A 288,358-nucleotide genomic window follows, 5' to 3' on the forward strand; every position below is an offset into this window, starting at 1 on the left:
GGATGTGAATGAGCAGAATTCACAGCAAATTAATAAAAGGGTTTTTTGTTGGGACAAGGAGTTTTCTTCATGCTCTTGTGAAGCCCAGGTCAGAACAACTTGAAACCCTATTACCTTCTTTCTTTTGATTAACCATTGCAGATTTGCATGGTCAACTCTGTTCTCTTTCTATCTTTCAGGCGATGGTGGATATGCTAAAGACGCCAAGCTGAAAGCGCCCTCTTCCCTCGCTGTGTCTCCTGACGGCACTCTGTACATCGCCGACCTTGGGAACATCCGCATTCGTGCTGTTAGCCAAAATAAGCCTCACCTCAACGATGCCAGCATTTATGAGATAGCATCTCCAGCTGATCAGGAACTCTATCAATTCACGAACAATGGGACTCACCTGCACACCCTCAATCTGATTACAAGAGACTTTCTGTATAACTTCACGTATAACGGGGAAGGTGAGCTCAGCACCGTTACCAGTAACAATGGACACTCAGTGCACATTCGCAGGGACGCCAGTGGCTTACCGCTATGGATGGTGATGCCGGGAGGGCAAGTGTACTGGTTGACCATCAGTAGCAACGGCATTCTCAAAAGAGTTTATGCTCAGGGCTACAATTTAGCCCTAATGACGTATCCTGGCACCACTGGACTTCTCGCCACCAAAAGCAACGAGTATGGATGGACAACCGTTTATGAGTAAGTGACTTCCCCCTCATTCCACCACCATCTTGTCCATTATATGACCCTAACTGACCCCCAAATTTCTGTTGCTAAGCGAGTTCTGCCCTATTTTATGACCTTTCATAAAGGTCATGGTGACTCAGTGGCTAAGACGCTGAGCTTGCTGATCAGAATGGTTGGCAGTTTGACAGTTCTAATCCCTAGTGCCACGTAATGGAGTGAGCTCCCGTGACTTGTCCCAACTTCTGCCAACCTAGCAGTTCAAAAGCGCGTTAAAAAATGCAAGTGGGGAAAATAGGAACCAACTTTGGTGGGAAGGTAACAGCGTTCTGTGTGCCTTTGGCATTTACTCATGCCGGTCACATGACCACGGAGACGTCTTCGGACAGCGCTGGCTCTTTGGCTTTGAAATACAGATGGGCACCGCCCCCTAGAGTATGGAACGACTAGCACATATGTGCAAGAGGAACCTTTACCTATGACCTTTCTTGTCACATTTGTTAAGTGAATGATTGCAGTTGTTAGGTTAGTAACATGGTTGTTAAGTGAATCATTGCAATTGTTAAGTTAGTAACATGGTGGCTAAGTGAATCGGGTTTCCCAACTGACTTTGCTTATCAGAAGGTCCCCAAAAGGGATCACATGAACCCCAGGATACAACACCTCAAAGGTCATAAGTACGAACCATTTGCCAAGCATCTGAATTTTGATCATGTGACCATGAGGATGCCACAATGGTCATAAGTGTGAAAAACATAAATGACTTTTTTCAGTGCCGTTGTAGCTTTCAATGGTACTAAACAAACTGATGTATGCCAAGGACTACCTGTACTTCCGGATTTGCAAGATGTTCAATATATTAATGTATTCATTCAGAAATCTTAAAACACCTTGACTGAGTTTGCACGTCATGTTCAACCTCGTACAGGAATTCATCCATTCAAAAAGTTGATTTGTTCGGGATTAGGCGTGCCTCCACACCTCATCAAAAACCTCTTTTTTATGTCAGATATTTAATGCAACAGTTACCTGTTCATTTATTTATAAGATCTATATGGCCCCCCTATCGGCTCAGCATCTCTATCGGGGAATGCAGCTGTTATTTATTTATGTATGCATTTATTTATTTATAAGATTTATATAGATAACCATTTTATACGATGTAATTCTGGGCAGTTCACAGCAAATACAAATAATATAAGGGTCTAAAAAGACCCCTTTTAATCAAAAAGTCTGTCAAAACCAATTTTGCTGACTGCTTACAACCATTGTATTCTTCTCATGGATGGAAGAGGTAGGATCAAGCTAAAATAGCAAAATCAATGGGAGGGATCAGTTGGGTTACAAAAGGGCAGATTCATTTATGACTGGGGCTTTACTTTTTATTTATTTTAAAATCTTGCCCTCAAGGTGCAAGATGACCAGGAATGATTGTTCAGGGGTTCTTCTTCTTTTTTTTTAAAGAGCTATATTAGCTAACAGAACATTGGAAATGATCAGGCCAAAGTTATCCAGTGAGATCCGTTGTTAAGGCTAAATTTAACTTAAGTACCAATGGGTGTGTGTATCTATCTATCTATCTATCTATCTATCTATCTATCTATCTATCTATCTGTGTGGATGGATGGATGGATGGATGGATGGATGGATGGATGGATGGATGGATGGATGGATGGATGGATGGGCGGGCGGGCGGGCGGGCGGGCGGGTGGGCGGTCGGGCAGACAGACAGACATAGACATAGACATAGACATAGACATATCTATCTCTATCTGTTTGGATAGATAGGTAGGTAGATGGATGGGTGGATGGATGGATGGATGGACGGATGGACGGATGGACAGACAGATAAACATAGACATCGACATAGACATATCTCTCTCTTTGGATAGATAGGTAGGTAGGTAGGTAGATGGTTGGATGGATGGATGGATGGATGGATGGATGGATGGATGGATGGATGGATGGACGGACGGATGGACGGACGGACAGATGGACGGACACATAGACATAGACATATCTATCTATCTTGGTTGCTTGCTTGCAAACATTTCATTACCCAACTAGGTAACATCATCAGTACTAATGAGAATGAGATTTGCTGTTTTTTTATTCACAATAGCTTGTCTTCTCAGTGTTAGTCTTTCTCTTTGGTAGTTCCTTGATTAGGGTATTGTTTACTGCTTGATTTTTGTCTGGTGTTAATCCTGGGTTAATTCCTGTTTATGTGAGTGTTGGGTTCTGGCAAGTAGGTGTTCTTGTTTTGTTGTTTCCTTCTTAGCTTTTTACTTGTCTCTTTTGTATAATGTGTAAATGTTGTTTATCTCTATGTGTCTGTTGATGGACGTTTTGTCTGAATAACAGAATTGGAAGGGATCTTGGAGAATTTCTAGTCCAATCTCTTGCCCAAGCACAAGACCCTTGACATGGTCACTTTCCCCTAAAGTTCCTACAACTTCAGACCCTTCCATCATTTAATCTCTCTTAGTAGCAATAGCACTTAGACTTACATACCGCTTCAGAATGCTTTATAGCAGTTTACAGAGTCAGCATATGGCCCCCAAACAATCTGGGTCCTCATTTTACCGACCTCGGAAGAATGGAAGACTGAGTCAACCTTGAGCGTGATGAGATTCAAACTGTCAAACTGAGGCAACCAGCAGTCAGCAGAAGTATCCTGCAGTACTGCATTTTAACCACTGTGCCACCACAGCTCAAAAGAATTATGAGTAAGAATTCCTCAAAGAATTGAGTGCCAATCATCCAGGCATTCGGTAGCTTTCTTGGTTGTAACATGGTCCAGTTGAAACTATGCGTAAGTCTATCCATGTGTTATGAAATGAAGGAATTTTCACCGTGTCTGCTAATCTTCTGTCTCTCTGTCCTATATAGTGGCTGTGTTAGTTTTCATACTATGTGTTGTAAATAATTCCTGATTTTTTTTTTTCTTGGGCTATTGTGTCTTGTGATTTACTCAACATGTTTTGGAAGGCTTTAGTCTTCTTTTGTGCGTTACAGGGATGAAGTGTGATTGTAATAATCTTGTTTCTGAGATGTTTTCGATGTATAGCAGTATTCTTATTTTCATATCTCATGTTGGTGGTTCTGCAGTGGTTGTAGTGATATGTATTTTTTGATAAATTGCATGGCTATTCATTTTGTGTGTCATCCTGAGAAAACATCCCTTGAATCCTAGGATGTTTTCTGTCTCTTAATCACTTGTCTTGATCCTTTCCTGAGTCAGTGGACAAGAACCATGGTGGCGCAGTGGTTAGAATGCAGTACTGCAGGCTACTTCTGCTGACTGCCAACGGCCTGCAGTTCAATTCTCACTAGGCTCAAGGTTGACTCAGGCTTCCATCTTTCTGGTGTTGGTAAAATGAAGACCCAGATGGTTGAGGGCAATTGACTCTGAAAATTGCTTAGAGAGGGCTGGATGAAGCGATATATAAATCTAAGTGCTATTGCTAATATATTAGAGGGAGTCAGTTGTAATTTGAATGGAAATTAGTTATTAAGCAAGTACTACCTATGTTAGCAGGCAGTTTGTTATTTTGCTATGCTCTCTTTTAAACTAAAAAAAAACCTCTTTATGCTCTAAATTATAGCACTGGTTTTAGTCTCATTTAATTTCTTTGAATGTCACACCTGCTGTCATGCAGCTGCATTTCTTGTCCTCGCTATTATTTTTCTTTTGATGTTACATTGTGCTGTTCCAATCCATGGTTGCAGCAATAACTTTCTTCCTTCTTAAATTGTTGGGAGCCATATGCTGGCTCTGTAAACTGCTTACAGAGGGCTGTAAAACACTGTGAAATGGTACATAAGTCTAAGGGCTATTGCTATTTTCCAACAAGATTCTAACCTGCTGCCGCTATTAGTTGGTTCTCTCTCATTGTCAAGATGCTCAAGGGGTTAACATGGACCATACAAAAGGTCCATGTTAACCCCAAAAGGTTCAGTGGTGGATATGGCATGGCTTGGTGGGCATGACAGGGGAAGGTTACTGTAAAATCTCCATTCCCATCCTACTCCAGGGGAAGGATACTGTAAAATCTCCATTCCCACCGTACTCCAGGGGAAGAATACTATAAAATCTCCACTCCCTCCCCACTCCAAGGGAAGGATACTATAAAATCTCTATTCCCTCCCTACTCCAAGGGAAAGATACTATAAAATCGCCATTCCCTCCCCACTCCAGGGAAAGGATACTGCAAAATCCCCATTCCCACCCTACTCCAGGGGAAGGTTACTGTAAAATCCCCATTCCCTCCCCACTCCAGGGGAAGGATATTGTAAAATCCCCATTCCCTCCCCACTCTAGGGGAAGGATACTGTAAAATCTCCATTCCCACCCTACTCCAGGGAAAGGATACTGCAAAATCTCCATTCCCTCCCGATCAGCTGGGACTTGGAAGGCAGAGAATAGATGGGGGCAGCGCCAATCAGAGGTGGTATTTACTGGTTCTCCGAACTATTCAAAATTTCCACTACCAGTTCACCAGAACTGGTCAGAACCTGCTGAATGCCACCTCTGATGTGGTTCCCCCAAACCTTCCCAGGCGAAACGGGACCAAACGTTTGTCCCTGCATTCGGATGGAGGTGGGTTTTAAGAGGCCCAAGGCATATGTCACAAGAATGCCAACACTCCAAATCTTCTCCAAAAACAAACCCTATCCCTTACTATTCTTACAGTACATTTCCAAATTAAGCCAGGGATGAAAACTCCCCTTAAGCCAGACAATGCTGCACAGTTTTCTCAAAAGCGAAGATGGTCATTGCTCAATATGGTCAACTTCCCTTTGATGTGATTCCTCTGTTGAGCTCATCCCTGAGGTCACGTGGGATGGAGAGCGGTTAGCCCAAAAGAAAAACCCGAAAGCCTCTAAATACTCAACGGTGTCATTTTGACAGCCTCTGGCTCAAAGGGAGTCATATCTTTGTGAAGAAATGAGTGCAGAATTGGGAAGGGAATTGCACAGAATCGCTTGAGTTACCTTCTAGCCTTGTTATCAAGGTATCAGCTGTTCGGATCTGCTCCTGGTAGACCAGTAAATGCTTGAATCTCCAGTGGGGGGAAAAGCAGCGTTGGCAGCCTGGCTTTAAACCAACGGAATAGGAGGGGGGAGAGAAAAACCCTGAACAGCTGGAAATGGGCAGCTGGATTTCCCATTAGGAGGCACAGAAGAGCTGTCGTCGCTTCTCATCCGTGCTGTGAAACCGTAGCTAGACGACATAAACCATGCCAGTAGCACATCCTAGACGACTGGAGCCAATGGATCGGCAACACTGCAGTTCATAAACCTGGACACTCCTACATCTGGGGCCTTATTTTATTTTATTTTTATTTTATTTATTTCATCAAGCATGTATTAGATAACATATACAAGCATAAACATGAGTTTGAATACATGAAGTGGATACAAATAAAAAGGAAGATTAGGACAGGGACGGTAGACACCCTGGGTTGCTTATGGACACCCCTTATAGACCTCTTAGGAATGGGGTGAGGTCGACAATAGACAGTCTTAAGTTTAAAGGTTTGGGGAGGAAACCACAGAGTCAGGTAGAGCATTCCAGGCATTGACCACTCTGTTGCTGAAGTCGTATTTTCTGCAATCGAGTTTGGAGCGGTTTACCTTGAGTTTGTATCTATTTTGTTGCGGTTGAAGCTGAAGTAGTCATTGACAGGTAGGACATTGTAGCGGATAATTTTATGTACTACGCTCAGGTCAGACCGAAGGCGGCATAGTTCGAAGTTGTCTAAGCCCAAAATTTAAGTCTGGCGGCATAAGGGATTCTATTGCAGCAGAGGAGCATTATCTGGGGCATTGTCTGAAGCCCTCAATATGTTTCTTGCAGCATTTTGAAACCCGAGCCGTTCAAGATAGAAAAACGTTAAACATGTCAGGGAGAAGAATGGCTTTTATTAGCTCCAATAGCTCAGTTTTCTTTTCAATTCCCTTTTCCTTAGTGCAGAGTGACCTCTTGTGGCATCTCTTAGCTTACATCAAGGTTTTTCTGTGCCGTTACTTCGGAGCTGTCCATACATCCACCGTCATTATTCTTGAATTACTTTTACCTACGTGATTGCCTTCTTCCCAGTGAGTTAAGCAAAGGTGGCTTATAAAACAAAGCATCCAAAGTGCCAATAAAATCGTGAAAGTTGCAACAAGGGTGTGTTAAATCTGTCTCAAATGAATTGGCCCACGATGAGAAAGGACTCTTTTTACAAAATAAAAAATTAAAGTACAGGTCTCTATACTTTTAATCAGCCCCTTGAACTCCTTAAGTTATTTACAAAAATGAGATGCCAGGGATGAAAAAATGTCCTGAGCCAAATAGTGTGGTACACGTTTCTCGAAAACAAAGAGAGTCACTAAATGAACTGTTGTAAATTGAGGACTATCTGTGTTGCAAAGCAAAGGCTTCTAACGTCATCATGATTACAAGTGGCTCTATAAACCCACCTACTATGTTTCCCCAAAAATAAGACAGGGTCTTATTTTCTTTTGACCCCCAAAATAAGTGCTTGGCCTTATTTTTGGGGAGCTCTTATTATTTTTGAGGCACAGGAGGCGGCGAGCGAGGTGACCTCATGGCTGTTGCTGTGTTGCAATATTTTCGGGGAGGGCTTATTTTCAGGTTAGGGCTTATTTGAGCACATGCGCTCAAAAGCCCAATTGGGCTTATTATCCAGGGAGGTCTTATTGTCAGGGAAACAGGGTAGTATTGCACGCCTCTAAAAAAAAAGAAAATGGTGAAAGCTTCCTTTGGAAAGAGGGCTCTCTGGCCATAAAATATATAAAATTAAGCAGTGATGCTAGGGAGCACACCAGGGCTAAAAAAAAAACCTTGCTTTCCAACAGTATTTGTTTTGCAGTTGGCTGCACCAGCTGTGAAAAGCCTCCACAGGGCAATATTTTTGTCCTGGGAATGCAGAGTGACTTTTTAATCACCGTAAAGATCTAACTAGGAGCCACATTTTGCCCCAGCTCTTCAGCCAAAACTGGATCCCAAAACAGCTTGTAAAATGTCTTTTGGAAAGCCAAAGGCTTTATGATTGCAGGCAGCTGAAAACAGCAGGTAAGTGTAAATGCTATGAGCTTACTCTCGGCTAGCCAATGCAGACTCTCTTGATAGCTAGGGAAAGAATGGGTTGCTTTTCACCGAAATTATCACTGGATGTCTATCACAAAGAGAAGAAATACTGATTCATACCAGAATCATGTCTGTCTGTCTGTATCTCTATCCCTCTGATGATGAACATAATAAAATGTTGATTTGATAGGAGTACATGGCAGTGGTGGGATTCAATTTTTTTTACTATCAGTTCTGTGGGTGTAGCTTTGTGGGCATGGCAGGGGAAGGATACTGCAAAATCCCCATTCCCTCTCCACCCCACTAACCTGCTTTCCAGCTACGTTCTCCTGTTCAGGGCAACAAAAGAAGATCAGCTGGGAGACAGCAGGGGTAGGGCCAGCCTATTTGCCGGTTCTCTGAAATACCGTACTCAAAATTTCCACTATCGGTTCTCCAGAATCTGTCAGAACTGGCTGAATACCATCTCTGGGTACACCTCCCTCCTCTTCCCTCCCTTCTATTTTTCTTTTCTTCCTTCCTTCTTTCCTTGCTCTTTCTTTTTCAATGCACTGTATTGTATATTCCATTTATCCATGCTTTTTTTTTATTTTTTCTAGGTATGATTCCGATGGTCATTTAACCAATGCAACTTTCCCCACTGGGGAAGTCAGCAGTTTCCATAGCGATGTTGAAAAACTGATGAGAATAGAAATTGACGCTTCAAATAGGGAAAATGTGATTACAGCAACTAACTTTTCAGCTACCTCAACTATTTATACTTTAAAACAAGGTAGGCAAAATGCATCCGCGTTGTTGTTGTTTTTTTCCGTGTTTGATCTTATAGTTTTAACGTTCTTCTGAATATATTTTTCAAAGCCCTCCACCAAAGCGAGGTAGCTCATTATATTGGCTCCTACAGGTTATTCAAAATATCTGATCAAGCAAGTTCAGAATAATAAGATGACAACTATAAGAAGCCTTGAGATCAAAAGCAGTTTTTTTTCTTTTAAAAAACCAGTATAATCCGGTCAAATTTATTCTCTCCCGTGGGAGCGATTGAACCAAGCTGTATATCACTAAAACTGGCCTCTTTGGAAACTTAAGTGTGATGACACCACTTTTAAAACAAGAGACATAGAATGTTACAGACCATCAATCTATTGTTTGTCCCAGATAAATCGAACAAGAGAAAGAATAATAAATTTATGAACAGCAATAGAACTTAGAAGTAGGTGGTAGGGTAGCTCTAATATAATAACCTTAAACTCCCTTTTTACGACCCTGTAATCCCTTAATTTGGGCAACTGGATAGATAGAATTGGATTTACTGGACAGATGCCCTCCCTGATGCCATGCAGAGTTCACAGCAGATATTTTTTTTCTTTGCTCATTAGGGTAGAAATATCTGCCACTACCAAGGATTGAACCCTCAACCTTCCAAGTAGGAGGTGAGAGTCTCCACCACTAGGCCACCACACCGCTCAGCTTTAACATAATATCATTTAATGCCACAAACTAACCTGGTATCAAAACCTGAGATTACATTTTAACTTTGTTCAAGACAACTAATACAGGGTAATTCAATAAACCATGTTTAAACCATGCTTGGTTTGAACCACCACACCAATTGTGGCTACTTTGGCGTTTGCGGATTCCTTTGCATTTTCTCTTATGAAATATAGATTTCTTTATTGGCCGAATATGATTGGACACCCAAGGAATTTGTCTTTGGTGCATAAGCTCCCAGTGTACATAAAAGCTATAAGTGATAAATCACAATCCTATAGTTTTACTGATGTCCGACCCCACACAGCTGCCAAGATCCAATAAAAGTGAGAATCCCATAAACTTTGGTGAACTGTCCTTTAATGATAAACTGGGGAATTTCCAAGCTTGCTTGTTTTATTCATTTGCTTATTTATTATTTATTTATGGCATTTGTCGACCTCCATAGGACTCTAGGTGGCTACATAATTTACATGTAAAACCCGAGTCACTATAATAATTAATTAGAACAGTCGTGTAATTAAATCTCATTTTAAATGAAGGCTAAAAGTAGTAAGTTAAATGTCTTGAATATAGCAATATTGGTTATAATTAACCCCCAAAGGCTTTCTTGGATCAGCCGTGTTTCAACATCCTAGCCTTAGGGAGCAATTATTCTAAAGAAGTAAGCACTGCTTCAGAGAATGCCCACCATTGGGGTTCCATATTTTCTGATTCTTAACTAGCTGGTACTATATACCGTATTTTTCAGAGTATTAGCGCACCCAGATTTTGAAGAGGCAACTGTTTTTAAAAAGTTTTTTAGCTCCGCAGACCTCCCAAAAATGGCCTGCTTTTCACAAAAACAGGCCCATTTTTTGTCAAAAAAGGGCATGCATAGCCTTTAGGAGGCTTATAGAACATTCCTGGGGGCTGGGGGGGACAGAAACGAGCAAAAAACGGCCCATTGTTTGCTCATTTGTGCCCGCCCTAGCCTCCAGAAGCACTCTGGAAGCCTCCTAAAGGATGTGCATGGCCATTTCTGCAAAGGGGGGCAGGATTTCGGGTGGCCAAAAATGCTATATTCAGTGTATAAGATGTTCCCGGATTTTCACCCTCTTTTTTGAGGGAAAAGGGTGCGTCTTATGCTCCGAAAAATATGGTAAGTCTTGAGTCGGGCAAAGAGAAAATATTGTAGAAAAGCAGCTCTTAAATCGGTGATGGCGAATCTATGGCATGCGTGTCAGAGGTGGCACACTGAGCCCACTCTATGGGCACGTGCACTGTCGCCAGCTGCCCCTCTGGTTTCCGGCACGCTGGTTTTGGCGGGCACCAGAGTGCCGGAAAATGGCTGGAAAATGGCCAAAGATGGCCAAAAAGCAGGCTGCTTGTATTTTTAATCATTTTTTTTTTAGTGGTGCAGTGGCCTAGAGGTGAAGCTCTCGACTCACAATCAGGAAGCTATGAGTTCAACCCTAGGTGGAGGCAGATATTTCTCTCTGGAGACAGTGAGAAACATATCTGCTGAATGAAACTCCGCATTGGCTACAGGAAGGGCATCTGGCCAGTAAACATTCAGCTCCATTCAGTTGCTCAAACTCCACTCCACAGGGGATTAGGGCTGTGATGGCAAACCTATGTCACCCATGCCATAAGTGGCACATGGACCATGTTTGCCGGCACGGCAGCCCTCAGCTCCAGGGTGCACACTGGCCAGCTGATTTTTAGCCTTCCGGAGGGCTTGGGAAGGCCATTTTAACCCTCCCCAGGCTCTCAAACATCCAGTTGGGCCATTGGGCCATTTTTTGCCCTCCCCAGGCTCTGGAGGCTTTCCTGAAGCCTGGGGAGGGTGAAAAACAGGGCACCTGACAAACCGGAAATTGGTTTCCAAACTTCGTGTTGACCTATTGGGCCTGTTTTTCACCCTCCCCAGCCTTTGGAAGCTTGTTTGTCATCCTGGGTCACATGCGAAGTAGAATATCTATCTTGTTGTGTGGAAAGTAAGAAGAGGAAAGAGTATTAGTAGGTTCAGCACCTTGAATTCTTATAAAGTAATAAAGGTGGAATAAAACTCAAATAAATAAACAAAATAAATTTGATTGGGTATCATCTGTGTATTGATGATGCCTCATTCCAAATGGACAGATAATCTCAAGTTTTGTAGACCTGAATAGGATACCGCAAGGATCAAAACCAGAATAATTCCCTACCAAAGGTTTCTGAGCATTACAGACACCAACAATGTGTCTGTGTGTTTTAATGATGAATCTTAATAATTTGTGGAAACTTGCAAAGTAAGTATTGTACTTACTGTGATCCATGTTTCTTTGCGATGTCACTGCAAGATACTCTTCAGATATTATAGCGTTATAATAGTTACATTTATTTTTTTAAAGAAAACAGTAAGATAACTTTTATTTCAGCTGCACATAAAAGCCACAGATTTGGAGGAAGGAGGAGGTGTTTTACCCTCAAAGAGGGAGAGAAACATTTCCAGACGCTACAGAAAGTATTATTTTATTACAACCCATTGCATTTCAAATACAGATATTTCCCTGGGGCTTAGAATATAGAGAGAAAGACAATAAAAAGAAAGGCAAAACAAAAGTTGGAAGCTCTTTTATTTATTATTTTTGGAGGGGGGAAATGTTTTGCAGTAATTATTTCACCCTTCAGCTCATCTCTGTCATGCTAGTCAATTTTAGTTAATAAAATTAAGAACAAATTCAGTGCCCATATGCTAATAAACTCAATTGTCACAGGGTAAAAAGTCTGTTGAATAAAATCTTAGCCAATGCCTAATTATAACCAAGCAACTCAGTATATATATATATTTTTAAAAAACATGTTTACCAAACATTGATAACTGTGCTTTTTTCCCCCAAAAAAAGTTCTAAAATGGATTTTTTCCATACAAGAGTCAGAGTTTTAAATCCTGTGGAAGCTTTCAAGCCTTCGGGTGCTGCTTTTAATGAGCCAGATTGTGAATTTTTTTTTAAAAAAGCAATATTTGAAGCAAGGATGCAGAATTCTTTTCTATTTGCGCTTCAGGGTGCAATTGCTCCAGGGTTACAGCTCCCCATCCTGGACTAAAGAAAATACATGTTTGCACTTTAGCAGTAATTCTAGAGTACAGATTATTATTTTTTTCAACTGGGGAGGCCCATTCATTTCTTCTTTAAGACCATAAGTTTCTTTTTCAACTTCCCACTCTAAGCAAAATTATTTAATGGGTATTCCTTGTTTGCAAAAAAAAATGCAGATGTTTGCAAAAAAAAACTATTTTTTGTTTGTTTTTAAGAGACTCAGTGCTCATTGCAATAAAGAGCATTGCTATATTATGGTTCCATTGTGGTTCTTTTGAGCTTATATACTAAGCTTTGTGTGGCTATGCAGAGTGGAAACCATTTGTGTATGGGATCAAAATCTGCAATATGGCAGTCTAAGCCCCTTTTATATATGTGTCAGTGTCACACCTTAATAAAACAGATTGCAATCCTGCACTCATCACTCTGTAATCAAGTAATCAAACTATATTCGGTAATCAAACTATATTTTCAATAGCTCTGGGAGTTCTTCCCTATTCAATGCTATTAGTACCATAGCTTCTTTCAGTATTACTCTGGGAAATTATTTTCTTTGGTATAAAGCAGGGGTGTCAAACTCAAGGCCCAGGGGCCGGCCTGCGGGGTACTTAGATCTGGCTACATGCGGCTGCCCTGGAAACAGCGAAGGACCAGCCCACAGTGTTTCTGCCAGAGAAAATGGGCTCACGAGTTCCGTATTTGGCTGCCAGGGCCTCCTGCAACCCTCTGCCAGTGAAAACAGAGCTTGGGAGGCCGCACGCTGGCAGAGCACTTGGGCCACCACAGGTGCCCCCGACAGGAGTAACTTTGAGCTGGCCAGGCCCATCCTGACCACACCCATTCTGGCCCCTGAGGTCAAACACAATGCAGCCCTCATTGAAACCGAGCATAGAGAATAATGCTAATAAGTTATATTGGGTTTTAATGGAGTGTCATTGCAAACCCCTATGTTTTTCCAGTTGTGGAACCACTGGAAATGCCATTCCAAGACTAGATAAATAGCTGAGCTCTTTCTCCTCTGTTTTGTGTGATGACAGACAATATTCAGAATATTTACCGGGTCAGTCCAGACGGATCCCTCCGAGTCACCTTTGCCAGCGGAATGGAGCTGACGCTGAATGCTGAGACACACATCCTGGCTGGTGTAGTCAACCCCACCTTAGGAAAATGTAATATCTCCTTACCTGGGGAGCACAACTCCAACCTTATCGAGTGGAGGCAAAGGAAGGAACAAACTAAAGGCAATATTTCCACTTTTGAAAGGAGGTTGCGGGTAAGTTTTCCCACTGAAGAGACCTACACTTCTGGCTCACACTGCAAATCTGCCAGTGTGGTTCTGTTTGCATTGTCAATTTCCTCTTTATGTCTCTTTCAAAGTGAGAGCCAGTTTGATGGTATTGGTTAAGGTATCAGGCTAAATACAGTCCCGCCAGAGGCACAAAGCTAGCTGGGTTATTTGGGGCCAGTCATTCTTTCTCAGCCCCAGAATGATACAATGGCAAATCACTTTTTTAAAAACATTGTCGAGAAACCTGCAGGGACTAGTACAAGCAGTTTCCAGAAGTCAAAAACTGGCTTGAAGGGACATATACAGAGGTGGGATTCAGCCGGTTTGGACTGGTTCGGGCAAACAGGATGTTAATATTAATTACATCCAATTTGCCGAACTAGTAGTTGCAGGGATTGGCTGGCCCCACCCACCCCACCGTGCCCCTCCCAGGAGTCTCCACAAGGCCTGTTCATCATGCCGGGTAAGTGCAAGGCCCACACAGTGGCTCTGGGATTGTGAAAAATTCTGGAAGCCCTGAAAGGGGCCTGTTTCCAGCCTCTGGGGGGCCTCCAGAGCCTGTAGGAGGGTGAAAACACCCCCCCAACCATAGTGTAGGAAGCCGAGTAGACTGCGCCCACCCAGCAACCAAGCAGAGAACCCGTTACTGGAATTTTTCAGTCCCACCCCTGGACACACACATATTTCAGCAACAGGTGACATTCTTATAAAACTAATTTTTTTTGGGGGGGGGGCAGTGTACACATTAGAAATTTTGACCATGAATTATAAGCATCTGTACAAAATTGCTGCCTTGGTGAATACTTCACTTTTTACAAAATGGAGGAGGGAGTATCCAGCTAAAAGCTTTTCAAAAATGCCTAACCTAATAAGAAATAAAGTTATTGCTGTGACCACAGATTGGAACAGCATGATGTAACATCAAAAGAAAAATAATAGTGAGGAAAAGAAATAGCATAACAGGAGGTGTGACATTCAAGAAAATTAAATTAAAACCTGTGCTTTAATTTAGAACGTAAGATATTTTTCAGTTTAAAAGAGATCATAGCACAATGACAAACTGTCATATAGGTAGTCCTTGCTTAATAACTGGTCTCTATTCAAATTACAACTGACCCTCCTCCAATATATTAGCAATAGCACTTAGACTTATATACCACTTCAGAGTGCTTTACAGCCCTCTCTAAGGGGTTTACAGAGTCAGCATGTTACCCCTCAAACAATCTGGGTCCTCATTTTACCGACCTCGGAAGGATGGAAGGCTGAGTCAACTTTCAGTCGGTCAAGATCGAACTCCTGACAGTGGGCAGAATTAGCCTGCAATCCTGCATTCTAATCACTGCACCACCATGGCTCTCATTACTTATCATTCCTTGTAGTTACAACGGCCGTACAAACACACACACACACACACACACACACACACTGCCTTTATGACTGTTTGTAGAGATCGGCGGTCACTTTACTGCGATTTGTGATGGTTTTTGTCAGTGGTGACCTACTGTGGGGTGTTACAGATTCTTTTCATGATGAGCTATTTTAAGGCAGCCAGATAGGCTAGATTGGATGCGCTGAGAGGTGCGCTGCTGTGTTTCACATTGCTCAGGGCTTTAATTACAAGCCTTTTAGTCTCCGTCTTTCCAATGGTGTTTCCAATCTCCATGTTTTACCTGAAAACAAGTAAACAGAAGAGCAAGGCGAACCAAGCTATTTATGATAAGCACAGCTAGAAGACTGCCTGAAGTTCAGTTTTCACCACCAAGCTTCCTGAGAAGGCCCAACCCTCCGTAATGAAGGAAAAGGTGGATCTTCCTATGTTTTAACTTACTTGTGTGGATTTGACCACCCCGTCTGTGCCACAAAAGGTCAAAGATTAGATTTAGCAGGAGATATGTAGATTAAGGACATGGTGGCTCAGTGGCTAAGATGCTGATCTTGTTGATCAGAAAGGTTGGCAGTTCGGCAGTTTGAATCCCTAGCGCCGCGTAACGGAGTGAGGTCCCGTTACTTGTCACAGCTTCTACCAACCTAGCAGTTTGAAGGCACGTAAAAAAGTAGAAAAATAGGGACCAACTTTTGTGGGAAGGTAACAGCGTTCCGTGCGCCTTCGGCGTTGAGTCATGCCAGCCACATGACCACGGAGGCATCTTCGGACAGCACTGGCTCTTCGGCTTTGAAACAGAGATGAGCACCATCCCCTAGAGTTGGGAACGACTAGTACATATGTGTGAGGGGAACCTTTACCTTCACCTTTATGTAGATAAAACTCTGACATTCTCATGCTGTCCACTGGTTGTTTGGATTTTTTGCATTATAGAAAGGTTGCCCTTCCCTTTTCCATTAGATTTGTTGAAGGCACAGAGTGAGAAATACATGGCAAAAGCAGCCTTTTTCCCTGCAGATCTCCAAAAGTGTACTTTTCTCCAATTTATTTTTATTTGGTTTTATTATTTGTTTATTCATTTATTTTTATGATGCTCACCTCCTCTATTGATGGTGGTATGGTGGCTCAGTGATTATAGACTTGTCAGCTAAAAAACCAGCAGCCTAGGTTCGAGACCCGAGCACCACCCAACAGGGTGAGCTACTGTCCTCGCCTTAGCTCCTGCCGACCTACAGTTTGAAAGCATGACAATCATCATCTTCATTTAATGACCCCGTAATCCCTTGTGGGGTAGAATTTGGGCAACTGATCTAGCAGAGTGTTTACAGTTACCGATATGCACATGCCCAGAGCTGCCAGGAGAAGGGAATAGTTAAGGAACAGAGGTCAACTCAGGAGAAAAAGCACGAGGGGATGCTGAATGACCCCTCCCATAGGGAATAAATAGGAGTAAAAGGGGAGTGGAGTTTGCAGGAGACAATTAGTTCATTTCAAGAACGTGAATATTTGCTTAGCTGAGTTTGTGCCTCACAGAGAGTCCTTGTGAAGTATTTCCTTGTACAGCATTGAGCCTGGAAGATATCGGCCTGGCAGCTCTCCAAGGACTGATAAGGTCTGTGTTGCAATTCACCCTTCAAAGACTGTTTGACGGGACTTTGCTGGCTGTGAATGCTAGGAATTCACATTAGCCCAATAAAAAGGTTTTTTTTGATCAGGACGAGGAGTCTGTTTCGTGATTTGGTGAAGCCTAGGTCAGAACAGTCTTAGGAGTTCGTTTCCAAAGCCACTTTGGTCTCTCCAGTCTTGCATTTACACAGGATGAGCTGCTGTCATTGTATCAGGTTGGCCTTTATGGCTTTCATTCAACAAGAGTATTAGCAGATCCCTGTGGCAGGTGAGTCAATACTTCTTTCCCCCTTACTCTCTTTAATTAACAGACTTGGGTTTAAAAGTGAAGACATCAATAAACTTACAGGGTGAAGAAACGCTTTAGGAAATCTGTTTTCAATTTGACGGAACTACTCCCTGGGGAGGTCTTGATTAACAGGGTGCATTCAAACTAATGATCTTTTAAAAAATGGCCTACCAACAAGTTAATCATTATAGATCTCTCAAATTTGATGGAAAATGGGAGAACAGAATATTCCAGGGCTTTCTTTAAGGCTCCCACAGCAGATGGACTGTTTTAGGGGTATCTCCGTTGGGAGACAGAAAATAGTGCAGCGGAATGTACAGCTAGAGAGAAGGAACGTTGCTGGTAGAAGAAAAACACACGAATAGAGTCTGAGATACTGCTAGTAAAAACAAGTAGCTTTACTACTAACAATAGCTTCACAAGCAGTGATAGTAGATGTGTGTCCAAACACAATTCAAAGTACAAACATTTGCTTACAGTCGCAGTTCATGTTCCAGTCATCAAGCGAGCAAGTAGTCATCAAGCATAGGAGAAGCAGAGAAGGAGAGTGAGCTTTCCTGACTCCCTCTTATTGCAAAGTTAATTACAGCTGATAAGTACATTCACCCATTTAAAGCAACATCCACCATTTGTTATTACGTATATACTCGAGTATAGGCCGACCCGAATATAAGCCGAGGCACCTAATTTTACCACAAAAAACTGGAAAAGTTATTGACTCGAGTATAAGCCTAGGGTGGGAAATGCAGCAGCTACTGGTAAATTTCAAAAATAAAAATAGATACCAATAACTTTAAAAGTACAAAAACCTTAGCTCATTCAGCAACCAAGCTAAAACACAAGAGTTAAAATCCTTCAAAACTGGATTCCTCATCATCATCGGGACATCGCTATGTGGCTGCTTGCCATAACAAGGAGGAGGTGGGACATCGTTGCAGAGTGGCAGGAGGGGGAGGAAGGGGAATCATAAGACAGCCCTGCATTACATTAGAATGTGAGGAGGGGGGATGGTGCGGTGCGCGCTGCGCGGCAAACTGACACAGAGGGAGGGGAAACTCACAGGGGCGCCGGGCCATTCACGAGCGTCACCCAGCAGCATGGCCCCGCCCCTTTTTCTCCTCCATTTCGGGCAAATTTTTCACTGACTCGAGTATAAGCCGAGGTGGCTTTTTTCAGCCCAAAAAGTAGGCTGAAAAACTTGGCTTATACTTGAGTATATATGGTATATATGAATCTATATTTCCTACCCAACACTAGGAGTATACACCCAACAGATGGCAACCTTGGCTTGAGAATGCTAAGGGGGGGTCAGACCTGATTAGTAGTTGGTTGGGAGGCATCGGGAAAAAACCTTGCAGTTTTCAGATAGATTGAGAAGCAAAAGCAAAAAAAAAAAAAAAAGACAACCCATCCTGGAAGAAGATAATAGCAAATCGCTTCCATATAATTGTCAACAAAATGATAAGGACATCTCCATGAAGTCACTAGGAATCAAGCTTGATCTGTATTATGCCATTCCATTCATTTCTGTAACTGAGAACGTCTGATTGAGTCTGAGAGAAGACTTGGGTTCATCCATCATTTGGAACCAGGGGTGAAATTCAGCAGGTTCTGACAGGATCTGGAGAAATGGTAGCAGAAATTTTGAGTAGTTCAGAGAACCGGCAAATACCACCGCTGGCTGGCCCCCGAGTGGGGTGGGAATGGAGATTTTGCAATATCCTTCCCCCAGGAGTGTGGAGGGAATGGGGATTTTGCAGTATCCTTCCCCTGCCACGCCCACTGAACCACACCCACCAAGCCACGCCACACTCACCAACCCCACACCCAGAGAACTGGTAGTAAAAAAAATTGAATTTCACCACTGTTGGGAATGAAGTTTAATTTGACCAGTTTGGAAAGGAATGGAATGAAATACTTTTATTTGGCTAAGCATTATTAGACACAGGAGAAATTTGTTTCCAGTGCAGAAGCTCTCAGTCTACATGCAAAGCAACATACATAATTATAATCATAATAACAGCAATAAGAAGGAGTAGTAAAGAAGGTAAGAAGCATAATAATACTACAGTGATACAATGTGGGTAAATAGACATAAGACAGTATAGTAGAACCTCTGGTCACGAACATTTCTGACCATGACCAAATCGGCTTCTGACCAAAAAAATCACAATTTTTCCCCCTTCTGCGCCATTTTTTTTGTTAGCACCAAATTTCCAAAATTGGGTTCGGATCACAATCAAATCAGGTTGTGACTAAAGTTATGGAACAAATTATAGTCATGGCCAGAGGTTCTACTGTATTGAGAATTAGGTATTCAGCAGAATGATGGCATGATGGCAAAAACTGTCCCTGTGTCTGGTTATTTTGGCATGCAATGCCTTACAAAGGCATCCCGAAGGGAAAAGTTGATGCAGTTTACGACCAGGATGTGAAGCATCTGTAGCAACTGTGAGCAAGTCCAAAGTTTCTTGGCACAACCATCAGTCATTGTCGATGTATCCCAGAGACTAGGTTCAGAGAAAAGCAAACAAATCACATGTCTATAATCTATAAATCCAGTCAACCATAATGCATGCTGTACTTTTCATTACAGAGTTTCCAATTTGCAATGTTTCTAGGTCAACGAGTCCTATTATGAGATTGGAATGGCTGCTCCAAGTTCAAAATGGACTGCAAGAATTGCAGATCTGTTCTGATGCTATCAGAAATGCCCCAAACTTGAAATATTGTCCTTATTGTCAGAACAATGCTGGGATACTTGCAGTAAAGCAATACGATCTGTTGTAAACTACAAGTGTTTTGCTCACCTCTGTTTAATAGCAGAACTGCTTATGTGACATAGGGTAGGGTAGGGATAGAGTAGAGTAGAGTAGAATAACAGAACAGAACAGAATAAAACTTTATTACGGTTATATACCAGCAACAGATGAGAATCATCACTGTTTACAATAGCATTAAAATACAGTACTACTAATAATAGTGGATAATAACATCTTTGGTAATAAAATACATGGTCTCGAACATTTGGGATTGTGCCCTTTTTTACATGATTGGAGGGCAGATAAGTAAGCGTGTAAATATAATTTCTCTAAAAATTGCAAGAGGTATCTACAAAAAAATTCGTGCAAGTTGACATCTATAATTTTGTAGCCAATTTTTTCCTTGTGGTCCTTGCAGCAGCAGAGAACTGCATGTGTGGTAGAAGGGTTTGAGTCCCGGAACTTATGTGCCAGGGCTTTCTTCTTATCTTCTTTAGGCTCACAACAGGAACTTGTTGTCCATTGATTTTGACCATTTAACAAGAACAGGGAAGATCTACGATGACCATCGCAAGTTCACCCTTCGGATCCTCTACGACCAGGCAGGCCGACCAATTCTTTGGTCACCCATCAATAAATACAACGAAGTGAACATCACTTACTCCCATTCTGGATTAGTAACATACATCCAGAGAGGAACCTGGACTGAAAAGATGGAGTATGATCCAAATGGGAAGATTATCTCCAGAACATGGGCGGATGGAAAAATATGGAGCTACACCTATCTAGAAAAGGTTATTAATCGTTGTAACTGGGGAGGAGTGAGAATGGGACGAGATCATTTTTGTGTGTTGGTTAAGTCAAATGAAGAAGGACGGGGCGACTCAGTGGCTAAGACGCTGAGCTTGTTAATCGGAAAGGTCAGCAGTTCAAATCCCTAACAGAGTGAGTTCCCGTTACTTGTCCCAGCTTCTGCCAACCTAGCAGTTCGAAAGCATGTAAAAATGAAAGTAGAAGGTTTAAGTGTTGACATCTTGGTTCAAAATGATGAGGTACCAGGTGATGGAGAAAGGTGGTTCTTTCAGACCATGGAGACCTTTTGCCAGTTAGAATTTCCATCAGTCTACAAAACAAAGTATGTTTAAATGTTTATGGAGATTCTCAGTCCTGCAGGTCATAGTTGTCCCAAAGGTGCTTTTTCAAAGGCAGCTGGACTTGGTCTTTGAAGACATTTTGTGTCTTACCCAAGAAGCTTCTTCAGTTCTGTCTGAAGAAGCTTCTTGGATGAGAAGCAAAACGTCTTCAAGGAAAAACAAAGTTTAGTTGCCTTTTGAAAAAGCATCTTTGGGACAGGAATGTTTAAAGCTCCAGTTCTACCACATTTGGAAGAACCGGACTGGGATATATGGACACGTTATTTACAATTGAAGCAATTTTTAGAAAAAAAGATACTCTCAATTGTATCCAAGCTATAAATAAGCCATTGATATCCTGTACTCTCCTACATGATGTCCCCCCACATTCTCCTGGGAATGTGATCACCCTGAGATCACTGGGTATATTCGATGAAATGTCTTACTTCACTCTAGTTACTTATCGTCTCTACCCTATCTAAAAAATGCCTTTGTGTGCCCTCTTGAAGCAGATCCCCTGGCTGAAATGGTGTTTGCAGTGTAGGGCAGTGAGGGCGAGCCTTTTAGAGACCGGGTGCCCCAACTGCAATTCAAAACCCACTTATTTATTGCAAAGTGCCAAGACAGCAATTTAACCTGAATAATGAGGTTTTACTACCTAAAACAATGGTAAACAAGGCAGAGTTCAGCTAATTGTTCTAAGAAAAATGTGATAAATGCACTTTTATGTCTCTTCATTTTTTTCCGTTTTTGAAAATATTACTTTTAGCAACAATAAAAAAGAAAAACCTTTGTAATATCATTTCTCTCTTTCCCTCCCTCTCTTTCCCACCCTTTCTCTCTTTCTCTCTCTCTCCTTCCCTCTCCCCCTCTTTCTACCCCCCTCTCTTTTTCCTTCCCTTTCTTTCTCTTTATTTCTTTCCCTCCCTTTCTCTCTTTCTCTCTTTCCCTCTTCCCCTCTTTCTCCCCCTCTCTCTTTCCCTCCCTTTCTCTCTTTCTCTCTCTCTCTTTCCCTCTCCTCTTCTTTCTCCCCCTCTCTCATTCCCTCCCTTTCTCTCTTTCTCTCTCTTTCCCTCTCCCTCTCTCCCCCCTCTCTTTCCCTCCCTTTCTCTCTTTCTCTCTCTCTTTCCCTCTCCTCCTCTTTCTCCCCCTCTCTCATTCCCTCCCTTTCTCTCTTTCTCTCTCACTCTTTCCCTCTCCCCCTCTTTCTCCCCCTCTCTCTTTCCCTCTCTTTCTCTCTCACTCTTTCCCTCTCCTCTTCTTTCTCCCCCTCTCTCATTCCCTCCCTTTCTCTCTTTCTCTCTCACTCTTTCCCTCTCCTCCTCTTTCTCCCCCTCTCTCTTTCCCTCCCTTTTTCTCTTTCTCTCTCTTTCCCTCTCCCTCTCTTTCCCTCCCTTTCTCTCTTTCTCTCTCACTCTTTCCCTCTCCTCCTCTTTCTCCCCCTCTCTCTTTCCCTCCCTTTCTCTCTTTCTCTCTCTTTCCCTCTCCCTCTCTTTCCCTCCCTTTCTCTCTTTCTCTCTCACTCTTTCCCTCTCCCCCTCTTTCTCCCCCTCTCTCTTTCCCTCTCTTTCTCTCTCACTCTTTCCCTCTCCTCTTCTTTCTCCCCCTCTCTCATTCCCTCCCTTTCTCTCTTTCTCTCTCACTCTTTCCCTCTCCTCCTCTTTCTCCCCCTCTCTCTTTCCCTCCCTTTCTCTCTTTCTCTCTCTTTCCCTCTCCCTCTCTTTCCCTCCCTTTCTCTCTTTCTCTCTCACTCTTTCCCTCTCCCCCTCTTTCTCCCCCTCTCTCTTTCCCTCTCTTTCTCTCTCACTCTTTCCCTCTTCCTTTCTCCCCCTCTCTTTCCCTCCCTTTCTCTCTTTCTCTTTTCCTCTCCCTCTCTCCCCCCTCTCTTTCCCTCCCACCCTCCCTCCCTCTCTCTCCCTCCTTCCCCCCCACCATCTCCCCCCCAGTGGGAAAAACGTGATGGAGTTGAGCTGGGGTGATGGCACATGTGCCCACAGAGAGGGCTCTGAGTACCATCTCTGGCACGCATGTCGTAGCTTTGTTACCACTGGCATAGGGCATCCTGATTGATTTACCCCACTAGGCTCCCTGAAAAGCTCATTTCCTAACATTATGTTGTTTTTCTTTCTTTCAGTCTGTGATGCTCCTTCTGCATAGCCAGCGCCGCTATATCTTCGAACATGACCAGTCGGATTACCTGCTGTCTGTCACCATGCCAAGTATGGTCCGCCACAGTTTTCAAACCATGCTCTCTGTTGGCTACTATCGAAACCTTTACTCTCCGCCAGACAGCAGTGCCTCCTTCGTCCAGGATTTTTCCAAAGATGGACGGCTCTTGCAATCTTTCTACCCGGGAACAGGCCGCCGAGTTCTTTACCAATATACACCACACGGCAAGCTCTCCGAGATCCTTTACGATACCACACAGGTCTCCTTTACTTATGAAGAATCATCCGGCGTTATTAAAACCATACACTTGATGCATGATGGGTTTATTTGCACCATCAGATACAGGCAAACAGGTGGGTTGAGATTAGGTTCCTAGGTGTTGTGGCCCGCCAGTAGCCAGCAGAGCTGGCAACAGATTCAGACAGTGAGGAGGTTGGGGAGGGACATGGGCCAGTCCTGGAGTCTGGGGAAGGCTCTGATGAGGGCTCTGTGCTGGAGGCAGAGGGGGGACCAGGGCTGTCTGACAGTTATCAACTGCCTTCAGAGTCAGATATCAGTGACGCAGACAAACAGCTGGAGCCTGTTCCCAGTGTGCGCATATGCAGAGTTGCCAGACGAAGGGAAACAGCTAAAGAACGGGGGTCTACATGGGAGTAAGGCCTCAGGTGGACAATGAATAGCCCCTCCCAGAGAAAATAAAAGAGGAGCAAAAGGAGAATGGAGTTTGCAGGAGACAATTAGTTTGCTTAATTGGTTCGTGACTCTCTGAGATACCTTGCCACGTTTTGCATATATCAGCCTGGCAGCTCTCCAAGCCAGATAAGGTCTGTGACTGTAAATCCTTCCTTGAAAGACTTTGCTGGATGTGAATGAGCAGAATTCACAGTCAATTGATAAAAGGGGTTTTTGTCAGGACAAGGAGTTTGCTTCATGCTCTTGGGAAGCCCAGGTCAGAACACTAGGTGTCACCTGTTATTGGCAACTATTCATCATTCTCATGAAGATCTGCTACCCTGAGGTTCAACTTTTCTTTTATACAAAAGCGCTATTTTGAAAGCATCACTTGAAAAAACCTCTTCTGGATAAATCTGTTCTGTATTCCAGAAGGATGTCGTTTATTCATTAAACCTTTTCATTTGTTAGAGTGACTAAGTAAACAAATAACATAACAATAGCCTCTGGTGCATATAGTCCCTGATGTCTTCTGGTTTGCTAGATCTTTGGACAACCACCTAAAGAATTTGATTTTGTAATGGGATAGGACTGGAAAATTCTATTGAAGAAATATTAGATGTATGTAAGTAGTTTAAAAAAAAGATCTGTGTTTTTAATTTTTATTACAGCACTCTGCAAGTATTTCAGAATTAAAACTCCAGAATTAAAAATTGCGACTGGAATTCTATATGGCTAGAAAGTGGTTTAGGATATCTGTGTGGCAATGCCTTGTCCTGCTATCCCACAAACCTATAAGTTATGCAATAATGGCAATCTATCAAATTTGGTATAGGTTTGTTTGGTTAAGATTAGATTTAAACTGTATAATTTTAAAGCTAAAATATCTTTAAAAAGGAAAAAGAAGATGAAGATTTATGATAATCTGTTAGATAGAATATGCTAGTACTGCCTCTTGCATGGCACAATCATTTCTTTTAAAAAAACATTTTTTATTTATTTTTGTTGCATATTTGACTTCTTTTGTAAACAGAGTGTTGCCCAGGTTTTTGCCCTCTAACATCTTCTCATATGCATAATTCATTTTACATCATATTTCCATTTCCAATTTCAACCATATTATTTTCTTTCCATATTTTCCATCTTAGATTTAATTTCTTCTTAATAAATACACATCATTATTTGCCCCTCTAAGTTAATCAAATTTAACATTTCATTTCCATCTTTTATTCTATTTTACTATAGGTAACATATATCCTCAGATTTAATTTTGTATGATATACATTTCTCTTAGTTAATTATCCACAATTAATAGTATTAATCTATTTCCCTCAGGTCATATTAACTATATGCCATTAACAATATTAACATATTTCATTTTATTCTACTGGTAAATCCTTTTCCTTCTTTCCTCCTTTCCTAACCATTTTCTCTTGGTCTCTCAGAAACTTCACTTCTTTTATATTCTCTTCTTTCACCTAGCTTTTTCTTTCCTTTTTTGTTTTTGTAATTTCTATGTTTTTTCTTCCCAATCTTTTTTCTTCCTTTTAGTTTTATTGTTCTAGTAACTTTCCCAAGTTTTTTCCCAGTCTTTCCCCACTATTTCCACCTTTGCTGTTTAATTTTCTCTTTTTGGGGACCAATTCTCCTTGCCTACTTTTAGTGTACCACTGTAAATCCCAGTGCAATCATCTGGATATTTTTCTTTTTCAGTCCTTCTTTCTTCTATAATATCTTATTGTTTTTCACTTGATCCCTTTTCTATCCCCTTTTCTCCTCTGCTCATAGCACAATCATTTCATATAATATCACTAGGAAATGCTTCCAAGAACATATCTAATATAGATTAACTTTAACTATAGTTAATAACTAAATTCTAAGTAATTATTCCAAAACCTATAGTATCCAAACCAAAGGTGCCCACTTCCCACAAAATGAGCAACCATTAAGAGCCGAGGTGGTGCAGTGGGTAGAGTGCAGTACTGCAGGCCACTTCAGCTGACTGCTAGTTCAGCAGTTCAGCGGTTCAAATCTCACCGGCTCAGGGTTGACTCAGCCTTCCATCCTTCCGAGGTGGGTAAAATGAGGACCCGGATTGTTGTTGGGGGCGATATGCTGACTCTGTAAACCGCTTAGAGAGGGCTGAAAGCCCTATGAAGCGGTATATAAGTCTAACTGCTATTGCTTTAAATGGTCTGAAGAATTTGGAAGCTTCCTCACAATTATGTGGGTTTTTAATTAGGCATAATAAAGATGCATTTTAATGATAATTCTTGAGATCTTTTTTCTCCTAATGGATTGCCCTGGTTGCTAACTTCTTGGTTGACTAAATTGATGTGTCTCCCCCAGCATCCCTGGGCAGCTTTCTCTTCTTAACTACCCATTTTACTTTTTCTCTATAGGACCTCTAATTGGCCGACAGATATTCCGATTTAGTGAAGAAGGTCTGGTGAATGCCAGATTTGATTATAGCTACAACAACTTTCGGGTAACCAGCATGCAAGCAATGATCAACGAAACGCCACTCCCTATCGATCTGTACCGCTACGTAGACGTGTCTGGGAAAACAGAACAATTTGGGAAATTCAGCGTCATCAATTATGACTTAAATCAAGTTATCACCACCACCATGATGAAGCATACCAAAATTTTCAGTGCCAACGGCCAAGTGATAGAAGTGCAGTACGAAATTCTGAAATTCATTGCCTACTGGATGACCATTCAATATGACAACATGGGACGTATGGTGATCTGTGACATCCGAGTAGGAGTAAACGCCAACATCACACGGTACTTCTATGAATACGACGCTGATGGGCAACTTCAGACTGTCTCTGTGAATGACAAGACTCAGTGGCGCTACAGCTATGACCTCAATGGAAATATCAACTTGCTCAGCCACGGGAACAGTGCACGGCTCACACCTTTGAGGTACGACCTCCGAGACCGCATCACAAGGCTAGGAGACCTTCAGTACAAGGTGGATGAAGATGGCTTCCTTAAACAAAGAGGGAATGACATTTTTGAGTACAACTCCAATGGCTTCCTGAGCAGAGCTTACAACAGGGTTTCTAGTTGGACTGTCCAGTTTTGCTACGATGGTTTGGGACGAAGAGTAGCCAGCAAGTCAAATCTAGGTCAACATTTACAGTTCTTCTACGCAGATCTCTCCAACCCAGTAAGAATTACTCACTTGTACAATCACAGCAGTTCAGAAATCACATCCCTTTATTACGATCTCCAAGGCCACTTGATAGCTATGGAGTTAAGCAGTGGTGAAGAGTATTATGTGGCCTGTGACAACACAGGGACACCCTTGGCTGTCTTCAGCAGCCGGGGGCAAGTGATCAAAGAAATCCTTTACACGCCTTACGGTGAGATCTACCAGGACACCAACCCAGATTTTGAAGTGGTGATCGGTTTTCACGGAGGACTGTATAATTCTTTGACTAAGTTGGTGCACTTGGGGCAAAGAGATTATGATGTCATTGCTGGACGTTGGACAAGCCCGAACCATCGCATCTGGGAAGAACTGAAGAATGTTCCCAAACCATTTAACCTTTATGCTTTTGAAAATAATTATCCAGCTGGTCAAATACAAGATGTGGCTAAATATACTACAGGTAAGACATTTCTGGCTATTCATTTGCTTAAACTGAGGTTAGTGAGCATCATTGTAGATCTCTGAAGACTGTCTATGGAGAGTCTCAATCATCCAATCATCATTCTTAAAGATGAACGGTTGCAAGGAATGGGTGTGGCTAGTCTAGTGAAGAGAAGGACCAGGGGAGACATGGTAGCAGTATTCCAATATTTGAGGGGCTGCCACAGAGAGGTCAAACTATTTTTCAGAGCACCCAAAGGCCAGACAAGGAATAATGGATGGAAACTGACCAAGGAGAGATTCAACCTGGAAATAAGGAAAAATTTTCTGACAGTGAGAGCAATCAACCGGTAGTACCACAAAACCGCGGTAGACAAAACCGCGGTCGACGAAAGTGCGTATGTGACGTCATCACAGCGCGACGAAAAAGATAGAAAAATGTAAAAATAAAGCGAAAACCTTACCCTAACCCCCCCAAACCTAACCCTAAACCTAACCCTTAACCTAACCCTAAACCTAACCCTAAACCTAACCCTTAACCTAACGAAAAACCTAACGCTAACCCTTAACCTAACGCTAAACGTAACGCTAACGCTCTAAACCTAACCCTAACCCTTAACCTAACCCTACCCCTAACCCTAAACCTAACCCTTACCTTTATGTGAATCGGCTTGCTGTAATTTAATTTTTATTTCAATTTTTCGATGTTTTTCGTCGCGCTGTGATGACGTCACATACGCGCTTTCGTCAACCGTGCTTTTGTGGAACGCGGTTTTGACGGGTCACGCAATCAACCAATGGAACAGAAGTTGCCTTCAGAAGTTGTGGGAGCTTCATCACTTGAGACTTTCAAGAAGAGATTGGATTGCCATTTGTCAGCCTCCAGTGATGAAGCTCCCACAACTTCTGAAGGAAAGCTGTTCCATTGGTTGAGTGTTCTCGTCGTCAGATAATTTCTCCTTATTTCCAAGTTGAATCTCTCCTTGGTCAGTTTCCATTCTTTATTCCTTGTTTGGCCTTCAGGTGCTTTGGAAAATAGCTTGACCCCCTTCAAATATTGAAACACTGCTATCATGTGTCCCCTGGTCCTTCTTGGCACTTTTAAGACTTGTGGACTTCAACTCCCAGAATTCCCCAGCCAGCCATGGAATTCTGGGAGTTGAAGTCCACGAGTCTTAAAATGGCCAAAGTTGGAGACCCTATCTGTAGATCGTATTAATTTCAGTTAGTGCTGATCAAGACAAAGGGAGTGTGAGGTATTTCAGCAGGGACAGGAATGAAATTGGCTGAGGGAAGATTTTTTGGTTGTTGAGAAATTCTGCTACTTCCTTTCCTCTTTATGAAGGAACTGAAATGGAAAGTACGTAGCACTGCGGTTTTCCAACTGAGAAGCAATCGTCTCTTTTTCTTTTTGGCTAAAAGCCTCCTGCAGAATTAATAAAAGCACAACATGAGAGTCAGAGCCATCGGGCTGATTATTTAGAAGTCATGACCCCAAAGGAAAAAGGGGTGAAGAAGGAAGATGAAAACAAATGTACCTGCACTTCCTTAAAAGTTTAAATAGTCGTGATGCCCTGCTGTACGTTTTAAATATTTCATCCATGTTACATAATTTAAAGAGGCAAGCAAAGGAAGAAATTGTACAGCGCAGGACATATTCCATACTTAGTACAGGTCATGACTCTTATTACAGCAGAGGAGAGCTACAGTTATGGTGTGGGGGAATAGTCGTGGGAGACCGTGGGGAAAGCAGCAGACAGGGGAAGCGATAAGAGGCAGATGAGCCCACAGCAGGAGTAGGATGTGGCAAGCATCTCAGAAGGGACCTTCCCAGAGGTGGGATTCAGCAGGTTCTGACCAGTTCTTGAGAACCGGTAGCAGAAATTTTGAGTAATTTGGAGAACTGGTAAATACCACCTCTGGCTGGCCCCGCCCCCATCTATTCTCTGCCTCCTGAGTCCCAGCTGATCGGGAGAGAATGGCGATTTTGCAGTAACCTTCCCCTGGAGTGAGGAGGGAATGGAGATTTTACAATATCCTTCCCCTGCACACCCACCAAGCCATGCCCACAGAACTCCATTATTGGACCTTCCCTAGTTTTTCTTACTGTAAAGGTGAGGGGGAGAAACATACTTTCAGGCTTGAACAATTCAGTTAATGTAACTTTACAATAAAGTGGAATTAGTTCATCTATCAACAACCAATTCATGGAACAGAAGTTGCCTTCAGAAGTTGTGGGAGCTTCATCACCGGAAGCTTTCAAGAAGAGATTGGACTTCCATCTGTCAGAAATGGTGTAGGGCAGGGGTATCAAACACAAGGGCCATGGGCTGGGTCCGGCCTGCCCTCGGGGCCATCCTGGAAAATGTAATGGCCAGCCCGTGTCGCTTCGGCCCGCTCTACCCAATGCAAAGAGGAAATATGCCAGCAGTTTGGGGAGTGCAATCAAGCTGGCCACACCCACCTAGTCAGCCACACCCACCCAGTCAGCCACGCTTGGGGTCAACCACAGCTCTAATGCGGCCCTCAATGAAATTGAGTTTGACACTCCTGGTGTAGGGTCTCCTGCTTTGGGGGGGGGGGTTGGACTAGATGACCTATAAAGTCCCTTCCCACTATATTGATCTGAATCTGGGCATGCTTCCCAACTGGACTACCCTACAAGGCTGATAACTGCTACCTACTCTTCCAAACATTTCAGTCAGATTTTGTTAATCTTTTTTTCACTCCCTTTTCCCAGACAGAAATATTTAGAGACTTTTTAATATTTGGGAAAGTTTGTTTCACCACAGTGTTTCCAGTATTCAAAGTTTCTTAAGAGATCTTAATCAAAGAAGATTAACACTTGTTTAATGTTTAAACAAGGGTTTAATGTTTAGGAATTCTTTGCTTTTACACTGGCGTTTCTACCAATCGAACCCTTCTTGGTTCCCTTGATAGATATCGGAAGTTGGCTTGAACTGTTTGGATTCCAGCTTCACAATGTCCTTCCTGGGTTCCCAAAGCCAGAGATGGACACCGTGGACACAACCTATGAGCTTTTGCAGCTTCAAACCAAGACCCAAGAGTGGGATCCTGGAAAGGTAAGTCAAAGGCTTCTGAAGGATCTAAGCTGGAGAAGGCTGAAGACAACCAATGCAGCAGTTAGAGCTGGATTGGGAATTTATTTATTTATTTATTTATTTATTCATTCATTCATTCATTCATTCATTCATTTATTTATAGTTTTATCAACAAGTACAAGGAAACAAGTATGAAAAACACATGAAAAAATGGCACAAATAAATGGATATAAATAAGCAAAACATAGCCATAAACACATAAAAAGAGTACATATCAATGGGGACAATAGGACAGGGACGGTAGATACGCTTGTGCACTTATGCACGCCCCCCTTAGGGACCTCTTAAGAAACACGTAAGGTCCACAGTAGACAGCTTAAGGTAAAAGGTATGGGAGTTAGAGAAACTAACAATAGGATCGGGGAGCGTGTTCCACGTATTTACTACTCTATTGCTGAAATCGTTTTTCCTGCAATCAAGATTAGAGTGGATTACATTTAGTTTGTATCTATGGATAGCCCTTGTGTTATTGCAGTTGAAGTAAAAGTAGTCATTAATAGGTAGGACATTATGGCAGATGATCTTGTGCACTAGTTCAAGGTTATCCAGGCCTAAAATTTCAAGCCTGGTGGTATACGGAATTTTATTACGATCAGAGGAGTTGGAGTACTCGTCTTGTAAAATTCCTGCAATTGATGCACTATCCAATATTAGAGCGTATAACTTACTGGTGCAAAGTCAATGAATTGGAGACTGATAGACTCCCCAAGTTATGTCTTCTGGAGCAAATAAAATTACAATCACAAATCTCCTGGATCACCAAACTAACAAATTTTGTAAGAAATTCTTCCTGTCTCTTGCATAATAGGAGAACAACTCAAAAAAAAAGAGCTGCCCAAAGAATTAAGGGTATAGAAGCACAAAATGATATAGCTACCCTTGGTAAGGTGGCTAACTTGAAATGGCTAAGCAAATACAAGCATACTTTTCAAGTAGACAGCTATTTGAAGTTGCAATTGCCAAAACATGTTAGGGAGATATTTACAAGAGCGAAATTCAAACGGCTTGACACAATGGTCAGATATGGGAGATTCCATCCTATGCCTTACAATGAGCATCTCTGCAACTGCAGAGCGGCAGAGGTAAAACACTTGGCTCAATCCTATTTGATTGTTACTTGTATAAGGGGGTGACAGACAAGTACCTTGGTCTATATACCAAAAGAATGATTCATTGGGATCCCCATATCAAAACAACTTATTTTATGTGTGGCCAGAACCTGAAAATAACATTTAATACAGCACAGACAGGGGTAATAAGTTGGAGAAGGCGGGTGACAACCAGTGATAGGCATAATAATATCACAAGTGGGAGAGGGAATTCACAGGGCAAATACAAATATGTGCACTAATCACGCAGAGCTCTTTGTAGGCTTATAAAGCCAGAGTATTTCAGCAAAGATGGAGAAGATAGTTTTTGCAGTTGTTCTTTCTCTGATAGTGAAATGGTCTTGGCACGCGTTCCATTCATTGAGTAACTTATTGATAGCAATAGCATTTATATACTGCTTCGCAGTGCTTTACAGCCCTCTCTAAGCGGTTTACAGAGTCAGTATATTTTCCCCAACAATCTGGTTCCTCATTTTACCCACCTCAGAAGGATGGAATTCTGAGTCAACCTTGAGCCAGTCAGAATTGAACTGCTGGCAGTGGGCAGAATTACCCTGCAATACTGCATTTTAACCACTGGGAAGGAGGGAAGGAGAGAGGGAAGGAATGAAGAGCAATGGCAATTAGACTTATATACCGCTTCACAGTGCTTTACAGCTCTCTAAGCAGTTGAATCAGCATATGGCCCCCAACAATCTGGGTCCTCATTTTACCGACTTTGGAAGGATTGAATTTTGAGCTGGTCAGAATTGAACTGCTGGCAATTGGCAGAATTAACCTGCAATGCTACATTCTAACCACTGTGCCACCACGGCTCTAGATGTAGGAGTTGACCAGGCTGAGCTCGAGAGAGGGGTCAAATGTGTCATCAGTCCCTCGCACCCACAAGAGATCAGCCCACCTTGAATTCCTTCTATCCTTATCTATCACAAATTTCCTTTGGCTGTTAGTAGTTCAGATTCTTGTAGAGAGCTTAATCTTGCAATAAATCATTATGCTCATTTGAACTGGCTGGCTCTCCTGATTTCCCTGGTGCTTGACAATTGATTTGGGATGGACGTATGCAAAGATTCTGTGAAAGATCCTTCCTTCCTTCCTTCCTTCCTTCCTTCCTTCCTTCCTTCCTTCCTTCCGCATGGCACTTGGTCTTGGTTTTTTCCTCCCTCCCTCCTTCCTCTTTCCTTCCTTCCTTCCTTCCTTCCTTCCTTCCACATGGCACTTGTATTGGTCTTGGTCTTTTCCTCCCTCCCTCCATCCCTCCCTCCTTCCTTTCTTCCTTCCTTCCTGCCTGCCTGCCTGCCTCCCTCCCTCCCTCCTTCCTTCCTTCCTTCCACATGGCACTTGTATTGGTCTTGGTCTTTTCCTCCTTCCCTCCTTCCTTCCTCTTTGCTTCCTTCCTTCCTTCCTTCCTTCCTTCTTTCCTTCCTTCCTTCCTTCCTTCCTTCCTTCCGCATGGCACTTGTATTGGTCTTGGTCTTTTCCTCCCTCCCTCCTCTTTCCTTCCTTCCTTCCTTCCACATGGCACTTGTATTGGTCTTGGTCTTTTCCTCCATCCCTCCCTCCTTCCCTCCCTCCTTCCTTCCTTCCTTCCTTCCTCCCTCCCTCCCTTTGTAACCTAATAACACAACTCTCTGGAGCATAGTCCCAGTGCTCAGAGACACAATACATTGCCTTTTGGTTATGAAGAATTCTTTTGTAACCCCATTTCTTCCAACCTGAAATACAGGAGGCAAAAAATTGCCTTGAGTGACAGTGGGGCATTTTAAAATGTTTTAATCACATTCATACCAAACAAACCTTAAGTCAGGAATGGCCATTATCTGTAACTGGAAGGGGACACTCATTCTCAAGCACAGCTTCACTAAAATCTACAATTTCTGCATTATTTGCAGGAAATAATTCTCTGCTGTACAAAATGTTCAGTAAGCGCAAACCAAAAAGTTCCATATCCAGTCAATAAAGTGACACATTTTAAGATCAGTTGTTCAGTTCTGGAAACTCGCAAATATGTCTCAAAGAGCAGGCATCTGGAAATGTGGCTTCCAGTGCCATTTTGTTTTCTCATTTCATCAATCTTGCAGAATGTGCGTCCACATCCATGCTCTACAACTGTTAGTCGTGACAACTTTCCTGCACCAATGTTTGGAAATTCCCATGCGGTAGATTCAATGAAAAGTTGGTATTGTGTTGTGTTGCTCTAAGAAACTACATTCACTTTTGATACTGTCTTCTTCCTTTATTTTCCATCCTTCCTTCTCTTTACTCCCCTTCCTTTTCACTTTCCCTTCCTTTCTTCTCTTTATTGTCCTTCCTTCCTTCCTTCCTTCCCTCTCTGTCTCCTTCTTTCTTTCCTTCCTTCCTTTTCTTTCCTTTCCTTCCTTCTCTTTATTCTCCTTTTCCTTCCTTCCTTTTCTTTCCTTTCCTCCCTTCTCTTTAATCTCCTTTCTTCCCTCTCTGCTTCCTTCTTTCTTTCCTTCCTTCCTTTTCTCTTTCCTTTCCTTCCTTCTCTTTATTCTCCTTCCTTCCCTCTATGTCTCCTTTCTTTCTTTCTTTCTTTTTTTCTTTCCTTCCTTCCTTTTCTCTTTCCCTTCCTTCGCTCTCTGCCTCCTTCTTTCTTCCTTCCCTCCCTCCTTTATCCCTTCCTCCCTCCCTCCCTTGCTTCCTTCCTTCCTTCCCAGACTATTCTTGGCATTCAGTGTGAACTACAGAAACAACTCCGGAACTTCATTTCCTTGGACCAGCTTCCCATGACCCCCAAATACAGTGTCAGCCGATGTACAGAGCGGGCAAGACAGCCCCAATTTGCTGCCGTTCCTTCGGTCTTTGGGAAGGGCATCAAATTCGCAATTAAAGATGGGCAGGTAACAGCAGACATTATCGGCGTAGCCATTGAGGACAGCCGACGCATCGCTGCCATCCTCAACGGTGCCCATTACCTGGAGAACCTCCACTTCACCATCGATGGACGAGACACGCACTACTTCATCAAACTCGGGTCTTTGGAAGAAGACCTCTCTCTCATCGGCAACACCGGGGGGCGGCGGATCTTGGACAACGGGGTCAATGTCACGGTGTCACAGATGACTTCGGTCATCAACGGGAGGACAAGGCGATTTGCGGACATCCAACTCCAGCATGGTTTTTTGTGCTTTAATGTTCGATATGGTACGACTATCGAAGAGGAGAAAAACCACGTCTTGGAGATCGCCCGTCAAAGAGCTGTGCTACAAGCTTGGACTAAGGAACAAAAGCGACTGCAAGATGGTGAAGAAGGTACAAGGGCTTGGACCGAGGGGGAGAAGCAACAGCTTTTGAGCACTGGGAAAGTGCAGGGTTATGACGGATATTTTGTCTTATCTGTGGAGCAGTATCTAGAACTTGCAGACAGTGCCAACAATATTCACTTTATGAGACAGAGTGAAATAGGCAGAAGGTAACAGACCTACAAGCGACATGTTTCCTGCCTTCACATCACCAAAGACTGCCTGTTTTTAAATGAAGATGTTAAGTAACAGTTTATTGTATTGGTTTTTCTAGAGCAGAACTCTGTGTATATATAAATATAGAGGGGGAAAAGAAACATATCCTACTGCCTTTAAATGTGACAGAAGATGGTATTTTAATATAGTTTGTTTAAATGCTTTGGGAGATGGCGATGGTTCTTTGTTCTAAGGCAGTTTATATTCAGTGTTTGGGTGCAGCATTCTCAGTGTTGAACATCAATCCGAGAGAATCCAGATGGGCAAAATATTTAACAAACTGTCTCCTTTCCTTTCTTTCAGAATAGCTTGTTGGTTACTTAGTTTGCCTACAACATATAAAAAGGGATGGAGCCAGTGCCGTGAATTGCTTGGTTCCACTCAGGACCCCTCTCAAAACTATCTTCCCCTCCTGAAAATAAGCCCTCCCTGAAAATATTGCAGCACAGCAGCAGCCATGAGGTGACCACGCTCGCCACCTCCTGCACCTCAAAAATAATAAGACCTCCCCGAAAACAAGGCCAAGTGCTTATTTCGGGAGGGGTCAAAAGAAAATAGGACCCTGACTTATTTTGGGGGGAAACACGGTATATGAACCATTTTGCCACAAGTTGTTTAGTCAATTGAAAATAAATCCAAATTTTAGTTGTTGCCTTATAAGAAAAGATTAAAATGAATTCTGCTTGGAATTCCGAGGTGGTTTTTTTTTAAGAATTCATGTGTTGGTTCTGAGTTCATGAACAGAATGGACCTTAGCTAGGGATGAATGCCAATTACCAGAAATGTCATCTTTTTTTTTTCCTTTTGTCGGGAAGAAATGAATAAAATAAATAAATAAAAAGAGCACTTGGATAGAAAGTCAGGTTGCATTTACTTTAGTAACTTTGTGGTGCAGCCAATATACCATCTATGTCAGGGGTCCCTAAACTTGACAACTTTAAGACTTGTGGACTTCAACTCCCAGAATTCTCCAGCCAGCTATGCTTCAATTCCCAGAAGCAGTACACTTCAACTCCCAGAATTCTCCAGTTGACTGGAGAACTCTGGGAGTTGAAGTCCACAAGTCTTAAAGTTGTCAAGATTAGAGTCCCCTGATCTATGTTATTCAATAATTAAAAATTATAGGAAGTTTATAGCAGTGCTCGTGGAGGTTTCTATTCTAGTACTTCCTGGAATGACCACACCTACTTTGTGGTTGCGTGGCTAGTTTTAAGGCTGCGCAGAAAGCAGATATGACTGTCAATTTTCTAAAAAAATAAACGTTGCAAACAAGATTGACAGGACCTCTTAACCGTCAGCTTCAAAAGGAAAATGCTAGCTCCCTCCCTCTATAAGTTCAGCCAGTGTAATTCTGTGGATCTTTCATAAAAAAATAATATCAGACCAGAAATTTGCTAGATCAGTGATCTATCCCTAAAATGGGGCAGACTTCCTTTGAAGTCATTAATTCTTTTTTTTCATAGATCTAAGTTTCATTATAGGAGCAGTTAAAACATGGTCAGGATTGTAGAAATCGAAGAATTTCTAATGATCGGGCCGTCAGATACAATACTTTGAATATATTCAATGGAAAAGCAGGGAATGTTAGTCTTAAAATTCTTATTGCAAGCTTGCAAGTATTTGAAATTGAATAGCAGTTACCGTATCTTTACCGCATGGGTGGTTAGCCAGAGTACTGATTGCAATACCGAATGCAGCCTTCAAAATGTTTGCAGTAATATCTCATTTTGAGTCCTCCAAAGTGAGATTTCCCCAATCTTCAAACACATGCCACAAGTTCTTGTTCATCAGGAAAATAAATTTTTCATGAAGAATTCTGGATCAGGTGAACAAGACGCTAATTGCTATTTGAGAACTTCCTTTCAGTAAATTCCATAAACGCTAAGGAATTTGTTGTGTTGTATAATCTGTGATCTAACAAGCTATATTAATGAACATTCTGGCCAGAGACAGCTGCTCCCTAGATCCTAAAAACATTATGTCATGTCCTGTTCCTGGAATCCATGATAGATTCTCAGTTTGATGCAGAAGCACCATTAGAGAAATAACGTTATGTTGAATGTTTCATTCTATACCCACTCTTTCCTCCTGTCCATGTGCAGGTAATTCTTTACCTATGACCACAAGTTTCAGTTGCTAAGCAAAAACTGTTGTTATGTGAATTTTGCCCAATTTTTCACCTTTCTTGCCACAGTTGTTAAGTGAATCATTTCTGTTGTTAAGTTAGTAACATGGTTGTTAAGTGAACCTGTCTTCTTCATTGACTTTGCTTGTCAGAAGGTCCCAAAAGATGATCACATGACCGTGGGACCCAGCAACCATCATAAATAGGAGCCAGTTGCCAAGCTTCTGAATTTTGATCATGTGACCTTGGGGATGCTGAAAAGGTGATAAGCATGAAAAATGGCCAAGAGTTACCCTTTTCAGTGCCATTGTTCCTTTGAAAAGTACACTGAACGAATTGTTGTAAATTGAGGACTACATGTAGGCTGGAGCAAAATAAGAGATGCGCATGAGACAGAAAGAGGGAAAAATTCTTCAGAAATCTATCCTGTTTCCCCAAAAATAAGACCTCCCTGACAATAAGCCCAATTGGGCTTTTGAGCGCATGCACTAAAATAAGCCCTCCCCTGAAAATATTGCAACACAGCAGCAGCCATGAGGTGACCACGCTTGCTGCCTCCTGCACCTCAAAAATAACAATACCTCCCCGAAAATAAGGCCAAGCGCTTATTTCGGGGGTCAAAAGAAAATAAGACAGCGGTCTTATTTTCAGGGAAAGACAGTACAAAATAGAGAAGTTCTAGTTGCCTCATGGTAGACATGCAATACCCAACACTCTGCCCATCTCTTTCTCTCCACCATGCCACCAAGAAAAAAAAAAAGCTTCTTGTGTACTCACCATGGAGAAAAAAGAATTATTGTCACCTTTGGCAAGGATATATCGATTGTACGGCCTCAATACGACCAAGAAATTCTTCAGAGAAATAGGCAGTGGATGAAAATGTCTTTTTTTTTTTCCTTCTGGATATTTTAAAAGGGGTACCAAAATAAGAAGGCCTGGTTCTCAGGAATCAAGGATTTTTCAAACATTAGGGGCAGGATTTGGCAAAGTCTTTTAATAAATCCTCCGCGAGGGTATGTCATCCCATTATAAATGATTGGTATGAATATTATGGACCATTTCCAGGACAAAATGAAATGTTGAGAATAGAATGGATAGATGTTTGAAGGGAGCCTCTGGCATTTCTGTTCCTTCAAATATGCTGTTTGTAGCTTAATTAGTATTTATGTCAACAATTTGGGGGCAAGTCGCTGGAAGATTCCCCCCCCCCACTAATAATTTGATCTTGTGGGTTTATGCTGTTTGTAGCTTAATTAGTATTTATGTCAACAATTTGGGGGCAAGTCGCTGGAAGATTCCCCCCCCCACTAATAATTTGATCTTGTGGGTTTACAGTGAGATTTATAAACAGCCGTTTATCACCGAGCATGTTGTACCCAACCTGATTTATATCGGTAATAAATATGATCAAGACTATACACATCAATAAACAAAATCAGAAATCTAACTAAATAGCAGTAATAAAAGTGTTAGAGATTAAAGGCAGCTGATGTCTGGCTTTGCCATGGCACAAGTGAATTACAGATTCATGTCTTAGTGCCTTAGCAAGACATTTTAAATTACTATCTTTAAGTATTAGGATGCTTTCTTTTTAAAAGTAAAATCTACTTTGAGACAGATTCCCCTGGTCATTTCATGGACATACTGGATCTGTATAGTTTCCTTGGCAAAAGTGGTTTGCTGTTAATTCCTGACAAGATCTATCTTATCTTATCTATCTATCTATCTATCTATCTATCTATCTATCTATCTATCTATCTATCATCTATCTATCATCTATCTATCATCTATCTCTATCATCTCAATCATCTATCTATCTATCATCTATCTCTATCATCTCTATCATCTATTTATCTATCTATCATGTATCTCAATCATCTATCTATCTATCTATCTATCTATCTATCTATCTATCTATCTATCTATCTATCTATTCCAAATCTAGCATATAGCCATGGGATTTTGTAGCGGTTAATCAGATAAAAATTCTACTCAATGAACTAGATTTAATCTACTCAAGTTAAATTGTTCTGGATCAGTGATCTCCAAACTCATGAACTCATTGATTTCTTCATGAAGTTTTTGATTGTTTATTGACACACACATACCCCCAAATATTCATTATATGAAAATAATGTAACAATTACTATTTTAACTAATGGTACTATTATTAGTACCATTAGTAATAACAATGACTAAGAGCAGGGAAATGGAAGAAAGAAATAGAGGGGCTGGCTAATTCTGGCTACACAAGATCAAGCCTTAAGAATAAATGCATACAAAGCCAGAATTGAGAAACAGACTGCAAAAAAGCGGGGGGGACGGGGGACAACAGTGGATCAGACAGACTGATTGCAAACTATGGCATGACAAAGTAGCAACAATGGTGCATTGGAAGATCAGCAAGAAATACTATTTGCCTGGTAGAAAAGGAAGACACTAAAGCACCATGGGACTTTAGAATCCAAATAGATAAGCACCTGCTAAAAGTAAACAATTGTTGATAACAAAGGGGGGGAAAAGGCTGGATAGCAGATATGGCAGTAGCCGAAGAGAAAGAACTGGAGAAGATAATGAAATATAAAGACCTGCAAATAGAAGTAGAATGGCTGTAGCAAAAGAAAGCAAGTGTAGTACCAATATTAATAAAGCCCCTGGGATGAATCCCAAAACAACTGGAGAAGCACTTGAACACCATCGGCATTGACAAAACTACCATCAGTCAATTGCAGATGGCAGCTTTACTTGGAACACCTTATATACTGAGACAATATCTTTAACTCATCAGAGAAGAACATCTGTCTATCCCAGGTCTTTGGGAAAGACTCAATGGGTGGATAAAAACCAAGTTCTGGCTAAACATCTGTGATGAACCATAATAGAAACAACTTAAGCCACTCCTATTGGTGACTAACCAACTAATCCTGGGTGACACTGTCTTGCCACTAGCCACCTCATCTTCAGAACTAGGAACTGTCATGGAGCTCTATAGATATCCTCAAAGATTAATTGATCCCAGTCAATCTTCCATCGCTTATTGACCAGATATTGACTCCCAGACATATTCTGACCCTCTTTTGACCCCCAGACATTTATCAAAACCTTGGATAGTCTCATCAACCCTTGAGGGTCTCTATTGACCACTTCGGGGACTCTTGATCTAGATGTTTCTACCTTCTACGACTCACTCAATGACATGCAGCCAAGTATTTGGGCTGGTGCTCTTTTAATCTGTAAACAATTATAAAGGCAACAATCAATGTTAAATAGCGGGAAATATTAGGATTTGGTGGAGAGAAAAAGAAGGAAATCACTCTAAGCTTAGTTAACAATGATTTCTAACTGAGTTTGCAAGCTACAATCACAGCATGTTAAGCCCAGTGCATTTTGGCTTAGCAGGATGCACTATATGACTCCAACTACTGTCACCTTTGAATCATGATTTATGGCTTATTTTGTATGAATCAGATTATTATGGCTTGTTCAATAGACTGGAAAATACACTATGACATAATATGTTGTGTGAGCCCAGATACTATCAACGTGTTAAGTTTGTTGGATGAAATGGTTCCATGTTATTTTATGCAATATATAGCTATATCTTAATAGCCAAAACAAAGAGGAGGTTGAATAAATTGTTCACCATTCAGAAAGCATAATGCTTGCTCGTTAAAATTGGCTAAAACTCTAATGTACGGCATTCTTTCAACAGAACATAGCTTATTTGGCTATATGGAACGTATGATTCTTACCATTGACTTTGACTAATATCAACAGTTCTAAACTTATCTTCTCAGGAGGACTGAGATACCTGCATTTTATTGGCCTCTGACTATTAAGAGATATGGTCCCCCCCACAAAAAAAAATGTTGAGAATTTACAGTGCCTCTGTTTGGATTCTCTTGTGAGCTAACACTGAACAGAGGATTTGAAAACACATAGGCCAGGGGTCCCTAAACTTGACAACTAAGATTTGTGGACTTCAACTTCCAGAATTCGTCAGCGAGCTATGCTGGCTGGAGAATTCTCAGAGTTGAAGTCCACAAGTCTTAATGTTGCCACGTTTGAGGACCTCTGACGTAGACTGTATTCAACTATATTCTTCCGATCCGTGGTCATTTCCCATGCACCAGGGTGAATCTCAAAAGCATCGTCAGATCTGTAGACCGTGCACTTTTGAATTCACAGAAAATCATTTCCGGGCTTCATTTATGTAGAATGTTTATTGGTGAGGATGCTATTGAGCAGTGATTTCAGATGTCAATACTAGCCACTTTGCTTACAGTTTTTAAGCAAGTCTACTATTTGAAACTCGAGCATCAAGGGATTGTCTCCCGCAAAAGCTTTAAAATAACCAGAATTAAGAAATGTTTTGAATTAAATAGTGATTAGCTTGAACTGTGCATTTCTAGTATGTAATACATATTTTGTTAGCTTGTGCCTTGAGTTCTTTACAGTTATATTATTATATTATATATTATATGCAGGAAATGCACTTTATATTAATGAACGTGGAGGGTTTTTTAATGCTGCCTTGAATGTCGTAGTCTTCATTTTTATGCCAAAAGTCCATGAAGTGAAATGGATTACATTAATTCCCCCTGCCTCCGTTGGGATTTACCAATGAATAAATAGAATTACCCAGGTGGTATATATTGTGTTATAAAATATGAACTCGGAAAAAAAATATTAAATAAATTCTGGTAGTGTAAGAAAAATGCTTTTTAAAAATTCTGCCTGCTTCTGAAATTCAGGAAAAGAAATAAAATATATGTTATAATTTACATGCCAGGGACCTCACCCTCCAAACCCCGCTGTAGGGTAGCCCTGGGTATGGAAGTGATGGATAGTTGTGCAGAATATCTGAACAGGTTTCACTTTAAAAATTGCTTGTTTAGAACACATATTAACTGTGCCTCTTCTGGACCTTGTATTGTGCAGTCCAAATCAGCTTTGGGTCACTGTGGAAGTGATGGAGGTTGAAATCCAACATGTTTGAAATGAGCCCGTTTTGGGAAAGTTTGGGCTAAATAATCATTCCAACATTTTGGTGCTCTGTTGTTCTGTACTGTGGATTCTAAAACTGCAAGGGACCACAAACCACTGTTCGTTTTTGTGCCAATGAAGAACTGTAGCTATAGCACTGCTAAAATCTTGGTCATTCTAGCCAGGATCTAAACCGTCCTAAAGAGAAATACGTCCAGCAGCTTTCAAAATAGTTTGTTCTATTATTATTTGCCAAAAAGTAAACTCAGAAGAGTGACTGTCCTATCTAGGCAGTACAGTGACTTGTTCGTAGAGGTTGGTCTGCATTTAAGCTGGAGCCCCAGAGGTTCACTTCCCTACAAATAAATGTATTTTTTTTCATGTGAGGCATCTTGGATTTCTGATTGTTGTTATTGGAAGCATTCCAGTGGTATCTGAATTGCAAACATACCTGCCAAGCTGAACAGATTCTGAAGAGGAGACATTCAGTTGCTGAGCAGCTCCAGATGTTGAGCAGATGCTGCAGAATCCACTTCTTCCAATCATTTTAGAAAGTGATTACGAGAAGATATCCAGAGAAAACACAGGTATTGTCTCCTGTTCAGTCTGTATCCAGTCTGCAGGGTAAGGGAGGTACCACAGCTGGGACAATTAACAAAACGATTCCAATTAAGGAAAATGAATTTCCCTGAAACACAGATGCAGTCATTATGCCAATATGAATAAGAGGGCATCCACGATTAACGGGGCCTTTTGGAATGCATTTGAGACTTGTGCAAAATAAGCCAGGAACACCTTCGTTAAATTATACATTTGTTTCTTCAAAATCGAGACCATTTTATGTTGGGTATCTAATAAGTTAATTTAAAATTACATGTCTTAAAGAAATTTTAAAAGAATAAAAACAATTCAGGAAAAAAAAAGGATAGCATTATAAAGGAAAACAATGAGTGAAAAAGTGAAAAGAAAGAAATAAAGAAGAAAAGCAAAAGTAATAAGGAAGCAGCTTCCATTCCTTATAGTAGCTACAAGTACATTTTATTTTACTCCCGCTCTCTCTTTGGCTACTACATAATTTCCTTCTTTCCAAGGCCTTTCCCATCATTAAATCTATCAATTGTTCCCCCCCCCCTTGTTTGGAGAAAAACTATGCGGTTTCCAACCATTAATAAAAGGGGTCATTGTCCTTTCTCTAATCAATGTTTCCATCTCTGCTATTTCTGTCAGACTATTTTATCCTGCTGTTGGCCTCTATTTGCTTTCAAATGCTTTAAAAAATGTTTTAACCATCTCCAGACCTTTGAAAGAAGGAAGAAATTGTTTTCAAATGAGTGGAATGTTTACCTGCCATTAACATCCTTGTGGCTTATTTCATGTATCACTGTGAAATCATGGCTTGGGTTGAGATAGAAGTAGAATAGAATAAAATAACAGAGTTGGAAGGGACCTTGGAGGTGTTCTAGTCCAACCCCCTGCTTAGGCAGGAAACCCTACACCGCTTCACATAAATAGATATCCAACATCTTCTTTAAAACTTCCAGTGTTGGAGCATTCATAACTTCTGGAGGCAAGTTGTTCCACTGATTAATTCTTCTAACTGTCAGGAAATTTCTCCTTAATAGCAATAGCAATAGCAGTAGACTTATATACCACTTCATAGGGCTTTCAGCCCTCTCTAAGCGGTTTACAGAGAGTCAGCATATTGCCCCCAACAATCTGGGTCCTCATTTTACACACCTCGGAAGGATGGAAGGCTGAGTCAACCCTGAGCCGGTGGGATTTGAACTGCTGATCTAGCAGTAGCCTGCAGTGCTGCATTTAACCACTGCGCCACCTTGGCTCATACCAAGTTGCTTCTCTCCTTGATTAGTTTCCACCCATTGCTTCTAGCCTCAGGTGCTTTGGATAATAGTTTAACTTCCTCTTCTTTGTGGCAGCTCCTGAGATATCGAAACACTGCTATCATGTCTCCCCTAGTCCTTCTTTTCATTAAACTAAACATCCCCAGTTCCTGCAACCGTTCTTCATATGTTTTAGTCTCCAGTCCCCTAATCATCTTTGTTGCTCTTCTCTGCACTCTTTCTAGAATCTCCCCATCTTTTTTACACTGAGGCGACCAAAACTGGATAGCGTATTCCAGGTGTGGCCTTACCAAGGCATTATAAAGTGGTATTAACACTTCAAATGATCTTGATTCTATCCCTCTGTTTATGCAGCCTGTGTTGGCTTTTTTGGCAGCTGCTGCACACGGTTGGCTCATATTTAAATGGTTGACCACTAGGACTCCAAGATCCCTCTCACAGTTATTACTATTGAGCAAGGTACCACCTATACTGTACCTGTGCATTTTATTTTAACCACTCTCTGTCTCCCTCATTTGACATATATGGATTTATAGAGGGGAAGAGGAATTCGCAAAACTATCTAGATCTTTGAAAAAAGGGGCAAAATCAACCAACACAGAATAGGAACCCCCCCCCCCAAAGGTAAGTTTCTAATGGGCACAACAGTATCTTACAGTAGAGAAAAATAAATAAAGCTGGACTGTATTTTACCATAAATTGGTAGAGAGGTCCATAATATTGGTTTAGGTATCAGTGTTCAATATTCTGCATTTCTATCCCTGCTTTCTGAATTCATGTTGGTTTCTGTGGACCTTAACTATGAGGGATTTTTTTTGTTTGTTTTCTTTTTGACATTTTGTGTTAGTGGCCCAAGCAAATGTGTTTACCAATCTTTTCCTTAGATTTTTGTGCTGGACGTTCGCCTCTTGATCAATGCTATTTATCTGTCAAAGTGTATATTTTTAACATCATTTCACACATGCAGAACAAACCTCCATGACCGGATTCTAATTAACAAAGTGTTGATACAGTCAGAGAAGACAACCACACCTTTCTCCTTTTTGGAAAGCAATTTCTTTGGTTGCTCAGAAAAAAAAAAAGTAATGATGTTTACAATGTATGCCAAGGGTTTCCATGCCTATCAAACAATGGCAGTTCTAATTTTACTCAAAATTGTAGTTATAACGGCCTGAGCCTTGTTGCTAAGACACAATAGACTTTGGTTTTATATTCCTGCGTCCACACTGGCTAGATACTGTACAGGTTTAGGTGAAATTGACTGTGTTGAAATTGGTTGTCGCATTTTGCTCTGGGTTTCGTACCAGAAGCATGTATTTTCTACCAGACCGTTACAACAACTTGCTGTAAATAGTCAAAGTTAATATATGATGTGTTGACATTTGAAAGACAAAGTACTTTGAATATTTCATTTTTAAAAAATAAAGTTGCAAACAATTAGTCAGCCTTGGGGTTTGTTTTTTTCCTGTGGACTGATCACACCTGTTTGGGGAAAAGTGGGAGAATATCACAATGCGAAAAAATAGTGATGTTGTGGGTGTGTGGGTGCGTACACAAGCCACTTTGTGGAATCAGCCTTCACAACTTTATATATGCATTTCTTGAAGTAAAATAGCTAATTTTTAAATCAGATGCTGTCCACTTTAAAAAAAATGTGTAAAACACTATTTCTTTTGAAATGCCAAGATGCTCTAGATGGCATGTTGCCTATTTATAGCGCAACTGTTTCACTTGCTTGTTAGCCATAAACAGCAGCAGTGTGCTCTTTGTCAAAATAATATTTGATCCAGAAAGGTAGATTAATATTTCTTTATTTACACCAATGGTAGTCAACCGCCCACTAGTGGGCATTGCAGCTTTCATGGTGGGCGGTAGGGGTTTGCTGTAACTCTGCTTTATAAATTTTATAAAGTAAAGTTACTTCCCTACTTTATAAATCACTATTACTGTGGAACCGGTGGGCGCTTAGAAAATTTTACTACTAACAGAGATATTAAAGTGGGCAGTAGGTATAAAAAGGTTGACTACCCCTGATTTACACACTAGCTGATAATCTGGCGTTGCCTGGGTATTTATTTATAGGGGGAAAATGTTGGGACCAAAAATTTCTAATGTTGGATTTTCCCCCTTACCCGAGGGAGCCCCCTTGTGGAGTTTTGTGAAGCTGTTACCATGGCAACTCCACTGCGCTGCACAGTAGAAGACATTTTATGGCAGTACAGTAAAAGCCATTTAAATGCACAACAGGCTGTATCTTAACAGAACACCCACACCCACAGCATTTTTCTCCAGAGAGTAAGTCATCTGTGTACCAAGTTTGGTTGAAATTGCTTGAGGCGTTCCAAAGTTATGCTGGAACACACACACACACACACACACACACACACACACACAGACACACACAACAGAGAGGGGGGGAGGGAGGGAGAGAGAGAGATACCCCCCCCACACACACACATATATATATATATATATGTGTGTGTGTGTGTGTGTGTGTGTATGTGTATGTATGTATGTGTGTGTATGTATGTATGTGTATATATATATGTATATATATATATGTGTGTGTATGTATATATATATATATATATATATATATATATATATATATATATATATATATATATATATATATACACACACACACACACACACACACACATACATACACACACAAATGTACACACACAGCCATTTATAGATAGATAGATAGATAAGAGACAGAGATCAGTGGTGAGTTAAGACTGGTACGCCCCAGTACGGGTATACCGGTGCTTGCCAGGAGCACCGGATACCGTTCCGGTACTGTGCTCTGAAGGGCTCACCCGCGCTCCTTACTGGTATTTGAGCTCTTCGGTGCGTGCGCAACACTCTGCCGAGCAGCTGGAGCATTGCAGAGGCATCGCGGAGTGTCACAGGTGGTAAGTATGCATCTGCATGCATATGTACGCGTGCTGCGCTCATTCATGTGGTGGACGCCGGGCTCCATTCCACCGTACCAGTTGCAATGGGATCCAGAACCCACCACTGATATAGATATAGATATATAGATATAGATAGATACCCCCCACACACATACAGACAGGTATAGGGTGAAGGGCTCTTAAAAGGAAATAAATCACTTTATATACAGTTCATATATGTTGAGTTTGGAATGCATTTTTCAATTGGCCAACATCATTTGAGTTATCGAGCACTTAGTGAGCATGCTCGGTAACTATATATGTACCATATAACATATGTGGAGGGGGGCTAGCATCCTATGGTCCATGGGGGTCACTAAGAGTCAGGCACTTAGTGACTGAACAACAAATAACTAGGTAACCGTTCAAAGAATCCTATAATATTCTTAGCATTATCTTGTCCATACCTAATTGTATATTCAAGAGGTGTGTTTCCCACATTACAATGAGTTTTCAGGTTATTAAACTTCAACTCTTTGGGCAACTCTTGTCCCCCACCAGTCTGAGCCGGTTCTTATCAGAATCCACATTCTTGCTTGTTAACTTCAAAGAAATAGAAACATTCATCAAAAGCTCTCCTTGTTACAAAAAGCAATTACTCAAAGGAAACCCTCTCCTGCTCCCACCATGCTTATCATCTTGCCTATGCAGGTTTTAGAGACTGGCAAACAAATGGGTAGTAGAAACAGGTGGGAAAATGAAAATCTCTTTCTGAAGGTCTCAGGAACCTGAAATTAGCATCATCCCTGTAGAAATTAAATGGAAAAATTCAGCAGAGTCTTTTGCAAAGAAAGCGTTGCTCTGTGAAAATCAAATTTTCTCATCTTGGGAGTGTTGTAATTTCTATCTTCTAATTGCAGACTCCCAAATCTGTATTTAACTGAAAGTGATTGGATTCACACAGCATGTATTATAAAGCATTGGGGGGGTGGGGAGAATGCGTTGCACATTCTTGCTAGGTTTGTGTGAATTGTAGAAAGTGAATGTTTTGTTGATCAATCATTGATAAAGTAGAATTTAGTTTTATTCCGCTGAGTCCTATGAGAGAATCCCCACAGGAAAAGAAGGCTTGGAAGAAATTTCATTCATTCCCAGGAAATGCATTTTCAAGCTGCATTTCTATCTCTAGGTCCGCCCATGTGATTCACGAGCCATCCTCTAGGGGGCGCTTGGCCCCTCGCAGTCTAGTTTCGTCTCAACCGAAAACCGGAAGTAATGGTTGCTGTGGCGCCTACTACCGTTTCAATGCCTCTCAAGTGGCCGGTATCATAGACAAACAAATAGAGTGATACTAAAACTAAAGAAAGTAAAATAGTAAAACTAAAGAAAGTAAAATAACAGGACTTTAGTTAGAAAGTGGAGTGTGGCCATTTTAGCAATATTATTCATAATGATGATCACATCGATCGTAATAATACAGTATTTTTTTACATCGCCGGGCTCTTAAGGACTTTGGACGGTTCTGAATTAACTCAAAGGTCTCCTTTGTCTCATTGACAGATTAGCAGAGTTGGAAGGGACCTTACTGGTCATCTAGTCCAACTCCCAGTCCAAGCAGGAGACCCTACACCATTTCTGACAGATGGCAGTCCAGTTCTCTTCTTGAAAGCTGCAGTGAGGAAGCTCCCACAAACTTCTGCAGGAAATTTCTGTTCCATGCACCAAAGATAAATTCCTTGTGTGTCCAATTACACTTGGCCAATAAAGAATTCTATTCTACTCCTATTCCTATTATTTCTATTTCTATATTCTGTTCTGTTCTGTTATTCCAAATTCTATTCAATTCTAATTCTATTATTTCTATATTCTGTTCTATTCTATTATTCTATTATTCCATTATTCCATTATTCCAAATTCTTTTCTATTTCTATTATTTCTATTTCTTTGTTCTGTTCTATTATTCCATATTCTATTCTATTCCTATTCTATTTTCATTTTTATTATTATTTTATTTTATTATTATTTCTATTTCTATATTTTGCTCTGTTCTATTCTGAAACATTTCTTTCAACAATTCCAAATTATATCCTGTTCCAATTCCTATTCTATTCGCTGATTGTATAAGTCCTTGCAATGAAACTGAATGAGAGAACGTCCCTGGTCCCATCACAATCTCGGCCACGGCCTCCAAGAACCGGCCCCAAAGTGCCAATCTCGCCTCCCTCTCTCACAACTCTATCCATTCGTCGCTCTAACAACACCGAGCACCTCCCCCTCCTCCCTCTCCCCGTGACGTCACGGCGCTCCTTTCCGCCTCGCCCTACCCCGCCCGGGCGGGATGAGCTCATCTCCTTTCCTTGGGAGGGTGGGAGGAGCCGCTAGGCGGAAGTGACGCATGCGCGCGCGCGAGGCCGGAAGCGACGTAAGGCGGCTGCCAGGCGGTGGAGAGCGCACCCGCTGAGGCGTCTCTGTCTCCCTCCCTCCCTCTCTCTCTCTCCCTCTCTCTCTCTTTCTCTTCTCGGCCCCGGCTTTGCTCCGCCGCCGTCCCCGCTCCTCAGCCATGTCGGCGCCCGGAGGAGGAGCCGGCGGAGAATTCGGCAACCCGCTGCGCAAGTTCAAGCTGGTTTTCCTCGGCGAGCAAAGCGGTGAGGGGGGTTGTGGGGGAGGGGAGGGGCTGCCCCGCCACACACACACACGCGCCCCTGAGGGGGTGGGGGAGGGGGCGAAATCAGGCCACGAAATGCAACGGGGAGGAAAGGGGGGGGGCGACGCCTCTCTTCTTCCCCCCCACCCCGAGCGTCAGGCTAGGATGGAGGGGGAGGGGGTTAAGCCGGGAGGAGGTTTTGGTCTGCTCCTTTGCGGGGATGTTTTGGCTTTTATTGTATTTTATTTTTCATGTCCCTCTTTAATTTGGCTTTTAATGGATTGTTGTATGAGGAGGGAGGGGGTCATATGAATCCTACAAATAGAAACATCCACGTTTATGATAGGGAGGGGTTAGAATAAGGATAGGATAGGATAAGGAATAGAATGGGATTGCAATGGAATGGGAATTGAATAGCATTCTTTATTGGCCAAGTGTGTTTGGACACACAAGGAGTTTGTCTTCTATGCAGATGCTCTCTGTACATAAAAAGACAAGATACATTTGTCAAGAATCATAAGGTACAACACTTAATGATAGTTACAGGGTACACATAAGCAATCAGGAATAATCAATATACTTATAAATCGTAAGGATACAAAGTTACAATTGTAAGAGGAAGAAGATGGGTGATAGGAACGATGCGAAGACTAATAGTAACAGTAATGCAACCTTAGTGAATACTTTGACAGTGTTGAGGGAATAATTTGTTTAGCAGAGTGATGGCGTTCGGGAAAAACCTGTCCTTGTGTCTAGTTGTTCCGGTGTGCAGTGCCCTATAGCGTAGTTTTGAGGGTAGGAGTTGAAACAATTTATGCCCAGGATGTTGGGTCTGTAAATATTTCCACGACCCTCTTTTTGACAGTCCTGTACAGTGTACCGGTCCTCAATGGAAGGCAGGTTGGCAGTAATTGTTTTTTCTGCAGTTCTGATTATCCTCTGAAGTCTGTGTCTGTCTTGTTGGGTTGCAGAACCAAACCAGACAGTTATAGAGGTGCAGATGACAGACTCAATAATTGATGGGTGGCTGCATCCTCCTGTGGGTCTTCTTCCCACTCCCCCAATCTGTTTGCTTTGCTTCATTTTCAAATCATCCATTTTTTCATCCTGTCTTTTTATGCTGGTGTTTTTTTAAAAAAAATATGTTTATCCTTTGTAGTTGGTATGCCTTGAATCGACTACAGAGAGAGAGGAGGGAGGGCCAGTTTGGTTGTAAGGATTGAATTAACACTGGCTTTGAAACTGGGAGACTGTGAATCAGAATAATACAGCATAGAAGGGACCTTGGAGATCTTGTAGCCCCGCCCACTGCTCAAGCAGGAGATCCTATACCATTTCAAACAAGGGGATGTCCACTCTCCTCCTCTTCTTCTGTGTTCTAGTCCTGCCTTAGGTATGAAGCCAGGTGGTTGTTCATGGGCCAGTCACATTCTCATACCTAGCACTAGTGATGTTACCTGGTTTGGGTAATAAAGTGTCTGCAAAGTAAACAACCAAGCTCAGAGAGCATTAAGAACCCCACAGTCATCCTCTTCCTCCCTGCAAACCCCACACCCTTTTAGCACTGATGACGTTACCTAGTTTGGGAACTGAAACATCTGCAAGGAAAGGTCAAAGAGCACCAAGGACCCCAGAGTTCAACCCTGAGCTACAAAGGTTTGTCTTGAGTGACACATTCTCTTAGTCTTGGGAAAGAAGAAAGGGCAAATCAATTTTAAAAAAAAACCTTGCTAAGAAAACTGCAGGGACCTGTCCAGACAAATAGCCAAGAATCAAGCGTAACTTGAAGACACACAGACACCAAAAATTCCCACCAGCCAAGAAACCGTCAGCGGGTAATGCAGGTAGTTGCTAAGGGTCCAAAACTATTTGAAGAACCTAAATATATGTATATATGTGTGTCAGCTCAGGGCAAAAAAGGCCTAATACTGCTGCCTCTTATTTTTTCCATTACAACCACCCTGTGAAGTGGATTGGCCTGAAAGAGAGGAATTTCTCGTCACCTAGTTGTGAAGTATACTCTGTCCCGTAATTGGGTAGACCAGGTTGCCCTGACAAAAAACAGGTAAATCTTTTCCCTGGAATAATCAACAAAGGGAGGAGAGGCCATGGCTTAGAGGTTAATACATCTACCTTATATGCAAGTAGCCTGGGTTTGAATCCCAGAAAGGTATGGCTAGCTGATGAGAACTGCTAGGTTGGAAGAAGCTGGGGCAAATAACAGGAGCTCACTCCGTTATGCAGCACTAGGGATTTGGACCACCAAACTGCTGACCTTTCGATCGACAAGCTCAGCGACTTAGCCACTAAGCCACCATGTCCTCAGATCTATATTAGTCTTCCTTTATTTCTTTGTCGGTAAAATATAAATCCAACTCACCTCGTCATACTTAAGGCAACATCTCCTGGTGATTGACCCAAAGTCACCGAGTTGGCTTTCATGTTGGCTGGAACACCATCTCCTGGTTTCTTCCGGGCCAGGCCCTTCACCCTTACATCAAACTGGCTCTTAATTAAATAAGTAGGGTTGCTGTGGTTAAGATCCCCATGATCTTGAGTATTGGCTTACTTTGAGAGGTTCATTTTCATTGATAGACTGACTGGGGTTTGGGGCTTCAGGGGCCTCACATGAGCCATGTTGAGGGCAGGCAGGGATAGGAGATCATAATTTCTCATTTTTAATTTAGGACTCTGGGCAGTGTAAAAACAATGTTTTCAACAGGATTTTTAAAAAAGGAACAATACATTATAAAGATTTGGCAATGGTTTTTATTTGCCAGGGTGTATTGTGAAAAATAGAGTAAAACATTTGAGAATTTTGTATTCCCTACCTATTACATCATAATTACTACTGCAGTGTATCATTCTTGATTAGTTAATTATAATTACATCATTTTACATGTTGCAACTTGGGTAAGCAAAAGCAATGAATGGATATATAAGTTATGAAGCATTAATAGTATTATTTCATTGTATCCTGCCTCCAGCGCCTTCTGCTCTCTTTCCTTGTACCCTACTTTATATTTTAGTAATATATGACTTATTCTTTCCTAAAGAGACCTCTGCTTTGCTTTGTATGCTAAAACCTATAAAGTGGGGTTTTACTTGATTCTTGCCGTTGCAAATCAAGAAAAGCTCTTGGCAGGTAGGAAAAAGATAACTTGAGGCATTCTGAATAACTAACCAAGCTCAAAAGTCTGATTAAAAAGAAAGTTAGTCTACCAAGTAGCCTTAGGGATCTGGGAATTTTAAAGGTAGAGATCAGGACACAAAAATAGGGCCCAATACGTTTTGTCGCCTTACCATAGCTGAAGGAATAGAATGAAGGGTTTATTTGAAAGGTCTTAATTTCCAAATAATAGTAAATAGTAAAATGTCTTCTCATTTACCAAACCCCAGTCTCCCCCCCCCCCAGACATGATTAAGAGGTCCTTTCTCTAAATTTTATGGGATATGGAGAAAGTTTCCGTACCTAAGAGCTGGGAAATATAGATGCATATATTATTGATATGTTTTTTTGTTATATTTGTTTATGCATGTTTTTTTTCTCCATCAAATTATTTTCCACTCTGCTAACTATATTAGTTTCAGTTTGCGCAGTAGGATTAATTAATTCATAGCCAGGACCTTTTTAAATAGTTTGCTTCCTCAGACTGATTTGAAAGTGGCACTATTCTGATTTATGCCAGACTGCTCATTTGTATTAAGGTGTGTGAAATTAATATTGCAGATAAGTCAGCTCAGATGGCATAATTTTGGCACCTGTACCCGTTGATGCTTATGGAACCCCTCTTACCCATAACTGATCACATGAAGGAATCCTTAACATCCCAGAGTGCCATTCCTACATATGTATACTAACAGTAACTGTATCTAGTAGCATTTATACAGTATGCTGTAAGTAATGCCTTTATTTGTACATGATTTTCAGGTCCATTTTAAAAGGGGAGCAGACTGAGAGATCATAATTTTTTGGCTTACGTTGGTAGATTCAATAATTTTATTTACTATAGAATAATTAAAAGAATTTAGCTTTATTTTGAGATTAAGTTTTGATTTACAAATGTGCATGTGTGTAGCAAAGCCTCCAGGTTCTACAAATATTTTAGATAGAGCATAATAACTTTTTAGTGTGGTACTACTAAATTATGACACACCATTGGTTCAGATGATCTTCAGTTAAGTTCTAGCAATGGCACTTTAAACTTAAATGTTAATGCACATTTTAACAGGGATCATTGTTTATCTTTTCACATACTTATCAAACACAATATTTAAAGAATGGGAAGGATTACATTGTGTGATGAGCAAATCAAAGTTTCCTTATTGCTTGGCATTATTTGTTTATTTAACAACATGCCTACCGTTTTATGTATTTTATTTTATTTGTATTCTGTTATATAAGCTCCCCGTTGGGAGAGCGAGTGTGAAGCGTTGTGAGAGTTGTGTGGAAGCACACACAAACCAGCATACAGAGACACTGCAGTTTAAATAGGCTTTTATTTTCATGGAAATAGAGGTATCAGGGTCTATCAAACAATCCAAGTCATACACAGATAAGGCAGTCAGTTATCAATGTCCTTCAGTTAAGGGATAATCCAAATAACATAGTCCAGTATCATATATTCAATTCAGTACACAAAGTTTGCTAGCAGTTGCAAAACTTACAATAGCTTACGGCACTTTCTAACAGCCAGCTTCCAAAACACTCAGATCAGAGCAGCCCAGCATCTAACAAACAGAGAGCTAATAGTCATTCTGGCTTCCTCTTTTGGCTGATTGTACAATACAGCAACCAATCACATTTTACAGTATGATTTAAAGAAACAGATATAGCATTGATACATGATTTATATATTGCCAACCCAACCATTAGATTATATTCCTAACATATTCCACCTTTATTTTTACAAACAACTCAGTTAAACTTGTACATATTAAATTAAACTTATGCATAAAAAGTTGTGCTTTTTTCTTTTGTAGTTGGAAAGACCTCCTTAATCACTAGATTTATGTATGACAGTTTTGACAACACTTATCAGGTAAGTTTCAGAAAGATGTTCCCTTGTACCCTTTCAGATTAATTATCAGACTACTATAATCATGAGAGGCTATACTTCTTGATAAAATAAGTTCACTGCAGTCATATTTTTTTCATTTCAGGAAACGCATGCTAAAGCATAACTAATTTCCAATCATTTAAATCACACAAAAGCTGTGAAAGTCACATGTTGTTCAGATTAAAATTGTAGATGAAACACATCAAAGAGGGCTAGTCACAGGGCACTCAGTAAAGATTTGATTAAACTGAAATTTTCCTATTCCTGCTGCCTGACATGCAAAGGTAGTATCTGATCATCTATATCATCTGGAAAAAAAACTGATTTCAAGTTTCATGTAACTTGCAAAACACAACTTTTATGCCACTAACTGCAGCTAACCCTCATTTAACTATGGTAATCAGGACCGGGAATTCTGTTTCTAAGCCACATTGTCATACTTGTGATGTTACATGACTGTGCGGCCTTAATGATAGACGTTCCAGTTGTGTTCAGGCAACTTTTGTGCGCCATTAAGTGCCATGCCATATGATCATCATTTGCAACCTCCCGCCAGTTTTCTCCATTGACTTTTCTGGTCAGAAGCCAGCAAGGAAGTTCGCAAATAGTGATTCCCATGGTCATGGGACACCGGGATGGCCATAATTGCCAGACGGTTTCCAAATGTCCAAATTGTGATCAAGCGAATGCTGCATCAGCTTGCCACTTGAAAGTCTGTACAGTAAGTTTCCTTGTTCAGCTCCGTCATAACATGGAATGGTCGCTGAACACTAAAAGGACGCCAGCTTCTAAGTCAGAACCTAGCAGAGTTTTATTTGAGCATCCTGTTTTATATAAATACCAACATACAGTTTCTTAGACTGTTTAAGATACCGTATTTTTTAGAGTATAAGACGTACCCTTTTCCCTCAAATAAGAGGGTAAAAATCTGGGTGCATCTTATAGACTGAATACAGCATTTTGGCCTACTGAAACCCCACCCCCATTGCAAAAATGGAGGTGCAGAGGGTTTGGGAGGCTTGCAAAGTGCAAAACCTTTTTTTTATTTATCTCTTAAAACTCATGGTATGTGTTATAGTTTGAAAAAATACAGTAAGTGCTTTTTGAGAGTCTACCCAGCACCAAAGTGTATTTGCAGTGCTTCTTTGGGGACAGCATAGACGTTTTTTAGTTGCCCTTTTCCGGAGAGATTTTCGGTCTCTGCGAAATTAATGCAATTAATAAGAATTTAATCTTGCACAAATCCATAACACTCTTAGTCTAAAACAGGGGTGTCAAATTCAAGACCTGCGGGCCAGATCTGGGGCTTGAGGTGGTTTGATCTGGTCCCTGGGGCCACCCTGGAAATAGCAAAGGACTAGCCCGTGGGGCCTCTGCCAGTGAAAACAGCTCAGGAGGGCCATATGCAGTCCTCCCGAGCTTTGTTTCTGCTGGTAGTGCACTTGGGCCACCATAGGCACCCCCTACCCAAGTGACATTGAGCTGGCCACGCCCACCCTGGCCCCCCAAGGTCAAACAACCCTGATGCAGCCCTCTATGAAATCAAGTTTGACACCCCTGGTCTAAAACTGCAGTGTTGTTCCAAAAATTGTCGATCCTCATCTATTAAATATCATGGAAATATATTTAATATTCTGTTACGGTTTGTGAACCGTGAGATGGATTTAAAATAATACTACGTATGCCTATTATTATTTTTGTGTTCAGTATTCTCTGATTTCCAACCTCATGTTCCCTGCCGTGCTCTTTTTAAATAAAGATTGTTTTTATGGTTCAAAATATGAATCTTTTCTCATTTTTCCAGGCCACCATTGGAATTGATTTCCTTTCAAAGACTATGTATTTAGAAGACCGCACGGTAAGTGGAGTTATCTGTTAAGGTTTGACTGATTCATCTCTCTTCACAATCTCATAGTACTTTTCCCCCATCAACATGATCTGTAGCTTGAATCTCCAGGAGGGAACCTAGGGGTGCCAATGTGCCCATAGATATTCTTTGAACTCTCCTCTGTTTTCTCCCCTGATTAAAAAAGTTGGAAGTTTTCAAAAATGGAAGATGGCACATCAAAATCATTTTCATTCCATAAAGACATTTACCCTTAGATTTCCAACTTTTGCCTGGATAGTTTTCAACTTGCCCTAAGAAAGATCTAAGCACAGGATGGGAGGTAAACAAATTATTTTGTAAATAGTTGTATCCTCTGGAACAGGGGTCTCCAACTTTGGCAACTTTGCTGGCTGGGAAATTCTGGGAGCTGCAGTCCACAAGTCTTAAAGTTGCCAAGGTTGGAGACACCTGCTCTGGAAGCCGTGACTCCCACCTTCTATTCAGTAATCATTTTATGAAGATTTCCATAAACATGGTTTCAAAATAATCCCCCCCCCCCCTCAGTCTATAGGAAGAAAAAATTGCCAGATGATATAGTTCATTGACGCCCATTTTACAATCTGTGATTGGATACTGGCAGCTTGGTGTGGCAATTTCATTGCTTTATCATTGGTCCAGATTTCAGGCTTGCGCTCCTGAATCTCCTTTAAGGGGTTAGTAAGATACTCTTTCAAGGAGGAGGAGAGAAAGGGCATGTAAGATCAGATTCTATTAAGATTCTATTAAGCTTGCAAATCAGACTGGCTACAATAGAAGCAGGGGTGGGATTTGGCTGGTTTGGATGAACCGGTAGCTTTGATGATCAGCTGGGAGTGAACTGGTTTGCTCTGACAATCAGCTGGCTCCGCCCCTGTTCTATCCTGTCCTTTATTTCCGGCTTTCTAGCTCATCTCGCGTGACAACTTATTCCCCCCGCCCCTCAGCTGTTTTACTTACTGTTGCTGACTTGGGAAGGTAAGCGGCTGAGCTTCTACATGCTCCATTTTCAGTGCTGTGTGCGCAGGCAAAGCACACATGCGCAAAAAGCAAGCGCTCACCGAACCAGTTGTTAAACCGGCAGCATCCCACCACTGAATAGGGGTCATTTTTCTCTCCAGCCTCATAGCCCTGCTTTTTATTGTATCTGGTGTATGGGCCAGTCTGCTAATTTAATAGTGCCAATAATGGAAAGAAAAAAACCTTCTGAAGACCAACTATTCCTATGAATGAAGGGCAATCTGACCTCGTGGATGAAGTCTAGATTGAGAATTCCTTTGCCATACAGCAAATATAATGCCTGACCCGGTACAAAGCTAGATCTCTTTGTCCAAATACTTTTCGATGAGGTCAGATTGCCCTTGTCTTACTCAGGCTACCTGTTACTCAGTCTGAAGAAGCCATACCTTGAATATTACTTTGTTTTTTTAATCTTAAAATTAATCTTACCAGGAACATTGTGATTTGAGTTTTCATCTTAGCCAGAAGAGAGATTTTATACAGTAATATAAGGGAGGAATTCAACTTTACAAGGCAAGATAATTCTTGTCTTAAGTTGTCGTCTTGCCCAACAGTAGATTTTTTTTTACAATTGTGGATATTTTGAATGTTCAACAATAGCCTCCATCCACCAATAGCCTCCATCCACCAACTCGGTGAGTGCAGATATGTTGAAGTATCTTGAGCCACTTCCTGACTGACCATAGGGTGAACAGCAGTTTTTCTCATTGTGTGTCTCTTGTCTGTGGGTGATGAGTTTTGTCTTCATGATTGACTAGCTTAGTACAGTAGAACCAGGAGAGAAGTTGCACAACAGAAGCAATTCTGCTATGGCCCCGATGGACTTGTAGTTCATGAACCTGGAATAAAGTATAAGGAAAGATAATAGTAGAAGGTTCAAGCCAAATGGTTCATGGAATTGGTGGGGGTGGGAACATAAAGGCTACCAGGCCTTTCATAAAGAGTTCCATCTGGAGGAATAGATGACAAAAGCTTTTTTTTTGTTTGCTTATTTAGAAAAAAAAAACATAAGTTCCCATTTTCAGTTTTACGCTGCATTTTAGTTTCATTTTAACTTCCCTCTTATTTATTTGCATTGTTTCTTTTGAGTGTTGTCATTTTTTTTAATTTCACATGCGTTTTGCTTTATTTTATTTTTTGTCCATATTCCTGCTCTTCTCTTTCCTCCTCTCCACCCTCCCCCACTCCCCCCACATTTTCTCTTTTCCCAGATCAGGCTGCCGATGTGGGAGAGGGGAGATTCCGCAGCCTCATTCCCAGCTACCTCCGGGACTCTGCTGAGGCTGCCATTGTCTTTGACCTGACAAGTAGGTATTGGGGTTTAAGCGCAGCAGGCCCCTTGCTCTGATCAAGGGAAGAACTGAGTTCTAGTCCTCAGGAAGCAGCCAGGACTCTGTTTACCCCACAAAGAGAGGCAGTGTTCCATGACATTCAAGCTATGGCAGGCAGTTGAATAGAATCTCTGGCCACGAATAAATGGGCAGGTTTGGTCCTTTATTTTATTTTCCATATTTTTTGGAGTATAAGACACTCTGAAGCATTAGATGCACCTAGCTTTTGGGGAGGGGGGAAAAATCTGCCTCTGCCTCCCAGCAATTTGCCTCCTTGCAGCAAACAGCCTGTTTCAGTTTCAGCACAGCCTGATTAGCACAAGCAGCTGATTGTCTGTTGGGTCAGCTTCCCAACCATCAGCTATTTCAGGCTGCAGGGATTGCCATAGCCTATTGCCGTCTCCGCACGACCCATTTTCCACCCCTTCTGGGCGGCAGGGATCGAAATGGGCAGAAAATGGGACGCGCATAGGCTGAAAACTGAGGGTGCAGAGGCAGCAATGGCAATCCCTGCAGCCTGAAACAGCTAAAGGGTGGGAGGCCGAGTGAGTTTAGCCCCGTTTTATGACCTTTCTTGCTGCAGTTGTTAAGTGAATCACTACAGTTGTAAAAGTTAGTAGGACGTTGTTAAGTGAAACGGGTTTCCCTGTTTACTTTGTTTGGAAAAAGGTCTTAAGAAGTAATCACATGACCCTGGGACACTGCAACCGTCATAACTATGAGCCGGTTGCCAAGCATCTGAATTTTGGTCACATGGACCACAGGGATACTGCAACAGTTGTGTGAAAAACGGTCATAAGTCAATATTTTCGCTGCCTTTGTAACTTTTAATGGTCACTAAACATTGTCAGTCAAGGACTGCCTATACAAGAAAAAAAACAAGGATTGTGTGGGAACATTTAGCTTTGACATTTTGGTTGGCTTTATTTGAAAGCTGGATTGTTTTCTCTTATTCCTCTGCTGTTGACAATTCTGTATACATCTTAATATATATTTTTTTTGCCTGTATATTTCCCCCCTTTATTTGCTGATATATTTTGATTCACCCTTCATCAAAAACTGTTTTAGTGTGGTTCATGCTTACTTGAGAATTGCAAAAAGAAAATTTACAAGTTTGTTGTTAGGGCAGAAAAACGTTGGTTAACTGAAAGTTATGAGCTCAGACCACTCCATTCCAACCTCAGATCCTTCTGCATATTCCAGAAGTCATCCAAATTGGCTTATTCTAAGCGATCTAGAACCTGGAATATTTTGATACTTTTACTAATAACAGCACTAGCATCTGGATTTATATACCGCTTCACAGTGCTTTACAGCCCTCCCTTAAAAGGTTACAAAGTCAGCATATCACCCCCAACAATCAGGTCCTCATTTTACCAACCTCCGAAGGATGAGTCAACTTTGAGCTGGTCAAAGGCTGTGGACAGACTTAAGCCTGCAATACCCCACATTCTAACCACTCTGCCACAGGGGCTCCCATAATCGTATAAAATTTAAATTAAAGCTATATTTACAAACTATTAGATGGGCAAGAGTCAACTTAATATCTTAGTTAAGGCACAGGGCCAGAAATTATTATTACTCCTGAATAACCAAACCAGCTAGGAGATTTTGGCCAGTCACTCCTCTTTCAGCCTAGAATTACAATGGAAAATCACTTCCAAAAATCTTGCAAAAAATCCCCTGCACCCCCTCCAAAACTCTTTATGTACCCTGTTTCCCCGAAAATAAGACCTCCCCGGATAATGAGCCCAATTGGGCATTTGAGCGCATGCACTAAAATAAGCCCTCTCCCGAAAATAAGCCCTCCCTGAAAATATTGCAACACAGCAGCAGCCATGAGGTGACCATGCTCACTGCCTCAAAAATAATAAGACCTCCCCAAAAATAAGGCCAAGCGCTTATTTCGGGGGTCAAAAGAAAATAAGACCTTGTCTTATTTTCAGGGAAACACAGTAATTAATAGGCTCATCTTGAAGATGTAAAAAATTGATGCAAATATTGGTTTGTACAAAATGGTTCCTGTTTGAGGAAGCAGACAGATACTGTATCTTGAAGGTCTTCCAGGGCAAACCTTGGTTTATTTCCTTCCCATAATTATCAAGTCAGAACAGTCTTTAGCAAAACAGCTCTTCGCCATATGTAGCTGTTTTTTAATTTTTATTGTTCCTGGTAAATATTCAAAAGATAAAATTTGTTGGTTACCATTGCAAAACATGCTTAAGGAGACATTATACTTTTTTTTCTTATCTATCTGGAGAAATTGTTGACAAAGATGCTTGGGTGTTGAAAATATTCCTGTTTTATATATTTAAGGCTCCCTGGAAAATGGGTGTTACTGGAAGACTTGGTGGGATAGAGCAAGGATCCTCAAACTTTTTAAACAGGTTTAATTCACAGTCCCTCAGACTGGTGGGGGTGGGGGCGGACTATAGTTTGATCTGCCTAATGACCGGCTAGGTGGGCATGACTAGGTGGTCATGTGATTGGGTGGGTGTGGCCAATTTAGCAGTCCATTTTGCCTTTGTCCTTCCTAAACTGTATTTGCTCAACCCCGGGCATCTATTGAGCACTAGCTGTTAATCCGGTGTTGTCCAGGTATTTGTTTATCTCGATCCTGTAGTAGACATTCACAATGGTTCAGACCAAACATAATTTCTAATGTTGGACTTTCCCCCATACCAGAGGGAACCCCCTTGTGGAGTACCATGGCAACTCCACTGCGCTGTACAGTAGAAGCCATTTTAAGGCACAACAGGCTGTATCTTAACAGAACACACACACCAAGCGGTGTTAGGGGTGTCTTTCCCCCCACAGTATTTGTTTCCAGAAAGTAAGTCATCTGTGTACCACGTTTGGTTGAAATTGCTCGAGGCATTCCAGAGTTATGCTGGAACATACATACATACAGCCATTTAAAGATAGATAGAAGATAGATAGAGTGATGATTGATTATGATATTTGCATAAGATCGCCCATTAGAGATATCTCCACCTTGATGAATGCATGCTGGTTTCAGCAGAGGCTTTTAAAAAGAGAGTCTGGACAGCCAGCTGACTGAAATGGTGTAGAGTCTCCTGCTTGAGCAGGGGGTTGGACTAGAAGACCTTCCAATTCTGTTATTCTGAGAAGGGCAAATGACCATCTTCAGAGGTATTTTGTAGTTCAGACCTTATTGGTGACCACGTAACCTTAGAAACACTGCAATGTTGTAATTGGGAGACACATTGTGATCACATGACAAGGGACATGCTGCAGTTGATGTAAACGTAGGACCAGTCATAAGTACCATGGTTCAGTGCTACAAGAAGGTTAGCCACTAAACGAGTGGTTGTTTTGAACCACTTGTTTAGAAGTGATTTTGAATGAAATTCCGGGGTTGCCCGTTGGACCGTTTTTCTCCCTCTGGAGGCTTTTGGGGGCTTTCCTGAAGCCTGTGGAGGGCTAAAAACTTCCCAATGCACTTTCCTGAAATCCAGAGGCTTGAGTGAGGCCTTTATGGGTGTGGGCACACATGCGTGACCCCCCATACTCCCCAAGCTTTTGGCACGCCTCAACAAAAGGTTAGGCATCACTCTTACAGATCATCTAGTCTAACCCCCCGCATCACGTCTTCTGACTTCTGAGCCTCCTGGCTTCTGGGCCTGTCAGCTGAAGTTTTAAATTTTTATTCAGTGTGCATCCTCCAACAAGCTCAGTATGAGTCACATCATCTCATACTTTTTCCACTCTGAAATCTTTATGGCTAGGCAGGGATTTTCTTTGCCTGATCCTCTTATTGTTACGCCTCTTTTCATTATCCCAGAAGTACACAGTGTCATGTGTTTTACAGGAGGAAACCTTTTCCCTATTTGCATGCTCAAAAATAAGAAATTTGGTTCCACTTTATAGGGAAGGTTAGCTTCTATGAATCTGTCAGATTTCTAGTAGTGGCTGTATGGAAAATCGAAAACGCGGTCCTGCGGTGTTGCTTTCAACCCAGAGGAAATAGATTTTCTAGGAAATAATGACTTTTTGAAGGAAGTTTTTCTCATATACCCCCCATTGTTTTATAGTAGCCAAAGATAAAGTAGTTCATGATTCTGTAATTAATCTTAACCTGTATCACTGGCATTCTCATTTGTCTTAATGGAGAGTTTTTGGAGTGGATTTATTAGATAGCAGAGAGCAGTAGCCTGTGATGTAAACATTTTTTGTATTTTGGATGGCCCATGCTGCATTTTCTGATAAGATATTTCTATGCAATTCTATAGAATTCCTTCTAATGCATTGCCTTGTCTCTAAAGGACATTTTCTTTTCTTTTTCCCCTTCTTCTGTTTCCTTGTGTCTTTCTGTTTCTTCCCTGGGCTGGTACCAGCAGGTCCGACTTCAACTTTGGGACACAGCAGGCCAGGAACGATTCCGTAGCCTCATTCCCAGCTACATACGTGACTCAACTATTGCCGTGGTAGTCTATGATATTACAAGTGAGTGAGAGAGATTTGTGTCATGGTGTACCAAAACACTTTGTTCCAGGAGAAATCGAACCCCAGAAGCCCTGAGTCATCCATGAAGGCTCAGTGGCCACAGCTCAGGTGATGCCAGGTTGACAAGCAGAAGGCCTGAGTGCCTTTTGCCCTGGGCAAAGAACCATCCTGAAGCTGGCTTTGTTTGTTTGTTTGTTTGTTTATGTCATATTTCTAACCCAACCATCTCTCCCAAAGAGGGACTTTGGGCAGTGAGCAATATTATATAACCAGTAAATAAAACAATGCATGACAATTAACGTTTGAAATTAAGAATTAAGAGTTAAACCTTTCAAAATTATAGAATAATGGCGAAAGGGGAAAATCTTAAAATGACCCTTTAACGTTGGATTATTACAAGTCCGGAGTGGGGAGGGGTTGCTCTCAAGGGATTAGCCAGCCCCACTGTTGAGAGGTCCTCTGTGCCCCCACACATCTGCAGAGTGAAGGGTTGACCGCTTTGTGGAAAACCAAGAGCTCTGTGGCTTTCCTCACCTCTGGGGGAAACAAAATGTTGCATGAAGTGGACGCAGCAGCAGAGCAAGCTTTCTTCCTAAGCCCTGCCAGTCAAAATTCTTTGATTGTCGGGGTCTGTAGCATACCTTCCCTGCCTGATCTAGTGAGACAGGCTGGTGAGATACGAGGGAGCCGCTTTGGTGGATCTGAATATTTGGTAGGTTGTCAGGGTTCCAAAGCTCATCCAAAATTAAATCAGAGTTCAAGGCAAAGTTTTGCTCAAAGTTCCAATTTATTAAGAGAGCCATGTTGGCACATCTGGCAAAAACAGGAATCTGAAAGCTTCCCACTTTTCCCCGTCCAGTTGAAAGTTCAAGAACTTGCCCCCACACCCACAAGTCCATCACATGGTATAATCTCCCACTGCCATGCTGGTTCCACCCATCCAGTTCCGGCCAGGTGCAGAGACAAAGAATGACCTTGACTTTCTAGAAAGAATTTTGTTATAGCTACATAGCCTCTCACTCCTTACAATCCCCCCTCCCATTTTCTCACAATAGAAAACGCATAGTAGAATAATAGAAAGTGTGGCAGGCCAAAGATCCAAAAGAAAAGATGGCTGCAGGCCTGACATAGGTGTTAATTCTGTTCTTTGACCCGACCGTAGTGCCTTGAGCTACCTTCTCCTTGCAGATCTGAATTCCTTCCAGCAAACCTCCAAATGGATCGATGATGTGCGAACAGAAAGAGGAAGTGATGTCATCATCATGCTGGTGGGCAATAAAACTGACCTTGCAGATAAAAGGTAATTGTAGAGTTTGAAAAGAGAATGTTTGGGGTGGGGGAAGGGGACGATGTACTAGAAAAATGTGTGGCCAATATTTGGAAACGCCAAAGAAGCTGCATTCCATCCACAAGTTGCTGAATCCCCAAAATTCTTCTCTCTTGAGTATCAGTTTGGGGCTGTTGGGAGCATTGCAATAGCACTTAGACTTATATACTGGTTCACAGTGCTTTACAGCCCTCTCTAAGCAGTTTACAGACTCAAGAATATTGCCCCCAACAATCTGGGTCCTTAGTTTACCGACCTCGGAAGGCTGAATCAACTGTTAACTAATCAGAATCAAACTCCTAGCAATGAACTGAGTTAGCTGCACTACTGCATTCTAACCACTGTGCCACCACAGCTCAGCAATGCCTGGAAGACCACAGATTTTCTCTACTATTTGGCATGCAGAAAAAGTCTTTTTCTTTCCTTTTTCATCAAAAGAGCAGAATTAAATATTGGAAAGGACCTGGCAATATCAGAGGTAATGCTGTAGTGAAATTAGTGACACTAATTTATTTTCTTTTATCTCCAATTATTGCAGCTTGCTCTACCAGCACAAAAATGTTATTCATGGACCTTAGTGCCATTCCTATTATTTTTCACATCTAATTCTTCAAGTGTGTTTTCCTTCTTCCACCAGTGAAACTCCCAGGGAGGCTTACATAGATCAGTGATAAATTCCTTCCAGCTTTTAATGCAAAATTCATGGCATGTAAGAAAAGCAGTAGGAACAGGAGAAGAGGGAGACACACTATTGATGGAATACAGCTGCCGTTGAGAGATAGAGTAGGGCAAAAGGCCTCGCTTCGTTCCCTTAAACTATACTGTCTTTTGGAAAAGCAGGATCAATTGTTCCTTGCTGTGCATCTTTTCATCTTTCTTACGTTAAGAGTTTATATTGGAGATTATCTAATAGGTATGTCCAACCATGTTCTCAAACTCTGTTTTTTTAATGCGGGAGGCGAAATTTCTGATCATGGCCCAGTAAAATCCTCACTAGGTCATTGTGAGTGTGCGTTTAATGTCTTGTTCATTGTTATTCAGTGGAAATATCCCTCTGTTGATCTTGCACGAATACTTATTCTCTGGAAGCCGCTTAAACAATAAGCTTATTTTTGCACCCCAGAATTGAACACATGGAATAGGGGAGTTGGCTAGAATTCTTCCAGAGTAATACATTCCTTTTTTTGACTGTGCTCTGCTGATTATCTTTAAAGAATGCAAAATGTTGGGTTTTATTGCCTTTGTTTTTAAATAGCTACCGGCCAACTGGGAAACAGGCCAGTCAAAAGCCTTATTGCTGGAAAGATTCTGTTTGATGGATGCATTAAAAGACTTGTTTTGAGCTGCTGAGGTTGCTTCTGCTTTCATGGCACATTATTTCCCAACATAGGTATACCACAAAGCAACTTACATGAATTTCTGATAGTCAAGAAATCAGACAAGAAGATTGGTGCGGTGGCCTAGAGGTGGGGCTCTTGCCTCACAATCAGGAGGCTGTGAATTTGATCCTAGGTAGAGGTAGATATTTCTCTCTCTGGGCACAATGAGAATATATCTGCTGAACAAAGCTCCATGTTGGTGACAGGAAGGGCATCCGGCCATTAAACACTCTGCTAGCTCCATTCTGGAGACGAGACTAGTGAGTTGATTCTGGAGAAGAGCCTAATGCTGGGAAGGATTGAGGGCAAAAGAAGAAGGGGACGACAGAGAAGGAGGTGGTTGGATGGAGTCCCGAAGCAGTCAGCATGAGCTTAAATGGATTCCAGAGGATGGTAGAAGACAGGAAGGCCTGGAGGAACATTGTCCATGGGATCAAGATGGGTCAGACACGACTTCACAACTAACAACAACAAACATTCAGTTGCCCAAACTTCATCCGACAAAGGATTATGGGGTCGTTAAAAGATGATGAAGAAGAAGAAATCAGACAAGACACATTAAGAACGTGCCTTTGGTAGACATCTGTACAACATGGGTTGAATTGTATAGGAATTCAACAGGAAATCATGTAGTTGAGCTTGAACTGTTGTAAGACAGAATCCCCATCCTCTGGTTAATTTTCCTTTTCATTTCCGCAGAAGAGGGCTTACAAAGTGCATAAAAACTCAATAAAATAAACCAACAATGAAAGTTGGATTTACTACAGAGGTGGGTATGTGTAGCTTGTTAGAGGTGAACTTGCTGACAGATAGTTAATTCCTACAGAGCTGCAAGATAACCTTTTAGGCAATATGGAACTCAGCCCAGCAAAAGCTATTAAATCATTCAAAGCTGTCCTTTCTGGTTTTTTGGCAGTCCCTTCCAGGAAACAAAAATAGGTTTAGCCAGTGCCATTGGCTAGCATTCATTCCTTAGTGTTTTGATTTAGTGGGACATAGAAATGAACAAAAATATGTTTCCATTACTGTAAGTCTGTTGAATTTAGTTTGCCCACAGCCTTCAGCCAAACATCACATGCCCCCTTGAGCTAATTTTGAAAGCCGCCTTGGGAAACTGTTAGTTTATGCCTTTGGCAGGCTGGTTGCAAAGGCCTCAAAAGTCCCATTTCTTACTCTCCAGGCAGATTACTACAGAAGAAGGTGAACAGAGAGCCAAAGAACTAAGCGTGATGTTCATTGAGACTAGTGCGAAGACGGGCTACAACGTGAAGCAGGTAATTTTAACTCCAGGTTTCCACAGAAATTGTTCCATCCGGTTTGAGACCCCCTCCTTAGTAAATGTGGACTTCTCTTGCTTAGCGCCAATACAAGATAGCTATCCCGTAGACTTGTATACCACTTCACAGTGTTTTATAGCCCTCTAAGCAGTTTACAGAGTCAGCCTATTGCCCCCAACAATCTGGGTCCTCATTTTACCCACCTTGGAAGGCTGAATCAACCTTGAGCCAGTCAGGATCGAACTGCTGGCAGTCAGCAGAATTAGCCCTACGCTAATAAAATGAAGATAGCAGTAGCACTTAGACTTATATACCACTTCACAGTGCTTTACAGCTCTCTATAAGCGGTTTACAGAGTCAGCATTTTGCCCTCAACAATCTGGGCCCTCATTTTACCCACCTTGGAAGGATGGAAGACTGAGTCAACCTTGAGCCTGGTCAGATTTGATCTGCTGAACTGCTGGCAGCCGTCAGTCAGCAGAAGTAGCTTGCAGTACTGCATTCTGACCCCTGCACCACCATGGCTCTTATATAAGATGAGCTTTTCCAGCTTTAATTAATGTTTCGTTTAATATCTTTTAAAAAAGAGCAGATGCAATGTCATTCCTGATTTAAGGGCCTTTCATGCTAACTGCTCAAGTGCTTTTAAGTACATTGGATAGGGATATGTTTGAGTTCTTCTTTCACATCTATTCTCATGAGAGTAGACTTCATATCCCACTACAGACACAAGGTTTGTTGTCTTTCAGCTTTTCCGCCGTGTTGCTGCTGCCTTACCTGGGATGGATAACGCTCCCGAGAAGAGCAAAGATGACAGTATCCTTACCCTGCTGATCAGGAGCTTTGTCCTGTATTTACTAACTTTTTCTGTCTGTCGTGTCATTTTTAGAGAATTACATGTCTAGATGGTTCTTCCCCCCCCTCCCCCCTCGGTGATATTACAGGCAAATTGCAAAAGTCAAGCAATTTGCCATCTCAACCTTCAGACCTGTCAATTTTGCATGTGTCCAAAAGGACATTGAAAAGATTTTAAGGTCCAACCTATTACTTCTGGAAATAGAGTTGGGCCAGTTCACCTCCTTAGGAGAGGGGTCCCCAATCCGCGGTCCACAACCTACTATCAGGCCATGGCCCTTTGGGAACCGGGCTGCCAAAACAGCAGGCAAGCGTGTGAGGTTTCATTTGTGTATGTACAGAATTTAGTTTGCCCATCCAAAATCATTCCTCCCACCATTGCTGTTGAAACCGCTGGAGCCACTGCCAGTCCGCAGAATCAAAAAGGTTAGAGACCCTTGCTATTTCTGCTCTCTGAGCTTGGTTGTTTTCTTGTAGATGTTTCAGTACCCAAACTAGGTAACATCCTCAGTGCTATCATGCTACCTAGTTTGGATAATGAAACATCTGTAAGAAAACAACCAACCTCAGAGAGCACCAAGGAAGGAAGGAAGATAGCTATAGACTTAAATACCACTTCACAGTGCTTTCTAGCCCGCTCTAAATGGTTTACAGAGTCAGCATATTTCACCCAACAATCTTGGTCCTAATTTTACTGACCCCAGAAGGACTAGTCAACCTGAAGCCTGTTGGGATTTGAACTTCCAAATTGCAGGCAGCTGGCAGTCAGCAGAAGTAGCCTGCAGTATTGCACTCTAACCACTGAGCTGCCGCGCCTCAAGCTCATTTGATGGGCTTTGTTAGATCAAAGAGATCTATTTGGTGTGTGTGTGTGTGTGTGTGTGTGTGTGTGTGTGTGTGTGTGTGTGTGTGTTTCAGCTTGTTCTCCCACCATAGAGGATGTTTTCCTTAACCTCGTCTCTCCAGTGATTGACATCAAACTAGAGAAACCTCCTGAGCAGCCCGTGACGGAGAATGGCTGTTCTTGTTAAATGTTCTCCAGCGTGGAACCCTCCCCCCTTCCCAGTTAGCCAGTTCAGTCTCTCACCGAAGAGCTCCACTTCTTACTGACTACCAAAACACGACTTTTACCATGGGCCGGAAGGCCACTTTATAATAGGCGATTGGAGTCATCTCGCCTCCTCCCCCCTCCCCCTCCTCCTCCCGCGTCGTGTGGACAAGCCCCAGTTGCTCCCGTTTACTGCATGGTGTGAACCCTCCAATGCCTCTTGCCCTTCGTTGGTTGTTGCACTTTGGTGCTGCTGTCGCACTCTTTTTTGCTCGGTTTTTCCTTGCTGGGTCGTCCTATGAATGTGCAAGGGAGGAACTTTGTCCATCTTAAAAAAAAAAATACTGGTAAATTTAACCGTAAAGAAGCTAATGCATTCTTCCCTTCTCCAACCCTCCCTCCCCTAAAAAAAAAAAACCACCACCAAACCCTTTCTACTGCGGCTTTTTATTCATTTGCAAATCCTCTGATTTGGCTAAGTGTTTGTGGATAGCAAGAAGAAGCGTGTCGTCCTACTTAAATGTTTCTGTGCTTCTTTCCTCACGAATGGTGCTAAGGAAGAGGGGAACACCTCAAAGAGAGGGTTGATGTACGTTCTCCTCTCTCTTTCCAGATTACCTTAAGTATCTGATTTATTCCTCCCCCCCCCCTCCGAATCCAGGGGTGAACTCTACTTACCTTTGCTTTGATAGCAATGTGAGCGCATGCGCGGGACCTTCCGAGCAGATGGCGGGTGGGCGGAGCTTGCTACCGAGCGCACCTGGCTAGCAAGTGAGTGAATGAATGGGGTGGAGGAATCTGCTGTGTGGCAGAGCTTAGATTAGCTTTTTAGCTAATATAAATCGCACGGCACAGCTGATCGTTAGAAAAACCACTTCACCCAAACCGCTAGCATTTTTTTTTTACTACCACTTCGGACTTTGCTCTCTGGTTCGGGTGAACTGGTCCAAACCGGTAGCATTTCACCCCTGCCCCCATCCCCCACACCGTCCATTCCTGGATATGTACAGGGAGGGTAGACAGAAATGGTCTGATTGGGGAAGGATTCTGAGTCTTTATATGGGAAACCTGGTTCCTGCGTAGTGCTGAGTTGGGGAGTTTCCCAAGTGGATGTGTAGTCTCCAGCAGTTTATTCCACCCTTCTCTTGATGCTCTCAGAAAAATATATATATTCTTTGTGAGTTTCTGAAGTAGCTGGATTAAACAGAGACTTCTCTAGGCTCAGACCAATGCCAGGAGCTGCTATTTTTACATAATTTATCACTCATGACTCATTTGAAATATGCAAAGTGCTTTACAACTGCCTCCACTTTTTGCTTCATTCCTTGGTTTGTCATTTTGAATTATGTCCTTACATCAGTCTGCTACAGATTCACCCAACTACTCTTTACTACATTCCCTAGCCACTGAGGCCCAGGATTTGCAAATTTGGAAAGTTTTAGGTTGGGAAAGAGTTCCCATAGATGGCTGTAAGAGTTCCGCTGAGTCCTTGTCTCGCTGTTTGAAGGTCCTCATTCGGAATTCTGGGTCTGTACTCCACTCCTTTATCCTGGCCTTCAAAACATAGATACCTAGTTGTTTGTTTTTATTTCATGTACAGTGGAAGAAATGCTAATCCTTGTCAGATATCTGCTGGTTCTGCAAAGAATATTGTACGTATTTAAAAAAGAAAAAGAAATTAGAGGTTTGCGTAGATTTTGAGCTTCTGATTTTAGCACAGAATTTATTTTCAGGTATTTGCTCTTTGACTAGAATGCAAGTTGCACTAGCATGCAAATTAACATGGGAAGACAGGTAGAAGTCGTCATGAACTGGATAATATTTTCTGATGATATTTGAATGACATGTTTTGTTTGTCTCTGCGTGGTTGTCCTCCCGTAGATCAGCCTTCCTGAATTACAGCTCTTGAATTCCTACTCCAGGTGGCTACTGGCAGTATAGGCCAATATTTCATGAGAAGTTTAAGATGTATGGACTTCGACTCCCGGGATTCCCCAGCCATGCATGCTGGCTGGGGAATCCTGGGTGCTGAAGTCCACACATCATAAATTTTGCTGAGCTTGAGAAACATTGAAATAGGCTGAAGATTGCTGGGATTGGTCATTTGAAACAAAAGACGGTGGGAGTTGCAATCTGGCCCGTTGAAGCCATGCTCTGGAGAATGGGTCCTGTTGTGTTGGGCTTCCTTTTGAGTATAGTTCCTCAAGATCTCTGTGCCTGTAATTTTTACGACCAGGTGATGAGATGATGCAAAGTATATAACTCATCGAGGTTGGGGATAATAAGGTGATGTCAACCATTTTCTTTTGACGCGATTTGTGGTGGAAGGATAGTAGCACGAGATGTGGTTGTCTGTGATTTTTCTCACTTTTTCTGCTTAACATGGACGGAGCTCTCACCTGCAGCCAAAGTCACTTTCATCCTCTTTTGGAAGAATTTGGGGATTAGAACCAGAAAACATTATCCAAAATGATTTTCTGCCTATGGACCCAGCGTAAGCATTTCCTTTTCCCCATCTAGGGATTTCTTTGGCCTACCTTGCTCTCACAAAACGTCCTCCTGGTTCAATTTCTGGCATGTGAGTTTTTAACGGGGGCTGGGCCTGCAAACGATTTATTTTCTTCTTGGTCTAAAATGTCCTTCTCCCTGGCCTCGCCCATTTGCCAACTCTTCTGTTGAGTCTGGTTCCTTTGAGTTCGCAGGAAACCACCAAACAGGAAATGCTTTCCATCAAAGGATGCTAATCTTGACCCAAGCAGTACTGCTACAGCCACAGTATCTGCAAGATACATCATAAAGTGCTCGAAGAAGGCTCAAACTCAACGTTTCTTGCTTGAGAAACCAATTTCCATGGAGATGAGCCAATATTGTTTCAGTTTGCCAATGCTGCAGGGTGTGGGCGTCTTTTTCGTAGCCCTTTGGTGTTTTGCTGGTACTCCCCCAATCTAGAAGCCTCATGCATAAAAGAGGACAACAGTTATGCAGAGGCTGTAGAATATCAAATGTCTGCGCATCACCCTCTTCCAGCACTCCATCCTCTTGTCTCAAAGATGCTTTTTCAAGAGGCAACTGGGCTCTCTCTCTTTTTTTTTGTTTTACCTTGAGAGAAGAAGACATTTCGCTTCTCAGCCAAGAAGCAACTCTTCTTGGATGAGCGAAACACATTCTTCCACAAAAGAAAAAAAACGTAAGTCCAGTTGCCTCTTGAAAAAGCACCTTTGAGACAACCTGTGACCTGGATGACTGAGGACTTCCATATAGATGCTCTTATCCTCTGGTTTTGGAATTGGGAGAAAAATCAGACCTAGGTTCTACCAACTGCCCCTCACTGTTTCTTCCATTTAGAAATCGGTGCTTGTAGGCCCGACCTTTTAGCCATGGCACTGAGGCTTCATGTGGCTCAAAATTCCCGCTTTTTCACTGCCTTCGGAGGCTCCTGCAGCCTTGAAGTCTCTGAAGAAGGAAGCGCGTTGAATTATTTCCAATTCTTAAAAGCACCGCCAACCTCTTCCAAACGTTGGCCACGCCGTATCAGGCTGCTGAGAGAATCCATTCCTATCTTCGATGTGCAAAGCTTCTCGGGCATCTTCCCACCTGCCTCTTACCTGAACCCAGGTAGCCTCAGGTGTGTCTCTTTTCCTCTCCATCAGAATCAGCCCGCCTTGCAGAGCGAAACCCTCCCACCCCCGCCCTTTGCAAAAGGCCTGTTCCCAACCTGTGTAGATAACTTCTATATAGATCTAGAGAAAAGATATATATATACTCCCTATTGTGTGGGAATTGGCAATGTCCTGTCACGTCTCTGTTCCTTTCTCCGCAGTTAACTGGGGCTGCTCCCTTTCTCCTCCGGCCACTGCTGTCGTGTTCTTTGAAGATGCACTGGAAAACTACTCTCTCTGGAGATTAGGGATTTAAAAAAATAAAGAATAAAAATAGGGGAAAAAAGCATAAATGTTTGTGGGTTGGGATGGCGGTTGGGGGGAAGATAACATTGTGAACGACGCTGTTCGCGTCCCCCTGCCTTCTCTGTGGTTGTGTATAATACTTGAGTGTGTGTCTCGGGGTCTGCTGTCTCCTAGCTGTTAGCCAACTAAGTGACTCTTGATATATGAATATTGACTGTCAGACTGCAACTGTGTTATCACACTAAATAAAATTCAGTTCACCACAGTTTCGGTGTCCCTGTGATGGATTTTTAAGGAAACGTTTACATCGGGGGGTTCCACCACAAAACCACGGTAGACGAAAGCGCGTACGTGACATCATCACAGCGCGACGAAAACAGCACGCTGTGAGCGGTAAACTTAAAATTAACGCGTAAATCTAAACCTAACCCTAAACCTAAGCCTAACCCTTAACCTAACCCTTAACCTAACGCTAAACCTAACCCTAACCCTTAACCTAACCCTAAACCTAACCCTTACCTTTATGTGAATCGGCTTGCTTTAAAAGCGCTTTTTAAAGCGCCCTTTTTTCTCCGCGGTCGTATTTGTCGTGCTGCTGATGACGTCACGTACGCGCTTTAATCGGGCGCGCTTTAGTCTGCCGCAGTTTTGACGGGTCACGCAAATCAGGTAATGCTTGCTTCCAACTTTCGGTGAAGAGGCTGCCAAGCACATATTAAAAGAGAAAAAGGTACATTGGATCTGCAGTAGTTCTTTTTTTTTTTTTTCAGGTCATAACATTTATTAAAAGGTCAACGGGCAGTTTTCATGCCCACTTTTTAATAGAAGCTAAATGGAGAAATAGGGACGTGGTGGCTCAGTGCCTAAGACGCGGAGCTTGATCAGAAAGGTTGGCAGTTTGGTGGTTCAAATCCCTAGTGTTGCATAATGGAGTGAGCTCCCGTTACTTCTCCCAGCTTCTGCCAACCTAGGAGTTCGAAAGCACGTAAAAAATGCAAGAAAACAAATAGGAAACACCTTTGGTGGGAAGGTAACAGCGTTCTGTGTGCCTTCGGCGTTTAGCCATGCCACCCACATGACCAGAGACGTCTTCAGACAGCGCTGGCTCTTCGGCTGTGAAATAGAGATGAGCACCGCCCCCTAGAGTTGGGAAAGACTAGCACATATGTGCAAAGGGAACCTTGATGCTCTCTGACCTTGTTTGTTTTCTTGCAGATCTAGCAAATCTAATGGTGAAAACAAGAAAGCAACCAAACCCAGAGAGCACCAAGGAGCCCACTACTCAATCCCGAGCTACAAATATTCTGTGCCATAAGCAACATTTTTTTAATACTTCATCCTCTTGCAGGTTTTGAGGCCAGGTAGTTCCCTGTAGCTTCAGAGCTGTAAACTGGATACCTTTGGAAAATTTACACCACTATCTGATAATAGATTGAATAAACCATGCAGGATAAAATCCAACATTAACTTTTCCCCCTCACCCCCCGGAATATCCATTTTTCTTTGTGCACTGGGCTACCAGTAGTAGTCTCAGTTCCCTCATCTCCTTTGTGGTTAATGTGAAAGTTGATTTCCCAGCAGCAGTGCAAGTGAACAAAAATATGATTGTATCTCCTTTTTTATCTGGAGGCCCCGTAACAGCAAACTGCAAATTCATAATCCACTGTAACTGCAATTTTAGATGGGAGAGGCTTGGAATAAACAGACAGATGTGGCCTTTCGTTCGTCAAGATAATTTATAGCTTTTCAAGAGGGTCTGGTATAACTTGCTCTGGGTGCCTTCTTTTGCTTTTTGAGTTCCACACAAGAGATTGGATAAATGTTGTGTAATGTGTTTGCATCTCAATAGGCAGAAAAATTGGTTTGAACAACTTTATAATCCTGTGTTATTCCCCCAGAGTTTGCCACTATCAAACGTTTGGCTGGCCTATCAGATGTGTGCAATTAAAGCATTAATGTGAATTATCTCAACAGGGCAGCCAAATGTAGTAAAATAAGTTTGGCCAAATGTATAAAATCTGTAATTGAACAATTAGGTTTGTTGGACCAGGCAAAAATTGAAGAACAGACAAATGAAAACTTGCACAGCCATGGTATTCTGTATGTATGTGTTAAAAAACAACCCAGTGATGGTGTGAATTCCTGGCAGGCTTACCTTATTTCTCCTTTTATTATTCAGGAGAGTTTTGTATTATCCCTTTTCCAAGGTTATACAAAGGGCTCATGATCTCAATAACAAGGGTGTTTTCAAGCAAATGAACTGCAATACTAGAAATGTGTCTTTGAAGCTTAAAAATTGGAAAACACCATGACAAAGCTTGGGGTTAATTTAAATTATACAGCAATGTCATATTTGACGATACCCATCACCCATCTCTTGGGCAAATGTGCCCAAGGAGAGGTCCAGAGCGGAGAGATCCATCGATGGAGCATCTTCTAGTATAATCTGTCATTGGATTTATTGATCAGCCCATCACTAGCAGATAAAGCTAATTTTTAAGAGATTCATCGTTTCATTTAGAGACATCCAGAATTTGGTCTCTGCATGGCATCCGTTTAAAGCTCGGATTCCTGGCTCAGTACTGACCCAAGACTTTTATATATAATTTGGTCTACCATATTATGGCAGTTTCTCAACCTCAAGCCACTTTTAAACCTTGTGGACTTCAACTCCCAAAATTCTTGGCTGGGGATTTCTGGGAGCTAAAATCCAAAGTGGCCAAGGTTGAAAAATACTGCCTATAAGAGTGATATTGAACCTTTTCGGCACCAAGTGCCCGAATGCAAGTGCCAGAAACCCAAAGACCAGCCAGCTGGCACATGCATGCCTGTTTTTCAGGCTGTTTTTGGCCAAAAAAATGGACCCCAAAATATCCTGAAAAGTACCTGAAAAACAAGCTAGTTTGGGGGCTTTTTCCAGGTCATTTTCGGGTCGCTTTCTGGTGCTCCAGTGCCTGCGAAAACCAGCCAGAAACCAAAAGAGCAGCTGGCAATGGTGCAGGCACCCACAGAGATTGCTCTGCATGCTACCTCTGGCACTTGTGCCGTAGGCTCCCCATCACGGGGCCTATAATCTCTTACCCTCTGCTGCCAATTCCCTGCAACTTCCATCTAGTCAATGGAGAAGCAGTTAGGAAATTGGCCTGGCCTTCCCAAGGAAATGTGTGCCTGCGCTCACCGTGCGGAAGGGTTAAATTCCCCCAAGCAGAACCTCCCCCCTCTGGGACTCTGCCTTTGTATATGTTCTCTGTGTGGCCTTTTCTCTTCCGCCAGAAAAGCCCTTGGCTCCAAGGAAAAGCTGCTCCAAAAAGAGCTTTTCTACAAGAGAACCCCACAGCTCCGCCTCGTTTACACACAGCCCTCCTCCCCCCAGGAGCAACTCCAAGAGGAATTAAATCTTGGAATTAAATTTCTAGCAAAAACTCCGCCTCCCAACGGCAGGTGGAACTATTTTCGACCTTTTGCAAAACGTGTCTAGCCTGCCTGGTTTGGTGGTGGTTGGTCTTTCTCACGCCCACGTTCTCCGTCTCTGGAGTGGCGGGTGGACTTTTATGGCTTTTTAAATCACAACTTGCATTTGCTTTTACGGCACCGGGACGAGTGTGGACGGCGAAACCAGACGATGCATAAGCAGGGTGCATTTAAAAAAAAAGTCCATGTGCTTCGTAGCCCCAATGGAGAGTTGCAGGGGAGGGGGGGAACCTGGAGTTTTTCCCCTCCCCTCCCCCCTTTGGCTTTCAAAAAACCCCAAGAAATATTTTACAGGCAGGCAAGAAACTGCAGGTGACGTTTTTCTTTCTCTTTTTTTTTAACTTATTTATTTTCTCTTTTTTGCAATGTTTTTGTGTGTCTAACCACACCTATCCAAATAAAATAGTCTATTCTACTCTCTCTTTCTCAAAACACGCAGTCCTCCCCTCACAGCAATTCATTTAGTGACCAGTTACAATACTGAAAAAAAGTGACTGATGGCTGTTTTTCACACTTATGACCGTTGCCGCATCTCCACGGATATGGGATCACATTTCAGACGCTTGGCAACTGGTTCATAGTTATGACGGTTGCAGTGTCCCGGGGTTACGTGATCCCCTTTTGTGAACTTCTGATGTCAGTGGGGAAGCCAGATTCACTTAACAAACATTCACTAAAGTCACAATTGCAACGATTCACTTAACAGCAGTGGCAAAAGAAGTCATAAAGTGGGGTAAAACTCACTTAACTTTTTCCCTCTCTTCCTCCTTTCCTCCCCCTCTTCCTCTTTCCCCCACTTCCTCCTTCTTTCTTCCGCCCTCCTTCTCCTCTTCCACCCCCTTTCTCTTCCTCCTTTCCTCCCCCCTCTTCCTCTTTCTTCCCCTTTCTCTTCCTCCCTCTCTTCCTCTTTCCCCCCTCTTCCTCTTCCTCCCAGTTTCTCTTCCTCCCTCTCTTCCTCCTTTCTTCCCTCCCCTCTTCCTCTCTCCTTCCCTCCCTCCCTCCGTCACGCGCGGGGCGGTTGCAATCGGGGGCTCCGCCCGGGGCTTCCATCCCGGAACGCACCCGGCGCAGCGGCCGGCGTCTCAACAGTCCTGGCCGGAGCCCTTTTCCCGGCCGGCCTTGGAAACCTCGGGCGGCGCGGGGGCGGAGAGCAGCACCTTCCCAGCCGCGGAGGCCCGGCAGGAGGAGGCGGCGGAGGCGGAGGCGGGCGGCCAGGCAAGCGGGCGCTGGTCCCGGGCGCGGCCAATCGGCGGCTGCGGCACAAGCGGCAGCGCCTCACCTGCCCGCCGTGCGCTCCGTCGGCCCCGGCCGCTGTGCTGGGAGCCTGGCAGTCGTCCTGGGCGGCCGGGGAAGACTCGGCGCTGCTGCTGCTGCTGCTTCGCCCCCTGCCCCAGCGCCGCACCTGCCTCGCCCCGCCCGCCCTGCCGCTGGCTCTGCCTCCCACCTGGGCGCACCTGGGAGGCCGAGACGGGGCGCCCGCATGGAGCCCGTCCGGCTCCCCGACGAAGCCGCCTTCCGCGCCTTCCAGGCGGAGTGCGAAACGGAGCTGGGCTGGCTCAGCCGCTACAACCGGGAGGGCATCGCCGTCTGGGGGCAGCTGCCTCCCCAGGGGGACTTCGCCGTGCACCGCGTCAAGGTGAGCCGGCTGGGAAGCCTCCCTGGGAGCCCCGTGGGAAGGCGCGGACACGTATTAGCGGGCAAAGCGAGGGCCCAGAGGCGCCGGACGCGGGGAGGGCAACAAAACTGCCCCTCCCAAACACCCCCCCTTCTCTGCTCTTAGTCTCTTAACTTTCTTCTAAGACGTGCGGGTCGGTGGCTTGTGTGTGTATGTGTTGCGTGTCACCCCTCGCTTGTCCCGAAGGACCACCTGCTTCTTTTTCCCGAGTTGTGGGTTAGCCAAACTCGTGTTCTTATGTTCCCACGTGCCTCGGGCTGCGTTCCGCAGAGCCGTTCCAGGAGGGACTCCTTGGACTTTGCCTGCGTGATGCTGTTGGGCCAAACCTGGGTTAATTGACGAAGCCATAGGTCAATGAAGAAGGGGGGGGGGGTATTTTATTTTTATTTATTTTTTTATTTTTATTTATTTTTTTATTTTATTTTTATTTTTTTATTTTTATTTTTATTTATTTTATTTCACCAAGCATGAATTAGATAACAGATATAAGTATAACCATGATTTTGAATACATGAAAAGGATACGAATACAAGGGAATATGAGGACAGGGATGATAGGCACACTGGTGCGCTTATGCACGTCTCTTACAGATCTCTTAGGAATGGGGTGAGGTCCACAGTAGACAGTTTGAGGTTGAAGCTATGAGGGTTTGAGGTTGTAAGAAGGGAGTCAGGTAGAGCATTCCAGGCATTGACCACTCTGTTGCTGAAGGCGTATTTTCTGCAATCCAGTTTGGAACAGTTTATCTTGAGTTTGTATCTATTGTGTGCTTGTGTATTGTGGTTGAAGCTGAAGTAATTGTTGGCGGGTAGGACATTGTAGCAGATAATTTTGTGTGCTCTGCTTAAGTCAGACCTGCGGGTTGGTGGTGTGTGTGTGTGTGTGTGTGTGTGTTGTGTGTCAGCCCTCGCCTATCCCGAAGGACATCTTCTTCCCATGTTTTTGCGGCGTTGCGGGTTAGCCAAGCTCATGTCCTTGCGTTCACATGTGCCTCTGGATCCATCCAGGAGGGACTCACTCAGACTTTGCCTGGGTGATGTTTTTGGCCCAAACCTGGGTTAATTGAGGAAGCCATAATTCAATGAAGAAGCTGTAAACGCAGACTTTCCCTTCCTGCACATGTGAATCAAGGAAATTGGGGTCCCCTGTTGTTTGTCAGCAACAGCTGCCGCATCCCTTCCGGGAACTGAGGTTAATGACAAGCCAGGCGTGGTAGGAATGTAACAGAAACCTGACATTAAAAGCTTAAGTCCAATTAGCTGTAGGAATAGAATTTTCCTGGCGCTTTTGTTATTATTTTCTTCTTCTTTTGATTTCTGTTTATATTTCACTCCTGTTTATGCGTATTTTTCTTTCTTTAATTCTTTGTGTTTGGGGTTTCTCTGAACTGGGGCAGCCCAGGTCCTGGTTGGGATGTCGGTGAGGTAGAAAAGGATGGGAGAGATTCATAGACATTTTTTTTCCAAATGTTTATTTCTTTTATTATATAAAATACAAAGAAATAAAATAGGGAATTAAGGGAAGAGAAACAGAGGGGGGGAAGGGATTGTGAGATACAAGAGGGAAAAAGGAAGGAAGCAGGAAAAAAAGAGAGAGAGAGAAAGAAAGAGAGAGAGAGAGAGAGAAAGGGCTTTGACTTCCCACTCTTCTTAGCACAGTACAAGATAAAACATTCCATTCTCAACTTTTTGCTTTGACACATTAATATATAACTAGCCATTTCTGATCAACAAAACCAAAGTCAATGTTTCCTTTTTTTTAATCACAAGCACAAAGTCCAAACAAGAATATAGTTTGCTTCTCGAATAAAATAATCAATTTAACCATCCCTGCTTTAATCTTCCTTGCTATGGAAATAGTATGTATTCCTATTTGCACCTAATAATCTTTGTGAACTGTCACCATTTCTATTAATGGGGTTCATTGTATGCTTTCAAATTCTTTTGAGACGTTTCTGACAGAAAAATTCATAGACGTTTTTAAAGCCGTAACTCTCATCAGATCCTGGATTGTGAGTCTCAGTTCAATGGGGCAAACTGGGAGGTATCTTAGATTTGTTATTATTGGTTTTTTTTTCCATCTCTAAGGATGCACTGTGCCAAAGTTCCCATGGTCCACAGCCAGCTGAGTGACTGTGGATCACGAGAGTATGGCCTATCATATGTGGGGACCTCAAACTCGGGGGGGGGGGGGAAATGATGGATTGTTGAACAATTGGCTAAGAAGTTCTAATAAAAAGTGTTTTTTTTTACAAACATATCAATGCGTGAACTGTGTGGCACCTGGGTGTAATACATTCTAATACAAATAAAACTCAAAAAATTAATCATCATTATTACTTTCAACCAATTTATATATTTCTAATAGCAATACATATTTATATGAAGTTGCAGTCTGTCATTATTCCATTAGCCCATATTTTCTCTTGTTAATGCACTTATTTTATTATATACAAATGTATACATTCATATCCCCCCCCCTTTCCCTTATTCCTATCTCTTATTCGAACTTTTAATTATATCACCCTTTATTAAAAGACGTTTTCTTTCTATCCTACCTAACAATTAACTAAGAAGTTCTGAATGCTCCAACACGGGAGGTTTTTAAGAAGAGATTGGACAATCATCCATCTGAAATGGTATAAGTGTCCTGCTTGAATGGGGGTGGTGGTGGACTGGAACCAACCTTTCGGACCTCAGGGACCACTAAATTCATAATGTTAAATCCTGCGAACCACTAGTATGATTTTTTTAAAAAGATAAATAGTGCAATATAAATAATTTTTCTTCAGAGCACCAAAATTTTCTCATGGATCACCATTGGTCCACAGACCATCAGTTGGTGACCACTGGACTAGAAGACCTCCAAAGTCCCTTGCAACTTTGTTATTCTTTTTTTTTGTCTGAATTTTTTTTTAAAAAAAATTCTCTTACATACAATTATAGGTATACATTCACATAGTTGTTTTCCATCTTTGCATTTGTGATTCTTGTACATTTGTCATTTCATTTATAAAATTATAGTATACAATTTGGGTTGCTTTATTTACCGTCCCTTCTGCCTGTTTTGACACCACCTTATTTTCCCTTTCTTTTCTCCCTCCCTCCCTTCTCTACTTTCTTCCTCCTCCTCTCCTTTCCCTTTTTTCTTCCCTTACTTCTCCCCTACTCCTACTCTTCCCCTTCCCACCCTCTTTCTTTCTGTCTCTCTCCCTTCCATCTTCTCCTTACCTCTATCTTCCTTCCCAACTCTGTTATTCTATTAAGTTCAGTTCCCCAATGTAGGCAGTGACCTGGCCTGCAATAATTGTTCTCTCTCACACATACTCAACTAGCTTCATGGAGTTGTGACTATTAAAAAGGAAGTTGACCCAAGAATATAATCCACTTGGCTTGAGTCCTGACTGGCAAAAATGTGATCAATAAATATTTTCCTTTGTACCGATCCTAGTGTTAGCTAATAGTTTCTCCTTTAATATCTGCTAGAAGCAGACGCCTCTTCTTGAGCAAGAAACTCAAAAGCTATTCATGTTAATCTAATAGGAGCCTCTTTTTGGAAGTATGCCTTAATTAGAAGTTGGGCAGTAATGATGCCGAAATTACTAGATACCAAGGCATACCAGAACCTAATTTAAATTTTAATTGGGCAGTCAGTCTTATCTTGTAGACTTAACAACTGCCTACAACTGGCTTGATACTACCAAGAAACCAAGATGCTGCTTTTGGTTAGATTTTGAAGCGCCCCATCGTATTTAGGACAATTTTATCAATAGTTGTTTAGCCGTTTGGGTGGGTTTTGGGGAGTGTCTTCTGAACGCCTAACCATTTTCACAAAGGATGCTTAAATAGACATCAGTTGTCCCTTGGTTTTTAGTTATTTCAATACTTGTGTTTCAAAAACAACTTGTAGCACTTTAAATGAGAAAAAAATAGTTTGTTAGGTTTATAAGGCCGCCAAATTGGAAGTTGTAATTAAAAAAATAAAGAGTAACAAACCAATACAGAATATAGACAATTGTTTGGAAAAGTTCATAATATAATTTTTAAGCCATCATTATATTGCTCGGCAAGATCTAAAGACATCTTGGCCTGTGACTTGTCAAAATATTTTCTCGATGAAAAAGAAATTAACTGGAATGAAAAATGAAAACTTCTCCAGTTGAAAGTGTTTGATATAAATTCTATATTTAAAAAAAATATTAAAATGACCAGAAACAATAACTCTAAGAAACTGCAGTAAAATAAATCAGGGTACACGTCTTTTTTCATTGTTATTCAGCCTGCTGAACTTCTGGCCAGTAATTACATTTTTTTCCCCTTGACTTAAAATATCTTGGAAGGGCAAAATCAATCACATTTTACTTTTAATTTTCCAGCAACCCTTGAGGCAGCCTAGCTTGAAAGAATTGAAGGTTGTGGATTTTGCTTTTCATAGAGTGCTAATTTTCTTTGTGGTTTCGAAAGATTAGAAGGAACCGTAAATTATGGTTTACTGACTAAACTGTACACTCATTCGGCCACCTCCCTCCCATAAATTTAGGCCAGATTTCCCAGATTTTGTCATCTCCAAATGTGTGTGGAGAATGGACTGCAACTCTGAAGGAGGGCCCATGTCAGAGGCAGCAAACCGAGTAGAATTATCGTGCATCCCAGCTTCTAAATGGGTTACAGGTAGTCCTTGAATTACAATGATTCATTTAGTGACCATTCAAATGAGAATATATCTGCTGAAGAAAACTCTTCATTGGCAACAGGAAGGGCATCCGGCCAGTAAACACTCAGCTCCATTCAGTTGCCCAGATTCTACCCCACAAGGGATCATGGGGTCGTTAAAAGAGGATGGTGATGGTTTAGTGACCATTCAAAATAACGTTGTGGCTGGAAAAAGTGACTTGTGATCATTTTGCACAGTTTACAATAGAATACAATACAATTGCAGAGTTGGAAGGGACGTTGGAGGTCTTCTAGTCCAACCCCCTGCCTAGGCAGGAAACCCTACATTGTTTCAGACAAATGGCTATCCAACATCTTCTTAAAGACTTCCAGTGTTCAAGCATTCACAACTTCTGGAGGCAAGCTGTTCCACTGATTAATTGTTCTAACTGTCAGGAAATTTCCCCTTAGTTCTAAGTTGTTTCTCTCCTTGATTAGTTTCCACCCATTGCTTCTTGTTCTACCCTCAGGTGCTTTGGAGAATAGCTTGACTCCCTCTTCTTTGTGGCAGCCCCTGAGATATTGGAACCCTGGTATCATGTCCCCTCCTGGTCCTTCTTTTCATTCAACTAGACATCCCAGTTCTTGCAACCGTACTTCATATGTTTTAGTCTCCAGTCCCCTAATCATCTTTGTTGCTCTTCTCTGCACTCTTTCTAGAGTTAACAACCTTTGCATCAGCCCCATGATCTTTGTGATCAAAATTCATATGCGCAAAGTTCAATGGAGAAGCCAGATTCATTTAACAACCAGGTTGCCAATTTATCAACCGCAGTGATTCTACTTAACAGCTGTGGCAAAAAAAAGCTCATAAAATGAGGCAAAACTCACTTAAAATAGCAGATGTTTTGGGCTCAGTTGGTGTTGTAAGTCAAAAAAACGGCCTGCACTTGTTTCTTTGAAAACTCATACAATTATAAGAAAGTACTGTTTTCTCCCAAGATTAATTCCTTTTAAAGTTGTTACCAATAAAGGAGAATATTTGTAGGTGAAGTGAGAGATCTTTGATGCTCTCTGAGCCTGGTTGCTTTCTTGCAGCACTGATGATGTTACCTAGTTTGAGTAATGAAACGTCTGCAAGGAAACCACCAAGCCCGAAAGTAAAACAATATTGGAATAGATTAAAAAAATGGCTTGAAGAAATAACCAAGCAGCAAATAAACGTGAAACTGGAATTATTTTTATTGGGAATATTGACAGGAAAATTTATGGGGCGGGGAAACCCACAATATCTAATTTTACACATTATAACGGCAGCCTGAATTATGTATGCACAAAAATGGAAGGATAATTTTGCTCCATCAGAGGAAGAGGTGATGAGGAGTGTGCAGAGATAGGTAGCCTCACAAAAGAGATCAAAGATAAAGGAGAAACAGATTGTTCTCAGGTATGGAATGAATGGTATAAATGGCTAGAAGACAGGTGTAAAGTTTGAGGAAAGATTGAACGAAGAATATATAGGAGTTAGAAATTAATAGGTATGCATGGAAACGACACACAACTAATGACTTGTAACTCAAGAAATGAATATATTTGTATGTATAAAAACACTGGAATTACATGTATAGATAATGGCATATTGGAGTAGCGGGTGGGGGTGGGGGATGCAGATATAATGGATGTATACCAATATGGATTGTTGTATAGAAGGCAACTATTAAAGTTGTTTCTGTGTAATAAAAAAATATTTAAAAAATAAAAACCAAGCTCAGAGAGCACCAAGGAGCCTACAGTCCTCCTCCTCCTCCTCTCCCACTCCCTTCTAGCACTGATGATGTTACCTAGTTTGGTTAATGAAACATCTGCAAGGAAAAAACCAAGCTCAGAGAGCTCTCAAAGTCATTGCTTGCTATAGGTAGCAGAGCTCTGCAGAGAGATCAATTCTGAAACTTAAATCAAGATTTTTGAGTAAGGCTAGGCGTGCACTTTGTACCAGTTGGGAGGAATTTTTATGTTTGTTAAATATGTTTTATAGTGGAATGTAAACAACTGCCTTAAAAACATAGCAATTGCACAGTGAGAAAAGAATTTATGTACATTGTGGGTATCCTAAGGGACTTTTTCGAAAGGACTTTGTTTTTCCTTGAAAAGGTTTCACTTTTCATCCCAAGAAACTTCTGCAATTCTACATTGTGGATAGTTAAAATAGACGAAATCTAACACAAGGGGGAAAATATAATGTATGACTAATACCAATATGGAATTCCATCTGATGCTTTCCAGATCTTGTGAAAAACATATTTCTTCAACTTACCATCTTTAGATCATATCTCGAATCCACTGCTTGATATCCAGGATAAAAGTCTTTCTATTTATTACATCAATGATTTCTTTTCCAAAGATTTTCGTACAAGAATGCAGTTCATATCTTAGAAACAGATTTTGACATCGCATTTATACTGTATCTAGTCTATTTCTATTTCCAAGATTGCATATATATAAGTAGTCCTCAACATATGGCCACAATTTAGCCCAAAGTTTATGTTGCTAAGTGAGAAATTTGTTAAGTGAGTTTTGCCCCATTTTATGACTTTTCTCATCATATTTGTAAAGCGAATCACTGCTGTTCTTAAACCAGTAACACAGTTGTAAAGTGAACCTCGTCTCCCGATTAACTTTGCTTGTCAGAAGGTTGTAAAAGGAGATCACATGACTCCAGGACACTGCGACCATTATAAATGTGAGTCGCGTGACCATGGAGATGCTACAATGGTCATACCTGTGAAAAACTATTATAAGTCCCTTTTTTTCAGTGCTGTTGTAACTTTGAACCATCGCTAAATGAACTGTTGTATGTCAAGGACTACCTGTATATGCTAGGATTTGAAAGCAAGACAAGACCAAATCATATGAATGGGAGCACCTTAAAGCAGATGTTTTTATAGATTTGGAAGAGTTGGAAGGGGCCTTGTAGGTCATTAGTCCAATCTCCCGTGCCCAAGCAGGAGACCCTACATCGTTTCTGACAAATGGCAGTCCAATCTCTTCTTGAAAGCCTCCAGGGATGAAGCTTCCACAACTTCTGAAGGCAACTTCTGTTCCATTGTTCTCAGTCAGGAATTTTCTCCTTATTTCTTGATTGAATCTCTCCTTCATCAGTTTCCATCCATTGTTCCTTGTCTGGCCTTCAGGTGCTTTGGAAAATAGCTTGAGCCCCTCATCTCTGTGGCAGCCCCTCAAATATTGGAAGATGCTATTTTGTCTCCCCTGGTCCTTCTCTTCACTAGACTAGCCATGCCCAGTTCTTGCAACCATTATTCATATGTTAGATCTCCAGTCCTCTAATCATCTTGGTTGCTCTTCTCTGTAAGTCAGTCAAGGATTTTAAGTCAAAGACTACCTGTATATTTATTTATTTATTTTATTGAATGTAATATTGCCGCCTATTCGCCCATGGCGACTCAAGGCGACTTACAGAATATAAAGCCACATTTAAAACAATACAAAACCAACAAAAAGAATCAAATAAATTAATAAAATACAAAATCACCCCATCCCCACCCCTGGCAACAGCAGATGAGCACACGAGCCATTTAAAGGGCTCTATCCCGCTCTGGGTTCCCCAGGCCCACTGGCAGAACCAGGTCTTCAGTGCCTTGCAGAAGAATGTTAGAGTGGGGGCCATCCTAATCTCTGTGGGAATGATGTTCCAGGGAGAGAGAGCCACCACGGAGAAGGCCCTTCTTCTGGGTCCCACCAGATGTGTCTCCCTGGGGGATGGGACCCACAGCGTTCCCTACCTCCCTGCTCTGGTGGGTCGGGTAGATGTGACCAGCAGGAGACGGTCCCTCAGATAACCTGGTCCCAAGCTATATGCTAGGATTGAAAGCAAGACAAGACCAAATCATATACGTAAAGATAAAGGTTCCCCTTGCACATATGTGCTAGTCGTTCCCGACTCCAGAGGGTGCTCATCTCCATTTCAAAGCTGAAGAGCCAGCGCTGTCCGAAGCCGTCTCCGTAGTCATGTGGCCAGCAGGACTAAACTGAACGCCGAAGGTGCACGGAATGCTGTTCCCTTCCCACCAAAGGTGGTTCCTACTTTTCTACTTGCATTTTTTACGTGTTTTCAAACTGCTAGATTGACAGAAGCTGGGACAAGTAACGGGAGCTCACTCGGTTACGCAACATTAGGGATTCGAACTGATCGACATGCTCAGTGACTTAGCCCCTGAGCTACTCATATGAAGAGGCGCACCTTAAAGCAAAAGCTACCCTTCATAGTTGAGATGAGACATGTTGGATTTGGCGGTTTCTGGATACATTCTCTATGCGTATGTTTTGAATCGCATTTTGCTCATGGAATCCAGATTTCTGTACAGCAGTAACAAGCAGAGCCTGTTAATCCTCCAATTTCCTAATCTTCCCTTATTCACTTACACTTGATTTACAGGAAAATCCAGTTAAAAAAAAATCCCTGTGGCAGCAAGGACATAGTTCAGACAGCAGAAAGTCGTAGATTACCCCTGCCCTAAAAATTCTCCTTTTTGCGGGCTCTTCTAATTCTAATCATTCCACAAAGAAGGCAATTCCCTCTTTCAATTGTTGCTCTTGAATTCTTTTTAGGTTACAAGTAGGTGAGCGTGATGAGAAATGTCCTTGATGGGACATGACATGCTGGGTTGTTGAGTAATCCATGGGGAACCTAGATTCGCTCCTCGCTCTGAAGCCAAACAAAGTCACTGTTTTACTAGCCAACCAGGAAGTTGGCCAACAGAGATCAATGATTTACAAAGAAGTGGTGTCGAAAGAGCTTCGGAGCTCCTACGGTAGTTTGTCTCAAACGTAGAGAAATAGTAGGTGAAGCTCGGGGGTGAAAGTCGGCAGGTTCTGACAGGTTCTGGGGAACCGGTAACGGAAATTTTGAGTATGGGGATTCTGCAGTGGTCGTAAGGATGAAAAAGTCCACGCTCTTCCTCAACCACAGAAGTTCCTTGGATGACCTTGGCCCAGTCATGCTCTTGTCAGCTGAATCTCCCTTACAAAGAGGACCAAAATAGGTCGCATCCTGCATTTAGATATAAACGTATATAGCAAATAAAGATATCCTAGTCTGTTGTATTTGTAGAAGTTATTTCTAGCCGGACTACCTGATTCTGTAACAGCTTTGTACCCTATGCCAGAGCCGAGGTGGCGCAGTGGTTAGAGTACAGTACTGCAGGCTACTTCAGCAGACTGTTATCTGCAGTTCAGTGGTTCAAATCTCACTGGCTCAAGGTTGACTCAGCCTTCCATCCTTCCGAGGGGGGTGAAATGAGGACCCAGACTGTGGGGGCGATATGCTGACTCTGTAAAACCGCTTAGAGTGGGCTGAAAGCCCTATGAAGCGGTATATAAGTCTAACTGCTATTGCTATTGCTATCCGGTAAACTCGCAAGATTCATTTTACATCCAAACTAGACTGTCATCATTTCTCTGTGTCATATATAATGTATTGGGTATATGCCTACTTGTTCATTTATTTATTTATTTATATATTGTTTGTTTATTTATTTATTTATTTATTTATATCCTTCTCATGTTCATCTAGTGCAGGGGTGTTAAACTCAAGGCCTGCGGGCCAGATGCGGGTGCTTAGATCTGGCTCATGGAGCCACCCTGGGAACAGCAAATGTCCGGCCCGCGGTGCCACTGCCAGCGAAAACAAAGGTTGGAAGGGCCGCATGTGCCCCCACCCCTCTGAGTTCCACTTCCGCTGGCAGAGAGCAGCAGGAGGCTGTCGCAACCTAAAACGGAGCTCGGAAACCGGTTTTCTTTGGCAGAGTGATCTGGCCACACACACAGAAACGCACACACACCCTGAGGTCAAGCACAACCCTGATGTGGCCCTCAATGAAATCGTGTTTGATACCCCTGATTCAATGGTGAAAAAAAATAAGGTTCTACATTTAGGCTAGAAAAATAAAATGCACAGGTACAGTATGTGGTACCTTCCTCAATAGTAGTAACTGTGAAAGGGATCTTGGAGTCCTAGTGGACAACCATTTAAATATGAGCCAGCAGTTTGCAGCAGCTGCCAAAAAAGCCAACACAGTTCTAGGCTGCATCAACAGAGGCATAGAATCAAGATCACGTGAAGTGTTAAGACCACTTTATAATGCCTTGGTAAGGCCACACTTGGAATCCTGCATCCGGTTTGGGTCGCCATGATGTAGAAAAGATGTGGAGACTCTGGAAAGAGTGCAGAGAAAAGCCACAAAGAGGATTAGGGGACTGGAGACTAAAACATATGAAGTACGGTTGCAAGAACTGGGATGTCTAGTTGAATGAAAAGAAGGACCAGGAGGGGACATGATACCAGGGTTCCAATATCTCAGGGGCTGCCACAAAGAAGAGAGAGTCAAACTATTCTCCAAGGTACCTGAGGGTAGAACAAGAAGCAATGGGTGGAAACTAATCAAAGAGAGAAGCAACTTAGAACTGAGGAGGAATTTCCTGACAGTTAGAACAATTAATCAGTGGAACGGCTTGTCTCCAGAAGTTATGAATGCCCCAACACTGGAAGTCTTTAAGAAGATGTTGGATAGCCATTTGTCTGAAATGGTATAGGGTTTCCTGCCTAGGCAGGGGGTTGGACTAGTAGACCTCCAAGGTCCCTTCTAATTCTGCTATTGTATTGTATTGTATATGGTGTATATTAGAGCTGGAAACCCTTTGAGAGCAATAGACAGCAAAATTTCACTTAATATATGCCAATCAGTGTACATTTAAAGCAACAATCAAGTTATTCTGGGTCTTAAGTCTACAGTATGTTGTAATACTTGAAAGAGGATTGTTGTTGGCTTATAGTAGGAAGTAGAAATTATCCAGAGCAAGCCAGTTTGGAGAGAGAGCAATGGGTTTCAAGCATTTGTTTGCTAAGGGACAGAAGGTATTTTCACAGCCCCGTAGTTTATTCAGGTGACTTACACTGGATTTCACGAGGTCATCCCATGCATGCAATCCAACCTGTTATTTTCCTAGATTGTGTGGGGGGGGAATCATTATGTTGGAATGTTTTCTACATTTACTCCTGTAGCCGTGTTTAACAACACTGGCTCCTTGCCAACCAAACTTTTATTGCTTCTAAAATCTACCCTGCAAAGCCCACAGCTTGGATCTTTTATTATTCTTTCTTCCCATTAGCATCTTGTTTATTTTTGTTTCCTGTTAATGGAACACTCAAGGCAGCCATCGACATTAAAATGCAGAAAAATGCAAGATATACCTTTCAAATATTTAAACCAAGAAATATGGACTTAATCTTTCCCTGCCTCCTTTGACTCTGAATGTGACCCAAACAGTGGTGAGATTCAACATTTTTTACTACCAATTCTGTGGGCGTGGCTTGGTGGGCGTGGCATAGCTTGGTGGGCGTGGCAGGGGAAGGATACTGTAAAATCCCCATTCCTTTCTGATCAGCTGGGACTCGGGAGGCAGAGAATAGATGGGGCGGGGGCCAGTCAGAGGTGGTATTTACAGGTTCTCCGAACTACTCAAAATTCTGCTTCCGGTTCTCCAGAACTGGTCAGAACCTGTTGAATATCATCTCTGCTTCCCAAAGCTCACCAAACCAGCTGAGGATAAAACTATTGGTTGCCACTGATCTGTAAGTTTCTCTCTTTCAAAGCGGTTTTAGACTTATGGCTTTTCATGAAAAGTGAAACACTGACTTTGGTTTTGCTGATGATGGAATCGTTGTTATACAGCTAGTATATGTTCTTGTAGAAAAGTAAACAATTGAGGTTGTAATTTTTATTGTCTACTACTGTGCTAGAGTCGGAGGTCAGCATTTTTTCCCCTTTTTTTCTCCTTCTACCGCACACTTTCCCTTTTTCCCTTACCTAGTTTCCCATTATTTTCATTTTCCTTTGTATGCTGTACACTGATAAAGCTAATAAAACATTTTGATCCATAGATTGATCACTTTTGCCACATCTGAGAGCAGAGAGGGGTGTAGAAATAGCACTTAGACTTATATACCGCTTCACAGTGCTTTTATAACACACTATAAACAGTTTAGAGAGTCAGCATATTAGCCCCCAACAATCTGAATCCTCATTTTACCGACCTCGGGAGGATGGAAGGCTGAGTCAACCTTGAACCAGTCAGGATCGAACAGCTGACAGCTGGCAGAGTTTTCCTGCCATACTACATTCTAACCACTGCGTTTCTATTGGCTTATTTGTACAGAGTTTATATCCCGATGATGTCAGCGAGACCCTCTGTGTAATAACGCTGGTGATACTAGAGAAATTATAGAGACAGAACTCAAGATTCAAGACCATAGACCCAACCTAGAACAGCTTGACCCCGTCCGCACATGCGCTCTGCCTTCTGCGCATGCGCTTGGGCTTGAAAATATGCCTAAATGGGACGGCATAGAGCTGGGGCGGGTGGGCGGGCCACCCACGATATCCACTATCAGTCCAAAACTGGCAGAATGCCACCTCTGTGTTTAACGATTCCTTACTCAGCACCGTCACGCCAGTGACTATCCTGACATTGCCTCTCCTTCGACCACAGGGCCGCGTGAACATGCCAGACGTATCAGCCGAGACCGTATTTGATGTCCTCCATGACACCGAATACCGGAAGAAGTGGGACTTGAATGTTATAGAGACCCACGAGATCGCCCGGCTCTCTGACAACGCTGATGTGGGCTACTATTCTTGTGAGTAAGGACTTAGAGAAGATTTCGTGATATTAGGGGCATCCTGTTCTTAACAAGCATACAGCAGGATTTGATTCTTAGTTTTTGGCATCTGGGTTAAAAACCTGGTAGGGAGAGAGTTTCGACCAAATTAGGGGGGAAATTGTCAAGCTTTAGACCTTTTTTTAAAAAACTGGTGCCTTTGAGTCAGTCTTGACTCCTGGAAACTGTCGACCCGTGATGGCAAACCTATGGCATGTATGCCAGAGGTGGCACACGGAGCCCTCTCTGCGGGCATACCAGCTGTCGCCCCAGCCCAGCTCCACCACACATGCTACCATACCTCCTGCCGGCCATCTTTTTTTGGGGTCTGTGCCGTACATGCAGGGGGTGGGGGTACATGGGGGAGATGCATGGGGGGGCGCGGGGTGAGCATGGGTGGTCACATATGCATGCGGGAGAGAGACACACATGGGGGTGTCACATGCACATGCACGGGATCGCATGTGCAGGTGGTAGGGTGCATGCGGGGGATGTGCACATACGGGGGTGGGGGAGTGCAGGGGGTCACACATGCAGGCATGGGGTTGGGGCGCACACGGGGGTCACATGCAAATGCATGGGGGGCAGTGCACTTGTGTATTGCATCAGGGGTGCATAATACGCTTTCGGCACACAGCGAAAAAAAGGTTAGCCATCACTGGTTTAGACTCTAGACAGATTTGCATTTTTCTTGGCAAGGTATTTTGGGTGTGGTTTGCCATTGCCTGTTTCCAAGGGCTGAGAGAGAGCAACTGGCCCAACATCCCCCCCGCTGGCTTTGTGTCTGGGGTAAGACTAGAACTCTCTGTCTCCAGGTTTCTAGCCTGATGCCTTAACCACTATCCCAAACTGACTTTCTATCTTTAGGCCCCAAATTACAGGGTTCTTTGAATGCTATAATTAAAGTGGGTCCAGATGTAGCTAATTTCGGCTTTTGGGATGACGCAGACAAGACTGAGATGGCCTTAGTTCACGCTTCTGGAATTTCTTCTGGAATTAGAGGCAGAAGTTCTCTCGATACCAAAAGTTGGAGACCTTCTATTTTGAAACTTTGCTCAAGCGCTTTCAGAAATGTTCATCTCTGGAGCCCAGCCTGCTTTACCAGGCCTCACCGGCTCCTAAAGTGGCCAATATCTGCTGATATCTCAGATCCTTGGTAGGTAGAGAAGAGCACCTGCCTTTTGTGTGGCTTATGGTTGTCCCTTCAGAAGCATATGGGGCAGATTATGCCCAAAATATATGCCATAAAGGTGCTCAGGGGAATGGACTGGGGTCAAAGCCAAAGTCTAGAGCAGTGTTTCTCAACCTTGGCAACTTGAAGATGTCCGGACTTCAACTCTCAGAATTCCCCAGCCAGCATTCGCTGGCTGGGGAATTCTGGGAGTTGAAGTCAGGACATCTTCAAGTTGCCAAGGTTGAGAAACAGTGGTCCAGAGCAAGGGGGTCCAACTTTGGCCATTTTAAGACCTGTGGACATCAACTCCCAGAATTCCTCAGCCAGCTATGCTTGAAGTTGAAGTCCACAAGTCTTAAAGTTGCCGACCTGTTCTAGACTTCCTTCAGCTATGGAAGCTTGCTGGTTAACTATGAACTTCGAGCTGAAAGAAAGAGCAGTTATCAACTTAAGAAATAAACACAATATTCATGACAAGAAGTGCAAGGGTTGTTATCTTTTGTAAAGCTTGGTGGCCTGATGTTCTACAGGTAGTCCTCAACTTAGAATGATTCATTTAAGGACTGTTTGAAGTTACGTTGGCATTTTAAAAAGGGACTTACAATTGCACGCCTGCTCACATAGCAATTTGGCAAGTTGTTTTGACAGGACAGGATGCCATCAGGTGAAGGCCACCTAGCTATCCTTATAACTCCTACCTACAAGAAGTAGAAAGAGGTGTAGAAGGAGAGGAAGAGGAGGAGGAGAGGAAGAGAAAGAAGAAGAAGAAAAAGAGGAGGAGGAAGAGGAAAGAAGAGGAAGGAAGGAAGGAAGGAAGGAAGGAAGAAGAAGAAGAAGAAGAAGAAGAAGAAGAAGAAGAAGAAGAAGAAGAAGAAGAAGAAGAAGAAGAAGAAGAAGAAGAAGAAGAAAGAAGCATTGTAATGTGTAAAGGCAAGGGGCTGCAGAATTCTTCCAAAGCTTTTGTTCTCTTCCCCTAACAAGAACGATAAAATAGAATTCATTGTACGTAGCAGTTATAAGGATAGATTCCTTCGCCTGATGGTATCCCGTCCTGTCAGAACAGCCTGCCAAATTGCCAGGAGAGCTGGCATGCAAATGGGGCGTCCCTGACATAGTAATGCCAGCATGCCAGAGGGGCCTCAGGTTAAAAAAGATTAACCTTTGTAGAATTATGGTTCTGAGTGCCACATACCCCGAGGGCTATATAACAGGTTAGAGAAGGTTTAGAGAGGAAGAGAACAAAGACCATGACAAGGACTGCAGGAGCTGCCTGTGAAGAGAGGCTGAAGGCATTTGAGGAGTTCAACCTGACTTAAGGGAAGCATGATAATGGCGTTCAGGTGCATAAAGAAAAAAAAAAGATCAAAAACTCTATATTTTGCGTTTTCCAGGAGGCTAGATTGGATGGTCTTTTGTGCTCCCTTCCAGCTCTACATTTCTGAGATTTAAAGCAGGGATAAAGACACAAAGGGGTGGGTGGGAATATAGTTAGGATAGATTAGCGAAGGTAAGGGAATAAGAAATGATACCAAATTATATTTGGGTTTGTGGAAATACCATCCCAAGGAAACATAAACAGAGATCTGAAAGAGACACCTACAACAATAGAAAAGAGAGAGAGAGAGGAGGAGAGAATGAAAGGAAGACGGGGGAAAGAAGAAAGAGGTAAGGAGAGGAGGATGGAAGGGAGAGGAAGAGAGGAGAGAGAGGAGGGAGGGGAAGGGGAAGAGTAGGAGAAAGTGAAGGGAAGAAGGGGAAGGAGAGGAGGAAGGAGAGAAGGGAGGGAGGGAAAAAGGAAAGGGAAAGGAGAGGGGGTGGAAGGGAGAGGAAGAGAAGGAGAGAGTAGGGAGGGGAAGAGGAAGAGTAGGAGTAGGAGAAAAGGAAGGGAAGAAGGACGGGGAAGGAGAGGAAGAAGGAGAAGAGGGAGGAAAAAAGGAAAGGGAAAGGAGAGGAAGGTGGAAGGGAGAGAAAGAAAAGAAGAAAGGGTAGGAAGGGGAAGAGGAGGAGTAGGAGAAAGGGAAGGGAAGAAGGAAGGGGAAGGAAGTAGAGAAGGGAGGGAGAAAAGAAAGGGAAAATAAGATGGTGCTACAACAGGCGGAAGGGATGGTAAACAAAGCAACCCAAACTGTATATTATAACCTACTAAATGAATTAATAAATGTATAAGAATGATAAATGTAAAAAAGAATAAGCACTATGTGAATGTATACTTAAAATGGTATGTAAGAGAATTAATTTTTTTTTTAAAAAAAAAGCAGGGGTCTCCAACCTTGGTAATTTTAAGCCTGGCGGACTTCAACTCCCAGAAGAAACTGTCCATCTCTTTTAAGAAGAGATTGGACAGTATGTGGTCTGAAATGGCATAAGCTTTCCTGCTTCTGGAGGGGGTTGGACTAGAAGACCTCCAAGGTCCCTTCCAGCTCTATTCTGATAGATTGAAGTTGTTATTCCAAGCAGCTTCCTTCAGCTCGGACATCAGTTTGATCTGAAGTCGCTGCTCTACGCTAGAATAGTGGATTGAATATCCTGGGTGCCATTGATTTTTTTTTAAAAAAAATGGTTTACAGATTTTCACAATTCAGGTAATGTTGTGTTTCGCACAGAGAACATAAATGGGGAAGAAATAGAAAGAGGAACCAATTAGGAACAACCTTTGCAGTTTTGACATGTCTCATACCCAGTCAGAGTGCTAAGGCAATCATCTAGACCAGGGGTCTCCAAGCTTGGCAACTTTAAGCCTGGAGGACTTCAACACCAGGGAATTCTGGGAGTTGAAGTCCTCCAGGCTTAAAGTTGCCAAGGTTGTAGATCCCTGATTTAAATGATGTGTCTTCCATTCTTCCCCACTTTTTCTTTGTATTTTAAATTCTGCTTATCACATTGATGCATCTTTTCTACCTTCTCGGATAGGGAAGTGCCCCAAACCTTTAAAGAACAGAGATGTGGTCACCCTGAGGTCCTGGCGAGTCTTGGATAAGTCATATGTAATCCTCAATTTCTCCGTCAAGCACCAGGTAAGTGAGGAAAGAAAACAGGTAAGGGGTCTTTGTGGCTAGTTTAGCAATTTTGTTGTTGTTCTTAGTTGCAAAATTATGTCTGACCCATCATGACCCCATGGACAACGTTCCTCCAGGCCTTCCTGGTCCTCTACCATCCTCTGGAGTCCATTTAAGCTCATGCCAACTGCTTCAGTGACTCCATCCAGCCACCTCATTCTCTGTTGTCCTGTTCTTCTTTTGCTCTCAATCATTCCCAGCATTAGGCTCTTCTCCATGGAGTCCTTCCTTCTCATTAGGTGGCCAAAGTATTTGAGTTTCCTCTTCAGAATCCGGCCTTCTAAAGACCAGTCAGGGTTGATCTCCTCTAGGACTGACTGGTTGGATGGCCTTGCAATCCAAGGGACTCACAGGAGTCTTCTCCAGCACCAGAGTTCAAAGGCCTCCATTCTTTGGCGCTCAGCCTTTCTTATGGTCCAACTTTCACAGCCATGCATTGCATCTGGGAAAACCATAGCCTTGACTATAGGCACTTTTGTTGGCAGGGTGATGTCTCTGATTTTTAGTATGCAGTCTAGATTTGCCATAGTTTTCCTCCCCAGGAGCAAGCGTCTTTTAATGTATTGGCCGCAGTCCCCATCTGTGGTGATCTTGGATTTAGCAATACAGAGGGCTTAATCAGATAACAAGCAGTCCTCAACTTACCATCACAATCGAGCAGCCCAAAATTTCTGCTGCTAAGTGAGTCATATGTTAAGTGAGTTTTGCCTCATTTAACGACTTTCCTGGCCACAGTCATTAAGTGAATCCTGACAGTTAAGTTAGTAACATGGTGGTTAAGTGAATCCATCTTCCCCACTGACTCTGTCAAACGGGATCCCATGACCTCAGCATACTGCAAACCAACATAAATATGAGTCCGTTGATAAGTGGCTAAATTCTGATCACGTGACTATGGAGAAGCTACAACACTCATAAAAATTGGTCATAGGTCACCTTTTTCCAGTGCCGTTCAAACAGTCACTAAATGAGCTGTTGTAAATCGAGGACTAACTGTAACACAGTATGATTTGCACAGCATAGTATGCTAGTTTAAAACGGGCCCAGTAGTTTTAGTTTCATCACATTGTGGGAACCTACCAGAGGTGGTATTCAGCAGGTTCTGACCAGTTCTAGAGAATTGGCAGTGGAAATTTTGAGTAGTTCAGAGAACCGGCAGCGGAAATTTTGAGTAGTTCAGAGAACTGTTAGCGGAAAATTTGAGTAGTTCGGAGAACTGGTAGCGGAAATTTTGAGTAGTTCGGAGAACTGGTAGTAGAAATTTTGAGTAGTTCGGAGAACTGGTAGCAGAAATTTTGAGTAGTTCGGAGAATTGGCAGTGGAAATTTTGAGTAGTTCAGAGAACCGGCAGCGGAGATTTTGAGTAGTTCGGAGAACTGTTAGCGGAAATTTTGAGTAGTTCGGAGAACTGGTAGTAGAAATTTTGAGTAGTTCGGAGAACTGGTAGTGGAAATTTTGAGTAGTTCGGAGAATTGGCAGTGGAAATTTTGAGTAGTTCAGAGAACCGGCAGCGGAGATTTTGAGTAGTTCGGAGAACTGGTAGCGGAAATTTTGAGTAGTTCGGAGAACTGGTAGTAGAAATTTTGAGTAGTTCGGAGAACTGGTAGTGGAAATTTTGAGTAGTTCGGAGAATTGGCAGTGGAAATTTTGAGTAGTTCAGAGAACCGGCAGCGGAGATTTTGAGTAGTTCGGAGAACTGTTAGCGGAAAATTTGAGTAGTTCGGAGAACTGGTAGCGGAAATTTTGAGTAGTTCGGAGAACTGGTAGTAGAAATTTTGAGTAGTTCGGAGAACTGGTAGCAGAAATTTTGAGTAGTTCGGAGAACTGGTAGCGGAAATTTTAAGTAGTTCGGAGAACCGGTAGCAGACATTTTAAGTAGTTTGGAGAACCGGTAGCGGAAATTTTGAGTAGTTTGGAGAATTGATAGCGGAAATTTGAGTAGTTCAGAGAACTGGTAGCGGAAATTTTGAGTAGTTCGGAGAACCGGTAGTGGAATTTTTGAGCAGTTCAGAGAACCGGTAGCACAAATTTTGAGTAGTTTGGAGAACTGGTAGTTGGAATTTTGAGTAGTTCAGAGAACTGGTAAATACCACCATTGTCTGGCCCCACCACCATCTATTCTCTGCCTCCCGTGTCCCAGCTGATTGGGAGGGAATGGGGATTTTGCAGTATCCTTCCCTTGCCATGCCTACCACAGAACCGGTAGTAAAAAATTTGAATCCCACCACTAGAACCTACCCTTGGCTTAGCCTAAATCGTCATCTTCTTTGGGCATTGCATGCTGCCGTGATACAGTTTCTTTTCTTAACCCAGATTTGGCTGGTAGTGAGAAACCGGCACAATGTTTAGTTTAGCACTGGAAGTATCTAGTAGAGCTGCCCTCTGTTGATAGATATGCTTTTCTTCCACAACGGAGTCCCTAGTGGTCGGTGTTGGCTTTGCGTGTCCACAGCTACAAAAATGAGTTCAGTTAAGACTGTTCTGACCCAGCTCTCTAAACGCAACAAACCGTCTGAAGTGAACTCAAAGATTCCTTTATTAGGCGTGCCAGCAGCCCCGGCAAAACGTTTCTCTCTCAGGCTAACAATTCCATCTGTCTAGGAGATGAATAGTTGTCTGCCACATTTATTCATCTCCACCCACTGCCTTTTATCCCCAGAGCTAGGGTGGGGCTTCACTAGCAGCGGTGGCTCTTCCTTCCCAAGGACTGGTCCATAGATTTCCACTGCTCTCCTCTCCTTTGCCTTCTGTATATCCACGCGTCAGTTACTGGACCCAGCTGTCCTTCCTCTTCCTCATCAGCCACCTCCAGACCTGGGGGCTGTTGATGCCATCTGAAGACTGACGGAGCCCAAGCTCCGCCTCTGTCACTCTCTCTCTCGCTCTCTGCCAGCTCCATTCCCTCTTCCGGCACGGAACTCTCAAGTTGCTTTGATGTTGACCCTGATTCCCACATCTCCTCCTCATTCGATTCAGCTGCTGGAGGCGCCACTGACCGGCAAGCCACAAAAAAGACAAAGGAATCAGACCAAAAACTCAACCCCAACCCATTATTTGGCTTTCTCTTGCCTAGAAATACCCTCCCCGCAAGGACCTCGTCAGAGCTGTGTCACTCTTAGCTGGATACCTGGTGCAACCAACGGGACCTAGCAGCTGCTGCTTGACTTATTTGGCTCAGGTAGACCCAAAAGGTAAGGACCCATTTTACAGATGTTGCCTTTATTTGGATCTGAAACAGGAAAGGTGCTTTTAGACCCAGCGCTGCACTCATCACAGCACAGATGAGCATTCCCACAATGGATTTTATTTAAAACTAACTGATAACCCAGTGTTGCCCGGGTATTTATTTATAGGGGGAGCACCGGGGGGGGGGGGGAGTCCGGACCAAACATAATTTCTAATGTTGGATTTTCCACCTTACCAGAGGAAGCCCTCTTGTGGAGTACTGTGAAGCCATTACCATGGCAACTCTACTGCGCTGTACAGTAGAAGCCATTTTACTACAATACAGTAGAAGCCATTTTAAGGCAAAACAGGCTGAATCTTAACAGAACACACACACCGAGGGGTGTTAGGGGTGTCTTACCCCCACAGTATTTGTTTCCAGAGAGTAAGTCATCTGTGTACCAAGTTTGGTTGAAATTGCTCGAGGCGTTCCAGAATTATGTTGGAACACACACACACACACAACCATGGACGGATGGACGGACGGACAGACAGACAGACAGACAGACAGACAGACACAATGGATGGATGGATGGATGAATGGATGGATGGATGATAGATAGATAGATAGATGATAGATAGATAGATAGATAGATAGATAGATAGATAGATGATAGATAGATAGATAGATAGATAGATGATAGATAGATAGATAGATAGATAGATAGATAGATAGATAGATAGATAGATAGATAGATAGATAGATAGATAGATAGATAGATAGATAGATAGATAGATAATGGATAATGGATAGATAGATGATAGATAGATAGATAGATAGATAGATAGATAGATAGATAGATAGATAGATAGATAGATAGATGATAGATAGATAGATAGATAGATAGATAGATAGATAGATAGATAGATAGATAGATAGATAGATAGATAGATAGATAGATGATGGATGGATGGATAATAGATAGATAGCCTGGGATGAGAACCACGTCAAACATGGAATCTTGGAAAGGTAAACTGACCTATATGTGCAAGATACCCCAACCTGCTTCAAGACCAGATTTTGAGCTGCTTATGTTGTCCTGAAAATTGCTTGGTCAACCATTCCAAGTTCTGGAGCACGACCTCTGGTGGCGCACAGTGGTTAAACTGCAATATTGCAGGCTAACTCTCCCCACTGCCAGCAGTTCAATCCTGACCGCCTCAAGGTTTGACTCAGCCTTCCATCCTTCTGAGGTTGATAAAAGAAGGACCCAGATTGTTGAGGGCAATGTGCAAATAATGCTCACATTGTAAACTGCCCAGAGATTGCTGTTAATCATTGTTGGGTTGCGTGGAAGATTAAATGCTACTGCTATTATTACCGTGTGAGTCAGAGCCCTGTCCATTCTCACACACACCCACTCCTTCATTCAGTGTGGGAAGCTCATCAATTAACCGCTACAACCACAACAGCTAAGAGTGGTTTTTATCCGTGTGGCGTAAGGTTTGCAGGAGGCATTGAACAAGTGTGGGAAGCGTGTTAGATTTCAAGAAATTAGCACAAGGAACAGACCTGATCTACCAATGAATACCTGAAAGTCAAGTAAAGTCTGTGTATATTAGTTGAGGCCCCAATTCAAGTACTTTTTAAGTCTTGTAGTCTGGGGGCACAGTTTTTCTTGGAGTTGTTCTTTTTATTTATTTACCTATTAAATGTATAAGCCACTCATTTTACCATCAAGGCCAATTTTTTTTTAAATTTCCTATTGCTGTGGATGTCGTGGGATCACCGTCCCCGAAATAATTCTGGATTGTATTGAATAGATTATTTTTCACCGCCCTGAATGTAAACAGATGATCTAATTCCGAATTGGGTAGGGGCCAGGACAATCTGCTTCCCCCACCCCAGACCAAGCCTGGTTTCCAGGGTCTCTGCAAATGTGTTTCTTCCTCCATGTTCTATGTTTGAGTTGCGGTGGCGCAGTGGTTAGAGTGCAGTACTGCTGGCTACTTTTGCTGCCTGCAATTTAGCAGTTCAGCTGAAGGTTGAGTCGGCCTTCCATCCTTCCGAGGTGGGTAAAATGAGGACCCAGATTGTTGGGGGCAAGAGGCTGACTCTGCACACCACTTAGAGAGGGCTGGGAAGCACTGGAAAGTGTATATAAGCCTAAGTATTATTGGGAAGGAAGGAAAGAAGCCATGGTGGCACGCTAGTTACAATGCAGACTTGGAGACTAACTCTGCCCACTGCCAGCAGTTCGATCCTGACCAGCTCAAGGTTAACTCAGCCTTTCAGCCATCTGAGGTGGGTAAAATGAGGGCCCAGATTGTTGGGGGCAACAGGTTGACTCTGTAAACTGCTTAGAGAGGGCTGTAAAAGCACTGTAAAGCAGTATATTAGTCTAAGTGCTATTGCTAAAGAGGACATTCTGTCGCAATTATTGCATTGTATTTGTCCTCCAAAACTTTAATGAATCCTCTTTTGGTGCAGGATTCTTTAGCGGGACCAGCCAGCAAAGAGGTTTTGAGTGCTGGACCAACCCCTCCATTCAAAACACTTTCTAGGTTTGATGTCTAGAGACAGTTCATTATTTCAACATTCCTCTCCTCAACAGCCCTTGCCTGGGATTGTGTCTTCTTTCATGCTTTCTTCTTCCACCTTCCTTGTCTGCTTTGGCTTCCGTTCACCGCCCTTTCCCAATCCTCCCTAGTTCCTTTGCAATGCTTTCTTCCCGTCTGGTTTTGTCCACTTCTTCTGCAAATGTGCTTCTTAGAGGAACTTCATCTGAGCAGAGAGCTGGGCGGTCATTGAACCAAAGGGGTGGGTGGACAACTTTCCAGGTGGGAAAAGGATCGGGTGGGAGGAGGATGACATTAAGCTTGATTGACGCTGTGTATATTTTCCATCCCTTCTCCAAATCCAGGATCCCTGCCTAAGTGGGTTGTGAATAAATCTTCTCAGTACCTGGCACCAAAGGTGAGTGGGGCCTCACCTGTTTGGCTGTGCTGGTTCTCATCATGAGTCACGGTGATTTTCCCAGCCCTGTATTGATTTCAATGAGACCAGGTAACGGAAAGCTACAGGTTGCGTTTATCTCCCTGGGGCAAGGTTAAAGTTGAGACATTGATTGGCAACTAGAGCAAAGGTAAGAAAGGGAGGTATGAATACAATAATAGAGTAGAGTAGGTGAGTAGAGATGAGTAAAGAGAAGAGAAAGAAGAGAAGAGAGAAGATAAGAAAGAAGAGGAGAAGGAAGAGAGAAGAAGAGAAGAGAAAAAAGAGAAGAGACAGAGTTGGAAGAAACCTTGGAGATCTTCTAGTCCAACCCCCTGCTTAGGCAGGAAACCCTACACCACTTCAGACAAATGGTTATCCAACATCATCTTAAAAACCTCCAGTGATGGAGCATCCTTAACATCTGGAGAGAAATTGTTTCACTGATTCATTGTTCTGTCAGGAAATGTCTTCTTAGTTCTAGGTTGCTTCCCTCCTTGATTAGTTTGAAGTATAGGTAGTCCTCAACTTACGACCACAATGGTGCCCATAATTTATGTTACTAAGTGAGAAATCCGTTAAGTGAGTTTTGTCCCATTTTATAATTTTTCCTGCCACATTTGTTTGAATGAATCACTACCGTTCTTCACTTAGTAACACAGTTGTTAAGTGAATCTGGCTTGCTCATTGACTTTGCTCATCAGATTGTTGCAAAAGGGGATCGCATGATGCCTGAGCACTGTGACCGTCATAAATATGAACCAGTTGCCCAAATGTCCGAATGTAAACCATGTGACCATGGGAATGCTGCAGTGGACATAAGTGTGAAAATGGTCATTAAGTCCCTTTTTTTCCAGTTCCATTCTAACTTCGGTCATTAAATGAACTACAATACAATAGCAGAGTTGGAAGGGACCTTGGAGGTCTTCTAGTCCAACCCCCTGCCTAGGCAGGAAACCCTATACCATTTCAGACAAATGGCTATCCAACAGCTTCTTAAAGACTTCCAGTGATGGGGCATTAACACCTTCTGGAGGCAACTTCTGTTCCACTGATTAATTGTTCTAACTGTCAGGAAATTTCTCCTCAGTTCTAAGTTGCTTCTCTCCTTGATTAGTTTCTACCTATTGCTTCTTGTTCTGCCCTCAGGTTCTTTGGAGAGTAAATTGACCCCCTTTTCTTTGTGGCAACCCCTGAGATACTGGAACACTGCTATCATGTCCCCCCTAGTCCTTCTTTCTATTAAACTAGACATAGCCAGTTCCTGCAACCGTTCTTCATATGTTTTAGCCTCCAGTCCCCTAATCATCTTTGTTGCTCTTCTCTGCATTCTTTCTAGAGTCTCAACATCGGTTTTACAGCGTGGTGACCAAAACTGAATGCACTGTTGTAAATCAAGGGCTACTAAGCTTCAGGTGGACTCACACAAGCCTCTCCAACTCACTTTTCTGCCTATTTGTTGATTTTATTAAAAAGAACATAAAAAAGATGGATTGTTTGCCATTCTTTTTTTTTTCCTGGCTTGTCCAAACTGCGTAAAGCTGTGTGTTGGAGACGTATCACTCAACTGGCATGTGAGCCTTTATATTCCCCATATGGATCCTGTTAGCCCCTGGCAAAGGAATAACGGAACAACAGAGTTGGAAGGGACTTTGGAGGTCTTCTAGTCCAGCCCCCAGCTCAAGCAGAACTTATACAATTTCAGACAAATCTCATCTTAAAAGACTCCAGTGATGAAGCACCCACGTCTGGAGGCCAGCTGTTCCACTGGCTAATTGTCCTCACTGTTAGGAAGTTTCTCTTTAATTCCAGGTTCCTTCTCTCTTTGCTTAGTTTCCATCCATTGTTTCTTGTTCTACCCTCTGGTGCTTTGGAGAATAATTTGATCCCTTCTTCTTTGTGGCAGCCATTCAAATACTGGAACATTGCTATCATGTCACCCCTAATTCTTTTCTTTAGACCAGTCATACCCAAATCCTGCAGCCGTTCTTCATATGATTTAGTCTCCAGGTCTTTGATCGTCTTAATTGCTCTTCTCTGAATTTTTTCCAAAGTCTCAACATCTTTTTTGGGGGGGTAGTATGGTGAGCAAAATTGGCTGCAGTATTCCAGGTGAGGTCTTCCTAGGGTTTTATAAGAGCTGAGGTGGCATAGTGGTTAGAGTGCAGATTTCAGGCTACTTCAGCTGACTGCTAGCTGCAGTTCAGCAGTTCAAATCTCACCAGGCTCAAGGTTGACTCAGCCTTCCGTCCTTCCGAGGTGGGTAAAATGAGGAGCCAGATAGTTGGGGCAAGAGGCTGACTCTGTAAACCGCTTAGAGAGGGCTGTAAAAGCACTGTGAAGCGGTATATAAGTCTAACGGCTATTGCTATAAAGCGGCACTAATATTTCAGATGAGGTTGACGCTATGCCTCTGTTTATGCAACCCAGGATTGTATTTGCTTTTCTGGCTCCTCCTGCACCTTGCTGGCTCCAGAATTGGAAGAGACTTTGTCTTTTCTTTAAAATCTCCAGTGATGGAGCACCCACAATTGACATCTGCTCTCATTTTATCCAACCCAACACATACTGGCAACCGAAAATTCCAAAAGATTCCAGACTGGATTTCATTTAAATTTATGGTTTGCAAATATGTTCGTATTAAACACCCTCCGGTGGTGCCTTTAAGAATGCTAGTTTTGAGCTGGTTTTTTTGCTTACCTCTCATTTCAACACATCCCTGTGCGTGGGCAGGCACACTTTTGTCGTTCAAATTTAGATTCTTCTGAAAACAACAGCAGCAGCCGAAACGGCGACAATAAAATTGAGAAAGATTGAAAGTCCTGTCTCCCTGTTCCCAGATTTTTTTTTAAAAAAAAAACATGTTGAAAGGTGATGGGAAATCTGGGAGAAGAAAGAAAGAGGGTGGAAAGGGATAACAAAATAACAGAATAACAGAGCTGGAAGGGACCTTGGAGGTCTTCTAGTCCAGTTTGAGTTTCAGTGCATAACTCTAATTTTATTTATTTATGTATTATTCATAAACGTTTTGAATACAGTCAGGGCATATCATTTACAGAAGAAAAACAAAGAGAGAACCAAACAAAATATGAATACATACGGTGGGACCTCGGGTGTCGACTGTAATCCATTCCAGGAGTTCGGTCGGCATCTGATTTGGTCATGACCGGAAGCAAGACAAACCGCATGCGCGTGCATACACAAAAAATGGCGTGGCAGAGAAAATTGCCGCGGCAGGGGAAATCACCACGGCTGTGTTTATTCGGCACGAGGATGTGTTCGTGATCTGAATAAAACATTTAGCGGATTTTTTAATCGGCACCCGAATTGTTCGTGGTCTGAGCCATTCAAGATCCAAGGTCCCACTTTACACTAGTAAGAATAGTATTTATTTATTTATTTATTTATTTATTTATTTAATCGATTTATAGGCCGCCCAATCCCGGAGGAGTCCGGGCGGCTAAGAACGAAAGAAAAAAAGAAATAATAAAAGATGAAAATAATAATATTACTGTAATAATGGTAATAATATAATAGAATTGTTTGAGCTCAATTTCCCTTTATATCAGCTTATTCATAATTCTGTTAATTATATTGGTATATTTATAATTATAAACCATCTTTATATTTAATTCATTCATAGCAGTAATCTTTCTTCATCTAAGTTCTACCTCTTATCTCTAACCACTCATAAAATCTATTCCATGTCAAGTAATATTGTGTTGTCTTTGTCTTTTATTTTTAAAGTCAATCTATCCATCTGAATAGTTTAATATTTTCCAAATTACATCCTCATCGGATGGGAGTGTTAGGGTTAGTGTTCCCATTTTTCCAATATTGTGCAAATACAATCCTTGCTGCTACCAGTACATGCAAAGCTAAATATATAGTCTCTTTATCATAACCCTCAGTGCATAACTTTTAAATAGCAGACAGAGCGTAGTAGAATTATGGTATTTGTCTATATTACCTGCAAAGAACATTTTGAGGAAGAGGATGAACTTTCAAGCTTTTTGCTCATGGTTTTCTTACTAGCTGATAACCCGGTGTGGCCTGGGTATATTTTTATCCCAATCCTGTATTAGAGGGAGCCCCCTTGTGGAACATCGTGAAGCTGTTACCATGGCAACTTCACTATGATGTACAGTAGAAGCCATTTTAAGGCATAATAGGCTTTATCTTAACAGAACTTGAATCCAAAATGCACACTATCAATGTCAAAAGTTCTGTGATTTGACACTATAGATATAATTCAGACCTTTTCATTTTAGCGGCCCAGGCATTCTGGAGTTATGTTGGAACACACACGGACACACACATACACTGAGGGGTGTTAGAGGTATTTTACCTCTACAATATTTGTTTCCAGAGGGTATGTCATCTGTGTACCAAGTTTGGTTGAAATTGCTCAAGGCCTTCAGGTTATGCTGGAACACACACACACACACACAAACACACACACACACAGAGCCATTGATGATAGATAGATAGATAGATAGATAGATAGATAGATAGATAGATAGATAGATAGATAATAGATAGATAGATGATAGATAGATAGATAGATAGATAGATAGATAGATAGATAGATAGATAGATAGATAGATGATTGATTGATAGATAGATGATAGATTGATGTAGATCTTAACCCAGGTTCTTTTTCCTTCTCATCCCATGCTTCAGCTTATGAAGAAAATGTACAAAGCTTGTCTGAAGTATCCTTCCTGGAAGCAGCAACACAACGCAGGCAAAAAACCGTGGTTGCATCCCGAGCAGAGCCTTCTCCCCACAATGCCCCTGTCCGAACTGTCCCTCCAACATGCCTCCTCGCTGGAGAACATCGACGAGAGCAGTTTAGTGGAAGCCAAGGAAGAGAAGGGAGACATCAGCGGTTCAGAGAATTGATGCCAATTTGACTTTTGAGACTAGCACTCGCCGGCCAGCTGGCTTACCCAGTTGGTTTTACAATAAAGGATACAAAAAAAAAAAATCAGATGCATTTTTTAAAAATTTCACAGCTCTTGCATGGCACTTCTCTTTCCTAGCCAGTGGTGGGATGCAACCAGGTTCGGTGAGCACGCGCACGCACTTAACACGCTTGCGTGCAGCGTTCAAACTACAGCAATTTGAAGCTCAGCTGCTTACCTTCTAAGGCAGCCCCGGTAAGTAGAACAGCGGAGGTGTGGAAATCAGCTCAGCCGCGCAAATCAGCTCAGCCAGAAAGACGGAAATATAGGACAGGATAGGGCAGGAGCGGGTGGGCGGGGCGAATTGATTCTCGCCACTACCAGTTCGCCTGAACCGGCTGAATACCTCCGTTCCTAGCTCACGCAGGCAGCGTGGCTTAGAGAAGCTGGTTAGGTATTCCAAAAGAGTCACTTTGAAACAAGACGAGCAGCAAATGAATTGAATAAAGAAATATCTGATAATACTTCTTGTGTCTCTTTTGGGGTCTAATGCAGTCTGATCAGCTTGAAATGGCTACAGACTATTTAAAAGGGCCATAAACTTTGTTGTCTGTTTAATGAGACACTAGAGACAGGTAGGTCCTTATAAATTTTTTTAAAAATGCCTTGAAGTCAAATAATTCGGAAGAACATCTTTTTAGCTTAGACATACATTAGAACATCCTTCCTAAAAGAATGTTAATTCAAGGCCTGATTTGATGGTAATAGTAGTAAAATAATATTAGAGTGCTGTATGATTTTTCTTTAAAGCTCTTCGGATGCCATGTTAATTCTAAAGGATAATGGTGGAATATTTTTCTTTTTAACCAGGGTGGGTAAAAATTGACACTTTTTAAAATAAAAAGTTAAAAAAATCAAATTTAAAAAATTTAATCTTATTTTTTAAATTTAAATCAGATTTTTTTTAAAAAAAATCAAATTTTAATAAAATGCTTTTGGAGTAAAAATTTAAAGATCGTTTTCTATTTAAGCTGCATTAATAATTTAGCTAAGGGCTCAGTGGCTCAGACGCTGAGCTTGTCGATCAGAAAGGTCGGCATTTCGGTGGTTCGAATCCCTAGGATCGCATAACGGAGTGAGCTCCCATTACTTGTCCCAGCTTCTGCCAACCTAGCAGTTTGAAAGCACGTAAAAAATGCAAGTAGAAAAATAGGGACCACCTTCGGTGGGAAGTCAAGTCAGCCAGCAGCCAGCAGAAGTAACCTGTAGTACTGCACTCTAACCACTGCACCACCATAGTTCAAGGTTCAAGGATCTCTCTTTATATGTCACCCATGTGAAAATGAAAAGCATAAGATGTTCTTTGTGGATGGTGTTGAAAAAGAAACAAAGTGGGATTTTGAAAGTGTTTGTTCTGCTTTTCTGGCCAATTTCTGTACACCACAACTCTCCAAACTTGGCAACTTTAAGAAACTCCTAGAATTCTGGGAGTTGAAGTGCACAACTTTGAAAGTTGCCAAATTTGGTGACCCTGGTTGTACACTGTCTGTTATGTAGGTGTGATAGGTGCAACACAGACACTTCACAACCCCAAATGTGAACATTTTTATTTTATTTTTATTGGCCATATTAAATATATTATCTATTTGATAGTTACAATTTAGTAATACGATGCCTGGCAGGTTTAACATAAGTATGAAATACGGCAAAAATTACAATACAAGAGAAAAAGGAGACCTAATACATTAATGCCACTAGGTACATCAAATCTGGAATGTATAGCTGTAAATATAAAATTCTACATTATGCTTTCCAGTAAACTTCCTGGAAATATAATAAACATTTTGTGGCAATTACAAATACAAATTAAAGATTTAACTTTCTAGGAAGTCATAATTTTGGTTAGTATTTTAATCAGAAAATCTAATTTTTTTAAAAAAATGTATTTCTCACACTGCTGCCAATTCGGTGAGATTTCTCTCTCCCCACATCTCTATTTTTGTCTTTGTTTGTCACTTTCGCAACAAAAATCTGCCGAAGACAAATCTATTTTATTTTATAAAAAAGTGAAGTATGAAACGAAATGAAGGAGAACAGGTTGTAAACATTCCTGCAAACTAAAGACACAAACATTTGTATAAAACTCTTTTCAACACTGAGCAGAGGCTTCCATTACAACAAATGATTAACTTAAAAAGTTCTGCTACAAGTAGAACAATACATTCAAACATACATTTTTTTTTCCAGAATTTCTTTTTAAATCAAAATAAATAGATCACATAAAAGAGGAGAGTACATTTTATGGAGGGGAAAAAAGATAAAATTTCAGATTGCACCATAAATCTACTTTAAAGATAGTGATATGATATCATTTACGTGTGTGCATGTGTGTGTGTAGTTGTGTGAGAGTGTGTGTTTCCCCCCAGGTGTTAAATGCAAACACAATGCCACAAACCATAAGCTATCATGATGAACTAACAAGCCAGTTGTGTTGTTTTTGGAAACAGACATGTTTCAAGCTAAACATGAGTTTTACAAGTTACGTCCACTTTCCCATATACAAGTACAAAGCATTCGGATGTTTTGTAAGGTGGAACTTTTCGGTCCCTATCAATATGGAAAACTCAACAAAATGCCTAATCTTCTCTCTCTCTCTCTCCCTCTCTCTCTCTCTCTCCCTCCCTCTTTCTCTCTCTCTCTCTCTTCAGTTTCTTCTTCCAAAGAACAAAATGGATGGTTTCCAAGCTTTCAAAGTAGCATGACTGTAAAGACAATGTTTAATTACTTTTATTTTACAGGTATTTGCTGCAGAGGCCTTACACAGAACAGTTCCTCTGTAGTGCATGATATTCGCCCTCCCACCCTTGCCAACCCACCCAAAATAAATGAAAAGAAAACTTGAGTGAACCCGAAGCTGTGAGATGTTATTGAAATTTCCATCCCAAAAGGAAAAGACTGGGAATCTCACAAGACCAAACAGTGGAACACGGAACTGCTATGGAAGAGGTGACAATTATGTTAAAACTTAAGACCTAACCTTTTGGGGGGGGGGGGGGGAAGGGAGAGAAAGGAGGAGGGGGAAGTAATTTTCACACATGACTTAATCAAGCGGATGACGTTAGAAGACGGCCCCGAGAAACACAACTAAAAAAAAAAAAAATCCCCCAGAGAGTCGACTTTTTTAATTCCATGTTAAGAATAGTACAAAAAACATTTTTGCTCAGTTTGAGCCAAATAGTGAAACATTTATCATAAATGCACTTTTTTTTTTTGTTCTCATTAAAGACAAAAAAAATGCTGTGCTTTTTTTTCCCCTTGGAAAACAAAGAAAACCAACGCTGCAGTGGTTTAATTTTTTTTCTCTCTCTCTCTTTAAAGTCAGAAGCACAGGGTGTTTCTTAAGTCTCTCAGGCACAGAGAGGAGATGTTGAGTTGGGCCAACCGTTTGGAGTTTCTTTTATTTTTTAAAAACCAACAAGAGAGAGAAAGCATCTCGATCAGAAATGGGACATTTCCGGAAGTTGGGTGGGGGGAAAGGGAGGCCCTCTCGCCACATTTCAAGACCAACGCAAATCTCTCTGCGTCCGGGTGAATTGGACACCTTGGACTCCGTAGATTTAAAAACTCAAAAAGCTCACAGCTGCTACCCTAGAAGGGAGAGTGTGTCCCATCCCCCCAACACACAGACACACATTCCCCCGTTAAAAGAACTGGAAAAATTAACATTGCGCTATCTCTAAAAGTCATTTGAGTAGGGATTTTTTTTTATCTACAGCATATCTGAGCTGGTTTCTTCCTGCTGCATCCTAGAATACAGGACTGTCGGTTTTTTTAAGCGTCGTAAGCATCTTTGCTGCTACATCTCATGGTCCCCAAATGCCAGGGCTCGTCTCCTGCCACCCCCCTGCCCCCCTTCTCTCTGGGCTTGAGAATTCAGGACTTACTGTGAAAATTAAGTCAAAACTCTTGAGAATTAAGGCAGCATTTTTTGTTTTTTTTGCTGTTTTCAACAGCTAACCCTGATCAGAAGATGCACCACCGTGCTGTCCTAGGGATGTTCTTCGCGTCAGTTCTGCCCTTCCTCCTCTCCCCCCGGGTTGCTTCGCCCCCCCACCTCCTGAAGGGGCAAGGTGGTGACGGGGAGGAGAGGAGGGGGGAAGGCATCCTGTCCATCCAACCTGTTACTCAGCAGCAAAAAAATTGGAAATGGGTGTCTTTTTTTTTTATTCCATCGTTCCCAGCTAGCATTTTAATTGGAATTTACATAAATACCCAAGGCGTAAAACTTCCATATGAAAAATTATAAGCTGAGTGATGAAGTCGCTTCTCGTGACTTACTTGATCACAAAGTACTGAATGATAACGGCAAACAAAATGGCAACCGTGGCGAAGATGACAAGGAGCAGGAACGCAAACTGTTCGTCGCTGAGGGGCTTCCGCTTGCTTTTCAGGAGCTCCGGAGCCGGCTCCGAAGACGGAGAAAGCAGCTCCTGCTTTTGAGATGAGAAGGCGGTGCTTGGGCTGTACGGGCCAAAGAGTTCCTGCCATCCAGTGGAGTCCTGATGCTGGCGCCCAGCGCACACCCTGAATCGGTATTCACAGTTTGTTTGCACGTTGGAGACGCGGTAGAAAGTATCTGGTCCCTTGTAGATCTGAGGCAGGAGCAGGAGAAGACACACACATCAGATCAGAGAACAAGGCAACCGAGTTCCACACAGCCAGAAACCTTCCATCTTTGGGGGACCTGCCGGAAATTCTGAAATGTTTGGGTTCAGGTTCCCCAAAACGGGATGGGAACCCCCATGGAATGAAGACAGATTGATAAGGTGGCGGATGGTCACTGCCTCCTAGGTGCTCCTATCTAAGCTCCTCTCTGCTTTTGGGAGGACAGGCGGGCACCCTTCAAACCTACTGCAACTGTTGGAAAATATAAGCCACACTTGGAATTGGCCCTTTGCTCTGTGGCAAATCACTTTTTAAAATGCCAGACAGGGCACACAACCTAGTTCTTGAAAGATCTGGATAGGCGTATCTTGGTACTGGTGGCTATTCTGCTGGGCACCTTCAAGATTGCCTCTAGTGACCTATAAGGCTCATGAATTCTGTATCACTCACATTGACTGGCAATGGCTCTCGCCTTGAGGTTCTGACAGAAGGCCTTTCTTGGTCCTTCCAGGGAATCTTAGGGCTTTCTGGTTGAAAAGAAGAGGGTCTACCACTAAGGAATGGTCACTTTTAACGCAATGTTTGGCAATCTGAGCAACGTTCAGGTGCGGAGACTTGCGTAATAAGTTACACAGCACCCCATAAGCTGTGATTCAGCCCGGACAACCGCTTGTCTGGAATCTGCTTGAGGGGCTGGACTGCAGGACCTCCAAGGTCCCTTCCAGCTATTCTGATTATACTGTTATTCTGAGAGGCCGCCTGATGGTCTGATTGGGAAGAGGGATTCATGGAGGAGTTGACCAGGTGGAGTTCGAGAGAGGGTCGAATGTCATGAGTCTCTTCCCACCCATCTAAGTCCAGCCCACTTGAATTCCATTGACTTACCTGCTGCAAATTTCCCTTGACCGTTAGTTCAGATTCCTGTCGAGAGCTTAAGCTTGCAAATAAATCTTTCTACTCATTTGAACTGCCTGTATGTCCCAATTTCCCTGGCGCTTGACAATTCGTGCGATAACGAGGACCCTTGATAACAAGGGCGTCCAACCATAGCAATTTGAAGACTTGTGAACTTCAACTCCCAGAATTCCCCAGCTGGCCAAGATCTTAAAGGTTGCCACGGTTGGATGCCCCCTGCTTTATAACAATGCATTCAGAGTTACTGTATTGGGGGTGGGGAGGCTTTTCCCCATAATATCTGTTTTTAAAAAAAAGATCATTCTGGGATTACCTGATCCGCTTCCCTCCCAGTGGCAAGCTGCAATATGTAAACAATGGCATCACCCTTCATTGGCTGTAAAGGCTCCCAGGTGACTTCACAGACATTGTCTCCCAGCTGGTGGACTTTGGGTGCTGCAATTTGGAACAAGTTGGAAGTTAAAACATTCATGCTATAGATTGCCCTCCTTTTAGCTAATGATAGCAAATAGCGTGCATATATCCCCCTGAACGAACTTCAACGACGTTTCAAAGTGCAACTTGGTTTAGAGTCACTGTACCAAAATCCATTTCTCCAACTCTTCTTCCATCCAGTTGAGCTTCTTGGCAGGTTAATTTTACACGGTTGGTTCTATTTCCCCATTTGGGGAAAATAATTTAAGAAGGTGCTGCTGAAATTAAGGCTTTGGAATGCTGCCCTCCCCTCTTGATACTGTCCCACTGGGTTACAGGTACAGTGTTTCCTTGAAAATAAGACAGGATCTTATTACAACTTAAGCACTTTTAATTTATGGCTACCTGTTGTGGCCCAGCAGGAGCTGTTGGAGCTGCCACCAGACTCTGACAGCAAGGGGCCCTATGAGTCGGCTCTGGAGGATGTGGAGGACCCTGGACAGGGTTCCGATTCCGAGCAGGGCGCAAAGAGGCTGGTTGGGCCACCAGGAGGCGCCTGAGCCTTGAATCAGTAGGGAGGAGACAATGGAGTGTGATCCGGACGTCATGCATTGGATCAGTGGGGAGGAGCCAAGAGAGTTGACTCCTCCCAACTGCCTGGCAACGCCGGGCAGATCGACGTAGAGAGCAGCTACGCAGTTACAAAAGATAATTGGACCCAGGTGATTGTAATTAAGCTCCTCTCAAGATTGTATTTAAAGAGAAACTGGGAGGAGCCTGGTTTTGCAGGATTCAACGTCATTCCTAATGCTGGAGAAGCTTTTATGTATCGAAGTCTGAGTTGCTGCCAAGGTTCTTATCTGTTTGTTATGCTTGGCTTTCAGCCACCGAGGTTTTGGTTTCTTGCTAATAAAGTGCTGTGAAATTCCAGTTAAGCTTGTCTCGGCATTCGTTACTGGATGGAGGAGGGGGTCAGAACAGCTACCCTATAACAACATTTAAAAACAAGACTTCCTTCCTCATCCATAATATATATAAAGCAAAGGCATCCAGAGTGAAAAGTATTTATATAATATGCTGCAATGCACTCCTTGACAAGAATGGTTTTGCTATCATAATGCTTTAATCCAACCAGATTTTTTTTCCTACTAACTATTGAGAAAGCCAAAGCAACAGACTTTTCTTAGATTAATTCAGAATTAGAAGAGTTGACGCTTAATAAAAAACAGGGGCTGCTAACGTAGACTTTATATTGTAGTCAACCAATTACAGACAGAGGCTTCAGACACTTATGCCTTGCAAATGATAATTGCAACCAATTACTGTGTTTACCCAAAAATAATACAGGGTCTTATTTTCTTTTGACCCCCAAAATAAGTGCTTGGTCTTATTTTCGAGAAGGTCTTATTATTTTTGAGGTGCAGGAGGCAGCGAGCGGGGTCACCTCATGGCTGCTGCTGTGTTGCAATATTTTCAGGGAGGGCTTATTTTCGGGTTAGGGCTTATTTTAGTGCATGCGCTTAAAAGCCCGATTTGGCTTATTATCCGGGGAGGTCTTATTTTCAGGGAAACAGGGTAGTATTGCATGCCTCTAAAAAAAAAAGAAAATAGTGAAAGCTTCCTTTGGAAAGTGGGCTCTCTGTCCATAAGATTTTATTATTTTTGAGGTGCAGGAGGAGGTGAGCATGGTCACCTCATGGCTGCTGCTGTGTTGCAATATTTTCGGGGAGGGCTTATTTTAGCGCATGTGCTCATACGCCCAATTGGGCTTATTATCCGGGAAGATCTTATTTTCAGGGAAACAGGTTAGTCCTCGACCTACGACCAAAACTGAGCCCCAAATTTCCGTTGCTGAGCGAGAAATTGAGTTTTGCCCCCTTTTATGACTTTTCTTACCACAGAATCGCTGCCTTTGTTAAGTTAGTGACACGGTTGTATGTAAGTGATTGATTTTGCTTGTCAGAAGGTTGCCAAAGGGTGATCACATGACCTGGGCATGATGCAACCGTCATTAATACCTGCCAGTTGCCAAACATCTGAATTTTGATCACGTGATCAAGGGGATGCTGCAATGGTCATAAATGTGAAAAACCGTCGCAAGTCCCTTTTTTCAGTGTTGTCGTAACTTTGAGTGGTCACAAAACAAATTATTGTAGTCCAAGAACTACCTGTACATTACTCTCTTTTGGGGAGATCATGAAGAATTCTGAATGAAGCCTTTGAATCTGGGTGTGTATTACCCTAAATTGGGTAAAAGTGATTTTTCTTTGGGAAATGACACAAACCCATTTACCCAATCCCAACAGGGATATGTAAATAAGGATGTCAGGGCCTGCAACCATATTCCCTTTGGATCTTTGGCCTGCCACACTTTCTATTACTCTACTATGCCTTTTCTATTGTGGGAAAATGGGAGGGGGGATTGTACGGAGTTAGATGATATGTAGCCAAAACAAAATTCCTTTCTAGAAAGCCAAGGTCATCCTTTGTCTTTGCACCTCTGTGCCTGACTGGAACTGGATGGGTGGAATTGCCAGCATGGCAGTGGCAGATTGAACCATTGTGATGGACTTGTGGGTGTGGGGGCAAAATCTTGAACTTTCAACTAGGTGGGGAAAACTGGGGAACTTTCAAATTTGGGTTTTCACAGATGTGCCAAAAATGGCTCTCTTAATAAATTGGAACTTTGAGCAACATTTTCGATGCTATTTGGAATCTTGACAAAGGATTTTTCTAATACGTGATTTTGGATAATTAAGGATAAGGTTTGGGAAGACTGATACATTCTGCATTTCACTTCATTTTGTGCGCTTTATCCGAGGGCCATCTAAATTTTTTCTAAACCGAAGTGACAGGAGGAGAAACTGCCTTTAACTAAACCAGCCTAATTTCTTTCAAAACTATACTGGTCATCAAACACAAACCCACACACAGCGTAAAGTATTAACTCATCAAAGCAGAAGCAAACAGTTATGCCTTGAAGAGCCTCTCCTTTTAAGGGGTAGAATCCTGCCCCATTTATGAACGGCATTAATATATGCTCAATGCCCCTCACCTTTCATGGCAGGCGGTGGCGATTTGGTTGTGGCAAATGCGTAAACTTCGGAAAAGTCCCCTTCCCCGGCATCATTGCATGCCTGGATTTTAAAATAGTATGTTGTAGATTCACTAAGTCGCTGCACCTTATAGGTGTGGCAGGGGCCACTGTAGACAGTGATGAACCTGAAACAGGAAGAGAAAAGATATGACAAGTACTCGAACCCTCCAGTCCAAACACAAAGCCCAGTTGCCCTTGGAAAAAGCACCTTTGGGACAACCTCCAATCAGGCAGGAAAATTTCTTTTAGAGATGAATTTATTGTTTCTGAGCCGCCATTTCAAAGAAACATTCCTGGCTCATATTTAAATGGTTGTCCACTAGGATTTCAAGATCCCTCTCACAATAGTAGTAACTGTGAGAGGGACCTTGGAGTCCTAGTGGACAACAATTTAAATATGAGCCAGCTGTGTGCAACAGTTGCCAAAAAAGCCAACACAGTTCTAGGCTGCATAAACAGAGGGATAGAATCAAGATGGTGGGATAGAATCAAGATGGTGGTGCAGTGGTTAGGGGTGCGGTACTGCAGGCCACTTCAGCTGACTGTTATCTACAGTTCAGCGGTTCTAATCTCACCGGCTCAAGGTTGACTCAGCCTTCCATCCTTCCGAGGTGGGTGAAATGAGGACCCAGACTGTGGGGACGATATGCTGACTCTGTAAACCGCTTAGAGAGGGGGCTGAAAGCCCTATGAAGCGGTATATAAGTCTAACTGCTATTGCTATTGCTAAGATCACGTGAAGTGTTAATACCACTTTATAAGGCCTTGTTAAGGCCACACCTGGAACAATTTCAAGAGAAATTGACCCCTATTCAGCCTGGAGTTTACCATTTTTTCCACCTCAGATTGTGATTCCCCTTCTATCACTACAGGAGGAGAGAAAGCTTGGGTAGATGCTCTTATGCTAGACCCAATTACTGGTTTCAACAAGCTACAATGAAATTCTGGGCCAATTTTCCCTAGACTTCTGGATAGACTGAGTCAAACTGTAACTGGGTTAACTATCATAAGAGAATCAAAAATAAAAAAATAAACTTTTTTTTTAAAAAAAGAAACTTTCCCCCTCCGTACTCTGAGTCCAGACACGAAGGGGAAGACAACACATTCCCCAGTATGATCTCACCTGCCCAGCCTGTCTTCCATCTGTAAATTGAACTGGGTGGGGTTGGCAATTAAAGCCCTGCTAGGACCTTCCCCCCACTTCAGCTTAAGGCTCTGGTAACTGAAGACCACGCATTCCAGGTGCGGAGGATCCGGAGGTAAAGGCTTGGTTTTCGCTTTGATGGATGGACTGAAAGGACCAGTTCCAAGACTGTTGAAGGCCTGAATTCGGATTCTGCCAGGGAGTAAAACAGAGGTAAAAGTTGACGTTTGCAGACGATCCCCACCCAGAGTCCCTGGTATGAGAGGAAGGCTGTAGCGATTGAGGGACTAAATGAATGAATCTGTTCTAACCGAGGCTTCCCAAGAGCAGGAAGCCAACTCCTTGTCCCGACAAAACCTTTTTATTAAGTTACTGTGAATTCCTCTCGGTTCACATCCAGGAAAGTCTTTCAAAGGTGAATTTACAGTCACAGACCTTATTTGGCTTGGAGAGCTGCCAGGCCGATATCTGCAAAACACAAAGCTGTACTTGGCAAGGAGTCATTGAGAGTCATGAACCAATTAAGCGAAGTAATTGTCTCTTGCAAACTCCCCTTTCGCTCATCTTTATTTCCTATGGGAGGGGCCATTCACCATCCACCTGTGGCTTTACTCCTGAGTTGACCCTTGTTCCTTAGCAGTTCCCTTCTCCTGGCAGCTCTGCGCATATCGGGAACAAGCTCCAGCTGTTCTTTTGCCCCACTGATGTCTGACTCCAAAGGCAGCTGAAAACTGGCATACGGCCCTGGCCCCCTCTCTGCCTCTGACGCAGAGCCCTCATCAGAGCCTTTTGCAGACTCCAGGACTGGCCCATCTTCCTCCCCAACCTCCTCACTGTCCGAATCTGTTGCCAGCTCTGCTGGATGCTGGAGGGCCTCCACAGAATCTTTGCTCTGATTTAAAGGCAGTCCTTGACGTATGACCACAATTAAGCCCAACACTCCTGCTGCTAAGGGAAACAGTTAAGGGATATTTGCCTTTGCGACCTATTTTGCAAAGCGGTGAAGTGAATCACTGAAGCTTTAAGTTAGTAACACAGTTGTGAAGGGAACTGTGTTGCCTTTGCGTGTCAGGAGGTCACAACAGGTGGTGACCACATGGCCCTGGGACACTGCCACCATCATAAATGGGAGTCAGTTGCCAAGCATCTGCTTTTTGACCGTGTGACCATGGAGATACAGCAACGGGGGATAAGAGTGAAAACCGGTCACAAGTTACGTTTTTTCAGTGCCGTTGTAACTTTGAACGGCCACTAAACAAACTGTTGAAAATTGTGAATTACCAGTGAAGATATTGTGTGCCACCCAGAGTTGTTCAACAGTGAGATGGGCAGCATACAAATTTAAGTGTTGGGGTTTGCCAGCGGAGCTGGTGACACACTCAGACAGTGAGGAGGTTGGGGAGGAAGATAGGCCAGTCCTGGAGTCTGGGGAAGGCTCTGATGCGGACTCTGGGTCAGAGGCAAAGAGGGGACCAGAGCTGTCCAACAGTTACCAGCTGCTTTTGGATTCGGACATCAGTGGGGCCGAAGAACAGCTGTATCCTGTTCCCAGTGTGCGCATGCACAGAGCTGACAGGAGAAGGGGACAGTAAAAGAACAATGGCCGACTCAGGAGTAAAGGCACAGGTGGATGGTGAATGGCCCCTCCCATAGGGAATGAAGAGGAGCAAAAGAGGAGTGGCGTTTGCAGGAGACAATTCGTTCAATTCATTAGGGTGAAGATCTGTTCCTAACTTCTTGCCATATAATTGCTGCTACAGCATGGCGTTTGGAAGATATCAGCCTGGCAACTCTCCAAGCCTGATAAAGGTCTGTATTTGTTAAATCTCATGAAAGACTGTTGGCTAGGACTTTGCTGGAGAGGAATTTCCTTTAAACTAAATAAAAGAGGTTTTATCGAGACGAGGAGTCTGCTTCATGATCTTGGGAAGCCCAGGTGAAAAGGTAAATGAAGTTCTTCAGACTCGAGCTGGCCCATCCAACCACCCGTACTGGGATCAAAAATTGCCAATCACCTGTATAAAGTGTCAGGTTGCAGGTTCTCTAGGACATGGCTTGTGACTCTGTTGACCGTTAAGACCTGTTTCTCCCCATACTCTATGTGGTAGCCAATGATCTCTGCCCCATGGCAGCAAGGCTCCTCCCAGTGAAGAGCAAGGCACGTGGAGAGGGGAAGAGGGCCTTCCAGCTGATCTTCGTCAAGCAGGTTCAATACTGCCACCGCAGCTGGCACTGAAGCTGGGGTCGTCACTGTGCCGATTTCCCCAAATAGTCCAGGGCCAGCCAGATTCACAGCCTGAAAAAACAGAGAAAGGGAAGCGTGAACAACAAGCGTGAAGTCTCAAGCATCTGCATCTAGGCTCCTCTACACAATGTTCTCCAGATGTTTTGGTTTTTTTAACAGATTAACAGAGTTGGAAGGGACCTTGTAGGTCATCTAGTCCAACCCCCTGCCCAAGCAGGAGACCATACACCAGGGGTGTCAAACTCAATGTCAGGCCTGCAGTCATATTCCTTTTAGGATCTTTGGCCTGCCACACACTCTTTCTTTACTATGCTGTTTCATTAGTGGGGGAATTGGGAGGGCGAATAATAAGAAGTAGAATTGTAGAATATGTTGTTATCAAAATAAAACATTCCTTTCTAGAAGACTAAGGTCATCCTTTGTCTCCGCACCTCTGCAACTGACCGGAACTAGATGGGTGGAAATGCCAGCGTGGCAGAGGAAGATTGGACCATGTGATGGACTTGTGGGTGTGAGGACAAGATCGTGAACTTTCAACTGGGTGGAAAACCCAGGAAGCTTTCAGATTCGGGTTTCCACAGATTGTACCAACATGTCTCTCTTATTAAATTGGAACTTTGATGAAAGCTACTGTATGCCTTAGACTCTGATTTCATTCTGGATGGTATTTGGAATGCTGACACTCAATATCACTGAGGGCCAGATAACATTTGTGTTTGACTTCGGAGGGCCAGAGGTGATGGTTGCTCGAGTGGCCAGGGGTGGATGTGACCATTGTGGGTGCTTGACACAAAAATGCTCAAGATGCATTTTTTCCCCTTTGAATGCAAAAGACAAAAGGAGATTTGCTTTCTGGCACAAATAGTCTCAATTTCATAATGTAGAGATTAAGAGTCCCTACTTAAAGTCTCCAGCTGCTATGGGACTTGACTCTTTTGTAGAGCAGAGCATAAATGAACGTGAGGCTCTCCCCATAGCCCATTTTCGGTCAACAGGGTGCTACAGGAGGCCAAAAATGGGCCACGTGGGGGGGGGGGAGCATGTGAAGACCTGTCCTTTGATATTTCCAGCAGGCCCCACGGGCCAGATCTAAGCAGCTTGTGGGTTGGAGCCTTGAGTTTGACACCCTGCTCTACACCCTTTCTGACAGATGGCAGTCCAGTCTCCTCTTGAAAGACTCCAGGGATGAAGCTCCCACAACTTCTGAAGGGACGTTGTTCCACAGAATAATAGAGTTGGAAGGGACCTTGCAGGTCATCCTTGCAGGAAAATTGATTGTACAGATGGTAGCACAAAACTGGACAACTTGGGAGGATATTTTTAAGTTCGGATCTGAAAGAAGTAATAATAATCACACTCCATGGTGGGTAACCTCTTCAAAACTGGATAAATGAATCTCTGTCTAGAATCCCTATATAGAGAGCAAGATATCAGGGTTAGATAAAAGACAAGGCATGGTGGTGCAGTGATTAGAATGCATAATTGCAGGCTAACTCTGCCCACTGTCAGAAGTTCGGTTGTGATCAGCTCAAGATTGACTCAGCCATCCTTCCTTCCAAGGTCAGTAAAATGGAGACCCAGATTGCTGGGTGCAATATACTGACTCTGTAAACTGCTTTGATATTAACAAAGGTGGAAGGGACCTTGTAAATCATCTAGTCCAACCTCCCATCCAAGCAGGAGACCTTACACCCTTTCTGACAGATGGCAGTCCAGTCTCCTCTTGAAAGCCTCCAGGGATAAAGCTCCCACAACTTCTGAAGGCAACTTCTGTTCAATGGGTTGATTGTTCTCACTGTCAGAACATTTCTCCTTATTTCTAGGTTTATTTCTATTTTAATCCCAGCCTAGCAAACATGGACACCCCTGGATGTGCATTTAATCCTAAATAACCAGACCAATAATAATAGTAAGAACAAGCATCCTAGAAAGGAGTTCAATCAACTGGCTACAGAGGCCATTTTCCTAGCCAAGCATGAGCAACTGAGATTGATCTAGGCCAGTGTTTCTCAGAACTCAGCAACATGTGAACAACTCCCAGAATTTTGCAAAACGCCATCAGCTTCTGGAATATTCTGGGAGTTAAAGTCCATACATCTTCAAGTTGCCGAGGTTGGGAAACATTGATCTAGGCCACCAAGAGAAGAAATAACTCCTTTTTGGGATTTGAAGGTTGTCCATCGAAGTTAAGAAAGACAAATCACTATTTTTATCCTAATACTCATGAAGCTTTATTTAGCTCTGAATTGGAAGGGAGACATTGGGTGGTGTTAACTTCACACCCGAACCGGTGAAAAAAAAAGTCCAAATGAAAGGAGTTGTCCAATCCTACTAAGATTACTGCAGAAGAGATCAAAAAATATAAAACAATACTTTGAAAAACGTTGTTTTTCAACTCCTTGGAGTTTGATGACAAACTGACATCACCAAATTCCTCTTTGACTTAAGAATCTTTTCCCTTAAATGTTCCTATTCTGAAATAATAAAAGTAAAAGTAGTAACAGTACATTTTTGCTACACAAGATGGCAGCACCTGACTGATTTGCTGGTTAAAACAATATTGCAGGAAAAAAGGGACTATCAGAAAATCCCAATGCTGTAGCTTAAAACGACTTCAAAAAAAAAAAAATCTCAGAAGAAAGAAATTGCCAAAAAAATCACTTGAATATATACATGAAGCCCTAGACCACTTCAGACAAATGGTTATCCAACACCTTCTTAAAAACTTCCAGTGTTGGAGCATTCACAACTTCTAGAGGCAGGTTGTTCCACTGATTAATTGTTCTCACTGTCAGGAAATTTCTCCTTTGTTCTAAGTTGCTTCTCTCCTTGATTAGTTTCCACCCATTGCTTTTTGTTCTACCCTCAGGTGCCTTGGAGAATAGCTTGACTCCCTCTTCTTTGTGGCAACCCCTGAGATATTGGAACACTGCTATCATGTCTCCCCTAGTCCTTCTTTTAATCAAACTAGACATGCCCAGTTCCAGCAACCGTTCTTCATATGTTTTATAAACAAGCTCACAGCCTTAACATAATGCAAAGTTTTAAAATCTCAGAAAAAAGAATGCAGTTTCCCAAATCTACACATACATACCTGTACTCTGCAATAATAAGTAGTTGCAGGGGAAAGTCCCTTCACTTCATAGCACAGCAGAGGGCCAGTATAGACTATATGCATAGATCCCTCCATTTGTCCCCATTCCAGTCTATATTCGCTAACTTCTGCCCCATTACACGGCGGGCTCTTGGAGAAATTAGAAAGGAAAGGGGTGAGAGGTTAACATTTGCATTTATAAACTCAAACGTTCTCAAAAGGGGGCAATAGAAACACACCCATATATATGGGTGGGAGGGACGGAGGTAAGGAAGGAAGGAAAAATAGAAGAGAGGGAATAGGAAAGAAAATAGGAAAGAAAGGGGAGGGAGAGGGGGGGAAGAAAAGAAGGAAGGATGGAAGTAGGGAAGAAAGGGGGGAGGGAGGAAGGAAAAATAGAAGAGGGAAGAGGAAAGGAAGTAGGGAAGAAAGGGAGGGAGGGAAAGAAGGAAGGGAGAAGAAAAAAACCACTTACCTCCCACGTAGCTACTATACAAGTAGCAGTTTTGCACGTTAAGAGGGGGGTGAAACATGGATCAGGGGGCCCTGGAGCTGTAGAGATCTCTGCCTTTTCTGAGGAAGGGCCGAGCTGCACGGAAAAAAATACCTTAAAATTTAAAAAACCGCTGAGAGACCCACCAAGTCAATGCATATCAAAGGACTGCAACTATTACATCATCTATGGCTTCCCAACAGATTCTTCAGGTTTGGTGAACAAAAAGATTCTCCAGTCTTCAACGAAACCACCAAATTTAGTTTCGTCTGGTCTTGATTTAGTCTCGGCTCATATGCCAGTTTCAGAGTTCAGACACTGTTCCATGCCTAATCTTGTTCTGCTCCAATATTTGAAGGGCATTAGGTCAAAGGAATACACCTTTGTCTGCAATTCCATCAGTCCAATTTTATTAGTGTATCACAGAATTAAAATATGTGGAAGAGAAAACTATGCTGGATAGATTATCTGCAGAACCCCAAATCTGATCATTGTAATGCTTCTTCCTGCTAGGCCTCTCTGACCTGGGGCTTCAGGAAGAAACCTTTAAGCCCATTAAGATGAAAACTACATCCTGCTCAAATCTAAGGATCCTAATGTAATCACTATCTGATGAGTTGTAGCTCCATAAATAATCCAACCTTCCTGCCTTTTTCTTCCCTCAAACTGCTGGGAAAGTGGGTTGGGGGTGGGGAGGAACCAAGAAACACATCTTTCTCTCCCGCTGTTTTTCTTTCTCCTCTACAGGAGATAAAATTTCCTGCTTTATCAGGCAAATCAGGATGTGGAGTTCCTTAATAACAGTGGACCAAGGATGCAAGTCTTCTCCAAGACTTTGGGTCATGCTCAGCCTCTCCTTCCCGGAGCAGCTTTCAAAATTCTCCAGGATTCTAATTAAAAACGTTTGCAAAAAGCATTTATCTGCTTCCACTTGCTACTGGTTCGCCCAAACCGGTGCGAACTGGTAGCAACTGGAAGCAGATAAATGCTTTTTGCAAACATTTTTTATTAGAATCCTGGAAGATTTTGAAACTTGGGACTGGGTTGGCGAACTGGTAAGAGTGGCAGGCTGGCCACACCCCCAAACCGGTTCCCTAGTCGCCGCTGCCGGCTTGTTTTTCAGTCATTTTTACAGGCAACTGCACGCACGCGCGAAACAAACCAGCAACAACACCGGCAGCAACCCACCCCTGCACCCAGCCGTTCAGAGTTCAAGACTGGAGTTTCCAGGTTGTTCCTGAACATTCTGTAAGATTTCTACCAGCAGATGCTTTAAACCAGGGCTTTTCAAACTTGCAACTTTAAGAGGGGTGCCTTCAACTCCTAGAACTCTCCAACTCGCTGGGCCATCAGGCTGTTGCAGTCCAGCCATCTTGAGGTTGCCAAGTTTGAAAAACATTGCTTTAAACCAGGGGTCAGCAGCGCGCAGCTCTGGAGCCGCATGTGGTTCTTTCATCCCTCTGCTGCAGCTCCCTGTCGGCGGTCGGATCCACAATTGACGGGGCTTTCGGTTAGGACAGGTAGAGGAAAAGGGATGCCACGCTAGGAGGAGACTCTATGGTGGGGGAACCGAATGGGAGGCTTTTGATTAGGACCTCTGTGACTCATTGAGTGTTTAAGGTTGCCAACCCCTGCTTTAAACAAACCATTTATTCTCTAACAAGAACCAAAATGCATACCCCTGCTTTGTTGGCTGCCCGTATCCAGAAGCAGTAGGTTCTCCCGGGAAGAAGTCCATTCACGGTGCATTCCAAAGCTTGGCCCCGGTAGGCTTGCCGGTGTTCTTCTTGCTCGCTGTTTGCCATTTCTAGAAGGTATTCTGATACCTCTGAGCCCCCATCTATGGAAGGAGGATCTGCAAAACAGGACATGATCATGTGTTGTGGCCTGCCAGTGGCCAGCAGAACTGGCAGCAGACTCAGACAGTGAGAAGGTTGGGGAGGAAGATGGGCCAGTCCTGGAGTCTGGGGAAGGGTCTGATGAGGGCTCTGTGTCGGAGGCAGAGAGGGGGCCAGAGCCGTATGCCAGTTATCAGCTGCCTTCGGAGTTGGACATCAGTGAGGCAGATGAACAGCTGGAGCCTATTCCCAGTGTGTGCATGCACAGAGTTGCCATACGAAGGGAAGAGCTAAAGAACAGGGGTCGACTTGGGAGTAAGGCCACAGGTGGACGATGAATGGACCCTCCCAGAAGAAATAAAAGAGGAGCGAAAGGGGAGTGGAGTTTGCAGGAAACAATTAGTTCACTTAAATGGTTCGTGAAATTTCCGGGATACAGTTTTTTTTTAAATCTTGTTTGCCTCTCCAAAAGCTAGGCGCGTCGTAGTCAAAAAAATACGGAATAATTAGGAAAGTTATATTTAACTTTAACTATGTAAGAGAGAGGGATTATTTTGGTCTGTTCTTTTGCTTGTTGCTACTCTGTTGTTGTTTTTTCCAGCAGTCATAAAAGTGATGATGAAGAAGAAGAAAATCATGAGGGGAAAAGTGACCCCCGTTTCAAGGCAGAGCCCCAAAGATGCCTCCATACCATACCTTTGGCTCAACTAACTGCCTCACTGCTCAATCAGCCTTGTAGCAATTCCAGAGAAAAAATAACTTTGTTTTTTGTTTTGTAATGCTTATTTATGTGCCACTTTGATTTTTGTTATGGTTCAGTTTAGAGTGTCCCTTAAATTTTATTGGGCCTTTCCAACCTTTCCCAGAACTATAGAATTTCACTGTGTTCTAAAACCTCTGGGGACAGAAACATCGCTGTTAAAGTACGGTGAGCTGCATTTAGTCCCAGATTTATTCGAGAGAGAGAGAGAGAGGAGATGGGAATTCTTGAGGCAGGTCCATTATCACGTTATATTTTTAAGTGGTTTTGGACTACAACCCCCACTACTCTCTGGGTTGATTGGATAGGACTCTGGGGAGTTCCTGCACCCCTTCTGGGTTACACAGTCCTTTTAGTCTAATTGAATTATTGCACTTAAATGTTTTTATACTGAAGGGATGGTGGTGGCTGAGTGACTAAGACACTGAGCCTGTCGATCAGAATGTCAGCAGTTCAAATCCCTAGCGCTGTGTAATAGATGAGCTCCCGTTATTTGTCCCAGCTTCTGCCAGCCTAGCATGTAAAAAATGCAAGTAGAAAAATAGGGACCACCTTTGGTGGGAAGGTAACAGCTTAGTGTGTTCCTTTGGCATTTAGTCATACTGGCCACATGACCACAGAGATGCCTTCGGAAAGTGCTGGCTCTTCGGCTTTGAAATGGAGATGAGCACCATCCACTAGAGTCGGGAACGACTGGCACATATGTGCAAGGGGAACCTTTATCTTATTTTATACTCTGTTTTCTTACGATCTGGGCTCTTACCCCACTGCAGAGTCATTTCCTTAGGCTTGGCTTTGCCAGACAGACACGGAGGATGACAGGGCCCAGGGGGAACAGCTGAGGTCTGGACAGTGAGGACATCAGATGGCTAAAAAAAGAAATCACACGTTACTTGCTGATTTACTTAAACCTTCAGCCAGCCACCCAACTCAAAAATATGCCACACCTCAAAACAAATACAATTTCGGGTAGTCCTCAACTTATGACCTCGATTGAACCCAAAATTTCTATTACAGTGTCAAGAAATTTATTAAATGAATTTGGCTCATTTAACGATCCTTTCTTTCCCCCGCTGTTAAATGAATCACTACAGCTTTCAAGCTAGTAGCATGGTTCTTAAGCCAATCTGACTTCCGCATTGATTTTGCTTGTCACAAGAGGTCGTAAAAGAGGATCACATGACCCCCCCTGGTCACGGCAACTGCCATAAATGTGATTCAGTTGCCAAGCATCTGAATTTGGATCATGTGACTATAGGGATGTGGCAACAGTCGTAAGTGTGAAAAATGTGTCATACGTCATTTTTTGAGGTGCTGTTGTAACTTGAAATTGTCACTAAATGAACTGTTGTAAAGTCAAGGGCTACCATAAAACAAATAAATCAATTAACTGGCAAGAAGAGACTTGGATTTGTTGTATTCCACTATTTTACTCTGTAGGTATGAAAATCCTCTCATTTTCCTCCTTCCAAATTCCAACTGCAACACAATCTAAACAAGGACAATGTGCAACTATACCAAATAAGGTAAAGGTAAAGCTTCCCCCGCACATATGTGCTACTCATTCCTGACTCTAGGGGGCGGTGCTCATCTCCATTTCAAAGCCGAAGAGCGCTGTCCGAAGACGTCTCCGTGGTCATGTGGCTGGCATGACTCAATACCGAAGGCGCACAGAATGCTGTTACCTTCCCACCGAAGGTGGTTCCTATTTTTCTACTTGCATTTTTACATGCTTTCAAACTGCTAGGTTGGCAGAAACTGGGACAAGTAACAGGAGCTCACTCCGTTACGCAGCACCAAGAATTCGAACCGCCAAACTTTCTGACCGACAAGCTCAGCGTCTTCGCCACTGTGTCCCCTAACCTTACAAATACAAAACATAAACTTGGCTTGCATTTTTTTCCAAGACATATTTTTCCTCTCACCTGACTTTGTCCCCCTCTACTAACGCAGGACACTTTCAGCCTGTAGGAAATGCCAGGCTTGAGATGGGCACATACATGTTCTCTCGTGGAACCTTTATAGGCGATTTCCCATTTACTGCCTACAAGGAAAAGAAAGATCTGTTCACAATCCATTCCTGGGAAAATGTGGGACAAAGAATTCCTCTTCCAACATCACAGAAGAAACAGTCGAACGTTACAAAAAGTTAATCCTGGCTATTGTCCCTCTTACAACATCTCTTTTTTTTTCAACCTTTAAAAAGACATACAATGGAGAAAATGATTCTTCTTCCAAGGGAGAAATGGCCAATTCCAAGGTGTTTTTCTATAAAGGCTTAAGGCAGACACCATGAAATCAGGGGGGCATAGTAGTTATCATTAACAGCAATAGAATAGCAATAGCGCTTAAGAGTTTTATACCACTTCACAGTGCTTTACAGCCCTCTCTAGGCAGTTTAGAGTCAGCCAATTGCCTCCAACAATCTGGGCCCTCATTTTACCCATCTCGGATGGATGGAAGGCTGAGTCAACCGTAAGCAGGTGAGAATCGAACTGCTGGCAGTTGGCAGAATTAGTCTGCAATACAGCATTCTAACTCTGTGCCACCATGGCTCAGTGTGGCACAGTGTTTAGAATGCAGTATTAGGGACAGGGACATGGGCAAGAATGGAATGGAACAGATTAGAATAGAAGAATAGAATAGAATAATAGAGTAGAGTAGAGTAGAGTAGAGTAGAGTAGAGTAGAGTAGAGTAGAGTTGAATAGAATATAGAATAAACAGGAGCTGGAAGGGACCTTGGTGGTCTTCTAATCTAGCCCTCTGCTCAAGCAGGGGAACCTATCCTATTTCAGATAATTGTCTATCCAGTTTCTTCTTTTAAAAAAACCCGATCAATTCAAAGCGTGATCCCATTTTTAAGTAATATACAGAGAAATGAAATATTCAGGTCTTACCAGCAGTGGCTTCAGAAATTTCTAAGATATATGAAGAAATATCTGATCCTCCAGTATCTTTTGGTGGGTCTAGTTTAAAGAAGAAATGCAGAAACAGTTTAGAACTGAAAGAAAACCAAAAGTTTTAAGTCCACAATAATTAGCGGCAAATTACTGCACGGGCTGAAAAAATATACGAAGGAAGGTTCTCTTCAGCAATGCTTCTCTCTATTTTCACATGAAGCGCAGGGCTCAAAAAGGAAGGCTCGGAGTTGAACAATTTAGCTCTCGCCTACAGAAAGCGATGCTCTGCCTTTTATTCAATCTCGGATTAGTTGTGAAAACCCTGGCAATTTGCTACAGATCCAGGGGAAAAAAAATGCAATGTGAATGCATTTTCACTCCCTTTCCATTTTATACAGATATGCCCTCCCTCCCAAGCTCCGTTTTCGCTGGCAGAGGGTTGTAGGCTATCACGGCCGAAAACAAAGTTTGGGAGCCCGTTTTCACTGGCATAACACTCGGGTCGCCACAATGGCCACGCCCCCCCAGCCACGCCCACCGCCCCCCACCAAGGTCAAACACAACCTTGATGGCCGTCAATGAAATCGAGTTTGACACCCCTGAGCTAAGGATTGGGGGCAGGGCAGCAGAGGGGAGGAAAACAAAGGAGAGCTTCAGCAAGGGAATAAAGTTTTCTTACCCCAAGTAACTTTCACATTGTGGGAATGGATTTTTCCCTTTACAGCTGGTTTACTCGGAGGCCCAGGCTTGTCAGGGCATGTGCTAAACTCCACAACTTCACTGGCCCCACTTTTCCCTTCTGTGTTGTGAGCAAACAACTGTCCCATTGCAAAAGAGAACAAACTTAGTTAAAAATACGTATGTGGTTTTTCTTTTTTTTTAAAAAAATCAGAGCTTTTTATATATAAGGAAGCAAAGAAATCAAAACTCTTTATCCCACTAAATGTCTGTAGAGATCCTCGGTCATCTGGGTCATGGTTGTCCCAAAAGCGTTTTTTCAAAAGGCAGCTGGATTTTCCGCGTTTTCACTTGAAATCCTTTCGCTTCTCATCCAAGAAGCGTCTTCAGTTCTTCTTCGGTGTCTTGGATGAGAAGGGTCTTTGTCTTCAAGGGAAAAACAAAGTCCACTTGCCTTTTGAAAAAACACCTTTGGAATGTCTTTCTCCACTAGATCATCTACCGTATTTTTCAGACTATAACACGCACCTAAATTTACAGGAGGAAAACAAGAGAAGAAGAGTTTTTGGCCTCCATGCGTTGCGTTTTCACCCTACCAAGCCCCAGGAGCACTCTGTAGTGCTCTGCATGGCCTTTTTTAGTCAAAAACTGCTGTTTTTGGCCTGCAGTGTGCTTCTGGGAGCTGGGGAGGGCAAAAATGCAACACGCAGAAGATTCGGGAATTCAAAAACGCCCATATTCAGTCTATAAGAAGCACCTAAATTTTCACCCACTTTTTTTTGGGGGGGGGGGATGGCGTGTCTTATACTCCGAAAAATACGGTATATATTACTGGCCTATAGGTGTCATTAAAAAGCCTGAAGTTTCATACAATGACTCTAAAAATATATTTTACATGTAGAATAACCTCACTCGCTTCACAACACGTGAAAATATTTATGAAGTTGAGCACAAAGTAACCAAGAAGGATTGTCACAGGAGACTTGCAAAATGTGTTGGTGAAAGGGGAAGTTGGAAGGAGAGAAGCAACTTGGAATTAAGGAGAAACCTCCTAACAGTGATGACAATTAACCAGTAGAACAGCTTGCCGCCAGAAGTTGGGATGCTTCATCAGGTTTTTAAGAAGAGATTGGACAACCACTTATCTGAAAGGGTATAGGCCAAGGGTCGGCAACTTTAAACACTCAAAGAGCTCTTTCGACCCGTTTCCCACAGAAAAGAAAACACCGGGAGCCACAAAACCCTTCCCATGCCTGACTATTTCCTGAGTGGACACAGAACTAGCATATGTAGTTGAATTAAATGTTCTGTTTTCTTCTGAAACTTTTCTTTTCTTGGATTTATCCATGGTTGGCCTACCGAGGGTCGAAGCGCTCAATAAATCGCGTGCCGGCGGGTATCACACATTGGCAGTTGTGACCCATATTTTGAGCAACAGGGAGCCGCAGCAGAGGAATGAAAGAGCCACATGCGGCTCCAGAGCCCAGGGTTGCTGACCCCTGGTATAGCCTCTCCTGCATGAACAGGGGGTTGGACTAGAAAACCTCCAATGTCCATTCCAGCTCTATTCTGATTGAAACTAAGCAATATCACTGGTGCTTGCATGACAACCTAGTTGGGTAACGCAACATCCTCCAGGAAAATGCCAAGGTCAGAGAGCACCAAGTTAGACCAAGGACTCCACAGACTGGAGAATCTTCATGATATTCCAATCAATGAAAAAAGTATTTTGCAAGCTAACAAAGGATAGCTGACGACTGGGGAGCATAGCGAGGTTCGCAAAAGAGTCATATGTCAACGACGCCAGCTTTGCGTAAAGAAAGTCCCAAATTCAACCCCGAGTATCTTCAGATAGAAATTTCAAAAAAATAAAAAAGTTGGTGCTACTTAAAGGTTCCTCAGTATTGAACTAGAAGGGACCAAAGAAGGATTCGATCAAGTCATTTCCAAAGGCCTTTAACAGAAGTCTAAACTTCTCCTAGAGCCTGGAAGAGGTATTATATTTCACCTAGTTTGCAGGAACAAGTCACTAGTAAGCAGTTTTCAGGGGGGAGTAAGGGATTTATCAGCATGTGGATGTGTTGGTTATTTGGATTTAGCACCTACCCGAAATTTATAGGAAGTGTTTCTTCTAAGGTCACTTAAAGTGCAAGAAAGCTCATCTCCATTGTACCCTGCTTGGAAGCCATAATCCTGCATAAAGAAAAATATATGTCCAGTGTTCACATATTCCTTAGTAAACCTTTCCACTTTATAGCCATGGATTATATAATGTGTACATTTATGACAATTGTAATTTTTTTAAAAAATAATAACCCCAGTAATTATTAAGAATGGATTTACGTTCCCGGTTAAAGAATCTGCATTCATGTCAAAGATCAGGGAGCGGGGAGGAGGGAATTTACTATATATATATAGTACATATGCGTGAGGGGAACCTTTACCTATACCATATATATATATATATATATATATATATATATATATATATATATATATATATATATATATATATATATATATATATATATATATATATATATATATATATATATATATATATATATATATATATATATATATATATATATATATATATATATATATATATATATATATATATATATATATATATATATATATATAAAGGTATATATATATATATAGTACATATGCGTGAGGGGAACCTTTACCTATACCATATATATATATATATATATATATATATATATATATATAAAGGTATATATATATATATAGTACATATGCGTGAGGGGAACCTTTACCTATACCATATATATATATATATATATATATATATATATAAAGGTATATATATATATATAGTACATATGCGTGAGGGGAACCTTTACCTATACCATATATATATATATATATATATATATATATATATATATATATATATATATATATATATATATATATATATATATATTTATTATATATGGTATAGGTAAAGGTTCCCCTCACGCATATGTACTATATATATATATATACCTTTATATATATATATATATATATATATATATATATATATATATATATATATACACCTTTATATATATATATATATATATATATATATATATATATGTATATGTATATGTATATGTATATGTATATGTATATGTATATGTATATGTATATGTATATGTATATGTATATGTATATGTATATGTATATGTATATGTATATGTATAGGTAAAGGTTCCTCTCACGCATATGTGCTAGTCATTCCTGACTCTAGGGGGCAGTGCTTTTCTCCGTTTCAAAGCCGAAGAACCAGCGCTGTCCAAAAACGTCTTCGTGGTCATGTGGTCGGAATGACTAAATGCCGAAGGCACACGGAACGCTGTTACCTTCCCACCAAAGGTGGTTCCTATTTTTCTACTTTCATTTTTACATGCTTTCGAACTACTAGGTTGGCAAAGCTGGGACAAGTAACGGGAGCTCACCCCCTTATGTGGCACTAGGGATTCGAACCGCCGCACTGCCGACCTTTCTGATCGACAGGCTCATCGTCTTAGCCACTGAGCCACCACGTCCCTTTATCAATATTGATTTATCAATAGTCACTGCTTCATTCTTTGATTATTAGATAATACTGCCTTTCTCAAAACCAGTAGATCACACGTTGCCGAAAACAACTTCTTAAAACTTCTGGAATGGTAAGAGTTTTCCGATATTTTAATGGGTTTCTTATAGCTACCTCCTCCCCATGCTTGATAGAGCCATTATTCCTGATAAACAGTCAGATATCCTCCAGTGTCATCCATTTCCCTTCTCTCTGAATCCAAAGCATTATGCAACTCTACTGTTTACTGCGTTTGGCCCTTCTTCTAAGGAGAAGGCTTTTGAGTAGCAACAATGGGATGCTAAATGAGTCTCAGAAGGGTTCATTGACTATCAGATCCTCTGGGACGGGCAAACGACACACAACGCAATTATTCACTAGGCAACCTTCTAATCCACCCCGAAGGGCAGCTGCTCTTTTCCAAGTCTTCTCTCTCTTTCCCTACTCTAAACTCGAGGATCCGAAAGCTACTCACCGAACCTTCTTCTTCCATTTCCAAAATGTACGTCAGAGAGTCGTCCGAAGTCATGCCATTGGGAGGCCCCCATTTGAGTGACAGCCAGTTCACGCCTGCCTTACTTAGCTGGGGTGGGAGGGGCGGTGGCGGGACAACTCCGATGGTGAAGCAGACCAACGTCTCGCCAAACCCACTGGGGGAGGAGAAAACATGGTGGGGTTAGGGAAGGAGCTGAGCCATACAAGTCTTTGTGGAAACGATGAACTCACAACACCTCCCGCCCCCCTTTTTCTTTACCTCATGCCAATGTCATTTTTGGCTGCTAGTCTGAACGCGTATTTGGTAGAAGGGGACAGCTTGGTCACTTTGTGCTGCTTTAGATGTCCGTAGTAGCATTCTTTGAAGGCTCCCGTCTTCCCCTTTTCAAAGAAGAACACAACGACAAGAGTTGGAAGGGACCTTGGAGGTCTTCTAGTCTTAGCCTTGCTCAAGCAGGAAAGCCTATACCAATGATGGCGAACTTTTTCGGCACCAAGTGCCCAAACTGGAAGGTGTGTGCATATGCACACTGGCCAGCTGGTCTTCTTGCGCGCTGGAGCATGGGAAACCCAAAGACCAGCTGGCAGACACACGCATGCCTGTTTGGGGGGCATTTTGCGGCTCTTTTCAGGCTGATTTTTGGGGCCATTTTCTGGCGCTCCAGCATCTACGAAGACCAGCCAAGCAACCAGAAGAACTGCTTGCGATGGCGCCCACAGAGAGGGCTCTGCGTGCCACCTCTGGCAGACATGCATAGGTTCGCCATCATGGGCCTTTACCATTTCAGACAAATAGCTGTTCAGTCTCTTCTTTTTAAAATTAAATTAAGTCAGAAAGTACAGTGCAGTTCTCAAAGATCCAGTTAACCGTGATGCCTAAGCTAGAATCTTACATATTTGGAGGTGGAAGGCTTACGGGGCAAAGTTTGCCTCCTCCTCCTCATTTTGACACACAAAAGCCATTTGGCCAGTGTTTCTCAATTTTGGCAACTTTAAGTATGGCTGAATAGGGAATTCTTGGAGTTGAAGTCCACCTATCTTAAAGTTGCCAAGGTTGAGAAACATTGCATGAAGCCTAAAGAAAGGAAGAAAATTCTCTCTTAAAGAAGAACCAGAGCAATATTTAGACTTTATCTTAGTAAAGACCAGCTTTAGACCAACGATTCTTAGTTCAAAATCTAGAATAAAGCTCTTCTCAATCAAGATTCCCTTAGCCTAAACACAGCTCTGAATTGGGCCATGAAAAGCGGAACATTACCACCGTGTTAATTTATTTGTCAAGTTCAGATACACCACACATCCCATCCTCAAAGTGTCATTGTTATTGTTGCCCAGGAATTGGAAGAGAGGGGGGGGGGGTTTCAGCAATATCACAGATACAAAGCAACCTTGCAAAATGCCTATTGTGCCATGCCATCAATTTTGGTACCAAACATGTCACCATTAGGGAACTAAGTCCGTGATCTCATACAATTTCTCCTTGACAAGCCAATTTTAAAGTCAGTATTTTACAATCCAAAATATATATTTTTTAAAAAGCAATGAAAGTGACAGTTCTGGTAATAAACCCATTCTGGTGCTAATCTTTTGAGGTAAGGTTTTTGGGTTTTGTGTGTGTGTGTGTGTTTTTAAACCTTGTATTTATTAGAAAACCACAGCCAGGGATAGATCACGTATTTCATAGGGACACAAGACTGCCTTGGTTAAGGCTTACATAGCCTGATTATGGATTACCATATTTTTCGGAATATAAGACGCACTGGAGTATAAGATGCACCAAGATTTTGAAGAGGCAAATTAAAAAAAAAAGTAAAAAATTTTTGGGCACTATGCAGACCTCCCAAAAACTGCGAAAACCCATTTTGGAAGTTCTGTTTCTTGCCTTCCAGAAAAGTGGATTGGTTGGAAGATAAGATCTTCCTTCTTGAGTTGCAAGTTTGCAGCCATTTGCATGGAAGGATGTTTTACCCAAATGCAGATGAATGTCTTGAGCAGAACACCAGAATTATTAAGATTGATAATAATTCATTAAACACAGTAAACATACCTCGTCCCATTCTAAAAGGTAGCTAGTTATTTTGGACCCATTGTCATTGGAGGACTGTGAAAAGAAAGAAAGAAAAGTTAGGTTGCTAGGTTATTTAGAGAGAAGATTACTTCATAACTTTAAGCATTCCCAATACTTCTGTCAGGGTTCCAAATAGCATCCAAAAGTAAATCAGAGTCCAAGACAAAGGATTCCTCAAAGTTCCAATTTATTAAGAGAGCCATGTTGGCACATCTGTGGGAAACCCGAATCTGAAAGCTTCCCAGTTTTCCCCACCCAATTGAAAGTTCAAGATCTTGCCCCCACACCCACAAGTCCATCACATGGTACAATATTCCACTGCCGTGCTGGCAGCCTCCACCCATCCAGTTCCGGTAAGGTGCAGACAGAGGATGACCTTGGCTTTCTAGAAACAATTTTGTTATGGCTACATACCATCTAACTCCTTACAATCCCACCTCCTATTTTCCCACAATAAAAAAATGCATAGTAGAATAATAGAAAGTGTGGCAGGCCAAAGATCCAAAAGAAAATATGGCTGCAGGCCTGACAACTTCATTCCTACAGGAAACACACCTCCATTCTCCAGCTAAATTAAATGGGTTTTCATTTTGCAAGGGGAAGGAAGCAGAGAAGGAAGCAGCCACTAAATAAACTGTTGTAAGGTGAGGACTACCTGTATAGCCTCGTTAAACAACACCCCAATAGACTTGATCTGGGGATGGAGAGGTGGGGTTTTTTAATGGATTTTACTATATGGTACCTGGAGTCTCCTATCTGTGAGTTGGTTGGCTATATCAATTTAATAAATAAATGAAGTCTTTATTTCCAATAATGCCTTCAGGCTCTAAATCTCCCACCCTCACCTCCAGGCATTCTTAAAAAACAAAAACAATATTTAACTATTGCCCAGTCCCCGCACTACAAAACTGGGTGTGATGTAAGCTGAGTGCGTTCAAAGCAAGTTGTCACTTGGTAAGGAACATCATTTCAAGGAGGGGGAGGAAAAAAACCCTGTTATTTCTTTTGGAAACTCAGTTACGACCCACACAGAGGTTGGGATCCATTCTTGGCTTTCTTCTTACCTTCCACTGTAAAGTCAGGCTGTTTTTGGTTTTGTTGACTACTTTTGGTGCAGCTGGAGGATCCGGTTCACAACTCTGGGTAGTAAAACTCACCAGCTCTGAAACAGATTCCTTGGTGGAATGACCCGATGCCGAAACTCTGCATGAAGTTCAACAAAGACATAGATCTATATCTATATATCTGTTTCTATATATAAATGACTCTATGTTCTAGCATAACTCTGGAAGCCTTGAGCAATTTCAACCACCCCTAACACCCCTCGATATGTGTGTGTGTGTGTGTGTGTGTGCGTGCGCGCGCGTGTTCCAGCATAACTCTGCAATGCCTGGGCCGCTGAAATGAAAAGGAATGAATTATATCTATAAAGTATTTTTGACAGTGATAGTGTGCATTTTGGATTCAGGTTCTGTTAAGATACAGCTTGTTGTGCCTTAAAATGGCTTCTACTGTACAGCACAGTGGAGTTGCCATGATAACGGCTTCATGGTACTCCACAAGGGGGCTCCCTCTGGTAAGGGGGATTGGTTCTTAAAAAAAAAACACCCTAGGCCCTAAGCTTCAAGCATAGAGAGCAAGTTGTCAAGGAGGTGTCTGCTTACTTTATAATTTGTATACTCTACTTATACTTTTAAAACCCTGTAAATAAAATTACTTTGATTTGGCACTATAGATACAATTCATTCCTTTTCCTGTCTAATACAGGATTAGGATAAATAAATACACAGGCAACGCCAGGTTATCAGCTAGTATAGCTATAAAAACAAAGCCTCAGTCTTATCCCAGTTTTCTTCTATAACTTCTCGTTATATGTTCATTTTGAAGGTTCGTTGGAGATGGGAAAATGTTTTGAAAGGGGGAATATATAAAGCATTCAGTAAACCTAAGGATAAATAATGCCAAACATACAATGAAGCAAAATAAACCAAGGAGAAGCTACTAACATACAGTGACATGGAGATCTGGAAAAAAAGGCCATGGTTAACATAAGGCTGACATACAGCTATTTCAGGAATTTCATTTGGAATACATTTGGAATGTGGAATACTTTATTTGGAACTAGTTGATAACCTGGTGTTGCCCAGGTATTTATTTATAGGGGGAAAGTGTCCAGACCAAAGATAATTTCTAATGTTGGATTTCCCACTTTGCCAGAGCGAGCCCCCTTGTGGAGTTCTGTGAAGCCGTTACCATGCCAACCCCACTGCGCTGTACAGTAGAAGCCATTTTATGGCAGTACGGTAGAAGCCATTTTAAGGCACAGCAGGCTGTATCTTAACAGAGCACACACACCAAGGGGTGTTAGGAGTGTCTTACCCGCACAGTATTTGTTTCCAGAAAGTAAATTAGAGACCCACAGCTCCAGATTCCTCTCTCCCCAGTCTCAGGACCCAAATATCTACTCTAAACTCACAATAGCCTTTATATTTTCAGTTTATTTGACGACAAAATCCAAGGGCCATAAATAGGTTTAAAAACAAACAAAGAAAAAGCCCTTTTTTGGCACTAGTGCAATTTCCAGGTCTCCTGTACCCTTTGATGTAAGGCCTCCCCTCCCAAAAAAACCCTCCCCTTCAAATTTAAAACATTATGAACTTTGTTTTATTGTCTTGCTACTGATAAACATTTGTTTTCCAAGCTCACCTGACATGATAATCAGTTGCTGGTCGGAGTTCAGACAGAGTAAAAGTTACATCCTCACCACTGTAAAGGGGGGGAGGGGAGATACCATTAGATCATAACAACAGCAAAAATAATGAGCTAGAAAATCCCTCTGCCTTTTGCACGGAGGGGAAAATCCTAAAATAAAAACATGGTTACAAGGACAAATCAACTGACAAATGCTAGGACTAAATCTCAGGAAGGATGGCACAGGATAAAAAGTAGGTCTGGAAAGCTAATCTTAAATTTTACTTCTAGGATTTGGCGCTCAAAGTTCAACGGTGGAAGCAAATATAAGCTCAACGTTTAAAATTATTTCCATGGAAACAAAGCTGGAAAAACAATCCTGATTGGCACTGGCCGTCAGTTGGTCTGCTAAAAAAGCCATGCCGTTCAATTATGAAAATGGACTCACCTGTAAAGGGATTTAAATTTTCCATTTTTACCGCTATTCGAGATTGCAACTTCAAAAGTAAAAGCTTCAGGAGGGAGGCTCTGGGTTTCTTCATTCTGGGCCGCAGCTGGGGCATTCCAGGAAATAACTGCTGAACGTGCCTGTACCTCAGAGACCTTTGAAAAACCAAAGGGAAGAGGGTTACCATTCACAATACAAATACGCAACATGTGGTTGCTTTGCCGCTTTCCCCAAAATGATGGCAGCTGCATTGTGCCATTACATCTGCCCCAACTGGATGGGCCTGGTGCAGCATCGGGAGCCCTGGGGGTGAAGTGCAGTATTGCAGCTAACACTGCCCACAGCCTGGAGTTCGATCCCAATGGGGTTCGAGGTTGACTCGGCCTTCCATCAAACTTTTTTTTTTATATATAAAGTTTTTATTTTATTTTAAAACAAACAAAAATATACATTAAAAATATCATCAGTTACGTATCTATTTAGCATGTTGTTTGGTCACAAACATTTGTGCATCACCGCTTTCAATTACATATAGAGCCTTCCATCCTTCTGAGGTCGGTAAAATGAGGACCCAGATTGTTGCAGGCAACATGCAAATAATGCTTCTATATTGTAAACCACCCAGAGAGTGCTGTAATGCACTATGGGGTGATATATAAGGGGACTGGGTGGCACAGTGGTTAGAGTGCAGTACTACTGGCTGTCAAGTTCCAAATAACATCCAAATTAAATCAGAGTCCAAGGCAAAGTGTTGCTCTAAGTTCCAATTTATTAAGAGAGCCATGTTGGCACATCTGGGAAAATCCGAATCTGAAAGTTTCCTGGTTTTCCCCACCCAGTTGAAAGTTCATGATCTTTCCCCCACACCCACAAGTCTATCACATGGTCCAATCTCCCACTGTCATGCTGGCAGTTCCACCCATCCAGTTCCGGTCAGGTGCAGAGGTGCAGAGAGAAAGGATGACCTTGGCTTTCTAGAAGGAATTTTGTTTTGACAACATCACATTTTACTCCTTACTATTCCCCCTCCCAATTCCCCTCTAATGGAACAGCATAATAGAATAGAATATTAGTGTGGCAGGCCAAAGATCCCAAAAGGAACCAGCTGCAGGCCTGACACTGGTTACTTCTGCTGCATGCTGACTGCCTGCAATTTGGCAGATCGAATCTCACCAGGCTCAAGGTTGACTCAGCCTTCCATCCTTCTGAGGTCGGTAAAATGAGGACCCAGATTGTAAAATGAGGACCCAGATATGAGCCAAGGTGGCGCAGTGGTTAAATGCAGCACTGCAGGCTACTGCTAGATCAGCAGGTCAGCGGTTCAAATCTCACCGGCTCAGGGTTGACTCAGCCTTCCATCCTTCTGAGGTGGGTAAAATGAGGACCCAGATTGTTGGGGGCAATATGCTGACTCTCTGTAAACCGCTTAGAGAGGCCTGAAAGGCCTATGAAGCGGTATATAAGTCTACTGCTATTGCTATAATATTGCTATTGGGGAAAATATGCTGACTCTGAAAAACCACTTAGAAAGGGCTGTAAAGCACTGTGAAGTGATACTTCACAGTGCTTTACAGCCCTTTCTAAGTGGTTTTTCAGAGTCAGCATATTTTCCCCAACAATCTGGGTCCTCTAAGTGCTATTGCAGGTTAATTCAGCTCATTGCCAAAAGTTCGATCCTAACCAGCTCAAAGTTGACTCAGCCTTCCATCCTTCCGAGGTGGGTAAAATGAGGGCCCAGATTGTAAGGGGAAATATGCTGACTCTGTAAACTGCTTAGAGAGGGCTGTAAAGCACTATGAAGCGGTATATAAGTCTACTGTTATTGCTTTATAAGCCTAAATGCTATTGCTACAGGGCTGGGCTGTCAAACATCCATTCTATGATGTGGTCGGATCCGGCCCAAGGGGCTGTCCTGCGTCGCTTCAGCCCGTTCTAACCAGTGCAAAGAAGACACATGCCAGCAGTTTCGGTAGGTGCGTCAAGCTGGCCAATCCCACCCAATTGTCTCCCCCGCTCCCACCAAGGTCAACCACAGCCCTGTTATGGCCCACAATGAAACTGAGTTTGACACCCCTGCTATATGGTATAAGATCTAACAGGGCAGGATTGGCTCTATATCAGGGGTGTCCAAACTTGGGAACTTTTAAGACTTGTGGACTTCAACTCCCAGAATGGTAGCTGGGGAATTCTGGGAGTTGAAGTCCATATGATTTAAGATTAAGATTTTAAGATTTAAGATTTAGTTTAGATGCTAGTTTCACCAGACTGCCTTTGTAGCCATGTTGTGGGTGTCCCTGGTGTTGTGTATCCTCATCCTTTCTGACTTAAACTTAGAGGCTAAGTCCATTCCATTTTCCACCCAATTCTTATTTTATCTAAACATCTACATGCGTGGGTGAATTTGTCTTGTGAATTTAGAGCCAAGGTGGCGCAGTGGTTAAATGCAGCACTGCAGGCTACTGCTAGATCAGCAGGTCAGCGGTTCAAATCTCACCGGCTCAGGGTTGACTCAGCCTTCCATCCTTCCGAGGTGGGTAAAATGAGGACCCAGATTGTTGGGGGCAATATGCTGACTCTCTGTAAACCGCTTAGAGAGGCCTGAAAGGCCTATGAAGCGGTATATAAGTCTACTGCTATTGCTATTGCTATTGTCCTCATCAGGCAGTTAGAGAGACTACAGGCATGTTTCACTTGTCATGTTTAAGATACAGATCTGAAAACCGAATTTGATACACCTTTAAATATTTTCTAACTTCGTTTGGTTTGAGAAGGTTAGGAGCCCCCCCCCCCCCCCCGTGATCCGTTATTGCAACTTACGGTAGGCTTACTGAAGCTCAAGAGTTCTTCAGATTTTCTAGACTCTGTGTCAGATTCTAGGAGGAAAAACACAACAACACTTTAAACGAAGGAGAAACAGAACAAAAAATCCCCAGTTAAATGTGGTTGTTTTTTTTTTTTTACTGCAGCGCCAACAGATAAAGTTGTTGGAAGCAGCAAAACACAGGCTGAGCAAAGTTCACTGGCCTTATTTGTTTTGATCGCTGAATCTGCCAAGCTTGCAAGTCTGTTAAGGAGAAGGAAAACAGCACAGACTTCCTCTGAGCTTGGCCTGTGATACCCTCCAGAATTTCCACATATCTTGCACGGCCAATTTTAAAAGTCTAATATTTAAAATCTGAATAGCAAGTTCTCCTTCTCTTTGGAAATACAGTTTAGAACTGTGATGGCTAACCTTTTTGGTGCAGAGTGCCCAATGCGTGTCCATGCAAAACTCCAAAATGCAATGGAAACGCCCCCGCCGCACATGTGCGTGCATCCCCCATGCATGCGCCCCAACCCCCCTTGCCCATTTTTGCCTTCCAGGTTGGTACAGGCCCAAAACAGGGTGCGGGGGAAAGTGCAGTCATGCAAACCCCCAAAATGCAATGCAAACGCCCCACACACATCCACCCCACCCCTGTGCATGCACGCACACATCCCTGTAGGTGCCCTAGCCCCCGTTTTGAGCGGCAGAGACCCGAAGACTAGCTGACCGATGGGAGGCGCCCGCACATGTGCGGTGGAGCTGGGCTGGGGTGACGGCTGGCATTCCTGCAAGAGGGCTCTGTGTGCCACCTGTGCAGTGGTGAAATTCATTTTTTTTAAATTACCGGTTCGGTGGGTGTGGCTTGGTGGGCGTGGCAGGGAAAGGATATTGCAAAATCTCCATTTCTACCCCACTCCAGGGGAAGGAATATTGCAAAATCTCAATTCCCTCCCACCTCTGGAGCCAGCGAGAAATGCCGGTTCTCCAAACTACTCAAAATTTCCGCTACCGGTTCTCCAGAACCTGCTGAATTTCACACCTGCACCTGTGGCATGCTTGCTATAAGTTCGCCATCACAGGTTTAGAATGTTTTCTTTCATTAGAAAACTTTCCTCAAGGGGGGAAAAAAAGTCCATTCTTGAGATTAGACACATACCAAACGATAAGCAAACTTTCCTCAAAGGACGGGCTACACTCCCTGGGCCGGGGAGATGCTTGGGAACTTTTTGAAGCATCTGTTAATTAAGATTAAAGCTTCGGCGCTAGGAATGCTAAAATGACTGAAAAGGAGAAAGAGATGCACGTTTCCAGATAATGTTATGTTCTCTTTTCTGCTTAAGACTTCCGTGGCTCAAAGTTCAGAATGCTAATTAAGGCAAAGGGTCAAATACCAAAGGAATCTCTGATTACGGAAGTTTCTTTCTGGATGATATATCGTGGAGGTTTGCAGAGGCGCTAAGATGCATGCACGCGCTGCGTTTATCCATGTGGACACCGCTGGGCCCATTCCAACCGTACCGTCAACAGCCGAGCTGTGCTGGCTGGGGAATTCTGGGAGTTGAAGTCCACAGGACTTAAAGTTGCCAAGGTTGAGAAACACTGCCATGGAGGAAATGGACCTTTTCATTTTACCAATTCACAAGCAGCCTTCTCCCACACGGCTCCACACAGCTTACGTGTACTTGATTAATACATGCATCCATTACACACACACACAAAAACCTCCAGGTTTTCTGTACCTCCCATTCCTGAATCGGCTGAAGGGATGGGGCTTCCCCGGGTTTTCCCTACGTGCTTCTGTTTGATTTGCCCTACGGTGCCCGGCTGCCCCTTTCCGTAGCCGTTCTGAACGTTGGTGCCGGATGAGTTGTTAGTTTTGTGAGGTGAGGAAGGGGGGCTCTTGGCCTTGTTATTCGTATGTCCGCTGGCCTGTCGGTCTTTTAGCCTCTTCTTCAGGTGTTCTTGCATTTTGACAGTCCTTTCGTCTCGCTGAACAAAGTTTGCTCTGCTGTGGGAACGGGACTCTGGAGAGGCAAAGGCAGAAAGGACCCGTCAGATGGAGCCCAACTTTTAAAGAGCTGTGTTCAAATGCTTCAAGGCTTCCGACAGACACGGAATCAAAAAGATAAATTAACTGCATATTGCTACAGACTTGCTAGCATTGTAAACATTTTCTAATGTGGGAAAATGGGAGGGATGATTATACAGAGTGTGGGTGATATATAGTCAAAATAACATTCTTTTCTCAGAGAGTCAAGGACACCTTGCCCTGCAGCTGCGATGAGGTGACTGGGAGGCATCTCCAGTTCTAGAGGGTGCCTGATTGAACTATGTGATGGACTTGTGGGTGCTGGGCAGGGACTTGAACTTTCCTTTGGGTGGGGAAAACCTGGAAACTTTCAGATTCGGGTTTTCCCCAGATGTGCCAATTTGACATCTCTAATAAAATGGAACTTTGAGGAAACTCAGGCCTTGGAGTCTTCTTTCGTTGGGGGCGTTACTTGGAACCCTGACATGAGCATTGGCTTTGAAAATATTTTTTGGAGTATAAGATGCACCTTTTTCCCTCAAAAAAGAGGATGAAAATCTGGGTGCTTCCTATACACTGAATACAGCATTTTTGGCCTCACGAAACCCCGCCCCCTTTACAAAAATGGCTGTGCATAGCCTTTAGGAGGCTTCCAGAGTGCTTCTGGGGGCTGGGGAGGGCAAAAATGAGCAAAAAATGCTCCATTTTTTGCTTGTTTTTGCTCCAGCCCCCAGAACACTCTATAAGCCTCCTATAGGCTATGCATGCCCTTTTTATGACAAAAACCAGGCCTGTTTTTGTGAAAATCAGGGCGGGTTTTTTAGCCGTCCCCCCCCCCAACAGCACTCTATAAGGCTTCTAAAGGCTATGCATGCCCCTTTTTTGACAAAAACGTGCCCATTTTCACAAAAAAATGGACCATTTTTGGGAAGTCTGCAGAGTGCAAAAACTTTTTTTTTAATTTGCCTCTTCATAATTTGGTGGGTCTTATACTCCAAAAAAATATGGTACCAAGATACCAAACAATCAAGGAAGCATCAAGCTCTGGCCCACCTAAGTGCAGGTGAGCTTGCGGTACAACTGCTTCTTCCCCACCTTTCCAGCTAATATCTCACCTTGATCTTGGTAAAGATGAGGCGATGGGGGTGGTGGATGCTGATGAATGAACTGTGGCGGGATTTCTCCCGTTCCTGGAACCGGAGGGTAGACGGGATGAGGGGGGTGGGGAAGCAAAGCAGGGTGGGGGTGAATATAATGGGGCACGTGGGGAGGAGGTGGATGCATGGAGGGGTGAAATTCAGTCGAGTGTGGCATAACTATGACTTTCCGAACTCCATTCTCTTCAACCACCTGCAACAGAAAATGCAGAAAGAGCTATGAGTGGGTTTTATTAAAAAGATAATACACAATTATAATGAGAGCTTGTGGTTTAAGGCAGTGGTCTCCAACCTTGGTAACTTTAAGACCTGTGGACTTCAACTCCCAGAGTTCCTCAGCCAGCTTTGAGGAACTCTGGGAGTTGAAGTCCACAAGTCTTAAAGTTGCCAAGGTTGGAGATCACTGGTTTAAGGCACCAGACTAGAAAGCAAGAGGTTATGAGCCCCGTCTTAGCCACGAAAGCCTGCTGGGGGTGACTATGGGCTAGTCCCTCTCTCTCAGCCCAACCCACCTCACAGGGTTGTTGTTGCTGTGGGAAAAACAGGAGGAGAAAGGTGTGTCGGATACGTTCACCACCTTGAGTTATTTGTAAAAATAATACAGGCGGGATACAAATAAATAAATAATGCCTTGGATTTTTCTACATAGCATATTGTTTTAATTTGGGACTTTTTGGTACCAAACATTAAACATACAGGCAGAGAGATCATACTAAACGCAAACATGGTTAATCACTCCTCAAATTAACATGTAGATGTAACAGACCCTAACCTAATACCCCAAGCAAGACCCCAATTAATAGAGGGATTAAAAACAGCCTAATTAATAAAGGGATACAATCAAGATCAAGGAAGGTACTAATACCACTTTATAAAGCCTTAGTAAGACCACACCTAGAGTACTGCATCCAGTTTTGGTCACCACACTATAAAAAAGATGTTGAGACTCTAGAAAGAGTGCAGAGAAGAGCAACCAAGATGATTAGGGGACTGGATGCTAAAACATATGATGAACGGTTGCAGGAATTGGGCATGGCTAGTCTAGTGAAGAGAAGGACCAGAGGAAACAGGATAGCAGTCTTCCAATATTTGAGGGGCTGCCACAGAGAGGAGGGGGTCAAGCTATTTTCCAAGGCACCTGAAGGCCAGACAAGGAATAATGGATGGAAACTGATCAAGGAGAGATTCAACCTAGAAATAAGGAGGAACTTTCTGACAGAGGGAACAATCAACCCATGGAACAGAAGTTGCCTTTGGAAGTTGTGGGAGCTTCATCACTTGAGACTTTCAAGAGATTGGACTGCCATTTGTCAGAAATGGAGTAGGTTCTCCTGCTTGAGGAGGGGGGTTGGACTAGATGGCCTATAAGGTCCCTTCCAACTCTGTTAATCTATTAAAGATGCAGGCAACCTTCTACTTTTTGCCGCCTCTTAACCTTAAATATTTAAGTCAGAAGAAAATGAAGTACAATTCAATTTTTTTTAACAGGGATAGGAACTAAATGTACTTATTAGCTTTTGCTAACCTGGAGCCCTTCAACTGAGCTGGGATTGGAATTCCATAGAACAGCCAATGCCATTAAATAAGGCTGCAGAAAGCCACTATTAAACTAATGCATTGTTGTGACTTTCTTTGTCAGCCACAACTGAAGCTTATTGACTACAAATTCTGGGAACTGCTGTCTGACTTTGGGAAGGAAGAGATAAACTTTAGCAAAGACAAGATTAAATTCAATTGTACAGCTTATGCAACGAGTACATAAGCAAAGAGAAGGATGTGTCATGTGTTTGATGTGGTTTATCGTAAGCTCTAGAGTGGAAATAAGGGATGAATTATACGCTCAAAAGTGTACTGTTGTCATGTAACACAATACCAAAAGGGATCTTAAACAATCGACTGAATAGTAGCCTCTTGGCCACCAGTGAAATCTAGACAGCTTATGCCTGGGATGAACAATGTTATAACTGACCAACCAAATATTTTATCCTTTGATAAATTATTCTGCATGAAACTTGTTTAATTTAGCCAACCTGTTCTCATATTTCCTAAACAGGATTTGGGAAAGGCTTATAGCTACCCTATAACAACATTTAAAAACAAGACTTCCTTCCTCATCCATAACATATATATATAAAGCAAAGGCATTCAGAGTGAAAAGTATTCATATAACATGCTGCAATGCACTCCTTGACAAGAATGGTTTTGCTATCATAATACTTTAATCCAACCAAATATTTTTTTCTACTAACTGTTGAGAAAGCCAAAGAAACAGACTTTTCTTAGATTAATTCAAAATTAGAAGAGTTGAACCTTAATTAAAAAAAACAGGGGCTGCTAACGTAGCCATTATATTGTAATCAACGAATTACAGACAGAGGCTTCAGTCACTTATGCCTTGCAAATGACAATTGCAACCAACTACAGTGTTTACCAGAAAATAATCTTATTTTCTTTTGACCCCCGAAATAAGCACTTGGCCTTATTTTCGGGAAGGTCTTATTATTTTTGAGGTGCAGGAGGAGGTGAGCGTGGTCACCTCATGGCTGCTGCTGTGTTGCAATATTTTGGGGGAGGGCTTATTTTAGCGCATGGGCTCAAAAGCCCGATGGGGTTTATTATCCAGGGAGGTCTTATTTTCAGTGAAATAGGGTAAAATAAATCAAAATGAGGAAAATAGCAAACATTCAATGAGATTTCAGTAATCCCTCACCAAACTCCTAAAATTTTGACTTTCCAGTCCAAGATCTTGCAAGATTCTAGAATGAGATTATCAGAATTGTATAATGTTATGAAATTTCAAATGGAATTGTTTGGCAGAAGGCATCGGAGCTATTTCATAAGATTTTGGACAGTGTCTGAAGCCTGAAAAGCTTGCCAATTCCTAGACCAGAAGACTGAGATCCCTTCTTCTCCATCTGCCTAACATTTTTGGTTTTAAAAGAGGAAAGAGAGGACATCAAAGTCTAATTTCATAAGGGGTGGGTGGGGAAGCATGTTAAGTCTTCTTGAGAAAGTGCTAAGATTTCTCCCCAGTTAATTCAGTTGATTTCCTGCTTAATAAAATGCACACTGACTGTGGGATAAAAGATGAGCTTCATAGTTTCTCCATCTTGATCTCTTGGAATATCTAGCCAATTTCTGGAGTTTCCAAATTAGGACAGGCTGATTGGCTATCATGAAAACAAAACAAAAAAAACCCCGAGAAAGATGAATCAGCAGAAGATATGAACCACTTCAAGTTCCTGTTAGCTTGATCTCGTTATAAAGGCAAAAGCAGAAAACGTTTCTGTTTTCTGGGGATTTTGTTTATCTAAACTGTGAACATTGTGATTCTGATGAGCATGGAACATTGCAAGGCTGATACTGAAAATTCAAGGCCTTCTCAAAGATTCCCCAGGAGATTCAAAAGGGGATGATAAGCTGGCTGCAGAACTGTCTGATTCAGCTCCATTGAAGCTCCACATTCAGAGAAGAATGCTTCTGAGTCATTCGTGCCAATCAGAAGTTCCACCAAGGCTACAATGCTCAAGAGCTAATGCCCTACACAAGAGCAGTGGAAGGGTCGCAGAGGGAATCTACAAAATCTGAAGCAATCAGACACAACAGTCTACAGCTCTTGCCCACAGCAAGGAACAATTTGTATACAGTTGTAGGAAAACCTGAACTTACTGCCTTCCACTGAGGACCTGTACACTGCACAAGTCAAAAAGAGGCTGACCCCTCACATCATGGACATAGATTGTTTCAACTTCTACCCTCAAAACGACGCTATAGAGCACTACAACCAGAACAACTAGACACAAGTTTTTCCCCCATGCCATCATTCAGCTAACAAACAATTCCCTCAACACCGTCAAACTATTTACTAAGTCCGCATTACTATTAATCTTCTCATCGTTCCTATCACCTATCACCATCTCCTCCCACTTATGACTGCAGGACTGTAACTTTGTTGCTTGTATCCTTATGATTTATATGGTATTGTTTCCTGATTGCTTGTTTGTACCCTATGACTATCATTAAGTATTGTACCTTATGATTTGTGACAAACGTATCTTTTCTTTTATGTATACTGAGAGCATATGCACCACAGACAAATTCCTTGTGTGTCCAATTCTTTATTGGCCAATAAAGAATTCTATTCTATTCTTTATTCTATTCTATCCCTTATTCTATTCCTTATTCTATTCTAATGTGAAATGCTGAATATAAAAAGAAAGATAAGGGATAGTCCATTCTTTAAACTAAAGCACCACTGGGATTGCTATTCTTCTACCAAAAAAATAAAGACTGTTGAAAGGGCTACCCTTATGGACAACACATTAAACAGAAGAATAGAAAATCAACTGAACATCTAAAAACCTCTTTCACTCTGAAATAACATAAAATGCACCCTACTTCAGTTTTTAGCTGAGGCTCTTGAGAAACGCTTGGTTTTCAACTGTGCTAGTACAATTCTACTTGCAGTTAATATGTGTAATATTATGTATTCTATTTTTTTCTCCATTTTCCCTTCAAAGATTCCCAGGAGAAAAAAATCCGGCTTTAGCTCTATCCTTTGCTCAGTTATCTCTTCCAGCCACTTCCTTATCTTGCGCCAATATTTTCCAACCTCGGGGCAGGTCCACATCATGTGGTAGAATTTTCCCTGCTTGAGCCAAAACTTTTTGAACTTCCTTGGTAAAAAAAAAATCTGCTTTTGCCTTGCCTAACAGGCTTTATATTTGGCACCTGGTTTTCGGGTTCATAGTCCACCATGTGCTTAATTTGTAGTATGGACAGCATCCTTAGCGATCAGGCTGTATATCCACTTTAGGATTATGGGAAATTATGGGAGCCTAAAAGTGACTAATGGGATGAGACCAGGAAAAAGAGGAGATATTCAGGTTCTTTTCTCCACTTGTCTCCCTTGTTACCTTGATGGATTATAAAGAGGGATAAATTCCCCGTCACTCACTTGGAAAATCTCTCTTTTATAAGTGTTCAAAGGATCTGAATGATTACCTGAGAGACGTAACCAGGAGGCACAAATATTGGAGGGACAGAACCATTTGGTGACATCATAGGAACATGTGCTGGACCTGAAAGGAAACCAAGCAACACTGATTCATGACTCCTTGCAGAGCACTAAAACCAAGCACATTCACAGTTTATTTGACAAACATAGCCGTCGAATAGGCCGCCATGCGTCGGCCCGTCCATTTCATTCTTCCATCAAACCATTTAGCAAAAAAATGGGGAACGAGGTCAGATGCAGAAGGATACAAGTTTTTGGCCTCAACCTTGGCAACTTTTAAAATTCCCCAGCCAGATTGGAAAAACTGTCCCATGCTGTTGAAAATCTCAGTGAGAGAGTCAAGTTTAGACATTTTTTAAAAAGACCCCTAAAACAAACGCTCAACGATCTTACATAGAAAACTACTGACGAGATTAACAAAGATCTTCATCTTACACGACTTCTTTAAAGGCAAGTGTTTTATGAGGACCTTGGAGATTGGCCCAGGGGGCGTTAAAAAAATTACAGTGGACTCGTGTAATCGATCTGTTTGATGATGCCACCGATTGCTTTTTTTAAATCTGCAAGATAGCTAGGCACTTTGAAGGAGAGACTCCCTAGGCAAGTTTTTATTTCTGTCACATTCTGACTGAGATTTATTTAAACAGTACATCTCTAGAAGCAAAACCAAGTAGGTAAGCTATACCTCAACTCTTGCTTGAAAACTTTGGGGGGGGGGGTGATGTCTTCTCTAGTCCGCCCTCATCCGCCCCCTCTTTCTTGCATTTTGGTGGCTCAAGAGCTGCTAGTAGCTCACCAGGTTTCGGCACCAAAGAAGCAAGGCCTCTGATCCCTTCTCATGTGATATATTCTACATCAGGGGCGTCAAACTCAATTTCATTGAGGGCCGCATCAGGATTGTGTTTGACTTGGGAGGGGGGAGCTTGACGTCACTAGTGTTGGGGGCGCCTATGATGGCCCAATCACTCTGCCAGGCAAAATAGGCTCCCAAGCTCCATCTTCGGCTAGGACGGCCTTCTGCAACCCTCTGCCAACGAAAAGAGAACTTGGGAGGGCCATGTGCAGTCCTCCCGAACTCCGTTTTTTGCTGGCAGAGACACCACGGGCCAGTCCTTCACTGTTTCCAGAGCGGCCCTGTGAGCCAGATCTAAGCACACTGCGGGCCTTGAGTTTGACACCCCTGTTCTACATCATCCATGCTAGACAAAAGAAGGTAAGGTGGTAGAGAGGTCTCCAACCTGGAAGACTTACTAAGTTCTAGGAACGGAATGATGCTTTTTGCTGGAGCAGCTTTGACTTGAGTTAAAAACAAAGCAAGTGGTTTGGCTCTACTTTTCCTGATGCTTCAACCCACAGCCTGGGAAAATTAGCAAAGACTTCTTTTATGGCCTTCCCACTTTCTCTAACCTATCAGAAATGGTCCGAGAATGGGGATCATAAAAAAAAAAAATCCAGTAAAATATCCCTTTATGACATCAGGCTGGATTAGTTTTGATGACGTTCGGCTCGTGGCCATTCAAAATGCAGAAGCTGAAAAAAGTTTTCACGCAATGATGCTGGATTTTTTAGATCTTTACCAGAAGCCTTAATCTTTCCTTGTGGCTATTGTTTGACTTTCGACATTAGATTTCACTTCTTTGCTCTATAACTAGTCTTCTAGAAAGATGGCTAGCTCGTCACTGTGGCTATGATGATTGCAAAATCATTCTGCGTAGGAAATGGACTTGACTCAATAACCTTCAACTTTCCTCAATCTGAGTTCCTTCTAAATGTACACCCTTCAACTTCCAAAATTCTCAGAAGTAGAATTCAGAGGAACTCTTGCTGTTGGGAGCCTAGATAAGGTTGTTTTCTTGTTATGAACCTGCAGAACTATGACAAAGTCCTCTAGCCACATTGATTTAATAGGCATGCAGTATCTGATATCAGTAATTTCAGAGTATACTCTTGTGGCATTGTTTACCTTGAATACACTGGATATGACCATCTTCAGTTCTTATTGTGAATGTCTCTCCTGGGTTTACTTGCACCAGAATAACCTAGGAATAAGAATATTAAGTCCTATTTTGAACTTCATCTGAAAGCAACATATAACTTTGCAAAACTAAACACATCAGATTAGAAACATCAGTGATAGTACTCAGTAAAAATCAAACAGAAGTCATACGTGCATTTTTTTAACCCTTTAAGTAGGCATACAGTACAAAATTATTATTAAAAGTACCAGAATTGAAAATAAATCCAGCAAATTAAAGAGAATCACTTCCCCACGACACTTACAATTGTTTCCTCCAACTGACAAATAGTATTGCAGAAAGTTTCATTTCTCTATTATTTTTCAGTCACTAAATCATATAAAACCAATTCATACAGGGAAAAAATATTTCTAATCCATGTTTGGCTGTTCCCCTCAAACGATAATTGAAATGTGTCCATTATTTCTCATAAGAAGTTGCTAACATTTTTATGCTTTCTTTCTTCACTGATTTCCCAATAACTTAGTGGTTTTAATTACAATTTCATTGGAAATTATAAGTGGTCACTCTTTCTGCAGCTGGTGTTCCTCAAAGATTAAGTGACCACAGACGTTGAAAAAGTGAAAAACATATTGAATTATTGAATAAGGTAATGAAAGATCATAATTCAACAAAACATGTATATTATTATTATTGTTGTTATTATTATATAACTTATCAAATAACTAAGATGAACATTGTTTTTATTTGTTTTAAAATGTGATTAGAAAGGGGATATTTTTTAAATATAATAGTGGCATAGCTAAAAATTAGAAAGGTGAACAATGGAATATTATAATTTAATATAAATCTATGTATTACTATTAGAATTATATAAGTCTGTTTGTTAAACCTAACAAATATGATTATTGGTATTCTATCTGTAGTAAAAGGAATAATATCAAGAATATGGAGATTGGCATAAAAAATAATATACTGAAATATGGAATAATTAAGGAAAGTTTATAATTCAACAAAATATGTGTATTACTACTAAAAGTCTATAAGGTTGTTAATTGTGTTAAATATGAAGAGTATTGTTTTATTTGTACTAAAATATAACTCTGGTACCACACAACAATATGTTTGTAGAAAAATAAAAAAAATAAAAAAACTTTAAAAAGATAAGACTTGGTTTATAAAACCCAGAGGGTTGGGGGGGGAGGAGTTGGAGGGGGGAGGGGGGATTTACACCCATTTCCCAGATAGTTTGCAACCATGTTTTACACCAGGGGTGTCCAACCTTGGCAACTTTAAGACTTATGGTTTTCAGGTCCCAGAATTCCCCAGTCACCATGGCTGGCTGGGGAAATCTGTGTGTTGAAGTCCACAGATCTAAAAGTTGCCATGGCTGGCCAACCCCTGATTTTATAAACTTAAGGGTACATCTTGCATAGCCTCTTTTGCTATAGAAAGACAAGTGGACAAAGAAAATGTGTGCAAACTGTCATTTTGGAGTTACTTAAAGGAAGAATGGAAAAGAAAAACATAAATAAGAGGGAATATTCCACATTTCTACACTCCGGTTCTTAAAACAACATTATGTTTTGCAGAGATGTAATCAGCAGTGGGATTGTATTGTTCCATAAGAATAGCTGGTGTACAATGCAATCCCTCAAGTAGTCCAACACATCAATCTCAGCTTACATTTGTAAATAAAGCAGAACAGTGTTTTTAAAAACACGAAAAACAAGTTAGCAAAACCACCAAAATGCTGATAAACATCAGTGTGTGTGTGTTTTAGAAATAAATGGCCATTGTGATTTCTAATTCTACTGCGAAATTCCTAGAATCTGGGACAAAAATTTGTCCCAAAACATTCTCAAATATAAATGAGATCTAAGTTAAGTCAGTGCAATGAAACCAACTACAGTGATACTGATTTAGCAAAAGCCAGATTATTTAATCCCAGGAGACTCTGAAAATATTGCAACTCCTGGCAACTGTAAAGGTAAAGGTTCCCCTTGCACATATGTGCTAGTCGTTCCTGACTCTAGGGGGTAGTGCTCCTCTCCGTTTCAAAGCTGAAGGGCCAGAGCTTTCTGAAGACATCTCCGTGGTCATGTGACCGGCATGATTAAATACTAAAGGCCCACGGAATGCTATTATCTTCCCACCGAAGGTGGTTCCTATTTTTCTACTTGCATTTTTTTACAAGTAACGGGAACTCACTCCATTACGCGCCGCTAGGGATTTGAACTGCTGAACTGCTGACCTTTCTGATCGATAAGCTCAGTGTTTTAGCCACTGAGCCCCCGCATCGCTTCCTGGCAACTGTAGTTGAACAGTAATAGCCAAAATTATGTATTTCTGGCAATTAGACGATACTTGGATAGAAATAACAATGGTATGACTTATCTATCACCTCTTCTGTGTTGAAGGAGTAGAAAGTTTCTCCCCTTCTCAACCACCCCCCCCCAAAAAAATTAAACGGTGTTAGTTTGACTGCACTTCTAAATCTATAATAGAAACAAAACTAAAGTCCAAGGAAGTACAATTTTATGTGCAATTTCTCAAGAACTGTCTTTGCTTGAATTCAGGAATTTGCAGTACTGGGATTCTTCGACCACCACAGTTCATTTAGTGACCGTTCAAAGTTACAACGGCACTGAAAAGGGGGACTTATGACCATTTTTAACACTTACGACCGTTGCAACATCCCCGCGGTCCCGTGATTTATATTCGGATTCATATTTATGATGGTCACAGTGTCCTGGGGTCACGTGATCCCATTTTGTGACCTTCTGACAAGCCAAGGCAATGGGGAAACCAAATTCACTTAACAACGATGTTACTTATTTAACAACGGCAGTGATTCAGTTAACAAACACGACAAAGGAAAAGCTGCAAAATGGTTCTAACACACTTAACAACGATGTTACTTATTTAACAACAGCAGTGATTCAGTTAACAAACACGACAAAGGAAAAGCTGCAAAATGGTTCTAACACACTTAACTAATGTTTCACTTAGCAACATAAATGTTGTGGTCGTAACCTGAGGACTACCGGTATAAAACCCTTCACTGCTTTTCCTCAGAAGGGAAAATACCCTTTAAAATGCCTTATTAAAGCCATCTAGGAAGGAGCCAGGAAGAGAGCAGTGGTTAGTAATTTATGACATCTGAAATGGGGAAAGCCACAGCTGAGGGATATGTCTTGTGCTTTGCAAACAGGAATGCACTTTATGACAATTCCAGGCAGGGCTTTAACAGATTCTTGGTTGAACCCATTATGACCATGATAGAAGGCTTCTTTTAAAATTCTTGTGATTTTAAAAATTCAAGCCAATTCAACTTTCCCCCCACCCACAACCCTTCTGGAATTTTAAACAAGCCGGCAGCTTTCTGACTATAAACTAATTTGATTTTTATTCAGCGTTATTACAGCCCACTGAAGCAAATGTTGTCCTGCTACTCTGAACCAAATGTACCTTTAGTAGGCAGGTTTTTTTTTTAAACTTTGTGGACTACAAATCCAAATGAGTGGTTGGTTCCAGACTGAACAATTCTGATGTTATTTTACTTAGCAATGGTCACAGTTCAAAGTCTGAAATAAAAGTCTTTTTAGTTTGAGAAACATTGTAAGTATAATAAGCTGTACACTCCCAGTAAATGAAAAAGGCCAAGTTGGTTTATATGTAGAACAGATAAGATAAAGGAGGAATTAAACAATGGCCTAATACCAGCGCAGCCAAGCCTTTTGCTTCTTACTGGGAACACATTTTTTTCTCCTAAAAGTAAAGGTTCCCCTCGCACATATGTGCTAGTTGTTCCTGACTCTAGGGGGAGGTGCTCATCTCCGTTTCAAAGCCGAAGAGCCAGCGCTGTCCGAAGAAGTCTCCATGGTCATGTGGCCGGTATGACTAAATACCGAAGCGCACGGAACGCTGTTACCTTCCCACCAAAGGTGGTTCCTATTTTTCTACTTACATTTTTTACATGCTTTTGAACTGCTAGGCTGGCAGAAGCTGGGACAAGTAATGGGAGCTCGCTCTGTTACACGGCGCTAGGGATTCGAACCGCCAAACTGCCGACCTTCTGATCGACAAGCTCAACGTCTTAGCCCCTGAGCCACCGCATCCCTCTGTTTTTTCTTGTAATAAGAAATCAAACGTGCCATATTTTTCAAAACTCCTGACCCGATTTCCCAAGGCTGAATTGGTTAAATATTTTAGATTGTAATAGAAGGCTTTTTGAGACAAGTTATGGCTCCCTTCTGACAAAGGAAAGGTACATTTTTATCTCAACTCTTTTCATTAAAAGGTCATGCACGTAATATCTAGGACGTACAAAAGGAGATAATTTCTCATTAAACAACCTTCAGAAGCCTATATTTTATCTTCAGCCATTCTGGCAAAAAGTTCTGTGGGAAAAAATGCAAGAAAGATATGGACACCTACCCAAAGACACTATTCTTCATAACAAGTGTGTTATCTAGAAGGGTTTTGGCAAGAAGCTTACAAAGATGCTTACCTCCACATTCATTTCCACAGGAGAAAATATATTGATTCTGCAGGTTTTGCTTTAAATTGCCCTGTGTTTAGAGCTATTTTGCAAGCTTCAAAAAGCTGGAGCCCACCCTCAAGCTTCAAATTAGATCAAAACAGACTTACAACAAGGTGAAAGTGATTATTAAATGAAATGCCAGTTAATCTGGATTTCTATAGTTGTGTCTTAAGAACTGAACAATTTGCAAAGCTACTGATAACTTGGCTCCTGGAAAAAGAAAACAAAACCTTCCAGGGCTCCCTGACCCAGAAACATAGACAAGAAGTTTAAAAACATACTGGTCAACATGGAGCCAACAGAGTGAAAACAAAGATTTCCTGAAGTTTTAATTGTGAGTGATAAATCTGGTCGTGCTAGTCCTTGAATTAATCTAATCAAACTTCGAAAATGTTTAGGTCCTTCATAGGTTTTCAGCTGCACTGGAATGCTTTGCTTAGAAAACTCTCCCATTTCTTGCAATATTTATTTCAAACCAATTAGCTGGGCAGTAGCTCTGAGGGCTTTCGAACCTAACACTGCGAATGCACACAGAACTGCTTTTGTGCAATTTTTAACATGAGTGCTGAATCACGCACCTGATTTACATAAATCAATCCATCTTTTTCTTTAAAGGAGACCAATATACCTGACAACATGGCTCCTACAAGAACTGACCATCACATAAACAAATAAGGACTCTCAGTTCCACACGACAATCTTTTAAAACAATTCTAGGAAGTTCCAATTCTGCAACATGGCTTCCAAAAATTCTACTATTCAAGGAAAAATCCTCCAGACATCCTTAAAGCAAGGTTTGGGATTATAATGTTTATTGAGGATCTTCAAGTTATTACCTCTTACTGTAAATGCTATTACTGAAACTGATTCAACAGATAAAAGAAAGAAATACATCAACACTCCATTGCACAATGCAACTCATTGTAAGCTGTAAGAAGCAATCTAAGTATTTCCTAAAATGAAGAAAATAAAAGTAAAGAAAAATGAACAGCCAGCAAAAAGCTATTTTAGATCAGAGCATGGATACTTTAGATTTGCATTTATGGGAGATTCTATATGTATCTAGACAGAAATACCATTTTACATCTGGCATAAACAGCTTCGTACATTTTCGGTTCCTTAAACTCTCATAGTTTTAGAAAATCACATGACAACATGATTCTTCCTGTCCTTAAGGCACTGAATTTATAAAACAGAATATTCTCCATTTTACGGCAATAGTTTAATTATAGTAATCACAGACTTCTAGAGAATGGCCATTTTTCCCACTGTTTTTAAATTATGATTACATCTGATTGCCATCTAGTTAATTTTTCAGAGTTAACAAGCACACAGAGAAGGAATGGAACTGATGTTGTTATACATAATGACAACCATGTTGAACTTTGGAACTTGTTATCCAATTTTAATAAAAAATCAATTATGTCCCAAAGATTCCGAAGAGATTGTTAAGCCATGCCTTGCTTAAAACATCCTTTGCTAAATAAACTGTGGCCAGAGGAGCTTAGCCATGTTAAGCCATTATCTACGACCTAAAGTGACAACAGAACTTGTGCAAAAGAGCATTTGCAAAAGAGAACATTCTGAAGATTCCTGCCTTGCGCAGGTCAACTTACCTGTTGTGTAGTGTCCCCATTGACCATATGAGGTAGAAGTGGCACTTCATTCAAAATAGGTGTGGCTTCTAATGGAGGTGGCTGGTCTGCCATCATAAGTGAAAGGACCGATCATCAATGGTTTCTCTCAGATCGGCTACCTGGGAAAACAGAAATGCAGCTTCAGATGTCAACAGGCTCTTATTATGGTACGGCATGAATTATCTCTGGGGCTTTGGGCTTCTGAAAAAACCATCCACCTACTGAGAAAAATCCCAAAGCAAAAGGTCAAACATCAGTAATAGAAAAGGACCAGCATCTTACCGGCAACATCCAGCAGAGAACAAGAGTCAGCAACAAGAGCCAGTATGAAAGCTTTCCCCTAACTTTAAACACAACATCTTCGCTGATTCTTTTCAGAGTTTGTGCAGAAAACTGGTACTAATTACAACGGTACCCCACTATTATGACAAGCAATTTTATCAACAGTGAAATAAAAAGGCAGTTTTCCAAAAGCCACACCTTTTGTCAAAAAATGTGGCTCTTCAGACTCTTCTTTCAATAAAACCTACTTCAACCCTCCACCGGCATATTGAAAAGAAAAGAAGAAGAAAATACAGTGCAAATCAAGGAAAGTCCTCTGGGAACTAACCAAGCATTCAAATTACTGGTTTAAAAATATAACCGGCTGTGAAAAACATGCCTGAAACATTTGAGATACAGGTGGCAGTTTGGAGGACTGGAAGGAGAAGTCAGGTGGTGTGCGGTGTCCCTATTTCCACATTTGAGGTTTCTAGCACATTATAAGGCACTTTTTGCATGAAGAAGGTTTTTCTAAAAAGCAAAGGATTTGTTGGACACACAACAGAAAAAATAGGTTGCTGCATTATTTATTTAGATGTATAGCACGGTTTCTTAACCAGCCTCTGGGGTTATTACAGAAGCCCTATACCAGGGGTTTTCGAACTTGGGAACTTTAAGACTTGCGGACTTCAACTTCCAGAATTCCCCAGCCAGGCTGGGGAATTCTGGGAGTTGAAGTCCACAAGCCTTAAAGTTCCCAAGTTTGGACACCCCTGCTGTCTATACAATGTTCACCGTATGAGAGAAAGGGAGAAGTGAATTGCAAAGGCTGGGAGCAGATAAGCCATTTACAAGTGGCCCATTCCCATAAGACAGGGATCAGCAACCTGCAGCTCTCGAGCCGCATGTGGCTCTCTCATCCCTCCACTGCGGCTCCCTGTCGCGCAAAATATGCGTCCCAATTGCCAATGTGTGATACCTGCCGGCACGGGATTTATTGAGCTTTTCAACCCCCAGTAAGCCAACCATGGATAAATCCAAGAAAAGAAAAGTTCCAGAAGAAAACAGAATGTTTAATTCAACTACATAGGCTAGTTCTGCGGCTGCTCAGGAAATAGTCAGGCATGGGAAGGGTTTTGTGGCTCCCTGTGTTTTCTTTTCTGTGGGAAACGGGTCCAAATGGCTCTTTGAGTGCTTACTGTTGCCGACCCCTGCCATAAGAATTTAATCAGATCGTTAAAAATACCATGTCAAGGTTTCCAACAAACATTCCAGAGCAACATTTAGATAGAAATTTCCACCACTTCAGAAACATTATTATGCTTGAACATCTAAGAGTCATCTTAGCCACAGGCAGATCTGTGTGAGGTCCTTAGTGCTCTCTGAGTTTAGTTGTTTTCTTTTATACATTTCACGACCCAACTAGGTAACATCATCAGGGCTTTGTCTGTGTGTGTCGTATGACATCTCCCCCCACCCCCAAAAAAGAGACTCAGGACAGCTATCAGCGTCAAAATAAAACATCACCAATGCAAAAACTCAAGTGCATGTAAAAATGATTTTTTTAAAAAGCATTGAAAAATATGTATCATGCACCCACATAATCACCTTCACACTCTCCCACTGGGAGAAGTAGAACAGGTAAGTCAAGGTATGACCAAAGTAGTTTCTGTGTAATACCCCAACCTGAGGGCTAGGAGCCCCCCCAAAAATGTTTCTTCTAAGACCCTTTGCGGTTTTCCTCTGGCAAACCCCACAGAAAACATTTTTTCAAAACAGGCTTAAAACATTCTGGAAAGTGCATCTTTCTTTCTCACTTAAGAAATCCACTCAAGATCTTCATTGCAGGAGGATCAGTTGCATGATAGCTAATTTTATTTTTTAAAAAAAACATTGTACTATGCTTGTAGAGAAGCTCCACAGCCCATAACCAAAATGTGATGCAGAAAGTGGAACTGAGAATGAAAGAGAGAGAGACAGAGACAGAGAAACAGGGACAGAGAGAGATGCAAAGCAGGAGGAATAAATGAAGGAACTCTGCAGGGGACTTTTAAGGAATTTCTGAAATCAACCTGCCTTGCTCTCTCTTTTCCTACTAAGGAACTGCTTCTTGCTGTTACTTCTAAAAAATCAACTAGCAATCATATTGAAACCACAGTATGGTTCTCTTGGAACCATATTGGTTCCAAGAGAAAGGAAAAACTTTTCCAGATAAACAGAAACTAAAATGCAGATCACCTTCAAGGAAAGTACGAAAACACTGTGACCCAATTCTCTCCTTTAGCCTATCGGGAAATAGATTAACAGTCAGAAGGGACCTTGTAGGTCATCTAGTCCAACCCCCTCCCCAAATCCAATAGTATTTCCCAACAAAATAAAAATTGGGGGTGGGGGTGAGAAAACTTTACAGAAGCGTTTAGGGGGAAAAAATCTATTTCCTCTGACATACTGGCAGTCCTCAACTTACAACAGTTCATTTAGTGACCATTCAAAGTTACAACACCGCTGCAAAAACTGACTTATGACCATCTTTCACACTTACGACCATTGTAGTATCCCCATGGTCACATGATCAAAATTCAGATGCTCAACTCATATTTATGACGGTTGCAGTGTCCCATGGTCAGGTGGGCACACCTTTTGCGACTGTCTGACAAGCAAAGTCAGTGGGGAAGCCAGATTCACTTAAACAACCCTGTTACTAACTTAAGACCTGTAGTGATTCACTTAACAACTGTGGCACAAAAAAAGGTGGTAACATGGGGAAAATTCATTTAACAAATGTTTTGCTGAGCAACAAAAATCCGGGGTTCAACTGTGGTCGTAAATTGAGGACAACCTTATATTTCATGTATGTCTGGCAACTTTTCCGAAGCCCCTGAAGGCCAGATGAAGAATCATGGATGGAAACTAATTAAGGAGACATTCCACCTGGAAATAAGGAGAAAGTTTATGACAGTGAGAACAATCAACTAATGGAACAAAAGTTGCCTTCAGAAGTTGTGGGAGCTTCATCACTGGAGGCTTTCAAGAAGAGACTGGACTGCCATCTGTCAGAAATGGTGTAGGGTCTCCTGTTTGAGCAGGGGGGGGTGCATTAGATCAGGGGTCACCAACCTTTAGGACTTCAGGGACCACTAAATTCATAATTTTAAATCCCACGGACCACTAATATGAATTTTTTAAAAAGATAAATAGTATTTAGTGCAATATCAAAAATGCAAATAGTTTTTCTGCGGACAACCAAAATTTTCTTGCAGACCACCCATGGTCCATAGACAACTAGTTGGTGACCACTGGACTAAATGACCTACAAGTTCCCTTCCAACTCTGTTAATCTGTTATCTGTTATTATTAACTTTAATTGTGTTGCAGTAAAGCACCCATTTCCCTGAGAATTCTTGGCAAGATCCCCTACTTTGTCACCTTAGAAACATTGGCAAGTGAGTTTGATCGAAACTGGTAACACCAGCTTTCATTATAGAACTTTTGAAACAACAAGGTACCAGGTACACAAAAACAATCCCAGGTGCTATGCAAAGGCTAAACGTGATCCTTGTTCCCAGAATGCACCGCTTCTCATAAACTTCAAAAACTGGCCTGTTTAAGAGCCAGTCATCTTAAATCATGACTTATCGAACAGAAAAATGAATCTTGTGACTGCCATAATGTAAAACGTCTAAGATCTGGTAATGAATTGCTTCTCATTAAGTCCAAATCCAAACAAGCTTTGAGTTTGAGCTCTGATTCTAAAGTTAGTATACAACCCCAAGAATATTTCCAGGAAAAAGAGGGGGTGGGGGAAGAGGAATTTAATGCAAATGAAAGGTTATATTGCCTAAAATCGCCTCTAAATGAGACGGATGGTAAAACAAACAAACAAATAAATAAAAAACTTGGGAGTCATGTTCCTGAATACAGAAGGTTATTTATTTCGGATTTTTTTGTTTGTTTATTAATCACAATAGACCCTGCCTCAAAGACAAGACTCCCAGTGGCTCACAAAAGAATATACAATGAAATATAAAATAATAAACAAGGGACAAATAAAATCCCAAGCACAGTGTATGGAATTAGTCCTTGAGAAAAGCCATTGCACATCACTAGAGACAGATTCATGCCCAACAGCTCTAGTCAATGAAAACCAATATTTATGCCATTTCTATAAATGCCATCATCAAATCTGGGAAACAAACCTTCATTTGTGTATTTTGTGAGGCATGGCTATTTCTTCTTTCTTTCTTAATGGTACTTAATATTTTACAAAGGGTTTCTAGCATTAATGCTTCATATACTGTATTGGTTGACAGGTCTTGAACAGACCTGGAGGTCAGTTTACCAAATATTTACCAGCTCAGTAAGCACTACTCCATTATTAAATTTTGACACTTGGGCCGTAACAAAAGCCTATTTGTAAATTTGAAGGTGTGTGTATGCACACACACACACACACACACACACACACACACACAGCCTTTTCAATGAAAAAAATCTGTAGTCCCTTAAAAGCGAGCAAAATAACTCAAGGATCAAATGCCTCGTCTTAAGCAGTGACCAGTATAGTTCCCACTTAATTTAACAGCTGCTAGGATATATCCCAGTGGAAGATAATTCTACTCATCCAATTAATCTATGATAACCAGAACAGCCAACTAAGTCAAAATGTCAATCTCTAGTGGCAATCATTAAAATATAAGCCTTTAAAAATAACTGCAAAGTTTGATGAAGTTGAAAAAATATTTAGTCACCAATGAGAACAGTACTTTTAAAAAGCTGTGACAAGTTTGCTATTGTTTCACTTCAAAACACATAGACTTAAACAAGGCTTTGAAAGTTGCCATTTGACATCAAATTGGCCTTTGGATCTACACTTCCAATGCTCAAATTTCAATTTTCACTATTATTTTCCTGGGCTCCAAGATCACCGCAGATGGGGACTGCAGCCAAGAAATTAAAAGACGCTTGCTCCTAAGGAGGAAAGCTATAACAAATCTAGACGGCATACTAAAAAGCAGAGACATCACTCTGCGAACAAAAGTGCATATAATCAAGGCTATGGTTTTCCCAGTTGCAATGGATGGTTGTGAAAGTTGGACCATAAGAAAGGGTGAGCGCCAAAGAATGGAAGCTTTTGAACTATGGTGCTGGAGAAGACTCCTGAGAGTCCCTTATACTGCAAGGCCATCCAACTGGTCAGTCCTAGAGATCAACCCTGACTGCTCTTTAGCAGGCCAGATCCTGAAGAGGAAACTCAAATACTTTGGCCACCTAATGAGAAGGAAGGACTCCCTGGAGAAGAACCTCATGCTGGGAAAGATTGAGGGCAAAAGAAGAAAAGGATGACAGAAAATGAGGTGGCTGGATGGAGTCATTGAAGTATTTAAGCATGAGCTTAAATGGACACCAGAGGATGGTTGAGGACAGGAAGGCCTGGATGAATGTTGTCCATGGGATCGTGATGGGTGGGACACAACTTTGCAACTAACAACAAAATGAACTACCAAAACCCCCTGAACATACTCAAGGTAACATACACTGCAACTCTTTGGACAGCCACACTGGAGAATGGAGAAAGAATCAACACAGAACTATTTAAGAAAAACTGATGACAGGCAGCCAAACTCTACTGTCTAAAGGAAAGTATTTAAAATGCATTAGTAACTTTTCATGTGTCTGCAATAGTAATCAATGGACTATTAGAACAGGAATAAGTTCAAAAGTGAGTTTTGTTTCAATGTTTTATATATATTCATATACCGCCCATCAAAGAAGCCAAGTTCTAGATATTCTTTAATTTTAATTACCAGAGAAGGCAACAGGAGACTTTATTTCAGCTATTTGTCTGAAGTGATATAGAGCCTCCTGTTTGAACAGGGGGTTGGTCTAGAAGACCTCCAAGATCCCTTCCAACTCTTGTTATTCTAGGTTCCATTTTCTATTAGGAACATTCTCAGTAGTTCTAGGACTGGCATTCCTGTAACGCTGGCAATCCAACTAGTCTGGGATTTAATGAGGACATCTGTGGTTTGCAAAAGCCAAATTACATGTTCGCATTCATTCTTAGGTAAATAACTCATGGAATTTTGTAATTTCATCGCCAGTCAGTCAAAGAACGAGTGGTAGGAACCCAGACAAAGCATCTAAGCATACAACCCACACACTAGCTGCCAGTTTCTTATTTGCACAAACAACTACAGTGAGCAATTTATTAATACCTCTAGACCTTTTTAATAAAGACTGGATGACTTCGTTTCACCCGAGAGTCAATGTAGTGCAGTGGTTAGAGTATTGGATTTGGACTGAGAAGGCATCCACATTGAAAGCAATGCTCTAATGCTTAGAAACCACCTTCATGGGAATCTTGGCATATGCCAAAGGAGGGGAGGAGGAAGAGTAAGTGTAAGGAGTCTCCCAAGCGTTGGCTTGATGTACCTTGCCAATTCTTCATTCATTAATTGATAATTCGGCTATCGTATGCCTGAGGGCATATGCTGACAATGAACTCAAAGCCAAAAGTTCAAAGCTTTGAATGGCATGGTATGCTAGTGCCAGTCTGGTATGGTGGTTAAGGCACCAGGCAAGAATCCAGGAAACCATGAGTTCTACCGTGTTTTCCCAAAAATAAGACAGGGTCTTATTTTCTTTTGGCCCACGAAATAAGTGCTTGGCCCTATTTTCATGGAGGTCTTATTATTTTTGAGGTGCAGGAGGCGGCGAGCGTGGTCACCTCATGGCTGCTGCTGTGCTGCAATATTTTCAGGGAGGGCTTATTTTCGGGGGAGGGTTATTTTAGCACATGTGCTCAAAAGCCCAATTGGGCTTATTATCCAGGGTGGTCTTATTTTCAGGGAAACAGGGTAGCTGGGTGACCTTGGGCCAATCATTCTCTCTCAGCTCTAGAAAAGAGACAAAAGTAAAAGACTTCCAAAATCTTCTAAGAAAAATATAGGGACTTGCCCAGGCAGTCGCCAGGAGTCAATAAACTAACCACAAGGCACACACCCACAACACACACAGCCACAAATCTAACCCTCAGCCAAATAAAACTGACCTGATCTAGCCCAGCTTGCAGAAAAGACTGTCCTCAATCTGTTGGGTACTGAGATGGTTCAAAGTTTGTTGTGGGATTCATGTCTACATTTCGTCCCTGCCAGCTAGTACGACACCAATAATAGATGGAGAGAACATTGTTTAAGCAGCATCTCACCATTCTCCAAACACAGGAATGTACATTATAAGATTGCCTAAAGCTTACTTTGGAATGTGAAAGCAACACTTGTAGTAGTCGATAGTTGCTCATTTATGAACAGAGCCCAAAGAGAATCGGTATCAAAACACAATCACTCCTTTACTATTTCATGCCCACTTTCTGATAATCTCATTTTATCAGATTCTCAACATTTTTTCTCATATTACAAGGGAGACCACACAGAAGCGCTTCAGGCAAAATGATTTACATATTCCAAATGTCAAAAAAGGTCAGGCAAATAACTATCTTTTGACAGGAACCTAGTTATAACTTAACTTTTGGGAGGCAGAGATGGGAAGGCCCCATACTTTCCATAACAGCAATCTGCTCATAACTGAAGGCATGTTTTTTTATTATTATTAAATCATTAGAAATAATTTTAAATATTTCCCAGGAGACCTTATATGGCCTCTCTTTTGTGTATAATACTTGGCTTCTATACAGAAAATGCCATTGGTTTGCAAATAATCATTAAAAATGTTTCTTAAGTTTTGCTTCAAAAGCAAATGTAGTCGAAAAGATAATTAATATGCCTTAAAATTTTGCCTTTGGTGAAGGAATAAACCACCAAAGGTTGTTAAAACTTTTTAATTCCTGCAAACACAAATGCACGCTCTCTCTCTCTCTCGAAGAAATTTCAATATATATTTCTCCCTCAATATTTATTACTGTATCTTGACTCCTCAAAATCAAAGTAAGAATACCAAACCTGATATACATACGATTGTGATCAGAAGTATTTTGTGGTGTTTTTACATCATTGGATAAAATCACAGCTCTAAATTATTTATTTGTATCCCACCTTTATTATTCTTACAAATAAGCGGCAAACATACTTAATCTTCTTTCCTTCTCCAATTTCCCAAAACAGTAACCATGCAAGGTGGATTGGGCTGAGCGGGAATGACTGGCCAAAAGTCACCCAACCAAATGTTATGCCTAAAGCGGGACTAGAACTTACAGGCTCCTGGTGATTGGCCCAATGTTACCGAGCCAACTTTCACGCCTAAGGCGGGACTAGAACTCATAGTCTCCTGGTGATTGGCCCAAAATCCTCAAGCCAGCTTTCATATCGAAGGCGAGACTAGAACTCTCACAACTCTTCTAGTTTCTAGTCTGGTGCCTTTTCCATTAGACCACAATTTTATTGTGAGTTCAACACTCCTCTGTTCCCTTCAGTTTTCCACTGTCATAACTTGGGACCAATCCATTTTTTTTATAGCAATAGCAGTAGACTTATATACCGCTTCATAGGCCTTTCAGGCCTCTCTAAGCGGTTTACAGAGAGTCAGCATATTGCCCCCAACAATCTGGGTCCTCATTTTACCCACCTCGGAAGGATGGAAGGCTGAGTCAACCCTGAGCCGGTGAGATTTGAACCGCTGACCTGCTGATCTAGCAGTAGCCTGCAGTGCTGCATTTAACCACTGCGCCACCTTGGCTCTAATTTTTCACTATAAAATCATGGATGTTTCTTCTGTGCTTGTCAGTTATAAAAAGCAAGGCATACGGTGCTTAGCGATATTGTACGGTCATAGTCCAGGAGAAAGAATTATGCCAGGGTTTTTATAGAGCAATTGTGGTAAAGGTTTGCACAAACCTTTACCTAGAAGAAGGGAGGAAAGTGAAAAGTTATCGTGAAGGGAAGTATGATCTGTTTACTCAGATCTATGGTTCTGCATATGATCTAGACATGTACAGCACACAGGCTAAGGAACTTGAACACAAACTAACAACTAATCAAGATCAAAATACTATAACTTCAGAGATTCAATCACAGTATTGCATAGGCATCAATTCATATTAGATCAATAGGAAGTCCTTAGGCCAGAGGCTATGAGTCAAAATCAGGAAAGGTAGAAACCTCTTTCTCCCTCCCTCCATCTATCTACCTATCCACCTACCTCTCCTGTTTCCCTGAAAATAAGACCTCCCTGGATAATAAACCCAATCAGGCTTTTGAGTGCATGCACTAAAATAAGCCCTCTGTCAGGGTTCCAAATAACATCCAAAATTAAATCAGAGTCCAAGGCAAAGTATTGCTCAAAGTTCCAATTTATTAAGTGAGTCATGTTGGCACATCTGGGAACCCTGACATTAACCCGAATCTACCTTAAAATACTTTGCCTTGGACTCTGATTTAATTTTGGATGTTATTTGGAAAACTGACACCCTCCCCGAAAATATTGCAACACAGCAGCGGCCATGAGGTGACCACGCTCGTCGCCTCCTGCACCTCAAAAATAGTAAGACCTCCCCAAAAATAAGGCCAAGCACTTATTTCGGGAGGAGTCAAAAGAAAGTAAGACCATGTCTTATTTTCGGGGGAACACGGTACGCTGGTTGAGATTACCTGCAACCACTGAAGAGGGAAGATAAATATGAGAGCAGAGGAAGAGATGAAAATGGTTAATAGAGATTAAGTATTCCCACAGCATGGGTTAGTGTCTTTCCTGCAGTTTCACAGCACAAGCCAGCATCCTAAACATCTCAATATTTATTTCCTTATTTCGCACTGCTATTACTAAAAGATGTAAATCCGTTATGAAGTAACATGGACAACACTTTTTGAAAAGTCTCAAATAGAGGGGGGAACTGAGCTCAGATCATGATGGGAAGAGTTGAATGGTAGAAGGTATTCTAGATACGCAGAGGAATCAAGGCTGAGTATCTGCAGTTATGAAGAATTCTAATTTCTCAAGGGATTGGAGGCTAAAATATATGAAGAACGGTTGCAGGAACTGGGTATGTCTAGTTTAATGAAAAGAAGGACTAGGGGAGACATGATAGCAGTGTTCCAATATCTCAGGGGCTGCCACAAAGAAGAGGGAGTCAAGCTATTCTCCAAAGCACCTGAGGGTAGAACAAGAAACAATGGGTGGAAACTAATCAAGGAGAGAAGCACCTTAGAACTAAGGAGAAAATTCCTGACAGTTAGAACAATTAATCAGTGGAACAATTTGCCTCCAGAAGTTGTGGATTCTCCAACACTGGAAGTTTTTAAGAAGAGGTTGGATAACCATTTGTCTGAAGTGGTGTAGGGTTTCCTGTCCAAGCAGGGGATTCCACTAGAAGACCTCCAAGATCCCTTCCAACTCTGCTATTCTATTCTATTCCATTCTATTCTATTCAGATGGCCTAGAAGAAGTATCTTCTTAAGAATCTTGTAGCATAAGCAAAATAAGCCAATTCAGTTAAAGTTGTTGAATCCCAACTGGGCTTCACAGCCATTATAATCCACTACACATACAAATAATGAAACTCTTTGTCCCTTAACATAGAATACTAGCATCCAGAGATCAAAAATCTTTTCTGTTCTTTGCCTATAATCAGAGGCAGGCATTTTTTAAAACTTGAGTGAAACCAAACAGCGGAAAACCTCTCCTCTTCTTCTACTGTAATCCTCATCAGCAGAGCTTTTAGATACCTCCAAACCAATGATGGCAAACCTTTTCGGCACTTGCGGAAATGTCATACGCGCATGTGTGCTCTCATCGGGGCCGCGCTCCGAAAAAGCCAAACTTCCGGGTTCTAGTGCGCATGACAATCAACTGGCCAGCACACATGGGAAGGCCGGCTTTCGGCACTGCCCCGTACGCAAAGGGCAGCTGACCGTCACACGTGCATGCGTGCCAGAAACCCAGAAGGCAAACAGGCAAGGCCACATGTGCCAGGCAACATTGCTTCGCGTGCCACTTTTGGGCATGCGTGCCATCGGTTCGCCATCACGGTTCCAAACTCTGGATTCTAAATCAGTGGTTCCTCCCTGCATTGTATGGCAAATCAATCTTATTTACAGGTAAAAGTTGTAGGGTACCTTAAAAATCAAATATACTCCTAGAATAAACCCTGCAGTATGGCTCAAACAGCCTGATACTCCTGTATACTGAGCATGTTTTTAATTCTTTTTATTTCTATTCTGCCGTTTTTTTGGCAAATAATTCAAGGTGGCAAACACATCCAACTTAACTTTCTTCTCCTATTTTCCCCGAGAATGATATTCCTGTGAGGTGAGTTGGGCTGAGTGTGTGTGATTGCTCCAAGGTCAGCCAGACAGTGAGATGTATATGATGAGACTAGAACTCCTGGTGACGAGCCCAAAGTCACTGAACTGGCTTTCATGCCTGAGACAGAACTAGAACTCACATTTTCCTAGTGACTGGCTCAAAGTCACCCAGCCACCTTTCATGCCTAAAGCGGAACTAGAACTCAACAGTATTCTCGTGATTGGTCCAAAGTCACCCATCTGGCTTTCATGCTTAAGGCGGGGCTAGAACCCCCCGTCTTCCACTTTCTAGCCAGGTGCCTTAACCACTAAGACCAAACTGGCTCAACACTCAGTAAACAACTATGAAATCCACAGCACTCCAAACTGTAATCAAGTTTAAAATTCAATTTAAAAAAATACTTACTCAGAAAGATACATTAACTAAATTAGAAAAATACTTATGTTACACATTATTAAAGTGAAACTTATTTAATTAGAAGAGAATATGAAAATGTTTTTTTTCCCTGCCATTCTTGCTCCCATGCATCTAGTATGTAGTGACAGCCTATCATTGTGCCGGAAGAGATTAAATTGCATTTGCCATTTAGTGATCTAAGCAGTGTTGGAAGAGATCTCGTTGGAGCTCTTCACAATTCCCTTATGTCTTAGCTGAAAATAATTGTGTCATCTGCCAATTTTGTCATTTAATTGGAAACATCTTGACTAAACTCATTTATTAACAAGTTGAACATGGGCCTAAACCAGATCCTTGGGGGACACTACTTTGCACTTCCCTCCAATGTGAGAAACTGCCCATTTATTCTGTTCCGTGTTTTCCACAGTTGTCAGTTGCAAGTAAGCAGATCCATACGCGTTGACCACTTTCTTGTGTTAGACCTATAATACCAAAATCTCCCCAGAATGCTTGTCTTCCCTTAGGAACAGATAGATGAGGTTCCATGGAGCTTGGGAAGGGAAGACAGACAGATGCATGGAAGCAATCCTGGATCTCTTACAATTCAAGGCTAATTCCCTGCTTGAGGCCTCCACCCTGCCAGGCTGAACCATAGTTCAACTACCGTATTTTTTGGAGTATAAGACGCAGCAAGGTTTTGAAGAGGAAATTTTTTTGAAATGTTTTTGCACTCTGCAAACCTCCCAAAAACGGCCCATTTTTCATGAAAACGGGCCTGTTTTTTTTTCTTTCAAAAAAGGGCATGAATAGCCCTTAGGAGGCTTGTAGAGTACTCCTGGCGGGGGGGCAAAAACGAGCAAAAATGGCCTGTTTTTTGCGAAAACCGGTCTGGTTTGTTTGGTTAAAAAAAGGGCATGGAAGCTTATAGAGTGCTGCTGGGGGGCAAAAAAACGGGCCGTTTGTCGCTCATTTCTGCCCTCTCCAGCCCCCAGGAGCTCTCTGAAAGCCTTCTAAAAGCTATGCACAGCCATTTTGGTGAAGGGGGAGGCGTTTTGGAAGGCAAAAAAAATGCTGTATTCAGTGTATAAGATGCACTCAAATTTTCAGCCTCTTTTTAGAGGGAAAAAGGTGCGTCTTATACTCCAAAAAATACGATAGTTTATTCAAGAGTCTTTCACAAGGACCTTTGTCAAAAATCCTTTTGAATGCAAGTATAGGACCACCTCCATTCATGCAACTGCTGACACCTGCAATGCACCTGCAGTGGCCAGCATGACTAAATGCCGAAGGCGCACGGAACGCTGTTACCTTCCCACCAAAGGTGGTTCCTATTTTTCTACGTGCATTTTTATGTGCTTTCGAACTGCTAGGTTGGCGGAAGCTGGGACAAGTAACAGGAGCTCACTCCATTATGCGGTGCTAGGGATTCGAACCGCCAAACTGCCGACCTTTCTGATCAACAAGCTCAGTGTCTTAGCCACTGAGCCACCTTTTCAGTGCTTCTTAATTTTATGTTTAGATTTTCTTCCCAAACTCATCCTCCATCCTACTCTGTTAGTCAACACATTCTCTTTATGTCCGCTATCTTTCTCTATCTTGTACACATTCTTTCCATGTCCACTACCCTCCTCCACTCCCATCCAAAAGTATTGAAAGGCGGGGGTGGTGGTGTTCTTGCTTTCATTTTATGTGTTCATGAAATGTACGGACGAACCTTTTTTTTTTAGCATTACAAAAGCTAAAGTAATGTTGGGGAAACTGAGGAGGAATGCTTCCTTGAGGCCATCCTACATTGTTCAGATTGTGTGCCTAGATGTCCTTCAGGCATCAAGTTCATTTCTGACATTATAGGCAGACGATCGTGGCGATAAGTTGCATACTTCTTCAACGGAACGATCGCTGTGAGTCAGATGACAGTTTTGATCGCTCAGATATTATAAGTCTATCTGAATGAGCACATTAATCCAGCTTCATTACAGACATTTATTCCAAGGTAATAGTGTAATTGGGACTAACACAGGCTGCCATACCATGTATTCCTCGAGCAGCATATTTATTAAGAATCTGAGTCCTATGAGCCACAATTTCCCAACTCTGGGAGATTCAAGGAAGCACGGAAAGCCTATAACACTGTGATGGTGAACCAATGGCATGCGTGCCATAGGTGGCATGCAGAGTCATATCTGCCAGCCCTCCCCAGAAGTTCAGAAATGGATTGTTCCCAAACTTCCAGTTACCCTGTTGGGTTCGTTTTTTGCCCTCCCCAAGATCCAGAGGCTTTCTTGATGCTTGGGGAAGACGAAAACTACACACACGCACACACTGGGGGGGGGTGTTCATGCACGCATGCAGGTGGGGTAGTGTGTGGTGTGCACGCATGCATGGGGGTTGCGCACACATGCGCAGGTGGGCGGGGTGCATTGCATTGTGGGTGTTGGGCATGACACACAATTTGGGCACGCGTTTACAAAAAGGTTTCCCATCACTGCTATAACACAAGATATTAAAATGAAGAGGATTTTGTGTACGCATGGTTAATAGTATTCAAACATATAACAAGCCAATCAATCACCCCAATACAGCTGGTCTTCTAGTAATAAAACATAGCTGCATAAAGTGTAAAGAAAATCTCACTAACAATGGGAACAAAGAGGCTACGTTCTTAATTTGATTCAATTATTCCTTTTAAGAGGAAAATTATCTAGCATCAAACTCTAGTACTAAATTTTTTCAATTTCACTTTCAGGTAAAAATTTGGCAAAGCCTTATTATCTTTGGAATGGATCGATTAATCTAATACACCATAAAATAAGATTAATTATGCTATCCTTAAATAGTAAACAAATTACATCCTACATCAGATTTACGCAAAGCACTGATACTCTAGTGTTCAGGGGAGCGTGAGGTCACCTATGCCATCCCACTTCTCTTTTCTTCCTAGAACTTTTTCCACAAGGGTCCACTTTTTTTTTTAATCAACCAAGTATTGATCCGTTGGTTGTGACAGGAATTAACCAACTTGCTTGTCTGACATCATGGGGCAAGAGAGAGGATGACTGGCCCAAAGTCACCTAGCCAGTTTTCATACCTAAGCCAGGATTTGAACTCTAACCCTGTAGCACAGAACTTTCTTCAACCTATAAACGTAGTCAGTTATCAGTAAATTACCACCCTTTGCGTAACCCCCAATTAAAAGGAGCTTCAAGTGAGACCTAATCCAGGAAATGCCATTTACAGGATCATTATATGCAGTTTGTCAATGATCCAAAGAGCTGCAGTTATTAGTCCCAAAAGTGGCTTTCGTTCATTGGAAAAATCTATAGGAAGATTTGCCGAGAATAGTTTTGTACAGTACAAGTAGTCCTCGACTTACGGCCACAATTGAGCCCAAAATTTCCACTGCTAAGCGAGAACATTTCTCAAGTGAGTTTTGCCCCATTGTACGACTTTTCAGGCCGCAGTTGTTAAGTGAGTCTCTGTAGTTGTTAAGTTAGCAACGTAGCTGTTAAGTGAATCCGGCTTCCCCCATTTGATTTTCCTTGTCGGAAGGTCGCAGGACCCTCTGACTGTCATAAATATAAGTCAATTGCCAAACATCTGAAGTTTCATCAGGGGACCATGGGGAGGTCGTAAGTGTGAAAAATGGTCATGTGTCACTTTTTTCAGTTGCCATTGCCTTCAAAAGGTCACTAAATGAACTGTTGTAAGTCGAGGACTGAGGGGTCACCGTACAGCATTACATTCTCTGGTCATTCCATGGCTGCTGATGGAGGGGAGAGAGGAAGATGCATAGTCCTTACCATTCCTAATCAATTCTGCAGATCAATACACGTGTCCCCTATAAGGTTTTTCAGTTTCCATGCCAAAGTAAATGTTTGTTCAGAGACAGGCCCAAACCTGGGAGATCATGTGGGTGCAACATTTGTGCAAATTTGTGAATCCGGGAAGCTCCAATGCTGCTGGGTTTTGTTTGTTTTTCCAAGTGACCGAGTTCCTGGATCACCAGGAAATATCGACCAGAAAGCTTAGGTTAATATAAAAGAGAGAGAAGGAGAGAGAAAGAGAATATATTATATCTCCACCGCAATGAGTCCTACTAGAAGGAGAGATAGAGTTCAATCTGGTTTTTTTTATTCAGGAATCCAAAACTTCTGCTCTGCAAAAGAGATAAGAGCTGACAAATCCACTATCTCAACCTTCCCAAATTAAAATATAACTTTAGTGCCATACAAGAATGCAGATGAAAGGGAAAACAAGATATATAAAGGCCTGTTTCAACAGCAAGCTTGCACAAAATCAAAACAATATTAAATTTTAAAAAAATCACAAACAATTTGGGGGAAAGAACTACAGTGATATTTCAAATGGCAAGAAAGAAAGTGATCTTATTTTATTTTGTGATCAACTTAACCAGAGTGAATAACTATCCTTAACACTATTTTAGTATAAGGCAATATTATTTTCCCAAATTTTCAAAAAAAACCTACTATATTTTTCTACTTCTATTTAATTCTAACCAGTTGTTATACTTCTCAAAATAGCCCCCCAGAAGAGTAAAATCAAAATATTGTGTACTAATTCACTCATTTTCTTTTTCTGTTCTTATTTTTAAAGTATTTGACGACAAGTGAGTGAACTTGGGCCATGCAACTGCATAAGCTACTTCGGAGTTTTGCAAAGCTTCGGATATTGCCCTGGGCTCCACAGAAGAAACATGAAAAAATAAAGTAAAATCAAGATGCTTACAGCATGGTTCCTAAACAACAAAAAGCTATATAAATTATTTCACTTATTATTATAACCCTCATATAAGTCAGATCCTGGTGATAGGTATGTTACCAACATGGTTGGAAATGGAGGACCATAAAATACACCTCATTTCAAAGCGATTTATCCCCAAGATGTAATTTCTCAGCTGAAAACTGATTAGGCCAGAATCACAAATCTTTCCAGGGTGGCAAATTTGACATTTCCAAAAAAAAAAAAAATGTCACCCATACCATTGCATAATGGCTGCTGTAGCAAGTGCAGCTGGTCTTAAAAACACCTATATCACACAATCGTTTTTAAGAACCAAACTACAGCACTATCTCAATGACTTGTCCATTCTGTCATCCTACAGATTTGCTGTCCCTTATCCAGGACAATGTATTTAAACAGCATAAACGCATGAAAATCGAACGCAGGTTTCCCCCCCCCCCGTCGAAAATAGATACCCTTTTCCTTTAATTAATCTAAAAAGCAAACCCCGTTTTTTTTTAAAAAAAACCAACAGATAAAAGAAATTATGAAATAGATTCCATTTATACATTTATACATTGATGACTAAAAAAGCTGAAAAGGAGAACAAACAGGAAATGTACAATGAAGTATAAAATACACCTGCCAGTATTTGCGTCACTGGCCGCCAGTTGGCAAGATTATAATAACACACACTATTTGCCATATGTTGAGGAAAGGTTCTTGCAAAGGGGGGGGGAAGGAGGGAGGGAGGGAAGGTGGTCTTCTTAATCCCAAAACAGAGGTTTCCATCATCTGAATTACCCTCTCCCCCCCTCCCCTCTACGCTGCCAGCCTGTGATCGCAGCTGCAAAAGACATGACTGAAACCTTGCTTGGCACCTTCTAATATCTTCGCAATTAAGAAGGACCATGGACATAGGTTCCAAATCCCCACCCCACCCCTCTCTCTCTCTCGTTCCCTAAAGGAAGGGATCCAGAAGGTATTTCAGGCGGTTTGGAGAGCAGCCGCCGATTAACGGCACCTACCTTTGGCTCAGGAGAAACGCTGTGGGAGGCGCGGAGTTATCTACTAAGCTGCTAGGCACTCAGTCAAAAGGCCGGGGGAAGGCGACGTGGCATTCAGATAGACAGCATTGAAGGGGAAAAGGGGTGGAGAAGAGCGGAGGGGAAAGCATTCCCCCCCTTCCTCCACCCCCTTTCCCCTCTTTTCAAAATAATTAGCCGCAGCAGCAGCAGCAGATCATCAACAGAAAAAGATAGCCACCTAGAGTCCAAACCTTTAAAAGGAGTATCAGCCGGGACCCATCACCTCTGCTCTGCTGGGAAGGGGGGTGGGGGTGGCTGACATTCCTAGGAATCTTTCTCTCTCCCCGCCCCTCCCCAAAGGGAACTTCTTGCCACATAAAAGAAACCCACATCCATAAAGCAGGTGGAAGCAAAACTGGAGCATATACATTTACATATACACACATATATATATATATATATATATATATATATATATATATATATATATATGTATGTATGTATGTATGTATGTATGTATGTATGTATGTATGTATGTATGTACGTACGTACGTACGTGTACACACACACACACACACATACATACATACATACATACATATATATATATATATATATATATATATATATATAATTATAACATTATAACATTATAACATTATAACATTTCCATCTGTTTAAGTGCCTTTCCACAGGCATCTTGAAGTTTCTTATACCTTTGGCCTCACATTTCCAGATGTTTCCAGCATAAAAAATCACAATCCTGGGGCCACAGATATTAGGGGTTCCCTCCAACAAACTCTACTAAACTTTGCAACCCAGCTTTTGAACCCACATCTCCTTTGGGTGCATCCTGGCACACCACAACCGCCCCCCCCCATCACCCTCTTTTGCCTAAAGCCCTCTCCACTACCTCTCCCCCTTCCTTGCGGGTCCAATTCTCTTCACCTGGCTTCCAACCCAGCTTTCTTGCCTGACCCTAAGCTGTGGTTATCTCTCCCCATTTTCCCCCCTCCATTTCCCCAAGTTTGGGAGTCACCCCCCCACACACACAAAACCCCTTCCCCAAACTCCAACCTCCATTCCTCCAAAAGCAAGGTCCTTTCTCCCCAAATCCATTTTCCACCAGCAAGGATTAACAGCCAGCCCACCACCAACCCCCCCCCTCCACTCCCATCAACTCCTCCCCTTCCTCATCTTTCCAAGCCTCTCTTCCCTTCTGACCCCCCCCCACCTCCTCCACCCACCCACCCAAAAAATAGGGGAGCATAACCAGCGGCTGGTTGGAAGAAAGATGCTGGCTCTGGAAATAGAGTAAAAGGAAAAAAGAAAGAAAAAGATCAGCTGGAGGAAGGAGGCGGGTTTTTGTGTTTTTTTTTCCCCCGGAATAATAAGTCAAGATGGGAATGCAAGGCTGGTTGGCAGGCAGACAGAAAGTGGAGAAGGAGGCCCTGGAAAATTTAAGGAAATGGATTTAAAAAAAAACTTGGTCAAGGGGAGGGGGAAATTTGCAAGGGGGTGTGGAAGAAACAGGAAGGAAACCAGAAAGATAGGTAGGTAGATGATAGAGAGATAGATGATAAATGGTTGGTTGGTTGGTTGGTTGGTTGGTTGGTTGGTTGGTTGGTTGGTTGGTTGGTTGGTTGGTTGGTTGGTTGGTAGGTAGGTAGGTAGGTAGGTAGGTAGGTAGGTAGGTAGGTAGGTGATAGAGATAGATAGATAGATAGATAGATAGATAGATAGATAGATAGATAGATAGATAGATAGATAGATAGATAGATAGATATGGATGGAGATAGATAATATAGGTATAAAGATTATAGATATAGATAGACAGATAGCTAGAGATACAGATACAGATATAAGAAAAGCTGGGGCTGCAAAGCGCCGGGTTTGCAACGGGGGAGAAGGGAGATCAGCACTTTTTTTTTTGCAAAATCCTGGAATTATTCTGGAATTCGGGTGGGGGGTATAGAAATCAGGGGTGGGGTGGAAAGGGGTTCAGCGGGGGGGCTGTTGCTGGGGGGTGAAGGAGGGGATCGGCATGGGGAGGGGGAAACAGTGGAGTCAGCCTCTTCATCCCCCCTTCCTCGCTCCGGTATTTCCGGGGGGGGCATCCCTCTCCCCTCCCTCGGTGCACCCCCCCCCTTTTATCCCTCCCGTCCTTCTCCTCCTCCTCCTCCTGCCGCCCGGCCAGTGCCCCGCCCTGGCAGCCCGGAGAGAAGCCTCTCCCGTCCGGAAGGGGAGCCCTCGGCAACTCACCGCGCGGGGGGACCGGAGGAGGAAGGCGGCGAGCGCCGGGAGGGCAGGACGCTCCAGCCGCCGCCTCAGGCTCGGCGCCACGAAGCCTCGCCGCGGCAGGAGAGAAAGTCGGACGGCTCCGCCATGATGGAATGCAGGCTGCGGCGCATGCGCGGTTACCGCAGACGGGAGGGCGGGGGGAGGAGAGAGGGGGCGCGCGGCCGGGCGCGCCAACCACAATGCGGTCTCGCTCGCCTCTTACTCTCGCTCACTCGCTCGCTTTCTCATCTATCCCGGTCCCGGCGCTGCGCAGAGACCTTGCGTGCTAAGGAGAAAGGAAAGCCGTTGAAATAGGCTCGGGAGGCAGACATTGCTTTTTATTTATTTTTCCTCCCCTGCGACTTGAAGAGGGATGGGGGCTTCTGGGTCCTGCAGAGCTCTTCGTCAACACCGAGTAAGGGCAAAATGCCATCTGCAAAAAAAGACCTTCTAGGCACAAACCAACGTGCCTACCGTCCCTGTCCTAATGTCCCTTTTTATTCGTATCCTTTTCATACATGAAAAGCATATATATATATATGCTTGACAAAATAAAAATAAAATAAATAAAAATAAAATTTTGAAAAACCTGCCCAGATACCTTTTTTCCTAAAATGTCCATTATTGAATAAGCCACAGTCAACCGGCTTCATTTCTCATGCGAACCCATCACAGTATGACTCTTGTTTCTTCCAGCTTCAGTTATTTCCAAAATCATCATCATCACCATCATCCATGAAGGTGAAAAAGATCAGCCACTGTAGCACACTTGATTAGATCCAGATTAAAGTGGTTTATTCTTGACATAAATTTCAGTTCATTGCTTATCGTAGCTATTATTTTCACTGTTATTTTTCTGGCAAAGGATGTACCTTTTCTGGAACAATTAGTCATCTGTTTAATGACTGATTCATTTTACAACGGTGATGATTCACTTAACATCTGTAGCAAAACATTCAGACACTTGGCAACTGACTCATATTTATGACGGCTGCAGTGTCCTGGGGTTATGTGATCTTCTGTTGCGATCTTCTAACAAGCAAATTGAGGGGCTGCCACAGAGAGGAGCAGGTCAAGCTATTTTCCAAGGCACTTGAAGGCCAGACAAGGAATAATGGATGGAAACTGAACAAGGAGAGATTCAACCTAGAAAAAAGGAGGAACTTTCTGACAATGAGAACAATCAACCAGTGGAACAGAAGTTGCCTTCGGAAGTTGTGGGAGCTTCATCCCTGGCGGCTTCCAGGAAGAGACTGATCTGCCATCTGTCAGAAATGTTGTAGGGTCTCCTGCTTGGGTGATGGGTTGGACTAGATGACCTATAAGGCCCCTTCCAACACTGTTAATCTGTAAGGGAAGGAAGAAGGAATGTATGACCGACTGAGAGTTGAGACTGGAAGTCGGGTGGCTGATAAATTTAATAAATTATTACGATTGATTGCACAGCCAGCCAGATGTTCCGGCTGTATTTGACATTTTTTGCCTGCTTGTCAAGTCCTTCCCAAGGACCTAGGATAGGCAGGTGTAGATATTTGGTGGTGTTTAAAGGTATTGTCATAGAATGTAAGCTGTTCCCAAGTAAAGCTGCCTTTTGCAATTGACGGATGAGGATTTTGTCAATGCCAGTGGCGTTCATGTGGGTACGCCATTGTTTTGGGATTGCCCATTATTATGTTTACTACTTTTGCTTTCTTTTGCCAGTGGCATTCTACTTCAATTTGCAGATGAAGTCAGGACTAGAACTCTCTGACTCCTGGTGATTAGCCCAAAGTCACCCAGCTGGCTTTTATTGCTAAAGTGGAACTAGAATATACTAAGTCCTGGTGATTGGCCCAAAATTACTCAACCTGCTTTCATTGCTAAGGTAGAACTAGAACTCACCAACTCCTGGTGATTGGCCCAAAGTCATCTAGTCTGCTTTCCTGATTAAATCAGGAGTAAAATTCATGGATTGCTGGTGATTAACCCAAGTCACTCAATTGGCTTTCATCCCTAAGGTGGGACTAGAACTCCCAGTCTCCTGGTAATTGGCCCAAGTCATCCAGTTGGCTTTCATCCCTAAGGTGGGACTGTCCTTTCTGTGTCCCCCCAAATGTTTTTGGTAGCAACCAGATGTTTATGTAGAAGGGAAAAGCATAACTAAAGAAGCACAGTCTTAATGAATAAGCATGTATTAAGTTTCAAGCTGCTTTGTTAAATTCCGTGATTGGGTTCAGATTTTATTGTTAGGAAGAAGACACCTTACTTTTCAACATTGGAAAAATATACCCTTGAGCATGGACAAAGAGATAAGAATTCATCCTACCAGTCTGGAATGCAAAATATGCCAAACTCCTTTAGGTTCCAGTGCTGTGTGAAAAGATTTAGTGAAGATGTTACAATTTATTATAATTCAACTATAGCATGCAATTCAATAAACATAGCTTCCAGGCAGAGTTGACATTTGGATAGCATTTGCAAGCATTGATTTGACACGCAGATGTAATTCTTCCTGGGATTTTTTGGGGTCTCTGAAATGCAGCAGCAAATCTTCTGCCAGAGTCCCAAGTACCACAACGCCAAAAGCATATTCAGCTCTCTTTGGTGCCCAAAGCAATACATTCCTTGTAACACCCTCTCCTAAACCTTAGAACCGTATCAAATGAAACAATTCGCAAAGGGTTTATCCAAAATCTGTATCGCAAGTGGTGGGATTCAGCCAGTTCACACCTATTTGGGAGAACTGGTTGTTAACTTTCTAAGCAGTTCGGAGAACCGGTTGTTGGAAGAAATCTCCTTTTGTTTTTTTCCACTTTACAGGGCTAATCCTGTAAGGAAGGCAGGAAGGAAACATTCTGGTGTTGTTTCTAGCCTGATCTTTATTGCCTTGCTTACAGAAACTGCCTCTCTGGTTAACCCTCATTACATTGTAACAGCTAAGCCGAAGCGCCCATCGACCTGAGTGACGTTGAGTTGGCCACGCCCACACAGTCACATGACCACTGAGCCACGCCTATCCAGCGGGTCATTAGGGCAGAGAACTGGTTGTTAAATTATTTGAATCCCACCACTGCACCAGAGGTGTCGTATTTAGTGAGATGGCTTGCCTTAAGCCATCTACTGAGTATAGGGATGAAATGATTCATGAACTGCTTTAGTTTTGGATTCCTAATACCGTCTTTGGAGAAATTACAAGGGGTAAAAGGTTGAGGTAGAAGAGGGGCTCTCCAAACTTGACAACTTTTAAGATTTGTGGATTTCAATTCCCAGAATTATAGCGAACCAGTACTGGTGCTGGTAGAAACTCCACCCAGGGGTGAAATCCAGCAGGTTCTGGAGAAGCGGTAGAGGAAATTTTGAGTAGTTTGGAGGACCGTCAAATACTACCTCTCGCTGGTCCCAGAGTGGGGAGGGAATGGAGTTTTTGCAGTATCCTTCCCCTGCCAAGCCCACCAAGCCACACCCACAGAACCAATAGTAAAAAAAATGAATTTCACCACTGAACCCACCCTGCAACAGATGATGGCAAGTGGAGTGGGTGTATCTATTGCTCTTTATTTCAGCCAAAGGACTAATGGGAAATTGCCCTGCCAAAAATTAACCCCATTTGTACAAGCGTTTGGGGGGATAACATAGGCAGGAGAGTCCCACAAAGTCCACAGGTACCAGCTGCCCACATTCAATCCAGATGTTTCTCTTCCTCTCCCCATTTCTCATCACAGCAACCCTGTGAGGTTGATTAGGCTAAGAAGCCAATGTCTTTGGCTTATATAGATAACCCTCAATTTTTCATTTAGTGACCGTTCAATGTTACAACACGTGACCGCAGGAAACTACAACCGTCGTAAATATGAGTCGGTGGCCAAGCTTCTGAAATTTGATCACACGATTCATGGGAATGCTGCAACAGCAGGGGGGAAAGTGACTTATGACCATTTTTCATACTTACCACCGTTGCAGCATTCCCGTGAATCATGTGATCAAAATTCAGATGCTTGGCCACTGACTCATGTTTATAACGGTTGTAGAGTGCTATGGTCATGTGTTTAGCTTGTGCGACCTTCTGACAAGCAAAGTCAATGGGGGAGCCAGATTCTCTTAACAATTGTGTTACTAACTTAACAACTGCAGTGATTCCCTTAACAACTGTGGCAAGAAAGGTCATAAAATGGGGCAGAAAACTCACTTAACAAATCTCTCACCTAGTAACAGAAATTTTGGGCCCAATTGTGGTCGTAAATTGAGTAGTACCTGTATTTCTTACTATATTTCTTCCCCCTCTCTCTTCCTCCCTCCCTCCCTTCCCCCCTCTGTCTCTCTCTCTCTTGCTCACTCTCTCTCTCTCTCTCTTTCAGGAAATGATAGAATGACTATGCAGGAATTTTTAAATAGGCAGCCGGAAGCACCGTTAATAAAATAGATTAACATACAGGATGCATTTGTTGACCAGGAAAAAGAAAAACTGGGTAATCATTTCACCTTGGAGAGCATTCCGGAAATCAAACAGGCTCTGTGATCATAAACAAACGTTTTCTTTTATTCTTACATAATTGGGTTCCTTTTGGCGAGTTTTGATAAAGAAAAAATACAATCTGGAAAAAAAAGAGAGTGACACCTTCTATGCACAAACTGTCCAGAATATCTTCTGGGGAAGATGGAAAATATTTCTTTGCATTGTGTTCTCACATTATGATAAACCATGATTTTCCTAACATGGCCATTATTGAATAAGCCACAGTCAACTGGCTTCTTTTCTCATGCGAACCCATCACGGTATGACTTCCTTACTTCTTCCACCTTCAGTGATTTCCAAAATCTTCATCATCATCACCATCCATGAAGGCGAAAAAGATCAGCCACTGTAGCACACCTGATTGGATCCAGCTTAAAGTGGTTGATTCTTGACATAAATTTCAGTTCGTTGCCTATCATAGCTATTATTTTCACTGTTATTTTTCTGGCAAAGGACGTACCTTTTGTGGAACACTTAGCCATCCATTTAACGACTGTGTGGTTCACAATGGCAGTGATTTGCTTAACATCTGTAGCAGAACATTCAGATGCTTGGCAACTGACTCATGTTTACGACAGCTGCAATGTCCCGGGTCATGTGATGTCCTGTTGCAACCTTCTCACAAGAAAACTTAGGGGCTGCCACAGAGAGGAGGGTATCAAGCTATTTTCCAAAGCACCCAAAGGCCACACAAGGAATAATGGATGGAAACTGAACAAGGAGAGATTCAACCTGGAAATAAGGAGAAATTTTTTGACACTGAGAACGATCAACCAATGGATCAGAAGTTGCCTTCAGAAGTTGTGGGAGCTTCATCACTGGAAGCTTTCAAGAAGAGACTGGACTGCCATCTGTCAGAAAGGGTGTAGGATCTCCTGTTTGGGTGGGGGTTTCAGTTTCAGTTTCCATCCATTATTCCTTGTCTGGCCTTCGGGTGCCTTGGAAAATAGCTTGACCCCCTCCTCTCCGGGGCAGCCCCTCAAATATTGGAAGACTGCTCTCCTGTCTCCCCTGGTCCTTCTCTTCACTAGATTAGCCATGCCCAGTTCCTGCAACCGTTCTTCATATGTTGGTCCATGAAACTTTTTAGATTAGATTAACAGAGTTGGAAGGGACCTTGTAGGTCAACTAGTCTAACCCCCTGCTTAAGGAAGAGACTCTATACATTTTTCTGACAAATGGCAGTCCAGCCTCTTCTTGAGAGCCTCCAAGTGATGAAGCTCTCACAACCTCTGAAGGCAACTTCTGTTTCATGGGCTGATTATTCTCACTGTCAGAAAGTTCCTCCTTATTTCCAGGTTGAATCTCTCCTTGATCCATTTCCATCCATTGTTCCTTGTCTGGCCTTCGGGTGCCTTGGAATGCTGCAATGGTCATAACTGTGAAAAATGGGTCCTAAGCAGAGGTGGGTTCCTACCAGTTCGCAGCTATTCGGTAGAGCCGGTTCGTCAAATCCACCGAAGAGGTTCCACCAGTGGACCCGGAAAGCAGGCCACACCTACAGAAGAGGTTCCAAAAATTTTTGAAACCCACCACTGCCACACACACACACACACACACACACACACACACACACACACACACAGAGAGAGAGAGAGAGAGAGAGAAAGAGAGAGAGGAAGGAAGGAAGGAAAGAAGGAAGGAAGGAAGAAAGAAAGAAAGAAAGATAGAAAGAAAGAAAGAAAGAAAGAGAAAGAAAAAGAGTGAGAGAGAGATGAAAGAAAAAAAGAAAAAAGGGACAGAGAGACAAAAGGAAGGAAAGAGAGAGAGAGAGAGAGATTAGATTAGATTAGATTAGATTAGATTAGATTAGATTAGATTAGATTAGATTAGATTAGATTAGATTAGATTAGATTAGAAGTTTATTTGTATGCCGCCCTTTTCCCTGGGGGGACTCAGGGCGGCTCACAACCCAAAAGGGAGGGGGAGACAAACTTTTAACATATAAGACAATACATAATTAAAACACAACATTCATACCATTCGGGCGGGTTACAGTCTTAGCCCCAGGCCTGACGGGATAGCCAGATTCTGAGGGCTGTGCGGAAGGTCTGGAGGGTGGTGAGGGTACGAATCTCCACGGGGAGATCGTTCCATAGGGTCGGAGCTACCACCGAGAAGGCTCTCCTCCGCGTAGTTGCCAGTCGGCATTGACCGGCAGATGGAACTCGGAGGAGGCCTAATCGATGAGATCTAATAGGTCGCGTGGAGGTAATTGGCAGTAGGCGGTCTCTCAAGTACCCAGATCCACTACCATGTAGGGCTTTATGGGTGACAAGTAGCACCTTGAAGCGTACCCGGAGATCGACAGGTAGCCAGTGCAGCTCGCGGAGGATAGGTGTTATGTGGGTGAAGCGAGGTGCACCCACAATTGCTCGCGCGGCCGCATTCTGGACTAGCTGAAGTCGCCGAATACTCTTCAAGGGCAGCCCCATGTAGAGCACATTGCAGTACTCCAGCCTAGAGGTCACAAGGGCACGAATGACTGTTGTGAGAGCCTCCCGGTTCAGGTAGGGGCGCAACTGGTGCACCAGGCGAACCTGGGCAAATGCCCCCCTGGTCACAGCTGACAAATGGTGTTCGAAAGTCAGCTGTGGATCCAGGAGGACTCCCAAGTTGCGGACCCTGTCTGAGGGGTATAATGTTTGACCCCCCAGCCTGAGAGGTGGAATGCTTGCCGAATTGGTGAGAGAGAGAGAGAGAAAGAGAGAGAGAGGAAGAAAGAAAACACATGGCTGGCAAGCCACTCCCACCAGGTCACATGGCCGGCAAGCCACTCCCACAAAGGAAGCCACAGAGTAGGTTGCAAAAAATTTTGAATCCCACCACTGGCCCTAAGTCATTTTTTTCAGTACCATTGTAACTTTGAACAGTCAGTAAATGAGCTGTTGCAAGTCGAGAACTAGGCCTGTATGTTACTAAGCCACCCTCATTGTTATCTCCTTTCTTCCTTTTTAGCCCAAGTCCCTCTTTCCAGTGGCAGAGTTGTTTGCCAAAGGTTGACCACCTTGAGTCTGCTGCTGCTGCTGCGGTTATCTGTCAGCTTCCAAGAATCTCACACACAATGTGCTCCTTTGTCTATCTTACATAATCTGCCATTACTGAATGCGATCTGCATGTGAGGAAGAAACAATAAAGTTTTCAAGGAAATGTTAGAGAAGTGGGAAGTCCAAGCACCATGTAAATGACATTCATTCATAAATTGATGTCCATTATAAACCAAGACAGGGCAACAGCTGGGATGCTGGAAAATTGCAAGCAATATCTCCATGGCTGCCCTTCCTCTATATTGGCATGATGTTATAGCTTTTAAACATCTATGTCACCAGTGATGCTTGCAATAGGTATGCAGTGCAAAGCGTTTTATTTTAGACTCTGGACCAGTGGTGAAAATCAACTACCGGTTCTGTGGGTGTGGCTTAGTGGGCTTGGATACTGCAAAATCTCCATTCCCTCTGCACTTTAGGGGAAGGATACTGCAAAATCTCCATTCCCACCCCACTCCAGGGGAAGGATACTGCAAAATCTCCATTCCCACCCCACTCCAGGGGAAGGATACTGTAAAATCTCCATTCTCTCTACACTTCAGGGGGAGGATACTGCAAAATGTCCATTCCCTCCCCACTCCAGGGGAAGGATACTGAAAAATCTCAATTCCCACCCCATTCCAGGGAGAGGATACTGCAAAATCTCCATTCCCTCCCCACTCCAGGGGAAGGATACTGCAAAATCTCCATTCCCACCCCATTCCAGGGGAAGGATACTGCAAAATCTCCATTCCCACCCCATTCCAGGGAGAGGATACTGTAAAATCTCCATTCCCTTCCCACTCCAGGGGAAGGATACTGCAAAATCTCCATTCCCTCCCCACTCCAGGGGAAGGATACTGCAAAATCCCCATTCCCACCCCACTCCAGGGGAAGGATCCTGCAAAATCTCCATTCCCTCCACACTCCAGGGGAAAGATACTGCAAAATCTCCATTCCCTCCCCACTCCAGGGGAAGGATACTGCAAAATCCCCATTCCCTCCCCACTCCTGGGGGAAGAATACTGCAAAATCTCCATTCCCACCCCACTCTGGGGCCAGCCAGAGGTGGCCTTTGCTGGTTCTCCGAACTGGTCAAAATTTCCGCTACCAGTTCTCCAGAACTTGTCAGAACCTGCTGGATTTCACCTCTTCTCTCGACTTTATTTTAAAGAGAAGTTGCAGATTGCAAATTGCAGGTAGCCCTCAACCTACAACCATAATTGAGCCCCAAATTGCTAAGCGAGACAGCTGTTGAGTGAGTTTTGTCCCATTTTATGTCCTCTTTGGCCACAGTTTGTTAAGTGAATCACTGCAGTGAATCTGATTTCCCCATTGGCTTTCCTTGTCAGAAGTGATCACATGACCCCGGGCACTGCAACCATCATAAAGGTGAGCCAGTTGCCAGGTGTTTGATTTTTAATTGACTTGACCAGGAGGAAGAGGATGCAATCCGATCATAAGTCACTTTTCTCAGTGCCATTGTAACTTTGAACAGTCACTAAATGAACTGTTATAAATCAAGGACTACCTGGTTTTAATCTATTGCGCATGCAAGCTGCATTCATACACTTCACCTGGTTACCAAATCATTAGTTATACAGAAAACCAATTTGTGTGTTGGTTAAGGGAGTGTTTCTCAACCTTGGCAACTTGAAGATGTCTGGACTTCAACTCCCAGAATTCCCCAGCCAGCATTCGCTGGCTGGGGAATTCTGGGAGTTGGAGTCCAGACATCTTCAAGTTGCCAAGGTTGAGAAACACTGGGTTAAGGCATCAGGCTAGAAACTGGGAGATTGGGAGTTCTAGTCCTGCCTTAGGCACATGGCCAGCTGGGTGACCTTGGGTCTTGTCACTCTTTCAGGCCTAGGAAGGAGGAAATGCAAAATACTTCTGAAAATCTTTGGCAAGAAAACTGCAGGGACCTGTCCAGGCAGTTGTCTGGAATCAACATTGACTTGGATGTCACACTCCACCTTTTCCTATAAAGGTTCAATGTCACAGCTGGCTGAGGAATTCTGGGAGTTGAAGTCCTCAAGCCTTAAAGTTGCCAAGGTTGGAGAGCCCTGCCCTATGGATGAAACTGAAGTTTCCTCTTATTGGCATCATTATTATAAGTATTAATACTCTGTTGCTTTGCATGAACATTGAGAAGTTTCTTCACCGGAGACAAATTTCTTGAGTGTCCAATCACGCTTGGCCAATAAAGCTATTCTATTCTATTCTATTCTATTCTATTCTATTCTATTCTATTCTATTCTATTCTATTCTATTCTATTCTGATAAATGAGATAAGCAACCTAGAACTAAGGAGAAATTGCTAGACAGAATAATTAATCAGTGGAACGATTTGCCTCCAGAAGTTGTCGGTGTTCCATCGCTGGAGGTTTTTAAGAAGAGATTGGACAACAGTTTGTTGGAAATGGTAGAGAGTCTCCTGCTTAAGCTGGGGTTTGGACTAGAAGACCACCAAGGTCCTTTCCAATTCTGTTATTCCCTTAAGTATTCTGTTAATTGTTTGGTGTTTGAAGGAGAAGAAAATTTGCTATGCCACGAGAACATTTCAAGTTCATTCTCTAAAACGTCCAGCAGTGTGGGAAAGACTGGTTAAAAATCTTGCAAAGCCACTACCTGTTCATGTAGATCAGTGTTTCTCAACCTTGGCAACTTTAAGCTACGTGGACGTCAACTCCCAAATTTCCCAGCCAGCCATGAAGAATACAAGCAACACTGAGTTTGATGGAGCAATGAACTGACTTTCTATAGGACAAAGGTGAAGGGTTGCTAGCATTTTTATAGCTATAATATCATTATTAGAGTAGAATAACAGTTGAAAGGGACCTTGTAGATAACCTAATCCAACCCCACCCCCATTCAAGCAGGAGACCCTACACCATTAGACAGAGTGCAGTCCAATCTCTTCTTGAAAGCTTCCAGTGATGAAGCTCCCACAACTTCTGAAGGCAACTTCTGTTCCATGGGTTGATTGTTCTTACCGTCAGGAAATTTCTCTTTATCTCTAGGTTAAATCTCTCCTTAATCAGTTTCTAAGTCGTTTCCATACTACTGATTTAAAGTAGGGCTCTCCAATCTTGGCAACTTTATTGGGGAATTCTGGGAGTTGAAGCTGGGTGGGGAATTCTGGGAGTTGAAGTCCTCTAGGCCTAAAGTTGCCAAGGTTGGAGACCTCTGATGTTGGTAGCATCATTCAACCACCATCACAGTAATAGAACAGTGTTGAGGATAGGTTTTATGTTGCCTCAGCTCCAAAATGTCCCTTACAACTACAACTGAGCTCCAAATTGAGCTGGGGAAGACAGTTAAGTGAGTTTTGCCCCGTTGTACAACTTTCTTTACCCTGGTTGTTAAGTGAATTACTGCAGTCGTTAAGTTAATAACATGTTTCTTAAGTCAATCTCGTTTCCCTTTTGACTTTGCTTTTGACTCAGGGTGTGAATTTTGCCAAGTTCCTGGATTTTTATCACGACCACCAGATTACAGATTAACAGAGTTGGAAGGGACTTTATAGGTCATCTACTCCAACCCCCAGCTCAAGCAGGAGACCCCATACCATTTCTGACAAATGGCAGTCTAATGTCTCCTTGAAAGTCTCAAGTGATGAAGCTTCCACAACTTCCCAAGGCAACTTCTGTTCCATGGGTCGATTGTTATCACTGTCAGAAAATTTCTCCTTATTTCCAGGTTGAATCTCTCCTTGGTCAGTTTCCATCCATGATTCCTTCTCTGGCCTTTAGGGGCTTTGGAAAATAGCTTGCCCCCCTCCTCTCTGTGGCAGCCCCTCAAATATTGGAAGACTGCTCTCATGTCTCCCCTGGTCCTTCTCTTCTCTAGACTAGCCATGCCCAGTTCCTGCAACTGTTCTTTGTATGTTTTAGCCTCCAATCCCCTAATCATCTTGGTTGCTCTTCTCTGCACTCTTTCTAGTGTGGTGATCAAAACTGGATGCCGTATTCTAGGTGAGGTTTTACTAAGGCTTTATAGAGTAGTATTAATACCTCACTATCCATTTTGCTGTTTTTCTACAAAACCTACTTTTTGTCTGTTGGTATAAGTGGCACTCACTCACCTGTTTCCAGAATGGTCTCACCAAGCATTTCATTTAGTTTTATTCCAAACAGCACTTGATTGACAGCTGCGAGACAGAGAGAGCTTGCTTGTGTCCCTTGGAACTGGTAAGATGAGGCTGTCAAGATTTTCTTTCGGGAGCACAAAAGGATCTTTATCCGTCCCCAGACATAGCTGTGAGCTCATAAAAGAAAAGAAAAAACATACAGAATTGGCATTTGAAATATCAATAGGTTAGGAATGAGCTGTGATACCCTTTTCAGCTTAGAGTTTATAGTGTCCTATGTGGTGTGTATTATGATCACTAAATACAGTTATTTCCCCCAAAAATCGAACTTTAGACTGGAGACAGGGGTAGCTAATCTTACAAATGTTTGGATCATGTAGGAAGTTAGCACACACCCCTCTCCAAGGAAAATGAGATATTTTAGGAAATATTAAAAGAATATTTCCCATAAAAGGGAGGCAGATACTTGCCCCCCCCCCATTTGCCATTAAGGCCTGAGCCAGTCTATTCTACATAACAAAGATCTACCTCCTTCAGGCAGAGGCGTAATAGGAATCCCAAAGCCCTTTCATTACATCATTACCCAGCAAGGCTCAACCAAGTCTAGGACTCAGGACAGCCTACAGAGTTGCCCCCGCATGGCCCCATGGGAGTCTGACAACCAATCAGAATGCAAGCTCAAATTCAAAAGCCAGAGAGGGCATAACATCAGGGCACTCTCAGCATCTCTTTCCTTTTCTCCCCAGGACCTTAAGCCATGTGGTCCTGCCCACCATTAAAACCATATTTCCAAAAGGTCACCATGTTTCCAGTGTCTTTCTCCCCACTTGGAACTGAACCCAGATGGACATTTCCTCCAACAATCAATTCAAGACAGTTAAAATTTAAGATACAAGGACTTCCTTATTCTCAGACCTTTGAACTCTATAGTTCTCATCAGAGGTGAAAGTCAGCAGGTTCTGACAGGTTCTGGAGAACCAGTAGCGGAAATTTTGAGTAGTTCAGAGAACCAGCAAATATCTCCTCTGGCTGGCCCCAGAGTGGGGAGGAAATGGGGATTTTGCAGTATCTTTCCCCTGTCACGCCCACAGATCTGGTAGTAAAAAAAAAATAGAATTTCACCACTGGTTCTCATCCTGGTGCATACATTGCATTCAGCCATGGTTTATTGAGTATGTTACAATTGGAAATATTTACACAGCATACAATGCACACCACCACTTTTCATGTTATTGGCATTCTAGCCGGAAATTAGCAGCGAATTTTCAGGATTCGGGGCAAAAGGGTTCAGTTTTGTTTTGTTTTACTTGTATCTGGGTGTGTTCGTTATTTATTTATTTCATGAAACCAGTTTGAAGTGAAAGCTGGACTTCGTACAAGCAAGGGAGGAAGTGTACTGAAGCTTTTGAATTTTGGTGTTGGAGAAGAATCAGAATCAGAATAGAGCTGGAAGGGACCAGAGAGGTCTTCTAGTCTAACCCCCTGCTCAAGCAGGAGATCCTATACTATTTCAGCCAAGTGACTGTCTTCATCTCCAGTGATGAAGCACCCACATCGTCTGAAGCAGTGTTGGGATTCAGATTTTTTTACTAATGGTTCTGTGGACGTGGCTTTGTGGGCATGGCATGGCTTGGTAGGTGTGACTTAGTGGGCGTGGCAGGGGAAGGATATTTAAAATCTGAGGTGACCTCCCCACTCCAGGGGAAGGTTACTGCAAAATCCCCATTTCCTCCCAATCAGCTGGGACTCGGGAGGCAGAGAATAGATGGGGGCGGGGCCAGTCAGAGGTGGTATTTCCCGGTTCTCCGAACTACTCATAATTTCCACTACCAGTTCTCCAGAACTGGTCAGAACCTGCTGAATATCACCTCTGGTATGAAGGCAAGCGGTTCCACTGGTTAATGGCTCTCACTGTTAGAACGTTTCTCCTTAATTCCAGGTTACTTCTCTCCTTGATTAGTTTCCATCCATTGTTTCTTGGTATAAGGTCTCACGTGCCCATGGAGATGCTGCAATGTGTGAAAAATGATCACAAGTTGTTTTTTTTAGTGGCATTGTAACTTTGATTGATCACTAAATTAAGTCGCCCCGTACTGACCAAGTGAATATCTCTGCAATGGATAGAAACTAATTAAGGAGAGAAGCAACCTAGAACTATGGAGACATTTCTTGACAGTTGGAATAATTAACCAGTGGAACAGCTTGCCTCCAGAAATATCACCCCAATCTTCTCTTCTTATGCTTTAATTGCTTGGTTCCCTCAATCTCTTCCTTAAGAACTTGGATTTACGGAGCTGCATTAACAAAGGGATACAATCAAGATCAAGGGAGGTACTAATATCACTTTACAAAGCCTTAGTAAGACCACACCTAAAATACTGCATCCAGTTTTGGTCACCACACTATAAAAAGATGTTGAGACTCTAGAAAAAGTGCAGAGAAGAGCAACCAGGATGATTAGGGGACTGGAGGCTAAAATATATGAAGAATGGTTGAGGAACTGGGCATGACTAGTCTAGTGAAGAGAAGGACCAGGGGAGACATGATAGCAGTCTTCCAATATTTGAGGGGCTGCCACAGAGAGGAGGGAGTCAAGCTATTTTCCAAAGCCCCTGAAGACCAGACAAGGGATAATGGATGGAAACTGATCAAGGAGAGATTCAACCTAGAAATAAGGAGGAACTTTCTGACAGTAAGAACAAGTTGCCTTGGGAAGTTGTGGGAGCTTCATCACTGGAGGCTTCTGAGAAGAGATTGGACTGTCATTTGTCTGAAATGGCGCAGCGTCTCCTGCTTGGGCAGAGGTTAGACTAGAAGATCTCCAAGATCCCCTCCAACTCTGTTATTCTGCTATTTTTCTCCAAGCAGTTGCTCCTCAGAGTCTCAAACACAGATAATCCTTGCTTTTTTTTTTTTTTAAGATGAGGGCCAGGATCAAATTCCAGATTTTATTTCACCTTTTTTATGGGTGCAATATTTAGCTCTGTCTCACAGCAACGAGTGGCATTCAAAATAGTGTAAGTGGTCCATGGCCCCTTCATTAGAAAATATTTTCATTTGTGAGACCTTTGAATTTTCTCATCAGAGTGTCCCCTGCTTTTCAGAAGCTGCCAAGGAGGGTCAATCATCAGGAGGAGATAAATCCTGGAAAAACAGAGAAGAAAAGGGGAGGAGGGGGAATGAGAAGAATGTCAAAAGAGGCCTTCTCTCCTGATAGCTTTCAACACGTTTTCTTAGTCTCTGGCTTCATCTAAAAGGTTACACTGTGGATATTTTTAAGCTTTTTTTTCTGTGGTGGTGGGGATGCTAATAATTCATGTGCTTGTTTGGAGGAACTGTTATAAAAATGAATGCTGCTCTGTTGTGCATTCATAACATGAAAATTGGAAGGTGAATTTTCTTGTGAATAATGGATTCTGTTCTATTCTACCCTGTTCTGTTCTGTTCTAATCCATTCCATTCCATTCTTTCTGTTCTCTATTCTATTCTATGCATCCCATCCCATCGCATTCTATTCTGCTATGCAATGCTACCCCACCTCATCCCATCCCATTTACTATTCTCTTCCATTCTCTTCTATTTTTTTGTATTCCATTCCATTCTATTTTTTCTATTCTATTCTATTCTATTCTATTCTATTCTATTCTATTCTATTCTATTCTATTCTATTCTATTCTATCCTATCCCATCCCATCCCATCCCATCCCATCCCATTCTATTCTGCTATGCAATGCTAACCAATTCCATTCCATCCCATTCTATTTACTATTCTATTCCATTCTATTCTATTTTCTATATTGTAATTCTATTCTATTCTATTCCATTCTAGTCCAGCCCAACCCATTCCAGTCCAGTCCAGTCCATTTATAGTCCTCAAGTTATAATTGTAGTTGATCCTGGCAATTATGGTTATAAATTGTCATGGTTGTAAGGTGGGGATCACTGGTTTATTTGACCTGTTTTTATGACCCCAAAATGGTGAGTCTCCAAAATGTATTCAAGCAATCATGGGAGGGTGGATGTCAGAACTTCAAAACCTGGTCATAAGTATCTTTTGGGCAGTCTGTAATAGCTGCTTAGTGACTGGTCATAAGTTGAAGACTACCTGTGTTCTATTCTATTCTATTCCAGATGGAGATGGAGATGGATGGAGATGGAGGAGGAGAAGGAGAAGAAGGAGAAGAAGGAGAAGAAGAAGAAGAAGAAGAAGAAGAAGAAGAAGAAGAAGAAGAACTACTACTACTACTACTACTACTACTACTACTACTACTACTACTACTACTATTACTACTTCCAGACTCCAACTTACTGAAAGATTTATTGCCTTCTCTCTCTCTCCCTCCTTCCCCCCTCTCCCTCCTTCCCCCCTCTCCCTCCCTCCCTCTCCCCCTCCCCCTCTCTCTTTCACAAACACACACACACACACACACTGTTTCCAGGCAAACCTACCCTTTCCAGAAATTCTTAAAAATATTTCTTTTCCCTTGTTCATGTTCATCAGGGGTGGGAAGACCTGCTCTCAATCCGATTTACGACCATGAACCTATATCTGCTTTGTTACATAACGTCAGTAAATCCATTCTGAGCAAAGAGAGAATTTATTCGACTTTGACTCGGTCACATTGTGGAGTGGCTCTTGGCCTGTTCCTCCCCACCCCCAGACCCCAGACCCACCCCCCATCTCTAGTTGACTGGTGTGGTTTCAGAACAATCTGATATTTTAAAAGGGCACCAAATTCACAAGCCAGAAAAAAGAACAGCAAGAAGTGGTAAATAATGTGTTTGAAAGATAAGATTGATGTTTTTATGATGTTTATTTCCCAAGATTAAAAGAAAAAGTGAAAACCAGCCTAGAAACGCATAGCTTTAAAAAAAAATCTAAAGAAAAGTAAAAGAAAATGTCACTGTAATTGGGAGAGACACTACTCATCTCAAAAGGGGAGCAACAGATAATACTTTGCCAAGGGGACTTCTCAAATTTACAGTAGTTCTGATCTTGTGTGAGCAACTACTATAAGAAAAAAATTAGGAGACTTGCAGCCAATTAAGTTTCAACTTTTCCCATTCCAAGGTGCTCAACTACAACTCCCACATCCTTGCGTCTTGGCCATGTTGTCTAGAATCTTGGAAATCGCTACTGAAAAATAACTGGAAATTTAGTTAACAGATTGTTTTGGACTCACATTTTTATTCTCTCCCCGCTCCCATTTTAAGGAATTGTGGATTTAGGGAAAACTAAGTTTAACAGATGTTTAACAGATTGATAGAATTGGAAGGGACCTTATGGACCATCTAGTCCAACCCCCAGCTCAAGCAGGAGACCCTACACCATTTCTGACAGATGGCAGTCCAGTCTCTTCTTGAAAGTCTCAAGTGATGAAGCCCCCACAACCTCTGAAGACAACTTCTGATCCATTGGTTGATTGTTTTCACTGTCAGAAAGTTCCTCCTTGTTTCCAGGTTGAATCTCCCCTTGGTCAGTTTCCATCCATTATTCCTTGTCTGGCCTTCAGGTGCCTTGGGAAATAGCTTGACCCCTTCCTCTCTGTGGCAGACCCTCAAATACTGGAAGACTGCTATCATGTCTCCCCTGGTCCTTCTCTTCACTAGACTAGACATGCCCAGTTCCTGCAACCGTTCTTCATATCTTTTAGTCTTCAGTCCCCTAATCATCCTGGTTGCTCTTCTCTGCACTTTTTCTAGAGTCTCAACATCTTTTTATAGTGTGGTGACCAAAACTGGATGTAGTATTCTGGGTGTGGTCTTACTAAAGGCTTTGTAATTGGTATTAGTACCTCCCTTGATTTTGATTGTATCCCTTTGTTAATGCAGCTCTGTTAATGCATGTTCTTAAGGAAGAGATTGAGGGAACCAAGCAATTAAAGCATAAGAAGAGAAGATTGGGATGATATGTTATGGAACTCCTAGCATAGGTTTCTTTGGTGATTTTCAGGTTCCTATTGGACAAGTCCCTGCAGTTTTCTTAGGAAGATTTCAGGAGTGGTTTGCCATTGCCTCTTTCCCAGGGCTGAGAGAGAGTGATTGGCTCAAGGTCAGCCAGCTGTCTCTGTTGGGTGTCTAAGCTGGAACTACAGCTCATTGTCTCCTGGTTTCTAGGCTGATGCCTTAATCATTAACCAAACTGACTCTCCCCTGGAATATTGGAAGTCCGTAATAACATATTTTATTTCATCCCACAATGCAATACCAGAAAAGTGCTATTTTTTAAAAAAAAATTGATTCAGTGCAGAATTTAATTGCAGATTGCATATTTTAAATGAGTTTGGAAAACCGATTCACTCTTTACTCCTGCTCTCCTGCATGCTAAGATTCAAAACTGACATAAATGATAAGGCAGGCAGATAAGCAAGGAAGCAGAGCACGGTTCCATGTTAAGAAATACCTTGTAGGTAAAAGCATTTTGACAATGAAACTAATAATATAGGGGAGTTGCGAACTCCTCCATGTCTGCTGTCTTCAAGCAACTGGATTTGGAAGTCAATATAATTTTATATGAAAAGGGGATATATAAAATTATATTGACTTTTCTCCCATCTGGTGTCTTATTTGGTTAAGGTGCAATCTCACATTAATGTATAAAATGGGACTGCCCATAGAGACCTCCAGTACCTGTAAGAAAACATCTGGCGAGACACAGATGATAACCGCAGCTATTTTTAACCCTCAGATCTTGAAGTAAGAAAACAAAAGTAACATTTTTGTAGGCAAGGCTGAGATTCAATTTAATTCCAGCCAAGGTTATCTGTGTATGGGGGGGAGAAACAAACAGAATTCTTTTCAGCGATGTGGCTGCATTTCTTCAGAATTGGAAGCTGGCTGTTCCAACATTTCAGTAATGGCAGAATGGGAGGAAGCCCATGGCTTGTGGGAGGGGGGGGGTGCAGTTTATTGTTTCCTCTACATAAGAGCCAAGCTGGCTGAGAAAGAAGAGGGTTATAATGCAAGGACATTCAAAGTCCTTGAGAAAACATCTTGGGATAGATGCTTGAAGAGCTTTTCCAATTAGAAGAATTAACATATAAGGATTAATTGGCACATGTACAATCGTGGCTCAGTGGCTAAGACGCTTGTGAGCTTGTTGATCAGAAAGGTCAGCAGTTTGGCGGTTCAAATCCCTAGCGCCACATAACAGAGTGAGCTCCCGTTCCTTGTCCCAGCTTCTGCTAATCTAGCCATTCGAAAGCATGTAAAAATGCAAGTAGAAAAATAGGAACCACCTTTGGTGGGAAGGGAACAGCATTTCCGTGAGCCTTCGACATTCAGTCATGCCGGCCACATGACCACGGAGACGTCTTTGGACAGTGCTGGCTCTTCGGCTTTGAAACAGAGATGAGCACCGCTCCCTAGAGTTGTGAATGACTAGCCCATATGTGCGAGGGGGACAGTAGAAGAAAACAGCAACAGAGAACTGATCTGTGTTATCAGATCTAAACTCTGAGCTATCATGCCTTCTGCCTTTGACCTTGTCTGCTGCCTGTTATTGATTGATTGATGATGTGTCATTAACTTCAAACTGGAGAGTCAGTTTGGTGCAGTGGTTAAGGCACCAAATTTAGAAGCAGTCATGGGACTGTGAGTTCTAGTCCCACCTTAGACAAGAAGCCACCTTAAGCCTGGTACATCCTCTCAGCCCTAGGAAAGAGACAATGGCAAGCCACCTCTAAAAATCTTACCAAGAAAACTGCAGGGACTTGTCCAGATAGTCACCAGGAGGTCAACACTGGCTGGAAGACACACACACACACACACACACACACACACACACACACACACACACATGTTAGTGTTGACTCTTATTGGCCACTATTTCCAGAATGATTTGCTCCAACCATCAGATGTAGGAGATAACCAGGCTGAGCTCAAGAGTAGGGTCAAACACGTCATCAGTTTGGAGTCTCTACACTCCCATAAGAGACCTATGTCCACTCTCCCCCACTTGACATCCATTGACTCTTACCTGGTGCCAATTCACCTTGACCACTAGTAGCTCAGATTCCTGTGTATAGGTAGCATAAAATAAACTTGTAATATTTTTGAACACTGTCCTGGTTCCTGACTTTTTGGACCTGGCATCAAGTCTTCTAATACCACTGTCATCTGACCCATCATCCACTTTGCTGCTATAATTCCCTTCTCTTTCTTTTTTTTTCTTACCCAGAATTATCGATTTCTCAAGACAGCTAGATCTTCACCTAACATGTCCAAAATCATTTTTTATCTTGAATGATCTGGATTGATTTGTTCGAAAGTCCATTTCTTTTTTGTTTCTTGGCTATCCACGGTATTCTCAGGAGCGTTCTCCGACATCAGAAGTTCCAAATTTTCAATGGTCTTTCTATCCCGTGGCCAACCTTTGCTTCCAACGAGCATTGACTGGTTTAATGTAGTGGCTTTAAAAATAGTGTTATAAATGTCCCAGGTTTATATTAGAGTCTTTATGCAGTTCCTTCCTTGCAAATGTGGAAGACAACAAAATCAGGTGGCTGCAGTGAAGAAGGTTCCAACCGTAAGAACACAGAGAGCTTATATATAACCTAGGTCCTGTTCTCCTTCTTTACTCCTGCCTCATTTTGGAATATGGAATGGAGTGGAATATGGAATGCAATGGGATGCAATGGAATATGGGATGGAGTGGAATGGAATATGGAAATATGGAATGGGATGGGATGCAATGGAATATGGAATGGAGTGGAATGGAATATGGAATGGGATGGAATATGGAATGGGATGGGATGCAATGGAATATGGAATGGAGTGGAATATGGAATGCAATGGGATGCAATGGAATATGGAATGGAGTGGAATGGAATATGGAATGGGATGGAATATGGAATGGGATGGAATATGGAATGGGATGGGATGGAAGAGAGGAGAGGAAAGGAGAGAGAGAAAGAAGGAGAGGAGAAGAATAGATCAGAAATTGAATGGAATGGAATGGAATGGAATGGAATAGGGAATAGGGAATAGGGAATAGGGAATAGGATAGGATAGGATAGGATAGGATAGGATAGAGTAGGGAATAGAATGGATGGAATGGAATAGAATAGGGAATAGAATGGAACGAATGGAACAGAACAGAACAGAATGGCATTATTTGGCCAATCCAAAAGCATTTTGTCCAGAGACGTTTTTATGGAAGCAACCCCTATTGTAACAAAAGACAGGGGTACCACCATTTAAAAATAAAAACCAAGATCTTGTCCAGAAAGCAGAAATGTTTCGCAAGGGGAAGTTGCATTTGCAGCTCCAAAAAGATGTTGTAGATGGTATTCTTATTTCCCAGGTGTTACTTTCATAAGCTCAGCCTGAAACCAACTCAGGAACAAGACACACAAAGTTTCTCAGGAAGAGCTGAGGGGAGAACATGTTTTTAAAAATCTAGATTTATCTTATTTATTTATACAAATGCAATGCTGTCCATTTCTTTATTAATCTGGGGAGGCTTATTAAGTCCAGTAAAAAAAAAACATTATTAATATCCATTAAAATGAGTCATTAAAAAGAAAGAAGAAACATTACATTCATGTAAAAACATGATTAAAAAATAATAATTTAGGCAGTGTGAGTTTTCACCTCTAGGGCCTAGATAACAAATCCAGCTGATGACAAGCGTCTTAGATTTGCATTATCAGTTTAACAATCAGAATATTTTAAAATACTTGGTGGCTGCTCCATTATGTCAATTGGCAAAGGTAAAGGTTCCCCTCGCACATACAGTATGTGCTAGTTGTTCCCGACTCTAGGGGGCGGTGCTCATCTCTGTTTCAAAGCTGAAGAGCCAGCGCTGTCCGAAGATGTTTCTGTGGTCACATGGCCAGCATGTATAAATGCCGAAGGCACATGGCATGCTATTACCTTCCCACCAAAGATGATTCCTATTTTTCTACTTGCATTTTTTTACATGCTTTTGAACTGCTAAGTTGACAGAAGCTGGGACAAGTAGCTCTGTTATGTGGTGCTAGGGATTCAAACTGCCAAACTTCCTACCTTATGATCGACAAGCTCAGCATCTTAGCCACTGAGCCACCACGTCCCCTAACTAATGACTAAGCTAAACAAAATGCAGCTGTATTTGACACTGGATGACATTTGAAGGAGGACTGAGATAAAAACCTTGTCTGCTTGCTAAGCCTTGCAGAAGATACATGATTACAATGACACATATATTCCTCTCGAAATTAGAACAATAATTATCACATCACAGAGTTAAAACATTGGTATTAAAAGTCTGATGTAGGAGAAGAAATGGTAGAACTGGGAGGCAGAGTCAAAAGAGGAATCAGCCTGGAGTCTCCACGTACTCAAATGCGATCTTAGTCCAGCCCCCTTTGAATTCCGTTAAGCCTTATCTAGTGCCAAAATAATGCTAACCGTTAGCTGAGTAGATTCCTGTGCATAGGCACCAGCAAAGAATTGGTTTAACTGAAACTTCACCTGTGGTCCTGGCCTGTCGAGCCTGACAGATTTGGCTAACAAATATGGTTTGAAATTCCTCTTCATAAGGTGGGGCCAGTGACAATTTATCCTACGATAAAGTATGCTAAACTATGAAGTTAAACTCACTTCTACAGAAAAAAAATATTACTCAGTAGGCAAATCTTACAATCAGTAAAATTACAATTTTGAAGGGTTTTGCATGGGGGGCTAATTTAATCAGCACTGTGTGCCTTATTTCAGGACTTGGGACAGAAAATCTCAAAAGGACCTCAATCTACTTTCCTAATAGTAAAAATTCAAGAATTGTAAATCACAATGTAAGTCCTTCGCTTTTCTTTTCTCTTTCTTTCTCCTGTCTGTTTGTCTGTCTGTCCGTCCATCCGTCCGTCCATCCATCCATCCATCCATCCATCCATCCATCCATCCATCCATCCATCCATCCATCCATATCTATCTTATTTTGTCTGTCTGTCTGTCTCCTCTCCGTCCCTCCCCACTCTCTCTCCCTCATCTCTCTCTCATCTCCCTCAGTCTCTTCCCTGGAGTAATTACTTCATTTGCCAAAGGTAAATCCAGCCTTTACAAAATCATGTAACCTCTAAAATACAGTATTGTGCAGTGCAAGGGGATAAAAATGCCACGTAGTAAATTACTAGTGACTCTACTTGCAAAAGAGCACCCTCTAGCTTCATAATAGAGTAGTGGACATCTTTTCTGAGGGGAATTGACAAAATACCTCAGAAGATAGCCAAACTGGATTTCCTTCCTTTACTTCTAAGCACACTTTACAAATAAGCACTGTTTTCACAAAATAGCTGAATCCCAGTGAGGAGGGGGACGATGACAAGATGGGTCTTTTATTCATTCCGGATTAAGTGCCTTAACCAATTAGAAAGTTGTGGTCATTTTTATTCCTGAACTACTAACTATGGGCAATGGGCTGGCTATCTCCAGAACTGGACATCTGCATGCATATTACATTTATGAAGGTTGCTTGGATGGTTTTAAAATGGGAAGAAGGGGAAAGATAGAGTGAAAGGGACTTGATGAGGCACCATCTTTCTAAATTAGTGGTGGGTGGGAAAACTCTCTCCCAATTTTTTCCACCAGTTGAAAGAGAATTGATTTTGTAGCTGTATCCCTGAGAAGGAGTGAATTTAAATGAATGTAGAGTAAGGGATGTCAAACTCAAAATTAATACAATCGAGTGAGTCCAGAGGTATTTCACGAGAAGAGTACTCCACTCCTCTGCTCACAATAGAATCCCCTTTTGCCACCAGACTTGAAATTTTGGGCTTGGAAAAACCTAGAACTACGGTCTGACCTAAGCGGAGTACACAAAATTATCTGCTACAACGTCCTACCTCTCAATGACTACTTCAGCTTCAACCGCAATAATACACGGGCAAATAATAGATACAAACTCAAGGTAAACCGCTCCAAACTAGATTGCAGAAAATACAATTTCAGCAACAGAATGGTCAATGCCTGAAATGCACTACATGACTCCTTTGTTACATCCTCTAACCCCCACAGCTTCAACCTCAAACTGTCTACCGAGGACCTTACCCCTTTCCTAAGAGGTCCGAGGTCCGTAAAGGGGGAGTGCATAAGTGCACCAGCGTGCCTACCATCCCTGTCCTCCTGTCCCCATTTATTCGTACCCATTTCCCGTGTTCATGTTTATACTTATACCCGTTATCTTGTACATGTTTGAAAAACTAAATAAATTAAAAATAAATAAATAAACTCAAAGCCCAGGGGCTGGATCCGGCTTGCGTGGTGCTTAGATCTGGCCCGCGGGCTGCCCTAGAAACGAGGGGATTTGGTATCTAACTGGCTGACCTAAAGTGATACAAATTGGTAATCTGTCTGTCTGTCTGTCTGTCTGTCTGTCTGTCTCTCTCTCTCTCAACTCTGCTTCCCACAACCTCTTCTTTCAACAATCTTTCTCATAATGGGAGACCATCACCATGCTGCTTGGAATAACTGACCTTTTACTAGGTTGCAAGAGGGCTTCCATTCTCTGTATGAGTTAGTTCTCACACAGCCAGTAAAAACTAACTTAACAAATAGGACCAGGAAGAGGAAGAGGAAGAGGAAGAAGAAGGAGGAGGAGGAGGAGGAGGATGGGGGAGGAAGAGGGGGAAGAAGAGAAGAAGAAGATGAAGAAGATGATGATGAAGAAGCAGAAGCAGGAGGAGGGGGTGGAGGAGGAGGAAGAAGAGAAGAAGAAAAAGAAGATGATGATGAAGAAGATGATAAAGAAGATGAAGATGATGAAAATGAAGAAGAAGGAAGAGGAGGAGGGGGTGGAGGAGGAGGAGGAGGAAGAGAAGAAGATGATGAAAAAGATGAAGAAGAAGAGGAGGAGGAGGAGGAAGAAAAGGAGGAAGAAAGCCATTTGTTCTTGAAATGTAACAGTCATGGGAATTCTTTAACTATGGCTTCCTAACGTTCTTCTACAATAATTACTTATCTGAAGTTCTTTAAAATCTCATGAACTTCCAAACTGATTCGTCCCTGCTTGTAGCAGGAAATATGACAATGTGGTATTGCTTGAGAAGAGAATAAGCTAGTCTTCTCTTGCCTGGAGTAGGAGAAAGTGAAAGGATGGGAACAAATAGAGAAATTATCATTGGTGCAGCTTGTGCTGAATTTTGATAATACATTACATCTGTTACATTTTGAACTACCACCACCATTAGCACTTAATGATAGCAGTTGATTTGTTACATTAGAACCGGGATGGCGAAGTTATGGCACACGGAGCCACATTTGTTGGACACCAGCCATCAGCTCCGGCGTGCATGCGCGTGCTGGCCTGCTGATTTTTCGCCATTGCGGAGGGCTGGGGGGGGGAGCGTTTTCACCCTCCTCAGGCTTCAGGAAAGCCTCATTCTCAAACTTCCAGTTGGGCCATTGGGGCTGTTTTCACCCTCCCAGCCTCTGGAGGCCTTCCTGACTTCCAGAGGGTCCCGGGGGGCTGGGGGAGCCCATGTTCTTCCTTCACATGCTTCAGGAAAGCCTCTGAAGCCTGGGTGGTTGTGTGCGCATAGGCAGGTGGATGGGGAATTGAGTGGGCATGCGGGTGGGCGTGATAGCGTGCACGCACGCAATTTTGACACATCATAAGAAAAAGATTCACCATCACTGCATTAGAGGGACGTATCTATACGAGGTCGTATCACATGATCTACCGATAGCATTTATTCTATGTATCTTCTCCAACTTAATTGTGCTATCAAGAAAGAATGCAAAAACAGATGAAGGGTAGAGTTTATTATGACCACACCACACATTAGCCAAGGGCCTTTCAGTTCTCTTCCCTGTAATTTATTTGTCATTTGAAGAGAGAACTTTCAATTCAGGGAGGTTTCCCCCCTCTCCCGATGATATCCGCAAGAGGCCGTGATATATTATAAATATTTAAAACATTATCTTGTGAGAATGTCTCTGGAAGTCACCATCGTTGTTTTTCATAGATGATGTTCTCACATTCTTTGTTTATTTAGTAGTTCAGATGTTGTCATGGGATAATCTGATTGGAATAAAAAAACCCATAATATTCATATACAGAAAATAAAGCCAAAAGGAGATATGGGAAAATGTCGCATATTTTGATAACCTATGCTGAGCACTTTGTCCTAGCTCCTTGTATGGTTTGTATCTAGAATGCCAAAGCGTCAATGGTGCTGGAAATTGATGTGAAAAGTGTACCACAATCATCAAACATGTTCTGGGAATACTGATTTGGATCAAGTTCCTTGCTTCTGTTTCCCATGCTTAAGTTTCCAAAAGCGTGGTTGTGTTTGCATGCTTATCTTTTCTCAGAATGTAGCAAATCTAGCAGCTGAATTAATAAGAATAACACTGTTGGAAGGGACCTTGGAGGTCTTCTAATCCAACCCTCTGCTCAGACAGGAAACCCTATACTATTTCAGACAAATCGTTGTCCAATCTCTTCTTAAAAACTTCCAGAATTTGAGGATTAACAACATCTGGAAGCAATTCACTGATTAATTGTACCAACTATCAAGAAATTTCTCCATAGTTCTAGATTGTTTCTAAGAATTAGAATTCTAGGTTTCTATCCATTGCAGAAATATTCACTTGGTTAATTTGGGAGAACTTATTTTACTGTGCAAACCCAGCTCATGTAAGCAATATTGCCCAAATGCAGAAAAATGAATTATTTCAACAATTATATGGAATGTTTTATGTGAACCCAGAAAATGTATGAGCTGAGGGATAGAGAGCATAGGCCCGTAACATCCTTGACTTACAACCATTCATTTAGTGATCGATCAAAGTTACAATGCCACTGAAAAGAATGACGTATGACCATTTTTCACACTTACGACCATTGCAGCATCTCTATGGTCACGTGATCAAAATTCAGACTCTTGGCAACTGGTTCATATTTATGACAGTTGCTGTGTCCTGGGGTTATGTGATCCCCTTTTGGGACCTTCTGACAACCCAAGTCAATGGGGAAGCCTTTTGGATCTTTCTGACAAGGGAAACCAGATTCACTTAACAACCAGGAGCCGAGGTGGCACAGTGGTTAGGGTGCAGTACTGCAGGCCACTTTAGCTGACTGATCTGCAGTTCAGCGGTTCAAATCTCACTGGCTCAAGGTTGACTCAGCCTTCCATCCTTCTGAGGTGGGTGAAATGAGGACCCAGACTGTGGGGGCGATATGCTGACTCTGTAAACCGCTTAGAGAGGGCTGAAAGCCCTATGAAGCGGTATATAAGTCTAATAAATAAATAAATAAATAAATAAACAAACAAACAAACCATGTTACTAACATAATAAGTACCGAGATCCGCTTAACAACTGTGGCAAGAAAGGGTGTAAAATGGGGCAGAATTAACCTGACAACTATCTCACTTAGTAACAGAAATGTGGGGCTCAGTTGTGGTCATAAGTCAAGGACTACCTGTACTAGTTATTGGAATACTGATGCCATGAGTGCTCTATCCTGTCCTATAGTTTTATGGCTGGCAGAGATCCCATCAGTCTAATCCCCTACATCAGGAGTGTCAAATTTGATTTTATTGAGGGCCACATCAAGGTTATGTTTGACCTCAAGGGGGCTTGGGGGCGTGTCCATGGGGTGTGGCCAGCTCAACGTCACTTGTGTCAGGTGCTACTGTGGAGACCCGAGTGCTCTGCCAGCAAAAACAGGTTCCCGAGCTCCGTTTTGGCTGTGATGGCCTCCTGCAACCCTCTGCCAATGAAAACAGAGTTTGGGAAGGCTGCGGACAACCCTCCTGAGCTCCGTTTTTGTTGGCAGAGGCACCATGAGCTGTTCCTTTGATGTTTCCAAAGCGGCCCTGTGGCCCAGATCTAAGCACCCCATGGGCCGGATCTGTCTTGTGGGCCTTGAGTTTGACACCTGTCCTATATAAAGCAGTATGTGCAATAAACAACACAACCACGGTAGAAAGATAGACATTAAGCTTCTCAATAAATAGCTATGAGAATCCACCAGCTTTTCAGTAAGGTGTCTACGGAGATTCTCAGTCCTCCAGGTCATGATTCTCCCAAAGGTGCGTTTTTCAAGAGGCAACTGGACTTTCTGGGTTTTTTTTTTGAAGATGTTTCGCTTCTATCCAAGAAGCTTCTTCAGCTCTGATGATGAGCACTTGGTTGAGAAGTGCAATGTCTTCAAAGAAAAACCAGAAAGTCCAGTTGCTTCTTTTCTAATCAAAATGTTCAATTTGTATTTATTTAGGAGATAAAACAAGAGATGAGATTCCTGATAACTACATCCACAAATATTTCTTTTGGTAGAATTATAGAAGCAGCTTGCCACAACTTCCTAAGATTTTGTTAAATATCCCAACAGTCCTGGAATTTGTAGGCAATCCTCCATTCCATCCTAGCGCTTTATCTAGGTCCAACATTTTTTAATTTCTGAGATCAGTTTTGATCAGCTAAATGCTGCCACCTGCAGAAGCATTTAATTTCGGAAGTTCTTCCTAAACTTTAATCCAAATTTTCTTCCACTCCCTTTTATCCTGACCTCTGAAAGCAGCAGAAAGGAAATCTACACTAGAAATCTGCTAATACAGGACCTATTCCACTTCTGATATTATGCCTCTTTCTAATTCTTTTTTATTATCTGGATTTTTCAACAGCTTCTCATAGAATCTGATTTCCAGAACTCTCCAAACATCTGTCTCAGATCATGGTCTATGTTGTTGTTCTTATTTAAACGTCAAATTCCAAATGAGGCAGGAGATCTAATCAATACAGAATGGGACTGCATATAAAGAAAATCACTGCAGATGGGGACTGCAGCCAAGAAATTAAAAGACACTTGTTCCTGGGGAGGAAAGCTATGGCAAATCCAGACAGCATACTAAAAAGCAGAGACATCACTCTGCCAACAAAAGTGGGTATAGTCAAGGTTATGGTTTTCCCAGTTGCCACGGATGGCTGTGAATGTTGGACCATAAGGAAGGCTGAACACCAAAGAATGGAGGCCTTTGAACTCTGGTGGTGGAGAAGACTCCTGTGAGTCCATTGGACTGCAAGGAGATCCAACCGGTCAGTCCTAGAGGAGATCAACCCTGACTGCTCTTTAGAAGGCCAGATCCTGAAGAGGAAACTCAAGTACTTTGGCCACCTAATGAGAAGGAAGGACTCCCTGGAGAAGAGCCTCATGCTGGGAAAGATTGAGGGCAAAAGAAGAAGGGGACAACAGAGAATGAGGTGGCTGGATGGAATCACTGAAGGAGTCGGTGTGAGCTTAAATGGACTCCAGAGGATGGTAGAGGACAGGAAGGCCTGGAGGAACGTTGTCCATGGGGTCGTGATGGGTTGGACATGACTTCACAAGTAACAACAATAATCAAGAAAATGTATACAAATGTTTTAGAGATGGTACTTCCCACCAGCAAGATTAGCTAAGATGTTTAAAGATATCTCTGCTAAATGCTGGTAGTATAATCAGACTCTGGACTCTTACTACCACACGTGGTGGGTGTGTCCTAAGGCAAAGGTATACTGGATAAAAATACATATTTGGAGAGAAAAAAATGATAAAGGATCATATAGATTTAAAACCAGAAATATTTCTGTTGGATATCATACCAGAAAAATGTAATAAGGGGACTATGTATCTAATACTACATGTGTTAATAGTGGCTACAATTGTATTTGCACAACATTGGAAAGGTGTGGAGACCCTAAGAGAAGATAATTTAAAAAAATACTAGAATGTGCAGAAATGGATAGATAAACACTTGAAATTAAAGAGAAGGAAGGCTCAGAATATTTTTAAAGATGGGATTCGTTTTATCAGTGATTAACTAATAGAAATAGACGTTAGAACATTTAAAATTATAAGAGAAGGACTAACTATACTATGGGGGCTTATTACAATAGCTTTTTATTAATATTAGTATCAATAATTAATAAGTATTAATATTATGATGAAAAAATACTATTTTATGACTACTACTACTGAACATTATTACTATTATGATTATTGCTCAAACTAATTGTAACTAGACAACACACTGTTTATATAGACACTGGAACTATTGCTTTTTTCATGTATAGCAAAAATAAAAATTTAAAATTTTAAAAAAATACAGAACAGGGCTAAACTTTCCCCTGCCAATCTAGAGATCATGTATTCTTTACGGTTACAGTAACCTGGAGAGGATAGTTATGTATATACTTTAAGGAAAAAAGATTGTCTTCCACGGACATATTGACATATTAATGATTTGGCTAATATCTAAGGGGCTCCCACAAAGGAGATGGCAATCAACCTATTCTCTAAAGGACCTCAGAGCATGGCAAGAAGCAATGGATGGAAACTAATCAAGGACAGAAGCAACCTAGAACTAAGGAGGTATTTCCTGACCGTTAGAACCATTAATCAGTGGACGAACTTGCCTCCAGAGGTTGTGAGTGCTCAAACACTGGAAGTTTTTAAAAAGAGATTGGATAACTATTTGTCTGAAATGTTATAGGGTCTCCTGCTTGAGCAGGGGGTTAGAGTAGAAGACCTCAAAGGTCCCTTCCAACTCTGTTATTCTGAATAGAAGTGTCAGGCCTGCAGCCATCTTTCCTTTTGGATCTTTGGACTGCCACACTTTCTATTATTCTAGTATGCATTTTCTATTGTGGGAAAATGGGAGGGGGGATTGTAAGGAGTTACATATTATGTAGCCATAACAAAATTCTTTCTAGAAAGTCAAGGTGATCCTTTGTCTCTGCACCTTTGCACCTGACCGGAACTGGATGGGTGGAACTGCCAGCTTGGCAGTGAGAGATTGGACCATGTGGTGGATTTGTGAGTGTGGGGACAAGATCTTGAACTTTCAACTAGGTGTGGAAAAACTGGAAGCTTTCAGATATGGGTTTTTCCAGATGTGCCAACATGGCTCTCTTAATAAATTGCAACTTTGAGCAGTGCTTTACCTAGGACTCTGATTTAATTTTAGATGCTATTTGGAACCCTGACTTTAACCCGAATCTCCCATTTTCCCACAATAGAAAATGCATATTAAAATAAAAGAACATGTGGCAGGCAAAAGATACAAGAGAAAAGATTTCTTTTCTTCTGCCACCTTTTCAACTGGTGCAAAACACTGTTAATAAGAGTGTTTGGAAAGACTAGAAAGATATGGATAAGGTGCAGTGCCTGTGCTTTCCACATTTTCATTGTATTCTTTTGCAGGTCCTCAAATAGATCACTGCCCGGTCAGCTTCTTGAACCGGCTGCTCCTTGGATACACTGACACCCAGCTACTTTCCTTGCCACTCATCATAGCCAATGGCCATGCTGGATGGGGAAGATGGACAATGATGCCCAGCGCATGTGAAAAACTTGGCAATATGTGTCTATCACAATGGGGTATTGTGGGCCTCCAGATGCACTGTCTGTTTTAGGCAGCATTCAACAGCAAGCAGTAATTCTACACATAAACATAAATTCTACACCGTTTTTTTGGGAGGCACCGTTTTTCGGTGGTTCTCCTTCTACCTCTCGGGCAGGTCACAGTTGGCGTTGGTTGGAGGACAGAGGTCGTCCCCTAGACCCCTTAATTATGGGGTGCCGCAGGGGTCGGTCCTGTCCCCCCTCCTGTTTAACATTTACATGAAGCCGCTGGGAGAGATCATCCGACGGCACGGGATAAAATACCACCAGTATGCGGACGATACTCAATTGTAACTGTCCGCCCCATGCCAACTCAGTGAAGCAGTTGACGTGATGTGTCAGTGCCTGGAGGATGTGAGGGTCTGGATGGGGGTTAACAAACTGGCTCTCAATCCTGACAAGACCGAGTGGCTTGTGTTTTTTCCTCCCACAAATTGGCAAGGTATTCCATCTCTCAGGCTGGGGGGTGAAATTATACGTCCGTCAGACAGGGTTCGCAATTTGAGAGTCCTCCTGGACCCACAGCTGACCTTAGATCACCATTTGTCGGCTGTGACCAGGGGGGCATTTGCCCAGGTTCACCTGGTGCACCAATTGCGTCCCTACCTGAACCGGGAGGATCTTACAACAGTCACTCATGCCCTTGTGACCTCAAGACTGGACTACTGCAATGCGCTCTAGATGGGGCAGCCCTTGAAGAGTGTTCGGAGACTTCAGCTGGTCCAGAATGCAGCCGCGCGAGCAATTGTGGGTGCGCCTCAGTACACCCACATTACATCTATCCTCCACGAGCTGCACTGGCTGCCTATTGGTCTCCGGATACGCTTCAAGGTGCTAGTCATCACTTATAAAGCCCTACATGGTATTGGACCTGGGTACTTGAGAGACCGCCTCCTGCCAATTACCTCCCATAGACCCATTAGATTCCACAGATTAGGCCTCCTCCGAATTCCATCTGCCGGCCAATGCCGGCTGTCGATCACCCGGAGGAGAGCCTTCTCTGTGGCTGCTCCGACCCTTTGGAATGAACTCCCTGTGGAGATTTGGACCCTCGCCACCCTTCAGGCCTTCCGGACAGCCGTTAAGACCTGGCTGTCCCAGCAAGCCTGGGTTGAGTTCCCCCCCCCCACTCAAACCTGTTGTGCTTGCTGTGTTTTTTAAATTGTTGTATCACTGTCCTGTTTGTCTTACTTTTCTGTATTTGTTCCCCTTCCCTTGGTTTTTGTTCAGCCGCCCTGAGTCCCTTCGGGGAATAGGGCGGCTTACAAATCGAATAAATACCAATACCAATACCAATACACATTAAAAAACCATTTTTTTAATTTTAATTTTTTTAATGCAACCCAATTTCATTACATGGCAAGAACATTTTTTAAAAACCCTACACATAGCATCATGATCAACATGTTTATAATTTGCATTCATTATATGGAGGGAGGAAGGGAGGAAATAGAAGGGAGAGAAAAGGAAAGGAAAGAAGAAGGAAGGGAGGGAGGGAGGGAAGGAGGGAGCAAGGGAGGGAGGAAAAAGGAAAGAAGAAAGGAGGGAGGGAGGAAAGAAGGAAAGGAATAGAAGGGAGGGAAAAGGAAAGGAAAGAAGAAAAGAGGGGGAGAGGGAGGGAGGGAGGGAGGGAAGGAAGGCTACATATATCCAGCCAATATCATAACAAAATAATTGGTACCGCACATGGGTACTTACATATTACATTCAACAAAGTACATTGTGCTTATAATGCAACATTGTTGACAACCACATGGACAAGGAGAATCCCTTTGGTACATAACGTGTGAAACTTCCCTTCCATTGGGCTAATCTACTCAGTTTTCTGGGAAGGAAGGAGCCAAGCATTTCACTGGCAAACCGGATTCCAAGGAGCCAAGCAATAGCTTAGCTCTCCACCGAGCATCACAGAGCGACGACTTAGCTCGTTAACACTCGCACAGCATTGGATACAAGGGGTTGAAGTGTTTCATTAGCTTTTGTGCAACTCTAAAACCCATGCTCCTTGAGGATTCGCTCCACCCCCCCCCCACCCCTCCTGCTACTTCTCTCGTTTGCAGAAGCTCTGCCTGATTCCCACCATGGCAAATGTTTGCGTTTCCCACTAACAGGGCAATGAATAATGGCTTGAAAGTTTGCCCAAAGGCCGCCTTGCTGAGAGGCTCCAAGGCTATTGGCATTAGTTCCTCAGCAGGCTACATTTTCTGAGGCTGAGCCACTGTCGCCTTTGAAGGAATGTCTTGTGTGCTTTCCCACTGCTCAGATTTATTTTGGCCTCTGCTTATCTCCCCACCCCCACCCCTTCCCTCCCCCCCTGGGCCACTGTTCTTTTGGATCTTGAAAAGAGGCTGATCCCACTGCTGAAAAACCAGAAACTTTGATTGTGGGAAGCCCTGTGTGTGTGTGTGTGTGTGTGTGTGTGTGTGTGTGTGTGTTTGTTTTACGGCTTTGTGCAGCCGACATGATTGGAGTTTGAATGGGGGGGGGAAGAGAGAAGGCTGGTTATTTTTTAAGGTCCACCCCTACTTCTCGTCTCTGAGCTCTTCCCAGCCACCCCGTTAAAACAGTTGCAGAAAATCATAACCCTAAAGCTCATTTTGTCACTGAGTTGGCTGCAGGCTTAGACTGGTGTGACCAGGATGTTAAATCATATCCAGCTCCCAAAAGGACATCCCAGCTTTGACCGAATCACCATGGCAACTTGCCAACCCAATGCTACTGAAATCTATCTATCTGTCTGTCTGTCTGTCTGTCTGTCTGTCTGTCTGTCTGTCTATCTATCTATCTATCTATCTATCTATCTATCTATCTATCTATCTATCTATCATCTATCTATCTATCTATCTATCTATCTATCTATCTATCTATCTATCTATCATCTTTCTTTTATCATTCATTATCAATCATCTATCTTTTGCCTAGCTATTAGCTATGTATCTAGCTATCATTCAACAATAATCTATCTATCTATCTATCTATCTATCTATCTATCTATCTATCTATCTATCTATCTTTTATCATTCATTATCAATCATCTACCTTTTGCCTAGCTATTAGCCATGTATCTATCTCTCATGCAACAATTATCTATCTATCTATCTATCTATCTATCTATCTATCTATCTATCTATCTATCTATCTATCTATCTATCTATCTATCTATCTCCCACCCAACAGAAAAGTTTTGTGATTTTGCATATGGGGCTTAATCGCCTTATGAGAGCCCTTATCTCTTTGAGATGGTAATGTAAGAGGTTGAATTTATATTACATTTACATTTACTTGAATTAGCCAACTAACTCCAGGGATTAGAGTTTTGCCTGGGATTACATACACTTCTGCTTGTCATCCGAATCGCTAAAACTGTTGACTGTGGAATTAACTAACCCTTTCATCTACCAAGATAGCAGTCCTAGAGCCCTGATGGTGAACCTATGGCATGCATGCCAGAGGTGGCACGCAGCACCCTTTCTAATGGCACCCGAGCCGTTTCCCCTGTTCAGCTCCGGCACGCATGCACATGTGCCTCCTGCTGACCAGCTAGCCTTTGGGTCTCTGCTGCGAATGTGTGGGGTGTGTGCAGGGGGTTGTGTGTGCATGCTTGGGGGGGCAGGATGCATGCCGTGGGTCACACATGGGGGTGGGCCACATGTGGGGGGTTACAATTGCATGTGCGGGAATCATAAACGCATGTGCGAGGGTGGGGTGCATGCGTGTGTGTGTGTGTGTGTGTGTGTGTGTGCATTGCATTTTGGGAGTTTGGGTGTGTGCACATTCGTGCACGTGCTTTAGGCACTCAGTCTGGGAAAGGTTAGCCCTCACTGCCCTAGAGAAACATAGGGCCTCTCTAGGCACTCTATGGGTATTTTGCTTTCACACATCTCCTCTCCAATGAAAAATAAATATATTGGCTGGGAGGAAGTGGATCGGAAATGGGACAAATGCCTATTATTCCATTTCTCCAATACACAGAGCTGCTTCTGAACGTAAGAAAAGAAGTCCATTCCTCTTTCCATTCTCTTTATTGGGCTACAGTTATTGTTGCTATAAATCATGGCCCATGATGTAGGTGGACCACAACTGAGCCCAGCATTTCTCTTGCTAAGTGAATTTTGCCCCATTTTACAACCTTTCTTGCCATAATTGTTGCAGTTGTTAAGTTAGTGACACGATTGTGATGTGGATCTGGCTTCCCCGTTGACTTTGTTCATCAGAAGGTCGCAACAGGTGATCATGTGACCCCAGGAAAGTGCAATTAGTCATAAATATGAATCAGTTACTAAGCTTCTGAATTATGATCACATGATCACAAGCATCCATTGCAGGGATGCTGCAATGGTTACAAGTGTGAAAACTGGTCAAAAGTCACTTTTTTTCAGTGCCGTTGTAACTTTGAACAGTCACTAAATGAACTGCTGTAAGTCAAGGACTACCTGTATTGGAAACCTCAAGTTTCCCAGTCATATGTCAAAAAATATTCCTCCCTTCTCCTGGAAATAGATTTGCTCTTGGCTCCTGCTTAGCCCTTAAAACTGAAATTAAATTGCCCTCCAAAATTTAATATTCATTTACTATTACATAGAGTTACATAGTTAAAAAAACACCTTTCCCCCCTTACCACCTCTCCTAAACGTTGAATGACAGTTTTGTTTCGGTTTTTACCTGGACTAGGATAAAAGACAATATTTCATAACAGATTCTCCTTCTTTCTCCAAAATCTCACTGTCCCACATCTCTTTTTGTTTGGTTTATATTTTTAGCTCTTGGCCATAATTGCCTCTTCTTTTAATAGCAGATTGCAAGTCCCAGTTTAAAATAAGAAGCTCAATTTCCTTTTCCACGTCAAAAAAAAAAAAAGCTTGCTTTTAGGATGAGAGAGAGAAGTCACCCATTATCAAAAGAGGATGTCCTCAAGATGACTCAGCTGAATATTCCTCATTCAACAGTTCTTTACCAAAAAGGGAAAACTCACTTCTTTTTATAACTATCAGTGTGGAGCCTTGATTAACCTTAGTTTTTCCCAATTCAGTATTCACCCCGACACATTATACCAAAATTATTAGAATCTCTCACCAGCACAAAGGATTCCAGAACTTAAAATGACTCCCTGGAGAAGAGCCTAATGCTGGGAACAGTTGAGGGCAAAAGAAGAAGGGGACGGCAGAGAAGGAGGTGGCTGGATGGAGTCACCGAAGCAGTCGGCGTGAGCTTCAATGTACTCTGGAGGAGGGTAGAGGACAGGAAGGCCTGGAGGAACATTGTCCATGGGGTTGCGATGGGTCGGACACGACTTCACAACTAACAACAACAACAGCAACAACAAAAATGTCCTATTCCTCAGGAAATTCCCAGGTTAGAGAAATATGGCTTTCCCCCCATATAGTTCATCTCAGCAATCCATATATGCTCAACCAGGGAATAGTCAGGTAACTTGTTGGAGTTGAAAACATCACAACAGGGGTAAGCAGCCATAATATCACAGAAGACATCAATTCCATTCCATTCTGACCAGAGCTAGAAGGGGCATTGGAGGTCTTCTAGTCCAACCCCTTGCTCAGGCAGGAGACACTATACCACAGGTGTCAAACTTGCCATGTCACGTTGATGTCATGTGACGTATCGTGATGTTTTTGGCCTTCGCAGAGCTGGGGTGGCCGTGGCCTGCGCGTGACGGCTCTGGCCCATGGGCCGCCCATTTCACACCCCTGCCCTATACCATTTCAGACAAGTCCAGTCTCTTCCTGAAACCCCACCAGTGATAAAGCACAACTTCAGAAGGCAAGCCGTTCCGCTGGTTAATTGTTCTCACTTTTAGGAAGTTTCTCCTTAATTCCAGGTTCCTTCTCTCCTGGATTAGTTTCCATGCATTGTTTCTTGTTCTGCTCTCAAGTGCTTTGGAAAATAAGTTGCCCCCCCTTCTTTGGGACAGCCCTTCAAATACTGGAGTATTGCTATCATGTCCTTCTTTTTTCTAGACTAAAGGTAAAGGTTCCCCTCGCTCATATGTGCTAGTCGTTCCCGACTCTAGGGGACGGTGCTCATCTCCGTTTCAAAGCCGAACAGCGAGCACTGTCCAAAGACATCTCCATAATCATGTGGCCGGCATGACTAAAGGCCGAAGGCGCGCAGAATGCTGTTGCCTTCCCACCAAAGATGGTCCCTATTTTTCTACTTGCATTTTACATGCTTTCAAACTGCTAGGTTGGCAGAATCTGGAACAAGTAACAGGAGCTCAGTCTGTTACGCAGTGCTAGGGATTCGAACCACCGGACTGCCAACTTTTCTGATTGACAAGTTCAGCATCTTAGCCACTGAGCCACTGTGTCCCTTTGGCATCTTAGCCACTGAGCCCCCTAGACATACCCAATTCCTGCAACCGTTCTTCATATGTTAAGTCTCCTTAATCATCTTAGTTGCTCTTCTCCGCACTTCTTCCAAAGTCTCAATATCTTTTTTTTTTGTAATGTGGTGACCAAAACTGGATGCAGGATTCCAGGTGTGGCTTTACTAAGCATTTATAAAACGGCACTAATATAACCAAATATATCCAACATGCTCTTCCATGTTTGGGTAAAAAGATGGAAGAACTTTGTTTCTGGTAAGCTTGGCATGCGGAGAGGTGTTCAAGCACGAATTGTCACGGGCTTCAGAGAAGAAGAAGCAAAGCGCTATTATGAAATCAACTTGTCTGGTTTAGAGTAGAAATCCCCAAAGTTTCGGGAGGTCATTGGATCCTTTTGGTGTCTTGAAAAATCTGATTGCAAAATGTCTTCTGGAGGAGGAAATTGTCTATTTGCAAAACAGCTTACTAGGGGACATAACCAGTTCTTTGTATTATATCTCATCTTTATTATTTTTAACAAATAAGATGTGTACATGTCCAGCACGCTTTCTTCCTCCTATTTTCCCCACAATAACAACTCCGTGAGGACGGTTGAGGAGAGAGAAAGAAGCACTGGCCTAAAGTCACCCAGCCGGCTTTCATGCCTAAGACGGGACTAGAACTCACAGTCTCCTGGTGATTGGCCCAAAGTCACCCAGCTGGCTTTCATGCCTAAGACAGGACTAGAACTCACAGTCTCCTGGTGATTGGCCCAAAGTCACCCAGCTGGCTTTCATGCCTAAGACAGGACTAGAACTCACAGTCTCCTGGTGATTGGCCCAAAGTCACCCAGCTGGCTTTCATGCCTAAGACAGGACTAGAACTCACAGTCTCCTGGTGATTGGCCCAAAGTCACCCAGCTGGCTTTCATGCCTAAGACAGGACTAGAACTCACAGTCTCCTGGTGATTTGCCCAAAGTCACCCAGCTGGCTTTCATGCCTAAGACAGGACTAGAACTCACAGTCTCCTGGTGATTGGCCCAAATCACCCAGCCACCTTTCATGCAGAAGGTGGGACTACAATTCACCATCTCCTGGTGATTGGCCCAATAATCAACCCAACTGATTTTCATAGCTGAGACGGGATTTGAACTCACAATCTCCCACTTTCTAGCCTGGTGCCTTAACCACTAGACCAAAGTGGCTATTACAAGGCATCAGCTTCAAAGCTACTTACAATATCTTTAGTCCTTTCTCTTGTCCTATTCCCCTGCTTATCACTGCCTCTTTTTTGAGCAAGTGGGCACGGTTCCAAACAAAGCATTGGGTTGATTTCATCATCGTCTTTATGTCTTAAAATATCTTTTAAGTTTCATTCAGGCCCCAGTGGCATATTTGGAGCAAGGAATCTGGTTGTAGCCAAACGAATGTCTGTATATATATACACACACACTTGCTCCTGTGTTGAGAAACTAGGTAAAACACTGACACACAATAACTGGCATCTCGGGTTGGCATCTTTGGAGGGAGTTGGTCAACTCATAGTTTGAGTTTTACAAGTTGCTAGACCTACAGTCTTCCAAAATGTATGTGTTTGCTAAGCAACCAATGAAAACTCCCTTATGAGTCCTTGTGTTCCCCCGTGATCCCATTCAATGCTTCCTCCACCTTTAAGGATGACTTCCGGTGATGAGCACTGGAAACCGAGCCCCTCTGGAAAGTGGAAAGTCTCCTGCGGAAATTGCCTCCGGAAAAGTAATAGAGAAGTGGGTTGAAGCAACAGTTGAAGGCTGCCAGGGAGTAGGTTATCACCACCGATTTCTGCATGTAGAGACTCTTCTCGCAGGAAGTCTCGTCCTTCATTAAGTGGAGGTGGACCGTGCGCTGGATGTGATATGGGGTGAAGCTCACGAGGAAGACAATGGTCACAATCAGGATCATCCAGATGGCTTTTCTGCGCGTGGCTTCTTTCTTCTGCATGGAATTCTTCAGCAGCTTGTTTAGGATCATGGCGTAACAGATGGTGATGGTGGTGAAGGGAAAGATGAATCCGACGAACAACGAAATGTAGTGGAGAACCATCAGCTTCCTCATATCCTTGCTCTTTGGGGGCTCAAAGCATTTGGTGATATTTTCATGAGATAACTGGGTGCTCTTCTGCAAAAAAGGGCTGGTGGTCAGGGTTACGAAGAACCAAATGCCCACGCAGACGATGATGGCCTTCTTCCGGGAAATAAATTGGATATTCCAGATAGGGAAAACGATGGCAATGCAACGGAAGAAGCTCATCGCCGTCATGAACAGGATGCTACAGTACAAGTTGACATACATGGCGTAGGAGCTGATGCGGCACAAAAAGTCACCAAAGAACCAGTTGCCCTTGTAGAGGTAGTAGACCACCCGCAGGGGCAGGGTGCATACAAAGAGAAGATCTGCGATGGCCAGGTTGAACATGTATATCTGGAAAGACGTCTTCTCTTGGCACGTCCTGATCAGGACACACAACACAAAGCCATTGCCCACAAATCCCAGGATTGAGATGATGGAGTACGTCACGGGATACACCTGACTCCGAAACTCATCAATGGTGGCATTGCATGACATGTTTTGCGTTGTGTTTGCAGGAAAAGCCATGGGAACACACTCATCTCCTAGGGAGCAAAAAGGGGGAAAAGAAGGAGGGAGAGAGAATATATAAGACAGAGTGAGATTCAAATGTAAAGATGCTACCAATGAAGAAACTCAAAAAACTGATTTCTTCTTACACAATTTGTGGGAGAAGGAATGGCAGAACCTGGGGGTGACATGAAAAGAGGGATCAGCCTAGAATCCTTATGTAGCAACAAGTGAACTAAGTCCAAACAAAGGAGTGGAATTCAGCAGATTCTGACCAGTTCTGGGGAAACGGTAGTGGAAATTTTGAATAGTTCGGAGAACCGGTAAATACCATCTCTAACTGGTCCTGCCCCCATCTATTCTCTGCCTCCCAATTCCCAGCTGATTGGGAGGAAATGGGGATTTTATGGTATCCTTCCCCTCCACACCCACCAAGCCACAGCCACGAAACCACACCACACTGAACCAGCAGGAAAAATGCTTTAAAAAGTGAAAAAAAGTTGGCCATACCCACCCAGTCACATGAACACCCCCCCCCCCAAGCCAGGCCCACAGAACTGGGGGGGGGGGATTAAATTTCACCACTGGACTGCAGCTAAGTAATTAAAAGACACTTGCTCCTGGGGAGGAAAGCTATGGCAAATCTAGATAGCATACTAAAAAGCAGAGACATCACTCCGCTAACAAAAGTGCATATAGTCAAGGCTATGGTTTTCCCAGTTGCAATGGATGGCTGTGAAAGTTGGACCATAAGGAAAGCTGAGCACCAAAGAATGGAGGCCTTTGAATTATGGTGCTGGAGAAGATTCCTGTGAGTCCCTTGGACTGCAAGGAGATCCAACTGGTGAGTCCTGGAGGAGATCAGCCCTGACTGCTCTTTAGAAGGCCAGATCCTGAAGAGGAAACTCAAATACTTTGGCCACCTAATGAGAAGGAAGGACTCCCTGGAGAAGAGCCTAATGCTGGGAAAGACTGAGGGCAAAAGAAGAAGGGGACGACAGAGAATGAGGTGGCTGGTGGGAGTCACCGAAGCAGAAGGCGTGAACTTAAATGGACTCCAAGGGATGGTAGAGGACAGGAAGGCCTGGAAGAACATTGTCCATGGGGTCAGGATGGGTCAGACATGACTTCAAAACTAGCAACAATATAATTAGAAGTTCCCCTAGGAATCATCTCCTGGCTTACATTCTGCATTGTATCTAAGGAGATTTTTAATTTATTTTTATTGCAGACAATATAATGAGACAACCAGAAGGGGGCAATCCTGGTTAAAAAGGATTAGACTATATCACTAAGTAAAAGAACTGATGACATTCTCGGTCTCAGCGGAAAGTGCAATATTAAATGGAAAAAAATGACAATAGTCCTGCAAAGAATATATATGGTGTGATGTGCCAGACTGGAAGGATGTACATTTCTCTCTGACTCATTAAAATATCATGTTTACTTTTTGGAATAATCCTCTGCGGAATTGAAATGACCTGTTTTGGGTACCCCTGGAATCTAGTGATGGCTAGATGGCCTGAAACACCATCGACTGATGGAAAATTAATTGCAAAGCCCAATTTTTCTAGCAAGAGAATCCAGCCACTTTCCTTGGCATCTCCAGCTAAAGCAAAAAAAAAAAAAAAAGTACTGTATTTTTGAGAGTATAAGACACTCTGAAGTATAAGATGCACCTAGCTTTTGGAGAGGAAAACAAGAACTGGCTAGCCCGTCAGGCCTGGGGACAAGGATAGCCGCCCCTCCCGAATGATGAATGTATGTTGCTTATTACTTTTATTATATGTGTCTATGTCATTGTTTGTGTTCCCCCTCCCTGATTTTATGTGAGCCGCCCTGAGTCCCCTCAGGGAAAAGGGCGGCCTACAAATGTTAATAAAATCTATAAAATCTATAAAAAAGGATAACATATCTTCCTCTGCCTCCCAGCAATTTGCCTCCTTGCAACAAACAGCAAATAGTACAGACAATGTACACTGTTTGTAGTGTTACATTTCAGACTATACTTGTATGGATGCTGTTAAAATTGTTGGGGCTTTCTGAAAGTATACTATTCTCTGCTATTTAAAAGAAGATATAATAGCACTGGGTCTCTTCAGATCAAGCATTTATTTTAAAAAGCTTCTTCATTTTGTTAAGCTGTCTAGAACAATAATGAAACAGTCTTTAAAAAATAAGTCTAATAATTTGAACATTCTATAGGCATTTATAGTTATTGACTTACCTCCTTGCAGCAAACAGCCTGATTAGCACACACACAAAAAAAATCTCCCTCTGCCTCCCAGCAAATTGCCTCAGGGAGCAAACAGCAAGTTTCACTTTCAATTTCAGTAGGGGCCTCCCGATCACCAGTTGTTTCAGGCTGCAGGGATTGCCATAGCCTATTGCAGCCTCTGCAAGCCCCATATTCCCCGTTTGCTGCAAGGAGGTAAATTGCTGGGAGACAGAGGCCAAAGCCCTTCATGGTATTGGATCTGGGTACTTGAGAGACCGCCTGCTGCCAATTACCTCCCAAAGACCCATTAGATCTCACAGGGTTGGCCTCCTCCGGGTTACGTCTACCAGCCAATGCCACCTGGCTACTACCCGGGGGAGGGCCTTCTCTGTGGCAGCTCCGGCCCTCTGGAACGAACTCCCCGCAGGGATTCGGACCCTCACCTCTCTCCAGGCCTTCCGAAAAGCCGTCAAAACCTGGCTTTGCCGGCAGGCCTGGGGTTGATGAGTTCCCCTCCCCTCTCGACTTGTATGATTGTGTGATTCTTGGCTATTTTAATTACTTGTATTGTGTTTTATGTTCCCTTTTCCCCCTTTTGAGTTGTTCGCCGCCCTGAGTCCCTCGCGGAGAAGGGTGGCATACAAATAATAAAATTCAATTCAATTCAATTCAATTCAATTCAATTCAAAGGGTTGGGGCCGGTGGGTGGGTGGGGCTACATTCGGTATATAAAACTCACCCAAATTTTCACCCTCTTTTTTGGGGGTAAAAAGTGTGTCTTATGCTCGGAAAAATATGGTATGTTAAAACCCAGGAGGTAGTGTAGACAATGCCACACTGGATGAACCAACGTTCACCACTTTCCTTCCCTCCTAGATGTGCAGCTTATAATAATAAAATCTTGATTTTTTTCCAAAGATAATGGATTAAATTGAAGATGCAGAAGAAACTGAAAATATAATGCCCCATTAGAAAAAAGGAAAAGCATTCTTCACTTTGGAAAACCTCAAAGAGTACATCCCAAATTGCTATATTACTTAGCAAGTCTCCAGACCATTCCAAGTAGCTGTATTGTGTAGAAAAATTGGGCATATAAGCCTACCCTTGATTATTCATCTTCACTGAAACCATTTACCCCAGTTAAGGGTATCTTCTATTTCAGACTCCCTCAAATCCTATTACTAATTGCCAATCCATGCCCCTAAATTCCATAAATGTATATACTATTAAAACTCTCACTGTTAAGACTTTTAACTGGGCAAGAGTGCATCACAGGGAAACAATTTTTGGATCAAACTACCTTAAATGGGCCAATGTGTCCAAAACCATGACTCCAGAAGGAAAGAAATTTGGGAAAGTTTTGGTTGCTTCAGGGCTATTGGATGCTACTGCACTGCTGCTGCTGTCATGAGAGCTTCATTTCAATGTCCCATGACAGTTTCCAAGGCAGTCTCACAATCCCTTACTCCTTCCCTTACCCAGCAGCAGCCACTTACCTGCCTGATGGGAATGAAGGGCAGGGAAGGGCAGGGAAGAGAAGGGCAGGGCAGGGCAGGGCAGGGCAGGGCAGGGCAGGGCAGGGAAGAGAAGGGAAAGGAAGGGAAGGAAAGGAAAGGACAGCGGACGGGACAGCACAGGGAAGGGAAGGACAGGACGGGACAGGGATGGGAAGGGATGGGAAGGACAGGACAGGGAAGGGAAGGAAAGAGAAAGGAAAGGAAGCAAAGGGAAGGGAAGGACAGGACAAGACAGGGAAGGGAATGACAAGGAAGGGAAGGGGAATGAAGGGAAGGGAAGATTTCTGATGTTCCTGACCAGATTCGCAAAAGGAAACTTAATGAGAAAGCCAGCAGGAAATCAGAAGTCCCTCCTGCTCCCACTACTTTTTTTTGGCCTGCCTGTGGTCATTCTGTTTCTCCGTTTAAGTAAGGAAATATCTCTGACATGATCACCCAATGGGGCACAGATGGTCTCTTCTCAACAATTTGGAAGAGTGGGCACACCAGGTATGACGTCTTGAAACTAGAGCCTGCATCCAAACATTATCCAACATTGTTTCTTTAACAAAGTAACAGTCTACACTTCCTTTGCACCCATAAAAAGATTGCTGGGGAACGTAGCTGAAATGCAGATGGAGGCATTGATTTAAATCCAAGGATTGAACTAGCCATGGACAAATACCACCATGATTGAAGCACAAACATACAGATGGCAAAGGTATAATACCTGTTGAAGATGGGGCCACAGTTCGAAATTGTGTGCGCACAGCCCCTTGTATGAGGGATCCTTGGGGCTTTCTGAGCTTGGTGGTTTTCCTGCAGAGGTTTTGTGACCCCAAATATGCAAAGTGCACTGATGATGTTGCCTAGTTGGGTAATGAACCGTCTGCAAGAAAACCACCAAGCTCAAAGAGCAACAAGGAAGGACCCGTCATTTCAAACCTAAGTTACAAATATCCTTCTTAATCAGAGCCCTTCATAAATTCTCTCCAAGCCAAACAACGGTTCAAGTTCTACTCACATCCTTCTGAAGATTTCTGCTTTCTGAACTGAGATGAGATCCTCCAGAAAGATGTGGCAGAGGTGATAACTGGACCAAAGATCTCCAAATCTGTTAAGAAAGAAAGAAAGAAAGAAAGAAAGAAAGAAAGAAAGAAAGAAAGAAAGAAAGAAGGTGGGGAGGGGGAGGGAGAGAGAGGGGGCGAGAGGGAGACAGAAAGAAAGAGAGAGTGAGAGAGAGAAAGAGCAGGAGGGAGAGAAAAAGGGAGTGAGAGAGAGTGACAGTAGGGAGGGAAGGAAAGAGAAAGAAAGAGGGGGAGGGGAGGGAGGGGAGGGAGGGGAGGGAGGGAGAGAAAGAGAGAAAGAGGGAGGGGGAGAGAAAGAGGGGATGGAGAGAGAGGGGGGGCAATGAATCTCTTTCAGTAAGTTGGAGTCCGGGAAAATGTCCCCCCCCCCCTAAAATTACTGTTTTGAGACATGGTTAAGGAATAAGTGTTCCCAACCACATTTTTTTAAGTGCTTCCTGGAAAATTACAAAATTAAATTGCCAAAACTGATTGAAGCACAAACATCAAACCCTTCAGCTTGAAAAAAAACAAAAACAAAAGCATCTATAATATAGCAAGAGGAAATCTTTTAAACCTCTACGGTATATGCAGGGATGGTTGAGGATCAGGAGCTGCACAATCTTCCTTCAAATACTCAAACAGGCATGCACACAACCACAACGGACTCCACATGTACCAGCAAGCCTACACACAAACTCTGAGGCAAATACATCCCAGGAAGAACACCGTCACAAACAGAAAAACACACCCACAAATTCTTCTCCGAGTGATTGAGGCTTGAAATACCATATTGCAAAGCTTCTTTTCTGGTAATATTGTACTGCAAACTAGGGCATACAAAACCTTTGCCAGACCAATTCTCGAATACAGCTCGTCTGCCTGGAATCCACACTGTATATCGGACATTAGTAAAAATCTGTCACCTGCACCTCCGTAACTGTCTGGCTTGGCTCTGCAACCAAGACAAACATAGACTTCAACCAAGGGTGGGTTGCTGCTGGCATTGCTGCTGGTTTGCTTCGTGTGCGCATGTGCAGTTGACTGTAAATTGTTATGCGCATGCACAGAACATGAAAAAAAATATTAAAAAGCATGCCGGCAACAGCAGCAGTGACAATGGACCTGGTTCAGGGGTGTGGCCAGCCTGGGTCACTGTTGGTTCTGCGACCAAGGCCAAAATACCGCTACCAGTTCGCCCAAACTGGTGCGAACTGGTAGCAACCCTCCTCTGATTTCAATGGATAATTAGAACTGCAGAAAAAATTGTTACCAACTTTCCTTCCATTGAGGACCTGTACAATGCCCAAGTCAAAAAGAGGACCATGAAAATATTTACAGACCCCCTCGCATCCTGGACAGAAATTGTTTCAACTTCTACCCTCAAAACAACGCTATAGAGCACTGCACACCAGAACAATTAGACACAAGGACAGTTTTTTCTCAAATGCCATCACTCTGCTAAACAACTAATATCCACAACACTGTCAAATTACCTAGTAAGACTGTATTACTATTATTTTTCTCTCCCATCCAATTATCTATCTCTCCCCACTATAACAATGTTGCTTGTATCTTTCAATTTACATTGTTTTTATTTGTTTCCTAGTATGATTTGATAGCTTATTAGTAACCTTGGCTATCACTAAGTATCTTTTTATTCTTGATGAATGTATTTTATTCTCCTTATGTACACTGAGAGCATATAAACCAAAGACAAATTCCTTGTGTGTCCAATCACACTTTGCCAATAAAAGAATTCTATTCTATTCTATTCTATTCTATTCTATTCTATTCTATTCCATTCCATTCCATTCTACTCTACTGTATTGTAGTCTATTGCAGTGTTTTTCAACCTTGGCAACTTGAAGATGTCCGGACTTCAACTCCCAGAATTCCCCAGCCAGCATTCGCTGGCTGGGGAATTCTGGGAGTTGAAGTCCGGACATCTTCAAGTTGCCAAGGTTGAAAAACACTGGTCTATTGTAGTCTATTGCATTGCATTGCATTGCATTGCATTGCATTGCATTGCATTGCATTGCATTGCATTGCATTGCATTGCATTCTATTCTATTCTATTCTATTCTATTCTAAAAGTAAAAGAACACCTTGAGAGCCTTCAAATATTCTTCTAGGCATTTTTTGCAGACAAGGAGGATGTCCGGACTAATTCTAAGCTAAAATGTGTCAGCACACTTCCTCAAGGTTTTGTACCCTTGAGAATTCAAGGGTAGAAAACTTTCAGGAAGTGGCAAGATACATTTTAACTTAGAATTAGTCCGGACAAGATTCAAGGGTCAGGTGCCAACTTTCTTTCCTTCATCAGAATTCCGTGCTATTGTTGTTTTGCAACTGGTGGTGGGAAAAGGTTGCTTCCCTCTAATCCCCCTGCCCAACCCAACCCAACCCATCTCTCCATCTTTCTGCTGTTTTCCTGCTTCTGAGTGAGGAGAGTCAGGGAGGCTGCAGACTAGCAGAGGCGATGAAAGGAAGAAGGCTCGAATGTATCTGAGTCATTCAGATGGAGCAGGGGAGTTTGTGTTTGTGTAGTGTATGTGTGTGATTTTGTAGAAAAGCAATATAGTGGTGATGGTGGTGGTGGGGAGATTCAACATAGCCAAAGTCAGAAACCAGGTTCTTTCCATGGATCACACTTGTGAGCAACCTGTGACAGGATGCTAAAAAAGGCGTCTGACTTAAATCTTGATATCTAAATGGTAGCTGCACAGCACATCCGTTAGCTCAGGGGTGTCAAACTCAAGGCCTGAGGGCTGGATCCAGCCCCCAGGGTGCTTAAATCTGACCCATGACCCTGCCCTGGAAACAGCGAAGGACCAGCCCAGAGTGCCTCTGCCAATGAAAACACATATAGCCCTCCCAAGCTCCATTTTTGCTGGCAGAGGGTTGCAGGAGGCCTGTTGCAGCCAAAAATGGAGCTCAGGAGCCCGTTTTCACTGGCAGAGTCCTTGGGCCACCACAGGTTTCTGCGACATGAGAGACATCAAGCTGGCCATGCCCCCCCTTGGCCATGTCCCCCCCCAGTTCCTCAAGGTCAAACATGGCTTGATGCAGCCCTCAATGAAATCAAGCTTGACACCCCTCCATTAGCTCAATAAAGGTAAGGGTTCGCCTCACACTTATGTGCTAATTGTTCCCTACTCTAGGGGGCGGTGGTCATCTCTGTTTCAAAGCCGAAGAGCCAGCGTTGTCTGAAGACTTCTCCGTGGTCATGTGCCCGGCATGACTAAACACCGAAGGCACACACAACGCTGTTACCTTCCCACCAAAGATGGTTCCTGTTTTTCTACTTGTATTTTTACGTGCTTTCGGACTGCTAGGTTGGCAGAAGCTGGGACAAGTAATGGGAGCTCACTCCGTTATGCAGCGCTAGGGATTCGAACCGTCAAACTGCCGATCTTTCTGATCGACAAGCTCAGCATCTTAGCCACGGAGCCACTGCGTCGCCGGATTAGCTCAATAGAATATTGCTTTCTTGACATCTTTGCGGAACTGTTAAAGAAGCCGGAGGAGGGGATAGAGGGAAACTAGTCTTTACTTGCAAACCCTATTTAGGTTTAAAGTCTTCTGTTTGCACAGATTGTGCAAGATTCAAATTTGAGCCATGCTGAATCATAAACTTCCCTTTTAACTTTGACCAGTGGGTTGGCTGGATCTTAGACTGGAGGTTTTAAAGTTGACCTCTGAAACTTCCAAATAGAACTAGTGAAATTTTGGAGATAGCATGCTAGCAAAAAAGAAAAAGAAAAGAAGAATCTGACTTTATATTTGACCTGACTTTAGTTTCCGACTGTTCCAAGCAATTTTCTCGGAAAACTCCCCAGGTTGAGCTGTCTTTTCTAAAGAATCTCTTATCACATAGTTGTTTACATCTTCTTGTTCAACACAGTTCTTTCATTATTACTAGCTGGCATTTGATTTTCCTGTTGATTCTAATTTAAGTAATATGTTGCAATTTACCATGCTATTTTTTCATGGTCCTTGATCTTTAAACAGTTTGAAGTCTGGATATGTCAACCTTGAGCCAATGAGAATTGAACTCCTGGCAATGGGCAGTCAGCCTGAAATGCGGCATTCTAACCACTGTGCCACAGGAAGGAAAATGAGAAAGGGAAGAAGGGAGGGTGGGAGGGAGGGAAGGTCAACCTTGAGTCAACCTTGAGCCTAGTGAGATTCGAACTGCCAAACTTCTGGCCATGATCAGCAGAAGTAGCCTGCAGTAATGATCTCATTTCCAGGTTTTAATTAGATCACAGATTAATCCAATTGCTTCAAAAATGCTTTTCGGCTCCCTAACTGGCTTCTTGGGATGTCCCTGATTATAGCCAGAAGCACAGCAGGGGTTTTGCTAGGAAAGACTGTGAACATGTCCTTCTGGCCAGCTGAAACAACAATGAAAACCGGAATAGCATCTTACAGGAACAATGCTGCCAATCTTAAGATCTTCCCAGGGGCATAATAGAAACACAATCGTTTTATGGAAAATTTAAGGGAGACCCCAAAATGTTTCACGCTCGGTTTATTTGCTTAGTTTTAAATCTACCTGGCCCCACAGAAATTTATCTAAACGATACTTCTGTTAGCTATGTGCAGTCACTATCTGCTGTTGAATCTCCTGATGACACGATTTTGATCACTGTTGAATAAGAAAGCGAGAAATGAGTAAAGGTTTTTAAAAAATGCTTGGCATAAAAACAATTATTCAGCAATCTTTAAATACAAAAAAACCCCCAAACCATTAGGGGGAACAAATGAGAGCTAAGCATAGAATAAAACTTAAAACGTTAGAGTAGAAAATTATATATATGAATATATATGAATTATATATATGAATGAATTTCATGTTGGATTCCAATTTTGTCTTACTTAGAAGAGTCTTAATTAAAATTAAAGAATAATCTTAGGATACATTTTACTGCTACATGCACTTAACTGGAAATAAACATTAATGCAGTCAGTGGGGTTCACTTCCTATGGGTACAAAAAGTACTTTTATAATAGAATAATTACAAGTACTCCTTACTTAAGGATAGTAATTGAGACTGGCAAATCTGTTGCTGAGAGACACAATCATAAGCCACAATGTCATGTGACTGGGCTGACTTATGATGGCAGGTCCAGTAATCCCAGTTGCCATTGTTAAGATGAATACAGCATGGCTTCAGCATCCATTTGTGGCTTCCTGCTGGCTTCCCCATTGACTTTGTGGGCACTGAAGGTAAGCGATAATGAATGGGAATGACTTAGACTTACATACCACTTCACAGTGCTTTACAGCCCTCCCTCTCTAAGCAGTTTACACACGCATCATATTGCCCGAAACAATCTGGGTCCTCATTTTACCCACCTCGGAAGGATGGGAGGCTGAGTCAACCTTGAGCCCGGTGATATTCGGACTGCCAGATTGCAAGCAGCCGACAGTCAGCAGAAGTAGCCTGCAGTACTGCACTCTAACCATTGCGCCACTGTGGTTCTTAATAATTATATGCCTGCAAGATGCTGTGTCCGTCATAATTGGAAGCTGGTTGCCACGCTCCTGCATCAGGACCATATGGTCCATTGGGATGCTAAAATAGCCACGACTTTGAGGAATGGTCATAAGTCTCCCCATACAGAACCATTGTAAATGGTCACGGAACAAGAGTGTCAACTGGGACTACCTGTATACTGAAGGTGAATCAACGCCTACCCTTAAAACGACACTGTAGAGCACTGTACACCAAGACAACTAGACACAAGAACAGCTTTCCCCCAAATGCCATCACTCTGCTAAACAAATAATTTCCTCACCACTGTCAAACCATTCACTAAGGCTGCATTACTATTACTATTAGCCTTCTCATCATTCCTATCACCCATCTCCTCCCACTTATGACTGCAGGACTGTAACTTTGTTGCTTGTATCCTTTATATTGATATTGATTGTTTCCTGATTGCTTATTTGTACCCTATGACTATCATTAAGTGTTGTACCTTATGATTCTTGACGAATGTATCTTGTCTTTTTATGTCCACTGAGAGCATCTGCACCAAAGACAAATTCCTTGTGTGTCCAATCACACTTGGCCAATAAAGAATTCTATTCAATTCTATTCTAATAAGGAAATACTAGAATATAATATACCAGAATAGAATTAGTAGAAACTTGTTATTTGTTATTCTGTAAACCTTTCTAACACATACATGTAAACATTTGTTTTCTGTAACAGACATATATTACGCTCTTGTTATATACCCGTTTCCTGCAACTAATTTCCTGCTGTAGTAGGGTCTGTAAAACATCTGGCATTTGTCAAAACATGATTCTTGCCATTTGGACTCTTATCAATCTCCCTCCTGCAATCTATGGGCATAGAACGCTAAAATAAAATGAACAAACAAAACACAATGTCACATCTATGTAGCTGATCAAATGAGAATAAATATGAAGACATTCATGCTTTCCCCACATCTGCTCAAATGAACGCTCAATGCAAGGCACCCATGGCAAAACTCTTGAGGCTCCACACAGGAGTACCTTACATTGTACATTTTATTCTCCTGCTTGTTTACAGTTTTGCTTTAACCGTGCTAGATTTATGGGACAGATGCTATGGGAGTTTGAAGTATTTTCCCTGAGTGTCAACCTTCCTGCGCCTCAGAATCTAATCTCAAAGCAAATTTCAAAACAAGAACGAAAAGGAAAATTATTTTCAGGGAATAAATCACAGGGATCAGCAAAGCTTAGCAGCTAAGTATGTCTATCCTATTAGGAAGACACTCCCAAACATGTGTTCTGTATGCATTTATTTGCCTGGGAAGAATGAGAAAAGGGAAAAACCTCCAATTAGCTATTTCATAGATTAAAAGGAAGCAGATGCAAAGTAAGTATCTGTACCCCACTGCCCCTTATGGCTAGTAGGTCATGAATTGCATAGCAGTCAGTGGCACTTAATAGACTAACAAAGGGAATAAGAGAATAACCGAGGTGGAAGGGACCTTGGAGGTCTTCTAGTCCAACCCCGCTGCTCAAGCAGGAGAGCCTATAACAGTGATGGCAAACCTTTTTGTCACCAAGTGCCGATCTGGGATGCAACCTGGAAGAGGAGCTGCCAAGGGAGCATACACATGCCGGAAAACGCACTTCCTGTTTCCGGTGGGCACATGCACGCCAGCCAGCTAGACTTCCGGTTATTGGAGCGAATGCGCATGCGATGATCAGCTGGCTGGCCCTCATACTCCCGCTGGATAACAGAAGACCAGCTCTTCCAGTTTCTGGCACTGCTGCACGCTGCTGGCCAGCTGATCATCATGCACTCATGGACACCAAAAACCCAGAAGATGGAGGGGTGATGCTGCGTGCGCCAGCTGATGTGGCTCTGTGTGCCGCTTTGGGCATGCATGCCATAGGTACTCCATCATGGGCCTATAACATTTCAGACAAATGGTTGCCCACTCTCTTCTTAAAAGCCTCCAGTGATGAAGCACCTACAACTTCTGAAGGCAAATTGTTCCACTGATTAATTGTTCTCACTGTCAAGAAAGTCCTCCTTATTTGTAGGTTGAATCTCTCCTTGGCCAGTGTCCATCCATTATTCCTTGTCTGGACTTTGGGTGCTTTGGAAAATAGCTTGACCCCCTCCTCTCTGTGGCAGCCCCTCAGATATTGGAAGACTGTTACCATGTCACCCCAGTCTTTCTGCTCTTAAAACTAGACTTACCCAGTTCCTGGAACTGTTCTTCATACATTTTAGCCTCCGATCCCCCATTTGATTTGACCCCCCAACAAATATCTTAAAGGTAGTTGTGAATGTACATACTGTCTTTAGTTGTGTTGTATCCGGTAATGTTTGTTCTGAAACATTTTTGCCAACACTGTAACCATACAACGCTTCACAAACATTGCCTTCATCCTCATTTGCAATTTGATGCCTAATGTGGTTGCTCCATAAAAAAACCTTTGATGTGCATTCTGGTAGTAACTGTAGCCAGTCATTTTCCAAACAGTCTGTCTTCTTAATTGAACATTACCAGCTATTTGATCAACTGTTTTCAGCAAGCACTTTATATGCATTGTCAGGATTAAAGCACAAAATAGTTTGCAAGCCAAGAATAATTTAATAGTTGATGGATCATTAATGTACAACAGAAGGAAGGGATCTCGGCAACATCCTAAATGATCACTTGGTCGGCTCTGAAGTTCTACCCCGTTACTCTGAAAATAAGACCTCTCCAGATAATAAGCCCAATTGGACCTTTGAGCACATGCGCTAAAATAAGCCCTCCCCGAAAATATTCAACAGCAACAGCCATGAGGTGACTACGCTCACTGCCTCCTGCACCTCAAAAATAATAAGACCTCCCTGAAAATAAGGCCAAGCGCTTATCTCAGGGGGGGGGTCAAAAGAAAATAAGGCCCTGTCTTATTTTTTGGGATACAGGGTATATTCAGCCAATTCCCTGTTATCTAGGGACCTGTGGCTTTTCCAATTCAACATCCAGATGTTGCTGAACTACATCTGCGGGGATGGTCAAGGATGCTAAGAGCAACACCTGGATGTGGGAGGCTACCCATCTTTGTCTAGAGATTAAGTGGAAGTAGAAAGATTCAAGCAATAATATGGAATCAAAAACAATGATTCAGGATCAAACTTAAGGAATCAATTTGACTCTATTAATCTGTCTATTGATCTCGTTGGGTAAACAGTTTAGTCTCTTGAATGCCTAGCTTAATTCCACCAGTCTAAAAAAGGATTTAAAAAAAAAAAAACGTGATTCACAAGGGACTGAAAAACAGTTTCAAATTTCAGAATGCAGGGTACTGAAACTATAGAAAACGCAGTTTGGAAAGAATTAGAGATAGCATATAACCTTTTACATTTAATTTATTTTGACATTGGACAGAGAGATATTTCATTTAATAGCATCAAAATTGGGAAAGCTGAACAGCATTGGGTAGTTTTAGTAACAGAATAAAAGATATTTTGTTAATGAATATAGTTTTGCATTATATAGGTAAAGGTAAAAGTTCCCCTCTCCCATGTGTTCTAGTCGTTCCTGACTCTCAGGGGCGGTGCTCATCTCTGTTTTAGTGCTGAACAGCCAGTGCTGTCCGAAGACTTCTCCGTGGTCATGTGGCTGGCATGGCTAAATGCCGAAGGCGCATGGAACACTGTTACCTTCCCACCAAAGGTGGCTCCTATTTTTCTACGTGCATTTTTAATGTGCTTTAAAACTGCTAGGTTGGCAGAAGCTGGAACAATTAACAAGAGCTCACTGTGTTACACGATGCTAGGGATTCAAACCGCCAAACTGCCAAGCTTTCTGATTGACAACCTCAGCATCTTAGCCAGTGAGCCACTGCGTCGCCGTATTAGCTCAATAGAATATTGCTTTCTTGACTTCTTTGTGGAACTGTTAAAGAAGCCGGAGGAGGGGATATCCCTACAGTTTACTCATAGCATGCTTATTTGCCCTTTCTGCAGGCTTATTAAGGGAAAGCATCAAAGACATTCCAGAAATGAGAGCAGGCATATAATTTCAAACAGAACAATTTCATTTCTCCAAGCCCCTTTATAGTTAGAGGTAAATGCCTTGGGGTAGGATGGGCAGCAAATAAACATTTTGTTTCCCTAGCATTGTTTGAGTCGGGCAAATATGGCCAGTGATAAGACATGAAAGGAAAGGGCTAAATCGTAAATGTGTAAATATTTAATCTTCTTTGGTCTTCTCAGACCTAGTCTATCCTCTTTTCTGCCCTATAGACTCAACAGAAAGAGGTGAAATAAGGACTGAACTCTCTTTCATACTCTCTTTCTCACTAAGTTTTTTCAGGCAAACCAAGCTACCAATGTGGAAAGCCTGCAACTGGAATCTGCATAATTTTTCCTCTAGCAGATTACTTGACATTTCTGACTTATTTCTGATTTCTGACTTATTATTATCTAGTCTCTGGGAATGGGCCTTTGGCAATGTAGATCCAATTAATTTTTAATAGTGTCAGTAAGGCATATACAACACTGTTATTTTCTGTCTCTGTCTCCTCTCTTTCTCTCTCTTCTCTCTCTTTCATCTCTCTCTCCCCCATCTCTCTCATCTCTCTCTTTCATCTCTCTCTCTCTCTCTCTCTCTCTCTCTCTCTCTCTCTCTCTCTCTCTCTCTCTCTCTCTCTCTCTCTCTCTCTCTCTCAATTTGCCTCCAGAAGTTGTGAATGCTCCAACACTTAAGAAGATGTTGGATAACCATTTATCTGAAGTGGTATAGGGTTTCCTACCTCAGCAAGGGGTTGGACTAGAAGACCTCCAAGGTCCCTTCCAACTTTGTTATTCTATTCTCTCTCTCTCTCTCCCTCTCCCTCTCTCTCTCTCTCTCTTCCTTTTTAGACAGACATATAGCTGAAATTGACTATTGATAGCATGATATCTAAATCCAAGAAAGCAGCCTGTAAAACTATCACCTTTAGATGGAAAAGCAAGAATGATCTCTTAAGGTTACTACCATGAAGAACCATGACAAAAAAATTATCAAACAAATTATCTACTGGAGAGTTAGAGTTATAAGTAATAACACTGGTAATTTGTAAGTGTTAACACTCACAGTATAAGTATTTTGAAGTTGTAAAAACCCTCATCCAATGTGATCTCTTGTACACACTTCATTGCATTTTACATTATTGAGTAATGCTTTTAGAAAAACCTTAGGTCAAAAAGACTGCTGAGACATATTCCAGATATATACCATATAAGTACTTGTATATATGAACAATGTTATTAAGCTGGCCATAATGAAGATTAATTTGACAAATAATCAGTCTGTTTGTGTGTGTGTGTGATTCAGTGTATTTTTGGCAAGGGCTGAAATCATGCCAGCCTTTCATAATTGCCATTTGCAGATTCATGTTGCAATAAACTCCACTTAAAAGAGTGACTAAGAGACCTTTGGGGGGGGGGGGGCGAGAGGAGTTGTCAAGCACCCTGAGACTAAGGCTGGATCAGAAAAGGTCGTTTTGCAGGGAAATAACACAGTTGGGCAACTGGAAATATTTTTCAGCACCATCGTAGGCTAAAAACCCACTCTTGGTCCACTCTGGGAAGGCTTATATCCAGGGTGTGCAACTTGGACAGAGGTCGTGCATGGCTTGTGAATTCTGGAGGCTGTTTTCTAGAAAGCAGCCACTAAACGTTTTACAAGAAGAGTACTCAACTCCTCCGCTCGTAATAAAAGTCCTTATGCCACCAGGCCAGTGGTGGGATACGTACATACCGGTGCCTGCTGGGAGCACCAGGTATCATTCTGTTACAGTGCTCTGGAGGGCCCGCTCACCCTCCTTACTTATATTTGAGCTGATCGGGGCTTTCGCGCACACACGCCTGTGCGATGCTCCACTGAGTAGTTGGAGCATTGCAGGCAGTAAGCATGCATGTGAGTGTTGCATGTGTGCTGCGTGCATGCACATGGTGGACGCCCGGCCCCATTGCACCATACCGGTTGCAACGGGATCCGGAACCCACCACTACACCAGGCTTAAAATTTTAGGCCTGGATAACCTCGAACTACGGCGTCTACGTTCCAACCTGAGCTTAGTGCAGAAGATTATCTGCCACAACATCCTACCTGTTAATGACTATTTTCACTTCAACTGCAATAAACACAAGGGCTATCAATAGATACAAACCAAATGTAATCCACTCTAATCTTGATTGCAGGAAAAACGATTTCAGCAATAGAGTAGTAAATATGTGAAGCACCCTACCTGATCCTGTTGTTAGTTCCTCTAACCCCCATACCTTTTCCCTTATGCTGTCAACCGTGGACCTTATGTGTTTCTTAAGAGGTCCCTAAGGGGATGCGAATAAGCACACCAGTGTGCCGTCCCTGTCCTACTGTCCCATTGATATGCACTCTTTTTATGTGTTTATGGCTGTTTTGCTTATTTATATCCATTTATTTGTGCGTACTTATTTCCTTGTACTTGTTGACAAATCAAAACAAACAAAACAAAATAAATAAATAAAACCTGCTCAAACTAAAACAAGTGACCTTGGTTTATTTCTAAAGCTCATTGAAATTAGGTGTACAGGTAGTCCTTGCATCCCCAATGATTAAACCCAACATTTGTGTTGCTAAGCGAGATGCTTGTTAAGTGAATTTTGCCCCATTTTACAACTTTTTGTGCCACGGTTGTTAAACGAATCACTATGTTAGTTTAGTAACCTGATTGTTAAGTGAATCTGGCCCCCCCACATTGGCTCTGCATGTCAGAAGTTGCAAAAGAGGATCATGTGACCCACAAGACACTACAATGGTCGTAAACACGAGTCAGTTTCCAAATGTCTGAATTTTGATCACATGACTGTGGGGATGCTACCCGTGTTTCCCTAAAAATAAGACAGGGTCTTATTTTCTTTTGACCCCCAAAATAAGTGCTTGGCCTTATTATTTTTGAGGTGCAGGAGGAAACGAGTGTGGTCACCTCATGGCTGCTGCTGTGTTGCAAGATTTTTGGAGCGGGCTTATTTTCAGGGGACGGCTTATTTTAGCGCATGCACTCAAAAGCCTCATTGGGCTTATTATCCGGGGTGGTCTTATTTTCGGGAAAACAGGGTACAATAGTGGTAAGTGTGAAAAACAGTTCTAAGTCACTCTTTTCAGTGCCACTGTAACTTCAAACAGTCACTTAATGGACTGTTATAAGTCGAGGACTACCTGTACTTTAAAAGATCCCGTCCTATACAGGTAAAGCTCAAGTTACAATCATAACTGATCCTGAAACCTATTTTGTTAAGTGAGTTTTGCCCCATTTTATGACTTTTCTTCACACTTGCTAACTGAATCACTGCCGTTGTTAAATTAGTAACATGGTTGTTAAGTGAATCTCGTTTCCCCACTGGCTTTGCTTGTCAGAAGGGGGGTCTGCACGTGCAACCCCGGGGCATTGCAACCTGTCATAAATGTGAGTCAGCTGTCATGCATATCCTTCTGCATTCAAAACGGAAAGGTGAGAACAGCTTTTGAAATTTTTTTAGAAGGTGCACACACAACTTGGGTGGATTTCACCCAGTTTGAGGCCTCAACATCCTGTTGAGTTACAACACCTTTGGGCAAAGAAAACAACAGTTTACATGATGGCTGAGTTCCAATAACCTGCTTAAACTGGTTGCTGAATTGACCTATTTTCTGATTTTCCACACAGAATCAGAAGCTAATCCACGGGTGAAATTCAAGCGGTTCGAACCCAGCGGGGCAACTCAGCTCCAGCAGCAGCAGCACCCAGCTGCTTGGGATCCGGGTGGGGACAGGGCTGCGGGCTCTGCTGCTGCTGGAGTTGCATTGCACCGCTGGGTTTGGGGGCTTCTGCCCCTCGTGCCGTACTTTGCAGCCAGAGGAGTCCCGCGCGGACCTCTTCAGGGTGCTGGCATCTTGGAGCAGCATACTGCCTGATCAGGATGGCTTATGGCATCCTGCGAAGCCCGCTCTGCACAGAGTTGAATTGGCAATGGGCAGCGATGCGGAGACTGAGGGAAGGGTGGGGCAGGTAGCAACCTTGTTCTCTGCTTGTGGGCCAGAAAGAGAAGTTTCCTGTGAGGGAGCCCGCAGAACAAAATAAAGGCGCTCTGGGGATCTCCCCCCAAAAGACAGTGAAGAGCCCCGGCCTGCCCCCCCCCAAAGAAAACCTTTTGCCACCACTTCAGTGGGCGTGGATTGATGGGGGCGGGTCGGGTGACTGAGTGTGCATGAATGATGTCAAGTTGGCCACGCCCACTCAGTCACATGGCCCCCATCTAGCCACGCTCACTGAACCGGTACTAAACAATTTTGAAGCCCACCCCTGCACGGAAAGTACCGCGCATGCGAGCTCACATTTGCGAACCGGTAGCGAAGGTAAGTTGATTTCACCCCTGAGCTTATCAGATTTCTGCTTTTACAGAACATCACAAGCAATAAAACGACCGGACTATGTTAAAGCAAGCTAAGCCACCGGATTTGTAACTGACCTGATTAAGGCTAAAAACTAGCCAGTCTTAGCATGTTAAGCAAACTAAGTCATTAGGCTTGTAACTGATCTGGCTCAGCACATTATTGGAGCCCAGTAAATGGGTTAACCTGAGTATGAGCCAGTGGCGAAATTGAATTTTTTTTTACTACAGGTTCTGTAGGCATGGCTTGGTGGGCATGGCAGGGGAAGGATACTGCAAAATCTCCATTCCCACCCCACTTTGGGGCCAGTCAGAGGTGGCATTTGCCGGTTCTCCAAACTATTCAAAATTTCCACAACCGGTTCTCCAGAACCTGTCAGAACCTGCTGGATTTCACCCCTGGTATGAACCGTCCTGTAATTTGTCAGGCATGAGCAATAAGTGGATCCAGATGTTATCCAGATGTTCATCCAACTGTTGTCTTTAGTTTTAATCCAGCGGTCAAAAGAGGTAATTGATGAGACCTGCTGCCGGATATACTTTGCAAAGAGACATGTTGTCTTTTTAAACAGAAATTGGCACCCCGCCCCCACTAAAAGCAACTGTTTTTACCATTTAGGAAGAAAACTTCCTAAAACGGAGAAGAGATTATGAAAAGCCAAACCAAACATTAAATTCAGTGTTATCTATACTGTGACTGAATTCAGAGGCCCTCTGTCTATGAAAAGATTTCTGTGTAATCGGATCATTTTCCTGTCTTGCTTTACGGCAAATATAAACTGGTAGGGTTTTTTCCCCCCCAATTGAAGATTATAATTTTGGGCAGTCATCGGTCAATGTGGAGTCCTTGATGCTCGCTGAACTTGGCTGTTTTCTTGCAGATGTTTCATTGCCCAAATAGGCAACATTGTCAGTGCTAGAAGGGAGAGGGGTTTGTGGAGTAGAGGAGGAGGAAGAAGAAGAAGAGGAGGAGGACGACTGTGTGATCCTTGATGCTTTCTGAACTTGGTTCTTTTGTTGCAGACGTTTCATTACCCAACTAGATAACATCATCAGTGCTAGATGGGAGAAGGTTTTGTGGAGAGGAGGAGGAGGAGGAAGTGGAGGAGGAGGAGGAAGAAGAGGAAGAAGAAGAAGAAGAAGAAGAGGAGGAGGAGGAGGAGGAGGAGGAGGAGGAGGTGGTGGTGGTGGTGGAGGAGGAGAAGGAAGAAGAAGAGGAGGAGGAAGAGGAGGGGGAGGAGAAGGAGGAAGCAGACGAAGAAGAGGAGGAGGAAGAGGTGGTGGTGGAGGAGGAGAAGGAAGAAGAAGAGGAGGAGGAGGAGGAAGCAGACAAAGAAGAGGAAGAATAAAAAGAGGAAGAGGTGGTGGTGGTGGAGGAGGAGGGGGAGGAGGGGGAGAAGGACTGTATGATCCTTGGTGCTCTCTGTGCTTTGTTGTCTTCTTGCAGACATTTCATTACCCAACTAGGTAGCATCATCAGTGCTCAAAGGGAAGTGGGATTTGCTCTCTGTTTATGTATAAGACATCTGAAATGTTTGCAAGAAAACCCAGTTTAGAGAGTACCAAGGAGTTTACAGTTCAACCCTGAGCTACACATATTCTCTTCTACTGAGTCATCTGTCAGGTGGATGGAGCAGTAGTAGAAGTCAACAGGAATAGCTTTCCTTCCATGCATCTTCTCCTTTTCTTTATGACATGATCACTGCTACATTCTTATTCGTGAATTTCATCCCTCATCTTTCTCCCTCCCTTTCAGTCCAGGGTCTTTTTAGATGCTTGGCTTCATCCTAGGGATTCCCTGCCAGTCATTCGTTAAATGTTCTCCCTCTCCCCGTTTAGTTGGCTGAACAAAGGGGACCAAAAGAATATTTTCTTGGAGTCTGAACTGATAAACTGCTTGCAGTTGTCAGAGTTACAAACAGGCTGGCTTCTGGCCCAGGGTCTGAAAAGCATGAAAAGGCATTGTCCACTGGGGCAAATGGAAAAAGTTGTTTTCCAGAAAGGAGATTATTTGTAGCTCAGGGTTGAGACGAGGGATCCTGGGTGTTCCCTACGCTTGGTTGTTTTCTGGGAGATATTTCAAACTAGATAACATTGACTAGCACTGTTGATGTTACCCAGTTTGGGTAATGAAACATCCTCAAGAAAACAACCAAGAGAACTCCAAGGACCCCTCAAAGTTGTTTTCTTCTCACTCCTTGGTTTATTTATATATGTGTGTGTGTGTGTGTGTGTGTGTGTCTGTCTGTCTGTCTCTCTGTGTGTGTGTCTGTGTGTCTCTGTGTGTGTGGCTATGTGTGTGTGTGTTCTAGCATAACTCTGAAAAATCTGAAACACCTCAAACAATTTCAACAAAACCTGGTACACAGTTGACTGGAAACAAATACTGTGGGGGTAAAACACCCCTAACATCCCTTGGGATGTGTGTTTGTGTGTGTGTGTTCCAGCATAACTCTGGAACGCCTAGGCTGCTAAAATGAAAAGGAATGAATTATATCTATAGTGTCAAATCACAGCACTTTTGACAGTGATAGTGTGTTGCACTCACAGATGGGAGCCTGCCGAGCATGGCTTCTCGGAGCAGCATGCTGCCCTGATCAACCTGGCTTATGGCACCTCCCCATTTTGGTGAGGGGTGTCACGTGACTAAGCGTGCACGAGTGATGTCAAATTGGCCACACCCATTCAGTCACATGCCCCCATCTAGCCCATCACGAACCCGTGAAACCCATCTGTGTATTAAAAATATAAAACATGAACATGATGGGTAAAACTGAAAACAAGAAAACAAACAAGGGACCCAAGGAAACAAGGAACAAGTAAACTAAAACAAGCTGGAGATTGTAGCAAGGATCTTGAATAGTTGTGAAACTATATAAAAGATTGACAATCACACTGGAACATGAAGGCAGCACAAATCAGTAAAGTTACAAAACAAAAAACAAAAATAGTCAGCCAGATTGAGAATAAGGAAGTTTAGCAAAAAGGTCACAGTTAATGCAGTTCATATCTGTAATTTTCTGCAATAATATTTGTACTGATGGAATTACCCATAGTGTTTTCATTAATAAATCAGTAGCTATTGATAAATATAAAACATAAGGCAGTTTATTCATTTATTTTTCTTCTTTCCTTTTTTTGGCTCAGATTTTTAGCTTGTTTGAGGTTTTCTCATTTGTGTGTTTTTTTTAAGTTTAAATACTATTTTGCTAATTGGATGTGCCATTATTGGGGGGGGGGAATCAAGAATCTGTATCGTTAAAAATGATAATTGAAGCTGCTAATGGAAAAATGTGGTCAATCACAACATACAAAAAAAAAATAAGTAAAGAGGCACAAACATAAAATAAAATAAAGCTATATACAAAGGACAGTAATACAACTTACGTAATTATACAGTCAAACTGTGAACAAGATAAGCCCTTCTGTTATTTAAAGATGTAAAGATACAGGTAGGAGGAGTATGCAATTCTAAGCAAGTGAAAAGAGATCTGTAAATAGTTACCAGAATTTAAATTAGGTTGGGTGTGGAATTTGTTACGATGAACTTCTAAAGAGATATTAATCAGGACCATTGACAAGTAAATAAACACTCCCTCTTCAGTTCCTTGTTATTCTATCAAACATTAAGGAGGATCCCCAGTGGCGGTTTTCGCCACCAGCGAGTAACACTTATAAGTAGGGAAACTACGTAACTGCTTTTTATCATTTGTTCAATTTTGCATGTAGGGCTAGAAGAGTTGTGGGTGCTCCATCACTGGAGGTTTTCAAGAAAAGATTGGAATTATTATTAGAAATAAAATGTAACAAAGAAAATTATTTGTATTAAGTTGGGATCGCTGAAACGCTGCCCCGAACACCCATCAGAGAAAGTAAATAAGCACAGGGCAACAACGGAAAGGAGGAAGGATGAGCAGGGAAAGGGAGAAAGGGTAAAGCAGAGGAAGTAAGGGAGGGGAATTAAGAGTGGGGCAGAGGGAAAGAAGGAGGAGAAGAGAGGAGAAGGGGGAAAGAGAGGGGAAGAAGAAAGGAGGAAGGAGAGGAGGAAAGAAGAAGGCAGAGAAGGGAGGTTGAGAAGACAGAAGGAGCAAAATAACATGGAGTCAAGGGGAAGCAAGAAAGTGAGCCAAACTGTATTCTATATATTTGTAAGAAAATAATGATGAAGATTAATGATGAATAGATAATAGTTAAATAGTAATTATAAGAGTGTATATTTGTGAATAAATTTGAAAGAGAAAAATAAAAAAAACTTTTTAATAAAAAAAGAAAAGATTGGACCACCATTTGTCTGAGATTTTAACAGATTAACAGAGTTAGAAGGGAGCTTGTAGGTCATCTAGTCCAACCCTCCGCCCAAGCAGGAGACCCTACACCCTTTCTGACAAATGGCAGTCCAATCTCTTCTTGAAAGTCTCCAGTGATGAAGCTCCCACAACATCCAAAGACAACTTCTGTTCCATGGGTTGATTGTTCTCACTGTCAGAAAGTTCCTCCTTATTTCTAAGTTGAATCTCTCCTTGGTCAGTTTCCATCCATTATTCCTTGTTTGGCCTTTGGGTGCCTTGGAAAATAGATGGCGGAAAGGCTTTTGGTGATCAGACTAGAAGACCTCCAAGGTCCTTTCCAGTCCTTTGAGTCTATGATTCTAAAACAGGTAAGCATGCTAATTCCAACTTTAGACTGTTCCTGTATAATGCGTTCTCACTTCCCCATGTCTTCTCAGGAGCTGTGATGTCAAGGCAAGGTCACCGATGAATGCAGAAGAGAAAGAAGAGACCTCACTGAGTTTTAAAATCACAAAATGTTGCAATGGCTGAGCTAAGCAATTGCTGGATTAGAGCTGGATTGCACCAAAGAAATGTCAAGAGGTCTCTTTGGGCAAATATCTAACCTCATTACGGAATGTTTTATGAAGGTTTATTCATAAATTATTTTATTCAATTCTTTAACGTATTAATGCATCAATAGAATCATTTATAAATCCATTGATTTTGATTCTCCCCCCCCATGTGAACTGTCCTTCAGTTCAGTACAGTTCAATTTTCTACTTTTTCACAAAGCTTTCTTGCCTGTTTCTCTTCACATAGATATTTTGCGGAAAACACACACCTACACACACACACACACACACACACACACACACAGAGCCCATTTCTCTAATATATTTAGCGTTATTATTTTTCCTGGAATGTAGTTATGCATGCAGGTTTTGACTGGAGAATTGCATCACAACAGTTGGAGGAATGCAAATGTTGAATGATGGCCAGCAAGCGTTCATCAGCTGAAGCATTGCTTTGAGCCTGCAAAATTTACTTGGCTACTATTAAAAAGTGAGAGTGCCTAATAAAAGGTGGACATGTGTGCATCAGTCTTTTCCATTTTCCCTTTCGATTTTTCCAAAGTAAAAAGCTGAAAATAACATGATTCCTAACTCTGGCATAATGCATGGCTTTCTGAAGCTTTTAGAATTTATTTATTTTTAAAACAAACTTTCAGAGCCTCGTGGTGCCATCCAGTCATTTTCTGGCAGTTCTGTAGTCTTGATAAGTCTTACAATTGGACCAAATTGGTCTGGTCCGAGACCTAGCCAAAATACATGCCAAAATCTTTTACAAATGTCTCCCTTCTCCAGTGTGTTATCTGAAAGCAGGATCTACCATTTTGGTTCTTATGGATAGAAATAAATCTCATTTCAAATCTCTATTGCATCCTCCTAGATTAGTTAAATGTAAAGATTCCAATAATCCTCCGTGCAGGGTTGGGAATTAATCAAACTAGACCTTCCTGGATGAAACCAAACATGTTTCTATTGGACCATAGTGGCTTTCCAGCCGGAGTGTACAGCTATGTTCATTATACCTGAAAACTGAGGATAACTTATGGCTGAAAGGTCCTTATTTCCCCATGGATCCATATTAGGTCTATGTGCAAAAAAGAAAAGACTTCAACGCTTCCCTTCTAATCTTCACATGAAAATCCTAAACTGTCTCTCAAGTACCACTGAGGCACCATCTATTCCTATCTTGATGTCTAGTTGTTTCAGAATCTCATCCTACTTTTTCTGCCTCCTTATCAGCTTTTAGAGCAAGGGTGTCCAACCTTGGCAAGTTTAAGGCTTGTGGACTTCAGCTCCCAGAATGGAGTTGGTTGGGGTATTCTGGGAGCTTGGCAACTTTAGTCCACACAAGCCTTAAAGTTGCCCAGGTTGGACACCCTTGCTCTAAAAGCTGATAAGGAGGCAGAAAAAGTAGGATGAGATTCTGAAACAACTGGACATCAAGGTTGCCAAGGGTGGACACCCCTGTAAATGTTCCTCTCGCACATATGTGCTAGTTGTTCCTGACTCTAGGGGGTGGTACTCATCTCCATTTCAAAGCCGAGGACCCAGCGCTGTCCAAAGACATCTCCATGGTCATGTGGCCGGCATGACTAAATGCACGAAGGCGCACGGAACATCCGGATTGTTGGGGGCAATATGCTGACTCTGTAAACCACTTAGAGGGGCTGAAAGCCCTATGAAGCGGTATATAAGTCTAACTGCTATTGTGATTGCTATTGTTATCTTCCTATCAAAGGTGGTTCCTATTTTTCTACTTGCATTCTTACATGCTTTTGAACTGCTAGGTTGGCAGAAACTGGGACAAGTAACAGGAGGTCACTCCGTTATGCAGCGCTAGGGATTTGAACCATCAAACTGCTGATCTTTCTGATCAACAAACTCAGTATCTTAGCCACTGAGCCACTGCGTGCCCGCCTTAGAGAATAGCTTTAGAACACCAGACTGAGTTCCAGAAATATTTATTTTGCAATGCACCTTCTAACACCTTCAATTATTCCTTCCTCTTCTCATCTAGTAAATCAATAAATGCTTTGTAGAAAGAGTGAATGGATTGACATAGGCAGAATGCCAAAGTGTCCAAGCTCTATTTAAAATAGGGAAACAGGCCAGGCTAGAAGTTAAAGGTAGGCAAAAAACAAACAAACCAGTAGCAATTTTTTTGTCTTTCCTTATTCATGGAGACATACGAAGGGGTGGATGCTGGTCAGCCTGCAGGATCCATGCCCTCTCAGATGTGATGGGGGCAAGCACTAACTCTCATGGAATCATCAATTTGGTAAGCAAACTTTTAAACATCCTCTACCCCCTCCATAAGGGCACAGGTTAATGTCATGCCAAATGCGATAAGTATGAGATTGCTAATATTAATCGGATTGAGTTGAATCAAGTCGTAAAGCACCGAATGGGATGATATGATTCATAACTTGTGTATTTGAAGAAGAGGAATCTCTCTCCCATTCAGTAAAGGAATAGTGATATAGCGGGTGGTAAAAAGGATTGTGCAAGAACCATCAGCATTTGCAAAGCAGGTTTCAGGCATTCATGTTCTCCAAGGTAAGTGCCTTCAGGTGCTTAAATTGTTCTGAAGATTCTCCAGATGGAGAGTCTAAGACACAACAAGCATCTCTCTCTTCTTAATGGGAAGATATCAGTCCCCGATTCTAAAAACGCTTACTCTTTTTTTTGGGGGGGGGGGAAGATAACCCACCAATGAAAGCAATAATAGAGAAATTCAGCTCATAGTATAGCACCTTTCCTGTGCCAAGACCCCATTTTTTTCTCTGCTTAAGTCTACCTTATTCATGGATGGTTTATTTTTATTTATTACATTTATTTTATTTTGTCAAGCATGAATTAGATAACAGATATAAGTATAGACATGATTATGAATGCATGAAATGAATACGAATACAAGGGAATATTAGGACAGGGACACTAGGTACTTTGGTGCTCTTATGCACGCCCCTATTCTTAGGAATGGGTGAGGTCCACAGTAGACAGTCTAAGGTTAAAGTTTTGGGGGTTTGGGAAGAAACCACAGTATCAGGTAGTGCATCTCAACCATCACATCTCAACCATCATCTCAAAAATCATCTCAACCATCTCATCTCAACCATTTCATCTCAATCATCTCATCTCAACCATCATCTTAATCATCATCTCAACCATCATCTCAACCATCTGATCTCAACCATCTGATTTCAACCATCATCTCAACTATCACATCTCAACCATCATCTCAACCATCTGATCTCAACCATCATCTCAACCATCACTGGGCAGAAGAATGAACCAAATAAATAGAATGAATTCTACTTGGCAAAGAAAAACATCAATGAAGGAAACATAAACCCACCCCAGCCCATTCTCTCCCCAACGGTAAAGGTTTCCCAAAGATTGCAACTTCGCTAAAATCAGGAGGAAGGCTTCTAATTGCAGCAAAATGACTTACTTGCAAGGTGCCTGGACAGCTGTCCCTGGAAGCTTCTCCTTCCCTTCCACAAGCTAAGCAGCAGGTGATCTTTCACGTCCAGACACAAAGTGATATTGTGGGAAAAATGAATTCAGTTCCAGGGGAGGGAGAGAAAAAAAACCTAGACAGAAGAAAATCTGCCTTTCCGGATTGATGAGAAAGACATCAGTGAAATTAGCTGGCCATCAAAAACAAGCTGCTATTTCCTCAGTCCTAGGAAGAGAGAAAGTTCCGAACAGACTCAGCTAGTAGATGCAGCTAAGCTCCGTTTAAAAAGAAAAGCCACCGAAGCCCCTCCTTATTCCCTTGGCTAGGGAGGGGCCACGTCCTTTCAAAAAGAGAGAGTCCGTACAGTAGTAAGAACAGATTGCCTCATTCAGCCAAGCTTTCTCCTTTATGTTTCAACATGTTTCGGGTAAAATGCAGAGTCTCTGAGTTTCTTCATATAACCTACCTGTCTTCACTTGTTGGCTACCTAATTATATTAGAGTTGTTTGTTGTAGGAGTTTGGAAATCCGGCCAAAAAGAAAGCTACATTTTCCTCTCTTAAGAGAGAGGCTCGATTCAACCACAATAATACACTTCAATAGATACAAACTCAAGGTAAACTGCTCCAAACTTGATTTCAGAAAATATGACTTCAGCAACAGAGTGGTCAGTGCCTGGAATTCTCTACCGGACTCTGTTGTTACATCCTCAAACCCTCATAGCTTCAACCTTAGACTGTCTACTGTTTTTAAAAATATATATTTTTATTATTTTTACATTTAAAACAATGCAGTATCTCAGAGTCGAAGTGATCATACAATCACATTATGCACAATTAGTCTCAACCATTAACTATTAGCCTACTTAGTGCATTATCTATCCTTCTGTCCAATCACAATGTATACAGTTTGTTCCAGTCTTGTCACCTTGTCTTATACAGTCATAAAATCTGTTCCAGACTTCAAAATATGCTGATTACCCCTTTATTTTTAAGTTCAAGAGTGAGCCTCTCTGCTTCCGCACAGGCCAACACTTTTCTGATGATATCTAGCTCTGATGGTGTATTTTCTTTTTTCCAATACTGCGCAAAAGTTATGCACGCTGCACTTAGTACATGTATAATTAGATAGAGTACATTTTTTCTTAAACCCCTCCAGTATTATGCCCAGGAGAAAAATTTCTGGTTTAAACAAAATTTGGTCTCCCACCATTTGTTCCAACCATGATTGAATCATTTTCCAATATTTTTTGCCCTCATTGCATGTCCACCACATATGATAAAAAGTGCCTGGTGTTTTTTTACAATTCCAACAATTTGGGGCCAGATTTTTAAACATTTTGGAGAGTCGTGCTGGGGAGAGATGCAATCTGTAGAACATCTTATAAAGTTTTTCTTTATACGCCGTAGCCAATGTTAGTTTCCGATTAAGTATCCAAAGTTTTTCCCACTTAGCCAATTCCACATTATAACCAAAATTTTTTGCCCAGGCGACCATAGTTTCTTTGACATGTTCTTCCTCGAGTTTATATTCCAATAAAAATCTATATAGCACTTTGATCAACTTGTTTTCTGTCTCTATCAAAAGTTTATCTAACACTGTGTAATCTTTAGCAATACCTTCCTTCTTCCTGTCCTGTGCAAACCTTGACTGTATCTGTAAATAAGATGACCATTCTACTTGTACCCCTTGTGATGCCAATTCTAATCTAGTTTTAATCTCCCCCTGTCTGTTCAATAACTCTTTATATGTAACAATATTTTCCATATTAATTAAATTTGAGTGTATATATGCTTCCATCATAGATAGCCAAATGGGTATTTTGGTATAGTGGCCGTGATTAATTTTGTTCCATATTAATAACAGGGACTGTCTGATATAGTGTCTAATAAAATATTTATCTGCAGATCCTTTTTTATATCACAGGAAGGCATGCCATCCTGCTTAGAGGCCATGACCTTCCAATTTGAGTAATCTTTTATTCCTCAACATTATCCATTCTTTTTTTTTTCGGTTCAAAAGTTTTATTTTCTTTTAAAACAAACATTTCATCATTCCTCAATCAGTAAGACATTGGAGTACAATTATTTTGTGTGTCAAAATAGTTCTGGTTTACCACCAAATTCTTGTCTAGCCTAATGTATACCACTCCCTCCCTCCACCCTCCCCCCCAACCCCCCTCTCCTCCTCCCCCCCGACTTCCCAGACCCGTACACGGTATGGATTTTTAACAAACACAGTCTAAAATCTATTGAGAAAAAAGAAATAAAGAAATTAATAGCATCTCTATGTTGATCTTAGCTTCTTCTTGCTGAGCTAACTTTAAACAATTTAAATCATTTCTGATCTTAAGCATAGGCTAACTGGAATTTCTTGGTCCCGTATTTATTTTGTATATAGTCAATCCATTTTTTCCAGTCTCGTTTATATCTCTCATTTGAGTGATCTTTAAGTTATGCCGATATTTTAGCCATCTCGGCTAAGTTTGTAACTTTCAATGTCCATTCTTGAATTGTAGGCAAGTCTTCCTTCTTCCAGTATTGCGCCACCAACAGCAACCACCAATAACGTTGCTGCTGTTATTAGGTGCAGAGTCAAGTTAGTCTCTACCATTGTAAAGTCAGTACATATAGCTAGTAAGAATAACTGAGGAGTAAACTTTATCCTTCTTTTAAAGATATTTTGCATAATCCACCATATTTTTATCCAAAATGCCTTAACCTTTTGGCAAGTCCACCATATATGAAAATATGTAGCATCGAGAGAACCACACCTCCAACATTTAGGCTGTACATACGGATACATAGAAGCCAACTTTTTAGGATCTAAATGCCATCTATAGAACATCTTATAAAAATTTTCTCTCAGGTTTTGAGCTTGTGTAAATTTCACATTTGTTACCCATATTCTTTCCCATGTATCCAACATTATTGGTTCTTCAATATTTTGAGCCCACTTTATCATACAATCTTTAACTAATTCTGTTTCCGAATCCATCTGTATTAATACATTATATCAGTGATCCCCAACCCCCGGTCCGCGGACCGGTGCTGGGCCGTGGAGTACCTGGCACCGGGCCGCGCAGCGGCCGGGGGCCATGATCGCTGCAGCGGCCGGGGGACATGAACAGCTGCCCAAAGGTCCGCGCGCGCGCTGGTGGAATCCCCAGGCGCTGCTGGTACCGCCGCCACCGCCACCCCCTGCGAAACCCAAGAGTGGCTCTTCTCCTGCGAGGCGGCTGGCTGAACAGCTGCCACCGCCACGCGCCTTCCTGCCTCAGCCGCTCCATCGCTTCCAAGGAATGGCGTCAGCGGCGGCAGCTTTACTTCTGAGGCGCTGCACACTTCCCCAATAGTTGTCACAGCCCAGGTAAGAGAACGGGAACTTCCCGCCTGGCTTCCAGCCTGCACCGAAAGGGGGCCATTGGGGTTTTTTGTGGAGCTCGGAAAGACGCGCGTCAGCTGTGCGCGTCCGCCTCCTCGGGGCCACTTTTGCCCAAGCGCCCGAGGCAGCCAACCCTGGTAAGCAGGTGGTGGTTAACTGGCGCCTTTGCTGCAGGTTTTTCTGGAAGGGGCCACTGCCGCTGTCCGGAGGTGACCTTGAGCTGCTCGCTCGCTCTATGCGGGGCTGGTGGGGCTGTGACGCTCGGAGGTGGCACGTGTGGGAGTGAGAGGCGCGGGGACTGGCTTTCTCCGGACCGGCTTTCTCCGGGGGGGGGAGGCGAAGGACCAGGCTGCAGCGCAAAGGCTCCTGGGCCGTGCGCAAAAGCTCCTGGGCCGTGCGCAAAGGCTCCAGGGAAGAGAGCCCCGCGCGCCCCTGCGCTCAGCAGGCCACGGTAAAATTATCAAAGGCTGACTGGTCCGCGGCGATAAAAAGGTTGGGGACCACTGCATTATATATCCTCTTTATATGCATTAAGCTTTGATCTCTTATTTGTTTAAACAAATTATCTTCAGCTTGGGTAAAACCAATTTTTTGATCTATTTTCCACCTGGCCTGTAATTGCCCATACTGGAACCATGTTTGAACTACCTTCTCCTCTTTTAATACCTGTAAAGATTTTAGTTGTAGTACCCCCCTTTCCAAAATGAGAAGCTGTCTATAGGTAGTTCTATCCTGTTTTTGTGCTATGTTCATATTTTCAATTGCATGTCTAGGAATTGCCCACATGGGTATCTTGTCATTTAATTTATATTGGTATTTTTTCCAGACCCGCAGTAAAGCATTTCTTAAAATATGACTTTTAAACTTCTTATCCAAATTTTTGTTGAATAACAGGTAAGCATGCCAACCATATACCAGATCGTGTCCCTCGATATTCAGTATTCTATCATTAGTTAAATGAGTCCAATCACTAATTACAGATAGTGCCACTGCATCATAATATAGTTTTAGGTTAGGTAATTTCAAGCCTCCTCTCTCACGTACATCTTGCATTATTTTCATCTTTACCCTCGGCTTCTTTCCTGCCCATACAAATTTGTTAATACCCTTCTGCCATTCTAAAAGATTCGCATCTTTTTTAAGTATAGGTAACATTTGGAAGAGAAATAAAAACTTTGGTAAAATGTTCATTTTCACTGCCGCTATCCTACCCAGCAAAGATAAGTGCAATTTCTCCCATTTTTTCATCTCTATCTGTATACTATGCCAAAGTGGTTCATAATTATGCTTATATAATTTCCCATTTGAGGTTAAAATATTGACTCCAAGATATTTGACTTTTTTGACTACCTCATATCCTAGCATCCCTCCTAGTTCTTCCTTTTGTTTAGCATTCATATTTATAGCTAATATTTTGGTTTTTCCTAATTTTATTTTAAAACCAGATACTTGACCATATTGATTAATCGTATTCATTAAAACCATACTGGATTCCTGCGGTTGTTCCAATATTATGACCAAATCATCCGCAAAAGCGCACACTCTGTATTCTTGCTGCCTAATCTTAATCTCTTTTAGACCATCCAAGCCCCGTATTTTATTCAACAATACTTCCAAAGTTATAATAAACAATAGCGGGGACAAAGGACAGCCCTGTCTTGTACCTTTTCCAATTTGAAAAGAGTCTGTTAAACTTCCATTGACTATGATTTGTGCTGTTTGCTATTGGTATATTGCTTTAATTTTCCCTTCTAGGATTAGGTCTAACACGATATATCTTCCGAAGGGATCTGCTTCAATTAATTCAGCTTTCATGTCTTTTCTTAAATACACAACTATACCATTCTTCTTTTCCATAGCAGAAGCTACAAAATGTTGACCAAGTTTTGAGTTAATCAGATATTTTTGATCAGTTGATTTGATATGAGTTTCTTGCAAACAAATTATGTCATTCTTAAATTGTTTGAGATAGTGGAGTATTTTCTTTCTCTTCTGTGGAGAATTCAATCCATTGACATTCCATGTTAAGATCTTAGTTGTCATCTTTGGTTGGCTGAAGCTTTTTTAGAGTATCCTGCATGGCCTGTTTAACCTTAGGCCTAGCTCCTCCCACTGCTTCCAGACTTGTTACTGTAGCTCCTTGATCGATGGCCGGTGATTGTTGAGGTTGTTGCCTTTTAGCTTGTTTCTCCATTCGTCTAGTAATCATACGGCTAGGTCTTTGTTCCATAACACCTTGCGCTTCTAGAAGAGAGAGATGCTCCATCTTATCTGATAGTTGTGTAGTTTGCTGTCTGTCCTGTCCTTCTTGTGGTCTTTCTCCAGGTCCAGATGATGCAGGATATCCAGCCTTCAAAATATTATGATAAAAATCTTGGGCTTTCCATACAGAGTTGAGACGATATCTTTGCCTATCAAATGTAAGTATAATACCAAATGGTGCGTCCCATCTATACTGTATCTGATGGTTTCTGAGTTCTTCGACTAAAAAAGCGTAGTCTCTCCTGGCTCTTAACATTTGAGGTGGTATCTCTTTCAAAACAATCAGGTCTTGACCACCAATTTGAAGCTTAGTGTTATAAGACTCTTGTAGTATCATGTTTCTGAGCTCTCTTGTAGTGAAGTATATAACGATGTCTCGAGGAAGCTGTTTCTGCTTTGCCACCCAGGAGTTAATGCGATAAACTTTGTCGATCTGCCAGTCGAGCGTAGTCCCTGGTCTTCCCACCAGATGGTCAAAGGCTTCTGATAGGATCTGTTTCAGGTTCTCCTGTTTCTCCTCACGCAGCCCCCTTACTCTTAATGCCAGTTCCATTTGTCTATACTGTATCATAATAATTTCTTTTTCAGCATTTTCAACTTTTTGTTCCACCACCTCTGTTTTCAATGTCAAGTTGGTATTAGCCTCATTAAGATCTTCTAGAGTCTAGACTATCTTCAATTCCGGAAACATGTTCTGTCAATACAGTTACAAGTCCCAGCATTTCATCTTTAATTTTAACAACCCTGGCATCGATTTTATCATACCACTGCTGTTTAAGTTCTTTTATTTCCCCTTTTATTTCTTTTATTTCTTCTTTTCCCTCCTGTTTTATCTCCTGTTTTATCTCCTCTTTAAGATCTCTAAGTTTATCTTCCATTTTAATTGTCTGAGCGTTGAGAGCCACACTTAATTCACTCAAGAAGAATTCTTTCATTAACAAATCTCCAGCAGGGGGTGTAGGAAGCGGAGGCTGCAACCTTGTGCCAGGCACTGGGGATGTGCCCCTGGGAATAGAGGGTGACGGTTTCAGATTAGGATTTGGTTTTGAGGCCATTGCAAATTTTATCTTCCGACAGTTAATAAAACTCTACTGGCTGACTGTGCAGCTATAAGAAGAGATGCTGAATTTCTCCCTTTGTTTTGAAATTTGAGGCTTGGCAAAGCTTTACCGAGGATTTCAGAAAATAAGCATTGTAACAAGACAGTTCAGCAGATTCATCACCATTTAAAGAGCCAAGGTGGCGCAGTGGTTAAATGCAGCACTGCAGGCTACTGCTAGATCAGCAGTTCAGCGGTTCAAATCTCACCGGCTCAGGGTTGACTCAGCCTTCCATCCTTCCGAGGTGGGTAAAATGAGGACCCAGATTGTTGGGGGCAATATGCTGACTCTCTGTAAACCGCTTAGAGAGGCCTGAAAGGCCTATGAAGCGGTATATAAGTCTACTGCTATTAAATTCCAGATAAGCAAGATTAATGAGAGAAAGGAAGTCTTGTAAAAATGAAACTAATTAAAAAGTTTCTACTGGCCGATTGTGAGACAGGGTGATAAATACCTCCTTTGAAGTTTTAAAATTCTGTAGCGTTTAACAAGAGATTAAGAAAATTATCATTGTTACAGGAGAATCCAGCCGGCTCGGCGCCATTTTAAAAGCCTCTAAGTAAATAGATTTTCAGAAGAAGATCTTGTAAAAAAAAAAAAGAGAAGCTAGGATCTTGGTAAACAATTAATGTCCTCGTAAATGGATTCAGCTCGTATTAAAATCAAATAAATCAAAGCTGTGAGCTGAGTGGGAGAGATCTTACTTTGTACTGCACAAGGCAGTTTGAAGTTCCCAGCACGGATGCCGTTCTGCCTTGGGCTAGCCCCCTCTCTCTGCAGACACAGAAGCTGCAAAAATCGAAGGGCATTTGTCAGCAAAACTATATCTTATTCCCTTCTTGCCTGAAGGATAAGAAACCTGTAGACGTCAGATAGATGATCATCTAAACAGATACGTGATCAGGAATTCGGGGGCAGCTATTTTAATCTGCCACCATCAGTAAGCTCCTCCCAGGAAGCCCAAAATTATCCATTCTTGTAACCATGTTAGGGTGGCCGCAATATAATAAAGTTCCCAATCTGGTATGCCAAATCCTCCTTTTTCCTTAGTATCTTGTATGGCTTTGAGTTTTATTCTGGGTTTTCTTCCCTGCCAAATAAAATTCGAAACCAATTGATTCAAATCCTTAAAAAAAAAACTTTTTCTAATTTAATTGGAATATTCTGAAATAGGAAAAGAAATATTGGTAGTACATTCATTTTTATGACTGCCATCCTACCCATCAGGGACAATTGTAGGTTTTTCCACCTTTCTAGGTCTTTCTTTGTTTTGTTGATCAGATTAGTATAGCTGACTTCTTTGATGGACGCACACCTCACAGATAAGTGTATACCTAGATATTTCACTTTTTAAACAACTTGACCTCAAGTTGACCTCACCCCATTCCTAAGAGATCTGTAAGGGTTGTGCATATGTGCACCAGTGTGCCTACTATCCCATCCCTGTGCCGAGGTAGCACAGTGGTTAGGGTGCAGTACTGCAGGCCACTTTAGCTGACTGTGATCTGCAGCTCAGAGGTTCAAATCTCACCAGGCTCAAGGTCGACTCAGCCTTCCATCCTTCCGAGGTGGGTGAAATGAGGACCCGGACTGTGGGGGCAAGTTGCTGACTCAACTTGCTAAAAAAATTTGTAAACCGCTTAGAGAGGGCTGAAAGCTCTATGAAGCGGTATATAAGTATAATAAATAAATAAATAAATAAATAAATAAATAAATAAATAAATAAATAAATAAATAAATAAATAAATAAATAAATAAATCCCTGTCCTACTATCTCCATTTATCTGTACCAGGGGTGGGTTCTGTGCAGAACTAAAAAACAAGACGGCAGCGGCAGTGGCAACTGGGGAACCTGGGTTGCTGCCAGTTCTAACTGGTCCAAACTGGTAGGAACCTACCTCTGATTCGTACCCATTTACTATGTTCATATTTATGTTTATACTTATACCTGGGGTTTTTTTTTTACATGCTTGACAAACTAACTAAATAACATAAAATAAATAAAAATAAAGGGTGTGGTGCAGCAGTTAAAGAGCTGAACAAGGAATGTGGAGACTTACTCTAGTCTTATTGTATGGAAATTGGGGGTGGGGGCGCTTTGGGCCAGTCCCTCCCTTACAGCCCAGAGTATATATCTCACAAGGTTGTAGACAAAGATAGGAGAAGGAAGTTCAACTCATGCAACTTTGAATTCCTGAACAAAAGGCAAAATATAAATCTTGCAGAGAATGTCTGGCAGTGAAAAATATGCTGAGCTGCTTTGTAACTCGGTGTGCTTTGTGCATCCTGGCAATTGGTTCAGTAAAACATGATTCAGTAAAACATAGATTAATCTGTTGCATGACTCCAGCCAGAAAATAGTGATATTTATAAGCAAGAGCTCAGAAACCCTCCACATTCTTTAATATACAGAAGGAAATTGGTTGTATCAGATCTTATCCTTCCTAATGGGTATTTTCAGGCAAGGAAAGTGATATCATCCATGTCATGACAGCATCACGTGAATGATGTAAAATGTGTTGTATTGCATTTAGAAGAATGTATTCAAAATCATCCTTCTGACAACAATGACGCATCAGATGCGGGCATCCATCGCTCCATCCTAGAATAAATAACAGAGTTGGAAGGGACCTTGAAGGTCTTCTAGTCCAACCCCCTGCTTAGGCAGGAAACCCTATAGCATTTCAGACAAATGGATATCCAACGTCTTCTTAAAGACTTCCAGTGTTGGAGCACTCACAACTGCTGGAGGCAACTTCTGTTCCACTGATTAATTGTTTTAACTGTCAGGAAATTTCTCCTCAGTTCTAAGTTGCTTCTCTCCTTGATTAGTTTCCACCCATTGCTTCTTGTTCTACCCTCAGGTGCCTTGGAGAATAGTTTGACTCCCTCTTCTTTGTGGCAACCCCTGAGATATGGAAACACTGCTATCACATCTCCCCTAGTCCTTCTTTTAATTAAACTAGACATACCCAATTCCTGCAGCCGTTCTTCATATGTTTTAGCCTCCAGTCCCCTAATCATCCTTTTCCTCCTTATCCTAGAATTCCTGTAGAGGGAGAAAGAACAGAGAGGAACTGTATAAAGGGATGTAAAAGATGAATCTCTATATAAGATCCCTGGCTTAAAAGTCCCTAAGTCCTAGTATCACCAATAAGCCATATAATAAGTATAGATTCAGACAGAAAATCTAATGCATAATTGGGTCTAGTAGGACTTTCTGGGTGTCTTCCCACCCATTAGAAATGCTCTGATCTGAAATGAGCATTCTCTTTGCAGAGCGGTGCTAAATATATTCCAAAATTTGAGGGGTTGCCACAAAGAAGAAGGGGTGAATCTATTCTCCAAAACCCCTGGAGGCAGGACATGAAGCAATGGATGGAAACCAATCAAGGAGAGAAGCAACCTAGAACTAAGGAGAAATTTCCTGACAGCAAGAACAATGAACCAATGGAACAACTTGTCTCCAGAAGTTGTGGATGCTCCAACACTGGAGGCTTTTAAGAAGAGGTTGGACAATGACTTGTCTGAAATGGTAGAGGGTTTCCTGTTTGCACAGCGGGTTGGACTAGAAGACCTCAAAGGTCCGTTCTGATTCTGCTATTCTGTCATATTGCCAGACCCTCCCGAGGCCTCTACAAATCTGAGACAATGAACTGTGCATAGCTCAATTTGTGCTATATATAATTCTAGAGGAAAGCTGAGTTGTTTTGCAGAACTTCCTCAACAACTAACGGGTGGGGCAGCTTGTCATTGGTGGAAACTGCTATTTCACCCCCCCCCTCTTCCTCTCCCTTTTCAAAACATCAGGCATCGTGGAATCTTGGTTTTCTTTCTTTTTCAAAGAATGTCTGCCTTGTTTCTCCCTGTTCTAACAAGACAAGGGAAAAAGTGAGAAGGGGATCCAGCTGCACCCCAGTTTTGGCACTGTCCCCCTGGGCAGTAGAGCAGAAGTCCTCTCCAGGAAGTGGACAAAGCCAGAAGCTTTGCAAGTAGGGTCTTTGGTCCCTGTGTAGAGGAAGAGGGTTGGACTTTCAGATTCCTCCTCCTATCTCCTAGCACTGATGATGATGATACCTAGTTTGGTAATGAAATGTCTGTAAGAAAACAATCCAGCTCAGAGAGCACCAGTGATGGGATTGAAAAAAAAATTACTACTTGTTTTGTGGGTGTGATGTGGGTTGGTATGTATGGATTAGTGGGGGTGGCAGGGGAAGGATACTGCAAAATTCCCATTTCCACCCCACTCCAGGGGAAAGATACTGTAAAATCTCCATTCCCCCCCCCCACTCCAGGGGAAGGATATGGGGAAGGATACTGTAAAATCTCCATTCCCTCCACACTCCAGGGAAAGGATACGGGGAAGGATACTGTAAAATCTCCATTCCCTCCCCACTCCAGGGAAAGGATACTGTAAAATCTCCATTCCCTCCCCACTCCAGGGGAAGGATACTGCAAAATCTCCATTCCCTCCCCAGGCAAGGGGAAGGATACTGTAAAATCTCCATTCCCTCCCCACTCCAGGGGAAAGATACTGTAAAATCTCCATTCCCTCCCCACTCCAGGGGAAAGATACTGTAAAATCTCCACTCCCTCCCCACTCCAGGGAAAAGATACTGTAAAATCTCCATTCCCTCCCCAGTCCAGGGGAAGGATACTGTAAAATCTCCATTCCCTCCCCACTCCAGGGGAAAGATACTGTAAAATCTCCACTCCCTCCCCACTCCAGGGAAAAGATACTGTAAAATCTCCATTCCCTCCCCAGTCCAGGGGAAGGATACTGTAAAATCTCCATTCCCTCCCCACTCCACGGGAAAGATACTGTAAAATCTCCACTCCCTCCCCACTCCAGGGAAAAGATACTGTAAAATCTCCATTCCCTCCCCAGTCCAGGGGAAGGATACTGTAAAATCTCCATTCCCTCCCCACTCCAGGGGAAAGATACTGTAAAATCTCCACTCCCTCCCCACTCCAGGGAAAAGATACTGTAAAATCTCCATTCCCTCCCCAGTCCAGGGGAAGGATACTGTAAAATCTCCATTCCCTCCCCACTCCACGGGAAAGATACTGTAAAATCTCCACTCCCTCCCCACTCCAGGGAAAAGATACTGTAAAATTCCCATTTCCACCCCACTCCAGGGGAAAGATACTGTAAAATCTCCATTCCCCCCCCCACTCCAGGGGAAGGATATGGGGAAGGATACTGTAAAATCTCCATTCCCTCCACACTCCAGGGAAAGGATACGGGGAAGGATACTGTAAAATCTCCATTCCCTCCCCACTCCAGGGAAAGGATACTGTAAAATCTCCATTCCCTCCCCACTCCAGGGGAAGGATACTGCAAAATCTCCATTCCCTCCCCAGGCAAGGGGAAGGATACTGTAAAATCTCCATTCCCTCCCCACTCCAGGGGAAAGATACTGTAAAATCTCCACTCCCTCCACACTCCAGGGAAAGGATACGGGGAAGGATACTGTAAAATCTCCATTCCCTCCCCACTCCAGGGAAAGGATACTGTAAAATCTCCATTCCCTCCCCACTCCAGGGGAAGGATACTGCAAAATCTCCATTCCCTCCCCAGGCAAGGGGAAGGATACTGTAAAATCTCCATTCCCTCCCCACTCCAGGGGAAAGATACTGTAAAATCTCCACTCCCTCCCCACTCCAGGGAAAAGATACTGTAAAATCTCCATTCCCTCCCCAGTCCAGGGGAAGGATACTGTAAAATCTCCATTCCCTCCCCACTCCAGGGGAAAGATACTGTAAAATCTCCACTCCCTCCCCACTCCAGGGAAAAGATACTGTAAAATCTCCATTCCCTCCCCAGTCCAGGGGAAGGATACTGTAAAATCTCCATTCCCTCCCCACTCCAGGGGAAAGATACTGTAAAATCTCCACTCCCTCCCCACTCCAGGGAAAAGATACTGTAAAATCTCCATTCCCTCCCCAGTCCAGGGGAAGGATACTGTAAAATCTCCATTCCCTCCCCACTCCAGGGGAAAGATACTGTAAAATCTCCACTCCCTCCCCACTCCAGGGAAAAGATACTGTAAAATCTCCATTCCCTCCCCAGTCCAGGGGAAGGATACTGTAAAATCTCCATTCCCTCCCCACTCCACGGGAAAGATACTGTAAAATCTCCACTCCCTCCCCACTCCAGGGAAAAGATACTGTAAAATCTCCATTCCCTCCCCAGTCCAGGGGAAGGATACTGTAAAATCTCCATTCCCTCCCCACTCCAGGGGAAAGATACTGTAAAATCTCCACTCCCTCCCCACTCCAGGGAAAAGATACTGTAAAATCTCCATTCCCTCCCCAGTCCAGGGGAAGGATACTGTAAAATCTCCATTCCCTCCCCACTCCACGGGAAAGATACTGTAAAATCTCCACTCCCTCCCCACTCCAGGGAAAAGATACTGTAAAATCTCCATTCCCTCCCCAGTCCAGGGGAAGGATACTGTAAAATCTCCATTCCCTCCCCACTCCAGGGGAAAGATACTGTAAAATCTCCACTCCCTCCCCACTCCAGGGAAAAGATACTGTAAAATCTCCATTCCCTCCCCAGTCCAGGGGAAGGATACTGTAAAATCTCCATTCCCTCCCCACTCCTGCTGGATTTCACCCCTGCTACAATGTTTAGGCAATAATGAGGTTAAAATTAACCCATTTCACACAACCGAAGCAGCTCAGAGGTAGGTTGCTCCCAGTTTTACTATTGGTTCACTGCCCGTGCATGCGCAGTTCAATGTAAAAAAAATTTGCGCATTTCTAAGCAACATGCTGGCAGCAGTGACCAGGGAACCAGTTTGGGAGGGGTGGGTGGGTCGCTGCTGGTTCTGCGACTCAGGCCAAAATACCACTACCAGTTTGGCCGAACTGGGCTGAATCGGGAGCAACCCACCTCTGAAGCAGCTGCAGAAAAGATCTACTGCCTGGATCTTGAGGAGGCAGGGACCCATCTTCCAGTTCTGGTTTAATTGCAAAAGATGGGCAGACTCTATTCTGCCCAAGATTCAGGCAGGAGAAGGCAGTCCAGAAGGAAATCTGGGTCAAAGCCATGTAAGACTTCCTAAATAATAGCTAGCACTTTGAATTCTGCTGGGAAATGCATAGCCAACTAATGCAGTGCCCAGAATGCATTGTAAAAGTGTGGAAACAGTTATATCTTATCCATTAACAAGCGAGCGGATGCATTCGGCACCAAGGGAAGTGTTTTGAATGATTATGAAAGGTAGCTTCAAGAACATAGCCTAACCCCCCTCCCCCCCGCAATGGAGAATTGAATTGAAAAGATGATGGAACTGGCAGAGATGGTGAAGGTGATTCCATGAATGAGGGGCAAGAATGTAAATAGTTTTGCGGTTATTTGGAAACCGTTTCTGGACTTTTTGCGTGAAAGAGGGGGGAAAAATGAAACATTGGGTTGTGGCAGTTAAGCAGGTTATTGTTATAGAAATGGCTGGTGGATATTGGCTGGTGGCATTGCTAAAACGTTGACGCTCTAACTTTGCTGTGTATTTGCTACAGCAAAAATGTCAGAAGTCCCTTTTTGTTTGTTTCTTATTTCTTTTCCCCTCTTTTTGGTTCTATTCACTCTATCTTCTTTTCTTTCCCGTTTGTCCATTATCTTTATTTCTATTTGTATTTTATATTTTAAAAATATTTAACGCACACACACACACACACACACACACACACACACAGACAGAGACAGAGACAGAGACAGAGACAGAGACAGGGAGACAGAGGGAGACAGAGAGAGAGACAGAGAGAGAGAGAATAGGCCAGTCTGAAAACTAGGAGAACAATACTTACTGTTCCCCAAACTCTTTTTCAAACATCTTTAGATGTTAACATCATCACCTGAGCCCTTGTGAAATTTGACAATCTCATGAGAGTTGGATCATTATCCACAAATTATTTAATGCTATGGATGCCAAAGAGACACAGTGGCTCAGTGGCTAAGATGCTGAACTTGTGGATCAGAAAGGTTGGCAGTTCAGCAATTCAAATCTCTAGCGCCACGTAATGGAGTGAGCTCCCATTACTTGTCCCAGCTTCTGCCAACCTAGCAGTTCAAAAGCACGTAAATAATGCAAGTAGAAAAATAGCAACCACCTTTGGTGGGAAGATAACAGCATTCTGTGCACCTTCGGCGTTGAGTCGTGCTGGCCACATGACCATGGAGACGTCTTCAGACAGCGCTGGCTCTTCAGCTTTGAAACAGAGATGAGCACTGCCCCCTAGAATAGGGAACGACTCGCACATATATGCGAGGGGAACCTTTACCTTATGGATGCCAACTGAGTCCTCATTACTGCTTGGAGCCCACTGGTACCATTTTGCTAGTCCTGATATATCTGAGTATTAACCTCCAATGAGCTGGAGTTTGGGGAAAACTTCTATGGAAGCTAAATCTCACCTGGGCTCCAGAACACATCTGCAAAACAAGCTTTGTGTCAGTCCTGAAGCCGACCTGACTGAGGCCATTTCAGTTGGCACCATAATGCCTTTCTTCCTCAACCACAAGTGGTTTTGGGGCTGCCCGAGCTACCGCCGGCTTTAACAAGCTGCTGTGAAAGACCGGATGCCTTTACCCTAGAAAGTGGGGGAGTCTCAGCTGTACCGTAACAGGGTCAATTACTTTCACTATTGTTTGCTGTGGGTATGTTACTTGGAACCAGGGATGCAGAGTGGGGTGGTATTTTGGCCTGGGTAGCAGAACTGGCAGTGCCCCAGGCTGGCCACACCCCCAAACCAGTTCCCTGGTCACCACTGCCATTGCTGGCATGGTGTTTAGTAATGCGCACACATGCACAGTTCACTGTAAATTGTTCTGTGCATGCATGGAAACACGAGTGAAATGAACTGGTAGTAAAACTGGGACCAAACCACCTCTGCATGGATGGGCTGCTGGGGGTTCGCAGGGATTCAGGAGAACTTCTAGCAAAGATTCTGCGCAGTTCAATGAACCCTCAAATCCCACTGCTGGCTGGCCCCGCCCACCCTGGCCTGCTCCTCCCAGGAGTCCCCATGCAGCTCATTTTGGATGTAGGTAAGTGCAGGGCGCGCACGGAGTCTCAAGGAGGGTGAAAAATGGGCCTACCGGAAGTTCAGGAAGGCCTCTGGAGTCCAGGGAGGGCAAAAATGCCCCCCTACCATGGTGTAGGAGGCCAACTAAGCCACACCCACCATGGCCACGCCCGCCCAGCAACCAGGCAGATAACCTGTTGGTGAAATGTTTGAAGCCCACCCCTGCTTGGAATGCTGGCATTTGGGGTGTGAAGATGGTATGCAGATATTCTGGGGCTTCACAGCCAGTCTCTTGATTTACCAGTGCTGTGTTCTGAGCTGACTCTAATATGGCAATGATAACTGCTCTCAAGTTTATATTAGAAGGAAAAGTAAAGTATTGCCTCACAGCCAGATGCACAGCAAATTTAATAAATGAAGTAAATTATAAATAATAGAACAAAGCTGTAGGACTCACGGGAAAAGAAACAGCCTTTGTAACAATAGAGAAAGGCATGGAAATGCATTAGGTGTAATTCTTGATATAGGAACTGGAAGGCTACGAATAGAATCTCTTTTCCCACTCTAGAATTGTTAAAGGATGATACAGTACCCATCTCACATTCTAAAAGTCAACTTTTCTCACTCACCCTAAGACCTTCCTCAGAGGAAATACCCTATTAATAGTTTTCCTTTTCCTTAGCATTCATGTTACTGTTTTTAACAGTAAAGAATTTTCTTCACCCTGCCCCTGCGATTTACTGATTTACTGTCAGGATTGAATCATGGTGACATGAATCAACATTGAGTTGAAGGCACAGACACCATCAACATATGCAAGGAATACCAATTTGGATAGTACTGTCGTAGACTCCGGGGATCGATGACTCAGTGGTTAAAACATGCTGAGGTTGTTAGCTGGAGAGGTTTGAGACCTGAGTACTAAGCAACAGGGTCAGTTTCCGTTGCCTCAGCTTCTGCCCACCTAGAACTTAGAATAACTTTATTGTCACTTTAAAGCAGTGTTTCTCAACCTTGGCAACTTGAAGATGTCCGGACTTCAACTCCCAGAATTCCCCAGCCAGCGAATGCGAATGCGAATGCTGGCTGGGAAATTCTGGGAGTTGAAGTCCGGACATCTTCAAGTTGCCAAGGTTGAGAAACACTGCTTTAAATGTACACTAATCGGCATACTTCATAAAATGAAATTTCATTGCATGCAGCTTTCAAAGGGTCTTCACCCCCAATATACAATACATAAACATGACTAAATAAATAAATACAAAATTATGCATATACCCACATACATTATATGACACAGAGAAACAACAGTCTAGTTCGGATTTATACATGTACATGGCAAGATAAAGGAATCTTGCCAGTTTACCAGATGGATGGCATAGGGAATAAGGCTGTTACAAAATCTGGTAGTCCTGCTAGAAATACTTTGAAACCTCCACCCAGAGTTGTTGGGTTTTTTTGGAATTTTTATTCTTTAAATGTTTCACTTAGTTCCAAAATCGTTAAGGATACAGAATGCCGATGCGGACAAAAATAGTAATTCAGGAAAAGTGGAAACGTGAGAAAATTAGGTTTTACAACAGTTTTCGAGGTGATTGCACATTATGCTTGGCATCAACTCTAAGAGATCTCCCTAAGTTAGAAATGACAGCATAAGGAAAAACTTTAATATGCTAAAAATATTTCTTTTTCAGTACACAATTCTGACTTTTTAATTTCTGTTTATTTTAAAGGCCTCTAGATGTCACGAGATCTGAAAAGGATGCTTGAGAAATGTTGATGTTAACTTTTTCAACATCAATCCACACAAAGGTTCTCCTAGATCCATTTTTACTAGTTCTTCTTGGAAGAGGATTTCATGCTAACACATAACAAGCATGAAAGGAAGGACTAGAGATGATGTGATATCAGTGTTCCAATATCTGAGGAGTTGCCACAAAGAAGATGGGGTCAACTTCTTCTCCAAAGCATCTGAATGCAGGACAAGAAGCAATGGATGAAAACTAATCAAAGGAGAGAAGCAACCTAGAACTAAGGAGAATTTTCCTGACAGTTAGAACAAATAATCAGTAGAACAACTTGCCTTCAGAAGTTGTGGGTGCTCCATTACTGGACATCTTTAAGAATTGGACAAAACACAGAAAGTACGGAAGGAAGAGTTGAGAATACTTATAAAACAACGATGAAATTTGAGGACAGAGTTCAAAAAATTACAGAGACATATGAAAGTGATAAGAAAATTGTTGACATTGACAGCAAATCGAGTGTGGAGGAAAATGATAAGTGTGGAATATGGAAAGGAGAGATCAATGAACTAGAACTCTATCTCAGATGTCAAAATATAGATGAAGAAAGGGGAGAAAATTTGGCAGAAACAATGAGAGCAATTTCAGCAGAAGCACCAATGATAACAAAAGTCAAGCAGATGAAAGGAACAGATGGAGGGTTTTGAATTCTTTTAAGATATCCAATGAACAACAAGTTGTCAAGAGAAGTCCACATAAGACTTATCAAGAAAACACTTAGAATACAGATTCTACAAATGGCAAGAGATATTGGACTGCACTATTTCTGGAAGGATACAGGATGATGAAAGGAAATGTCACAATAAAATTTAGTTAAATGTAGTTAAACTTTGAGTACTATGTATAAGATAAAGTAATAATAGCTATAGTCAAATAAATGATCAATAATGATAATAAAGCATTTATATATACTAGATTGATAATATGAAATTTTATATAAACTGTAAGTGAAGATGACGTTGAAAAGCATTTTTATAAAAGATAAATAATTTTATATAGAATAGAATATAAAGATGTAATATCATTGGATGATTTCAGGATGATGTAATGAAATGCCATAATATAAATTTACTTCAAATTTAATATGCCTCATATAAAAAGGATGTAATAATAGTTATGCTTAATGGATGTTTAACAATTATAATAATTTGTATAAATGTAGATTAGATTGATGATACTAATAATGGAAAAACATGGAATTGAAAATTATTAGAGAATGTTATTAATGCTAAAATAATAGAATGATTAGAATAGGATACAAAAAAATCTTAATTATTGGATATATTGAAGATGATATAATGAATATTATAATATAAATGGATCCATATTTAGAATACCTTGTTTAAAACGATGAAACAATAGGGATAATTAAACAAATGAAGTAGAATAATGTATACAAAGATATTTGATTGACAATAAGTGATTTTTGATAAAGCTAAAGTGATGACTATGGAAAGGACAGAGAAATATTTTATAACCAATTGACACACTGTATGTAGTTGAAGAGGTTTCTATGTTATATGTTTTGCATGTTTATGTTTAAAAATAAAAAATAAATAAATAAAAGAATTGGACAATCATTTGTCTGAGAAGTTACAGGGTTTCCTGTTTGAGCAGAAGATTGGACTAGAAGATCTCTAAGGTCCCCTCTGTTATTCTGTTAAGTAACTACTTAGGGCTGGGCTTTCTCAGGAAAAGCTTACCGCCATTTTTGGAACATCTCCTCAGAGGTCGGTAAGTCTGACATTCATTCCAAATTCCTATTGACAACAACAAAGATTATTTTAAAAAATAAAATAAAATCCAAACATACCCATCTCCATTAATTACAAGTAGTCCTTAATTTACAACCATTCATTTAGTTACAGAATATTTATGGAATAGAATAAAGACGTTGAAAGGGAACTTGGTGGTCTTCTAGTCCAACCCCCTGCTCAGACAGGAAACCCTATCCAATTTCAGACAAATAGTTGTTCAATCTCTTCTTAAAAACCTCCAGTGATGGAACACCTACACCTTATGGTGGCAAGTTGTTATATTGATTAATTGTTCTATCAGGAAATTTCTCCTTAGTTCTAATTGCTTCTCTCTTTGATGAGTTTCCTCCCATTGCTTCTTGTTCTACCCTCAGGTGCTTTGGAGAATAGCTTGACTCCCTCTTCTTTGTGGCAGCCCTTGAGATATTGGAAGACTGCTATCATGTCTCCTCCTAGTCCTTCTTTTCATTAAACTAGACATACCCAGTTCCTGCAGCCGTTCCTCATATGTTTTAGCCTCCAGTCCTCTAATCATCTTTGTAGTGACAGTTCAAAGTTGCAAAGGCACTGAAGAAAGTGACCTATAATCAGTCCTTGCACTTATGATTGTCACACCGACTTCATAGTTATGTGATCAAATGTTGGGCAGTTGACAACACAATTGCAGCTTCCCGAGGTCACATGATCACCATTTGCAACCTTATCAGAAGCTAACGGGTTTCTGATAAGCAAAATCAATGCGGGAAGGTGATTTCACGTAATAGCCACATAATTCAACTAACAACTGCAGTGAATTACTTGACAGCAATGGCAAAAAAGGTAAATTGGGCAAAATTCACTTAAAAACCACCTTATTTAGCAATGGAAATTCTGGTCTCAATTGTGGTCTATAGTCAAGGACTTCCTGTCATTTCTTAGTGACATTTTAACACATTGTGCCTTTATCCTTTTAATCCCCTATAATTTAGTACTCTTTCAAACGGATGATCTTAATTAATCCCTTTATTTGGGTGAATTTGCTTCTATGCTTTGATGATGAGTCACCCTGAAAGTTGCTTCAGAAGTAGAGAAATTAATACACAGTTAAAACTATATCCGTAGAATACCATAACAGTGTAATTAATGGCATCTGCTACATTAAAATATCTACTCAGACAGCTCATCTTTATGTTTTGCAAAGATCATTCCCACCTTCCCACAAAGTGGCTAAACAGAGACTTAAAGTTTAGGCAACTTAGAAGCATTTGAGAAATGTAAACTTAAATATTCTAATTGGAATGAATAGTCTCATTTAGAGCATCAATTGCATCTAGTCCAGAGGTGGATTGCTCCTGGTTTGGCTCGGTTTGGTCGAACTGGTAATGGCGGTGATGGGAGGGTCCGCCCACCCACCTGGATGCTTCCGTGCATGTGCAGAAGCATTCCGCGCATGCAAGCACAAGCGAACCGGTAGTAAACCGGTTAGCAACCAACCACTGATCTAGTCTTGGTCCTAGACTACTACTAGGAGTTGCCTATTGGGGAGATGGGTGGCATACGGATGTATTAAATAAATAAAATTAGAAAATGCATCTGGTTCAATATAAAAAAAAGTCAGTCAGGTCCAGAAGTAGGTTCCTACCGGTTCGTACCAGTTCGGTAGAACCAGTTCATCAAATCTACCGAACTGGTTAGAAGAGGTTCCACCAGTGGACCCGGAAAGCAGGCCACACCTACAGAAGGGGTTCCAAAAAAATTTGAAACCCACCACTGGTCAGGTCTTTGTTATTACTGGAAATTGTTTACTGGAAAACAATGGCTCAAGTAGGATGAAAGGAGCTGAAAACAACTTGATGATACTCCATCCATCCACCTATCTGGCCACCCACCCATCTATCCATCTACTCACCCACCCACCCAACTATCCACCCACCTATCCACCCATCATCCATCCATCCATCCATCCATCCATCCATCCATCCATCCATCCATCCATCTATCCAAGCAGCTAAATCTGAAAAAGCCACGAACTGTTTGGAACAAGCAATCAGGATAAAATCCAGAAAACTGATTTTGGTGTGGAGAATCTTGGCCTCAGCACAGTTTCTTTCATTTGTTATTCCTTCATGGGTAAAGCTCTTTGTGGGACTTTCTTGCTTTACATGCCAAAGTAACCTGTTTAGCTTTGCTGTGATCATATTCCTCAGTTTGGGGACAAGGTGACTCCTTTCAAAGGCAGAAGGACTTGGGAAGGCCATAGATGGAACACAATCCTTCCATGGACATTTGCCAGAATATGGGAGACCTGGGAATTGGGTAGAGAATGCTATTCAGACATTCAGCTGGGAGATTGGAAAAGGAAACGTACTATCATTTGTCCATTGCTGTCTCCATTTTTCAATAAGCAGATGTCCAGCCAGATGGTGTGAAGCAATGACCTTCTCTCCAAACTAATCTTAACTAAGCTTTCACCCCATGAAATTAATCTTAACTCATCCAGTGCAAGATAAATGGACAGTTTTTGCATTTTTGGAACTAAGAAATGCAAATATCTCTTTCGTGGTTGAGAATCTACTTTGGAGGCCTGAACGAAAACTAAAACTATTTTGTGTTTCTTGGCCTTCAGATGAGAAACTGAAATCTTGGAATCTTGTTTTTTTAATCTTGAAAATGGGCTTTACGGGAAACTCCTCAGTTGCTAACTTATGCCACATACAATAAATGAGCAAATGCCAAGATGTTTGGAGAGGAAAGAATGGGTGCAATACCAAGATACATGTTTTGGAAAATTAAAAAAAATATATGTTGCTGTTCTTTATTGGAAATGTCAGGAAGTTTAGCAGGAAATTTCAGCCCCTCTGGAGTCTCTTCAGACTAATTTGTTCTCCCAAATGCTTTTCCTCTTCTATCCTCTTTGCGATTGTTCTCACAAAGCCTTTTCTTTCCCCTTTTGGTACAGATTGTTTTCATTTTTGATTGGCTGTTTTCCAGGCAACAAAGCATGGCTCACCTTACATGACAGCTGAAATGATCTTCTGGAAGGGATTTGAACTTGCTTGTATTCTTTTTCCTCCATCTGCTTCAGGAGCCCTGATTTAAGCATGATTTCTCAGCGGTTAAAGACACTGAGCTGGTCAGCTGGAAAGCGGACAGCCCAGGTTTTGAGACCTGAGCTCAGCGCAACGAGGTGAGCTCCCATGCCTTGCTCCAGCTCCTACCAACCTTGAAAGCATGCAAATGCAAGTAGATTAATAGGTACCACTTTAGTGGGAAGATAACAGTGTTCCTGTCAACCACCAGGAAAATCAGGAAATTTAGGTGGTTCAAGTAAATATAAATATTTATTGCAAGCTTAAGCTCTCTACAAGTATCTGGCCAACTAACCATTAAGGGAAATGAGTAGGAGAAAAGAGAGGCATTCAAGTGGGCTGGATTTAGATCTCTTGTGGGCGCACAGGGACTCATGACTTATAACGTGTTTGACCCCTCCTTCAGGCTAAGCGTGCCCAACTCCTTCAGTTCCATGTGCTTCAGTGTATTGTCATGCTGGTCACATGACCAGAGAAATTTCTTTGGACAACATTAGCTCCTTCAGCTAAGCAACAGAGTTGAGTACTGCCCCCTAGAGTCAGGCATGACATGTACAGGAGAAATCTACATCTTATCTGCAAGCTTTCTGCTACTAAAAGAATTTTTTTTAATGTTTATTACAATGTAGCGCAGTAAAAAAAAGCAATTCATTTCTACCAGTTTTCATTCAAACTAGACAACCTCATCCTTCGTCAATGTTTACTTGCCTAAAGAGATAAACAGAATGATCACACGTGGGCCAAAAAGCAAGGGGAGCAATTTTCGACTTGCTGCTGGCTTCTCCATTGATGTTGCTTGGAGGAAACTACAATCACAACTGAGGCTCACTCTAGCTGCACTGCGGCAGCCACAAGTTTGAGAAAACAGCTGGTCTGAAGATCCTTGAAATTTCAGTTCCACAGAAGTAATGGATGCCTGATTTTGTATGCATTCTTTAAGTCAGACCATTGGAGGTGTCTTGACTCAAAAGTGGTTGCTCCATAATGCACCGTTTCGGTTCTCTGAAGGTTACAAATAGTTTTAATAATATATAGATGAATGAAATCAAACTTGGTTTTGAAATTCCATGGAGTTGCTTCTTATAATTTCTTTCTTTCTTTCTTTCTTTCTTTCTTTCTTTCTTTCTTTCTTTCTTTCTTTCTTTCTTTCTTTCTAAAGAGAAGAGAATTTGGTCTGGAGCAGATGAGATTTGCAAAGCTTGGTGAATAATCTGTAATTCTTTCCTTTTTTTTTTTGAAAGCTAAGCCAAATAACATGCCATTTTGTTCAAATTAGTGCTGGAGCTAGTTCCCTACCTCCTTAAGCAACCGATTCTTATTAGTTTAATGCGGGGAGAAAATTCCTTTAGAGAAGAGAATTTATATGGAATTCTCAATGGTTGGAATATAATATTGTTCACATGGCTGGCCAAGAGAAAGGGGTAAGATGCTCTCTTTCATTGTACAACTGCTTGTCCAGCTATCTGTTATTGTCTTTCTTCCATACTTCTATCCACTCCCAGGGTAAACATTCATGGGTTTTTCTTTTAATCATTGTGGTGCCATGAGTTTTAAGAATGGAATCCCATCTTTAAGAACTATGGTTTGGGAATTCCTCTTTCCCCTCCAGTTATTTGGAAAAACCACTCACCCAGTATCTCTTGACTAGCATAGTTGGTGGAGAACTTCAGAAGGCTGATTTTTGTCCAGCTACTATGACTTCAAATGGCTCTGATTCCCACCCCAGATCTATTGTGGTCTCATGGGACTTGTGACTGTAGTATTTGGGTCACAGGGAAGCAAAACATGGCAGTAGCTATGGAGGCTCTTTGTAGTAACTGTGAGACAGATCTTGGACTCTTAGTGGACATTTAAATATGAGCCAGCCGTGTGTAGCAGCTACCAAAAAAGCCAACAAAGCCCTAGGCTGCATAAACAGAGGGATAGAATCAAGATCATGTGAAGGGTTAATGCCACTTTATAAAGCCTTGGTAAGGCCACGCTTGGAATACGGCATCCAGTTTTGGTTGCCACAATGTAAAAAAGATGTTGAGACTCTAGAAAAAATGCAGAGAAGGGCAACAAAGATGACGAGGGGACTGGAGGCTAAAACACATGAAGTACGTTTGCTGGAACTGGGTATGTCTAGTTTAATGAAAAGAAGGACCAGGGGTGACATGTTAACAGTGTTCCAATATCTCAGGGGCTGCCAGAAAGAAGAGGAAGTCAAGCTATTCTCCAAAGCACCTGAGGGTAGAACAAGAAGCAATGGGTGGAAACTGGTCAAGGAGAGAAGCAACTTAGAGCTAAGGAGAAATTTCCTGACAGTTAGAACAATGAACCAGTGAAACAACTTGCCTCCAAAAGTTTTGTGAATGCTCCAACACTGGAAGTTTTAAAGAAGTTTCCCCACACAATGTGAGACCTTACAACGGGTGGGTGGGGTTGGATTAGATGACCTACAAGGTCCCTTCTAACTCTGCTAGTCTGTTAATTCTGTTAAAGCAGATCACAGTGACACATGCAAAAGCCAACAATGCAAGAGTATGGAAGGCTTCTAAGGACTGCTTGTCATTCATGTGGCCTGGCTGGCTGGATGCCCAGATATGTTTTACTGATTTAGAGTCTTAGATGTGTAGAGTTGTAAGAAACCAGTAGGATCATCTTGTCCCATTTCTGCATTGTGTAGAGAAACCCATTGTACCCTGCTTCAAAGGTGACACTCTTCCCTCCCCTTCCTGCCATATCACAAAAGGACGTGTGTATGTGTTAGCCAACAGATATTGCTCATGTCTAAGGGGTCCTTGATGCTTTCTAAGCTTGGTTGTTTTCTTGCAGAGGTTTTATTACCTAAACTACGTAATATCATCAGTCCTGTACTAGCACAAGAAAACAATTATAGAGCACTAAAGACCCCTCATTTGAACCCTGAGCTACAAATATTCTCCTTTATTGCTCATGTCTTTTTTGATTGTCAACTGTAGACTCTTGTTCGGCTTAGCGACGTAACATCCCTATTGGGAAGAACAGCCCCCAGGATCTGAATCGCAGATTGGTCTATTTGCTCCTGAGTTGTAATTTATACATCATGAGCAGAACTGCTGAGTTTAGAGTTAAGGCCATTGACTTAAGAACCCATTACGTTAAACAGATTGGGGTCTCCTGTAAAGGTGATGCATTTACGTATCTGAACGTTGATTCCTTGCATTTACCACATATATATTTTATTGCTGCATTTTCTTTCATCTATTTTACCCTGGCATTAAATGCCATGTTTTGTTTTTCATTTTGATATGGTTATAAGTAATCAATCCTTTTTAAAACTTCCAGAGGTGAAGAACACATGCTCTGTTAAGGAATTTGTTCTACTGTTGTCACAGTCTCATCAACAAGAAGCTTTTGCTTATGGGCTCTAGAAGACCCCACAACTGCTTCTTCTGTTGAAGGAAGCTTCTGTTGATACTTTTCCTTCTGCTGAAACAAGTGCTTGTAACTCACCCCATGTACGGGGTGTACGGGGCCATGTACAAGGGAAAAACAATTTAGCAGAGGAAAAACATAATAATAAAATCCAATCTGAATCCCAAGATGATAATAAAATCCAACTCAAACCTCAATCACTTATCTGGGGACAAAAGCTCACTGCAATAATACTAATTTCGGTTACAGAATCTTATTTACTAGGTAGAAGCCACAAATACTGTTCTCTGGAGGACAGCATTAGACAAAATTTTAAAGTACTCATAGGGCTGATTTTTCACACTATTGGGCAAAATGCATTGCTGCCGCTCTCTTGGCTGCATACTTCATCCTTGGTGTGTCACACCACAATTGAATCAAGCAAAAGAGGGAACTGATCCAATTCACAGGTACTTAAATCTATCAAACAGTCATACCAGGAAAGGAAGTTCCATAAAGAGCAGTTCCAGACTCCTCACAGTTTGGATATCCTATTTCCTAGTAAAAACAATTGGGCTTTATGCCTGAGTGCATATCAATGTATGTGAACGTATTAGACTAATATGTCTAATATTGATGCACATGGGTGAAAAGAATGCTGATTTCGATATTAAAATAGGCCCATCAAGACATTCCCAGAGAAGATCACCTAGATCTCATCTAGGTGAACCATGCATCCTGCTTTACAAAAGATCTTTTCCAATATTTGAGGGGCTGCCACAGAGAGGAAGGGGGTCAAGCTATTTTCCAAGGCACCCGAGGGCCAGACAAGGAATAATGGATGGAAACTGACCAAGGAGAGATTCAACCTAGAAATAAGGAGGAACTTTCTGACAGTGAGAACAATCAACCCATGGAACAGAAGTTGCCTTTGGATGTTGTGGGAGCTTCATCACTGGAGGCTTTCAAGAGGAGATTGGACTGCCATTTGTCAGAAATGGTGTAGAGTCTCCTGCTTGAGTGGGGAGTTGGACTAGATGACCTATAAGGTCCCTTCCAACTCTGTTAATCTGTTATCTGTTATCTGAAGGGGCACTGTGAGGCTAGCAAAGTGTATTAGTCTGTGGGAAATCAATCCAATTATAGTTTTCCTTGCTAGAATTTGTATCTAGTTAAATTATAGTTAAAACACTGCATAATTATGCCATACAAACCACTTTTTTTATAGGGATGGGAGAGAGGCATGGCTAGTCACAACGTTTAGAGTCTAAAAATATTTTTCCATGGAAATTGATCTACAGTAGCTTCTTTAATCTTTCCAAAGAGGGACAATTTAACTTAACATTTAACTTAACATTTAACATTTAATTTTGCTTAATTTTATATTTCCATCCCCTTCTCCTCCTTTCTCTTCTCCCCAGCATACTCAATTTCACATGCACGTGCAATTTCTGTGGGAACACAATTTTTCTTATGACGTTATTTAGATCGTGTTGACCAAAAGGTCATCGTATTAAAAAAAGCTACATGCAAAATTTCCAATCACTGCATCGGAAGCAGACAGCTGCAAATCCCCATTGCACAAGTATTGTGCATCATAACCACCAACACTGATGTTCCCAACATTCTGAGCTACCACAATTTTCCCAAATGGAGTTACTATGGTCTTTTTATTCTAGAAAAAGTACTGGTACTAGAAAAAAAATTATTACAGTAAATAAACCAGTGACATCACCATTAGCAGTGGTGGGTTTCAAAAATTGTTGGAACCTACTCTTTAGGTGTGGCTTCCCTTGTGGGAGTGGCTTGCCACCCGTGTGACCGGATGGGAGTGGCTTGCTGCCCATGTGACCTGGTGGGAGTGGCTAATACGATGTCACTGAATTCCTTGCCCCAATGGATGAACTACAATAAAATTAAAACAAGTACAAAAACAATAAAAGAGCTACTTACAGATGGAAGATGACTGTTCTTGCCAGTCTTCAGTATCACGGATTCCAATGAATGGGCTGCACAAAGAAGAGACACAGAAAGCAAGACTTTAATTGCATGCACTGCATTGGGATGAAACCAGCACACAAAATAATAGAAAAGGAAAATTACTCTCCTTTTTTGCATCTTCTGCACCACCCCCTACCACCTTGCTCCAATAACCTGCACAAAGGAGAGACACAGAAAGCAACACTTTAATTGCTTGCACTTCACTATCTCAAGGAGGAACACAGCACAGATCACACCACACCCAGCAATAAAGACAGCTACTTACAGAGGAAGCATCGCTGGCTTGCCGGTCTTCTGCACACCACCTTCTTTCTTTACTTTAGTAGTTTAGTTCTCAGTTCCAAAAAACAGGAATATATGAATTCATATGAAATTATGAATTAGTACTTAGGTCGGTCCAAGTAGCTATTCAGAAGTTAGTGGTTAGAAGCAATCGTAAAGCAAGATATGGAATTAAAACCAGAAATATTTTGTTGGCTATTTGAAAGGGAGTATAATATATATTTAATTTTACACATGCTAGCAGCAGCTGGAATTGTGTTTGCACAACAGTGGAAAAACAGAGATATGAAAATGGATAAATATTACAATGTGCAGGAATAAATAAATTGACAATTAAAATCAAGAAGGCTTTGAATACTTTTTCACGTGGGATTGGTTTTAGCAATTGCCAACTAACGGAAACAGAAATTAGAAATCCAAAACACCAATTATGTAAGGAAAGGTCCCTAAAATGTATACACACACTATGACAGTGCCAGGAAAACACCAAAAAATAAGAATCCCCCACCCCAAAAAGACTGCAAATGAAACCAGTTTTTTTTCCTAAGCCTAAAGACAGGAAAGACAAAATCACTGGAATAAAAATCATCAAGGCATTATGGGAAATTATAAAGGACAGGCGCTTACAGAACCATCAACCACCTCAGAATTACCTGAACAACGAGGGTGAAACACACTAAATATGGCAAAGCTGCCTTGCACCAACCTGGCCTGCCCATAGAAAAGCAGCCACTTTGAGACACATAAACCTGGTCTGAACACTTAAAAGCAACATATTGCATCACAAAGAAAACATTTGCAAAAAGGAATAACATTTCTTGTAGTAAATATATTTTATAAACAATTTAAAAATAAAATTCCCCAAAAATAATTTTAAAAAAAGATATTCTATAAATAAAATAAATCCTTACAAACCATTGTTAAGTATTCCACCAGAAGAAGGGGATGACAGAGAATGAGGTGGCTGGATGGAGTCCCCAAAGCAGTCGGTGAGAGCTTAAATGGACTCCAGAGGATGGTAGAGGAACGTTGTCCATGGGGTCACGATGGGTCGGACATGACTTTGCAACTAACAACAATAAAGATAGGTAGGGTTGGAAGGAACCACATGAGTTATGTAGTCCAACTTTATGATACTTGTAGAAAACCATTGTTAAAGCGAACCCAGCCAGTGCGACCTGATGCTGAATTGTTGTATGTAGAATGGCCTGCAAAGGGGAAGGATATGTCTAAGGAGCAGCGTAGAAAGAATTTCAAGTGAGATGTTAGGAAATTGAAAAGCAAACTATTTCTGTACAGCCAGAAATGGAAAACAAGCAACTATTACCTGTTTCTAAGTTGACCAGTGACTGTTTTGAAGAGACTATTTGTAGGTCATGATTGGACTGTGGAGTCCTTGGTGCTCTCTGAGCTTGATTGTTTTCTTGCAATTGTTTCATTAGCCAACTACCGTATCATCAGTGATAGAAGGGAGTGGAGTTTGTGGAGAGGAGGAGGAGGAGGACTATGGAGTTCTTGGTACTTCCTGAGCTTGCTTATTTTCTCACAGATGTTACATTACCCAACTAGATAAAACCTCAATGCTAGAAGGGAGTGGGGCTTGCTCTCTGCTTTATACAAAATAAATGGTTGTAATTGCCCCTTGTATATAAGCAGAAAGCGAACGCCACTCCCTTCTAATCCTGATGATGTTGATCTGTTAAAATAATAAACGGAACTAGTCAAATGTGGTTTGTATCTGACTTTCCCCTCTTGCGCCTTCCCTTTCTGCTCTCTCTCTTTCTTGCCTCTGTTTTTCTTTCCTCTTTATTTCCTTGTCTTCTGATGTTTCTTCATCTTGACTTCTACTTTCTAGGTCCTCTTTACTTCCTTGTTCTTCTTCCCATGTGCAGTATTTTTCATAGAATTCCTGCACTTCTTCTATATTCTCTATCTTATATCTTTTTCCTTGCCAAGATACCAGTACCCCTTCTGGTACCAACCATCTGTACATTATTTTGTTTTTATTTAACTGATTTGTTAAAAATTGGTATTTTTTTACGTTGTTCATGAATTCTCCGTGGAATCTGTTTAAGCGTGATCAGCTATTTTCCCTGGAATGTAATCGTCCTTTCTCAGGTTTTTTTGTACAGTTCGTCTCCAGTTGGGGTTTGGGTTTTTTTTGGTAAATCTTACATGCACTTCTCTTGGGAGCCTATGTCTTCTGGCATAATTAGTATGCACACGGTAAGCTTCATCGATGTCCCCTCTCAACTCTTGTTCTTTTCTCTGTAGAATTTCGGTGAAGATTTCAATCATTTTTCCTTTCAGATCTTCCTCCTTCTCTTCCAGTATGTTTTGGAATCTTAGATAAAATGAAGCTCTTTCATTTTCAAGTTGGATCATTGATAACTCTAATTCTTTATTAACTTGTCTATATTTCAGCTCCATTTTTTCCATCTTCTGATCTGTTTGTTCTATTTTTGTTTCGATGTTCTGGATTTTCTGTTCATTGATTGCTAAGGCATTCTGTATCCCTTCAATTTTGTCATCCACGTTTTTGATATTTCCTTTCAATTCTCCTATTTCATTTTTTATTTCTTCCTCCTTGTCTCTTCATGATTTGTAGCTGTCACTTCTTGGTTCTTCATCAATTTCTCTTGTATCATATGGAGCATCAATTGCATACTCTGCATTGTTGGTGCTGGTCCAACAATGTGAACATGGGCAAGTTGATTTTCCCAGATTGGAACTGGTGTAGAGAAGCAAAAGATGGGTTGCAGATGGTGAGAACATTGCTCTGCTTTTATTAGAAGACGAAAATTAAGGACAGTCATGAACTTGGCACTCACTCCTTCCAATGCTCCCCAAATCACAAAATGATTGCAGCTTTTTGTGGAAAGGAAACTCTACCCTTCTTTCCCTTCAGCCTATTTTAGTTTGAGGGCATCATACTTCAAAATGATTGCCACAAAAAAGTCAGAAAATTGAGTTTACAGCCTCCAAGACATACACCCATGACGTTGAGGATTACCTGTTTATGAAGGCTACAAAAAATCCATTTGGCTGCTCAGTCACTGAACTGGCTAGATGTTGACTCAATGACATTGTTGGAAGAAATATCCATCTGATTCAGTTCCAAGACTAGAGACAAAATGGAAGCTGGAGGCTGATTGGAAAAAGGGTCCATTTATTGATGAAGCAGACCCACCAAGCACGTGTGATTCTGGGTAGCTGACAGAGGTGGGTTGCTCCCAGTTTGGCCTGGATTGGGCGAACCAGTAGTAGCGGTGGCGGAAGGCTCCACCCACCCACCCGGATGCTTTTGCGCAGAACCATCGCGTCCGCACGAGCGAACCGGTAGTAAAAAAAAATGGAAACCCACCACTGGTAGTTGACCACATGGAGTTGAGAGAAGGTGGGTTTTATACCTTCTCTTGGGCTTTGCACTTGAACTTCCTGTTCCTGTGCAAGAACATGCATTCTACTGGCTGTTGTCAGACTCCCATGGGGCCATGTAGGGGTTGAGTTTTTCTGAGCTACGTTTGGTTGAAGTTTGGAGGGTGATGCAATGTCCTTAGGAGATTGCAATGAAGTGGGCTCTGCTATCCTATTATGTCCTGGAGGGTCATGTTTTAATCCCATCACCCTGAAGCTGAAGGTCTTTTGTCTTGTGGATAGGATGGCTCAGTCCTTCTCAATGGGCACCAAATATCTGCTGGGGGCAGGGAGCTGAGGCTCTAAGTTTCTGTCTTCCTTAAGATTTCTATTTCCCTTTGAGGGAAAACATAATATTCTGCCTTTTTAATGTTTCCCAACATATTTCATTTTTCTAGGATAGGGGTGGGTGCTAATGTACAACAGTATACATCAAAATCTGCATTTTTTCCAAAGGAAGAAGTTTGCAATGGAAGGCAACAATGGCTGGATTCACTTACACTTTCCAGAAAATTCAAGGAAAGGATGCTTCAAGCTCCTGAACTGCACGTAAAAATTGACACTAATTTTTAAAAAAATGCTGAAATTTGGAATAATCCCACTGGACTTGACCCTTTTTCAACAATAAAAAGAGAATAAGATTCACTGGAAAGCTAAATTGTGCTCAAGTGAAATCATATTATGATTGGCAGTAACAATCCAAGTCGAGGGGATGTATTTCATTTTTTTTTAAATGCCCTGGTCAAGTTAGATTTTTTTAATGTATTTAGCAGATTAACAGTGTTGGAAGGGACCTTTTTTAATTTTTAATTTTATTTTAATATAAACAATCCATCTTCCATTAAACAGTGTGTCGTCTGAGTACAAATATTGTGTGCAATAACAGTTAAGATTTACAATCATATTCATTATTTAGTCTATTGCTAGCTTAATACCAATACCTTAAATGTCTAATACAATAACAATCCTCTTATTGATTTATTTAATAAATCAATCTATTAACTCTATTTAATAAATCAATCTATTAACTCTATTGACTCTATTAATAGTTTTTCTATATTTTATTCATCTACTTTTACTTCTAATTCTATATTTATTCTCTAATAATTGATAAAATGATGAATTGGAAGGGACCTTGTAGGTCATCTAGTCCAACCCCCCACCCAAGCAGGAGACCCTACACCATTTCTGACAGATGACAGTCCAGTCTCTTCTTGAAAGCTTCCAGGGATGAAGCTCCCACAACTTCCGAAGGCAACTTCTGTTCCATGGGTTGATTGTTCTCACTGTCATAAAGTTCCTCCTTATTTCTAGGTTGAATCTCTCCTTGGTCAGTTTCCATCTGTTATTCCTTCTCTGGCCTTCAGGTGCCTTGGAAAATAGATTGACCCACTCCTCTCTGTGGCAGCCCCTCAAATATTGGAAGGTTGCTATCATGTCTCCCCTGGTCCTTCTCTTCCTCCTCCTCCTCTTTCTTCTTATGAGCCTAGGCATAAAAGATCTTTTGTAAAGCAGGATGCATGGTTCACTTAGATGAGATCTAGATGATCTTCTCTGGGAATGTTTTGATGGGACTATTTTAATATCGAAATTAGCATTTTCTTTCACCTGTGTACATCAATATTAGATATATTAGTCTAATATATTCACTTACATTGATATGTACCGAGGCATAAAGTCCAACTGTCAGAAAAATTCTTCTTATTTCCAGGTTGAATCTTTCCTTGTTCAGTTTCCATCCATTATTCCTTGTCTGGCCTGTATATTTCTCTTTTTTTTCATGCAGGAGAGATTGCACGTAAATCTTGTTAGCGCAACCAAGTGAACTAATTAGATGAGGCAAATGGGATCACCGAGCATTTTCTTATTATTATTTCCTAAGATTCTCTGAGATTTTGCATGTCCAACAAACCCATTTTTGGGTTTGCAAGTAATGGGCATTCTGGTGCCAGGAAACCTAAAGACCAAGGCATTTACCAATTTAAGAGATTAGATTTGGAAAGTTGAGTAGAAATGTCTGCTATTTTGGAGTGTCTAAATAAATCATGTCAATGACAAAACAATAATTGGCTAATAGAACGACACTTTCCAGTGTCAGGAACGTAATGGTTTTAGGGAAGAAAATTACAAACTGGAACTTCTGCATTTAAAAAGTATGTCCCCCCCCCCAAAAAAAACCTAGTTCCTCTCCAATTTTAGGTACCCATGGGAATTCATTCATTGTCTGCTTGTATGTGCATGAGAGTCTGTTGCAGAGGTTGACAATTTCTTTACCACCGGTTCGGGTGTGCTTCCAAGTTCACTCATGAGTGTGGGCAATGCTTCTGTGCATGCGCAGAAGTATCCGGGTGGGTGGGTGGGTGGAGCCTCCTGCCACTGCTACTACCAGTTCGGCTGATCTGGGCTGAACCAGAAGCAACCCCACCTCTGGTCTGCTGCTTGTTACATGAATCCCTTCCTTATCATACATGTATGTGATGTTCTGCAGATGTCACTGACTGTGATAAACCAATTAAGAACTACACAGTGGCTCTATTGTCATTGGCATCAGTCAATTCATCTACTTTTATCAAGAACTTTAAGAACGGTGCTCAAATCACTGTCAAATATACATACACACATACATACATACATACATACATACATACATACATACATACATACATACCAGGGGTGGGTTTCTCGCCCTGTTCCAACCGGTTCGGTTGGAATGGGGCCGGCGGCGTCCTCGTGCACGCGCGCAGTGCACGCATGTGTACTAGCGTCTGTGCGATGCTCCAGCTGCTCCTGGAGGATCGCGCAGGCGCTGTATGCGTCCTGCGCATGCGTGGAAGCGCAGAACTTGTCAAAACCGGGTAAGAAATGTGGGCGGGCGGGTGGACCCTTCGGCGTTCCCAGAAGTTACTTACTTCTGGGTTCGCCAACCAACTGGTTCGCGGGGACTGCCGCGAACCGCCTGAAACCCACCCCTGATACATACATACATAATAAAAGGTCGAACATATTTGCCAACATAATACATTGGCACAATACATAATGCATAATACAGAGACAGAATGCAAAATAATAAGAAGGCTTTCTTTGATGTTATTAAGTAACATCAGTGAAGTTTTTAGGAACTCGCCAGATAACCACAAACCTGTGCCAATTTAATTTCCTATCACCTTCACATCAGTGGTGGGGTGGGATTCAAAACTTTTTACTACCAGTTCTGTGAGCATGGCTTGGTGGGCGTGGGGTGGCTTGGTGGGCGTGGCTTGCTTGGTGGGTGTGGCAGGGGAAGGATACTGTAAAATCCCCATTCCTTTCTGATCAGCTGGGACTCGGGAGGCAGAGAATAGATGGCAGCAGGGCCAGTCACCCAGTTCTCCGAAGCACTCAAAATTTCTCCTACCGGTTCTCCAGAACTGGTCAGAACCTGCTGAATACCACTTTTGCTTCATGTGACATCTGTGTACAGGAGAGACAGAACTTTCACTGTTTTCCAACTATCCTTTTTCAGAATAGAATAAAATAGGACGGAATAGTGGGTAACAAGGACAGCTATACGAAGACATGGATAGGGAGATAATAATGGGAAAGGGGAAAAGACGAAGATTGGAAAACTACTAGAAATATAAAATAGCTCCCTTGTCCACACAAGTCTTAGATTTGAATAACCACAGGTTCCCCCCTCCCCTTTTTGAACTAAAACACTTTAAATTATGCAATTAAATTATTGAAAGCAGAGGTGGTATTCAGCCAGTTCTGAGAGGTTCTGGAGAACCAGTAGCAGAAATTTTGAGTAGTTCGGAGAACCGGCAAATAGGGTGGCCTTGGCCCCGCTGCCTCCCAGTTGATCTTCTTTTGTTGCCCCAAATAGGAGAACGGAGCTGGAAAGCAGGTTAGTGGGGTGGGGAGGAAATGGGGATTTTGCAGTATCCTTCCCCTGCCACGCATACAAAGCCATGCCACACCCACTACAGAACCGGTAGTAAAACTTTTTTGAATCCCACCACTTATTGAAAGCCTTAGGGAAAGAAATAAAGCTGCATAATGCACTTGGTGGATAAGCTAAGTTAAAAACCAGACAGTAAGTGGAATTGCCAATATAAGGAAATATTGAGGCCTCACATCTGGGAAGAGACAATAAGTTAGAATCATCAACATCATCTTTTAATGACCCCATAATCCCTTCCAGGGTGGAGTCTGGGCAACTGAATGGAGCTAGCAGAGTGTTTTCTGGCCAGATGTCCTTCCTGTCACCAATGCGGAGTTTTGTTCAGCAGATATATTCTCATTGTGCCCAGAGAGAGAGAGAAATATCTGCCTCTACCTAGGATTGAACTCACAGCCTCCTGATTGTGAGCCGAGAGCTCCACCTCTAGACCATCGCACCACTCCAGACGGTAAGAATGGAACTAATAAAAAGCTGATATTGCTAATAAATGAATAGCCACTGTTTTTGACAGTTTGATACAAATATACTATGAACTTTATGAAGCAAAAGAGAGGAGGGGATGAATAAACTGGTTTCCAGTGTCTAGACTGGAAAATGGCAGGTGTGGGAGATGGGGGAGTGGGCTGGCTGTCAAAAAATCAAAACAGCAGTTGCAATGTACAACTGAAGATCCACTCGCTTTTATGCAAGCATGCTAAAAGGAACAGGAATAGTAATGTTCTTTATTGGCCCAGGGCAATAGGACACACAAGGAATTTTTCTCCAGTGCATAAGCTCTCAGTGTACATGCAAACAACAAAGCGAGAAGTCATAGATCATAAATCATAAGATACAATTAAACAACAAGTGATAAACCTAAGATACCAAACAGGAGAAGGTAGTAGGAAAGACAAGAGGATGTGAAAGATGAGAAGATGAGAAGGATAATAGCAATACAGCCAGTGGTGGGTTTCAAAAATTGTTCGAACCTACTCTGTGGGTGTGGCCTCCTTTGTGGGAGTGGCTTGCCACCCATGTGACTGGATGGGAGTGGCTTGCTGCCCATGTGATCGGATATGAAGATGCCAATGACACTTGTCAGAACCACCTTAAATTACCTCACACACAGCACTGGCATGCATAAGAATATGATGTCAACTTGTTTTTTAAAAGGCATCTTTGGTTTGCGTTAAAACAACTTCAACACAAGCAATGTTCTGATTGCACCACAAATTCAGTAGTCATCCTTACCTTTCACAGAGGCACTGAGTTTTATAAGTATGAGCATGATAGTGTAGAATAATCATATCCAAGGACCAGTGGTGGGTTTCAAAAAATTTTGGAATCTCTTATTAGGTATATGTACTGACTTTACAGTGGTAGAGACTAACTTGATTCTGCACCTAATAACGGCAGCAAGACTGTTGGTGGCGCAATACTGGAAGAAGGAAGACTTGCCTACAACTCAAGAATGGACATTGAAAGTCACAAATTTAGCCGAGATGGCTAAAATATCGGCATAACTTAAAGATCATTCAAATGAGAGATATAAACGAGACTGGAAAAAATGGATTGACTATATACAAAATAAATACGGGACCAAGAAATTCCAGTTAGCCTATGCTTAAGATCAGAAATGATTTAAATTGTTTAAGGTTAGCTCAGCAAGAAGAAGCTAAGGTCAATGCAGAATGTCATTAATTTCTTTGTTTCTTTTTTCTCAATAGATTTTAGACTGTGCTTGTTAAAAATCCATACCGTGTACGGGTTCTGGGAAGTCGGGGGGAGGGGGGGTGTTGGGGGGGTGGAGGGAGGGAGGGGCATACAAAAAAATTGTAAAAAAAAGAAAAAAAAAGAAAATGACTTTATCCAGAATACACCTCTTGTACTAACTGATGATTACAGTGTGAATTTTTTTGCTATTTTATGATCTAGAGACCGAAGGGTGAATGTTACGTTTTCTCATTGGCTGTCATGGCAAAGATGAAAAAGTCAGGTCAACAATAAAAACTAAAAAATTTTGGAACCTCTTCTGTAGGTGTGGCCTGCTTTCCGGGTCCACTGGTGGAACCTCTTCTAACCGGTTCGGTAGATTTGACGAACCGGTTCTACCGAATAGGTGCGAACTGGTAGGAACCCACCTCTGAATACAGCCCTACTACATGGGTGAATATTTCTAGGCATAAGAATGAGCTGTTTGGCGGAGTGAAGGTACAAGGGGGAAAAAACTGTAGTTGTTTTGGCATGCAATGCCCTGTAGTAGCGTCTCAAGGGGGTAGATATTTGTGCAGTCTTTCCATGGAAGGAAAGGGATCTCTTTCCTTCCATGGAAACTCTTAGGCAATTGTGCATCTATCATTTGGCCCCTGCGCAGATTTCTTTGAGGGGTGTCAGTGTCCATGAAATGGAATTACTTGTTCAGGGACAGATGTCCTACACAGCCTTGTTATGTATACACAACTGCAATCCACACTGATGCTCCAGGATTGTAAACAGTTTTTACCGCCTTTAGCAGCTCTTAATAGAAGTGCCAGGAATTGAACGTATCTTTGTAAACTGTTTTTTTTTCCTGAGGCAAGCTCTTCCCATCCCTGTCACTTTGTTATGAGTATAGATAATCCCGAACCTTTGCCTGTTGATTGATTTCTGTTTTCAGTTAACTTGGGTATACTAGTATTTTGGATCAAAAAGACAATTGCAGTCAGTGGTGGGATTCAAATAATTTAACAACCGGTTCTCTGCCCTAATGACCAGCTGAGTGGCGCAGTGGAGGCGAGGTGGCGCAGTAGCACTGCAGGCTACTGCTAGATCAGCAGTTCAGCGGTTCAAATCTCACCGGCTCAGGGTTGACTCAGCCTTCCATCCTTCCGAGGTGGGTAAAATGAGGACCCAGATTGTTGGGGGCAATATGCTGACTCTCTGTAAACCGCTTAGAGAGGGCTGAAAGCCCTATGAAGCGGTATATAAGTCTACTGCTATTGAGTAGGCATGGCTTGGTGGCCATGTGACTGGGTGGGTTTGGCCAACTCAACATCACTCATGTTGATGGGCACTTTTGCCTTAGCTGTTACAATTTAGTAAGGGTTAACCGAAGAGGCAGTTTCTGTAAGCAGGGCAATAAAGATTAGGCTAGAAACAACACCAAAATGTTTCCTCCCTGCCTTCCTTACAGGATTAGCCCTGTAAAGTGAAAAAAAACAAAAGGAGATTTCTTTCAACAACCGGTTCTCCGAACTGCTTAGAAAGTTGACAACCGGTTCTCCCAAATAGGTGCGAACTGGCTGAATCCCACCACTGAGTGCAGTGTTTAAGATGCTGGACTAATACCAAGGAAAGTCCTGCAGAAGCAGTGTTTATGATATTTAAGGGGCTGCCACGAAGAAGAAAGAGGGCCAACCAATTCTCCAAAGCACCTTGAAGGCCCCTTCCAACTCTGTTGTGTAGATTGTAGATTGACTTGAGCTTCTAGACAAGAGGTGGGAAATAAATCTAATTATATCTAACCCTATGTCCCTCAAAAAAAAATAAACAGCCAATGATTAATTAAGAGGTAAACAACATTCACAGCTTATGAGATTACACCAGGAAATAGGAACCATCTAACCCACATATGTGCTAGTCATCCCTGACACTAGGGGGCGATGCTCATCTTCGTTTCGAAGCCAGTGCTGTCCGAACACATCTCCATGGTCAGGTGGCCAGCATGACTAGACACCGAAGGCACACGGAACACTGTTACCTTCCCACCAAAGGTGGTTCCTATTTTTCTACTTGCATTTTTACATGCTTTCGAATTGCTAGGTTGGCAGAAGCTGGGACAAGTAACAGGGGCTCACTCCCTTACACAGCACTAGGGATTCGAACTGCTGAACCACCGACCTTTCTGATCAACAAGCTCAGCGTCTTAGCCACTGAGCCACTGTATAGACATAAGACATAGTGGCTCATCTCAAATATGCACATTCTGTGATGCTTATTCATAGTGCTGGAGATATGAATGGGAGTTTGCTTCCAATCAATCATACTACAATTAGCCATTTCCTCTTCCTTATGGTGGGACACAGGCTGAGTTCCAAATGAATTTTTAATTCTAAACAGCCTATGCAGGATTATTAGTTTGCACATCGTGGGACAAGGTTTTCTGGAGAATTCCTTACTCTAAAACTTGCCAGAGATATGGCCTCAGTAATGACCTGCCATCGTCAGATTCAGTTTATAGTTTTACAGTTGTCCAGTCTAATGTAGGTCATTGTTGACATAAGGAACATTCCCAGGTTGCAAAATGATAAAAATTTTAGGCAATGCTAACCATCTGCTTTGTACAGCAAATGTCTGAAATGTAATCAAGTCGAGAGAAGCATTTTCCCATAACAGAAAACAACATTTTGCTGGTCACGCTAAAAAACACTTTTTATGTTCTTGTTTGTTTTTAATTTCCGGTCAATAAATTTGTGTGGGATGGCATCATAAATCTCCTTAAATTGAGTGGGACCCCTAATTAAGCCTCTATTGAGTTGCAATCCTTGTCTTCCCATTAATTCCTTCAGAATGGTCAATTATTTAGTTAATTGTCCTGCACAATCCTTTAGGTCTATTCCCAACAACATGTCAAAGGTGCTTTTTCCAAAGGGACTTTCTTTGTTTTCCTTGAAGATGTTTTGCTTCTCATCTAAGAAGCTTCTTTAACAGATTAACAGAGTTGGAAGGTACCTTGTAGGTCATCTAGTCCAATCCCCCTCCCCATGCTCAAGCAGGAGACCCTACACAATTTCTGACAAATGGCAGTCCAATCTTTTCTTGAAAGCCTCCAGTAGTGAAGCTCCCACAACTTCCGAAGGCAATTTCTTTTCCATTAGTTGACTGTTCCCACTGTCAGAAAGTTCCTCCTTGTTTCTAGGTTGAATCTCTCCTTGGTCAGTTTCCATCTATTATTCCTCGTCTGGCCTTCAGGTGTTTTGGAAAATATCTTGACCCCCTTCTCTCTGTGGCAGCCCCTCAAATATTGGAAGGCTGCTATCCTGTCTCCCCTGGTCCTTCTCTTCACTAGACTAGCCATGCCTAGTTTCTGCAACCATCCATTGTATGTTTTAGTCTCAAGTCCTCTAATCATCTTCACTTTTGATTTCTTGGATGAGAAGCGAAACGTCTTCAAAGGAAACAAAGAAAGTCCAGCGGCCTTTTGAAAAAGCACCTTTGGGACAACCATGACCTAGATGACTGAGAATGTTGATATTTCTCACAACAATTAAGTTTCCAATGAAGCATAAGTGACTGAACTGGAATAACCTTTATGCCCGTTGGATCTTTTAATGAGTATTTCTGAATTGGTGGTGTTTCACAGAAATTACTGTGGTTTTGGAAAAGGTTTTTGTATAGCTGCCTAAAGTTATTTGTTCAGATGAGTGGCCATATAAATTTTCTAGTAAGCATGGCTGAACCTTTTAAAACCATTTCAGTGCTTAAAGATCATTCCTTATTATCTCTTATATCACTTGTTATTGTTGTGTGTATGAAAGATGCTAGATTTGATTTATAAATGCAGGCCAAAGATGACAATGAAAATTAGTTTTTCCAAGGTGAAATTCCTATGTGAGTCTCTTTTTTCCTAAGGATACTCGTGGCAAGCAAGATGGTTAAGGTTGGAGCCTTTTTTTTAAAAATCACAAAAAAACCCTGATTCCAGACTCCCTAACTTATATCTTCTAGAAGGGTTTATCCAATAGACTCAGCATGCCATACAAATTACAGAACTCTATAATGTCTTGGTTCATCAACAAATGCACGCTTGACAAAAGCACGCCAACGAAACTGCAGCGAGAAAACCGTGAGTTCTAAATCGCGCCGACGAATGAGCGCAGAAGCGCACTGACAACAGCGCGCCAACAAAAGCGTGGCTTCAACAAACAAGTAATAACCACAAGTTCTAAACCTAACCCTAACCCTAAACCTAACCCTAACCCTAACCCTAAACCTAACCCTAAACCTAACCCTAAACCTAACCCTGAACCTAACCCTAAACCTAACCCTAAACCTAACCTTAAACCTAACCCTAAATCTAACCCTAACCCTAACCCTAAACCTAACCCTGAACCTAACCCTAAACCTAACCCTAAACCTAACCCTGAACCTAACCCTTACCTTAACTGAAATAGCTCTTTTGTGGGCACGGTTTTGTCGGTGCGTTGTTGTGGGCGTGTGTGTGATGTCGTGGTTTTCTCGCCGTGGTTTTCTCGGCGCGCTTTTGTCGTACACACATTTGTCAGGTCACGTAATGTCTTAACCCATCTGGACATTAAGGTAAAGGTAAAGGTTTCCCTCACACATATATGCTAGTTGTTCCTGAGTCTAGGGGGCGGTGCTCATCTCTGTTTCAAAGCCAAAGAGCCAACGCTGTCTGAAGACATCCCTGTGGTCATATGACAGGCATGACTAAATGCCAAAGGCACAGGGAACGCTGTTACCTTCCCACCAAGGTGGTCCCTATTTTTCTACTTGCATTTTTATATGCTTTTGAACTGCTAGGTTGGCAGAAGCTGGGACAAGTAATGGGAGCTCATTCTGTTACGCGGCACTAGGGATTTGAACCGCCAAACTGCTGACCTTTTGATCGACAAGCTCGGCCACTCAGTCTTAGCCACTGAGCCATTGCATCCCGCAATCTGGACATTACAGAGTAATGTGTAATCTGTAATCTCTGTAATCTGGACATTGCAGAGTTGGGGGAAAAACGGCAATAAAGAGAGAGAGTCAATATATTCTGCAAAGGACCCGAAGGCAAGACAATAAACAATGGATGGAAACTAATCAAGGAGAGAAGCAACCTAGAACAAAGGAGACATTTCCCGACAGTGAGAACAATTAATCAATGGAAAGGACTTGACCTCAGAAGTTTTAGGTGCTCCATTACTGGAGGTCCTCAATCTATTCTCCAAAGCACTGAAGGCAGGTCAAGAAACAATGGATGGAAACTAATCAAGGAGAGAAGCAACCTAGAACTAAGGATAAATGCCCTGACACTTAGAAGAATTAACTTGCCTCCAGAAACTGTGGGTGCTCCAACACTGGAGATTTTAAAGAAGGGTTTGGACAACCTTTTGTCTGAAATGGTATAGGGTTTCCTGATTGAGTAGGAGGTTGGACTAGAACAGGGGCCACCAACCTTTTGGACCTCAGGGACCACTAAATTCATAATTTTAAATCCTACAGACCACTGATATGCATTTTTTTTTAAAAAAAAAGATAAATAGCATTTAGTGCAATATAAAAAATGCAAATAATTGTTCTGCGGACCACCAAAATTCTCTCGCTGAGCAACAGTGGCCCACGGACCACTGGTTGGTGAGCACTGGACTAGAAGATCTCCAAGGTCCCTTCCAACTCTGTTATTTTATTATTCTGTTCAGACTTCCCTCACCTCAGTAACCAACCAGATGCCCAAGGGGTAAAGGTTTGCTGGTGTCATAAATTGACGCCATTAAAAAGATCAACATTGAACTATACACAAAGTGCAAAGCTAATATTAAACACCCAATATATTGTTTGTGAGGACACGCTGGCCTACTTAACTTGCATGTAGTTTGGGATGCCTTGTCTTGTTTTGCAGAGATGCTTAGAGGCCTCCTTACTATGGGTGGTCTTAAGGGTGGGTTCCTGCCAGTTCTAACCTCTTCTATAAAAGAGGTTCCACAAATCTATAGTGCCGTTTAGAACCGGTTCCAGCTCCCTCCCCCCGCCCCTCCGCACATCATCAAGATGAAGACCGAGAGGAGGAATTCTGGGAGTTGAAGCCCACAAGTCTTAAAGCTGTCAAGTTTGAACACCCCTGGGGTTTTTTTTTCTAAAGGGTTAGGGGTGCAAGGGTCTTGCAACTTGCATGCTTAAGACTTGCGTGCTTCAAATGCCAGAATTCCTGAGCCAACATTTTGGTTGCTAAGCAAGAGTGTTAAGTGAGTTTCACCACATTTTACAAGTTGGCCAGGCCCACCCAGTCACATGGCCAGCAAGCCACTCCTACAAAGCAGGCCACACCCACAGAAGAGGTTCTAAAACATTTTGAAACCCATCACTGGGTGGTCTGTAAACCTTGCGGTCCACTTTAACCAATATTTATGGACCCCAGGAAGCAAACCTTCACAGTGGAACCATTGCTTGTTTTCTTTCTTTTAAGGACGACTCACATCTACCGTGGTTTGTCCAACTCCCAATGTATATAAGGAAATAACAAAAACCAATGAGGCCCTTAAAGCTCTATTCCTGTTTAGTTTGGCAGCAAGCAGAGACAACTTTAAACCGGACTATGTTCTTTGATGAGAAACCTTCCTTAGAGAAGCGGAATCCGTAAAGGTCTTCCACAAAGGATGTACTGCTGGAGCCTGGTGGAGATTTTTTCGGCATCTTAAAAAGGGAATTGTGGTGATGACTTGGCAAGCATCCTAATTACTGAGGCAGGTATCACAACAACTGTTTCCTGAGTGTGTCTTGGAATTCTGGCAGCTTTTCTTGGACTTACAACAGAAAAGGGA

The 288,358-nt window shown here is 42.2% G+C and overlaps 5 protein-coding genes and 1 long non-coding RNA gene across 13 annotated transcripts in view; 4 read left to right on the top strand and 2 right to left on the bottom strand.

The window, feature by feature from the left end:
* TENM1 (teneurin transmembrane protein 1) overlaps positions 1–35,671 on the top strand; it is a 647,679-nt gene extending 612,008 nt beyond the window's left edge. For all 5 annotated transcript variants that reach the window (XM_087727833.1, XM_087727832.1, XM_087727835.1 and 2 more), the window contains exons 24-31: positions 180–690; positions 8,377–8,549; positions 13,368–13,603; positions 20,177–20,473; positions 22,947–23,334; positions 26,056–27,276; positions 30,198–30,340; positions 34,167–35,671. In XM_087727833.1, coding sequence (XP_087583959.1) covers positions 180–690; positions 8,377–8,549; positions 13,368–13,603; positions 20,177–20,473; positions 22,947–23,334; positions 26,056–27,276; positions 30,198–30,340; positions 34,167–34,925 — 3,728 coding nt within the window. In that variant the 3' untranslated portion in view covers positions 34,926–35,671. The remainder of the gene's footprint in view (positions 1–179; positions 691–8,376; positions 8,550–13,367; positions 13,604–20,176; positions 20,474–22,946; positions 23,335–26,055; positions 27,277–30,197; positions 30,341–34,166) is intronic.
* A 13,596-nt stretch (positions 35,672–49,267) lies between these two features.
* Positions 49,268–73,285, top strand: LOC106556018 (ras-related protein Rab-6B). 2 transcript variants are annotated; one of them, XM_014074968.2, is made up of 8 exons: positions 49,268–49,488; positions 54,471–54,529; positions 56,352–56,405; positions 63,121–63,229; positions 64,418–64,529; positions 67,116–67,209; positions 67,962–68,028; positions 69,034–73,285. In XM_014074968.2, the coding sequence occupies exons 1-8, from the start codon at positions 49,404–49,406 to the stop codon at positions 69,096–69,098; spliced, it is 645 nt and encodes a 214-aa protein (XP_013930443.1). In that variant the 5' UTR covers positions 49,268–49,403; the 3' UTR covers positions 69,099–73,285. The 2 variants fall into 2 exon arrangements, with proteins under 2 accessions (XP_013930443.1, XP_013930444.1); XM_014074969.2 differs by having other exon boundaries at positions 49,270–49,488; positions 63,124–63,229.
* Positions 73,286–77,531: 4,246 nt separating this feature from the next.
* Positions 77,532–106,859, top strand: LOC106546777 (START domain-containing protein 10). 2 transcript variants are annotated; one of them, XM_087728335.1, is made up of 6 exons: positions 77,537–78,127; positions 91,384–91,531; positions 95,637–95,740; positions 98,856–98,973; positions 101,872–101,924; positions 106,626–106,859. In XM_087728335.1, the coding sequence occupies exons 1-6, from the start codon at positions 77,972–77,974 to the stop codon at positions 106,845–106,847; spliced, it is 801 nt and encodes a 266-aa protein (XP_087584461.1). In that variant the 5' UTR covers positions 77,537–77,971; the 3' UTR covers positions 106,848–106,859. The 2 variants fall into 2 exon arrangements, with proteins under 2 accessions (XP_087584462.1, XP_087584461.1); XM_087728336.1 differs by lacking the exon at positions 101,872–101,924 and having other exon boundaries at positions 77,532–78,127.
* Positions 106,860–106,863: 4 nt separating this feature from the next.
* On the top strand, positions 106,864–110,519 carry LOC148043153 (uncharacterized). The gene is made up of 2 exons (XR_015698400.1): positions 106,864–107,104; positions 109,648–110,519. It is a non-coding gene; the product is annotated as an uncharacterized LOC148043153 (long non-coding RNA).
* On the bottom strand, positions 108,445–177,657 carry LOC106549156 (fibronectin type-III domain-containing protein 3A). 2 transcript variants are annotated; one of them, XM_087728333.1, is made up of 26 exons: positions 177,502–177,657; positions 157,538–157,677; positions 151,363–151,438; positions 149,387–149,463; positions 144,341–144,575; positions 142,936–143,220; positions 141,208–141,263; positions 138,391–138,545; positions 137,958–138,017; positions 136,316–136,454; positions 135,231–135,284; positions 133,443–133,564; positions 133,164–133,338; positions 131,200–131,286; positions 129,095–129,233; positions 128,413–128,481; positions 127,440–127,558; positions 126,278–126,383; positions 124,596–124,771; positions 122,899–123,012; positions 122,424–122,573; positions 119,100–119,380; positions 117,064–117,276; positions 115,899–116,065; positions 112,743–112,864; positions 108,445–111,501 (listed from the first exon to the last, which is right to left on the bottom strand). In XM_087728333.1, exons 2-26 carry the CDS (start codon positions 157,631–157,633, stop codon positions 111,184–111,186), a joined length of 3,591 nt encoding a protein of 1,196 aa, XP_087584459.1. In that variant the 5' UTR covers positions 157,634–157,677; positions 177,502–177,657; the 3' UTR covers positions 108,445–111,183. The 2 variants fall into 2 exon arrangements, with proteins under 2 accessions (XP_087584459.1, XP_087584460.1); XM_087728334.1 differs by lacking the exon at positions 177,502–177,657 and adding an exon at positions 175,236–175,373 and having other exon boundaries at positions 157,538–157,673.
* Positions 177,658–211,507: 33,850 nt separating this feature from the next.
* On the bottom strand, positions 211,508–244,697 carry CYSLTR1 (cysteinyl leukotriene receptor 1). The gene is made up of 3 exons (XM_087727121.1): positions 244,423–244,697; positions 222,173–222,262; positions 211,508–217,469 (listed from the first exon to the last, which is right to left on the bottom strand). Exon 3 carries the CDS (start codon positions 217,450–217,452, stop codon positions 216,439–216,441), a length of 1,014 nt encoding a protein of 337 aa, XP_087583247.1. The 5' UTR covers positions 217,453–217,469; positions 222,173–222,262; positions 244,423–244,697; the 3' UTR covers positions 211,508–216,438.
* Between the last annotated feature and the right edge of the window lie 43,661 nt (positions 244,698–288,358).

Source organism: Thamnophis sirtalis, unplaced genomic scaffold (genome assembly GCF_051295495.1).
Source record: "Thamnophis sirtalis isolate CommonGarterSnake01/CBP01778 unplaced genomic scaffold, rThaSir2_p1.2 scaffold_13, whole genome shotgun sequence".
Classification (NCBI taxonomy): Eukaryota; Metazoa; Chordata; class Lepidosauria; order Squamata; family Natricidae; genus Thamnophis; species Thamnophis sirtalis.

Excerpts from the sequence above, each read along its gene's own strand:
- LOC106546777 (XM_087728335.1), top strand. The coding sequence starts at position 77,972 with ATGGAGCCCGTCCGGCTCCCCGACGAAGCCGCCTTCCGCGCCTTCCAG. Across the intron at positions 91,532-95,636 it reads TGATGTGGGCTACTATTCTT|GGAAGTGCCCCAAACCTTTA; the intron begins GTGAGTAAGGAC and ends CTTCTCGGATAG. Across the intron at positions 98,974-101,871 it reads GGCTCAGGTAGACCCAAAAG|GATCCCTGCCTAAGTGGGTT; the intron begins GTAAGGACCCAT and ends CTCCAAATCCAG.
- LOC106556018 (XM_014074968.2), top strand. The coding sequence starts at position 49,404 with ATGTCGGCGCCCGGAGGAGGAGCCGGCGGAGAATTCGGCAACCCGCTG. Across the intron at positions 63,230-64,417 it reads GGTAGTCTATGATATTACAA|ATCTGAATTCCTTCCAGCAA; the intron begins GTGAGTGAGAGA and ends TTCTCCTTGCAG. Across the intron at positions 64,530-67,115 it reads ACTGACCTTGCAGATAAAAG|GCAGATTACTACAGAAGAAG; the intron begins GTAATTGTAGAG and ends CTTACTCTCCAG.
- CYSLTR1 (XM_087727121.1), bottom strand. The coding sequence starts at position 217,452 with ATGGCTTTTCCTGCAAACACAACGCAAAACATGTCATGCAATGCCACC.
- LOC106549156 (XM_087728333.1), bottom strand. The coding sequence starts at position 157,633 with ATGATGGCAGACCAGCCACCTCCATTAGAAGCCACACCTATTTTGAAT. Across the intron at positions 138,546-141,207 it reads TGAGCTTCAGTAAGCCTACC|GTCTCTGAGGTACAGGCACG; the intron begins GTAAGTTGCAAT and ends GGTTTTTCAAAG. Across the intron at positions 116,066-117,063 it reads ATGGAAGACAGGCTGGGCAG|GTTCATCACTGTCTACAGTG; the intron begins GTGAGATCATAC and ends TTCCTGTTTCAG.